Below are 288,358 nucleotides of genomic sequence, written 5' to 3'. Positions count from 1 at the left end.
TTCACAGAAGGTAGGATTTGTATTGAGAGAGACAGATAGATGGATATCTGGTGCCTGAACACAATATATTACAGCGATTGACCCAAAATTTTCAACAATAAAATCCCAAATGATAGACCGAGGGGATCTCTGTCTGGGAGATTTCAGATGGATTTTATCTCTTTTCTCTGATTAATACAAGAATTTAAAAGCATATCATCCCTGTCCCTTTGCCCAAATAATTGGAGAAGATCAGAGTAAAGAAGGATCAATAGCAAATAAGTAGTCTACATTTTCTCAGGTGTCAATGTGAAGGAGGTCAGACACAGCATGCTGGGAAGGGAAGGATGCACAGTTAAGGGGGGTCTGTTTTGTATTCAGATAAGGACCATTCGTCGTGACAAAGGAGAAGGTGAATCCTGTTGCCCATGTAGCTGGTAAACACAGGAAAGGTAGTGGTGATGCTCACGTCCCACCGACAAGGCAGGCTCAGAGCCACACTGAGGTCTGGGCTCTCTCTGTACGTGACGGGGAAATGGGAAGGAGCAGAAGCGCTGGCTGGTGGGAGCGGCAGGGAGACCACCCTGCCGAGCTGCTTGCAGAGCCTGGAGCTGCCTCCTCATGAACGCGAGCGGCTGGTCACAACTGGAGGCGAGCTGTTCCCCATTTGTTTGTGCTCCTCAGAGTGGCGGGGATCCACTCTCCATCAGAATAATCCAATTGAACAAAATGATTCATATTAGCAGGCACATCTGTCTGAGGCCAGAGCAGAACCCTGGTGTTAGTTTAATAAATGGCGTTCATTAAACTCAGCTGAAAATATAATCTGGAGAGACTGATGGGGTGAACAGAGCAAAGAATAAGCAAAAGGAGTTAGCAATTATCAGATGTCATTTGTCCTACTGGTACCATGGAATTGGGGCTTGTTTGCTGAAATCTTAATTTCATTTTGCTCAGGCAGAATCCATCAGAGAAGCTTATGCTGCAGTTATGGTTCCTGTTTGTCAGACCTTGGTAGGAAACGGGGCATTTTTCTTTCCCCTTTTACTACCAAAGAGAGCGCTGGAGGAGCACAGAGCCCAACAGAGAGCCCAAGGACAAGAAAGATGGAGGGAGCAGCCTTGCTTTTGTCATGAAAAGACTTCTGAGTCAAGTTCCCTGTGCTGCAGTGCAGAGAGCATGGGCAGCACCTTAGGACAGGGACCTTTGATATTTCCAATGCAGCAGCAGTCGTAGATATTCCCAGATCTTCTGCCATTTTTCCCTCCATACCAAGGGGGTTTATAAATACTCCTCAGCCGGCTTCAGGAGCATTTTACACTCTATAGGTGGTAGTGGAAAAGACTGTACAAAGGCTGGGACCTTCTTGGGGGACAGGTCAGGGAAAGTCCTAGCAGCTGTGCACTGATGGTCATCCAAGATGGCTCAGCGGCATTTCACGGGGCACAGGGGAGGAGACACAGACACTGAGATGCTCCAGGCAGCTCAGACTTTCAGAGCTCAACCCTGACGGTCCCAGGTTGCCGCTTCAGGCACAGCTCACACCCCGTTGCCAGCTCAGCCGGTTGCTTGGCATTAGCATTCCTGGCCCTAAGTCTTCACCCCAAATGCTGAATCCAGAGGGCTTGCTCTTAGGAGGGTGAGCTGGCTTTCCCATTTCCCGCTGAGCAGAGACAAGCTTCCTGGGCCTGACTTACAGAAATTTATGGTCAGCACTTGAAGATTGGCTAGACAAGCTGTTTTTTGAGAGTTGCTTTGGTTTTGTTTAGTTTTAACTTCTCCATACAGGTATTCATATGGTCTTTGGTGTGCTCCAGAGGAAGGCAAGAAAGGTTTTTGTATTTATAGACTTGCCAGGGCAGCACTCAAGTCCCAGCCAGTCAGAAAGAATGAAAAGAATAATGGAGGAGAAGGGAAACCTTGACCTCATAAGCTTTCAGCGTTGATTAGTTTGTTGGTGTCGGGAACCTTTTCTTGTTCGGGGCAGACTAGCTGTGAAATGATTTTTTTTCTCCCTTTCTCTTTAATCTGTCTTCTGCATTCCTGTGGGGAAGGAGGAGCCAGTACCTGCCTTCCTGGACTTCGGCTTCAGAGGAAGCAAGTGAATGGACTTGCACATCAGCAGTGAGGGGCTGGGTTGTTTTTTTTCCAGAGACTCATCTTCTCAATTTGCCCTTTAGCAAGTGGCTGAGCATCTTCAATTTCCCTTGAAATTGTGTAAAAATCAGTTGCAGACATGAGCTGCTCTGGAGATGGTCAGAATCAGTTGCAGAGCTGCTCTGGAGTTGGTCAGAGGATGTTCTTGCCCTGCAGAGTACAGGAGAGGGAGATAGAGTTGCAGAGATGAGCAGCATCTTTCTGATATTTTCCATAGACTCCACCATCACCAGCAGGCTTCGTTCACAGCCATGGAAGTGAGTGAGACATGCATTCAATCCCACCTTTACCCCACCACCATTCCTCACTCAGGTAAATCCCTAGTCCTTAGGCACAGGGAGGAGCATAAAGGCTTAGGCTAACATGAGCCTATCATTTGTACGAGAAACTTGCTGAATTCACTGCAGCACAGAAGCCTCATTTGACATCTCACTGATGGTACATGTGAAAAGAGCTCTTGGGTCTCACCTTCGTTCCTCCTAAACACATCTCTATAACATGCAAGCCCTAACTGCTACACAAGTTGGCAAGTGCACTTGAGAGCTGAGGACTAGAAGAGGGAAGAGAGGTGAGAACCAGTTGCACCCCTGGGGATAGCCTCTCTAGGCACATTGGCCCGTGAAAGCTCTCATTGCCGAAGTCTATTCATGGGCACCTTTCACTATGTCTTTGTCATGTTGGTAGTAAAAATATAAAACAAATCAAAATAAAACAAATCAAATTTAGACCTATAGTCTTAGGAATAATGAGTATAGGTATTAATCCTTTTTTCATTTCTTTTGAGGTCCTTTGACAAAATTTCGGGACATCAAATGACTGCAATATTTTTCTGAGTCTCAAACCAATGAGACCATTAATATTAGCATTAGGGAATGAAATTACAGGGCTAGGATACGAGGCTGGAATGTCAGACACTCATCTACAGCTTATGGTCAGACACACTTCAGCTTTTAGCTGCTGCAGGAGCAGCTGGCAGGGTTTCCATTTCCAGATGCTCATTGTCTCCACCACCTCACTACTGCCAGCTGAACAGCTTCTGTGATAGTTTCCTGACATGTTTGAAGTCAGCTAGACCAGCAGTGACCTGCTGTCTCAGTCATTTAAGGTGAGCAAGTTGATTTAGAATAAAATGGGTTACAAAGCAAAGCTCAGCGGCAGAGGTGAAGGGGTCCAGCCTTGGGGTTCAGCTCTGTGGCGTTGGTGATGATAGCAGTCCCAGCCAGCACAGCTGCAGGCACACGGGGAAAGGCTTCATAAGCACAGGCTGGCTGAGGTGACAATGAACCAGAAACCCAAGGGGCTGAGACTGATCAGACTCTTCACTGGATGCAAATGGAATTTGGGGTTTATTTTCGACAGTTTTTCAAAGTATGTTGAAGTAATCTTATGAACTAGCCATCATGTGAATGAAAAAATCAGGACACTCATTTTCAGTGCTTTCAAAAAAAATCATTTTGTTTTGGATTTCTTTTTAAATTCTCAGACAAAAAGTTTTGATTATTTTTTAAGCAATCATAATGTTTGACTGATCACCATTTTCCACCAAGAAAGACTTTGAACAAAAATGTGATCCAGTTCTAAATTAGAACCATATAAATACCTCAGCTATAGCAGTGAAATGAGTCACATACATAAGTCACATACATAAGTGTTTTCAGAATCAAATTCTGAGATACTAAAATTTGCCAAGAGCTGTGAATTCTTCAGATGGAAACTGCTCCAACTATATGGAGGAATTCTTGTCTCTCTCAAACTCAGAAAGTTATCGTGTCCTTAGTGAATGTATCTTGTTTCAGAAACATCATACAGAATGTGGCTTCAGGAAGGTGTTGGGTTTTTTTCTTTTTTTTTTTCAACAAAAAATTAATAACATTTAATAATTAATAGAACTATGTAAGCTTATTGAGTCAACCTGGGCTTTAATCAATCTGAAATATTTGGGGCACCATTTTCCACCTTACTGCTCCTTGCTGGAGGTACATTAGAGTTTTAGTGCAATTAAAACGAAGCAGGAAATATTTTTAGCTAATTGCCCTGTGCACCTTGAAGGTAATTTGAAGCTGCAGGCAAAAAAAAATAAAATATCAGAAGGAGTAATTGAGTGTTGCAAGCTGGGAGTATGTGTTCCTGGCTGCATTCTGATTTAGAGGGGTAGAAAGGCTAGGCAAGGTGCTGAACAGGCTTGGGAGAAGAAGGGTGAAGTCTCACCCCTGGGGAACGGTCCCATTATATATCACAAGGAAGCAGACCCACAAGTGCGAGGCTTAACGTGGGAGATGCTGCAAGGCACAAGTCCTGACGTGCAGGACAGTAATGTGCGTGGATGAGTATTTGCTGCACTTGGGAAGTTGTGCATGGTCATGGGGCACAGGGTGCCCCCACCACCCCAACTATGGGCAGGCCAGGTAGCTCCTGAGTCCAGCCCTGCCTCCTGCCACTGGCACAGGAGCAGGCTTGGGGGAGTCACTGGGGGGGAGTGGGAGGACAGCTGGGCTGTCCTCCTTTCCTGCATGCAACCCCACACAAGCACCACTCCTTCCTTCTCCCGGTGAGCAATTACAGATGAGATTCCTCATCCCCAGCCTGGCAGACAGCTGTTAGCTGTCACGTCTTGTGGCAGGCACCTGAGCCCCAGGTAAGGTGTTATCAGGCAACCTGCTTGGAGGTCACAGGCAGCATAACCCTACCTGCTGAGATCCATGACCTGGGCTTGATTAGGGGTCTTGAGATCATCCTAGGAGGTGCCATTCTCTGGTGGGGAAAAGGAAGGGGGGAATGGGCATAGCATCTCTATCTAACCCTCAGCAACAAGCACAGGAGTGTGAAGCACTGGGTTCATCAGAATTTTTATAAACTCTAGTCAATCTACAAAGAGAAAAAAGCAGAACCAGCGGAGACTGGGCACAGAGGCTTGCTTACAGATTCCCAATTAGACTTGGTTCTCAACCATGTACATTTTTTTAATTAAACTGTTGGTACAATGCTCAGGAGATAGCAAACTCCTTGAGGCCCCCTTGTAATAAAGAACCTTTCATTATGTGCAGAAAGGTAGCTACTACACAGCTTAATTTCCTCTCCCACCTAATGTTCACCAGCAGCAAAAGCAGGAGTGAGCACTCTGTATGGGGCAGGACAAATGTTCCTTGGGGCATAGGACCCACTGAGCTGGCCATTGGGAGTGGGAAACGCTACAGTCTTTGCTGGAAAAGTAGCCACATAACATACATTTGACTTTTACTATCACTACCACCCTGCTTCCCAAAATGACCTGAGTTCATTGCACTGACCTTTGCCTGCAAAGCTCTTGGTAAAACATAGCTGAGAGAGGAATAGGGAGTCATGGCTATGTTTGCATGAGCAAGTAAATTCTGGATGTTGCTGAGGAAGGCGACCAGGGCTGTGACCGCTCAGCCCTTACCCCTTGCTCCCTACCACAACCTGGGTACTGGGCAGATCAGAGCTGTCTCTTGCACCAGCACACCCTGCATCCCTGCTTTGTCCCAGCCCAGCCCAGCCCTTCCTCCTGCCACACACCTCCACGTCTCTTCTGGGTTGTCTCCACCACCCTGTGATCTCCATCATGCTGTGACCAACTCCTCTGCCACCACTCAGGGACAGGCTGAGAAAAGGCAACACCGCGCAGGGAACCAGTGACATTTTCTGACCATCTGGGCTGGCTTCTCCAGGAGCGGCCACTCCGTTGCGGTGCTGTTTTATCCACTGCTTGAGACTAATGGTTCTAGAAAAATAGATAAATCAGAGGTGACAAAGCTATTGCTGCTTGACATTTTTTCATCAAACCGGCTGGGGGAGGAGGGGGTGACCAAAAATTGACATTTTGACCAAACTGGATATTTCCACAGCAAATTTTCATTCTAGTAGATTAAAAAAGAAATGCCAACAGCACAAAAAACAAAACTGTCTTGATTAAAAATGTTGGCCTTCAAAACACTAAATTCCTGTTAAAAATGGACTGGTTTTCAGATTGATTAAAAAAAGACAAAAATTAATCTATTCCTCATGCCACCTCCCCCACCCCAGATTTGTTTTGTTTTTTTAACTAAAATATTCACAGGAAAGCAAGCCAAAATAATGACAATTTTCCCCTGGAAAATAATTGTCATTTTTCAACCAGCTCTTAATGTAACATAGTCAAATGAGAGCAATCCTACTAACAACACTGCACAGCAAGTAAGTCATACAATTACTTGAAAGAAGGGCATTACAATTTAAGAGCTAATTTTTATCGTCACCTTTAATTTATAAATGGGAAAAATGAGGCAGTGTCATGAAGTATCTTAAAAGTTAAAAAAACACAGAAAACATTAGCATTCAAAATGCTGGACTCCCATCTCCCTGTTAGATCACATTAGCTTCTCTGTCTGTATATGTGTAATTGTCTCTGTTGATATGTATGTATATATAGTACCTCTGTACGTATACATATGTATGATATGTATGTGTGCATATTCATGTATATAAAGATTCATATATACTATCTGCGTCCTTTTTAACTTTCAGATGTTAGAACTGAAGCATCTGACAAAAAACATTCTTTTTTTTTCTTTTCTTTGTTTTTTTTTCTTCTTCCTAAAAATAGCACCCCAAGAGTCCAGGTAAATGGATTGATTTCTAGTGTAAATGATCAGGATTCATTTAATCCCAGCATGGATGCAAAGTCCCCTTCACCACACTGCCCTTCCCAAACTAAGACATTTGGGCTCCCCATGACAGCGTTAGCAGCAGTTGTTGCAGGGATGGAGCTCATTTTGGAGAACTCTGCCTCCTTCCTCCACCTCTGCCGGGCAGTCCAGGCCAGAGTTAGGGGAGGGGAGATCTGTGCAGGTTGGTATCAGGGTAGAGTGAAGAGGAGGGCTGAGGCAGAGGGAAAGCAGAGCTATCCAGCATTGGAAGAAGGTTGGACCAGAGGCATAAAACAGAGAGAAATTGCTATAGAAACAAGAAGAAAGGCAAGGGATAAAAACATGGGTTGGAATTTTAATAATATTGATCAGCCTCAGAGGCAATAGCTGTAAAGATCTGTCACCCATAGGAAAAATATCTCCACTGCCTTGCTATAGGTGTGCTTGGACACAGGCTCCAGCAGATGGAAAGACAGGATCCTGACTGCGGTTTTGGATGGGCTTGCAAACACACACATGTGCTTGTGTGTAAACAGAGACTAATATGTATTGCATAAAGGTAACAAAGTCTACATATGTGGTGGGTACATGAACAATGGTCAGTCATGATCAGAGACTTAGGTGTGAGCACAGGAGGTAGACACTTTGGTGCTGGAAGAAGTGATGGTCTTTGGGTTTCTTTGGGGAGAGGTGCTTTGCCTCCTAGACACCACAGAAAAAGGGATAGAGAAGATGATCCATGGAGACTAGGCTAGGAAGGACTAGGGGGAAAGACACATTAGAAATAATGAGGAATAGGAGGCAGTAGATTTATGCAGTGGAAGAAGAACTTCAACCTCATAGCCCACTATGATGGAGGCAGTGTTGGACCAATTCTGTGGTCCTGCAAAGACACAGAGCAATCTTGCATGCGTAGCTGGTTGTATTTGCAAGCTTAGCAGATACATTCATACCCTGAAAGCAGGTAGACGGCCTGAGAGGCATGTGCAAGATGCTGCACAAGCCTAGCAGTCCCTAGACTATATGGTGAATGTCACAGAGCATAGGAGCTGTGTACTTTTAAAGAATATCATCTGCACTATCTTAGTTCATAAAGTCTTTGGGAAAGGCCTGTCCTTCTTCTCTTGCTTTCAAAAGTTTGTTGTACAGATAGACACAAATCTTGCTCCACATAACAGCTTGATTTTGTTACACTAGCAAGCGTAGCGATCCTTCTCCCATTGAAGCCAGGGCAGTTTGCCATTAGCATCAGGAAGAGGCAGGGCTGAATCCTTCCTGCTATGCACAGACCTGGATTCAGGCCATAACTGCCCAGCAGGCTGGTGGTGTAAATGGGACCAAAGCTGCCTCAGCATTGTCTTTTTGGTCCCTCTGCTAAATCCATCCTTGGAAAATGATCCAGTGGTCTTGGCGGTACAGCCTAGTCTATCTCCAGACACCCACGTTATGGCTGTCGGGTCTCAACAATGACTCAGCCCTATGTGGAGCAAAAGAAACATAGATGAAGAGGTGAAAAATTAGAGTTAGTTGCAAAGTACATCATTGCTCTTTAGCAGGGCCAAGTGCATAGAAAATAGGCATGGAAGGTATGAACAGATTGTCATTAAGTGTCTCTTCTGGGTTAACCACACATGCAATTACTTACGTGGAAAGAGTGGAAAAAGCAGCCACAGAGAAGCTTTCCATGGATTGCTTATTTGGCCTAACTTACTGAGTGGACTTTGATTTCCTTTCTAGTCTTTGGAGAGTAAAAGAGACACCTTCAAGTCCCATTCACACCCTGGCTAAGCAGAATCAGTGTTCCTCTTCACCTCCAGGGACATTGCAGTGTTTAGGGTAAATGGACTCCTAAGCTGAGTGCTTATATCTGGCTGGGATAAGTCCAAGCCAAAGACTCCTGGGGGAAGTAAATCTTGCTCTGGCTTAAACATGGGCAATGAATGTCTCTCACAATGCAGACCTGATCCTTCCAGTGTGGTCAGAACCTGCTGTTAAAAGCTTTCCTGTGATAGAGGTGTTTGTAGCATTAGGACTACTGTTCTGGCAGTACAGGTTACAAGGACATGACTAAAGTTATGTTTGCTCTAACCAAGGCTTTGACGGAGATTCATTTCCCCTGGTGTTATAGACTTACACACTAACTATCTCCTGCACAGCTAGTCATTCAAGGTCCTCATTATAACCACAAGAGAGATATGGGCTCCTTTTGGCCACGGTTCACAGTCTCATCTGGAACGGTCCCTTAGGACAAGTGAATTGGGACCTACAACCACTGTCTGTCCCCACTAAAACTTGCCTAGAGTGATTTGCTCAGATGGAGATGTCTGCATCCTGAATCCCATCATTAGGACTTTAAGCCATTATCTCTATCCAGTGTTCAAGGAGAACAGTCTCAGGCTCCACTTAGATGCTTCAAAGAAGAAGCTGGGTTGGAGGAATACTGGCATTTGCCAGATGTATTTGGCTATGGTTTGCTCAATGGAGCAAGTTCTTGGTCAGTGTTACTTGCAGCAAAGATACTTTGCATAATCTGTCCTTGTGCACAGATCCTAACTGCTTGGGAAGTATGCTCCTTCCTTATCTCCAAGGCATCACTTCTGAACTAGGTTGTATATACTTGTCTTCGTAACCTTAACACTTTTACTCACAAATTTACTTCAGCAATACCCGAAGTTTATACTTGTTCCCAGCAAAGTGAATTGCTTTTCTTAAACAGATGACTTTGGCTGGTGTCCAGCCTAACACAGATGCCTAACTTGCCTCTCAATTTCATGCCACTGATGAAGCAGTCTTCATAAGATAGGTATCTAACTCCTCTGCCTAGTCAACAGAGAAAGGCATTTGCCTTAGTAGCCCTCCAGAGGGAAAGTCTGTCTGCCCAAGTTGAAGATCTGAAAAAGGGATTGTGCATTTGAAAGCCTGTTTCACCTAACTCACTCAATTGGCCTATATATATTACTGTTTATTACAAACCTTGCCTAAACTCAGGTACATCAGCTGTGTAGGCAGGATACGTCCCTAAAGACCATCAAAAGGTCTTCTCCTCTCCACTGACTAGGTAGGTGTTGTAGAACCCTACTTTAGAAGGACAGCTTCATCTGGTGCTTGAAATACAGACCCAAGTTAGGCAGACAGGATGACCACATGTGACTTTCATGTGCAAATACATTTTCTGGGTTTGTTTGTTTTGTTTTATTTTGGTTTTTTAGCCTCAGCAAGTCCTAATCCTTCACCTGTACATATATATGTTTGTGTGTGTGTGTGTGTGTATGTTGCATCCACAGTGTCTGAGGGTGTGTGGAGGACAGGCAGAGGGATGGTAGTACCTGCTTCAAAGCCAGTGGTCACTGGCAGGTCAGCCTAGTCCTTCCTGCTCCATCCATAAGGGAAAATGTTCTCCCCAGACAAGATTATGTCAAAGAACCTCTCTTCAGCATGGGAGTTGCCCGGGTCTAGCATCTACATGTATACACATTGCCCACGGTGATGCCATCCCTGACCTTGCAGCCAGTGCCATCCCATACTCCAACCCCAGACAGGAGATGTGTGTTGCTTCTTGTTCCCAGGGATAGAGCAGGATATTATTTGTTGCACCAGATCTCTCCCATTCCTGCTGCCTCGTTGCTCCATTCAGGGGAGCAAAGCCTGTTAGCCCTTTTCCTTGTAAAGCCTAACCCATGCTGCTGGCACAGCTGAGGTATGGAAAGAGCCAGGTCTTGCTATGGTGGTGCTGCCAGCTGTCCTTCCTCCCCACCTGCTCTTTTTCTTGTGGTATGACATAGCCAGAAAGCCCTGAGGGGTAAGAGGGATGTTAGAGGCCTTTTCCTCTTCCTCATGCACAGCCTGGACCTGTACAACTGACACTACTTGTCCTTGGCTACCCAGGGACACAAGTGACAACAGCTCTACCCTGGGCCATCTTCAAAAAGACTTTTTTCTCCCTCTTGGCTTGTGAAATAACTGTAGATCCAGATCCTGCATCTGCCTTCGTGGTACCATTCTATTGCCTTCACTCAAGCTCCAGGAAGCTCAGGTTGATGCTTCCAGCTCATCAAAGGGCAGGGCATTGGGGCCAGGCCATCAAGAAGGAGTTGGATCCAACCAAGACAGCAGCCAACTGTGGGAAAAGTGTGGAGCTGAAGCCAGCGATCAGATGCGGGGGTTAGTTCAGCATTGTCTCTTGTCAGCTGAGCATAACTACTGTAGCCAGAAAGCATGTTTCAGCTCAGAAAAAATATAGAAACAGTAAAAAAAAAAAAAAAAAAGCCAGAGAAAGAATTTTCTCTAGCCAGCATGCATGACTTCAGGATGAGAACTGTCAACAATATTCTTGTGACACTCAAACACAAGGTGAAATTTGAGTCGTGTGCAGTGACTTTTCAGAAATAGACTGGGAGGAGAGATATGAGCCCTGCCAAGGGGATAGAAAGGCAATACCTGAAGAACAGGGTGCAGAGCTGCTGACTGAGACAAGTGTATTGCTCTGTGTAGTGATTTTTGGTGTTTACTGAGGCAAAACTCCCTGGGCAAATAGAGGGACATTTTCCTTTGTAGGAAAGGAGGAAGGTGTTTCTGGAGATTGTAGCAACCAGCCCCTGGCAGTTTCTTTTATCTTCTTCTTTTTCTTTTTCTTTTCCTTTCTCTTTTTCTTTTCCTTTTTCTTTTTCTTTCTCTTTCTCTTTTTCGTTCTCTTTTTCTTTTCCTTTCTTTTTTCTTTCTTTTTTCTTCTTCTTTCCCTTTCCCTTTCTCTCCTTCTCTCTTCTCTTCTCTCCCTCTTCCTCTTCCTCTCATTTTTTTTCCATTATTTTTGAAATTCAGGCCAGAGCCAAATGCCAAAGGAGTAAATGTCCTTCTTTTAATGATGCTGATTTAGGGACCATCGTATCATCTGAGTCCTCCTACAAGTCTGCTTCCCACACCATACCAGCATTGCTGTGTTTCGGAGCCCACCGTCCTGTGAACCGCTAAATGGACATGCAGCAACCAGCAATAGTTGCTTTTCTTTTTCTTTTTCTCTTTTTCTTTTTCTTTTTCTTTTCCTTTTTCTTTTCCTTTTCCTTTCCCTTTTTCAGTAGCCAAAGCAGCTCTTGGTTTATTACCCCCCCATGATTTTAAACTTGGGATGTAATTGAATTAGAGTGGTACTGGCTCCGAAGTCCATCCGAGGAAATGGAAAGGCTCCCGGAGGACTTTGGCTAGCCATCCAGCAAAGCCCAGGATGCAGAGGGTGGTGCAGGAAAGACCAGTGCTAACGAAAGCATTCTGGTTGGCAGTGAATGTATTTATTTTCCAGACTTTGCAAACCGATCTGTGTCTGCGCTCATTCATTCAGTGCATGCTCTCCTCAACAGCCGCTGCATAACGTTCTGTTACTGTTCACTGTTGACTGTGTGTCTACATTTAAGTGTGTGTTTTATGTGTGTGTCTCTGGCTAGGCCTTCTCCATCCTTTTTTTTCTTCCTTCCTTTCTTTTCTTCATCCTTTCTTTCTGTTCTTTCCATTCAGTTAGTTTGTTTTGATCTCCTTCTTGTTTCATTTTCTATAGTTTAATGGCAAGTATATCCATTAGATGTTTTTGACTGATGCTGTGTTTGTAACTTTTTTTAAATTATTATTTTTATATATATCTTCTTTCCCCACCTTTCCCTTTTTCCACACTATATATAAATATATATATATATAAAAAAAATCTTTTCTTCTTTTGTCATTCAATCAAATTCCAACAAAACCAACCAAGAGCCAGTCAAATCCACCACAGTCTCGCGCTGAGCTAGGAAAAAAGTTCACGTAATGACATGAAAGTGGAGAATACAGTCCCCCAGGCCGTAAGTTCAAATCAACTCGAAGTTGAAAGTGTGACATGATGGCGTCATGTAACAAGCTAAGAATTGGTTGCATGACATGCCGTCAAGTTTCGTGCAGGTGCCGTGATTGAAGCATTTTTCTTGGATGTTGTATCAGTTGATGATTGGCCAGTCATGATCACATGTGCCTTTTTTGACTTTGTGCTGCCACAATTTTTTGCTGTGCTCATTTTCGTTTTGTTTTTGGTGCTTGCAGTGGTTTCTTTATTTGTCGTTTGATTTCTTGTCAACGTTTTATGCTTCTTTAGATGTCACATAGAAGGAAAAAAAAAAAGATGGATTCCTAATTCTTTAGAAAAAATGGGATTGTTATAACTACAGATAATTTGGAAAAAAAAAGAGAGAGAGAAAAAATGTGTGGTTAATTTTTTTGCACTGAAAATCTTGTGATTTTTTTCTTTTTCTGGAGAATTGGGGGCCTTTTTCAATTGACACCTTTTTTTTCCCTTAGGATATTTCAAATCACTCTCTAAAAATTAAAAAACCAAAAACAAAAACAAAAACAAAAAAGAGTAATGATAGTAACAGTAGTTTGAAAACTATAGCAATCCAAAAAAAGCAACCCCAAGAAAAGCATCATTGTATATCTTTTCAAGAATTCCTAATTCTAAGGTTCCGTATTACAGCACCTCCAGCCAAAATTAATTGCTCAGGGGGAGGGAGGGATTGTTTTGAGTGGGAAAAAACCCCATCCAGATCAAAAAGCAAAATGCATCTTTTTGTTTACAACTGAAAAAGGGTCCTTGACAAGTGTTTTTTATTTTTTTTATTCTATTATTATTTTTGGTGTTGTAATTGTTTAGACTGCTGTGTACGGTTTGCTGTTTGTTGAACCAACAGTGTGAAAACCTGCCAGCATGGATTGATATTCCGCATGACACTTTTCCACCAGAGTGGACCTTTTGCAGTTTCTAAGTTTCTTGATGTAATAAATCACCGAGTGTATAAGAAGAACCTGCTTGCTAGAAAGAGATAAGAGCTAATCCTTAATGATTAAGCAACCTACTTAAATGTCAAGCCTAGTCGGATCATGATTATATTTTTTTTAAATAACTTTTTTATTTAAGAAATGTTAGCTTTACATTTTTTTTGCAAAAAAAGTTTATTCCAACAGTCTTTTTTTTTTATTTAACCTCCTATAAATTGCCTGTTCAAAGTCCTACTTTCTGACATTCACAAAGGAGTAGATGTTATTGGCAGCTATGTCTCCACAGAAAGCTCATACACTGTCATAGATGGCACCCCATTAAAATGTAGAACAATTCTTTCTCAATGCCTTTCACACTACAAAAGCCCGCCAAGCACGATTGTGATCTGGCATTGTAAAGTGGCACTTAAAAATAATTAAAATGCAGCTATCTGCACATACATAATGATATAGATTTATGTAGACATGCCCTACTATTATTTTGATTTATTATTATTATTATTATTACTATTAGGAACAATTGTCTTTTTCTCTATCATGATCGTGACTACCTTGCTCACTTTGGGTTTGATCCGGTTCTCACTGAAGTCAAGGGGAATCTTTCTGTTGACGTTGAGTGGGAGCAGAATCAGAGCCAATGCCTCCAAAAGCAAAACACCAGACCAGAAGCCCCATCCTGTCCTAATTGAAGGGAGAAGAAAACACCCGTTACTTTCAACAGGAGCAGGATTGGGCCCAAAAGAACAGGCTTGGTTTTAATTTCATTTTCATTTTTTAGGTCTTTTTTCCCCCTGTCCCAAATACCCCCCCACCTTCCCTACTTCCCCCTCCCCTTTTTGATTTAATTTGCAATGATCTTCTTCATTTTTTTAGGGCAGCAGCTGAATGGGCCACATTTAGAAAAAAAAAAAAAAGTATATATATATTAAAAAAAAACGGGAACTGTTGGATTACACCTTTGACATATCAGCAAATATCAATCAAGCTGAAGACTTCAGACTTATTCTCTCTTTGATTGTTTAGACTGTAACATTTCTTCAAGAAAAGTATCACATCTGCTGACTTCGAAGGACATGCGCTTGAAAACAAACAAACAAACACATAAGTAAAATCAGAACAGGAACAAGATCAACCAGGATTTCTGAAGAGACACTGATATCACCACAGCGGCTTTTCTTCAAACAGGAGATGCAAACCTGGATACTGACAAAGGAGTGCCTGTTTGCCACCAAGGATGCGGTTACCATGTGTGACCCATGGTAACAGTCACTGAGCATCTTTATCTGTCATTCCTTAGCTATATAGGGACCAAAGGACAAAACTTTTTACCGCAGACTTGTAGCTGTATGTAAAATATGGAAGTTCTTTCCTTTTCTCTGAGCTGTTCCTAAAACAGTTTTTGAGAGCGATTATATGAAATATGTAAAAATTAAAAAAAATGCTTAAATGCTTTTAAAACGGCAAGATAATAGTTCTTTGATAATTTGGGAGGTTCTTTGGTTATACATTAATTAGAGTCTATGAAGCTTTCATATGGTTTTCTGTATAATAGGTAAGGATTGTGCTGTTAAAGGCAGGTAAGATGAATATCTATGAAAAGCAAAAAAGTAAATAAATAAATACATAAACAAATACATAAAAAGGCATAGACAAGAGAAAGGAAAGATAGTTGATATTAAAAGGAAAACAAAAAAGGTTTGTAAATGCTTCTAACTCTCCCCATTTAAAATCCTAATAGTTGTACAGAATTTAAAAAAAGAAAGTTTAAAATACCTATATAATAGAAAAAATTAGACAACATAAAAAAAAAAAAACAAAAAAAGCAAAAAAAAATAATACTACATAGAAGTTAGCGTTAATGCTAAAAACAAAGATGTTGTAGAACTGTAATTTTTGTAGAGTTTAGACTGAGCATAAATTCCTACTCTCTGCCAATTGCTGTTGGATGCTGTTATTTATCGAGGAGAAAAAGGAGAGAAATGGCTATTTTGGCAGCTTTTTTAACTGCAAGCATTCCAGCTATTAAAAAAAATAAACAAAACAAAACTCGATTCTGTAGACAATGCAAATGGGAAACAAAACAGCTGTCTTTTTATCAGACGTTAGTTCTAACTTGAACAACAAAACACAGCTAAACGCTTCATGTCTTCATGATCTGCTGTCCGCAAAATTCCCATCATCCTATGCTTCAGTAGCTTCCATATTTGCTCTAGAAACCTTCAGGGCAAGGGGTTAGCCTAGAACCTTAATCTTAAAAAAGAAAAAAAAATAACATAAAAAAATAAAAACAAAAAATAAAATAAAAAAACAATCTCTTTGAAGAATTTCTGAAACTGTTTACAAGGAATTTTGAAAAACAGGGGGATGTTTAAAAAAAAAAAAAGATGCTGGCTCTGTTTTTCTGTAAATAAATTTGCATATTTTGTAGGACTTTTAATTGTAATGATAGAGAAAAACAAGGAAAACTATTTAATGAAAGCACGATATTTATCTTTGGTAAATGACTTTAGAGCAGTTAAAAAATAAGACATTGCTTTAAAAAATCTGACTCAGAAAAAACAATGAATTATTTAAGAACACATATATTTTAAAGTATATCATATTTATTATAATTTATTTTCACAGTCTTAAAACTTGATTTACATCATTCTCACACTTGTTTGCATCAACTGAGCAGTGTGATAATTGTTTCTGATTCTTGATTTGGTTTTACTCTGTTTTAATGTTCTCGTTTGTTTTTCTTAGTATTTTTTATCTGGATCTCGAACTTTCTTCCTTTCTTTTTTTTTCCTTTTTTAATTTTATTTTAATTTTAATTCCCTATTGGGCCTGATCTTACAGTCCTTACTCTGTCAGAACTCCCACTGGGATGTAGTGAGTGTTTTGCCCGAGTAAGGACAGCCAGACTGAGCCCACAGCTAGGAAGTACAGATGTGTAACGCAGCTGCAGTTCCATACAACTGCTCTTTCACTCTCAATTCCCTAAAACTCCTTGTAATCTTCTGTAATTATTGAATGACGCTTTCCAGCTTAGCCCTAAATAAAGCACAGTTTAAAAAAAAAAAATGGCATGTTCTTTACTTCTTGATGGCTTCCCTTAATGTGTTTGCTTTAAGAACAAAATGAATCTATTTCAACTCTTTCATTAATATACATTGTTTGAGTATCAGAACAAATCCCTTTGTTATATAAAATGTATCTCATTGGATTGAATTAATGACACTGTTTCATTTAATGTCTGCTTGATATTCCACTGTGGTTTACCTTAAACCTAGTAGGTTAGAAGATCAAATAATGGTACATACAAATTAGAGTCATTGTAGCTCCCACTTGAAGCCTGTTGTTTGATTTCACGCTCATGGTTTTTTCATGCTGGTAAGTATAGAGGCCAAAGCTCAGGACATTGCTTCTTTTGCTGCTTTGGGAAAACCCTGTGAAATTCAGCAGTCTCCAGAGAGGAGGTTCAATTTCTTCCTGAGCATCCTTCACATCTTGTCTTTTGAATGATTATATTTTTCCCCCCAAAATGGCTGTACCAGATCAGCTGAGCTGAGGCTGGGGCTGAAATCAGGAGCCTTTGCATTTTCTTCCTGATTCTTGCAGCCGCATCTGCATTTGGACAAGTTGCACCAGCTAAATCCATCTCTAAATGGAACTAATGGTGCTTGTCCATAATTTGAACTCCACAGATGGAAGGAGTTCTATTAGTAGAAACTCCTATTATTACTATTATGAGTTACTAATGTCTGTTCAGGGCTATAGAAATAAATGAAATGTAAATCAGGTGATGAATACAAGGAGGGAATAGAATATGGTCAGTATTTTATTTTCACCTGAAGGTAAAAGCAAATACAGAAGAGCACATACACCAACCCCATCTCTGCCTTTGGGCAGAAAAGGTGCTCTATAGAGGGCTGAGTAGGCTAAAGATGTGGGAATTGGCCTCAAATATCACTGAGCTAGAAAATTATGACTATGTCTCTAGTAAGAAGAGGTTTCTGCTCCAAAGGCCATTCCGCATCTTGCCCTGACCTGTGGCAATGAAGAGGACAAGCAGAGACACATCCTCTGACCTGAGCCAGTTTGAGAATTAAGGGGGAGCTGGTGAAGGCCTTTGAAGAAGGAAAACCCCACAACAAATAGGGAAGGCTCAATTTCCCACAGTGGCACAGCAAAGGTAGCACTAAATGGTGTCACCTGATTCTCTCCCCATTTCTCAGGCTGCCCTCCCCACTCTCCCCTGTGATCCTCAAGCTCCCCAGAGCCCTTCCTTCCCCCCCCCTTGATGTAGATGCTATGTCTCTGCAGTGGATTTGGGACTGTGAGGTACGTCCTGATGTATCTGCAAGTACACACCATATGGTCTGAGTAGGATGGGCTGCATCCCTGGGGCATCCACCTGGGGACACGTCTGGCCACTGAGACACAGCTGAAGGCTGATGCCTGAATATTGTGAGACAAGATTTCAGTCTTGTTTCAGATACCCTGCAATACATGGAAGATAAAATAACCAGTGCTGGGGAGCAACCAGCTCCCAAGGGGAGGCTTGAAAACACTATTAAGGCTGCCTCTACGGCCCAGGTCAACACCCCTAAAAATATTTGACTTTGCAGAGACTTGATGGGGGTTACTGAATCGGGGAATCTGGCTGTGAGAACCAGCAGGCACAACCAGCAGAACAGGAGGGACCATGCATGGTCCTCACCTTTTTCCCAGCACTTCCCCATGCATTATACTGCAAGCTCTAAGAGTGGGCAAATCTCCAAGTCCAGTCCCCAAAAAGGATGGAGGCACCACAGTGCTGTCAGACCACTGGAGGTTCATTTACATTGGTGTGCTGGGGAATAAAGCGCTGCTGTGACCACACTGCTGCTTGAAGTAAGCAATGTTTACTTGCCACATTCAACTCTCTGGTTATGGTAGAGATATGGACTAAAATAGGATGGGCCGAAGCACAAATGCAGGTATGATCTTATGGTTGATTTAAATACCCTTCTCTGGGCTATACAAACATACTGGTCCTGTTTTAAGATTTAACTGCTTGTCATACAGAGAATCCATGCTTTTTTCCGAAGGAAGTTCACCCCTTTACACTGTAGGTGTTGTGAAGCAAAACAAATAAAGCTTTGCAGTGTGGGCCTGTTTCAGCATGGGACTGTATTGCTGGGTCTGTCAAGCAGCCAAAGAAAAGCCCCAGTCTGAAGCAATGAAAATGAAGAGAGAGGCCAAGCCAACCCGAAAGCCTGTAGCTGCCTGCCCATGTGCACCAGGATACAGCAGATCAGGAACACTCTATTTCAGAGGTTCAAAAGCCACTGGCTATTTGATGCTGGCTCCTCTCTCTTATTTGTAGCTCCTACACAGCTAAATCACATTACATGAAACTAAAGGTTTATCAAAGGTCAAACATCCATCCTTCTCCAAGGTGCTCCTGGGCACTAGTGTGATTATAGTAAACTGCAATCCCATTCCCGTGAATAGCCCGGGGCAACCTTTGGTACAAGTACAACGTATGGTTTGCAGTCATTCTTTCTGGAGTCCCATGGAGACACCTCAACCACTAATCATATTTTTGCGTCTCTAAGAAAGCGATAAATCCCTTCCTGGAGTGACTTTTCCATATCAGCATTTCCTGACATAGCCACAGAGCCACTCTTCCTTTGCCCACACAAAAGGAAATGATTCCTCTCCCCACTTCAACCACATCGCCAATCCAGGCAGATGTCCATTAGACAACTTTCTTTTATTAAAAGATGATCTGGGCATTGAATGAGGTTACAGAGCTCTACCTGTTTTCCCGTCATGTAACTAACATTGTGACACCATTTGGAAATGTCCTTGCAAAGCAAGTTGAAGACTTTTCCACCTTGATTATTCCAGTTTCCAACAGCACATTTCCCTCAGTCCCAAATATACCGGGGCAGCAACCGCCCCATAGGTCTAGAAGCATGTGAGGTGTTCGCGTTTGTGGTCCCAGGAAGAACTCACACATCACAGGGGTTTGGCAGATGGGAAACATGTATCACTGGGTGCTTCGGTGCAATGTGCAAACACTGCCCAAGCATCTTGTGCAAGCTTGTGCACAGCATCACTTGGAGAAGGAAGTTGCTGATGCTGTTGCCTAGGAAGGTCCCTTTGCAAACTTCTTTTGAAACTACCTTGCTTGCCCTACCACTCCAGAGATAATGAAATAGGAATAGGCCACGGTCACAAGTCAGCCAGCTGTGGAGTCTGAAAATGCCTTTTGGAATAGCACTGCCGTCCTACTTGTTGAGGAAACCCTTGAAATAGGTTTCAGTCCCATAACTTTCCTCTCGCTACAGTAAGCACTCACAACAGAGCAAACACATCCCCGAAAAACATTTGGAAGGTACCAAATCAGAGCCCTTCTGCTCCATTTATTAAGGGAATGAAGTCACTGTGTGGTGTCTCATAGAATCATAGAATAGTTTGGGTTGGAAGGGACCTTTAAAGGTCATCTAGTCCAATCCCTCAGCAATGAGTAGGGACATCTTCAACTAGATCAGGTTGCTCAGAGTCCCATCTCTTTGCACACCTGCACTCACGACTGGTATTGAACAAGCTTTTGTTAGTGCCCACCCAACCTTAAACATTCCTATGTTGCTGTTGAGGAACCTGTATAGCACTATTATGGTAAACACACAATGGGCTCTGGTGGCAGGAAACACCTTCGTAGCAAACATCCTCTCACCACGGCATTCATAAACCATCCTGAATTCTGGGTCTCAACCTGGTAAGTTCTGAACTTGGCATGGACTACTTCCAGCAAGCACAGACTGAGGAAGGAGGTTTTTTGCACACATACAGGTAAGCATGTCCTTTTCCTGTAAGAAGCAGCCTCACAGTGTGCAGTGTATTCACATGAGATACGATAAGCACAGGTTTAGATTCTTATTCAGTCTAGCTGGAGGCTGGGATTGGTGCCCTGAGACTCCCATGACACAGAAGATGGCCCTGATTATACAATTGTAGAGCAGTCCAGGGAGGTGTTCACAACTCCTCTCACTGATCTGCCTCATTTTGTTTAAAAGGTGGAAACAGAAATGGAAACAGGGAGCAAATGACTCCATAACCTCTCCTAGGAGACCCTAACACTGCTCCCATGAATGTAATGTGCATTGTACAGCACACAGGACACATCACCAGGAGAAAGGGACACAGCATCCCCCTTGGTACACCTCTAGTCTGCTGCTCGGGGCACTCTCCTGGGGCGTATCCATTGCTGGGTCACAGCTATCGCTTTCAGCTCTTAAAAAGAAGAGATACAAACATGCAAGTTTGCAGGCAGCTGGTGAGTGGGTGGGTTAACCCCCCCCCCCAGTGGGGAGTCACAGCATGACATCCCAAAAATGGGCACCTTTCCTGCTCAGAGAGACAGAGGCCCTAAACTTCTCCTCACCCTTTCAGGCAGATAGGATCACATGTTTTACTTTTTCCATAGCAGCACAGAGGCAATTGCCTAATTCAGTGTTGTGAGCCCTACCAGATAGCAAGGCACCCACAAATTAAGCACCATGACTGTGATGCCTCCTTTGTGAGTCCCTCCTCCAGAGGGTAAGAGAGATGATTCCACTTCAGTGAGCTACAGAACAGGTTCCAAAACTGGAACAGTTGTCAGAAGGCACATTGTGCACAGATCCTCCTACCAACTCCTACAAAAAAAGATTACCTTCTTTCAGCTAGAACAAAGAGCTATTAAGTGAGACAATGTGCCTAGCAGTATTGGTGAACCATCTGTCATCAAGTGTTAGACATTAGCAATATCTTTTTTAAGCCAAGCCAATAGAAGCTCCCAGCCACTGTTACAATGGTATATAAGCACAGATGAAAAGTGTCAGCCCAATTTTTCCTTGTTTTAACTCCTTCCACTCAGTCTGTTCTATTATTGGTGCTTTCTGTAGCAATCCCAGAGCATGATGGACCGCATGAATTTCATACAATAATCATCAAACTAACACTTTGCATCACACTTCACACAAGTGCACTGGAGTTGGCTCTGGGGAGCAGCCTGGTTTGGTTTGAGGGCAGGCAACTAGGAGACTGATGACAAAGAGATACTTGCCCCTCTGGACCCAACTCTCCCAAACCAAAGGGACAGCTACCCAGAACATCTGCATTAAAGTTCCACAGCCCAAATGCCCAAGACAGAGGAGGTCTGTGTCCCTATGCGTACCTCTGCTAGCTGATAAGCAGCAAGCAGCCACGTTTAGGATACAAGAAGAAACGTGAGATTAGACTGAGACACATAGCAACCTGAGAAGAGCAGGCTGGACCTATGCGTGGGATCAGTTATTAGCCTCCTCTGCCCAGTATGAGCACCCCACTGAGAAGATGGTTTGGTGGGTGAATGTCAAAACTCCTGTTCTGATGACTGGGTTGCACAGAGCAGTCCAAGCCAACACAGGATAAAGAGCTAGAGAGCTACCTGGCTCTGCAGATTAAGCTCTGCAGTTTAAGCAGGAGTTGTCCTATATCTGGCTTATTTATACCTTTCAGTTTCCAGCCCAAAAGCCTGATGTTAAAGCTTTACTAAGTAAGTATTTTCTCTCCCTGACTACCAAGCCTTTTCAGTGCTAGGAGAGAGCTGATTTGGGGTGAAATACTGGACATTTAAGGTGTTTTATTTTCGTAGAGTTAGGGTATCCACGTAAAGCAACACACTTGCCTGAAAGACTTACAGCCCAGACCCAGTTTAATCAGAGACTGGGGAATTTTTCTTTCCATGAAGGGGCTGATACCACCAGTGCCAAATTTTAGGAAGGGTTTTCATCCATCAAATTTAAGCAGCACGCCCTCCCCGCTAACTGCAAATGGTGAAGAAAAGTGGGCAGAGGTCTGTGCAGCTGAGGTGAGAGGACAAACTTGGCCTGACTGGACCTCACTTTGCCTGTATACCAGGTTACTAGTGATAGCTACTTGCCATCCAGCTGGTCAGTAAGTCTTCCTATGTGAAAACTTTTGACGGTCCTAGTTCAGAGGTGTCTGTATCACTGCTCATGAGCCCAGCTGGTGCTTTTTTTGCACTTTTAGCAGAGAAGCCAAGAAACGAGTGAGATCTCCTTTCTCAGGGATTAGTCCTCCAGGGCTTGAGCATGCAGATTCCCCTCGTCTGTCCCACAGATGATGGATGGATGGTCATGGCCAAGCATTACACCTGGCTGAATTAGGTAACATTTTCAGTGCAGATGGAAACCACTACCATCTCAGCTGGGAGACAGTAACTGAGAGAAGCCAAGTGCAGCAGGAAATAAAACAGATTAGCCATGGTTTGTACTTACCATTTGAAATAGCCTCAGAGAGTGGACCCGTGGTCAGGTTCTGCGTACTGAAGAGAAGTGCAGGAGTTTCTGTGCACCTCTTCCCTGAGCTGAGCAGCAGTGACTTCCAGCCAACAGGCTTGAGGTGTGTTAAGGCAAAGAGACCATAGGTTTACAGAAAGCAGGTTTCAGGGCTATCAGTCCAGCTTCTCTCACTGTCTGGAAATGTAAATTCAAAGACAAAGACAAATATAGATTAGTTCAGTAAAACAAAACTGGAATACAAGCCAGAGGGGCAGTTAGAGGTTGTCGTCCCCTGGCAGGAACAGAAATTATATGGAACAGGGACTTTTTGAATTTTAGCCATTGGACTGCATGACTAAACTGTACAACGTGACTGATGTGGAGACTGAGTAGGTGTGACAGTGGCATGGATCATTGTGCGTGCAAAATAGATAATGAAGCCTTTATGTGACCTGCCCTGTTAACTGTGAAGTTGCACAATTTTCATGGTAAATAGAAATGCAAATGAAGAAGGCACTCTCCTTCTCAAATTTTTCCAGTGGCTGGTCCTTTGCAAAGCTCCTCCCAGATTTTTGCAAGTGAGGTTGTCAGAAGCATTCAGCAATAGCCTCTTTCCACAGCAAAAAAATTAATAGGAACATTTACAACTGCTTTCAGTGAACACCTTACGAAAGCCAACATGAAACTGCAATTTCTTTCTAATGTAAAGGTCATTTAGCATTGGATACAGGCATTTTAGTGTGCCAAAGAAGCCAGAATAACCTGTTGCAACATGCCCATCTTTTACCCAATAAAAACCATGATTGGTGTGACAAGTTGTAATAGACAAACAGCTATGCTCTGCCATTCTTCTCTGTGAAAGCCCCTTTAGCCCCTTACTTTATCAGGCCTAGAGTCATTCTTTTGGCAATAAGATCAACAGAAACCTCTGCATTTTTCTTCCAACAGTTAAATTATTTATGAGTTTTGAAAATAATCCCACTTTGTCTTCTAACCCTAGTTTTGCATATATACATGTCTTTTTCCATGTCAAACCCTGTGAATTCTTCAGCTAAAATATGCATTCATTAGAAAAACATTTCAGGGTATTTTTTTCTCTCTTCTTTATCTACTTGTTTGAATATGTTGTAAACTTGATTAATGTTGCCTTCTAATCTCTTTTTTTCTAGAGAGAACACCTGGAGCTCTTTTAACCTGTCTCAAATAAAAAATAAAACCCAAAAGCCAAACAACCCAAGTTGCAATGTCATACCTTCACAACCCTTTCCTTTCTCTGGCCATCCACTGCTCCTCTTCTAAGAGGATGGACACATGGATAAAACTTGTGTCAATGAACCGACAGAGACATGGGTTTCTTCTAAAGCCCCCTTGCTTATGCTCCCAGTAACATGCTGCTTAGTTTTTAGCCTTTTTCTGACTAGAATAGTTTGGGGAGATTTATGACAGCAATTCTTCTGGTTCCTTTCACAATGTGTTTTCCGCTATTCTCATCTATCGCTCTGCCAACATGCATCATTTATTTAATACCAGTCAGCCACATTAAACTTTTTTTTTTTTTTTTTTTTTTGAGGACATCTCCTCCTGTACCTGGAGAAATTGTGCAGGTAAATAAAGTCTGAGCCAACAGTTTTGGACCTGCCTTTTCTGCCTCCATCCAAAGCTTTCCATGGGCATCAATCATCCTTGAACAGGATTCTTCTCATTTTAATTATGCTAATATCACCATAATTTCATTCTCGTTAACAGCAATTGAGTTTCAGTCTCTGCAGATGGTGGAGCTGGACAGTTACCAAGCAACATGCCATCTTGAGAGGAGTGTACGGACCAGTGCTTAGCCTGTGGTAGTGTTACTCATCACTGTTTCTGGGTTGCATCGCTTCATTTTACCCATTTGTGAAATGACATATGCCTTTGTCTCATATTAGTTTTGAGGTTTACAAAGGAGATTTTTAAAAATACAAAAGAGAGTCCATTGCCCAACTAGCTCATTCTTGTTAAAATACAACCTTGCCTGCCTTGATAACCTCAGGTGAAGGCTATAGAGGAAATATGTTATCTATTTAAAGTCCAGCTACAAAGAGGACAGACGCTGTCTCTTCAGAAGGAGCCACATGGAGAAAACAAGGGACAACAAGTACAAGTTGCACCGAGAGAGGTTTCATCTCCATATAAGGAAGAAATTTTTTACAGTGAGAACAATCAGTCACTGGAACAACCTCCCCATGGACATGGTAGAGTCCCCATTGCTAGAGGTTTTCAAGATGCAGTTGGACAGGGTGCTAGATAATCTCGTCTAGGCTCCCTTTCTCATGAAAAGTTGGACCAGGTGATCTTTCGAGGTCCCTTCCAACGTGGGATGTTCCATGATTCTATGGTTCTATGATGGCTGTAGATGGACATAGATCTATGGGTATGTGACTACTATAGACACCACCCCTCCCCAACAGAGCAGGTATAAAACCCAAATCACAACAAAACTGATGGAAAGGGACTTTTGTGGTTTTCTACTCAAAGCAGGTCTGCCTTCTGGACATGTCCTTTGTTATTCTCATGAAATAAAACTATCAAAGCCTATACAGGTAGATTTGCACAACCGCAAATTATACCTATGTTGCAGGACAGGCACCCAGTGCAGCCTTCTCCTCACCATTGTCCAACATGGTATATCTACCAGGGTTTACCGTACCTCCTTTTCAGACTGGGTTTCTTTTCAAGGAAAACCAATGTGGGTAGGGAGGGTAGTGAGAACAAAAGCATTTACCCAAAGATATGTTGGGGTGTACAGAGGGACAAGGACTTCACTGAACATTGTGGGGAACTACTCTGCCTGACACAGTAGTTCCAGTTCCACCCAGTGAATAGGTGGTTTCCCACATGCACACTGGATAGCTTATCACTGGCTGACCTCATCAGGCCAGGTCCAGCCTTACTACCTGTGAATTGAAGCCAGGACATGTTACAGGTACAGCCCCAATACTAGAACTCATCTCTAAGATGAGAGAAGGGTGACTTGAGGAATTGTCGCTACGCCTTGGCTCATACACAGAGGAAGCTTCAACTTAGACCTGGCTACAGGTCAAAAATTAATACAGCATAAACCAAACTGCACCAGTCCTGCAGGAAGGGCCTGACATTGTGACTGCAAGTGTGAAGAATGATATTACATAGATTAGATTTTTTTTTTTACACTGAGTACAAAGTCTGATACAGCTGCTAGAAATTATGATGGACTATTGCAGCCTTCTGGGCTGGAGAACACATTAAAATCCCTTCAGGAGATGATATCTGACCAGCTTCTGATGCAAATGTTGCCTCCTCCTATTCCAGTTGACAGCTGACCTCCCTGATAATCCAGTAAGACACAGATGGTGGCTGCACAGCTGAGGTAAACATGAAATGGTCACTGTGACAGCCCAGAAGAGTCACTGTTTTCCCATCCCTCTATGCTTAGAACTCCCTAAATCAGATGGCAGTCTAGGATCCCAGCCAGACCTATCTTCCCCATGCATTTAAAACATGCAAGGAACAAAGGGGCACCATAGTTGGAAGGGTGAGAAACAGTTTCACTCAGATTTTGTGTTGCAGCAGATCTTCCGCAGACATATAGGATATATTTTTAATCCATAGCAAGGACTTTGATTTTCTTTAATAATTTCATATATTTTGTAAATGGAAAGAACTAATTCAGGTACAACCATAGGCAATAATAGAGAATAATTGATCTACTAGTGCTCAAAAGCTGGGAAAGGTGTGACATGAAGAGCAGCACAAAACCAACTGTTTTTATGTCAGGTATAAACCAGTGGAATGCCTGCACCTTGGGGTAGTGAATTTGGTGGAAAATGAATTAAAACATGAGAGAGAGTCACCTTTTAAGGGCAAGAGGTCTTGAATTCTGCTTGCTGATCAGGATGACACCAGTATTTATGCTGATAGCCAATAAGGGCATTTCTCACTCCAATTTCATTTCCAGAAAACATTAATGTTACCTCACGGTGCATTATTTGAATCAGCACATGTCGCCAGAGGTTGAATAAGATGGTTTCTCCACACTCCGCGACGGAGTACTGACACTTACTAAATTATGCTGTTAAATACTGTAGTATGGCTATAAAATACAATGAAGGCCCGTGGAAAGATGCCAGCCCTTTTCTGAGAAAGAGAGAGCACTTTTTGGAACCCTGCCTGTGGCCCGTAATTTTCACTTCCTCCCACTACAGTGTGAAGTGACATGAAAGGACTTGTAAAGTCAAGTCCAGGAGACTGGTGGGGATTTGAACGAGTATGCTAAAGTTAGATCATCGATGGTGGTGTTTGACCTACTTGAACTTTGTGGGGAAAGAAGGAGGGAGCCAAATCTCCCACACATCTCCCTAGCAGACCTCACTGGAAAAAAAATTGAATTCCAGCCTGAAAAATGTACTTTTTTCAGCCTAGATGGGGCCAAAACATTCAAAATATAGAAACTTTTAATGGAGAAAACTGTTGATTCACAAGCAGTAAAACTTAGCAGAGAACCTGCCAACTAGCAAGATATTTCAGTATTTCATGGGAAATAGTATTCAGTGAAGGAGAAGGACCAGTGGCAGGGCATGGAAGCACTTACACAAACTGAGCCTCCTGTCAGGTACTACAGTAATTCACATGGGCTCTGACACATGCAACCAATAACGAAGTCCTTTAAGTCCAGCAGACTCAAAATGAAATTTTTTTTCTTGTTAGTAATTACCAAGGAGGTGAAGGATGGAGGAGGAGTCAAGAGTGACCTTTCTTTGTGGAAAATATTTCAGCAAGAAATATTTTTCGCTCTCCAGTTGCCATAATCTGACTTGTCACATTATATGGGTGCCTAAAACCCTTCACTGCAGGAACACAGACCAAATGACGGTGCCTGACCCACAAAGCTTAAAATCTAACTGAGGAACAACAACAAAACCAATAGATGCCAACTATTCAGGTCAACAGAAAAAAAAACCTATGGCAGTGCCTGACAAACAAGAGATACAATACGCTGCCCGCCTGTTTGCTACCACATTTCTACAGAGGATGGTTAGTTTATTAGAGGAAGGATGAATCAGACTAACAGAATTACAAGGTGGAGATGGATGAGCAAAATTCCACGGGACTTGTCTTCCTAGGTCTACACGTTATCTTCATGTATTTCTTATATCCCTGTACCTACAAATTTATATACAAATCCAGCATCTGGTCAATCTCTGGAAATAGAACGACTCAGCCTAAAATGTGTGTCCTTAGTTTTCTTGGGTGTACCCTTCTTGCAGATGGTCAAAACTGGAGAGCAGCAGAATTTTCTTAGTGACAATGTTTAAACAGAGAACTTGGACTTACCCAAAGTGTCCTATATTCATTTGCTGGGCCTGGTCTTAGCTGGAGCTGATTCTTCATTACACACTGTCTCTAAAGCAGATCGTGCTTGAGGCATGATTTTCAAATCCATTGCAAATTCAGAACAGCTCTGGTGGCTGCAGAAACTCTTCACAGTGTTCCTAGGGATAACTCTGTCAGCAAAGTACAGAGCTACCTTATTCCAGTCAATCTGCTTCCTAAAACTGTCTAGTCCAGGCATATGTGGACAGTGATTGGCAGGAGTACTTCTTAGGAAAAGGATTTGAAAGGAGTTATTAAGGTTACTGATACAGGGCAGCCTGGAGAGCTCACGCCCAGCCCCTCTTGCCATTACGATGGAGGAAAATAACACTAGAAAGTGTTTTGCCTTAGTGCGAGGATCCCTGACACATTCACAAAACATGCACATACCACGCAGGGAAACACCACCAGCTTCCAGAGAGTGCAGGTTCTGATGGGTGGACCTGAAATGCAGGAAATGGCATTAAGGAAGATGTTAAGCCTTGTCATCTGAAATAAAGGTTATGTCAAACAAAATCCCCCATGCTAGCAGCGTAAGAGTCGCTGTCCCTCTCTCTCTTTAGCTTTTTCCTCATCTCCACTGCACTTGTGGAGCAAAATTCTCAGAGCAATTGGTCACAGCAGTTCAGCTGGGGACAGAGGCGAGTATCAGGAGAGGAACAAGGTAGGCGGGAGGGCCCCTTTTACATATTCAGAGACACAGACTGTATTTTCCCCTTTCCCTCAGGCTTTGTCACTTCACTTTCCACTCCTACAAGTAGCACTTGGAGAGCAAAGAAAGTGAGGGAGAGGTGTGAGAAAGCTGAGCCGTACGTGTGGAGGAGAACAGGGATTTGGGGCACTGGCAGATGAGCTCTGCAAACATTGCCATGGAACCCTCAGGTCCTGCCATGTGTTCCTGTATCCTCAGCCCCTGCCATGGGGTCCCTCACACATCAAGGGTGGTGGAGGAGAGTTCTGGAGTGCTGACCAAGGCAAATCAGTAAGATGCCAGACTGCCAGAAATAGGCAGAGCTTTCCCTCTCTGCTGCAGAAATGAAGGTTTGGTAATAAACTGCTGGGGATAAATAGCAGCACCTTCCATCACTGCTGCTGTCTACTCCATGAGCAGCTGTTGGACCGTGACAGCGAGGGCAGAGAGAGGGATTTAGTGAACAGCTATGGCCTCTCTGACAGCATGCATCAAAAACAGTCCCCGACGCCAGCTGTCTCCGGACAGGACTGGTCTTGGTCTGTGGTTTGCTTGTTGTAGGATGTCATTTATTTCTCTACCTCATACTTCCCAACTCGACAATTTCCTTTTAGCACGAATCTCTTTCCTCCACCTCCTTCTCCCCATTATAAATATATGAGTATGTGTGTTTCTTATTTTTTATGTGATCTCTCAAAACTGCCAAAAAAAAAAAATCTCTTGACATAAATCCTTTTGGCTCCGGCTTCCTGACAAATATGTGCTAGTTTTTCTTTATCCCTCACACCTCTCTCCTCTCTACAAACTCTCAGCAAGAGTTTCTGCAAACTCTCAGCTCTCAAGTCCTCTTCCTGAAGCACCTCTGGAGAAGTCACTGTGCTGAAGCTAGGGCAGGGGAACCCTTCCTTTGCCTGTGGTGAGTGCATAGGACAGGGAGTGGGCATCTGCCCAGGTCACTCCTGCATAGTCTGTCTCTGTATATACTCTGTTTTCCTCCACCGCATGCATCCCTCCAAGCATATTTATGGTGGAAATGGTCCCATATATCTTCCAATGCCTACATCTGAGCCTGAGGTCTACACCACTATTTGGGTCAGCAGAGCTTTAGTCAACAGACCTAGCTGTCTCATCCATGCACAAAACCTGTGGCAAAGAGCAGAGCCAAGCTCCAAACCCCAAACCTTCACATCCTCCTTGAGTGCTGCAGCCATGAGGCTGCTCCTTTCCATTCTTCTTGGCTGCAGGCTGAGATGCAATGTTGAACTGTCCATCTGAACTGACCCTTTCTCATAGGATTTAAGACCAAGCTGGCCCACGTAAGTCTGTGTAAGTCTGCATCCAAGCACTTCCCTCTACATGCTACAGTTGGCAGTAAAGCAGAGGAGAGGCAGAACAAGTACAACATACAGAGAGAGAAAAGGAGGTCTTTGCCCCTGGCATCAAGGGCTTAACAGAATTGCTTGCCGTCCAAGTAGATCCAGTCAACAGTTTTAAATCCACTACTGAGATTCAGACTGAACTTACAGACCTCACTGGTGCAGAGGAAGGAAGCAGAGGAAGGGCTTTGCCAGGACTCTCCTGAACCTAAGTTCTGTGCAGTGAATGAAGGAAATGTCTAAATTTCCTGTCTAGTCAATGGGGAGGGACAGGTGTTTTCCAAGGCCTCAGAGAGACTTCTGCTACTTAAGCTGGCAGACAGGATCTTGAAAAAACACCCTCTCAGATGGCTGGCTAGCAAACGTCAATGCCTCAATGACGGCAATGGCTTCACTAACTACCTAAAATACAGATGCAAGCCTGGTGCCTAAGCCAGGCAGACCTGTTAATACTAAGCTTTTGTATTTTAACCTCACTAGAAGCTCCTGTTATGGTGAAATATATGGGGCAGCAGAGCACAGCAGCAGAGCTAAAGCCCATAGATCATGGAGTTAAATAGCCTACTGTGGGCTAAAAGTGAGTGCGCACAGTTTCAGCCCATGTGTTGGCTGAAGTTATGAGCATGCGAGAAAAGGGGATTTATAATGAGAATGGCAATTCAACCTCAATTATAGCACGCAACTGTCTGCACACTATAAACTGGAGTTTTAATAATGAGGCATGTAGGCTGAGGGAAAGAATTTCATTGTGTCTGTTTCACAGCCTAGGATTCTTACTAAATTCATCAGATCACTTGAGTTCTCCTGACAACTGTAGCAGTATAACTAATTTTAAAGGGGTTTATTGTACATTAAGACTGCAACAAAAGATACAGGCAGAGAAAACCTCATAGCGAAAGAGAACTCCAGATTGAGGACTATAATGTATATGAGATTTGAAAGAACTAAGTGCTAAAAGATGTAGACAGCAGTTTTTCAGGGTCCTTAACCTTGATGAATAAATGAATAAAATCCCTTAAAAAATTGCAGTGTTTCTTTCAAGTGATTTCCAGCATGTTAATGATCAAGAGAAGCTGAGAAAATTGCTGGGAAAGGAGATGACTTTCCTCAATGTGCTCTTACACAGAGACTATGAGACAGACCTGAATTGTAAGCAAATAATATTCATTGCAAAATATGGCAGAGGAAGAGAAGAACAGAGGCTCTTTAGCTGTCCATAATGCATTTGCATACAGGTGTGTTGACTGCAGGACTTTGTGATGTTGCCAAATCAAGGCTTTAATGGAGACTTGGAGCCTTCCATATCCAGGTACTTCGACAGGGCTCTCCTGTATTGTATTTGCTTACCTTACTACGCCAAAAGACAGAGAAAAGGACCTAGATTGAAAAAGGTCACAGAGAATACACAGAAGCCTTTATCTGCCACCATGTACAACACCCCACCAGATAATACTGAATGCCAAAGGGGCCTGAGTTGCTCACCTCCCTCATTTCTATCAGCAGTCTCCTAGGTATTGCTGGAAAAGTTAAAGACACACCAGTAGAAAGCACAGTAGCTCACCCCTCAATGCAGTCTGCAAGGAGGCATCTCCCCATCTTCTGCAAGACAAGAAGGGAACATCTTTTTGGTGTCCTGGCATGGCCTTGCCCCAGGAGGCACCGAGGACTGGAGGAAGGTGCAGCTGAGACAGGGAGCATCAGGCACTGATGGGCAACTTGGCTTAAAATGTGGGTGCTCCCAGATTTAAGCTGTCAAAGGAAATGGCAAATGAGAAAGAGGTGCTGAAGATTGAAATTTTGAAGGTATGATCTCCAGCAATGTTTTCAGCTGTCAATTTTACTGCCTGACAGTGGTTGCAGACAATGCTCTTGTCTCTCCCTGTCTTTGAACCCTCCACAGCACCCACATCAGCCACCCAGCCCTCTTCTCTCCCAGCCCCACCAACCTCTAACTAATAATGCAGCTGATTAGATCTTTCATCATTTTTATTGTTATCCACCCGCAGATTAATAAAACAGCGCTCAGGCTGTTTCTGGCTGACCACATTCCCTAATTTATCATAAAGGCTTCGCCTGAAATACTTCTGTGTGACATGCAGGGAGAGTTGCAGTCCCTCCCAGCCAAGCATATCTGCAAGAGAGTGCAGCACAATGGTCCGCAGTGATATCACCTGTATTCTCACCACACAGAGCAGAAGTTAACACTCCGCAACCAAGCTGCTAAAGCAAAATTACCAGAGATTGGTACCAGAGGCACAGAGGTGGAAAAACGGGGAGTTAACTCCAGCTCACTGGAGCACACTGCTTCATACCTGTACCGTCTCTTAATACAAGGGAATCTGCTTTTAAAGCACTCCAAATTTTCTTTTTAAAGACAGTAATTACAAGGGTGACTTAACATGGCCTCAGGGACTATCCTGCAAGAATTGGAAGACTTGATCCCTTAAAAGTCAAAAAGCTGAAGGAATCATGAAACCAACAATGGATTTTTTTCCCCCCACTTTCTTCTTCTTCCCTTCCCTTCCCTTCTCTTCCCTTCCCTTCTCTTCCCTTCCTTTTCCTTCCCTTCCCTTCGCCCCTCCCCCTTCCCCCTTTTCAGGGTACTGATTTAAACTGGGAAGAAATGCAAAGCTCAAATGTCTTGCAGTCCAAAGGAGGATTTGAGCCCACAAATTCAAAACCAATCCCCTTAAAATCACACAGAGCTATTGAACTAGTGGTTTCATCCATTTACTTTGAGTGCATGACATTCACTTGATGAAGGTGAGTTCATCTTTGTGTGGCCAGTGTTATACTGGGAGCAACAGAGACCTATTCACTATTTACCAAGCCAAAGTAAGAAAAAAGTGAAAAACTTCTGTCAGCTAGACATTTTTGTAGCATTTTTCCTGTTTTAAACTGAACAACATAAACCATTTTCAAGAAAACAACAGAGGAAAGAAAACCAAAAATGTAAGCACCTTTTTATTAAATAAAAAATGGAAAATATCTACAGAATCGGTAATGTTTTATAGCAAGATTCCATTTAAAGAAAAAGTCCATTTTCTCCTGAGGAATATTTTCACGGGCTAATCACTTCGGTCAGGACTGTCACCTGTTACTTGCCTTTCAATCACCAACTGATGCCCTAGCTCACATGCCCCGTGCTAGATGCTGTGCAAAGACTCAATAAGCAATCTTTGGCTTACAGAGCTGGGGTCTCATTTTGGGAAGAGCTGAGTGTAACAAGTAATGGGGTGGAGGTGCAATAACAAGATCCCACAGATACAGCAGTCAAGCTGGGAGAACAACCCAAGGGTAGAGCACTGTTTGAAAACAAATAGCTGCCTCCCAGCCAGCTATGCCTTGACTGACGCCATGCAGGTAACTCAAAGATATCTGGCACAGTCTTCAGTGGGATCTTAAGAAAAGATTGAACCAACAAAGGGTCTGTGACCTTTCAAAGCAGTGCAGTGCCAGCGATGTAGATAAGGATGTAGCAGGATATAGGCAGATAGGGGAGATGTGAGCTGCCTCCTCCTCCTCGACACACATCCAGTTGACTTGCAGTGCTCCTTGGTAAAGCCAAGCATCTTTATCCCCTGTAACACAAGGCCATGGAGAACTGCCATGATTGCTGTTCTTATTAGGAAAAGGTGAATGTATCTCTGTGTAAGCTGAGAACAAGTAGGAAAAACCTAGAGCTGTCAGTCCCTTCCAAGGAAAAACATTTTTCCTACTCCAATATCCAAAATACTCTCCTCACTTGGATCAGTTTCTGGTGCAGTTACACATCCCTTCCTTCTCTCTTTCATTTTTCCCTATTCCTGTGTCTCCTCCTCATTTTCATCTGAACCACCAAAACCAAGATTTTCTGTGAACTGAGGAACAAAGACTGATTTCCCATGACTCAAGGTGAAGTCCCTTTTGTGTGTGTGTGTTTGTGTGTGTCTTTCATTGTCTTACAGGAATTCTGCGCTTACCATGGCCCACCCATCAGCAGGAGCAGACAGAGGGGATAATACTTGTGAACATCAGTAGCAGTTTAGAGGACACTTTTCCTCCATGCAGATGCCTATCTTCACAAAACACACAGGAGCTTAGTAATTTTGAGATTTCTTTCTCCTCTACCTAAAACTTCTTCAAGGGGGTTAAAAGTCAACATGAGAGGCGCACCAAGCAGCAGACCAGCATATGCAGTACAATTGCGTTAACCCTTCCATCCTTAAGAAGCCAAACCTTGGTGACACACATACCCTCCTCTGTCTGCCTGACAGTCAGTTCATGCATCCTGCCTGGCTGCCTCCAGACCTGGGTTATCTTACACCCTCTGTCAGCCTCACCTCTTCCTCCCTTCCCCTTTGCCCCTCCAAAAGCCACCTGAGACAGAAAACAGCAGTTAAAAAGATTATCAGGAGACAGTTTCTGGAACAGAGACCTAAGCAACAAGTCCCTCATGAACAAGCGATACTCTGCCCAACCAAGACCAACGGAAACCCTGACAAAGTCATCCTGCAATGAACAAAATGCAGCTTTGCTTAGCTTCCCCCGGCCAGGGAGGACATGGGTCTAATTTGCAGCTCACAGCGCAGCTCTGCAGTGACAGATGCTGCCTGGAACTGAAGAAGAAATGATGATGCAGGGCCGTTTCCTTCGAGACGCCGTTCTGTCACCATGGAGGCAAACAGTGCACTCTCAACAAGTTTATCTGCAAAGTAACATGAAAATTCCTCACAGCAGGAGAGATTTGATGGGACGTGCCTAGCACAGCTTTATAAAAAGGTTTCTTCAAATGCTTCCAAATCCCATGCATCTTTTTCTTGCTTTATCATCCTTTTCAACATCCTTCTTTCTCTCTCTTTTTCTTTTTTCTAACGCCTCCACAAGGCACATTTAACAACATCAAAGAACATTCTCATACAGCTCAGTTTTTTCCTCTGAATCCACTCTTGCAAAGTCCAAACCTACTAGTACTCTCCACACCCAGAGACTTCACCAGGAGCAAAACTTGCCTCTGTGGATGAAATCTCCTTCAAAGTCTGGGCAGTATCAATGTCCTAATGTAGGGACGAAGATCCTTTACACTTAGGTGAATTCCTCTGAGACAGAGCATTTGGTTTTGATACTCCTGCAGACTCCACTGTGCCTGGGCTAAATTTTGATGACTGTCCCCTCCATGCATTTTTCCTTCCTTCCCAACCAAACCGGAGGTGCACACCAGATTATATTTGTAGGCTGCATTCAGGATGCTCAGCCCAGACAAACAAGTGCTCTCGCTCTGTGGTGTTATCACCAGACAAATGCCTAAGGCTTGATCCTGTGGCCACCACACCGCCCTGTAGGCAGCCTGAGTTCAGGTAACCTGCAGGTCCCCTCTGCCGTAATGGCAAGCAATGGTCAAGTCCTTCCAGACCAGTTTGATGACCCAGCACAGCTCACCCAGCCTACCCACACGCCAGGGCATGGCTGAGTGAGTCCTGAAGGTGTTGCAACCATGTGTTTCCTTCCCATGTGGTCCTCAGGCTTCCTTGGGTGACAGTTACTCTGGCAATATGTGTCTACACAGCTGATGTGAAGGCAAACTTGGACCCAAGGACGGGTCTAAGCCTCTAGTCCCATGCCCTCAAAGCTGAGTATCTGCTGTTAAAACCACTCTTCCTCTCCCTGATTTCTTCCATTTTAAGGAAGAGCTCAGCCGTGCTCTGTCAAGCTCTAGAAACGTGACTGTGTTTGCATGGCATAGGTAGGAAGATTTTTGAAGCCCAGCGCTGATCTGCAACTGTATTCCAGACAAAACTGCTTCATACAGCTCTGCTTTCCTAGGGTGTTGTTATCATTAAAAACATCAAGGCAAGACCTACAGGATCTTTTCACTGTCTTTAAAATCCAAACTTGGATCCCAGCTGGATGGTAAAAGAGCCTTCATGCCCAAACCCTTCTCCTCTGTCCTGCTTAGAGCACATGACTTGGCTTTGTCACTCTGGTGTCTTCATCCCAGGAACACAGGTTTCTCCTCCTGCCATCCTCACTTAGCAGAGCCTTACATCTCCTCTCCTTGGCACTGGCACTGCCGTGGGGGCAGGCTGGGCACAGGAGCAGCCTTGACGGAGGTCTCTCCAACTTTTGGCAAATTCCAATTGGCAATTGGCAGGGGAAAGATAGAAAATGAGCTAAAGGATGTATATTCACTTTCCTCAGTGTGTAAAGGGCTGTGTGTGTTGGGGTGGTGATGGGAGGAGAGAAGGTGAAAGGGGAGTTGGAACTGTGAAGTTTGAAGGTGAAAAAAGTCTTTATATCTGGATTAGTGGAGTCCTGGGGCCTTCAAAAATAGTTAAAATTCCCTTTTTTGAGTAATGGAGAAGTAGTTTGCATTGATCTTAAGAATTTGCTTATAGTTTTCCCTGGAGTTCAATATACTGGGGAGTGCAAAGCTGACACAGCTCAAAAGTTTTATGAACCTCAGGTAACAGCGTGAAAGGAAATTTTAATAAATATTACATTTATTTAAATTTAATTTTTTTTCCTTGTTAATAATAAAAGCCAACCTTGGTCTTCTGGGCTTTTCTCATATGCCTGCTTAATACAGCAGCTGAATCGTGGAATTATTTATATTTTAACTTCGTTTTCAGTAAATCGTCAATCATTCACCTTTCAAAAGCATTAAATTCAGAGATGAACAGCAGGGGAGAGGGAGCCTGAAAAATAAATATTGACTTTCAGGGGTTTGTTTTGTGTTTTTTTTAAACACAGGGTTAGAAATAGAAGTTGTTGTGGGTGATGAGTAAAAGCACAGAAAAAGGAAAAGACATTTGTGCCTATAGATTTCTTCCCATCATAGACATTCAGCTCTATTTTTGCTTCATTTCCAGGAAGCCACAGCAGTACCAATGTGTAGTGGCCCTTGTTGGCTTAAAGAGGCACTTGGCTGAAAATGTGGGGTCTGGTCATCATTGAGTGAATGGTCTTCCTTACAGAGGACAGCTACTACCAGCCATGGATGCTGGTATTGTGAGCAATAGCTGAGATCCCAAGAAAACCCAAGCAAAAGAGGCATGATGGAGTTGAGAAATCCATCAGGATTGCCATATAGTGACCCTTATGCTATGCAAAGACTCAAGAGATTCTTCCTTCTAAGTTCAGCAGCAGAATCAATGCCTAAATATGAGGGACTCTTGCTACCGGTCTCTCCTGTACCCTGGGACAGGACTACAGCTAGCCAGCTGTCCCGCTGGGTGCTCTAGAAGCCTTCTGTAGGTTTCTTGCCTTCCTGTGAATGAAAGCACCTCTTCAATCACCAAGTAACATCTGCGATATTCACCTTCCGCACCAATGTCCCCCGTTACTCCACCTTCTGACCTACCTGAAATCCTAGCCCATGCAGGCTAAAATGCAGCAAGGGAGGCTACCCACAGCCTGTCAGCTACGCAGAGAGCAGGCATATATCATACATCATGTGTTGTGCTCATGGCCACTCTAGTTAGATCTAAAGACTACGGCAAGAAGAGCCCAGTCTGCAATCTTAGGTCACAACACCACAGCGAGTCACCCGACAAGGCTGGTTCAACTACAGTTGCACAGTCTTGATTCAAAGACATCAGATGAAATCTCTACCCAGACCTTTGGCAATTTGTTCCCAGAGCTAATGACCAACAAACCAGGCACCTAGATTCCAGCTCCCATCTATTTGTGTTCAGTTTGCAGGCACTGGTCTGTCTTGTGCCTTTCTTTCTCTTTTAGATTTAAGAGTCCTTTTATAGCAGGTGCATACACACAACGAGCTGCCACTTGAGCCTGTTGATGAGCTGAACAAATTGGTCTCTTGGAAGCATTTTCTCCAGCCCAGATTTGTGTGGGCTTCTGCATACTCTCTGATTTCTCATTGCTCCTGACAAAGCACAAGTCCCCAAACTGGAGATGGGTTTCTGTTATCTGTCCCCTTGTGACTTACATTGAGCTAAAATTAGTCCCGTCCTTTCACCAGTCTCCTTCAAGGTGGTATTAGTTGGTCCCACATCTGTGTTGAGAATACAGGTCTAGGTGGAGAACCTTCCTTTAGGACCTCTCAAGCTTCTTCAGAGTCATTGCCTTCCAGAGGGACTCCCACAACCCACTGCACAGTGGGCGCTGGACAGCTGGAAAGCAGTTTTGCTGAGAAGGACCTGAGGGTCCTAGTGGACACCAAGTTTACCATGAGCCAGCAATGTGCATTGTCACAAATAAGACCAACACCTTCCTGGGCTGCATTAGGCAGATCATTAACAGCAGGTGGAGAGACGTGATCCTTCTCCTCTACTCAGCACTGATGAGACACATCTGGAGTGCTGTGTCCAGTTCTGGGCTCCCCAGTACAAGACAGTACAAGACATATTGGAGCAAGTCCAACAAAGGGCCACAAAGACAATAAATGAACCAGAGCATCTGACATGTGAGGAAAGACTGAAAGCTGTGACTGGCCAGCGTGTTGAAGGGAAGGCTCAAGGGGATCTTATCAATATGTATAAATATCTGGTGTGGGGAGTAAGGAAGACAGAACCAGACTCTTCTCAGTGGTGCCAGTGGAAAGACAAGAGGAACAAACTGAAATACAGGAAACTCCATTTAAATGTAAGAAGCTTTTCTACTATGAGGGTGATAAAACACTGCAACAAGTTGCCCAGAGTGGTTGTGGAGTCTCCATTCTTGGAAATATTCAAAATACAACTGGATATATTCTTGAGCAAGCTGCTCTGGTTGACCCTATCCCGAGCAGAAGGGGTTGGAGTAGATGATTTCCAGAGATGCCTTCCCACTTTGGTTGTTCTGTGATTCTGTTGTTCACCACTCCATAGCTTCAACCTGTCCTCCTGGTTCCTATTCTGTCTCCCAGTTTGATGCTGTGAAAATGTATGCTCTACGTGCCTGGACTACTGATGGACCCAGAGTCCTATCCACAGATTCTCAAGCCATATTAAGCACTCGTCCAAACTTTAGGTTATCTGTACATTTTAGCCAGCTGCACTGTTTTTATTTATTTCCAGACCATTGATGGAAACATTAAATTGCATCTAAGCTATGACTGCCTTCTCAGGAATGCCACAGAAGAGTGCTCATTAAACAGATTTCCTGCTCATAATTTCTGTCCAAGGTCTGTCAACTACCGATTGCTTAATCTATTGAATATTAGCACAAAAACACCCATAGATTTCCAGTCCATATAGTCTCTATGTCCTTTTTCTATCCATTAACAGCAACAGATGCCTAGGAAATGCCTGCAAGAACTGCGACACATCCACCCCACCCCCCACCCCCACCAATATTTTCCCAGCTTCTGACACCTGGAGGTTTAGGAGTTCTTGTAGCAGTGGTAGCGTCAAAACCATGGTGTCCTATGGCCAGCAGTGGACTGAATTAGTCTACTTCTTTTTAACCTGTTTGCACTTTAGCTGTTCACTGTCATGATGAATTCTCTAACAGGATTGTATGCCCTGAGGAAAACTACTTCCCATCTTTTGTTTTAAACTTGTGTGATATTTTTACTGGATCTCCTCTCCTCCCTGTGGTATGGGAAGCAGTGAGTCATCTTGCCTTCTTCATGTAATCTCTAGCACTCAAGATTTCACAGCCTTCCATTCAGGCCACCTTGCTGAGACTTGTCAGTCACCTTGTGATAGACTTGTTCCAAGAGAAGACAGCCTGTCCTTCCCACTGCATCCTCAGAGCTGGTGTTAGACCTCTGCAGATAGGCAAGCAGGGCTTTGTCCTTTGCAGCCAGGGCTGCCACCCCACCCCACTGCCTTTCCAGCTCCAGCTGGTCTGAAACCACCTCTCTCTGGCTTGCATCCAGTTAGGGCAACACATTTCCTTTGGAAGCAGGACAAGGAACGTCTCTGGTTCACAAGGAAACAGGGGCTGGAGTGCTTACAAGCTTCTGCCCTTTGCCAAAAAGCATTCTCCTTCCCTGCTGCCCTTCCCAGGCAGGCAGGCAGCAGCTCACCATGTGACCAAGCAAGTGAAAGGAGAAACAAAAGTTAAACAGAGGTTAAAGGAATAGAAGAAAACCAGATGACCCCCCCCGGGGAGTATGGGGCCAAGCGGCACGAACACTAGGATCCCCTGGAAGCCAGCTCGTCCATGTGCACTGGCCCTGCTGCCTTCCAATTCCCAGGAGGGGGTCTAATAAATTTTACAAAAGAGCAAACAGCTGAAAAATGCTCGTATTTAAAAATATATTGAGAGAATTTGCATGTTGTTCCCTTTTGTGTGGGGATGGCATTTATACACCCGGCGTTTCAGCAGCACTGCATCTCAGAGCACTTTACATAGCAATTAATTACACACTGGTAGTGGAGTGACTGTCTACAGGCAACCTCATCAGCCATTATCCACTCAGCAACATCCAGCATACAGCTGTGAACATTTGCATTAGCAGAAAGTTGTCTTGGCTGCCATTAGCAGGGTGCAGGAATGTCAGGGAGGATGCTAGGGGTCGGCTCACCCCCCACTCCTTCCCAAAAAGCCTTTAACAGCTACCATCACAGCTTGCACAGTCAAGCTTGTGACCCTTCCCTCATTTCACCCCAGCTCTGGACCAGGGAGATGTCATCAGCTTACAGCACACTGCAGTCCAGATCCTGTACCATAATGCCATCTTTTCCTACAACATGGAAACACTCTTGGATGGGAGACTTCTGAGATAGCAAAAACCAAATTTGTACCAGGGATAGTTTTATGGTACAAACTTTGTCCATAGCCTGTGCAAGTTTCTGTTTTATATCCTTGGTGCAGCTAGCCACAGCACAGCCCCTGTGCCCCAGGATTACTTTCAGCACTTCCTAGGTCTCTCCATAAATCACCCTGGAAAGACACTGCAGACCTGAATGACCAACTTCTGACAACTCCCACGGCCTCAATGCTATTGTGAAGTACTTTGCGATGCCAGATTCTCTCCTGAGTCCCTTTTTGCCTCTGCTTTGCCCACTCCACAGCAAAACCATATGTGTCACTGCCATCAGGAGATTAGAGGAAGCCTGTTGGCAACGGGCAGTGGGAAGAATCCCAGCAGTGCACTGACCTTCAGAGGGGACCTGAGGACAAGAAACTGATCAGCAGTACCCACAAAGAACCTTGAGGTTTTCTTGCTAGAGCTATAACAAACTCCCAGACTGCGTCTTTACCACACAATGAACCATTGCAAAAATGTCCCTGGACATTAGAACTTGATTTTCTGTGTTGTAAGTTGTTAAAACACTACCTGGCATGTTTTTGGCACAGTTTAACTAGCATTTTCCCAAATGATGCCTAGACACAGCCTGGGAATAAGCACAGACTAGTGCCCATTCTCAGTAGGCAATTTGGATGCAACCCCCCTTTTTTGGAGGGTGAGAGAATTTAATAGTACAGATGCAGGATACCCTGTGCCAGCTGGCCTCTGCGCAAGAGAGCAAACCCAGCTACAGTTAATTTACAGGTATAGACGCAGCATCAGAGTCCTGGACAACATCCAGCCGATGACTGCATCCTCCTCCTTTCAATTCCACCAGCCTGAAATGCAAAACAAAGCCACAATGCTTCTAATCTTTAATTGGTGCTCTGTACTGCTGAAATGTTTCTTTCTTTTGATCCTGGGTAAGGTGATCTTTGAATTTCTGCAAGTTAAGGAGCGTATGAAGTCTTTGGGGTTCCTTTGAAGGGCCACAGGAGATACGATTGCAGCACAAACCACCCGGGTCTCTTTTCTTTCTATCTTGTTTTTGTTTCATGTATGCTAAAATATTCAAAACAATACTTCATTTTGCAAGACTGGCATGCTTTTCTTGCTGAGCCCACCAAACCAGCTCTAGTCACCAGAAGACTGCGAAGAACCAACAATCAGAATCATTATTGTCATTTGGCAAATAACAAATCTTATCCAAGCTGGAGATGTAAGAACAACCTACAGACCTGTGTCATGGCAGCACATATCTCTTTCCAGTTTATGATTTATAAGAACACAAGTTGGGTGGATGGGAAAATAACTAATGGGCTTCTAAGGATAAATATGGTCTTCTTACAGGTGCTGTCTTCAGTGTGCAAACCCAGCTGTCCAGCTGGGTGCTGGCAGCATGGGCCCATTGCCTGAATGCAGAATAGGTCTCCCTGCTCAACCCTCCTGTCTACCAACTCCACAGCCTGCATTTGCTGTCTGGGACTGCAGGACCTGTGGCACTAAAGCTGAGCAGACACAAACTCATCCCAGACCCTTTTGCAAAGAGGAGAAGGGAATCAATGTTTCAGTGACTGGAGAGGGGGGAAATTCTTCTAAGTAGCTGGTTTACAGCAAAAGCACAAAGTCTTTGGAAACAGAATAAGATAATTTCTCTGGGGTTTCCTTTATCTTGTCTTTGCTGCCAGAGCTAATTTCCTGATTTCTAACCCCTCCTTGAGATATGCACAGAGATGTTTTAATGAGCTTTGGGGAGATAGGGTGCTTATCCCACTCTTCAGGGCAGACTGGATCCCATTCTGCGCTTGCCTGCTATTAAGTTCATCTGCCTTTAATTACTCACTGGTTTCCTGTGTGACTTCCCAACTTCTTCCCCAAACACACTCCAAACCCAAAGCCCCTTCAAAAACCCTGGCAACCCACAGAAATTGCTAACTGCCATTTGAGGTTTCAGTGGTGTGTCACTGTTCACAGACTTCAATACAGGCAGTGAATCAAGTCAGGAAAATGAAAAGGATTTTCCTGAAGAGTTGGAGGAAATGGGAACAGTAAAGCCCACAGCTATCTGTCCTCAAATCAGATGTCCATGTAGACTTCCCCTGAGTAACCAGCCACCAAGCTTGGCTTGGCAGGACTCACCTTGGCTTGGGGGGTTCGCTTCCCATGGGCTCCTGGAACAGTTTCTGTAGCCGAAGCAATGTTTTTCACGTTAGCACTATAGAGGCTTATATTACACTCGTGTATTTTCCTGCTAAAGCATTTATATGAGAATGAGCCTGTATCCCACAGCTGTAGGGAAAGGTGGCTGATCTCCTGGCCCTTACCTGATGGTGGTAGCCCTCTCCACAGTTGTCTTCCAGACAGAGGATGAGAGCTGAAGCTGCATTTTCTGTGATGCACGGCCACGTACTGGGAAGCAGAGCTGCAAACCACCAGGCAATTTCACAGATTCCACTAGAGACCATTTCAGACAAGTCACTGGGCTTGATAATGCTGATTTACATAGCGGTAAAGCTTCACCCCCAGCGCGGGAATTGCCGGGTGGCATTCTCTGGCCTGCGCGATGCTGGAGGTCAGGCTGCTGATCAGAATGGTCCCATCTGGCCTGAAAATCTATAAATTCAGATCTGGATGAAATTGGGCAATTTTGGATTTGGATAAGCATTCATGAATTTAAATGAATAAATAATAATATAATAAATCATTCATCTCGCTGTCTAGCATGCGAGTCCCCTTGAAGACCTGCAGTTCAGATGCAGCCAAAGTTTGACTACCTCTGCAATTAGAGCCAATGAATTTCAAATGAGAGGGAGGGAGGGGGGGACAAAACAAGAGAAATTAAATTTTGGGGGGGAACATTTATCCAAAATTACTCCCCCCTCCCTGCAGGCTATAAAAAGACTTGATGCTAACAAACTCATCCCACTGTTGGCTCAGGGTAGTGGCACCAGTGAAAGCTTCCATCTCCCACTATGTATACTCAAGACAAGCAGAGCCCATAAACCCAGATCTGCCATGCCAATAGAAAGCTTGCTGTCTTCACAGCTAGCTTCACTGGGCTAGACTCAAGAGTCCCTGATTCAATCCCAGGCAATGATGTTGGGCAAATACATTTCCTTTTGGTTAGTTATTGTTGAAAAGAGCTTTCGGTGGTGATTTATGCTGCTGCAGAAGCTGTAACAAAAGGCTCTCCTCACCAGGCTAGAGCAATGCTATGCACTGCTCAGATTCAGGGTCTTTCCAGTGAGCCAGAGGTAAATTTTTGGGCAGTTCCCACAGTGGAGAGGAGAGGAAACAACAGGCTGGGCTACGCTTATCATGAGCAACCTGCACTCCTGATCTCTCTCTACAAAGAGCTGTCTCTTCATTCCTACTGACAGGCCTTCACCACCTACTCACTGTAGCCCCAATGCCTGGCAGTGTTTTATCCTCCTTCTCCTCACCCGCCCGACCATTATATCCCCTTGAACCATCCCCAAACGAATTCTGTCCTAATTCTCCCTAGTGTGTTTCTGCCCTCCTCAAACCTTCGTATTTTATTTTCCCTCTAAACCAGCTCTTGCAGCTTTCCCCAGTTTAGCTCCTCCACTCATTTCATTAACATGCTGTTTACTTCTGCTTGTAGATCATTAGCAACAATATTAAACAACTGGCAATTTGCCCAGGAGGCTGCTATCTCTGGGGTTGATGGCTTGTTTTATTTTCCCTCCCTGACAGAGCAGCAAAAGCAGCAGAGATAGGTGGACGTGGAAAGGCCTGAGCCATGAGCAGAGATGAGAGAGGCAGCTTGCTTGCCTTTACTAGTAAATTTCCTGCTCTGCTTTGTCTTTAAACTCCTCACTCAGGTCCTCCTCTCATGGAGATGCTTCTGATACCTTTATGTGGACCTTTCAATTGAAATAAGCCCCTGACATCCCCTCAGCCCCTTAACATCCTTTAGTTTGGAGTCAATGAGTCCATATCTAGGACTGAATTTTAGGGCAATCTCCTTCCAGGCTCCTTGTATCACAAATCCCTCCCGCTTTTCAGCTGAGAGCTCAGCCAACAAACTTATTAGTCAATTTCAGCCCATCATCTAACCTGCTCTGGCTCAAGGATTTAACTCCTTGAAGGAAAACCCACCTCCACAACTCAAGGCTCTTGAGGTTTTCATATCCTTCCCTCAGGTAAATTCTTCCAAGGAACTTTGCAGAGATGCAAGAAAAGTTTTGGTTCAACTCAGGAACTCAGAAAATATTTTAGCAACCCAGACTGAGTATGAAATGAACCCAAGGCAATCTGGGAAGCAAGGATGAAACTCAGAAAAGGGCAAGGGGCCTTGTTATCCTGCAATGGCTCTTCTGTTGTGAACAGAGCAGAGAACTGGCTGCAAATTTTCATTAAATATTCATCCCTTTTCTTTCTAATATGATTTTTCTTTTTTTTTTTTTTTTTTTGGCCAGGAAAAGCTGGAGGGAAGGAGGGGTGAAGGGAAATCAACACATTCAAAATCTTCCAAAATTTGGCAAAAATGTCAACAGAAAAGTCACTGGAAAATTCTAATTCGGATTATTTTGACCATCTCTGATCATTATATTTCCAGTGCTGCCACACTCGCCCCTTGGGTTGTTGGCCATCTTCTCTTTGCACACCTAGACTAAAAGTACTATCCACACAGGACTTGCAGAGACCTGCTGTTGAACCCATTCAGCCCCTATTATCACTGTAATAACTTCCAATGCTAATTCTGAGCCACCTTCAGAACATGCTCCTTCTTCACTCCTCCTTTTTTCAAGATGAGGCTGTTGCCAGTCATCACCACAAAAGGGCTGGAAAACTACATCTAGGTTCCTCACTCAACTCAAGACCAGTTGACACAAGCTTGTTTCTGCTCTAGCATTGCTATAAACAGTTTCTCCTCCCCTCTGCCCACAAGGGTACTTATGGGGAACTACTCGATCTCCTTTTGGCACCCCATTAGTTAGGTTAAACAAGCCAAACTCTTTAGACTCTCTCTACCTGAAGTATCGTGACACTCCTAAGAGCCCATGGTTCAGCAGATCCTGCCATTAGGAACTGACATGGTACATTCAAGTAAAATGCCTCCTTTCCCAATTTTGTGCAGCTGCTTCTAAATGTCCCTATTCTGTTCAAGTAGCTCTCCCCATGATGCGCTGCAATTTCAGACATGCTTGGCAATATTTTTCACTCAAAGGCTTTCCGTCAAAGGCCACTCATTTGGGGCACAGACCTTTTTTGCAGTGGTTTTGGCATTACATATGATTTTTCTTCTTCTCCACCTTGCTGCCAGCCTTCCCAACCCCTTCCTGGCCAAAGGCATCATGCACCATTCCAGATGTGTGCTCCTGTGCCCATCACTTTGTGGACACAGACTGCTGCGTCCCCACTTTCAGAAGTTTACAGCTGAGCTGTATGACAGATAGAAGTTGAATTTGCTCTTCATGTCCACCCCCAGGCACCTAATGTCCTAATGTGGCCTTTTATCTCTGCTCCCCTGACCACTTGTATTCCTTCAAATTATTCCCAAGCCAAACATCAAGCTGTAATTCCCTGCTTGTCTTTTCAACCCCCCCAAATCCTTTTGTTTTATTTCCTCTGTCCAAACCAGCCCCTCCCAGTTTAACTTCACCCACACATTTCATTAACATGCTGTTTACTTCCACTTCTAGATGATTAGCAAAGATATTAAATGACTGGCAACCTGCCCAGAGAGGCCATTACCTTTGGGATTGACGACTTGGTTTATGCTTGTCTCAGAGCGGTAAGAGCAGCAGAGATGGGCAGGTCTGGAAGGTCCCAAGTCGCAGGGGGAAGATCCAGAGGAAGCTCCACATCTCGACGTGTTCACATTTTCAGTGAACTGATGCATTGGGGCTTTCACCCCACCACCATGCAGAGCCACCATGGGCCCTGGGAAAGACCCAAGCAGTAGTCTTTTCAGTGGGGGCAAGTGGACATGAAGAAGAGAGCTGGGAGAGAGTGCTACTCTTTGTCAGTGATTTCTCTGCTCCCCAAAATGGGGGAAAAGGAGGGTGGCAACTAAACAAAAGCATACAGGACATCCTCTGGCAATGGCACAGAGTGCTCTTATCACCTGTAACAGGTGGGGAGTGATGCGATAGCATGATGTTTATAAAACCAGTAAAACTCCACATTTCCCCCTGGACCCACAAAAGGGTGGCAGGATCCCGCAGACTGTGAGCAAGGAGGGTGTTTCAACTCTGACTGAGCTGAAATTAGTTCTTTTGACAAAATACCAACAGGGCACCAATGTCTACCTTGAGAACTGGGGAGTTGGGTAACAGCCCTTCATAGAGTCTCTCAGCCTTCATGGGTCCAAGTTTCAGCAGGACCAAAAGCTATTACATACATATTGTGAAGGGCATGGTTTTACCAAGCATTCTGGTGGATCCTAGGACAAACATGGGAGCTGACACCTTGACCCCTTCCAAGATCCAACCTGGGATCTCCACTTGGAGGCCGCTTCTCCTCCAGAGGGAAAGACGCTTTCCCCTGTAAGAGCTCACCTTGCCAAAGCAACTCCCAGCACAGAAAATCCTCCAGAAGGCAACTTACAGCTGGGCAACCTGTTTCCTGATGGTCACCTCACATGACTCAGCGGTCTTTGGAGCCTTTCAGCCTGCAAGATTAGTCTGGATTGTCACTGGAGTGTCTCAGAGCAATGGTTTTGATCAGCAGCTCTGAGTACAACAGTGGTTCCAGGCCAGAGCCCTTCCACACATGAATCGTCACATTTCCACCAGCCAGGCTGCTTCAGTGCAAGGAAGATACTGGCCACCCTTCCAGAAAAGCACTCTCTTTGGGGGCTTTTAGAAAAACAGATCTTACCTGCCTTTTACACTCCTTTAAAGAATGAGATGTAAAGCGATCTCTTCCCCAATGAATAAAATCACTGAATTGAGAAAGAAAATGTACCAGGTGGCGCCCACTCTTTCCCACCTTTAAAAAAAAAAAAAAGGAAAAAAGAAAGAAAGAAAAAAGGCTTTGAGCTGTTCTTCAAAGGCTGTCTGATTTGCTTTGAATAATATAAAATGATGATGGAGGGAAAAAAGAGAATATTAAACTCAAGGCTGTAAAAGCTCTCTGCTCAGCCTCAGCCACTGAAAAAGATCTACGTACACTTCTCATGAAATAACCACAATGATCCCTTCTTTTCTCTGTAACAGCTGGGGGATCAGCAGCAATGCAGAGCTGGGTCCAAACACGGCATGAATAACAAAAGCCAGGGTGCCTCTTCCTAGGAGATGTTTCCTCTCCCAGTTACATCCAAGTGCCCCACACCTCCCTGTGGGTTTCTCCACCAGCGTCCCCAGTGTGGACCCTTCCTGGGGCAGAGCTCCCAGAGATGGGAGGGCAGATGCAGAGAAGAGAGAAAGGAGAGACACACAGAAAGAAGGGGAAAATGAGCAAAAAAGTATTTTCTTCTGAGCTCCCCCAAGAAAATTAGTGCAAAGCAGGAAAGAGCTGATTGCTGTCAAGGCCTGCCAGAGCCCAGATAGTCAGCTGCAGTCCCCAGGCACAAATGTGATAATGGCCAACAAGCTAAAATCATTAACAGTAATGATTGCCTCTGAAAAGACCCCAACACCTAGGACGAAAAACCAGTGACAGGAGAGGAAATAAAAAATAAAAATAAAAATAAAAAGGGAAGGGAACAATTGTAATTTTCTCTTAGTATTTCTGGTTTTCCATAACCCTCTGATCCCAATAGATACTGCCTCACTCAGTTATGGCTCAGTCCAGCTTTCCCCAGCTGGACTCCTGTGAGCATTTCTTCTCCCTTTATTTGCTGGTGGGAGAGCAGAACGAATGAGAGTGAGGAGGGAAGAGAGGGAAATATTTAGTGAAAATAGCCATCACCTTTAGCTGGCTCTTAAGGATACTAACTGATTAAAAAAAGGGATCTTCTAGCTCTTGGCTGGATGAGCCCAGCCCACATGATAAATATCTGGATTGTCCCGATAGCCCATGGCATATGACACAGAGGGAGGGTGAAAACTAGGTTCTCCAGCAGATCCCTAAGATTGCTTTGAAGGCTTTGTAGGTGGTCCTGCACAAGCCCAGATCTGCCTGCCTGGAGAGCAGATGAACTCAAGACTCATGTCCCCTTATCAACACCGAGCTCCACCACCCAGAGAGCAGTAGATGCCATTTACCTCAATATTCTTGGATGCAGGCTAGGACATAGAGTTTGGATGGGTGCACAACCAGACAGGTAAAAAGATGGTTGAACAGCTGGGCTTAGAGTGTCACAGTGAATGAGTCGTGCTCTGTGTGGAAGCCAGTGATATATGGCATACGGCAGTTGTCTATTCTGGGACCCGTTCTGTTTCATTTCTTCAGCAATGACTTGGAGGAGGCAACAGACTTTGCAGATGATGCCAGATTAGGGTGGCCAGTCTGAGTTAAGATGAGACAAGAGAGGTTCAGGCTGGATGTAACGAAAAACTTCTTGCCCGTGAAGACAGTCAAGAATTGGAGAAGGCTGCCCAGACAGTCTATCCATGCCAGAGCCTATGTCATCTCCATCCCTGGAGGTTTACAAGACCCAACTGGATAAAGACCTGAGCAACCTGGTCCAATCTCATAGCCGATCCTGCTTTTAGCAGGAGGTTGGGCTGGACACATCCTGAGGTCACTCCCAACCTGAATTAGCCTGTTATCTGGAGTAGATGCTGATGCCTCTCCTCTTGGGTAGCCTCCTGGGTCACACAGCCAGCTTCACCACTCTTGCTCAGCCAGGGCATCTCTATCCACTCCAACATCAAAATACTCCTGGGAATGGCTCTTTCCTACCGAGGAATTCTTCTGCGATAACCAAAATCAGGAAGGAGGCCATAATTAGTCTGTATGCTCCTCCTGCTCTGTGTCAAAATGAAATGTCCTCAAATTAGCCCATTGTTTGCGTAGTCCTCTTAAATCTTTAGGAATTCATGTACCAATCTGCACAAGCTCAAAAAATTTCTTCTTGCTTCTCAACTCCTTACCCTGTCCAGGCCTTCTCTTTTTTCATTTTTCTCTCAAAGCAAACTCCATGCGAGAAGACCTCGGTCAATCAACTGCTGCTACAAGGAAAAGAAAATAATATTAGCTTTTAAAAGCAAAAACAACAGACTTTGGCTCCAGTTTAATTTGTGAGAACATTTATCTTAGTACAGTCCCATGTACCAAGTGGCTGTATCCCATCCAGGGGTAGATGTGCCTGGTGATGGGAAGAGAGAAAGTTATGAGGCTGCTCCTAAAGCATATGGCCCAGAGCACACTCTGCACAAGGCAGAGATAATATTATGGGGAGGGGAGTACATTCACCCTAAAAATCCCCAGTATAATGCAAGGCTACATTTACTATGGTCTCTTTGGACCCATTTGCCTTTTTGCAAACAACAATTCTCTTCAAAGCCATGGCCGACATTCAGGAAAGAGCAATGAAGTGGAGCACCAGGAGCTTTTTGCACCAGCCAGTGAGCCCATTGCTAAGCTGCTTTGTGCAGATGTTGTAGAAATTGCATCCCATGCTGATGCTCACCTTCTTGGGGAGCTGGCAGGGAGGACTGGGTTCCCTTCCAAAGATTGTCAGGGCTCAGAAAAGCATTTAGCAAAGCCACACTGAACCAGTTTGGATGCAGTTGGAGTTTGTAAAATGGGGAACCCTTCTTCCAAAATTAATTCCTGGCTTTGGATTTGCCTCATGTAAAGAGTTTAATTTTCCAGCTCAGATAACTCTGTGCTGTTCCTTAAGTGAAGGGATAGGAAAGGTCCACAGTCTCCCTGCCCAGGACCAGCAAAAACACCAATTCCCATGCTGTTCCTGGGAGGTTTTCTCCTGCAGTTTGTCTGCCCCATAGAACATCTCCCAGTGTCCTTTGATTCCAGGCTCAGTCTTGTGCTGGGAAAATATTGTACCAGCAGCAACAGGAATGACCAAGTGAGAGGCCGTGTGATGTGGTAACAGAGAAAATGGGAATGACCTGCGGGATTTGTTCTAGCTCCTCCATGACCTGCTAAATGACCTTTAGCATGTCACACCGGATGACAGCCCCTCACAGAACTTGTCGGTGCAGCACACCCCATTCAGGGCTTTCAGAGACCCTGCCAGCCCCCATAATCCACATGGCTCCCCAGTGGCCTTGGTGTAGCCCACCTCAGGTGCCCAAGCTCTCCAAACAACCACAAAGGCTAGCCCAGACCCATTCTAGGCATTTTCTGGGGGCTCCACAAGGGGCTTAGGCAGCTTTTCTGCAAGGCAACCCACCTGGTGTCTTACACTGGCTTCTGGACTACTGATCAGGAGACATGCAAGTGGGTTTTAGGGTGGCATGGTGCTTTGTGGAATCTGTCCTTCCCCAGATGGACTTTACACTGAGATCCTGGAGGCCCACTGGCAGGTTCACGACACAGGTGGAGCTTGAGCTCTGAGCCACAGGGTGTTGCTCAGACACCGCACATGCACTCGAATTCAAGAACTTAACAGCTTTGTTTGGATATTAGGAAAATCCTACAGGAAAATGAGTTGGCACAATGCTTGAAGGAACAATCTCATGACCTTCCCCTACTCTCACTACACTGATATCTTCTGCCCCAGAAAAGTGAGTTGGCCAGTTCTCCTCTTAAAAAGAAGTGTCCATGGATACTTTACAGATTGCCTTCAAGACATTGAGAGTCAATCATGTGCCAGATCCCCAGTTTGAAGAAAACACAAAGGGGGAAAGAAAAAGATTAAAGTAAAGAGAAAACTTCTTGTATCTTGAAATGGGAACCAAAAGGTGAAGAAATCCCACACCAACAACTCTATTCAGAAATCTTGGCAAGGTTTCAGACATCAGACTTCACAGCCAAGTAACTGATGGAAGCGATAAGAATAAGAAACTGTCAGAAGTGTATATAGTGCACACATCACCTTGATATCTAATTAGCTAAATGACTCAGAGTCTTCACTCAAAAGTACACTTTTCCTAATATTCAAAAAAGATGATTAAACTTTAAAAAAAAAAATTAACAAACAGGAGACTCCAATCAAAGTGATATGGGACAAAACTTGGTCAGAACAGCAAACATTTTGGGGCTACTATCTCCAGTTTACTTTCTCTCTTGAGATTTTTCATCCTTGATGAAAAACCTGCAATTTTGATTTTTTTAAGAGTACGTCTGGGCATTTGCTCAACCTGTGAAAGCTCCATGCCATCACTGTGGCTCTGTCCAGACTAGGATTGATCGTGTCATTTTATAAAGCAACCTGCTGCTTACCTTCTTCTATTCCCTCACAAAACAGCTGGCAAGGCAGATATTCCCAGTACAATCACACCCAGTCTCAACATCTCAGGGCTTGTCTACACTAGGTCATTCAGTCTGAATTGAATAAGTTATAATGTAAAACGGATTAGTCAAACCACACCAGCAGCTCCTCAGACACCTTCATTTGATGTCAAAGAGGTGTCTCATCTCTTTCAGTTAATTAAAGGGGTCTTACTTCAATGTATCTTAATTCTGAGTGTTGAAACATGGTCCTGATGCAGTTCAATTAATCCCCTTTAAAAGTGAATTTGAGTTAATTCTCCCATGGGTCTCAAAGTAGACAAGTGCCCAGACATCACTACATGGCTTAATGTTTAGCATGAGATGAAATACTTTCAAGGTGAGCTACTAAACCCTACCTGAAGATTTCATTTTCCTTATTGCTGGATGTTGGGGGAAATGTTTTAATTCAGAAAGCAATTATGGGCAGTAGTGTCATGCTCATGGTTTGATTGTAGGCTTGATGATGAAGTGGAAAGGTCACAGCTCTTGGATTCAAGTGGTAGGATGATATTCCCACCTGCCCCATAAGTTTACAGCTCTAACAAACACTGAAAAAAGCTTTTAAGTGTGATCATAAAAGCAAAAACAAGACCTCAAATGTATTAGTATTTTTCTAAATCACACATTCTTTTCATACTTGTGGTTGGCAATGTAACATACAATAACATCTGCAAAACACTAAGTACTAGCTGAATAGACCAAATGCTTAGGAAGGCAGCCAGAAAAGTGTTCATAGCAAAATTTACCAGCCCTTAAATTTAATTACAAATCCAGAACTAAAACTCTGTTCAATGAAAATTTCACTGTAGTGGGTATAGTAAAGATGGGCCTGAGCCAAAAGGTAGCAAAGAAGCAAATCCAGCCCTCGGGATCCTGGACGTTGCTCTGAAGTTCACAACTGTGTAACAAGACTGAAAAAGCTGGACCTGAGCACCACCCAGTTTGGAGAACTCAAAAGGTCTGTCAGTCCTGAAGCTCCTTCGCTGAATAAACCTGCCTTGCTTTCACATGATGAGGGGCCACAGCATGAGAAATTCAGATGAGACTCATCAGCTTTGGCTGCATTTCACATCATCTCTCTGCTTTCCAGAAGAATCAGTCAAATAGCAAAAACTCTTCTCTCACCCAAATTCACGAACACCACATCCCTAAGTCATGCTGGTTGACATGGGTCTGTACCATAATATACCGACTCGCCTTTAACTTGGATGGGAAAAGTGTTAATTTTTTGTATGCCTGATGAAAGTGAATAGGCATCCCAGCTTTGCCTGTGTTTGGCCACCAAGGGTGGCCAAAGAGCATTTTCAGAGCTGAGGGACCCACTGCAAACCCAGGTGCACTATCGGCACCACCCTTCCCTCCCACCCATGCCACCCCCAGCTCTCATGGGGATTGCCAGGGCCACTGCAAATTTAAAATGCGGCAGCATCACACACACAGAGTAGGTTGAAAAGTGAGATCTGGCACATACCAACAAATCCACACTGACAAACATCTTTGAACCAGTCCTTGTCAACAATAATCTGACTTTTTTTGGCTCTTTCTTTTTCTGTCTTTCCAATTCATGCCCACCTCCCACCCATTAGCCAAATCCACAACACCTTCAGTGACTTTAAGGAGAAGACTCTTTTTCTTTTTTTTTTTTTTTTGTTATTTCTCACTCTACCAGATCTTATGGGGGTTTGAATGCCCAGTGTTTCTGTTCAGGGAAATTAAAACAAGAAAATGAAAAATCAGGGACAGGACTCTCTACCCATGGCAGCCAGTGAGCCTCAGCTGTAGATAACACCAGGTGCTGGGTCACGTTCAGTCCTGTTGTGGAGAAATCGTCTAGCAGAATAGATGGTCTTGTAGCTCTGCAAGACTGTCTACATTTATTAAGTGAAATCACTGCTTGTTTTCTGCAGCATTAAAAGTGAGCTGGAGTACAATATATTTATTGATCACTACTAAACACACCCTGGACCTTCCTCCAGCTCCCCCTCTCCTGTTTATTCAAGCAGAGCCCAGAGCACACACAGATACCTGCATCCCCAGGATGGGCTCTCCCCTGTCCATGGAGGAGGGGACCCAAAACTGTCACCCAAACCTCTGTGGTTCACCTCTCAGCAGTGGTGGACTTCCATAGACAGGGACCGGGGACATGGAGTCGCAATGCAGGAGAGGGAGAGATGAGCTGGCGATGGGACTGCTGGGCAGGCAGGACACATCTGCTGGAACTGGCAAGGAGGACGCAATAGGTATTAGACCCCTGGGATTAAAAGGAAAGCACAAATGAGGAGGAACCAGCAGAGAGGCTAATGGAGGTATCTCCACAGCTTTCCCTGGGCTGGGTATCAGGAGCAAGAGCAGGGCTGGACTGAGCCAGCAGCAGAAACAGATGCCAGGAAGGACACCCAGCATTGCACAGGGTGGAGGGGACAGAGCAGAGAAGCCCAGGTCCGGGCACAGCTCGTAAGGCAGTGATTCCTGCTTTGTTACTGTTCCCTGATGCCCTGGGGACCCATGGCAGAGAAATGAGCCCCTGGATTTATCCCTCTTTTCCAATTAGCCTCATTCCCCCTCCTCCTCTCCCTCCACCCTGCTGGAATCAATCCTCGTCCTGGCATTTTAAAGGGCAATGCGCACGTTTTATGGCCATCCCCTATAAAACCATTCTACATGATAACACATCCAGCCCTTTATTAGGGACGTTTGGCAAGTTTATTGGCCAGACATTTTTCTGCGCTGACAGATGAGGTCCTGCCATCACTTCTGTGAGCACGTGGGACCCTCTCCCATCCCCTCCTCCCCTCTCCCGTGTCCAGCCATGTGGTGCGGGCAGCCCACAGCCATCCTCTGTGGACTGCCAGCCCCATCCCTGGGCAGCTGAAGTCCTCAGGTGTCCTACATCTCACCTGCAGCCAGGTGAGGTGCAGCAGCAGGGCCACCTCCCCGCCCCTCAGCAGAGAACCAGCAGCATTTAATTACCCCCTGCTGCAGCCACATCCACCAAAGGCCCATTAACTCTTTAGAGCCAGGGAAGTGCTCTTGTCTCCATGCCCGGGCACCCTGGGGGGCAGATTTTCACTTCCCGGCAGGATGGCTCTGCACAACTCCTCATCTCTCTACAGCTTGGCTGTGCCTTGGGGAGCTGGAAGGCTTTTACATATCTTGGTGGGGTAATCACTCTCATTAGATAGAAGGGAACCCACTGGCGTTTGCCATTTTGCGCACTGTGGTGCTTTGCCCCACTCAGCCCTGGTCCCAAGATCACCACAAACATGAGACCCCATTCCTGCAGCACTCCGTGACGAGACAAAGCAGGCTGGGACACAAGCGCTTAGCAGATGTTTACACGGGGCAGAGGGGCTCCGCTTTCCAAGAAAGCCACAACCGCGCTGCCAAAGCGGATTTGTCTCAGACCTCAGACGCTGGCATCATCAAGGCTGCCTCTGTGCCCAGCTCCTCCTCCAGCTGCCCATAAGGACCCTTGCGAAGCCAGGAGGACATCAAGTCCTGGATTTACATCAAGTAAATCCAGCTGTGGCTTTTATTGTCTTGAGTTCACAGCCATCCATGTGCGTAATGGCGAGTGGCAGGGCCAGCAGAGGTTTAATGAGGGGTCAAGGATTAACAAGAGACCAAAATTCATCTAAGTGCTTACCTGGCACCTCCTCACTGCACTTCAGGGGCGCTGGTGGCTGCAGAGGGATCTGCTCCCCACGCACCATCATAGCAGGGGTGGATGAGGTCCCTGGGAAAAGGCTGCGGTGGGTGCCCGAGGTCAGGAACGGGAGGGTGACCCCGGGCTGGGAAGCAAACCTCTGGCTCTGGTCCCGCTCCAGCGAGGCAGCGGTTCAGCAGCCGCCCTCCCAGGTCACGGCAGATGGTCCGCGTCACCTTTCGGGTGTTTCGATTGCACGTTGCACAGTAAAACAGAGGTGACTATAAGGCTGCGTTGTAATTCCTACCCTGCAGGGAGCTTTCCACCCAGCTATCGGTTTTGCTTGCTGGTCTTGACCCGTTGTCGATCGTTTAACTCTCGGCCGTGCACTGGGAGCAGCGGTGGGCTCCCTGCGCTTTCCAGCCCCCTGCCCACTGTTGGTTCACATGTCACATTCCCAGGCTGTGTTATTCTTAAGTACTGTAAATCTCTCACTATTATTCTCCTGCTTGATATAGTGAGCTGTGTCATTTTGAAAGGAAATACATAACAGTGTATTAAAGAAATCATGGATCTCCTCATTCATGTTTAAAACAAATTTATTACAATGTAAGAAACCCTGAATAGCATGAATCTATTATAATGATTTAAGGCTCCTGGCACTTGAGTTAAAAATGTCTCTCAATAAATAACTTTCCCTTGAAAACACAGCAAATTAATATAGTTTACCATTTCCAAAGTTATGTAAATCCAAGACGCTTAAATCAACAGTATGCTGGATAAGATTACTGTTGCTCAGCCAGAGCCTGGTATCGCAGCTCAGAAGTATGGAAAAAGTAGTGAAAAATGGATGGCTTTTTTTTTTTTGTCACCTTTCTCTCCCTCCCACCACCCTAGGCTATGTCTGTTCTGTGAAAGTCAGACTAATGTGAAATGGATGAAAACGGCTGTGGCCTTTGCACACAGGTATCATTAAAACAGAGCGGCTACTCTGCCATCAGACTCAACAAACACCGCTCTGATATTTCCCCAAAGCGCCTCTAACACGCACCGCCCCGTTGCTTTTGGTAGCAGCGTTTTAATTTGACTGCAAACCCAGGAACCGAGATGTCTCTAGCTTGGCTGCCTCCAACTCTGCTGTGGTCTCTCAAGTTCAGAGCAAACCTGGGGCTCTCCTCTCTGCAGCACTGGGGAGCATGTGAGACAGCCGTGGTCTCAGTCAAGGTTTTAAATAACCCTCATCATAAGGCTGCCGTGTATTCAGACGGGCCACCTTCCCTCTTCTCAGGGGTCTCCAACTCAGGAAAACCAGAATGCAATGGCTGCTCATGTTTGGTAGCATATGTGTAAAAATATTTATTTACCGGGTTTGTGCAAAACTATAGGCGAACTACATGCAAGAAAAAACCATGCACAAACAGCCACCCACACGCAGGTGCAGGAATCCCTGTGGGTGAGGCAGCGAGGTGGGTCATGTCAAGGGGAGAGCCTGCCTGTCCCCCAGGGCTGGATCCCACTGTACTGTAGGGGCAGTAGGAAGGGAAGTGAAACCCCCACGCATGGCCGTAGCCATCAGTGGGACCGGCAGGGTTTTGGCTGACACAGAGCTTGCCCCAAGAGCCATCCATGGAGCTCAGCAGCTCTCGGGGACAACAGCCTATGCACACCAGCGCGTACTGGAAAGCAGCGATTTTGCCCAGCTGCATGCACAGCTGGGTGCCACCAGCACCCGCCTTGCAGAGAAGGCGGCTCACACTTGCTCCCTCTGCATGGACCTTCCCACTCGGCAGGCCACCGTGCGGGCAGCAAGAAGGGCTCAGCACCACCGTTTGAACAACCTGGGAGCCCTTCCCAATCAGCCCTGCTCTCAGCAAGGTCTTCAATGGCTTTTTATTTTATGAAGGTCTATTTTTTCTCCCTTTACTGTCAGTATGTCAGTTTTTTTCCACAACGTGGCTGATGACTATTTTTTTAAACAAAGTACAGTACCAGTGACATTCTGACAGTGTCAATACAGCCAGAGTACACCCACCTGAGCTTTTCAACATGGGAAGTTACGTCTGTTAAGAGTCAGACTGACAGCCTTGGTAAATTCAAGTCCTCTGTACAGCAGGTGACGAGAAGTTATTAGAAACAGACAAGGCTTTCAGGTCACCCAGTCCATCTCCCATCCCACCTTTTAATTGTCTCTCTCACCCAAGCTATAAATATCTGACTCTTCTCATCTTGTTTCCTCATTATGTCAATTCTAGCAGTCCCTGATCATTTTTATTACTCCTCACTGAAATCCCTCCAATCTGCCAGTAAACTCTCTGGTAATGAGATCCCTGTGCTGAAGGCACTAGTGCAAATAGAGGGGCACCAGACCTACTGACAAGGAGCCATTTCCACTGCAATTTGGAGATGTCATCGCCTCCTCACCTGCAGCTCAAAAGTCTTCTCGTCTGTTTCTGTTGCTATCAGATATCATCGCCTCGTGCTTTGTTCACTCTTCCCCTTTTGAGGATTTCTGCTGTCTGGGTCTCCCCCATCCCATCAAGCATGTGTCTTTCAGATTGTTTTCAAGGTGGCTGAGTTCACAGATACTGCACCCCGAGGTTCATGCTCTATCCCAAATTGAATTCTGCAATCTTTTTTTTCCCTGCTTGGTATTTCTAATTCACATTATTTCTTCCTCCTCAACTCTTCTAAATTCTAGCAGGGTCTCCCGGTTTCACTCACAGACTTTCTGCTTCCAAGAAACAGAGCCATGATGTGAAGTGCAACGAGACCAAGTACCCAGCCCAACAACTCCAAACAAGCCTCCTGAAAGTGTCAAAAGGGAAATATTGTGTAGAATGAGGCCACGCTGTCAACACTGACAGCACCAGCACTTGGAATTGGGCATTCTGCTCTAGTGTAAACCCTTCAAGATGCTTAAGTGCTGGAGAAAGTTCAGAAACAGGCCCCACAGATCATCCAGGGGCTGGAAAACAGACATCAGGACACAAGGCATAAAGGACCCCATCTTGCCAAAGAGAAGGCTGAACCAGGAGTTTATCACTGTGTATGGGGTACTTACTGTCTGACAACAGGGGAACCTTGCAATCCTGCTTCTGAAGGCACAGCTAAGTCCAGCAGCTGGAAATTAGACAAACTCAAACTCAAAATAAGGCAGTTTCATAGCAGCAAGGATAATTAAATACTGGAAGATTCTGACAAGGTGCTTTCAAAATCTCAATGCAATGTCCTCGCAGTCAGCTCTAGCCTGAGAAAGAAACAGCTATTGTGTCTGTGAATTCATCTTGTCCTTTCCATCCTTACAAGGTTTAGCAGAGGGGAGGAGTTCTCACATTGTCCTTAATGCTCACAACATCGACACTGTGTTTGGACAATGGCTTTAATCAAACCCACACTTCCAGATTTTAAGGCAGTTGCCAGTAAGCAACTAGGAAAAATAACTTTTTCCAATTTTTCACTTTCCTCCTGTCTGCAGACAGGAGACCAGAAGGAATGAACTTACACCCTAAGACTGGTTATTGAATGCTATGAGTGAATAAAGTGGTTTTTTCCACATACTCAGAATGACTCCTGAATTAAGGAAACTAGAAATTTATGGCTCTTGCTGTAGCTTGTGGATTGGTTTGTCTGCTGGGACTGTCTGGGCATCTCTCACCTCACGTATGTCAGGGCCTCACCTGTCGGTGACAACTGAGTTTCTCCAGTTTAGTTCCCCAGTGCCTGAAATGACCCCTTCAAGCCTCAAATTATATGAAGTCCGAGAGCTTCGGATCCTGTTAGATGGGAATGACTGGCCAATATGCTTCTGCTCTAACAGCTTACAGATCACAGACAAATTGTTGGTGGATATGTCCAGTGCCTTCTGCTGTGGGCACTAATGTAAGTCACAGCCCCTCAGAGATGTGGTAGTAAACACACTTCACCAGCAGAACCCAAAGCATGCTGCAGAGCAGGGAATCAAATCCAGTTCCACCACAGCCCCATCCTTTTGCAGGGATCTTGTTGGGATGCAGTAGCATCCCCTGTAAACAACTGTGGGAGTTGTCAAGCACCAACACTGACCAGGCCAAGTTGGGTTTCTTGATCGTTTTTAGCTGACTTCTGCTTCCAAACACTCTGCCCAAGCATCACGGTGAAAGCTTTGCTACAACCATGCCAAAGATGCTCAAGGTAGCCTGTTCTCTCACAGCTACATGGAGCCACAATACTATAAAAGGTTTATTGTTGTTGTGAGCAGATAAGCCTTCAAGAGATGCAGGGAGCAGCTATGGATCGGGAGGGGCATTTTTCAGAGGAGAGCCACCCAGTCAGAGCAGACTTCTCTGCTTCTGCTGGTTTAAATCACCTCATTCAATATTCTGTGTTGTCTTATGTAGCATGCAGTTATGTAAATTTATAAATCATACACTAATTAGCACACAATTTCATAAATTTAGTAACAGTGAAAAAGGAGGTTTCTAACTAATGAGGCTGTGCTCTCTCCCCCTCAGATGGTACAAATTCAAACACCGCCTGGAGGTCGTATTTCAGAAAATCTCTGCTGCAACTTTTAGAGTTTAACCCCAGGGCTCATGTGCGCTTTCAAGGGATATCTTTTAGATATCTCAGGCTCAATGTCTCTCAAGCACAGCTAAGCCCTTTCCACTCCTTTCTTAACACCAAACCTCCACAGCTCATTGGATCACTGCAAATTTTGTTTTGCTTGTTTCTCCCTTATTCATATTCTTTCTATATCCAGTCTCACATTCTTCTGTCATCTAAGTCCACACCACCATCCCTTGCTAGCAATTAAATTCAGTCCATGCCAGAGTTATACCTGGGTTCCACCCTATTACCCTCCTTGTGCTCTGGCCTCCCTGTCCAGCTACTGTAAAGGGAAGCAGCTGAAGTTAGGTCATTTCCTTCTTTCCCTCATTTGCCAGGTATCCTTTGGACAGTAGCTCCCCAAATGCAGGAACATGATCTGGAAAAGGAGTGGGGAGACACAAACCTCTTATGGGAACCGGTGCTTGAAGACATTTCTCACTCCAGGATATAAGCACAAAATTCTCCTTCATCAACTTACCATAAAAACTTGTCTCTACTGTCTGGCTCATCTCCACTCAACCTATACTTTCTGTCATCCTTTGGTACAGTTCTCTGCCTTGCATCCTTGTCCTTTCTTGCCTTTACCTCCACTCTTTCTTCCTCAGTCTTTAATTCCACCTTTTTGTCCCAAAGCATGGTGCTAGCTCTTGCTTTCTCTCCTCTTTTGTATTCTGAGACCTCTCCCCCACTTCAGGCTCCAGAAGAGGTCTTGTTCCTTCTCACAGCAAAATCCATGTCCTGGAGAGGAAGAGAAGGCTTAAAACACGTTCATCTGTCTTAGCAAACTGGAGATTCACAATATATATGAGATGATGATGTAGAAAGTGGAACATATTGTCAATGGCAGAATTGACATCTGAGCTGGACAAAACAAACCAGAAGACAAATCAAATAAAAGTCTAGAAGAAGAAATGAAACCCCCAGATAATTTATTAGATTAAGACTTCACATACATATATAAACATATGCTCAAGATGGGATTCAACAGCAAGACTGGAGAGGCTAGAAGTGGAAAGGGCGTGATTGGATTGCTATAGGTCCACAGCGTGCAAGGTGCACAAAAGCAATGGCTACACATGGCAAGTGTGTGTGTGTGAGCCATTCAGGAAGAACACAAAGTAAAGGCATGGGTGGGAGCCTTAGCAGAAGTCATGTTACTCCACAAAGCCTTATGTAAAACACAGCCTGATGTGTAGCTGAAGCATATTAACTGGGAACACTCTGGACAAACAAACTATGGCTGGATTAACTCTCCAGTGGCAGCTTCCTAATATAGGAGTTTAAACTTAAAAGGACACTGTCAAGTGATTGCTTTTGCTAGTTTAATTTTTGCATTTCCTCTACTGTTTTAGCAGATGGAAAACAATTCCCCTCCCAGTCCCAACTACTGATTTTGTCCTTTCCTATTTGACAATCATTGATTTTTTTTTTTCCAAGGCTATAAATGTTTTAATAACTTCAACTTTGTAGTGCCTCATGGCAAAATATCTTTGCTTGCGCTGACTGCTAAACACTATTCCTAATGTACTGCTAATAACTAGAGCAAGAGCCAGCATTATAAAAAATGATTTTTCACAGGGTCTACCAAATTAATAGCTTTTGTTTCTTTGTCCACATCTCACAGACAGTTAAAACATGCAGGTCTTCACCCATCAGACATTTCAACCATCTTAATTCTAGAAATCTTTGCTTCATAAAGGTATGCCTCCCATCTAGCTCTGACTGATGGACAGCACCTTGAGTGTAGAGCCCACAACCCTGACAACGTCCTTTTAAAAAGAGCTACTACCAAAATATAGATTCAAGTTAAAAGTCACCATCAGAATTAGAATTGTTAATGGGCAAAATGGATCATAAGGAATCCTAAAGCAGTTAAATATTGGCACCCACAAAGAACCAAAGAACAGAATGCTCCCACGCAGTGTTCTCAACTGGGTACACAAAGGCACCTTTCAAGAGATATACATGTATTTTTTGCTGTTTCAAAAGGTCAGTTAGCACTTATTAGAAAAGGCAATTAAAGTTTCACTCAAACTGGAAAAGAGAAGAGAAGTAATTGGACTGAAATCAGAGAACTGTTTCTTTATAAATGCCAAACCTTCAAAAAAGAAACCAACAAAAATAAAAAACACCATAAACCAACCCCAAAACCCAAGATCTATGTGATAGTAATTTCTTCAAGTTTTTCCACAGTTTTCCTGCTGCTCCTTGTACATTTTTCTCTTCTTTCCCCTCCTTTTCCTTGCCCTCTCAAAGAAGCAGACTACTCGGCCAGCAGAACAAGAAAACCAGTTTCCCCACCTGCTATACTTGGGTCAGGGCACTGAATATATTTTTGGGTCTTTAAGCACAAACCTGTGCCTTGGCAGGCTCAGGGAGTAGCACAAGAGGGACATTCAACAGCAGATGGACATATTCAAAAGAACTGTGATACTTCACTGACAGCAGGACAGACCAAGCAGGGCCTTTCCACAGCAGTCATTTTCTTGTCCAGTAACGCTGCTTCCCTCCTTCAGAATCCCCCAAGCAGCTTTTAAAATTCAGCTGGTATACACAAAAAGGATATCATCTAATTTGTGATTAAGACTGGGCCTGAATGAAGCAGCTCGGAGTAACCCGAGGTTCATCATCCCCTTCATTCTCCTTTCATTTCTTTGCTATAGGAGCACGGTGCTGTCACTGCCAGGGGCGAGTGCCAGACATCCTTCACCGATGCTCTCATCAGAGATGCACCACAGGCCTTATTGCCAAGCCTTGCTAGCTCCTTGCAGAGCACCAAACCTTGCACAGGAGCGAGCATGTGGGAGGCAGGCAGCAGTGATACCCCAAGGATCAGTACAGCAACTCGCTGCCATTAAGATAAGCAGAGCTGCCTAAAGAGACTGTCAGAAAAGCTGTAGTAGCCCACGAAGTGGTGTTTGGGAGCAAACGGCCTAGAACTTGCCTGTACTGGCTCAATTCTACCTTTCCCTCACTGCAATTCTACTGTAGAAAACGAGTATTTTAGCCTCATATTTCTAGGAACACATGCCGGTGGCTACTGTTACAACAAAATATGAACACTGCATTGTGGAGAAAATGACCATTAATCCTGTAATCTGCAGTCATTTTTACCAATTCGGCACATTTCTTTAAATAACCAAGTACATGCAGTAGATGGAAGTGCATTTAAATAAACTGAAATAGATACAGCATGAATAATTAAAGCCGGCAGGGAAATGTGCATTGTGAGCCTGTAGTGGAAATAATTACTGATTTGTCTTATTTACAATGGAGCCTGGATACAGGACCAAAATAGTGCAAGTTAGCAAAAATGTCTTAAGACTGTTCTTATACTACCACTACTATATATTTCATCTTGAAAAGTACATCAAATAGATTTTGGACCACTACAATGTCTGTGTTCTGCTATTTCAGGGTTAGGTTACCCAGCACATAACCTGTCAAATAGCACTGATTTAGAAAGGCATATATTTCAAACGGATGCCTAGTACATCAACCTGCAACATCGTCTGTTAATGTTATTAGACACTGTATAGTTGACCTTAGGATATAGCCCCTAAAAACCCAGCATGTTAAATATCAGAATGTTGAAGGAAAAAGTAGAACATAAAATCACTGATAAAAGTACTAAAGTGCTTGTACCTTTATAATACGCCAGGTTTTAAACAGACTTGTTTAATTAGAAAATAATCTACTTTGAACGTGGTGGTTCTTGAATGTTAGGTAGTTCTTGCAAACTGCTTTAGAGCTAAAAATCGATAATGAAATATACTTCCGATATGAGGCTGGCAAAACTGTGACTTCAATCTATTAGAAAATGTTGTAGATCAAAAAAAAATTTCTATTTTAGAATGATTACTTGGCACATGAAAAGTTTAGAAAATAAAGTTAATGCTTTCTGATTGGTCTACCCCAACAACGTTCTTGCACCATGATTACTAAATCCAGAATGAAACTGGATGCTAATTGGCTATGTTTTAGAAGAGGGAAGACAAGCAGTTGTCACTCAAATAATTTAAAAATGGTACTTTAACACAAACAAATCAGCAACAAAAAGGTCCTAAAAATTCTACAGAAGGGCTGTAGACCAGTGAGGCATGTCAAATGAAGAAAATCTCTTCGAGGAGCCGGCTCTCCTCCAGCTCATCTGCTCTGCTTCTGGAGCTGCAAGGGGTCTGGTACCAAGATGACGCCCTGTGGCTCACATGACGAGGCATGTGCATTTTGTTCCTGTCACAAGATTCTCTGCAGAGGTGTCCTGAGGCAGATATTGGACTCATAGCTTCAACCAGATCAAGAAGACAGGCTTCGTACCTACAGAAACACACAAAGAAAATGGAGCGCCATTAAGCATCACAGCATCAAGCAGGAATTGAATTCAGTCTTCCTGCCTTCATAAGTCACACTAGACCTAGACTTATCTGATGGGGGCCACCAGCACAGAATGCATTTTTGCTGCGTGGGTTCCTATGAGGAATACCGAGACAAAGGTAGTGAAAAAGATGTAAGCAAAACGTGGGTGCTCAGGTTATTTTAAGCTGTTTCATCAGCTTTTCCATTTGAGGTGTGTAATGTCTTAGTCACACTCTGGAGACTGAGGACAGACTTCAGAGATATGGCAGCCAAATATACCAAACAGGTACCAGGCAGACCCACACAGGTAATGGTAAAGTGACTTATACACATGCTGTGCTTTTTTGAATAGACCTCTACACTTGATTTAGTTTCCCAGGGATTTGAAAACAGCAGGAGACTTTATTATTATTGTTGCCACAAACTACACATGCTTCCTGTAAATTTCTATGCACTATATGGAGTCTGGCTGGTGGAAGCACTGAAGGAATATAATCTAAGCAAAGCAATACAAAATCAACACTTGAGGCACCAATAGAAGAAGCAAAGGTGCTAAACATTACTCAGGCTGTCCTTTAAGTGTGAGTACAGATTTGGGGGAAGGTTGCAAGCCAATGTTAGCTAGTAACACACAATGAATAATGGCAGTTACTTCAGACAGAGACTTCCTATTAATATTAACACAAGACAAGAGCTGATCTAAATATCAGCACAGGATTGATCACTACAGTATATATTCTCCTGTCCAATTTTAAATGTCTTAAACAATACCATTTCCACTGCTTCCCCTGGGAGGCTCTTCTCCAGTCTAAGAGATACCACTCAAGAGTTTTACCCAAACGTCCCCTTTGTTCCATCCTGTTGTTAGCACCAACCTGCCTGATGCTCCCAACACTGAAATAATTCACACATTCAATGACTTACATGCACAGAATATTATTCACAGCACCCAACCTAAGGTATCACTGTAGCTCTTTGGTTTCCATAGGGTCCCTGTCTCGTAAGCAGGAGGAGTTAATCCATAGCGTGAGGAAACATCTCAAGCTTTTTCCTGCTTTGAGTACTGGTGGAAAATCCTCTGTTTTTCCATTCCAGACAGTGGGAGCTTAGGAAGACTAAGCAACTAAGTCAGACAGCTGGGGCAGGTTTCTCAACTCAGATGGGATGAAAAATTCTTAAGTACAAATATTCACGACAGTTTACTGATGTGAAAGATTAGCAGCACGATACAGCATCCAATGTATCGTGCAGAGGCAGACTAACACTTGTGCCATCCAATAGCATCAAGCAGCTGCAGCATCAGGTAAAAAGACTTCCTTCCCTAAACCAGCAACACCATGCAAAATATCCTTCATTAGCTCCAGCAGTGAGTGTTATGTCCTAACCGGAAAACCATCATCAGAAAACTGACCATGACAAGGTAACTCATAGTTATGTCTGAGACACAGAAATACTTCCTCAGCTCAAAGAAGTTAACTGTGGTACTGATGTGTTAATACTGATGTTAATGGCAACCATTGGAGTTATGCTATGACTGCTTGGAAAAGTCAGCTCTTTCATTTCCTTCAGTTTTTATTGTTTCTTCCGATCTGATGGTTGCCATCATTTCTAACACAGTCTGACTTGACATTACTGCCTCAGAGGGCTCTCTCCTCTATTTGACTGTCTATAGATTGTTTTATTTTCCTTCGGATGTACTAGCTTGCATTTCACCCATTCAGAAACCCATTTTTCAAATTTCTTTTTCACATTTTAAGCTTGTCTACGTGTCTTACTATTATCTGTCTGTTTAAATCACCCCTAAGAGCCAAAAATGAGTGACTCAAAACAAAAAATACAGCTTTAGTTTTGTTTCAATTGGACCATGTAAGTGCCTAAGCCTACACAAATATGATGCCTTACGGTTACCCTAACCAAAAATTTCAGAAGGACACTGGGGTTTTGGGTAGCCAAGCAAGACCATTTTAGGGGGGTTTGTTGTTTGTATTAGCATTCAGAAAGTACCCTCTAAAAACTGAGACTCCTTAAAGAAATATCCAACGTAAGACGGAATAAGCCGCACTGATAGTGAGAACTAGCACATAGCTATATTAGACTTCTCACGCAGAGAAAGTTTTAGACTAGACTCGATATAGATATACACAGATACTTTGAACCCCAAAGAAACCCAGTTAACACATACAGTGGTTTCATTAGCCACACCTAAAACTTCTTTTTAGATTAATCTAGTCTAGCATACAAATGCTTATCTCCTCTGACTGTAGTGGTATCAAAAAATTTCAATTTCTCCAGCAGCCACATTCAATCACAGATTAGGTAGGGGGAAACCAAACCAGCCAGTGCATTTACAGCAAATGTGCAGGCCCTAGATTTCAGCTGTACCTTCGAGTTCATTTCTTCTGCAAGTTTATCTAAGTTTTACAGCATTTCTGCTATCAGGAAGGCTAAATGATTTGGCAGATTACAAGTGCAGCAAATAGCAAAGATTATGTAAAAGACCAGGTGTTGTAAATCAGTCTATTTGACACCACAGTTATATATGCAATAAAGTGAATGAACTCTGCTAACAGAGCACGATCTGATAAAGAGAATGCTCCTTGCGGGTATTTAGTGTTTAATCCCATGATAATGGTTTGCCCTGGTTTGTCTAGGCAACATCAGACAGCATCTGGCTGGAGGCAACAGAGTAGACCTAGAATGGTTTGAAACTCGTAAAGACAATTTTCTCACCATTTATTTGTATCCGAATATTTAAAGAGACACAGTCAGAATGCTCAAATCCTGAAATGCAACTTTCTCTAAAACTAGGGTATGTATTCCTTGCACAATCTGAATAAATGCATAAGTAAAAACAGGCTTCATTATTATTATTATTAATATGACACTTAATGGCTTCAGTGAAGTCAAAGCTGCAGGATCAGGCACCCAAGAGTCAGAACATTTCAAACAGGAAAACTGATCTGGCAAACTTGGCTTGTGAATACTGAACGTTCTTTTAATGCAAATTAACAGCCAAGGGTGCCTTCATATTGTTCATGCTTCCCAATGAGAAAAAAATCCCAAATGTTCTGCAGAAGTACCAGCACTGTACATTAAGCCATATACAGAAATTCTTCATGTATAGATGTTCAACCAAGCAATCAAACGTCTCATCAGTGCTAGATGCTTACACACATTTTCTTTGATGGGTTTTGCCCTCTCAACAGAAGGAAAATGAGGTGGACAACTGTCCCTTTATGGATAGTGATAATTCAGTCTGTCTTCACCTTTTTGGTATATTTGCCAATGTGCTGGAAAGTCAATGAGCACCTCTGCAACAGACTGTAAAACAATCTCTTTTCTAAGCCTGGTTTTGACACCTTCCCCACGTATATTTTTTAATCTAACTTTCATGAGCTTGAAAGTCTGCATGTTTCATCATGGAAGAAGAAAATTTGTAAAGTCTACAAGATTGGATTAGCAGTCTAACCATGTAGACAGCTAAAGTTTGGTGAAAGTAACCTCATCATAAAGTCTCCAAAAATTCCACCAGGAGAGGGAACACAAAGAATTAGTGTACAAAGCATGAGGAAGGCAGGGCCACACTCAAGAGGACAGAGATGGGAGTAGAGAGAACAGACCAAGTAAGCTTTGAAGCTCTTCTTTCAATGAAGAAATTTGAACTTTGCTTTTAATGTAGAAGGTAAACCTCCAAATAAGGCTCAGAGAGCAGCATGGAGATGTCCAAACTACATGAGAAGTAGGTACCACCAGGATCAAGCCAGTATAGCTGGGTCAGTGCAGAACTGTGACCTAGGCAGCTAAATCCATCCTGGTCAGGCATTGCACAGAGCTGTGACAGTACTCCCTTAATCTCCTCCGTACAATTAACACAGATTGCTGGAAAATTGGCTCCTAAGCCACTAAAGGGCTTTTGGAAATTTTATTACAAGCTTTCAGCATTGGTTCTGTTGTGGTTTAAGCCCAGCTGGCAACAGAGTACCATGAAGCCACTAGCTCACTCCTACCTGTCCCTGGTGGGACAGGGAAAAAATACAACAAAAAGCTTGTGGGTTGAGACAAGGACAGGGAGGGATCACTCACCAATTATGGTCATGGGCAAAAAACAGACTTAACTTGGGGAAAAAGCAAATCAATTTAATTTCCTACCCATCAAAACAAAACAAGGATAATGGGAAGTAAACCCAAACCTTAGAACACCTTTCCCCCACCCCTCCCTCCTTTCCCAGCTCAACTCCACTACCAATTTCTCTCCCTTCTCCCCACCAGCCTCGCAGGGGGACGGGGAATGGGGGTTGGGGTCAGTTCATCACACCTTGTCTCTGCCGCTCCTTCCTCCTCAGGGGGAGGACTCCTCACCCGTCCCCTGCTCCAGCGTGGGGTCCCTCCCATGGGAGACAGTCCTCCATGAACTTCTCCAGTGTGAGTTTTTCCCACGGGCTGCAGTTATTCATGAACTGCTCCAGCGTGGGTCCCTTCCACAAGCTGCAGTCCTTCAGGCACAGCCTGCTCCAGCGCGGGCTTTCCCATGGAGTTCCGGCCATCTTGGGGGGCATCCATCGCCCTGCTCCGGCGTGGGCTCCTCTCTCCCCGGGCTGCAGGTGGGCATCTGCTCCCCTGCTCCCCTCCGTGGACTGGGGGGGGACAGCCTGCCGCCTGGTCTCACCACGGGCTGCGGGGGCATCCCCTCCTCCCCGCTCCTCCTCCCCTCCTTCCTCACTGACCTCGGGGTCCGCACAGGGGTTCCTCTCACATTCCAATCCCCTCACTCACCACAGGTTCCCCTTCTTAAATCTGTTCTCCCAGAGTTGCTACCACCGTCACTGATGGGCTCATCCTGGGCCAGAGGCAGGTCCAACTTGGAGCCGGGGAAGCTTCTGGCACCTTCTCACAGGAGCCACCCCTGTGGCCCCTCCACTGCTACCAAAACCCCACCACACAAACCCAAAACACGCTCCTAATTAAATAAGTATCTAGTAGAGTTTACAAACTCTTAATGTAAAAGAGTTTTGTAGTCCATCACTAAGGTAACAGGAAACATCATAAAACATTATGATTCAGAACAGCTCATTAAACACTCATGTTTTACAGAGGAAACTAGTACAAAAATAAACACAAGCTGGCACAGAGCCAAATCCTTCCTTCCACACTATTTCTGTTTCACTGCCTGTGCAGCAGGAATACCACTCTCTGAACATCTACAGGTGCATCTAACTTTGCACTGTGTTTCCAAATTGAATGGGAAGGAAGGATCTCACATTTTTATGACAAACACGCAAATGTGGCTGTTGCTCTGGGAACCATAAGACCACTTATTCCCAGGACAGTTGCTGAGAAATCACCTGAAACCACTTGGTATTCTGTCTAATAAAACTTGCTGGGCACTCAGAGTTCAGACAGTCCCACAATGTTCAGTAGCTAAAAAATGGTCAGATGATGCAAAAGTGATGCACAGAACTCATTACTGCATAGGGTATTAGACAGAATGGTGCTCTTGAAGGTAACCACAGAGCATCCTTTCATCAATCGGATGAACAGTGATGTTTGTTTATTTACTTATTTAGACATCTGGGATATGTCATTGAATTTTTAATGTTTCCCTATGTTCCACTGCTGGTAAAATATATTTCTTACACCCTGTTCAATTTTTAAACCATGTTATTGTATTTTCATATTGTGCAGTCCCATTTAACTAATAATATCATTTGTTCCTTCCTGAAGAAACAGCACAACCCCAAACAAGTTTGATATTTGGAGAAGCAGGAATTTCCCCATGAGGCAAAATAACTAAACTTATTAGAGTAATAAATACTCTGGCAGTAAGATATATGTATATTTCTTTAAACAAGCAGTGCCAGATATTATTTGATCACTATGTTCAGAGATATCTTTTCATTTACAGTCTCTGAAAATTTATTCTTTGACCATAAATGTCTACAAAACACCCAGAATGTCTGTTCTGCAAGGTGATGGCATTTCAACACTGTACACTGGCAATAGGGTTTTGGAGATTAGTAGCTGTATAGGCTTACTTTATTTAACTGTATATACCAGAGGAAATAAAAAAGTTTCTTTTTATACTATTGCTTATAGTTTTAACAAAAAGTTCAAAGTGATTTACTAATGTTACATGACTAGCCTTTGAATTACGGTACGGTATTGTGCCTAAGTACAAAGCCTAACATTATTTTGTATTCACAGAACACCGCCTGCCTCCAAGCACTTTAGAAATGTTAAATACAGCTAAAAACACATTCAAGGGGTAGGGAGCAGACCCATTTTACAGAAAATGAAACTGAGCTTATTGTTATTATAAAGCAAATATCAAATCCCTATTTGACTGAAACAGACAGGGCAAACAAAACCAGAGAAAAAACAGATGCAGATAAGAAGTGGCCTCAGCAGTCGAACTACCCCAGACCTGAAGACACCACACCAGTGATATAACCTGAGGTTATCTGGAAAAACCAGCTGTGATGATTGATCACTCACCCCCAAGTTAATGCAGGCTCTGTGGGTGAAAGGCAGAACTCTACCCAAATTAAAGAGTCCTACCCACTCTCCACCATCTTTATTATTGCATCCACAATTGTTGCATCAGGGATGCTAGAGGTATCTCCATGGCTTGTCCTTTCAACATCCATGTACCAGCCTGTTGTCCATACATTTGTCTAATTCGTTTTTCAACCTGCTGCTTCCACAACGTCCTGTGACAGCAAGCTCAGGAACTTCACTGCTATTGAAAGACATACTTTGTTTCCTGTTTTAATCAGATATCCTGCTAGTGCCATCAAGTGCTTTTTAAGGATTGACTGTAGTTAGTCTCTCTCATGTGGTGGGATCTGGTGAAAAAAAGTTCCACATTCAACTTACCCACCACCTTCATGATTTTGCAAACCCTGGTCATTTTCTCATTCAGTCTTTTCCTATCCAAAGTCATAGCTTTTTGGTTTCTCCTTGTATGGCAGCTGCTTCATCTCCTTGATCAAAGTTATTGTCCTGTGCACCTTTTCTAGCTTCCATTACATCTTTCTTGAAAGGCAAAGACCAAAAGTACACATCCAAATCAAAACATGAGTACACCAAGGCTTGTGTATCCACAAGCTTTTGTGAATCTCTAGGAAGCTTTGAACTTCACAAATCCTAATCACCTGCTCTGAGTTCAATATCACATAGGCATGGTGTTGGTGACTCTTCCCTAGGTAAACTACATCTTTGTCCACTCAGTTTTGATGCCTTTTTTGGAGTTTCTTGCTATTGACATGGCATTCGACTATCTGAAAGAACTTGGTCTCATCCACAAACTTATTAGGTCACCCAAGAGATTTTGCTGTTCACTTCTTTCTCCAGGTCACTGATAAAGAACCAGTCCAGTGGGTTCCTGGGGGACTCCACTGCTGACTCTTCTGCATCGTGAAAAGTGAACATTAAGTCCCTTTGCCTGCTATCATTTAATCAGCAGTAAATCCATAGAAGGACTTTTCCTCCAGTCCTGCAGAAACTTAATTTCTTTAACAACCTTTGGTGTGGAACCTTGGCAAAGGCCTTTTGAAAATCCAAATACATTATGACCACTGGATCTTCTTTGTGTTGCCAGATTTCTGGGTTCAGGTTCCACAGGTCTGAGCTGATGTCTCAGATTCTCTTCTTTCCCTCCCTGCTGTATAAGCCAGGTTTTAACCAGCATGCTATTTGGCCCAGCAAGCCTGAGATGAACATGCCAATGAACATTAGAGACTGGTTTGATAGGAAATGAAAGCTGAGAAAGAGAAGCTGACTTTGCAGTCATTCCCTGAAAGGGTACAAGTCAGGATAGTGGGCCTTGCCTTTCCTGTGTGAACTGCATCTTCAGTGACCAAAACACACCCTCAGGGGATATTCCCATGTACTGACTTTCAAGATGCCAAAACAAAAAAAAAAAAGAACAAAGAGAAGCACAATTCTTGAGGCTGAAACATCAAGAAAATGAACAAGATTAAATTGAAAATCAAAGACAAAGGGAGGGTGCCAGTTAGCCTGAGATTCCCATCTTACATTCATGCAGGTGGGGACTCAGAGGAGACACTTCACTGTGGGTTACAGGAGGAGGAGGCAAATTCAACAGTGTTATATATGTATTTAAACCAACTCCAGGTTGGGGCGTATTTCTTGCCTATAACTGGTCTGTATTTTCCAAAGGCATCTCAAAGTTTCTTAATTCTTAAAGTAAAAGATCAGACTGCAGAATATTTCAAAGCAATTAAAAAAAGATCTGAGCTTTTTATTTAAAATACATCACACAACGTAAAACAGAATATATTTACACAGTGTCCTCAGCAAGAGCCTCCCGGAGTGCTGTAAAACCCACACCCACATAATAGAGGGCTTACAGTATCAGAGACTTTTAGAGAACTCTCTGAGGTGGTATTCACAGAATCATAACCTAGAGAAGGAAAAGACTTATTAGATCATCCAGCCATCTCCCTGCTGACGGAGAACTGTTCCCTACAGCATGCTTCCTCATATTTGCTGCTAAAAATCAGCCTCTCGCTATTCTCCTTAGGAAGCCATTCCACAGCCAAATACATCTCACACTATCATTACCATTATTATTTATTTATAGGCTACAGTATAACCTAAAGGGCCTTGATCAGGATCAGGGGGACCAACTCTACTACCCCTTGTTAGAGCTATCCTCTCTCCAAAATAGCACACAGTCTAAATAGATAAGTTGAAGTCAGTGGGAAAGATATAACATACAATTAAGGAGAACAGAATAGCACGGAAAGTGCCACGAATGTTCCATGGATTTCTGCTTTGGATTTTGGTAGGAGGAAAAGGTATGTGTCAAAAACATGAATGTGTTTCTGATCGTCAACTAGAGATAAACAAGGAGGATTTTCTTTCTCCCAGCTTCACCCTATTAGTTATAGCTGAGGATCTGGCACGGTACTGAGAAACCCACCTCCTTTTTTGGTGCAAATACTCCTTAGGTATTTGAAGAATATTACATTTCTCCCTTCTGCTCCAGTCTCAGTCAACATTTATCTGAGCCTCACATATTTTAATCTTCCTTCATAAATCAATACCTCTAGCATAGCAACAGATTTTGCCACTCTCCTCTGATCTTTGACAATATCTTTCCAGTAAGCCATCACCCAGAAATGAGCACCATATTCCCCTAGCGGGGTTTCACAGAAACAGAGAGGAGATCAGCTCCCTCCAGCACTCATGCAACACTTGTCTGTGCCGACTCAGATGACAACTGCCTTTTTGCTGGCGCTTCATCGCTCCTCAGGTCCCTCTCTCGTGTATGTATTGATACGCTGCACTGCAACACATCCCTGTATACTGCAAGACCTACAACACCAATGAACTCAATGCCTTGTTTTCTGGGGTTACTAACAATTATCACTAAATCTTGTGGAAAATGATATCAGAGATTACAGCCTTTGCACAGGAGAATTTGGAGAGAAGCAGCAGAACTGAGTAAGAACATCACACCTTTGCTAACTGAAATGAGCTGTGCTTGGCAGTGTTATGGGACAACCCTCCCTCCCCAGTATGATAAACAGTAGTAAAGAGCTAAACAGGACTTAGTCTTGAAAGGGGCTAAGCACTGCTGCTTTGCCCCTGATCTTTTGCATACCAAGCAGAGCCAGTGCACTAAGGACATCAGATCCAGCAACAGCATCTCAAAAAAGTTGTGCCCTAAGGCAGGGCTGATAAAGAGACTTTTCTGCCTCAGTTTTCACCCTGGCTTCACCTATGATAGCATCCAACCAGCTGTCATTACTGAAAAAACAGTTACAGCTGTTCTCATTCCTCCTTGCTACACAAACAGGCCATTTTCACTTACCCAGTAGTCAGAGACCAACACCTGCTTTCCTCACCTTTCCGCACTCCCGTCTCAATACTCCCAATCCTCAGTTAGCCTACCTCTTTGCTCCTGGTAACTCAGCCTTTTCTATTATTTCCTCATCAGACTTTCACTCAGACCCTGCTGCCATGTTACCAAGCTGTCAAATACAACTGAAAGGGCTTCTTCATTGTTTTTGTCTCTGTGTGCTTTCAGTAGCTAAAAAACAACACAAAAAGCCCCAGATTGTTTCCTTTAAGCTATGTCTGCAGGCAGCTGAATTGGCAGAACTGAGGTTGCAATAATTCTGGAAGGGGGAGGATGAAAAAAGACACGAGTGCTGGGAAGTAAAGAAACCTTTTAAATCAGATCTGCCAGCGACAGAAGAAAAACTTAGAGTGAAGTTTTAGTATACAAGAAAGAAATTACAGAACCACGGAACTACCATGGAGTTTAACAACCACCTCTGCAATCACTCTGTTTGTATTGTCCTCTCCCCTCCCACACCCATTTCTGTCTCATCAAGTCTGAAAGCTCTTCAGATCAGAAAATGAACGTCAGTATACGTACAGCACCTGGAGCCCTGATTCTGCTGTGATATTACATAATAACTTTGCACTTCAGAGCATGCTTAGCTTTTATTCCCTTTAAGCACTCTGTCATCACAGCGTATCTTCAGCAAGATCTTCACCCTTTATTGTTCTGGGCCAAAACTAAGCTGTCATCATCTTTTCTGCCACACCTCATCCCTCTACTTCTCCCGCCTTAACAGCCTTTCTTCTTGATTTTTTTGCCCTTACAAGTTTGTCCCCAAGCATCTTTCCCCTCAAAGCAAACTCTAATTCAATGAATCACCTTTAAAATTGTCTTTTGCTTTTACAATGTACTAAAGCCTCTGATAAAGCATTGCATATGTAAGTCACACTGCAATTCTGCACCTCCTCTCTGCTGGTTTCATTGTTGCCCCTTAGTTTTGATTTCTTTTCCACATTACCTCTTTTTCCTAGTGTGCTTTCAGCAAATCTGGGACTACCTTACACCCTGTACACTGCCTGAACTTTGTGGGTACTAAATATGTACAAAACAATTTTAAGGAGCATGGCAGCTTAAGGGAAAAAAAACCCACCACATACAGCTTGCAAAGCCATCACTATTTACATGGATTAGCAATCTGTCTCTTTTCACAAGCTCAGTCCAAATTCCCAGCCTGCCAGATAATAAATCAACTTTTTGCTTCAATTGTACAGTCACTGGGAGATCTGCATAGTTTTAGGTCAAGCACTTATAACCATTTTATGATTCCAAAGTTTCTTACCTTGTCATTTAGTTACTGAACTGTGAGCTTTCATTGACTTTCTAACCATTGTGGCAAGAACTGCTACTAGCTCTGCAAGATTTAAAACCTCATTGAGCAGAGGAGCAAAATCAGACTACAGTAGTTTTAAGTATATATAGGGGTGGAATTGTGATCCTACGGAAGCCAACGGAAGTTCTGCCACTGTTTCACCGGGGCTGGATTTCTTCCCTGCATGCTACCATTTGTTGTGTTGGGGTGAATAAGTATTGCAAGCTCACTATTGTACACCTGGAAATGAGATGCTTCAGTGAATGCTTGGAAATTATTTATTTTACCGTTTTCTTTTCTTTTTTTTTTTTCCTATCCTGGTGAAATATTTTACATACAGCCAATTGCTGTACCTAAATACCAGCTCTTCCTTTGGATCTGTACAATCCTTCTGCTCCTGCTTGTCAGCTTAATTTCTTCTGCTGTGGCATAGAGTGTTTAACAGCCAAATCTAGCACTCAAATTCTTCTGTTTCTTAATTATCTGTGCCCTGTCAGCTATATCAGTGAAAACAAGTTACCAGTAGACAATTCAGATACCAGTAAACACCAAGTTGTGATATTATAGAGTCCTGTATTACTGTCATTACAAAAAAAGCTGTTTCAGGGAGGTTTAAAAAAAATTAAATAAGCCCAGCACTTCTAAATGGCCAAAAACCTAAAGATATCTTAATTATTCTTCAATATCTTAATCATTCTGTAGAATCATGATCTTGTATAATGGCCATTTTAAATGAAAGGTTTGCTGCTCTGCGCAGTTGCCACTTCCTTCTAATTGTGAATTAAAGCATAATTTAGCATGGCTCTATGCCAGCATGATGAGAAAAATTTACAGACACTAACTCTGGTTGAAATACGGGGAAAAAGCAGCTAGATTTCTTTAAGTAATAGAAAATCACTCACCAAGTTGTACTTTAAAACAAAACACTAGAGCTTTAAGTTGACAAACTGACTTGAATTAAACCACATAAAAAAGTGCTTGCACTGCAAATCTTACAGGGCAAAAGTGATGATAGGTTATCATTCTGTTTATTAGCATGCACTTTGGAGAGTTCAGGGCAAGTATGGATACGCATTCATTCCATTTTATGCTGCACATTACTGAAAACACATTCCCCATAAATAATTCATAAATGCATTGTCTGAAATTTCAGATTCCAAAAATACAACACAGTTTCAACTTTATGGTTGCTTGGTCTTCGAAACAGAAATAGACAATTGGATGGATGGACTTGGCAAACCTGGTAAGAACCCATCAGTCAGAATTACACTCCAGAGGTAAATGCAAACATCTCCCAGCTCCTGATCCTTGGAACAGCAAGGCCATGATGATAGCCCCTGTGCTTGTGCTAGCCATCCCTTGGTAGGGAACAGGGAGAAAAAGAGAAAGGGAAGAAGTAACCAAGTCATGAGAAGAAAGTGTTCAGTCAGATGCTTGACTTTAAAAAGAACATTTATTAGGAAAAAAACAATGCTTTGCTGTTCTCTGTTCATGAGCTGGGAGCATACCAGGAGAGTTAGGACAGAAAAGGATGTTTTACAGGATGATGTGGTGGGGAGCTAATAGGTTGAAACTGCCTAGAAATCACAAGGCATTTAAATTTAAGATATAGTAACAGTCAAAATACAGAGAATGGACATACTTTGCCTGGCAAAAAGCCCATTTTTCTGGCCAGACTGTACCACAAACTTGAGCTCTGCTTGTTGCTCTCAGCTTTTAATTGGTATCACTTTGTTAATGCTAATTACATAGTAACTGGCATCATCTTTTATGCCAGCTATGCTAGCATAAGAGAGGTGAATAGGATCTTGCAGTTGCCTGAAGTCTGATTTCTGCAGGGAACAGAGTGACCACAACACCCACTGAAGAAACTGAAGTATGCTTCATAGGATAGAGCGCTTAAGCTTTATATGCCTTGGGATTCTGTATCTTGCTGACATTATATATGTAGTTTATGCTCAGTTGCTTCTTTTTCCTTCACAATGTACTCAGAAGCCTCACATCAGATAGCAACTGCTTTTCAGCCAGATTTGCATTCACTTGCTCTGTTCTACTCACTCCTCAGTGAGAGGCGCACACAACTTCAGGTACCTTACCTAGTGAAACCCTTGGTACCTACCCCTTAACAGAAGAGCCCATGACCTCCCTATTCACCATCTCTTTATTTAAACTTATTCACTCCAACTTGCCTGAGAACAAATGCTGCAACTGAGCTCAAATACTTGGCATCCCAATGTATTGATTGCTTGGGTGCAGACCATACGTGAAGAAACAATGTTCTCATAAAAATTGTATTCCAGTACCCAACTGCTGTAAAACTTCCTATTCGGTACTTGCTGTGGAAGGGCTGGGACTATCTGTTGCTCTATTCATTTCCAGGTGTGCTGAACTCTCTGGGGTAATCTTTAAATCAGCTGAGATTTCATACATCAAAGATGAGGATACATAATTCAAGACAAGCCACTGAGATAAAACAGTAGCTATAAAAAATACAGCACGTTGGTGGTGCCTGGTTTAGCACGTCAAAAAGGGGCGACTGCCGAGGAGTGGCACGCAGTTGGCACAAGAGCATGCCATGTGGCAAAGCAGTAGAGTTGTTGTAAGCTTCATAGGGACACAGGCACTGAATAGGCGTGACGCTGTGCAAGTACCAAGTTAGAAGGCGTCCTACAGAAAAAAACAGCAGTAAAGGACGGAGTACAAGGCACTCAGGCCTGGTGTCCCTTGGCTATAGTCATCGCACGCTAACAACCTCTTTCAAAAACTTTACACAGGTGGTAGGTGTCCCACTGAGATAAATTACCTACTTTTGGTTGCTGAACAGATGGGCAGGGAAGTGAAATTTGAGTTTGTTCATTCCCAGCAGTAACTAGCAAAGATGATCTCGGGCTCTGCAGGATTACTTTTCGATAACCATACCTGCAGACAGTCCACGTTTCTGTTAGAAACTACATAAGGTCATTGATACACTACAAAATAAGGCAGGGTATTTAATGGCTCAAGAGACAGATGATAAGCCTCTCATTGCCATATTCTTCTGAATATATTCTAGGCTGGGAGGGGCCAGAAAGTGTACAGAGAGGGACCTCAAGAGGCAGGAGAAATGGACCCACAAGAATCTTACAACATTCAACAATGGGAAATGTAGAGTCCTGCACTTGGGGAGGAATAACCCCAGATACCAGCACAAGCCAGGTTTGACTGGCTGGAAAGCAGCTTTGCAGAGAAGGACCTGGACACTTGCTGTCCTGGCAAACAAAAAAACTGAACAGAAGCCAGCAAAAGCCAGCAGTGCCAGCAGGTCGAGGGAGGTGATCCTTCCTCTCAACTCAGCCCTGGTGGGACATAGCTGAGTGCTGTGTCCAGTGCTGGATTCTCCAGTACAACAGAGACACGGACAGACTCAAGGGAGTCCAGTGAAGGGCAACAAAGATGATTAAGGAATTGAAGTATCTGACATGCAAGGAAAATCTGACAGCTGGGACTGTTCAGCCTGAAGCAAAGGCAGCTCAGGGTGATCTTATCCATGTGTGTACATACTTGATTAGGGGGGAAAGAAGACGGAGTCGGGCTCTTTTCAGTGGTGCCCAGTGAAATGACAAGAGGTAATGGGCACAAACTGAAATACAATAAATTCCATTCAAATGGAAGTAAAAAAAAAGCTTTCTTAATATGTAGGTGGTTGAACACTGGCACAGGTTGCCCAGGGAGATTGTGGAGTCTCCATCCTTGGAGATATTCAAAACCTAACCCGACACAGTTCTGAGCAGCCTGCTCTAGCTGACCCTGGGTTCAGGGGCTTGGAATAGATGATCTCCAGAGGTGCCTTTCAACTTCAGCTATTCTGTGACTTCATAGTGGGTTATTTCTCTTCATCAACACATTAAACCTCACAGACAGCATATGACAAAAGGGCAAGGACTGACCAGCAAGGACCGGACTCTGACTTACCCATACAGTACAGGCATGGTGCATCTGGGGAAGCTTAAAATGCCAATGCCTGCAAACCAGGAAGCTCCATAAACCAATCCGAACATTAGCCAAGGCCTTCTGCTCAGGAAGGTTTGCAACTCATTAAAACCACGATGTATGGGAAACCTGATGACACACTTAAACAAGGGTTTCCCTTTTCCCCACATACTTTATCAAATTACTTGCATTTATTCATGTACAAAAATATCATAGTGTAGCACACAGCCCCTACACATTTTTTTCTTTTTGAATAAGATGGTCATAGCCACACTGTAAGAAACTTAGTAAAAATATTTTAGTGTCTTCACTTTAAGCTTGCAAATATTTTTCTGGCAGAAATCCCTAGCTAACTCTACAGCAAGATCTCTCAAAGGAAACAGAACTCTTACTTAAAAAAAACCCAAAACCCACACTACAAAATGAATGTGACCCAGGGACTTACCCTTCTATGCAAGAACACCAGCAGAGTGCACAGAACAAGTGAAGTCCGCAGGGCGTGAAATTAAAATTTTCACACAGATACAATGAAGTAATGATACACTGTTACAACCTTGGCACAAAAATCTTCTGGTTTGAGTAAAGTCAATGTCATGTGATGTTACGGTTTGTGCACTGGTAGAAATAGTCTGCTACTAAGAAGTTCGTAACAAAACAGAAGGACCTAAAGCAAGAAAATTGTATGGATAATTACAATAGCCCTATACATTCTAGTGATCTAGACATTCCTTAAGATGCTCATCACAGTAATATCTAGCTGTCACTGCAGGCTGAGTTAAGAAAGCAGACTTTTCTTTCACATCTAGAAATCTAGATGCTGAGATACCATTAGGAGATAGGAAAAAGAAGACTGAAAGAGGTTTGAACTTGGCAAGGAAGCGGTAGGGAGAGGACATCTCTCTTATTAGATCAGTTTGTTGGCTACGAACGACGTAGATATGCAGGTTCCAAATTCCAAGCATATGGATAAGAACAGGGATGCACAGAGCAATTAACAGAGTCAAGCAGAAGCTGGGAGGAGCAGCAGCTGGAGCACTGCTGAAGTCCTTCTAGGAATTGCTTCACCTGTTACAGTAAAAAGAAAAGGCAGTGCTGGAAGAACACAGGCTCCTCAGCAAGGACAAGGTCATTGGAACAAGAGTGGAGCTTGAGAAATTCTGGGCAGATCCACGTACAGGGGCACAGACACTATCACAAGAACATGCCATATCAGACTTGAGTCTTGCAAAGCAAGTTACAAACAGCACCCTTTATACTACAAATATACCTGCACTGTGCAACACTGAATTATGAGATAATCTGCACAGAACAAGAACCATTTTATTTCTAAGAGTATGAAAAAGTCTGCAAACTCATAAGTCATAAAGCTGCTTGTACATTATGATGTTTCACAGATACCTGATGGACTGACAGACATGCACGCATTCTACAAAATATATTTATAGGTCTGAACTACAGGGCGGGGATGGAAAATCTGAATTCAGTACTACTGCTCATCTCAAACCACAGTTTTGTGATCAGAGGCACAGAAGTTAACACACACAAGAACTACTGGTAATATGTTTCAGGTAACCCTTCTGGAAATGTAACAGAAAAAGTCAGTCTAACAGTGCAAAGGTTGTTCCTTACAAGGCATGTTTCTCACTCTACTGATCCAAGACGGTACACACAGAGAAACATACAGCCAAATGTGACTTAATAAAATCTTCAAGTCTTCAGCTTATTAATTTTTTAAAATTTTTCTCATTTCATTTCAGTGATTTCATTAGGTTAGACTTCTTCATCTTTATTAAAAAATAATCAGAACTGAAATGTTTCAATAAGCTCAATTTCTGTTTTAAGTAGTAAAAGATGATTCAATGCAGATGAAGCAAAAATGAAAGTTAAAAGTACAAATGGTGTTAGAAGCTTTAAGAATCTCCTTTAAAAGATTTTAAATACATAAATTATATGTTAGTACTCTAGAATGTTTTTGGTTGTTTTTTACAGAAAAAAGAACTTTAAAAGCAATTTTTTCCATAGAATCATAGAATAGTTTGAGTTGGAAGAGACCTTTAAAGGTCATCTAGTCCAACCCCCTGCAATAAGACAGGACATCTTCAGCTAGATCATTTTCGCCATGTTCTCCAGCTGCATGTATCAAAACAAAATCCTTTAAAACTTACGGGTGGGAAGAACCAAAGGAGAAAAAGAACACTTAAGGCACCACTACTAAAACAGACAGAACTAACTTTGTACAGCGCAGAAAACAAAGATACAATATTATTTTCAGCAAAAGGTTTAATTTTTCATTATGTTTTCAAATTATTTCCCTCCCAACACATTCAGACTAAAGGAAGTAATTTAACTTTTTTTTCTTTTTTTTTTTTTTTTTCCCCCAGAAAGCCATAAATGAAGTACCACCTCATAAACAACACAGAACAGATCAAAATTATCATGCATGACCCCAAATTACCTGGGAGCTAGAAGCACATTTCACTGAGAAATTTAAATGCTAAAAATAATCAGTATCTACAATAAAATAAATGGTGAAAAAAACCCAAGATACTGTTTTCCTTTAAGATTATCTAAATGTTGAGGAGATAACTTTAGTGCTCTAGTCACAGCCCATCACAAAGCCAAACTTAACAATGTTCAACAGCATGGGTTTTTGAAAAGGAAATCTGGTCTAGGAAGAGAAAAAAGTCACATCTACAGTAAAAATTGGTGCACTCAGCTTGAACAAAGAACTGTAACCTGGGACTACACCATCACCTCTTTGTTTCCTTCAAACCTGTATCAGAAATCTAGAAGGTATGTTACATGATTCAGGGTTCCCATAAGTAATGCTGGAAAGCCTAACAAAACAAAAACGTATTTGACAGTACAATATTCTTTTCACTGATACACTGCCGTGACTTTCCCTACCCAAATGTGGAAAATACCTTGGTTGTTTCGTTACCCTACCCAGGAAAAATCAGGGCCCGAATGTTCTGTTACTATGTCCTATTGAACTAATTCCCATATGCAACATTATGAGACTGAGACTTAAACCCAGATTCTGTGGTTTTCCACATCAGAAATGTCTTAACAAGGACATGAAGAGATGAACCTGTAGTTGTTTAAAAATCATTATTATAATCCATATATTATGGATTACTTTATCTAAAACGCTGTATAAGTTAGAGAAAACTACAATGACAATCTTGGAGTATGTGGAGTTAAGAACATAATAACAATAAGAAGTCAGGATATCAGCTAACTGGACCTCTGGTCTTTATCTAAATGTTGCACGCTCTGAATGTGCCATCTCACAATTCTATCTGATGACCACCAGCTTCTCCAGTAGACAAGACAATAAAATTCCCTACTCATTTTCTGCATGTCACTTTTGATTTTATGAACTTTTAATAGTATCCTAAACTTACCCACCTCTTTTCCAAGCTGAAGAGTCCTAGTCTGTTGTGCTGTTCATTCCACAAAATCTCTATCACATCCGGGAACAGTCCATTGCACTGCTCAGATGTGACGACCAAAGAGGAACAACACACATTTCTTAGATTCAACATGTCTATGGAGCAAAAATTCGCTACAGCAGTCTTTCATTTCAGAAGTGAAAACAATATAAAAATGAGAAAGTTTGTTAAAAAAATTTTTAAAGGGGCAGTTAAAAGGGCAAAAATGTTTGCAAATGGCTCACATTTGTGTAATAGTCATACTAGACCTCCAAAAAAGGACACACAATCTATGGAAAAAGACTTCAGAAGGATGAAATGGAGTCATACCAGTTAAGTGGAACAGTAAAGGAGACAGTTATGTCCAGTCAGGTCCAAATGAAGAAAATAGCAAAGATAGTTCAAGAAAAAAAAACACAAAACAAAACAAAAAAACAACCACAACCAAAAAAATCCCCACAAAACCAAACCCCACAATAAATTCCAGCCAAAGACTACAGGTTATCCTGTTAAAAGCGTAAGGTCTAATAACAAATCCCACTTTAAATATATAAAAAGTAGGAAGTCTGAGTATCTGTGAAAGCCAAGAGGAGATAAAGTTATAAAAGAGCACGTAAGGATGATAAGGCCATAGCAGAAAAGCTCAATGAGCTGACAGATATTCACCATGCAGGAACTTAGGAAGTTTCTGAAGCCACAGAGGACATGGTAGAAGACCTGTCTCAAGTCGAAGTCTCATATAAATACATTACAGAACACATCAACATGCATGAATAATAATAAATTGCTGGGATCAGCTGGTACTCACTCAAACTTCTGAAGGAGCTCAGGTATGAAACAGGTGGAGTATTAACTGTAGCACATAACTAATTGCCTAAAACTGCCTCAGTTTTGGGGCAAATGGGTTTTTTTAAAGTGATCTGGAATGATGCAGAACCCTGCAAATGAAGAGGTCTGATGTTTAGAACAAGAAGATTGACAGAAACTATAATAAAGGATCGATAAACTTGACATATTGGCAGAGTCTTTATATTAAGTCTTAATTCACTAGGGACCTCTACGAGATTTGTAGAATTATTATGCATCTGAAAAAGGAAAATACAGTCTATATAGTCTATCTGGAGTTCCAAAAACTTTCCAGCAAATCTATCACCAAAGACTTAAAAGTTGCCATAAACTAAGAGGAAAATCCATTAATTGAAAGATAACTGGTTAAAAGGCAGGAAATAAAGAGAAGACATTAAAATTGGTCTGCTATAAAGTAGCCAGGGAGGTCACCAGTGGAGCCTCACAGAAATCTGTTAGGGCCTGAACTCTTTAATGCATTCATAAGTGGCCTACAGAAAGGACAAATAATGAGACGACATTGGCTGCTGATACTATGCTATTCATGGTAGTAAAAACAAAAGCTGGAGGTCTTTACTGAGGTGGAGAATTAGAATACCATGAAGGAAAAAAAAGTACATTAAAAACTGGAAATGGGGCAAATCAAATAGCATAAAGTGCTGGTTAATGTCCTTAAGTGACAGAGAGGCAAGAATTTCTTTTGTAAGTAGGCAACTCATCAGCTGGATATAATTGAGAAGACAGAGCTGTGTCTGTCTGCTGAGACCATCCCCTGATGTACAGTATGTTTGACTAGCAGAGATGGGACATGACTGGTGCAAGGCCCTGCTCAGACCTCAGAAACACTGTAGTATCCTGGTGACCTATGTTTGAGTTACAGGGTGTCACCACTTCATGTCACTTCTAAAAACGATTCTCCAAAGCAGTCAAACTTCCAGCCTTCCCAGCCTTCCATCACCACAATTTCATTAAACACATTACCACATCACAAGCTCATGTTCTACTGAGGAAATGCTGTATGTTCACAATCATACATATCTACTCCCTCTCCCAGAGCGTTCGGTACCTAAGCCCTTTGATTTACAATGTGAGCATTAAAACTGTGTTAATAATCAAGGCACTGACCATGCAGCACATAGGTTAACCCTGCATTTGCCCCCAATCCATAATCAAAATATGAATGACAAACAACTTATTTTTAGTTCCACATATTCATTACAAGAGGGATAAGGTGTCAGTGCACGTTACTCCAGGCTTATTTTACAGCCCACAGGACGACAGGTATCACCAAACGGTGATTTAGCTGATCCTAAAATAAGTCATCGACTATAAAAGGAGCTGAGGGTAACTAGTTCAGTTGTCTCAAGATAAGCAAGATGAATTCCACCCTAACTGTACTAGCATCACAGTTAATCATTATTATATGGACTAACCAAGCACGGAGCTGTACTGTGCCAGGATCCTGCCCTGAAGAGTTGACAGCCTGAAAAGTCCAGGCAGGCGAAGAAGAGAGAAAAACTGGAATATATTAACACATAAGCAACATGGTGGAAGTATGACAGAGCCATCTTTTGGGAGAATGGCTCCTTAAAGTAAGTTGTGATTATTCTGTATATATTATTAATCAACTCACCCCATCTCAAAAAAAAAAAAAAAAATCAAACCAAAACACCCTGAAACTCCTCTGAAAGAGAAGAAGCAGAGAAGTGACTACAGTGCTAGGACGAGAATCATGCAGAACAGTTCCTTAGAGAACCAAGAAGAGAGGAACCAAGACTGGTATTAATTTGCTAAGCTCTGTAGAAATTGTCATCACAGTAATTCCAAGATAATGTTTCAAAGCTACAATGCAGAGCACTCAAGAGTGTCAGTGGAGGAAGAAAAGACAGACAAATCAGATTTTTTGACAAAGGAGTAAAGCACAGAAGGAACCTGAAAATATTTTTTAAAAAACTATTTTCTCAAAAAAATTGTTTTGAAACTAAGTTTTCATTGCTGTGATTACAAGTGCAAACAGGAATCACATCCAATGAATCAACATTCATTTAAGATTTAACGTGATATTTGAGAAACTGCAAAAGCACAGGGAAGTGGGAATGTAAAAAAGTGATTAATATAACAATGGAAATGATGGTGAGAAGCAGACGTAAAGAGTTAAGTCAGCTTCATAATATGATTTGTACTCTATTTTCCTTTGCTTACTATTACTTTCAAACTACAATCAAGTTATTGTCATACCACTGAATGATAGAAACCTTGCCAACTACTTCAAAACTGACACGTTTTCTGTTGCACTGAATGTTCCCAGAAGACATTTTCCCTCATTTTAATACAAAATCCTGTCAGATCCACAGAGCTGAATAAAAAAATGTGTAAAGGATATGTAGCTGTAATAGACCTCCCCCAACTAGTCAACTTTGGAATAAAAGATGATCAAAAAAGACTCAAAGATCCAATGCTAGATTAATGCAAATATCTGCCTGTTTGCAAGTGTACTTTTTGATTAAACTGGCATACATCAAGTACAATTAGAAAGGTTATTTATAACTAAGAAATACATAATTCTGCATTTTAATGAGGGTGACAATTACAGCCAACAGTTGGTAATTAACATTAATCCTTTTGCACTGCAAGTCAGAATTTCCCAATATGATTTTCATTGTCAGCAATGGACACACCAAAACTGTTATCGCTAAGCAGATATTAGGTAGGCTGCTTTGACACAAATAGGTGTTCCTGTTACACACAGTAAAGAAAAAGAAGCTGATGTCTTAAATTTGATAACCTCAGATGTAAATACAGAATACAAATGTAAATACATTAATTTAAAATGTAATGTAAATACAGTAATTTCAAAATTTACTTCATGTCTACAACACGAAATAGAATCAAGGCTTATCATTTTCATGGCTGAACCCAATTCCAAGTTTCCCAAGAGCCAGGCTTCACAGGTGAAATCTGATTTCAACACAAGCTTGAAATCTCCCATTGTTAAATTTGGTTTTGATCCCAGTCCTGGGTTCACATCTGCATTTCACCCCTGAGACTTCAAAGCTTTTAGTGGTCATAACCAAACAGCATAGGTAAGGAGTAGTGTTTGCCCAGTCTGTATCAGTTTCTGAAGGAAAACTCTGGAGCAAGTACTGAAGATAGGAATTATTACTACTGACTGATTTGCTACTGTAGTATAGCCTTACTGCAAATTTTTTTCTTATGCAGATTATCAAGAAAATTTAGGTTCTCAAAATCACTGATTTTTAAACCCTAATCTTCCAAAATTGCTCTAATGTATTCTATTCATTGATTAAAATTTTCTCTGTAAATAAATGCCATCTCTGTAACAACTGTTGACCTAATTAAACACTTCTATTTCTGATACCCATGATCCTCTAAAAGAGAGATGATTTATATTTGCTATGCATGTCTTTCCAAAAGAGAAGTTATCACTGTTTTAGCCTCTCAGCCATCATCTTTTCAGACAGAAGCACTAGAAAACTATCTAACCGTTTCTTTTAATACTGGTCTTTAACAGGAAGAAAGACCTGGTCCAAACATCATCAGAGGCACGAGATCATAATGCAGTCAGCAAATAAAGCCTCTCACCATTCGGGTCAGGCAATTGGAGTGGGATCAATGTCAGATATAAGCAAATGAGAAGGCAGAAAAGGAGAATTGTGGGCACTAAGCAAAGAGACCTACAATGCACTTCTTACAAAGTGCTGTAAAATTCACATTTATTTTGTAAGTATGAGATAGATGGGTTATTTCTACATACAGAGGTGCCCAACCAAAATCAAGATAAGTGATATTAATGTCCTATGGTCAGTATTATTGAACCTCGAAAGCAATAAACTATGAGTCGATAAATATTACATTTGCAACATGGTTAACATTCTTCTACTGTCTCTGGCACTTATTACACATTGTAACCGCAAGTCTACAATACATTATTCATATTTGGGGTGTCACTGAGTGATGGATTGCTGTAAGAGAGGCTGTCCTTTAAATAAATCAACAAATAAAAATGCAAATGTTAACATTTTCAGCCACAACTTTTTCCATCTTGAATGGGGAATGAAAATTTCACATTATATCGACAGCCAGCAGAGAGAACAATTAACAACCTACACTGTGAATAAGAGAGATTAATTTGCCAACATCTGGTTTTACCACTTGCTTATGGAACTATATTGGACTTTTTGTGCTGCTGGCTTTCTCAGGGAGTAGGCAAAACTTGCATCTCCTACCACGTTCAACACCTAACTCACCACCCCACTCCAAACACACTTTTAATCCCTTCAAATGTTCCTAAGTTAGATCTGGAATGAAAGTTTTCTCCTCCTCGTCCTCCTTTTGAATCTTGAATGGTGTCTGATCCTAAGGGGAAAAAAAAAATAAATCTATTTCTTTGGCAGTGCCTGCTTAGGCTTTACAGAAGAAGGAACTTCATAGTATCGTCTTAAGAGCAGAACCATATTTAAGCACCCAACATGCACAGATCTGAAAGGCAACTATCGCATAAGTAACACAAAAGCTTACATCTCATCACTGTCGTATTTCCTAACACTCAGCATAACAGATCTACTCTAGACTATTCCAGTGTGCATTATTAAGTATACAACTCTGCACATTATATTTTACATCAGATATTAATTTGTTTAAATGTCCCTGAATACACATTCACCTGAGATGTGCTGGGCAATTGGGTAAATAGTTTTGTTTTTAAAATGTCCCTAAACACAAATTTACACAATACAATCTGTTTATAAAAGCTCCAACAGGCCACTGTAGTCTAACAGATAATAATATAGCATGAATATAGTATTCATATTGCAGGAACTTCTAAATCACTTATTTTAATGGCTACAAGAAACTTCACTCCAAGACAATGCATTCAGCTAGCATTAAAGCTCTGATTTAAAACAGCAACAAGAAAACATAGGCTTAATGCTGAAATCCCAGACTATCACTCAATCCCTTAATTTACCTAACTGTTCTTAAATTCACTTCTTAGATGCCCAAAGTGAAAAATGTTACAGAAGAATTATCTGTTTCCATGGTAAGCAGAACAACTTTTTAAGTGCTTGATCATCTGCAGTGTTATAGGACTTACTGTGCTAAACTCGACACTACAACTGTTTCTGTGTGGGGAGAGCCCAACAATTGCACCAGGGCTGTTATCAGATTAAATGGTCTTTCACAAGGCACAATTTACGGCATTTTTTTTTTTTTTTTAAAGAATAGCTTAATACTTTCATTTAGAGCAGTTTCACTTCTGTTTTGCGACACACTTGTTTTGCTAAAATCAGTACCTGATTACACCTACGGTAAGATCTAGTTTATGTAAAAATTCATTTAGTAAGGAAATGATAGCATACAAATGCCACTACCTCCCCTTTCCAGCTCCCTTCCAGCTCACAGCCAAAACCCAGAGTCTTTCTTCTAGGCAGACAACAGTTATGAAAAAGACGTCCATGGTCACCAAAAAGCTATATATTTAAGATAGTCAGAAGAGCAGTGCTTTAGGGGTAAGGAACAAACCTTCTTTTCCAAATTTGCCCAGCCCCAACCTTGCTTATGATTTTTTTTTTCCAAATATATCAGCTTTGGTCTAGACAAATAAGCGCATGGAGTAGAAAAGCTTTCCAGACCTGCTGTGAACATAATTACAAGGGGCTCATCCAGGTGTAGGCACTTGGCTTAAGAACACTGGATAACCAAACATGCAATGCTTGGCTATATTATGAAAAGCAGCGACAGGCATGCATTGAAGCATGATGGGCAAACAAATCCACTGTTAGCCCAACTCAGGATGCCACATAAGGAAATGCTGTTTTTCTTCCAGTGGTACCACTGAAACCACCTTGTGCACATTCATTCTGCAAGTCTGGTCCTTCTACAGGTCTAGCACTAAGACTCTCAGAGCACACACCTTTACCTTCCAGGGACACTTATTTCTTGTCCCAGACGTGATTCATTCCGAGAGAGAGAAGAAAGTAGGACTGCAGCGAATCTTCCTCAAGCAGGAGGTAGCTGTAACACACTGAAGCCTCCAGTCAAGCCCTGCCAAGACAGCCTATCAAGCCAACACATCTTCTACCTGCCATGCCTGCTTACCCAGCCAGCCCTCCCCAGAAGCTGCGCGAGCACCCTGGTGCCTCGCACTGGCAGGGAGCTTCTGTCGCCTTCCAACACCTTCTCCCTGGCAGGCTTTCCACTGCTGCTGCTGCTGGGTGCCAGGGTTTGTGTTAGTTAAAGCTGGCACAAACATGAGTTGAATCTAGTCCTATAAATTTAAATAGTCAAAAGTAATTAGGTTTACACGTACTGCCGAATAAATAAATTTGCTCTTAGGGCTTTGTGCTGCAAGTTTCAGGCCCGTGCCAACTGTTGTGGTTAAGCTGTTAACCCCCCCCAAATCACAGATTATAACAAACGTGCTGACAAACCCGAACTTTAGTGGCACAAAAGCAGCAATAATTCTCAATATTGATTAATTTAGTTAGTTAAACCTGCAGTCTAAGCTTATAACCATTCAGTGATAAATTGAGACTGACCTGCTGCCCAAGCAGCTTTTTCAATGAAGGATAGGAACAGCTTTAGTTCTCCACAGAAATACTTGTCCATTTACCATTTTCAATTAGAGAAGGCCATGAGTAAGGGAAAGCACAACATGGCTGCTTAAACTGGTCAATTATACTTACAGCACCAAGGAAGAGAAAGAAAGCGAGGAAGCACGGGAGAGAGCACCACAGAAATACAGGATTTTTCGAAATTTGTCATCAACTGGTAAAATAAACCTTTAAGGATGACAGCTCATCAGACTCCTTTTACTGATCACTTTATCTGATATGATTTCTAACAGCATATTTCAACAAAAATCTTACTCCCCTCTGTGGAGAAGAATGGACCATCAATCCTCTTGAATAAAATTTCTTTTTCTGAGCAGTTGTTTTGTGATGTGAATAATTATCTCTGCTCCTCAGTGCTTGAATGGTATCTCAGCTTATCACTATTAGACAGTATCAAGCAGTATCTTTACACATCTTTATCTGATATTACCGGCTTGCAAAGGTAACCCTTGCTTCCAAGAGAAATGCTTAGGCAATCTTGTGGTTTCTGTTTGTTTAAACATACAGTTACTTGTGGGAAGCAGAGCCCAATCTCTCTCAGTTCGTAAATCCTCCCAGAATTATCATCCCTTTCTTCAGAAGAAAAAAAACCAAGTGTTTCCATAGCAAGGAAGTACAAATTTGTCAATATTGATAGTGGTTTTGCACCTATTATACATCGCAAGTTCTCTCAGAAGATAGAAATAAACTGCCAGCTGCTGCCAAGAATACAGGGATGATGTCAAGCATACATTTTCCTAGTCCACTGGGCCAAGAGAAGATTAAATCTGACTCAAGCCCTCTCATCTCCAAGAAACATTTAACTCTTCTTATGAACGGTCGTACATTCTTGTCATCCCACTGCACAAAGTCATCTAACTAGTGGTATAAAATACAGCAAATTCACACTTTAATCTGCATTTACTTTGTTGCTTGACTAAAGATTTTATTATGAGAAAATGTGGGATATGATAAAGAAAAGCAAGGATTGTATGCTGTTTTTCTAGGCACTTACTGCTAGAATCGTAAAATTGTCTAAAGAAGGCAAGTTGTTTTTAGACTTGTAAGTGTAACAACAATGCTGCTTTCTGTTTCTTCATTGGAGCAGAAGTGATAATGCTGCTTTTCCAGTGCATTTAGTGCAGATATATAGTATAATCAGGAATTGCTGACTTAATGTGACTTTGTTGCTTGTCATTAAACATAAAATAACTCTGATACAAAACATTTTAAAAGAAATGCCATTTGATAAAATATGGGGGGGTGCCAAATACAGGGGGATTAAAATCTTTTGAGTGGCTTTAAACCTAACAGGGGCTAACACCATCCATTCAAATTATTTACAATTGCATTTAATGTGTCAGGACTTGAAACATAAAATACTTTCTGTTCAAAATCTAAGTAAAATTAAAATGTTAGAACTTGGCATATTCCTGCTTTTCTTACTCTAACAGGCAATTTAAGGCTTATTATAAATGTCAAAAGGATATGGCAGTTTTTAGTTTATATTATCCAGCTTGTGCTAACTGAAATATCATAGAAATTCAGCCATTTCCCTGCATCTAGGAGAATGTGATGGTTGCGTTTGCAGAATCTTAAACCGGAGATTACCTAGTGGCTTACCGTGTAGAGTCATGCTGGAGTGGTGATGTGGCTGTGGTTGCAAGCTCTTTGCTGCTGCCTACCAGCACAAGAGACGTGCCTGCATCTTTCCTAGGTCCTGAAGTCGCCCCTGTGGAATGAAGTGAAGACAAGCCAGACGTCAGAGGCTAGTAAGTTTTGGACAGACGTTTCATGATTCTGCATTATTAGAGAACACTAGCACTAAAAGTTGCAACATTTTTGGAGTGCCATATATACAGTGAAATGGCAATCAAAGAACTCATCAGCTGACAGTACTGTGCATAGCATGCATTTAAGGATCACGTAGAATCAAATCTGTAGAATAAGTCACACACTTTACAGCCTCTATCTTACCGCCCAAAGTTTGACAGACTTGCTCTGTTGTAATTGCTTATAGTGGTTCACAGGATCCAGCTTGTTTCACAGATGCGGTTTTCATGACATGATACAAGATGTTAGTTTTCCAAGTGTAAATATCACTATTACAGTATTTTGCTCTCAATAAAATAAAACTGTTAGTCCATTCCTTCTTCCCCCCTCCCAGTTAACTCTTGAATTCCAAAATAATCTAGGTTGAAAGGTGAAGTCTGAAGGTCCTCCATTGAAAGCAGGGCCAACAAGATCAGGTTTAAGGCACTTGTCCAGTCAGGTTTTGAATGTCTCCACTGACAGCTAACCAACCTCTCCGGGCAACTTCTCTGGTTCCAGTGTTTGACCACCCTCACAGTGAAAAATGCTTTCTGTACAGCTAATCAGAATTTCATGAGTTTTAACTTTTTCCTGTTGTCTCTTGCCCTGTTGCTGATGACTTCCAAGAAGAGTCTCATTCCCTCTTCTCTACACCCTCTCCTTGGAAAGAAGAAAGATCTGTGCTGAATCATCTCTTCTTAAGGCTGAACGCACCCAGCTTTCTCTGCCTCTCCCATTAGGTCGTATGCTCCATCCCCGACTGTCCTGGTTGCCTCTGCTAGACTCCCTACAGTTTATTGATGTTCTCCTTGCACTGTGGAGCCCCAAACTGGACATAGTGCTCTACAGATACAGTCTCACCAGAGCTGATCAGAGAAGTGTCACTTCATCAACCTGATGACCACAATTTTGCTATTATGGCCCAGTATGAGGTTTGGTTACTCCATCATCACACAGGTACACTGCTGACTTGTGTTCAACTTGCTGTTCAGCAGGACACCCAGTTCTTTTCTACAAAAACTGCTTTCTAGGCTGTCAGCACCCAGTTGGTCCTGTTACATAAGATCAGTCCAACCCAGCTGAAGGAACTGGCATTTGCCTTTATTGAACCTAAACAGGTTTCTGTCAAAACATTTTCCCAGGCTGTTAAGGTCCCTTGAATATGGGGCCCTACCCTCCAGCATATTGACCACTTCCCCAGCTGGTGTTGTCTGCAGACCTAATGAAGGTGCATCCTGTCCCAGTGTACAGGCTGTTAATGTTAAGCAGCAGTTACTCACTAGCAACTGGCTGTCAGCTGGACTGATAACAACCCTTTGAGGCTGGTGGTCCAGCCAATTTTCCACCCATCTTCCACCTTTCACCCACTCACCTGAGAACTGGGATTTATAGATAGGATTTAGTTAGACAGCTTGCATACACATAGTCAGAGGTAAGTGGAATAGTCAAATTCGGTGTAATCTGATCTATTACACAAAAGCCTGTGGGTTTGCGCTTTTTAAATCTAGCCTAATTAGCTCTGTCCAACCAACATCATTTAACTAAACAGTAAGTATAGGGAAAACTGTAAGTCTCAGCAAAAATTAAAGTCAAAACAGTGTTTAGCTCTTTAAGTAACTCTGTCATGTTTAAATATTTCTCAGCTCTATGAACAGCAACATTATCTACCATCCATGCTGAAACACGAAGCAACACAAGGTTGTAATTCCAGCTCAGCGCAAAATTTACAGATGTCCAAGGATTAAGATTATTTAAAATGTATACAAAAATATAGAGTATAGTAAAACCACATGTTTTAAGGTGTATTCTAGGGAGACTAACAAAAAGAAAAGGGTTCTTATTGCCCTGCTATAATGCATTGTGATTCAGTACCATGCAGTGAAAAAATCTCACCTAACAAAGAGTTAATTATCCGTGAAGGAACTCTTAGAAATACCATGGGGATATATGTTGATTTTGTGTCCCTGGTAACTTGATAGTGTGCCAATCCATGATGGGAAAAGTGGGTATGCATATAAAGACGGGAAGCCTCTTGCTTAGACTTTTGGGTTTATGATTGAATAAGAGATGTTTAGAAATCATTTCACGTGACAGTGGAATGAGGCAGCTGGATTTTAAGAAACTAACACCAAAGTAATAAAAACCTGGTGAGTATGCCAGAATATATTCAATTCCTAATACAAGAGAAGGCTGGCACACTGTCAACATACTACATTCATAGCAAAGTAGATGTATTTCTCCGAAAAAGAAAATATATGGCCTCAGAAGTGGCCAATACAGCCTCAAGGGGACTGTTCAAAGACCCAAGTGTGAAAATTTTACCAGGGCTAGAAATGGAAAACAAGAAAACGAACTAAGTAGGAATATACTGAGGCTGTTAGGCTGCACAGACATAAAACAGGGGTAGTAAGAAATCCTGAATAAGTGCATATCTAAACAAAAAAATGTTTAAAAATACATTTTGAAAAAGACATGCAAGTCAATTCAGGGAAAAGAAACACCAAAGAGCAAGCAGGTCTATGAATATATGAAGAAGATTAAATCAATAATGATCCTAAAATGGCCAAGCTACTAATAATTTTTAAATATACTATGGGAAAAAAATAAAGAAAAGGAATATTGGCAAGTAGGAGATAATGAAAACCACATTGATGTATAATACTCGCTTATATAAAGCTGATAAAATTATCGGGGGGGTGGGGGAGATACAAATTCTTTAGTCTGAAGGATATATATTTCAGGGCTAAAGGGAATTAGTTAATGAATTTATGAAATGACTGGTAATTGTTTATGAAAAGTCATAGAGAACTGGGGTGATACAAATGACAGCAAATTAATTAGATTTGCAGGTGTTAGAAGACAGTATGAGACTGGAGACCTTGCAGATGATCTAGAGAAGCAAGAAACGTGGAAAAAGAATAGACACATTCACCCCTGAAAAGAAAACCCAAAACTCATATATGCTGCGATAATCTAAATTCTGATAGGGAGAACCTGGAGTAGCAAAGAATAGCAAAAAACAAACTAGACGTAAGCTTGCAAGGCAAGCTACCCCCAAAGCAATTATAGGTGTCTTCTAAATAGTAACATTAGGAATACTATTTTCAATGTGGTTAACTTGGTATAAGGCTGATTTGAAGTAGATTAAAGACTCATTTGAGAATATTCAAATAGCAGTATTTTTCTGCTTGAGAAACAGACAAGTAAAACATGAAGAAAGTGGGGAAATACAATAGTCTACATTTTGAAAGTGTAAACACTAAGAATGAAGAACTACAGTTGAGGCTGGTTCAAGCAGTAATGCGATAAAACTAGGCAAAGGGAAATCTAGGTTGATAATCATGAAAGAAATCTTTATGAATTGAATAATACCAATATTCATATTACTTAACATTTATATAGTACTTCACATCTTCAAAGCGCTTCACTAATATTAACTAATTGCTCTATTTGATTGTAGAGAAGAGTCTTCCCTCAAGAGAAGAAATTCCAGATCCTGAATCCCTAAGAAGCTACATTAGAAAACCTACTGAAAAACAAACACTGTACAGAAAAATGAAAAGTATAGATTCTATGAGCTAAAATAATTTTCCTTCTCTGGCTTTTTCTTTTACATATGGAAAGGAAAGCTATGCATGCTATGCAATATCATGCAGATGCTATGTCCCCCAAAGAGATACAAAGGGGAAAATAGTTCGTTCTTTGTTTCAATGCAGATATATTTCAGGAAGGGTTTGAAAAGGAAGACTTTACACATAAGTGTAAAGAAGTGCCCAATATTGCAGAATGCAATGGATAGAACCTAGTTTAGTTTCCCAGCCCAAAACCAAAATTTTCCAGGGCAGAAAGGAAGAGAAACACACATTTCTGTACTCCAGTGCTTTTTAAATAGACAAGTTGTTAGATTTTAGTACAAACTGACATAGATGCTGGTGACACCAATAAAAACAATTTACTGCTGAAAAGATCTAAGACTTGAGGATTGCTTCGTCTGCTTAAAGTTTTGCTGGTAAAACTAAAAAAGTTTGGCTACAAGAGACAAACACCTGCTAAAGCACAGGAATAAAAATTAAGGAGCAAACAGAAATAGGAGACAAAAAGCAACAGCAAGAGAATAAAAGCTGATTGCCTAAGCTAATCTCATAAGCTTCTACCCTGAAAAGAGAGCGGAAGTGGCCCTTTCATTCCATGAGGTGAAGGGACCAGGTTAATATTGCTCTTGTCCCCATTTCTAAACATCTGCAGAGAGAAAGGAAAAGTGGTTTTACTAGGAAATCACCCTTTCCAAACTCACTGCACTCACAGTAGGTGAGCAGTCCTGTAGGCAGTAAAGCCTTCCACCATTCCAGCATGGGACTGGTTTCCTGATTAATCTTTTTATCTTCTAAAAAAAAAAAAAAAAAAAAAAAGTTGCTGTGGAGGGACACTATCATGAGTTGCACTGTCCCTCAGATACACCCACCACTCTCAGTGGCACAGGAAGATTATATTGTGAGCCCAAAGGCACACATCAGCACTGGCACTGCACTAAGGTGTGCTTGGAGAGAGTCCGCATCCTGAAGAATATACAAATTAAATAGATAAGACAGATTGAGACATGAGAAAAATAAACCTCTGTAGCAATAGGTTAACATCTGATTGTTAAGAAGTTTTCAGTGGACAGGTATGTTTCTGTACACAGTATCCAGTACTGCTGTTTTCTGACCAAAAGGCCACCTTAAGGTATGTGGCTAAATAACATGAGGTTTCATGCCTCAAGATGTCATCTTGCTGATTTTATTTCCCTTTCACACATCGCATGGCTTAGCTAGAGCTCGGGTGAACACACTGCAGTAGAGGGATCACTTCATATTGACACAACAGGTACTGAACACTGTCCAAGACAGACCTCCAGGCTTGCTGGCTCAGCACTCTGATGCAGTAAAGCAAATGCCATATTTTTGTAAATTTCACCACAGAAAACAATGTTAGCATCCCTCATGTTATTTTTGCAAGATGCCGCATAATTGCTTCCTAATAAAAAAAATAAATTCTGAGGCAGAAATCCCTGGTCAGCAACAGATGGGAAGATCCAGCAGAAGCAAGGACAGAGATAGCTAAGTCCAGAGCTAACGAGAATTAAGAAACTTGACATTGTGCCCTGGGTGATCCCCAAAGATGTAAAAAACACTTTACAAGTATGTGTGTATGCTTGTTAAAGGAGTCCAAACATATAACAGAGGGAAGCCAATTAAAAAGGTACTAAATACAGAAGACTCCAACTTCAGTGATTAGTGCTAGGTAATTTGCCTTGTGATAAACAAGTCATTCAAATCAGTAATAGACCTGAGGTTGTTCCACAGCTTGAAAGCATTTCTCTGAACTTTATTTGGTATCACAGCAAGTGCCAATGTTTATAAGTTAAATTTTGCCATGCAGTGCTACTTCTTCAAAGCTAGCAATCCCAGTAAGCGTTTGTGAAAGATACCCACCATCTTCAGACATTATGCTGACCACTACGATCACTAAATCAGCATAGGTGCAGCTCAGCTGCTATGTACAATAGCCAGGTGCAGCTTGTAACTTCTCCTAAGTACTACAAACTGACATGAATGAATGAAGAGGCCAGGTTGGATTTTTTCCCCCAAATCTATGGAAAATAAATTACTTTTGGGGGACTATCCCTATCCAAGGAACAAAACCCATCATCCAACTGTGAAAAATCTCAATTTCATCACTACCGTATTGAGAATGAGGGGGGAGAAGGAAGAGGAAAAAAGAAGAAAAAAATAATGATAGCTGAAAAAACATAAAAGAAAACCATCAGTGAAAATTGCCCCTGAAACTTTGCAGAACTGTAACGGCTTTCTCTTGCTTAAATTGATTGGTGTAGCAATGTTATAAAATGACTATTAGGATTCATTGTGCACAACAGAAAGTGTGAAATGTCAGCAGACTATACAGCAAAAGTAATGGGTCCTGAACCCCTGTTAGTCAAAAATGATTTTGTTTCAAATTAGAAATTGATTTTTTTGGACACAAGCCCTTTACAGGCTTCCAACTTTTGTAGCTGTGCCTTGGAAGAGATTAACCTCAGCCACTGTTTGGGTCCAGGCTGATGATACCCTTTTGAAAGTTTCTTCACAGGGACTGCTTTTTAATGTTGGTACGGTCTTAACCAATAACACAAGTTATTTGTTCCTTTGAGAACTGCACCACATTTCTTCTCATTTTGCCATTTTCTTTATTTTTATGCTGACATATACGGCAAACTGGCTGACAAGTTAAAATAAAAAAAAACCCTAGCTCATAATTGAACCAAGGACTATGTTCAAGGCTTGGCAGTGAAACATCCAAGCTGCTTTTGTTCCCAACCCTTTCTCTTCCCAAGAAAGGCTGCTTCTCTGCTCCTTAAGTGGAGGTACTAAGCTAAGAGCAGGATAGATTCTAACTGTACAGACATCCCTGTGTGGCAAAATATCAGGTTGTGATGGTGGAGCCATTAACTGGGGAGGAAAATGATGTGAAGGAGATTACAATTCAGGAGCAAGCCCCACTGCACATACTTTCTCTGCTTGCTGGGAAACAAAAAAAGAATTGTTGAAGTAGCTTTTGAGATTAAAGGGCTAATTTTTCCCTTCCATCAGGAACACCAGCCAAGAAGATCACTTTTATTTTTAATGCTTTCTATGCTTTTTATTATTTTAAATGTAGCTGCCTTCTCTTGGGTTGTTTTAAGCAACTTGCAATCCTCTCCCTCTAATTGCTTATTTTACTGATACACTCTTGAACACATATATACAATTTGTAAATGCTATCAGCACACTCATGGCCGTATAATGCAGTATGCTTCCCCTTACCTTTCCTTGACTTGGTACCTTCCCTCTTGGTTTGCATCAGAAGGGTTCGCCTATCTTCCACGTTTGCACCAAAACCAACCATTTTCTTCCCTGAACTGCTCCCATCACTTCTCCCTGGTGTTCTGGAGGTTTTGCTCACTGGAGGTGTCCTCGGAAAATAATCTTCATGTTTCAACACCGGTACACTGGGAGGAAAGAAAGATCATGCTATTAGATGGTGCATTCAGCCCTTTTAAGACTGCACCCAGCCCTCTCCCCAACTTTCACTCTCCAGAAGCGTAATCATCATGCTGCTGGTTGAGCTCTTGTTGAATCCATTTACAATGTCTGAAAGCAGGATGCCTAAGGATTGAAGAGTTACCAACCTACTTTATCAGGATTCTTTGGTTATCAGCAGCTGGCAGCACTCTGACAATTATATTTGGAGTTTTGTGGCATTTGGCACATTCCCTAAAGTATTAGGTCCTGGATTTCCTAAGTGGTTAGAACAGGACAAGTGGGATGTAGATACAGAAAGTACTTTGTCCAGCACAGTGAAGCAAGCTTGGAAGAAAGAGTAATTAAAAAAACGCTCACTTTGCTAGGATAAAGGAGAAAACAGAGAAGATTACATGAAGAGAAAACTGGAGCCATGGTTTGCAAAAAGGAAGCAGATCATAGAATCATTTAGCTTGGAAAGGACGTTTAAGATCATGGAGCCCAACCATTTATCTAACACTGCCAAGTCCACCACTAAACCGTGTCCCTAAGTACCACATCTACACGTCTTTTAAATACCTCCAGAGATGGTGATACATTGATTCAAGAAGAAAAAGGATAAGAGGAGATGAGACAAAAAGAGCTGAGTGAACAGAGGTACTTGTAAGCAGGATAGAGAATGTATGAGCAAACTGGTGGGACAGTATCTGTTGCAGCAAGTGCAGCAGTTTGAGTAGAGTAAGAAAAGAGAAAGCTAACCAAAACCATTATGGTTCAAGATGAACCTCAGTACAATATCGTAAACACTGCACAGATAGAGCCAGGAGGCAAATTTGGTGATGTGGAGCAAGCGTGACTTCAGTCTCTGCAGACACAGGCAATCACAAAACATTTTGGGAAGACAGGAGGCTACGGAGACCCATTTTTCTCTCAGTTAAGACAACGTACTGCTTTCAAATTTTGCTCTCTGGGAAACAAGTACTGCTTTAAATGAGGATTCCCGACATGTATACATCATTAGCCCTGTCACCATTAGAAAAAGCAATTAAAAACATAAAAAAAAATCTTTGGATTATCCACATGAAGGAATACAATTCATGCCAAGATTATACTGCTCTACTTGCGATCATGGGAGTGACATACAGCTTTCCTGAGTTAACAGAAGATTAAATGATTCTTTTTCCTATTTAATTAGCAATTATATATGGGCAACCCAAAGACTGTCACTGACTTTGTATTATTTGCAATACAGCTTTGTGGAGGTTGATTCACAAAATCTTTTACCTAAAAGCTTACACTACTGAATTTATATCTGAGGAAAAAGCAGATATCTGATATTCCTATCAGAAAATTATAGCTAAATTAAAAGTTTCAAATCAATGTGCTGTATAAGCCATTGTTTAATAGGGCCCACTGCGCCTGTTGAACAATTAGTATTACTCCTGTATTATTAATGCAGAACATTATATAATGGCTTATGACCTGTAATAACTGGCTGAAGTGTTGGATAAAACTTCTTTGAATAACCTCCATTTACGTTAGGGCTTCAAACCGTGTGGCCACTAATAATATTGCAAAGTGTTATTAAAATTTATGGTGGACTAAATTAATATCTTATTGGAATTATATGAAATTATTAACCTACTAATTCCTGCAACCCAGACTTCTTGCAACACCAAGAGGTGGGTTTGGACCCTAATAACTGTTTAAAGAGGCTTAAGGGTGTAACACTTGACCAGTTTTCTCTGATAATACAGGATTTGATATTCCATTTGCTTGCACTTGGATGATTAACAGCATTTAAAAACAGTGAGGTTGTCATTATTTGGATGCTTTCTGAGTTTTTAAAGTACATTTAATTACAACCCACAGATCTGCTGTGAAGACAGTGACCTTTGGCGTGTAGATGAGGAGGCAATTACTCGACTGGTTCACTGCAATACCTTTTATATGGTGCAGTTACTTCTACAATACCAAGTTCTGGTTTAAATAACACTCTGGCAGAGACAATTCAAACAGAAACAGACACCAAGAAAAGTTACAAAGCTAATTTACAAGGAAATAACAAAATCAAGTGTATTTGCATTTATAGCTCACTAAACAATTAATTAGAGCCTGGTTCTTTAGTATTTAATAAAAGAAAGCTCACGCTAAAGTTTTGCTCAAGTAAGGAGAGAGAGTCTGATCTTAAAATGACAAACACCTAATCTGAGAGGTGTGCAGACCAAGGAGGGAAAGGGATAATGCAAAGAGATACAAAAATTCAATAATTAACAAGGTACCAAAATTGAACAAAGAAAACATTAGGGGGGGAAAAAAAAAAAATCTATTTCAGAACATAGTTACTCATTTACCTGCAGAATAATTAGTAAAGTGAATGATGCGACTATCACAACCTGGAAAACTTAAAACTAATATGTGATCCAAAGGGATCAGTTATGTATAGCTAGAGAGACTAAGAGACAGAACAGGTCCTTCTCTATTTTCAAATCCAGCAATCCATCATATCACTCAAATGCAGCATGGTTAGTAGGACTTCCTGCAGGGTACCACGATAGCCAATGAATTTTCATGCTATTTGCTGAAAATACACAACAGAGAAGACTGTCTAAATAAAGACCTTATTAACCTATGTAACCTACATAGTAAGGCAGCAGTTGTAGAGTAGCATCGCCAGAAAAGAAGCCAGTCTCAGCACTGCTGCCGCCTTATGAATATCGAAGTGCACCACCAACAAAGGAAAACACACCTTGAATGTTTTTTCCATTTTGTCTGAGCCTCATATCGCGATATCCCTACTGAGCGTGAATGGCAAATTTTAAATGTCATTCAGGACCCACTGAATACTGCTAGTATTTGCATTCCTTAAAAAGTAGAAAAACATTAACCTTTTGTTTTATTGAATTAAAATGCCATGGAAATGCTGATGTAGTCTTCAGAGACTGAAATACTTTTACAAAGAAGAATAGCTGTCATTTATTAGACACAAAGAACAATTACTTGATAGGATGCTTTCTGACAATAAGCAGATTGGTATTCTCATCATAGAAAAGGCATTGTAAAAAAACCCAGCACAGACCTCTGAGACTTGAATAATTTAAAGCTGCATTTGGTGCAATTTGAATTTTTCTTTAGGGAGGCAAAGTTAAATACCTTTAATTTGTTCTAATTATTTCAAATTTGCAAGTTAATTATGGCTGATCATTAAATAACAAAAAGGACTATCGTCTCCATAGAGTTTTACCTCCTACCCTCTGCATTACTTAAGCTAGATTTTAGTATGCATGAATTAACTTTCTAAATAATCACACGGTTTGACTAAATGGCTCAGTAAAATGAGCTCTGATCCTCGGAATAAGCATTAATGGACATTAGAAAGGCTATTGGGACCCATGTTACTTACATTATAAGTATTTTTAATGGTGTCTTATTTACTAATCTTTATGTACTGTTCAAGTTAGGGCACCATATAGATACATTATTCTGCTTTAATAGAGGAAAGTCAGTTCTTCAAGATACTAAAACAAATGTCCATTTAGAGCCAACTAAATTCATTTTTAAATTAATGCAGGAAAAGTCTGATAGAATTTAACTTGTTTTAGCTGCTCATCCTGATGAATCAATCCAACATAATGGTAGCCTTGGTCCGCAAATGGAGTTTTACAGATCTATTGAATCACTAAGTGACTCAAGCAGCTGAGACTCTTGCCACAGAGTAGCATTTACTATCAGTGTGTATACACCCACAAGGTTTCATCTCTTCCCTCCTCCATATCTAGCACTCATCTGATGGGTTCCAGTCATCGATTGCAAATTTGGATACTCACCTTTCACTGAACTCTGATCTTTCCATGGATATTTCAGTGCAGATCAGTGGCACCCAGAGAACATGACTACCTTATAACTAGTCAGAAACCCAAAACACGAGGCAATTCATGCCTCCAGTATATATGTTCAACAGATGGCTGCCTTAATGGTACCCTGCTGCACCCCATTGAGGCAAGGGCTTGTGAGTTTAACCATTATCAAACTAACAGATTGCTGTGGTAGGTTAGCTCCAAAAGCAAACGTGTTGGAATGTGATTTTCCTGTTCCGCAATTTCTGTTTTAAAAATAAAATAATTAACAGTTCATGTGTGCAATCTGCTGCAATTACATCAGGCCAAGAATGCATAACACTTAATGATGCAAAACTGGTGATAAGTAGACAACCCAAGCAATACGTTTTTGTAGCTGGAACCTGTATTGCCATTTCAGATGCAGTTTGACAAACACGCTGAAAATTGCTTCCCCACCACCACTTTGGGCTGGGAAAGTTTTCAGCCAGATCAGCTTCCACAGTCAGCTCGGTATAAAACAGCAGTATCACAAGTGGTCGGACAAAGAAGGTGATGTCAATATATCACAAGATCTTCTTTTCGGCAGGGGGCCAAATGTAGATTGATTTAAATCAAGTTATCAAACGACACTTTTGAAAACCACCAGTTCCAAAGTGGGTCTGTTTGGGAAGTTGGTTGTCTGCATGGCAAATAAAAAACTATTTGTGAGGAGAAAAGAAGGACTGTGGACTTTGGATGAGTGGATCTAAGAAGCAACAACAGTGGTGTCCTGAACATCTACAACTTTGTCAGTCCTCTCAGGTGTACTGTGTTACTTTTTGTAAGCCCCTACTTCCAGAACTATCAAGTGCCTCAGATTCTTCAAGTGTTTTGTTCTAACAGTGTGTCAGGTAGCGCAGTGTGATTACCCTAATCTGCAAGGCAAAGAACATAAGACACTGATGCAATAAAGAAGCTGGGCCCCTGGACAGCAAATAGGTCAGCAGAGGTGGAAGAGAACTGGAACTGACTGCAAAAAACTCGACTCACGGAGAAAAGGAGACACCTGAAACTAGTGCATATACCTGTGATGGTCTGACAAATTATAGTCAATGTCTCAACCATTCATTAAAGAACTTTGGTGGAGAAGACAGCCTCTGTAGAAGCACTGGAGTTGTGTGAACAGGAAAATGTGGCTGGAGGAGAGGGCCCTAAGGAGGGTGGGACCATGCTTCTCCAAAGCCACAATTCCTTATCTTAAGTGACCATGAGAAGAAGCACAACGTATGTGGCTGGAGGAAAGGCCAGATAGCGGTCATGCCTGCAGAGAGAGAGAAACAACTCCCCAGTGACCCCCCAAAGCCCACCGACCCTTTTCCAGAGAATCCTGGGAACATGAACCACGCATGTCGAGACCAGCAACTCATTTCTGGAACACTCCTGAGCTCACACTGTGCTTGCTCAATGATGGCAAATCCCCACCTACAGTGGCAGACCCTTTAGGTGTAAAAGAAGGAAGGATGAGTTCTCAGCACGCGCCCTTTAGAACTAGATCTCTAGACCAACTGGACCAATGCTGGACCCAGGACTGGTGAAATCCTTTTCTTCTCTCTTTCTTCCCCGCTCTCTCTTTTTTTTTCCACAGTCCCTACACCTCATCCTTTTAAACACAAACTGTTGACCAAGTCTGGGACTAGGAGTGAGTCCAGCTGCCCCTGGGCTCCTCTTTGAGAAGGTGTCTAGAAAGCAAGGGGGTCCACTCTGTACCTCGTGACTCAACAGGAGGGCTCTCCATATTTTCTTCTTTGAATTGATCCCCAAATAAGTAAGGCTTACATATGGTTAGCATGTGTTGTACAGTTCACTGACACAGTTTCATGTTCCTTTTTCCGTTTCTTTTTCTACACCTTCCTTCTCTTTTCAAATGGTGGCTTAATGACATGATACAAGGTTCATATCAATAAGTTCACTTGTACTTGGGCAAGGTTAGCTTGGCTGAATAAAGGTTGATAGTTGTTTGAACTCCCCTGATGTTGTTTCACCTCAATTCTAACAAAGGAAATCCACAAACCTGAGTCGCTCCAACCTTGGGATGCGACAATACCATGTCTGTCTGCTTAGAGCTAATCATGAGGAAAACCCTGACAACAGAGGTAGAGCTTCTGGCCTTACTGAGCACATCTCCATCTGCAATCTGGAGTCCTCTTCTGAGGATACACAGCCTGCCCCTTCTTTGCAGCAGAGCTGGGGAGAAACACATGAAGATGCACAAACCAGCAGAGTAGCACATGGGAAAGAGGAGGGAGATTAGGCCACTCGCTACTGCTTTATGTAGGGTGTGCAAATCTACAGGACAGCTGAGTCAAGCTGGAAGGGAGGTAAGAAGGTTGCAGGTGAGAAGGAGAAGCACAGCGTGAACTTCAAGGCAATCTCTCATCCCTGAATGCCATCATCCTTCCATTCCTTGCCATAAAACCAATCTGCTCATGTCAGGAGATCAACAACCTTAAAAACACACTGTTAAAAGTCTAAAGCTTATCATATTGAAACATAGAGTGCTTGAAAAAAATCTAAGCTTAACATTTTTCCCCTCCTTTAAAAAGCAGGGAAAATATCCTATTCTAATATGGACCTTGAAGGACACATTCAAGCCTGGAGTGATATTTCATGACCCAATTATGAAACCTGGCATTTTGAGGCTTAGGTTAGATGTACCAGCATGTTAATGACACTGCTGGGATCCAGTGCATGTTAATAAGAAGCATCTGTTTTCCCTTCTAGAGAGCATGTTCATTTATAGTTTTGAGATCATAGAATCATAGAATAGTTTGGGTTGGAGGGGACCTTTAAAGGCCATCTGGTCCAACCCCCAGCAGTGAGCAGGGCCATCTTCAACTAGACCAGGCTGCTCAGAGCCCCGTCCAACCGGATCGTGACTGTTTGCAGGGATGGGGCATCTACCACCTGTCTGGGCAAGCTGTTCCAGTGTTGCAGTGCCCTGATGGTAGGAAATGTCTTCCTTGTACCTAGTCTGCATCTAGCCTCTTTTAGTGTAGAACCGTTGCGCCTTGTCCTACCGCTACAGGCCCCGTTAAAAAGTCTATCCCCATCTTTCTCCTAAGCCTCCTTTAAGAATTGAAACGCTGCAATAAGGTCTCCTGAAGCCTTCTCTTCTCCAGGCTCAAAAACACCAACTTCTCAGCCTTTCTTCATAGGAGATGTGTTCCATCCCTCTGATCATTTTTGTGGCTTTCCTCTGGACCCACTCCAACAGGCCTATGATCTTTGGACCACATCCATCTCCTTTGTCACTCCTATTTTTCTAGGCAAAAGGCAGGAGGGCAGGGACAGGTAGGGGAACACCTCAGCAGCCAGTGAGAGTTCTGGAACTGAAATATAAATATTATCAAATCTGCTTGTAATGAAAGGATTTTCATCACAGAAAATAGACAGTGATTGCCTACAATCTAGATGTCATTATGCACACAATACATTGCTGGGGAGTGATGCAGAGCTTTGATCTCTTACAGTCCTCTTCAGGCTCAGCGCCCTGAAATCCAGTAATACCTGTGGCTGTAACAGGTTTTTCTGGTTTGGTTTGGGGTTTTTTTTCCTTTTTTTTTTTTTTGTTATTGAACTGTCTCTCTTGGACCTACTGCATTTAGTTTACTTTTTTTCATATTGGAAGAGTTATACCAGCCACTCTCCTTTAAAACTTTTACATATAGCAAACTGTACCAGGGTACAGTATTCCATAGCATGGCTTCTCCAGACCACTCTTTCAGAGACCAGTTCTTTCCCCATTCCCTCAGTGACTGGTGCTCAGATATTTAATTCAATCAGCCACATATGCTGGCGCATATTGAGGCCACCTATGCTCTTAACTAGCAATGACCTATTAGATCATACCAGCCATAGGTGAAACCCTGGCCTCATTGAATCAATCAGAATACTGCCTTTATCTTCAATGAAGTCAGGACTTCACTTAATATACACAGTTAGAGGTCCATTTGTAGCAAGTACTAAGCTAAATTCCACCTAAAATTATATTCATGCCTTCCCTTTGAAGCCCTGTCCTCATTCTGCTTTAAGTTAGCTATATTTCAACTCCCTACCATCACCTTTCCCATATATCTTAGTTTTCCTAACAGAAAAATGAGCTCTGATTACTTTTCTCTCTTCTCTTTTGAATCCAAAGAAAATTCCAACATAAAGGTTTTCAGACAGTCATAGAGAAATGGCCTCAGAAAACAGACTGGCAAAGCTTTAGCAGGACAAAATGCTGTGATTGTGTGTTTGGCCTTTCTTATAGAGCAGAGCAGCTGTCGTTCCAGTGAGCAGTGCTGTCAGCCTTCACAAAAGAAAGTCATGTAAATGTCAAATCATAGGTATAAAAACAATCCTTCAAAACAGCGTCTGTATATCTGAAAAGCCTGCATAGCTGTCACCAGTGAAAGTACCATAAGGAATGATGCAAAAGCCTCTTTAGGACAAAGTTTTTTAACTAAATCCAAACTTCTCCAGTAGATCAAGCGATTCTCCTCCTTCAGGAGGAGAATCACATGCTCTTCAGCAAAGTGAATGCCTGTCTTAGCGCCTTATCCAGCATCACTATTGTTTGACTGAGAGCCAGCCCCATTCACAAGGTACCCATCAAAATGCCATACGCAAGGTATCTCCTGAACAAACCACCCCCAAATTAGATTGCAATTTGGTTGTGATAAAGCCATAGAAGAACAATGCATCATCCTTTCTCAACTTGGCTCACACAGGACAAAAGACTTTACAGTAGATGGGCTGCACTGCAAAACAGACTGTGTCTGAGCTGTTGCTGCAGAGATCGGTCTGAGTGTGCAGGTAACCACTTGCTTGGTGCAAGAGTCCTTAGGTTTTCCTTTGGTAAGACTATCAGTACATAAGCACTATCTCCTGCCTAGGTGTTTCCAGACAGGAAAATAGGTGTTGGTAACAGGAGTGTTCAGTAAATGAGCAGCAATTGTAAAGTCCTTTTTCTGATCATGGATCACACCATTGTGAATGATTGCTGGAGATGACTTATTGATATGTTCTCCTCTTAAGGGAAGGTAAACCTTCAGGGTGGAAAGCAGTGGATATACATGAAATCTGTTCCATAGTAATTCCCTAAGCAACATAACCTGCAACCTTAGCTGTTAGCAACACCAGGGGATCTTGATGTGCTAACTCTGAGAAACAACATGGAGGGTGCAGCGGAGAGGAGACACTGCAGCCAGGCTCTATGATATCACCACAGGGATGGGGAACTGGAACAATAGGAACAAGAATGGTGGAACGGTCCCTGCATTGAATCCCCTGAAGCAAGGAGGGAAAATAATGGGGGTTCTGTCAACCTACTGCCCTACTTCTGATTTATAATATAAGCGTCCCGTTCTGGAATACTGACATGGAACTTTGCTCATTATAACCTCATTTTAATACCAAAACACACCTCCATCCCAAAAACTACCCATCATCAAGGTGCAACCACCCCTCACTGAGCAGGCGCTCTGAATTTTCTCTAGCATATACCTTTAAAAGTAAAGCAAGGAGATTTTACACCAATCATAATAAAGGTATGTATGACTAGAGTAGCTAAGCTCCACCTAAAAATAAGAAAACATAAAAGGGCTTAAGAGAGGAGGAATGTTAGGGAAGACACCATCATAGACAAGTCGGGAGGACATCGCTGACTTCTGGGATCAGTCGACAGGCGGAGTCTCTCTTCCCCCATAGGGTCACCTATTGGGTAAGATTAGAACCCTCGGTTATACCGAGTGCTTCCCCAGGAAACTTAGAAATCTCTATAGAGTTTTTCCATAATTTACTGTGCTTGTAGTTGACTGTATTATTATTTGCACGTGCTTTGCAGACTGTGTATTTATCACCGGCAATGCAAAAGAACCTGTAGTCCTGTTGCTTTAATAAACTGTACTATTCATTAAAATCTAGCTGTGATAGTTTGTTGAACGTGACCAAACTCCTTAAGTTTGGCCTTTGTTGAACACGACTAAATTGAAAGTACAGTGCACTATTAGTGCACCTGTAATCGTGATATTTCAATATATTGAACGTGACTGGACTTACAGTGCTGAATTGGGCATCAATCAGAATCTAAGCCTAGCCACCCCCAGCCCCTCTGATATCTGAGGACAAGCTGGAATGAAAGGGGGTTTATTTTCTGCTAAACTTCTTTACACTTTAACACAACAACCACGGAGCAATCATTTGTTAAGGTTAAGTGACAATATTGCAGAGGAGGGACACAATAAGCATTGGAAAGTAGGTACTCACAGGTTTCCAGTATGCCCTACTAACAAGACATTTTGAAAAGATGCCTAATTAGAGCAACAGATATTTAAGACTGCATTCTTGTGTGCAGGTATTATGAAGAGTTACACATGCACAAAAACCAAGAGTTTCAGAGGATCCTGTAGGGCCTATATGCAGACAGAAGAGTTATAAAAGGCAGAACACCTACAGCTGCTTCTGTTCATTGACAAAGTTGCACTTGATAGATGTTAACTTTCAATGCTCAGGATACTGGCATGACAAATTATCATCCCTGGTTTCTAAGTGAGGAAATGAAGGAACAAAGTTACAAACTTCTCACACTGATAGCAACGAAAATTAATAACCACTAACCTGGGCAAATACACGTACCCTTAAGGATCTCAGGTGATTTTTCGGGTCACTGACTGCTCCCCTGATATCAGGGAACACGTTGCAGGGAAAGCCTTTCATAAATGCAACAAATTCCATAATAAACACAATTAGAGGTTTTACCTTTCTTATTCTTCTGAGGCTGCTGTCCTTGAATCTGATTTCTCTAATGATTAGGAAGCATTACCACTGAAACCAACATAGGAGCACCCTTACAGGACCCATCTTTTTCCATGAAAATTTGTCCTCTTATGCTAATCATCTTTATCACATGATGATTGAATAAAGCATTTTAAGCACAGATTACTATTGGGTTTTAGGGTTACATACGTTTGTTAGTGTCAAAGTCTTACAAATCTTGGGACCAGTGAATCTGGAGACTAATGCTTTTTCTTATCCCAAAAAGCCATCAAAGGCCCAGTGTGTTGGCACAGGCTCAGTCCAGGTACAAGGCACAGCTCTTAATGTGATGCCAACATGTCTCCTTGCACCACACTGGCCCCCAGCCAAATACGAACCTGACGTGGTTTTTGACTCTTTTTTTATAGTGATCAAAACCAATGACATATTAGAAAACAGCCAGGTCTGCAACTATAAGTGTACATGGCATCCTAAATGCTCTCATAGTAGGATCTTTTAAAATGGTGTCATACACTATCCCACTTCCGTTGGAAACACCCCTCCTGATGCATCTTTGCACTTCATCAGCCTTTTTTCCATGATTAAATCACATCTGTGGGACATGGTCACTCTATGATTAAGGAGTATATTAATGATTTACTACTACACTAGTACTCATCTATATTATATTGCTTAGTAAAATGAAAACATTGAGATTGTTTATTGATCTGCTTTTAAAAAAATCTTATAGCCCAAAAAGAAGTAAATAGAGAAGTTAAACTTTGGACTTTACTCAGATTAGTGGATTACCATGCCCAACAGACGTAGATTTGACAAGGTAGCTCTTGGTAAAGATTTAAAATATCACTTCTGGCCACTTCGATTGCCTTGAATCCACTGAAGTTACATATTTCATAGAGCGTGTTTGATGTCTAGTGACTGAAAAATCAGGTATTTATTGCAAGTGCAATACCAACTTAGACACCTAACTGACGGCATACAACTCTAAAAACCATGGCCTGGGCCCCACAAAAAGCAACACACTGAACATTTACTTTCAGCGCATGGATTTTATGTGAATGTGACAGCACCACTGAATATGGATTCAACCAGGATGTTTATGGAACAGACATAACATGTTTTTGTACTCTTATATTCAGGAAGTGAAGGGACATCATAGAATTGAAACCACACAGAAATCATTGTCTCACTAAGAGGCACATATCAGTGAGATATGTATTGGCATGCTCTGATGTCCAGTGTCAAGGGAAGGAATAAAGGAAGAGATCTTGGCATGAGGCTGTGTGCAGTGAAGCTGTGGGCTCTGCCCAGGCTCTGGGCTGCCTGCTTCCTGCCCCTAGAAACCGAATGTGACAAATACACCATGCACTTTTGTTAGTCCAGATACAAGTGATTCTTGCCACCTTAGAGCTACCACTATTGATCTTAGGTCTTGGAAGTCTACCTCTGCACAAGTTTGTTATAACCTGTTTGGAAATGTCTGTCCAGAGGTGTTGTCATCAGTGCCACTCTGAAACTGTGATGTGGGTTTAGAGGCTTGCATTATTTGTGTTGCCAAACCACCTCAACCCTACTGAGTCTACAGCCAGTATATAAATATAGCCCATCTCTCAGAGACATGATTTTCTCAAAAAGGATGCAAGATGTAGATGGAGATTAAGGGAGCACAAAGTTAAAAAGAAGAAAAGGATCAACTACACATCGATCAAACAGAAGGGCATGTAGTTACACAAAGAGGTGAAACCTGGTTCTGTTGACATAAGGCTGAAGATACTTGCATATCATTTTGTTTCAAACTCTTCTGTGTGCTAGAAGCCATATGTAAACTCTTCTACAAAGAAGGGCGGATGATTTGTCACTGCAGTTAAGTTACAATACTTCTCTCCTTAGGGCACCAGTGGTATCTTTTGAGTATTTTAGGTGGACTTACCAGGGAGAGACCATCCTTGTGGTCAGTGGAAAGAGATGCGTTAGTTTGAAACTCATCTAAGTAGGATTGAGGGTAGGGAGGAAAAAAGGCACTCTGAAAAAACTCTGAAAAAAAAAAGAGCTCAAAGAGGTAAGATGTGAAACAAGACAGACATAGTCAGAACAGACAGATGGAGGCAGAAACCACCACAACATGACTCAGTCGTTCCAAAAGCCAGAAACAACTAGGGAATGTGGTAGGAGGACATGGCCGAAAATTCATGCAACACCCAACAAAACAGCGAGTCCCACGTAACTGAAGGAGTAAAGAAGAGAAGGTGGCAGAGAAAATAAAATAAGAAACAGCTTTGTGACTTTCTGCAGAGCCCTATAGACTGATACTGTAGACAACTAGCCTTCAAAAGAGGGTTTCAGACAAGCAACAGTGACAAGATCTGAATAAGCAGCCAAGATACCCATTTGGAAAACTTATTTTGAAGGATGGGAATGAATATTGGGCAGTCAGAGAAGACTTTACAGTAGTCAAGGTGCAAGATGAAGGACTAAAGCAAGGAGTGGTGTTTTAACTGTTGACATACTGACGGCATGTTTTTGCTGCAAAGGAGAAAGAAGCTGCAATAGCTGTCAGCAGCCCAGATGCATTTGGAGAAGGAGAGTGACCCCGAGGTTACAAGTCTGAGTGACAGGGAGGATGTGGCGTTATCAAAATCAGAAGTGAAGAGAGATTCAGAAGAAAAAGTAAGGAGTTCTGTTTTGGCCAGATTAGGAATGATCTGAAGGCAAAACAACCAGGATTATGTGTCAGGGAGACAGTCAGATATGCAAGACTAGTCGGAACAGAGCAGAGGGTTTAAGAGTTATTGGCAGAGAGATGATAGCCAAATCCGTGTAACTGGATGTTGTCATCCAGGGACACGGGTATAGAAATCTTGAGGCAAATCAAGGAGTGACTAAATCCCTTCCCTGCCACCTCACAGAGGTTCCTATCTAGTTCTAAAAAAAATTATCTGAAGTAGTGCTGCAAAAACATGCATAAAAAACCCTGTGTCTCCATAAAATCTAAAGATCATACTGTTTCTAAAACTAGGGCAACCACTAAATGAAAGTTAACCCGAACAATAACTTTAGCTAAACTTCAGGTCACATGCATTTAATATAATGAGATGAAGAATATGAAAAGGCCATTCATAATGGAATTCATCAAGTTAGGAATGCCATGCTTAGCTGCCTTATAACATATAATTAATGATCCTATAAAAACCCAGCAGTACGAACTCTCCCGGCTGCCCGCAGAACTGTTCTTTATGCTGGGTAGGGCAAGCAAGCATCTGCTTCCACAAATACTGCCCTTTGAGAAGCCAAAAAGCTTTTTTTCCCCTGCTCCATCAGGGACCACACTGCCATTTCCATGACATGCTGAGCTTTGAACCGTTACGCAAATCAGACTGTAGCATTTGGCAACCCAGTACACATCTGTCATGATAGATTGGTTATTGGTGAAATGTTAAAGAAAAAGGCATTAAATCTTTTCCATTGCTTCTAATACCCCACCTTCCTCTAGATTATTTATAATCCCCACTAAACCCACCCTGTGTTTATAGTCTTTTAACACAACAGAGAAATATATACTGTCTGGAGAGCTGTCTTGCCTTATACTACTCCCAACCATTTGGTACAACAAAAGATGTTCTCTCTCCATCAAAAGGCCTGATCCCTCCTGAAGCCTTGATGCTCAGATTCAAGGTTAAAGGATTAAGGCCCGAAGCATTGAGTACCAGAGGAAAGGAAGCCAAATATCAAAAGAAACACAAAAATCAATCCTCTTCACCACAGGAACAGTGTGAAGAACAAATCAGCTGGGCTGAATCTAAAATTTTCTCTGCGTGGCTCTCAAAAATTAGCACTGTTATAAAAGTAATGGGTAGTTCTGCAAAGCCTTAGCACCCACGTAAAGACACTGAGTTCAGCTCAACACACCAGTACAGTTTGGAAAGTTGTATGTCAGAATAATCCAGTGGCAAATATACAAAGTCCACTTCAGAGAAAGTGAGAGCTGAAGAGCAAGCGAGAGCACATGTGCCGTTATCTTTATATGTAGTCTCTATATCTGCAAGTGGCAGAATCTAATATTTACTGGAGTTTGCCTTTTGCTTCAATTCCCTGTGTGCTGAAGTGCAGCCAAGGTCACAAGAGGGGTGGGGGAGTTGGTTTTAGCTTAGTGCAGCTGTGATCATGGCCAGAACAGCAGGGTACAGAGGATTTCTTGCTTAACTTTGTAATACCAATAGCTTTTGTTCTTAGCCCTGCCCCACCAGTTCTGATATAAGCTTTTAAATGGCGTGAAAGTTGTGCGGGTAGGTTTAAAATCTCCTAAATTAAAACTACCTTCCAGAACATTTTGGTTTATATGATTTTTCTTAACTTTTCCAACTCACAAATTTCTGGGACACATGAATATCAAGATTAAACAATATTTTCTCTTCATCCAAGTTTACATATAAAAATAAAAAGTAAAAAAATGATATGTCTGAAAAAGTAATCCACTCCAATTTATAAAAATAGAATTCAGGTTTTCAAAATTCAATTCAGGCAGTAAACTAACAGTGTCTACATTTTCCTGTAAAGCAGGCATCTGCAAATGACTTGCAAAAATGTCTCTCACTGTCTGCAAGTGTTGGCAAGGCACAAACTCCTTCAGGAGATGCATGAATTTTAAATATTTCAACCTAAAGAAAAAAAAAAAACTTCGAGCATTTTCAGTTCTGATACACGATGTTACAGAACTATAACCATGCAGAAGACTGGCAGGAAATGCAAGTTTTGTGAAAATACCAAAGGACTTAAGTTCTAGCAAGCCTGTTTTCACTGATTGCCATCCTACGCTTAGCAGTGTTTCTAACACCAGTGTTCCTGTGCTTTTTGAAGACCTCATCTACAGGTTGGCTCCATCTGCCTATGGAAACTACTTATGGTATCTCCTACTTACATCTTATACCTCAAGTCTATCAGTAGGCTTCCTGCTCAAAGTTACTTTGGACTGTAATGGAAATGATGTAATACTGCTGTGTGCGGCATATGTAATCATGAGAACAGAATCAGCATAATTCAGGTAAATGTAAAACAGGCAGCTTCAAAACCCTGTCACTGTTGAAAGTAAACCTGAAAACGTGATTAGTGAAGCAACCAGGTCAGTGGAAATGCACTTCTCATGTCCCAGTCTGATAAGGATCACTGCCTATCTTAAAAAATAAATAAATAAAAAATGCATACGTAGATATATGTAAAAAATTGCTACACACCCCCATTCAGCAATAAGCTTTTAGTTACCACATCAGAACAAAAGCCTTTACTCTGTGCAAGAAAACCTGCTACCTTCAGAGTCTGCATGTGGCACTAGTGAAGCAAAAATGTATATCTAACTCCAGCTATACTCTCCCATTACGTCACAACAGACTCCAGCAGCCATCTGTTGAAGGGATGCTGTGCCTATATATAGCCAGACAACGCCATGAGAGAAAGAAAAACTTGTATCTGCACCTAATTCAGCATTTGCACTATTGGCAGATCTGCAAGCACTTTTTTTACCCACCAAACAAGTGTTCACTCCACAAATATCCTATCTAAAAATGATACAAACTTCAACATAAAATTATCTGGAACAAGAAAGTAACTTGGGTGTTAAAAGGAGCACTAACAAGTGGGTAAGCGGCTTCCAGACACACAGATTTTATGGGCCATTTGCAAGCACAGTTGATTTCAGCCCGATTTAATGTGCCAGTCTGCCAAAACAGCAAATAGATAAAAAATAGCCCAACTAACTGTATTCAATACATTCCTAAAAATTGGCCAAGTACTACATGAACATACCTCAAGAGACCAAGGACAACTCATAGATGAACTGAAGCCTGGGAGGTAGTGGACAACAAGACAGTTGTGGCATTGGTGACAGTTTCTCCTTCAGAGGCTTGGGACAAGAGTAACAGGAGGTAACACATGCTGGCATGAAGAATAACTGATAAGAAAACTCCAAATAGGAAACAAAATGGGTGCTACCTTTGCCACTGCTTTTTAAATATCAGTTCCCTTCAAAAACGGGAGTAATGGGGCCACACAACTCAGGTCAGAGGTGGCAGAGCCATGTGATTGCATGTGATTTTAATTTTATTTTTAAATTAGTTCGAGGGGGGGATTGTGTGAACAAACCTGGATACGCCTGGGACAGCAGGGGGAGCTGCAAGTCTGCATTCCTCTGCACGTCTGTTTAATTGTGTTGAGTATTTGGACAAAAACACACGAGTAAGCTTGCACATCGCCATAGAAAGATGCCTGCACGTCTAACAAGCCGCAAAAAAAAATCGAGTTCATAACAAAGCATTAAACAAGGACCAAGAAATAATTGTCACCTTCTCTCACAAGGTAATAAAAATAGTTACATTATAAACATAAAAATTTTTTAAAAAGACCCCTGATAGCATTGCCTCCTGGAACTATCACCATAGCAATGAGCATTCAAATAGGGGGAAAGTACTGCTGAATTCTGTGTTTGATATTTTCAACTAACTGAAAATACAAACTGGAAAAAATACACACAAGTGATATAGAATGAAGCACAGAAACATAAAAAGCCTTCAACAAAATTAAAGGTGGCAAATTCCACCTGCAAATCTTTAATACTCCAGAAAAGAAATCCTTTAACCAGGTAGCATACATTGAAAGAGTACCTGCAGATAACTGTAAACCCATCCGATAGCTGCTGTATCCAACAACTCCTATTTATAACATTTTGCACAGGTCTGTGTAAAGGTGCAATGGCAGTATTGTGTGAAATCTGAGGAAAAGATGCATGTTACAGAGAAGGCAGTAGAAAGCTGTACCGGTGGAGCCATACAGGAAACCTAAGAACTGGAAAAGCAGGGTACCTGGTATGTTAAGATTTAGGCACACAGCACAACTCTGGGGAGGAGTGCTTGCAAAGTAGCAAATTATATCTTCTGGAGTTGGTACTATTAAATAAGTCTTATTTCCATGACATTCAGATCCAAAGTTAAGATTAAATAAAGGAGAGAAGAGTGGATTGTTTTAAAATTCCTCTCCCAGATGCAGACGTCAGGAGCACACACAAAAGCAGGTGCGGGGTGTATTGATCCTACTGAATACGCATGGAGTGGGTACTTGAGCATGTACCAAGCATCTGTGTCTGGGAGATGGAAAGCGCTTTGTAAAAGGCTGTTTTGTGCTAAACAAATGCATCAGGTTATGTTTTTATTTTGAATATTTTAAAGCATCTTGCACACTGGGGCAGACTTGAAAAGAAATTATACAGACAACTTGCCATTAATTGTACAAGTTACTATCTCCATAGCTGAAAATTGGCTGTGGGCTCACTTAGGAGCACTCCAAGCTATGGAAAACCATCCTCAATAAAACCTGCTCTGACTGCTGCACCTTAGAGAACTGGGTTCCTGCATCTGAAGACTCTTCAGGTCCCACGCGCCGGCCCAGCTGCAAGCACGCAAAGGGACAGACACATTTCTTCCCAACAGCTCCTCAACACACCCGGCAGGGAAGTGACAAATTCAGCACTGCAAATTCAAACCGGGACCATCCAAAGAGGCTGAGATGGACAATGCTTGCTGACTTTGATAATGAAAAAAACATAATGGCACATTCAGAAGAGAAAATGAAACAGGCATCCATTAGAAAATTTGGCTATAGTTTGTAGTAGTCCCCAAGATAAAAGTTTTCCTTTTCACAGACAGACAATGACCAAAATCTGTACCAGAAATCAAACTCTGTACTGTATTTGCTCATGGAATCTTTTTTTCCTTTTTCAAGGAGGAAAAAAATTAATCCCTACAGGAGATGACAAGATGCCTTTTAAAGTACATATCTCATTTCTGACTACAATTACCTTTCAATAGCCTGGCACAGCTGCACGCTCCTATTTGCTTTTTCTTTTTCATTAAGGGCTCCTCTATTATTTGTACCCATTCTATAGCATTTACGTCTGGCAGTGATGCACATTCCCTTGCCTACGATTCTTCCCACAGATAGTAGAGAATAAATTGCAATTAGATTTTTGTAATTGTAGATAATTAACTCAAAATGAGCTGTTAATTATAAAAAAAAAACCCTATGTTCTTCAGTTCTTGATTATATTATATATTTTACTTCTAAACTCCAATATCTCACTCCAGCAAGTTTAGCATTTTAAAGGGTTTTCACCATTACCGGGATATTTTTAAGCTAAGTTTTGCTTATTTGAAGACTGAAACCAAGTTTCATGCTGTGAGGTTTGCTAAAGGAGCTCTCATGTATGAACTGGAAGTCAGAGGGAGTTGGTTTTCCATTAGGGTTCTGACAGCATTTGCTGTAACAAGAACCATTTGGCAGGTCAATTGAAAAACAAATAACAACAACAACCCAAAACAAAACACAACAAAAACCAGAAAAGAGACTGTTAAAAAAAAGGATGTATTCCTACCAGCTCTTCCTCCTCTCTAAGCTCTAGCCACAGACTTGCACACTCTCTCTCGATACTGAAGAAAACATCACTTACATATTAAAATGCATAAAAGAGACAAATGGATGTGTCTTCCATAGCCTCATTCAGCCTTACATTAGAGTATATTATTTAGGGACCATTCATCTGGTAACCTTTGCAAAACTGAAGATAGCATATAGGAAGAAAAACTTCCAAGTGTTTCGCTGCCAAACTTTGGAACCAGCTGGCATGGCAACTTGAGACTGCACAAACACACATTAACTTTGAAAAATTACAGTAAATTAAACTAGGGGAATGAAGAGAGGGTGGGGAACCTTTTGAAATCTGGAACTCTCATTTGTTAATGGCACAGGTTTTCCTCATTTTCCCTGCTAGGCTACATAGATTTTTGCAACTTTTTCGTAAACTGTTGCCAAGAAGCCCTACAGATGTTCTTGGTTACATTTTTCCTCCAAGGGGCTTAATGCTACTGCATCTTTAACATATCATGACACTCTTATCTCTTTTGTTACAGTGATCATACTTTGATCACTTCAGTCTGTGTGAAAACGAAACAAAAAAGCATCAAAATACAACAATGATATGCCAGTAACTCAGAGCAGCCAAACACCTGGTTAAACAGTGAAGTATTCCAAGGAAACTAACTCCTGTTGTTCTGGAGAAAAAAGTCTTATCCCTTTTCAGTGAAGATGGATCTCAAAAAAAAAAAAAAAAAAATCAGTATCACTTAATGTTAAAAAATAAGAAAAAATGAAGTATTGGACCCTTAGTTTATAAATAAATTAACAGTTCTTTTCCAGTATTCTCATAGTGGAAAGAAAAACTTATTATTTTAGTTTTCTCTTGTCGCTAAAGAAAGGGCCATTCAAAGGACAGCTGCTCATCTTGTCCACCAAACAGGGGATACTTTGGTCAAAAGAACATCTATAGTTCAAGCACACAACAGGAAGCTGTTATGTTTTGAGAAAGGTAGAAAAACCCTGTCAAATCTACAGTTTTTATTTTCTGGTTTTCTAATAAGCCTGAATCTTCTTCCAGCGTTAATAGGAAATGCAACAAGGTAGGACAGAAAGAAAACACAATAATGTATTGATTAAAGTTTTACGTAGCATGCAAAATTGAGATAAAGAGCTAAATACTGGCTTAACTCTACTTCCAGTTATTTCAGTGGTAGTTTGCTCTGATTGCACTGAATCTGTTGCAGAGGTACAACACAGCATTGTTTAAAAAACAAGAAACTGTCACCAGTTCTATCACTGTAGAACTGTATCTGGGAGTTAAAGAATAATGTATTTTTTACATCAGGTCCAAATCAAGACTAAAGAGATGTTCTGATCTTAATTGGAAAAATAACAAGCAGTTATCTAGAACAGAGAACAAAGGCTAAGATTTTGTGGAAACTCCATTTTGCACTGGGCTAGGTTAGTCTCTTTAAGAGATGACACGCAAAACCTGAGACCTCTACACGAAATCAACCCTTAAACCTTGAGTAATAACAGGTCAGCATAACAATTGAGTTAACTCATAAAATGCAGCAGCGAATGAATTTTACCTTTCCCACAGAAAAAAAGCTCTTATCCTGAAACAAACACATGAACAAATACACTTGGCAGCCAACAGCACACTGTCAAGAAGATATATCAACACTGTGCAGTACTTTGAAGCGAAGACAGAAATTACCTTAGCCCCACATTGTTGCCGTTCATCATCAGAGCAAGTTCTCCAGGTGCTTCATCAATGGGCACATCTTCTGAATCAGGTACATGGCCCCTAAACCTGAAAAAGCAGAGTGGTTTTGCAGTTGGCTCTGCAGCTGGTCAAATCATCACACAAGGAACTTGCCACAAAAAGGTGAGTCGTGTGTCTACAAACAGGGCACTTTATCACGTTAAGTGAAGAATCTTTCATGACTGTTTTCACACTTTCAAATATACTTTTGTATTGGAAGGCTGACTTACGTCCAGTGCCTTTGCTTCTAAGGGTTACCATTGGGAAAAAGATTAGAAAAATTTCATTTACTGATTTCCAAGAACCAGCTCCCTTAAGAAAATGGTCACAGTATCCAATAACAAACATCCCTGTTGGGCTCAGATTACAGCTCTACCAGCACTGGAGCTCAAAGGCATTGTGTGTAAACTGCATAAAATGTAGAATTCATTGGAGATGGTTGTCTCTCCTGAAACTATGGGCCCACAGATGATGCTCCAGTTTTAATACATTACCCCACCTTTTTCCTTCTCTCCAGTGAAGACAGAAGAGTCAATACAGGTACTTCTCCATTTTTATTTGAATAAAATCCCTGTTTCCAGGATTTACCCATATTTGTCTACTCTGGCTGGTGTGGCTGGCATCAGGAGGAGTCACTGAACTGCCCCTTTCCCTACACACACACATTTTTTGACAGCTGAGCAACTATTTCACATAGAAAGAAACTGCAAACTGAAAGTACTACGCTCACTTGAGGCTAAATAGAGAAATGTGGGAAATTAAAATGCAGTTATGATGCATCGTGGCCAAAAAAAATGTTCATTCATACTTTCACTAAAAGAGCAGACGAGTTAATAGCCAATAATTACAAATGGTCAGACCTTTTACTTGTCATTCAATGACAATACTTTCAGCAGTTCAGAATGGACCTTAACCAACACTCCACCCGTGCAGAAGGACAGACAAAAATAAACACTATCCAGAAATGGATTTTTTTTGTATTATTTTTTTAAACTGTCATGATGTCAAGAGATGAACTAGGTTAGAGCCTCCTGACAATGAAGTAAAGGGTATTTGAGCTTAGCTAAACAAATTTTTATTTTTTGTAGTATATAAAATTACCCTGTTATCAAGTGCAAAAGTGAATTATATACCTAAAACTGAAACAGAACTGTGATGCCTAGGAGATTTACCTGTAAATATCAAACTTTTAATTCTAAAGAGACTGAATATGTTTTAAGAGCAAGCACATTATATTCTAGTTGCTTTTCTTAGAGAGAATATGGCAAAAGTGCTTTCACCTGCACCTCTGAAAAGACATCACAAAAACACTGAGTCCTCAGATTGATCATATCTGATTTTCTTTCATAGAATTATTTTAGGTAATTAGAGCTCTGTAAACCATAAAGGGTTTTTTTTTCCAAAAAAAATGGCTAAAATAGGCATAATGGAATTAACAAGCACATCATTATAGATATATTTAAGGTCCATTATTTTCTGGGTCTATGATGCCGCAAATGCTGAAAAATACCCACTAGAAAAAAAAACACCAACAAACTCAGTCTGTATGTCCTTCATATTCTACTTGTTTTTCATTAGAGGGATTCAGGTATTTGATGTTTAAGAATCCATCTGTTCCTACTTAATTCTCACCTGAAGTCATAATCCGTTATTTGTGACCTCAGTCATTTTCCACACACACAGTTGTGATTGCCTTTAAAACAGGTACTTTTAAAGCCATATAAACACATTATTTTCAACATAAGCCACAATCCAAGACAACAAAAAAAAGACCACCTAAATTACAGTATTCTCTGTAAGAGTTTGAAAAGTAACCAGGGGGCTGGGATTAAGAAAAGAAAGTGATATATTCCTCCATCGTGGCTACAGTACATGAATGTAGGAAGTGGGTCATGTAATGCAGACTCTTATGGGATGCTGTCAGCAGTTGCCATATTAAAGCAGTATTGAAATAAGCATCCTTTTGAAACCCTCCTATTGCTTCTTCTAAGACTGCTAGATTCTTCCCCATTGCTTTCCCTTCCTAAAGCTGAAATGCTCGTACTCAACTGAGTTACACTGGCTAATTCAACTTTCTTTAATCTGCTCCCTTTCACTGTTCCTCTCCACTCTAGTAACGTGACACCAACAAACCAGTTTCTCCCGCTTTCCCAGAGAGCCCATTTACATTGTCAGGAAGGTGTTATCTCACCTTCTGCAACAAGCTCGCAGGCCTTTCAAGCCACATCCCATGTTTCTACGGTTATCGTCTTTCCCTTCTTCTAGTTTGAAGCACGTATTGTGCCTCAGTCTTGGCATTCTCCCTTTCACAAACATCACTGGAAAGAAAATGTCCCTGCTACACAGAGCTCCCTTCCTTTTCCATATACATATATGGAAAAAAAAAAAATCTATGTATATATAAAATGATCTCCATCTTTTCTGTAAAACACACTTCTTCCTGTCCCTACCAACAAAGGTGCAATACTTCAGACTGACCTCTCCAAGGAAAGAAGGGGGAATGCCACATCTGTCTCATCCACACTCACACTGCTCTCTTGCCAAATGGCTGCCTATCTTCAAGTGCCTGCACTAAGACCAACCTCTCGTTTTCTTCTACCGCTCCTCTCTTCCCACCTAGTCTTCTAACACTGCTTTTCTTGTGCCTTTCTTTCTACCACATACTGTTTTCCTCTGCTGCTTTCCACAGCTGTCATGCTGTTTCCCAACAGTATACGCTAATATACTAAGAAGTCTCTTCTCCTCTAAAACAGTTAGAGAGAATTTGTGCCACAGGTATTGCCTATCTCATCAGTTCTATTCTCCCACTTAGTTAACTATTGCCCATGTGTTCATTAAAAATTTTAGAATTTTTTTTTTAGATTATAAATCTCAAAATCACCTGTTATAATCCATACAGGATTGCTGTAGTTGCTGTTGTTTTAGGAGCAGTTTTGCTTCTTGCTTAGCCAATAAATTCTGGAGTCGTTCCTTTTCAATTTCCAGCTCCATTCTCTGCAGAAGCAGCTTCTGCCTTCTTTCTTCATACAACCTTTTAGCCTGCTCTGTTTCTGTAGGCCCTGAGTCCACACTATCATTCAGCCCAGAAACTCGAGAGCACGTAGAATAATCACAGGGTTTGTGAACTGGCCCAGAGTGTCTTTTAAGTACCTGGTTGACATGGTGGCTCTCTTGCATGCTCCCTGAGCTCCCTACATGCCTGCAGGCACAACCATGACTCACTTGTTGAGGGCATGTGCTCTGAAATTCATTTGCTTTCTGGTCCATCTCCTGAGCTGGTTTTACATGATGAAGGGTCCTCTGCTTGGCTGGGGAAATCATATTGTTACACTTTCTGTGCAATCCATTTTCTACCAGGTATTCCTTCAGACACTCCTGATGGTTGTAATGGATTTCAGTCCCATGATCGTGATTATTCCTGCACGGCTGAGACAATGCAACACGGGCAGGGCTTCCAGCCTTTGATGCTCTACTGTTCTTATAAAAAGTTTGAGATCCCCCAATACCCAAGTAGGAACCATCTAGCTCCAAAGATGATGGCTGGCATGAGCTCTTCTTACTGGATACCTGCAACAAGAGAAACAATTTCCTGTGGAATACCAAAATTTATCTTTGTTCATTAATTTCACTTGGTCAATGTGTTCTCTCAGAAATAGACTTGCTGCATCATACTGATGGACACACAGCCAAATCCCCCGAAATGTTTATCAGAAGACAGACACAAATCTGCTATCAAATCTACATTTCATTCCATCTACACAAGTGTAATAAATATAAAACTACTGTCTGCAGGATCCTCAGCATAAAATGAGTCGCTTCAGAGTATCAAGTAGTTGTGAGCATCTAGGGTTACACAAAATCAACTTGAAGAGTGGCAAAAAACATTAAATGTTAAGGTTTGAAAATGTTTAATTTTGAACACCAAGCCAAAAAATCCATTCAGCCACTATAAATACTCTTTGATTGGCCATTACACAGCAGGAAATTTGATGTAAAACATTTCACCTTACACTGAATGGGATATTACTTATCGCTGGAAATTTGATGAGAGTTTTTGAAATATCTTTACAGAAACACAGATAAAAACCAACTACTTTCTGTAAAAAATGGTTGTACATCAAAAGCTGTCATTTAAATACAAAACATGTTTAAATTCAGCTATAAACATAAGTGATTTTTCAATTAAGCTGGGCAAGTGATTATCCTCTGATAAAACTCTGAAGAAAGCAAGTAACTGTAATTCACATTTGTCAACTCAGTGCAAGGAAATTCTAGTGGTTTTGTTATACTTGTGGATATTATGTAACAGACATCAAAATCCTACTTACATCCTGGAGTATCTTTGCACTATGGTTCATCTAGGCAGTTAAGCATTTGAGATTTTATGTACATCAGAACAGCAGTGAATCAGGCACTTGCATTTCTTTGGCTAGACCTGTGCATTAATTTCAATAACATACTGAATTTAAACTCCTCCAGCCTTCGGGACCTTTCACAAAGATCTGATTTTTTTTAATTACAGAAGCCAGGTTTGTTAAAGATAACAAAACCATCACAGTGAAAGTGGTTTAGCAGGGATACCTGGTATCCACTGATGGAAAGAAAAGTATTATTTGCACTCTGGCAACGCTTACAGTAGATAGGTATTGTCCACATAGAGTGGAAGGCAGTCAGCAACCCCCAAAATACTAGAACTTATGAATGCAAGCAAGCGTCCAGTGATGATTAAAAGAGAGATATAATCCAAATCTATGCAGGTTTTATATGTATAATTTAAATTCTTTTTTATAAATAAACAAAATACCAAACTCTGCTGCCCTTCAAGACAACCAATTACAAGTTTTTTGTAGACTTCACAGAATGTAAATTAACATGGATTAGCACCTGAATACTGATATTTTATTATTTCCAGTTCTGTGGATACAAATATATCCTCTGTGCCATGTGATTGAAAGCCAGGGATGTCATGTTTTGCCCCAAAGGGCCAAGTGAGTTGGAAGCATTTGCATTAACGTCAGTGCTACATGTCTGAGGAAAGTCTGGTGCTTGGACTAGGTGAAAAGTGCAGGACATTAAAATATTTTAAAGTCAGAGGAGCTGGCAGGGCAACTGAGCAGAAACGCAACATGCTACAAAAAAGTCGGAGTTTTGTTATTTATTATTTGTAGCATGCCATCCTTGTCTGCAATATTTTCTAGACAAATAAAGGCTACAAAGCCCTTTTAATCTAAATTAGATAACACATAAAGGGATGATCAGTAACAGGAAGAAATATTACAGAAAAGGGAACATAAGAGAATCCTGTGGTTACACACTCTCGTTTCCCACCTCACCTGCTTCTGCTAATAAAGCATTTAGGGCACCAACAGAAAAAGGCTTTCAAGGTGGCCAGTTTCCAAGCCCCCAAGGACAGTAGAAGGTGGCAGACCTGAAGGTATTCTTAGAGGATCCTACCAGAGCTGGCAGCTTAGGGTAGTCTACAGAAAGCATACAGCTACCCTTCTCCAGCTCATAAACAGAATTAAAAAGGAACAAAGAAAAAGAAGACTCAAAAGGTGAAATAACTGAGAATTTCTTTATTTTAGCAGTTTGTTTTATTGACTGAAGAGACAATAGAATGTTAAGAAATCTAAGCACATGAATGAAGATGGTACAAAATAATCATCAGGAGCAGGTTTAAGAATACAGGTCCACACCGCAAATTAACTTCATGGCTGAGACTCTATTAAGAGTCTCTGAAGGCCCTAAAAGAGAGGTACCAGTTAGCATTTGTTGACCTTGACTGCCATTAAATCTGCCCTGATGGTCTTAGAAATGGCATTGACATTTAAAGACTTCATAACAAGGCAGAGAAACTTTAATGTTATTTCACAGTTACAATATGTTTGCAGGGGGGAAAATTCTCATTAATGTCATTGAATGCGAGTGGGATTTTTTTATTCCTTTAGAAGAAGGAGGTCATGTTAGGCAGAAGACCGAGTTCCAACATACCTGTGACAGCTACTTAGTACTTTGCAGGTTCTACCCCCAAAGAAAAAATAACTATTGGGAGTCAGAAGCTAGTCAACAACTTTTTTAGCCATTTGTGTTTTTCTGCTAATGCTTTAATTGAAAACTACAGCTGGATAGTAGAGGCTGCAGGGAAAACAGACTGACATTTACACTTATGAGGGATCAGATGAGACCAGCGCATGCCATGAAAGATCTGTAAGATGTAGGCCAGGTGAAGGGGAAAAGCAAAAAAAAAAAAAAAAAAAAATTCCAAAGACCCACCTACTACCACGAGTCTAAAGATGCACAAGCATAAGGAATTGGGTAATTTTACAAGATGAGTTTAAGAAAGATATTGCCTACGGGACACATGGAAACCATGATGGACCATGATGGAACAGCTGTGCTTTCCCCTCTGTGGAGCTCTTCCAGGCTTGCTGTACGGTATTTAAAGATACAACTTCCTTTAACTGAGGCTTAAACAAACAAACAAACTCAGACTGTTCCTTGCAACATATGGAGTTAATAAGACTTGATCAGATGTGAAACTCTTGCATGGAAACAAGGAGATATTAAAAAATAGTTCAAATAATCTTTAGAACGGTTTAAAGAGGAAGACATGTGGGGACATGTACAAAATTACTGCATTCCCAGTGATTTTTGCTCAGGGATTCAGAGCAGAGTTTAAACAAACATCCAAGTCCTTAAAACTTCCTACAAACAGACAAACAGCGCACCAGTTTCATGCATGCAGCATTATGATCTCTGCAAATTCTTCTTAAATGCAACTTGTTTGCTCTGCAGTGTTAATTCACACTGCTGGCAGAGGAAACACATTTACAGACTGACTCCGGCACACAGGGCTTTGTACTGCAAGGGGTGAACTAGTAACTGATCAGATCTTACAATCTCAACACAGGCAAGGTCCTGACAGATTTTACTGGTAGCTCTGCATGTACAAAACATGTTTAAGAAACAGCCCAAAATCATTATCTCAAGAAGTCTTGCACTCTGAAGACAAAAACTAGGGTCCTAGCAAAATACAGTGCTGTTACAGTGAACAGCAAAATTCCTACAGATGTTAACAGCGTTAGAGTTTAACCCATAGCACCTGGGTTTGTGAGTTTGTAGCTGAAATTTATTTGAATACAGAAAAAAAGACAAGGAACCAAAATTGTTCTCAATTGTATCTTGAGAACATTTCTCTAACCTGCACTTTCAGCTCCAGGGTTTCTTTTGATGGGGTAGAAACAGAGGGAGGAACATGCAGGTTCAGAACTAGTCCATTGTGCTGATCTGAGCAGGGACCCTGGGGATGAAGCCAAGAAGAATGAACTGAAGCAGCAACCAGAGGAGAAATACAGAGATTTAAAGATGAAGCAAAAATTTCTAAATGGACAAATGAGAGGCTACCATACACAGGGACACCTTAAAGAGCACCAAGGGCATGTATTAGTGACCTAGCTGGCACTCTCACTAAGGTATACATCCTAAACCTGGAACTCTTACCACTATGCATTGTTGATGTAAGGGTCTCATCTGAATAAAGCTTGGCTTTGGGTTTGAAGGTCTATTGACAGTATAAGCACTTGCTCCTGTCAGTAGAATGAGGAGAATATATTATAAATAAGCTCAGGTAGGATAACAGGGCAACAGAAATGCCTTTTTAAGAACAATTATTTCAAATAATAGGACTATTTGAAGTGCATTACTAGTGAATAAGGAGCTATTGTTTCCAAGTGTCTGTAAGAGTTTATCAAGGAGAATGTATAAAAAGGTAAAGATTTTAGAGTAAATTAATAGGATCTACTGAAGTCTATCAATTTTTTTCTTTAAATCATATAATCCTTTATTAAAATCTCTACCATAAGTAACCTAATATCAGTCATTACAAAATGCCCACATAATTGTTCAGCAACTGTCTCTGTCAGTACCTAAGATAAATACAGTAGATAATTCAGAAGGTAAGCTGACCATTTTTCAAGCAAGAAATAAAGCACCATTTTCTGTAGAAATTATCTATAGCTATGATTGCCACATTCCACTGAATAAAACAAGTGGTCTCAAATCAAAGAAACTAGATGAATGACAGTCACAAGCCTGTATTTTTCCTGTAAAAGTCTACTGAACTCAATACACTGAACAGGTGTAGCAAAAAAAATAAAAATAATAAAATAGGATCACATCACAAAAAAGCGAATTTATAGCTGCTAGCTGACAGCAGAGGAACACCTCCTATGTTTGTGTTGCCTTAAGTTTTTTTCTCCTCTTTGTTAAGAGGGTTTGAGCTGGGATGCCAGGTGCACAAAAAACCTGCATTCAAAGTGGCATGTGAGCATTTGCTGGCACTCAGCTTTAAGTGTGTATTTTGCATTCATAAACATGCCACCCTTCTTCTCCAGCTACACAAATATTGTACATAATCTCTAACAAATGCTTCCATTTCAGATCAGCAAACTGGTTTTATGCTGGCTGATAAGGCAGTTATTAATAACACAGTGCTCCAAGAAAACTAAAGCAAGGCACCTGTACGTTGAGTCTTAGAAGTCACTGTGAGCAGAATGCCCATTAAGCCCAAACAGTACCTACATATGGCAACGCAATACCTGACCACTAAAATCAAGCAAACATGTTTGCTTTCTGAAACAAAACTATACGTTCCTGTTTGCACCAGGTCTAACTATTAACATTCAATGTGCTGCCAAAATTTTAAAAACTAAAAATCACATCTTCTGACTTCAATTTTTTACTTCTGCCCTTTATTTTACTGAAGAATCAGTAGTTCAAGACCTAGATAAATATTTCAAAAACTATACTATTTGTGAGCAGAGCAGGTCACTACCATTTCCCAGTGCATTTGGAGTTCATGTGAAATAAAGGCAGAAGAGTGATGAGCTGCATTTTTAACATGGGCATACACAGAATAGTTGTCTAGCTGATAGAGAATGCGTAATGCAACATCTGCACAGTACGCCTTGCCAAAGCCCATCCCAAATAAATGTAGTGCATTCTCCCTAGTGCAATTAACTCTCGTACTCTGGCAGGTTTTGCTAGAAGATTATCAAGGTAGATTACCTTCCAGCATATGAACTAAATACTTACAGGTGTTATATCATCAGTTATTACTTACAAACTTCTGCATTTAACAAGACATCCAGGCAAATGAATGATCTAATTTATGAATTATTTATAAGAATTTCACAGCATGCTCCTGGCGTCATCCATGGCCTTTTCCAGGTCATATGACACCAATTAGAGCTGAATTTTAAATTATTCAATAACCTGAACTCTCTTGTCATTTAACATATAGATATCAATGCAGTAAACAAGTTAAGTCTAATGGGCCCTGGAGGTTTGCATTCCTCCGCCCATCAGCAGCAGAGGCTGTATGCTACCACTGGAATAGAAAATAATAGAATGCAGCAGTCAAAAACATTTGCAAGGTTTTAATAAGTTATTTTGGCTCCCTTAGGGATTTTAGTATAACTTACAAGCACTGAATCTAAAACATATTGAAGTCCTTAGCTATGTGCTTTTAAAACAAAATTAGGACATAGCAAAAGAACAAGTCTGACACTAACCCTAATTTAGGCCCTTAATTTTAAATGTAGTGGAAATTATGGAGTAAGCAAGATTTACTATGCACAAATCATTACCTTCAGGCTCTTGTACAGTATAGCCAAAAATAACCCCTCTTCCAACACATATACACCTGTCTGTAAAGATAAGGCTACATACAGGGAAATGGAAATGTTAATTTAACAGCTATCAGTTGACAGGTGTACCTTGCACTCCTTAGCAATTGGGTGGAGAAGGGACCTCCAACATTCTTCTATCCTCACAGCACTGGGGAGACCAGTGCTCTAGAAACCCATACGGATTTGGGTATTGGCTTGAAGATATACCACTTCAGAGGAGAGGTTTAAGGACCTTTGTGGCACATTATAAAAATGGGAGGGAATGTAACAGCCTCTGAAGCACAGATACAATAAAAGACATCTTAAAACCATTGTTTTCCATGATGACTACAAGAAGAAAAAGAAGATACCAACAGCAAAGGTACCTGAGATGAACAGCACAATTAGATATCTGATTCTGCCTCAGTGTAAAGTCTGCAAGAAACACACAGCAAGCATGCCACATCCTGGCTCTGAACCAATTGCCCTCTAACATCTCATGAACCTGTCAGCGTGGCTTCATGACTGAAGGGAGGCATACAGACACCATACCTAGTACTGACCTAGATCTAGCCTAAGAAGTACAAGGCATGGTGGAAAACTTCTAAGATTGGGTGCAGCTCAGTACAAGTCTAAAGTGTGCCTAGCACCAACAGACTTATTTTTTATAGTATCTGTGCCTCAACTTTCTGAATGCTGCTGTAATAAATCCCACACCCACTCCCACAGATGAGTCACTTGCAGAACCCTATCTTGGTTGGAGTGCCCAGTGACCCCGCTCATACACACAGGTTTCCTTTGCACTCTCACTGCTTTGCAAGGATTAAAAAGTTTCCTGAGCTCTATCCAACAGCAAGAGGAAAAGATGGAAAGTGAGATGTTCAGTTTATCCTTTTAAACACTAGCAAGAAGTTCTCTAGCTACTGCTGTCAAGATGAATGCCAAAAAAACAACAATGTTGATAAAACATCATGCCAAGCAAGTAAAAACACACCTATCCAAAATGTCTAGCCAGATTAGGAAGAATAAGGATTTAGATTAAAGAACGTAACATTGGATTTTCTGCCCCCCAAATTTATCATAGGATGGGGCTTCAAGTGAGCTTTTTTTTTTAAACTTTTTAAGAAAAATAGCAGAGAGAGGAAAAAAAGACAACTGCCTAATCTCATAACACACATTTTAAGAACATACAAAAAGAGCTATAAGGGATTTTATTTTGGTTACCAGCCAGATTTAGTTTAATTCCTGTGCTGGGCAGCATTTGATTATTTCCCATTAAGGGTAGTAACCTGTTGGATGATAAGAGGGAAGTTCATACTGGTTTTCATTAAAGAGTAATATCCACCATGTATTTGGTCCTTCAAGGTAACTTTTTCAAAGTTATATTAAAAAGCAAACAGTTTTCTACTTGGAATCACAAGTTTAGCATATCAGGGGCTACACATGTTCCTGGCTACTGCCAGTCTCTTTAGAATTCAATCAACATCTGCTCCAAAGTCATGCTTTTGTAGCTCCAGACACAAGACAAAAGGGCAAATATACTGTGACCCTTCTAAATAGCCCTAATTACTATGATCAAACAGAAGCCAGATACTTATGTGGATAAGAACTTGTAGAGTTTGATGTGTGAAGATTACCACAGGAATAGACATTGAATCAGCATTTGCCAACATGTACCTCACCATGACAGCCAATATCACCTTTCCCCTGTATTTACAGTAGGGATAACTGTAGCACCCATTGGCCAGCGATGAATTTTAAGTAATAGCCACTATTCACTCAGATTACCAGAAAGTTTTACTTCCTTCAGAAGGTGTCTCCTGCAGAGTCCCCGGAGTATGGACATAGGCTTTACCACACAAATAAAGAAAAGAAATGGATGACATCTAAGAATTAAAAGCATCTTCATAAATAGGGACAGTGTTTTGGGGAAAAGCAACCAGAAAGTTATTTAAATAACACAGAAATCCCACAAAAGCAGAAACAGAAAATCTTTTGACTTTAAGAGCTGAAAGGTGTGTCCAAGTGAGTGTGTTCTACCAGGAGTGTCCTTGCACTAAGAGCCAGCTGGCATTTAGATTCTGCTAATGATGCCATCTCTGGGAAATAATTCATAAAAAGTAAACAGTAATTTTCATGTGCCTGCCCTTTTGATCTTACATTTGTAGGGAGTATCCTGAGGCTAGCTGTGGGTGCCCCCGTGGCTCTGGCTGATTGACCTCTAATCTGCCCCTCAAGTAACGATCATGCCAAGGAATGACAACAAGAGTTGCAGACATTTCAATGCAATCCCATTAAAGACAGGCTGATTCACTTCATCTTGTCAAAGAAGAAGTTTCATGTAAGAAATAAAAGCTTTTTAGGACTCTTTTATTTTGTAATGATGCTGTTCTTCAGAACAAAGACTGGAACAAGACTAACGCACCAGCATATGACTGGTACATAGCTTTACATTAACTGACCAAATGCTAGTGCAAGACAGAACAGGCAGCCCCATGATTATGTGTTAAATAGTCTTGGTAGCAGAAAATTAAGAAAATCCCCTAGAAGAATCAAGTCAAAACCATGGTACTTGACCTCTTGCACATTTCAAAAAAGTATATATGCCATTTATTAGAAAGCGGGTGTCTAAAGGCTTAGACACCAACTGCTCATGGTCTCACCAGCTTTGAGATCACAGCTTGCATGCTTTTACCTCACACTAACCCATGGTAAACACAAGCTGGGATATATGGGATAACTTAGGTCTCTATCACTAGGAATGAAGCTAAGAGATAAAACAGCCAGTCCAGAGCAGTTGACATGCAGAAACTTGCTGTCATGCCAAGGTGGCTAAATTACCAGGAACAACTTCTCTAAATAAAGGAGTGAGGAAACTACAAATTAACAAGCTAGAGTACTTAAAAATGGGAGCACAGACTATTTCTATTTTACATACTGAAAAAACATGTATACTCCCAGTGAACTGATGGGCACAATGCAACATATAGATGGACGAACTGGTAGATAGGCAGCATTGGAGTTGCTACCAAGGTGCTTGAAATGCTGAGTCTTCTCTGAATGGTGGCAGAATTCCATCATGGGCAGATATTACATACATATTAAGCTTCCAGGTCCTGCTTCAGTCTTTCCACAGTTAGTTCATATACCTGTTTAATGAGACTTTTGCCAGATTCCCTTGCATTAGCAAGCACTCCATTTCTTATCACAAGTCAACATCTTAGTTTACAGTTACATAGAAGGTCCATGGAAGCGTAAATGGCACTCCACAAATGGAAAGGACGTGAACATTTTTGACTAAGAACACATGTAGCTGGAAGTTTTGTGCAAAATACAATCACCCCTGGAGAAGTTCCACCTAAGCAGATTCACGGCATGATATCCCATAATCTGTTACTTAATCTAACAGTCTCTGCATTGGACAGGTATCCCCTGAGACTTCTGAGCAACACAAGCAAGCTATCTCACTTGAGCCTGGAAGGCTCAGCTCCCTGAACATAAAAATTCAAGGTCCTCTTGGCACACAGGCTGTGATTTCAGTGAGAAATAAAATGTTTTCTACTTGGCAGGTTTGCAGTATCTCAAAGAGGTACATAAATTAAGTAATGAAAGATTGCAGGAAAAACTGAATCAAGGAATAAGAGCAGGCATGGAGCAAATAGCAATCTCTCATTACCCTGGAGTAAGCCAGCTGTTACCTTTTGAAGCTCACCACGAAGATGCTGAATTCAGAATACTCTCGTCACACTTGAAATGCCACTGAGGATGTCCCAGCAGACCTTTCATCTATGGCTGAGATTCCTTAAGAGCTGAGGTCATTCTGCAGTGGGTTTAGTACTGTTGAAGGTAGCAACAGCTGACAGAGGGAAACGACCTCTGATATATCAAGCCACAAAGATCAACTTCCTCTTGACTCATGGAAATGATCTTTTACAGTCCTGCTTGACACCATAAACTATAGCAATGGTATCACAGCTATTATTTGCATAAAATGGTCCTAGATGTGGTAAAGAGCAGTTTGACAGTCCATCTTGATGGGTCTCAGCTGCAGAATATTTATATAAGGGCTCTTCTATAGTTACCATAGGCCATTAGGTTGTCTGAATGGACATCCATCACTACCAGCTTGTGTGAAGGAGAACATTAAGTTAAAAGGGCATGACCAAGCATAAATTGAAAGGCCCTCCACTACTCCAGGGCAGCAGTGACCTTGTGCGGCAATCACCTTCACTCTGAGACACTGCCATGTGGACAGACAGACTTAGAAAAGCTCACAAGTTTAAGCATGCGCAACACCCTGAAAGGAAATCCTTGCACAAAGCTGGGCCTTTGTCATAAGCATACAAAAATATGCAAAAGAAATAAATAAGTGTTTACAGTTCTACATCAATAGTTAGCAAAACACTATGCCCTGCTTACAAGCTGAAGGACACAGGACACAGAGGGACACTTTCCAACTATGAACCCCTACAGTACAGTCTCTCTAAGTTAGAATGGAGATGTAGACCTTTCTTTCAATAGAGAACCATTATTTTATTGTGCTGTGCCAATCTAAGAGCACTGGCTCTATAGCTATGAACAAGCATTACGTAGCTCTTTTGTGCTCTTTCCAACAGGTACCCTTACAGCTGTGCATTTAAAAAAAAATAAATCTGTTCCCCACTTGATAGCAATTAATGTAGAAGATATATGACGTCCAAAATTTGACATTAGTTATTCTCAAGAAACCAATTTTTGAAGGCAAATTTTTTCCCAGGGGAAACTGCAGTTTGTATTTTGTATTTCACCTTTGCTCTGGTTTATCATTCCCCAATTTGTGAACTTAATCTGTGTGATAAGTCTGCACAAACGCAGAAAGCAGAAACAGCCTATGATGCAGAAAGAGACAGGCCATGATGCCAAAAGGTATGAATTTTTAAAATTCTGACAAAATTCTAATGCAGTGTGGAAGGTTCCTCTATCTGGGTTCCCAGGTCACTTCTTTGGATAGAGTTAGTTAATAAATGTATTCTGAGTACCAGGCTTAAGCTTTCCTTATTCTGTCTGAAAGAGCTGCACTTCAGCTCTCCTTCTTAAACTCTGGATTCAACAAAGAATAGTAATGCTTTGAGGCTGAAAATCTCTAAAACCACTCGGTGCCAACTTGAACAGGAGCAGAATTAGGTCAACAGTAAAATTCACTTCCTCCAGGAACGGAGTGGAACCACCCAGTTGAGCACAAAAGAAATTCTCACCACATGTTTCCATATCTGTAAAGTCCCTCGGGATTTGTAAATAGTAAAATAAAATAAAATAAAATAAAATAAAATAAAATAAAATAATTCCAAATACTGTTGTATTTGGAGAGATTGAGCCTCCCTCACAGTTACATATTAAATAAGTGTACCTCCTCAAGTACCACAAACTTGATGGAAGAGAAGATATGAAGTTGCAAGTATTCAGAATTGAGTGGGGAAAAAAAAAAAAAAAGAAAAAAAAAAGGAAGAAGGGCAGATAGTGAAGAAAAGAAGAAAGCCAAATCACATTGGTTCAGTCAGGTATTTAAAATGGGGGTTTCTTTTAATTAGCTGAACTGTAATACAAATTAAAACTGCATTTCTTGTTCATAATATATTCATTGGAGGGCAGGGGATGCAGCTGGCTATTTCTGGAGCAGTTCAAGCTAAAACAGACTCAGTTCTGTGGGACTGAACAGGAGCCAGTTTCCATCCTTCTCAAAAGACCAAAAAGCAACTTGGCAGCAGAGAGTCTGACTGCAAGCTCCATCTCAGAAATACTTATGAAGAATGACAAACCTGTGGCAATTGTGACTGAAGTCATTAAAATCACTACAGATTATTTAAAGTCCTCATGCCTGACATTAAGGTCTTTTATTATGCTTTAAATGCCTAGGAAAAGAAGCTGTAGGCATAGCGCAGAAGTGAGGGCTTTAATACTGCAGCTGATCACTAAGTGACCAGTAAAAGGAGTTTGGTGCCACACAGTATTTTTGGCATGAAAAGTTAAATGGGATTGATTGTAGAATTTCACTTTGGTTTTGAAATCTTTTGTTTTCTGATGACAGAACTGTTGATGATACAAATGCCCAAGCCCAGCTTTCAGTCTGGATAATGACCAGAAGCAAAGTAATCAGATCTCTTGGATCAGTGTCTGTTTCATGATACGAGATAAGATTAATAGTTTCATGCTGATTTGCCATTTCCTAGAGTGGAGTTAAATTACAAATTTATGGGGGGTGGGAGGTATGTGTACTGTATGAAACTCATAGAAAAGGGCAAAACCAAAGCACAGTTATCATAAGATAAAACCATAAAACAATCACAGCCCTTGGGGAACCAGAAGCTCTGTGCAGCCTCTCATGTGTCAGATCATCACAGGGTGCCTGGTTATTTCATGATAAGATTATCTAATGTTAATCTCACCACTAGAACTGCCTGCAATAAAAATGTTACCAACTTTCTAATTTTAATTACTGGGTTCCTGAAGATAACTACTTCAATTCTGTTTAAAAAAAACACTCCCCATGGTTTCTCTGAAGCTGGGAGTACTTCAAATGTCAAACTCGTGGATTGGATGACTTTCAATGTCTTTAATTCTGTGATTATTAACTCCTCTCTTCCCTCCTATTTTCACCTAGTCATCCTGACACAGGACACTATTATATGCATATAGGATAACACAAATTCTTCCATTGCATTTCACGAACTACACCAAAAAAAAGCCAAATACCTCAAAGGAAATCCATAATGCACCTCTAAGTAGTCATTCTCAAAATAATGCAGAAGGGGAAAAAAAATATTTCCTAACCCAAAATTGTCAGCATAATGACCTTAGGATTAGCTGGCAGAAGTGGCAACCACCACTGTAACAACTTCAACAGCAGAAGCCTACAATGTGATTCCCTGGATGAGGTTTCTGTTGAGCAGTCTCTTCAGAATCCACCACTAACTTACCAAAGAGGTAATCTCAGGTATTAGTTACATCAACCGGTGTTATAACACACACACCACCTCCTTGCATTATAAGTCTCATACCTGTGAAGCTTTTTTAGCAAATATCTTTCTCCTGCTACTCAATGCACAGTAGCAAATGACTGTAGAGCCGTACAAGCTATTTATTGTCATAGGACTCCAACTGCACACAAGAAATTTCAAAAGGAGATATTGTGCAAAAACCCTTTAGGGAAACAGTTTTCAGGGGCAGTGGGGTTCCTCAGGAACAAAAAGGAAATGCAATATTAAATAGGAGAAAAAAAAACCAAGCAGGAGAACTCGGGCAATTTCAAGAACCTCCCATTGTATCACAGAACAGCTTGATCTGGTCCAAAACCACACTCTCACCAGGGACCCAAGTTAACTCATTGATAGTCCACAGTTTGGGTCTGACTCTATGTTTTTAATCAAACCTTATTACAATCAAATGAAGGACTTCATGTTACAACAGAGGGATACAGAACAAGTCTCTTAAAAGAATTGTAACATGGTAAAAACCACGTAACTATGTCCTAATCACACTGTCACTGGATATTATCCTACTACTGTAATTTTCTGTAGATTAAACTAGAGAATAAGAACAGTTGAAGGCAATTTAAAGAATAAATTTGTCATGTTACTCACTAGTATGATACAATTTGCTTATACATCAGTTATTTTATATGTGCATACATAATCTCGTCTGCATTTCTCTTGTGCTTTCAGCATAAAAACAGTTGGAGAAAAATCTAGATGTGTATTTCTCCTGAGTTCACCAGTTCCTGCTGTTTGTTTCTCACCTGAAGTCATAATCCTGTCTTTGACATCATAATCATTTGCACAGCCACCAATTGAGATGTCACAAACCGAGGATTATGGCCAGGTGGGGAATAAGCAGCAGGAGCAGATGAACTCTTAAGAAACAAAAATCTTGTTTTCATGCAAATGTCCTTCATAATAGAGAACAAAAGAACAAAGGATGAAAAATACAATGGAGAGAAAATACCAGAAGCTGGACTGTGTCTAAATACATGATCTCCCTGAAGTTTCCTCTGAGGAGTTAGGTGCTGATTAACAACTGCATAAATCATTACAAAAGTAAAACTAAACTTGACATCTGATGATTGACCCCCCCCCCCCCCACTCATATGCACAGTTTCCTACTTAACATGAAATCAGCAGAAATATGAGGCACTTTGAAAGAACTTGTAACCTTTAGAGGTATTTATACACATTATGCCTGAATATTCCTGGTAGTAACTATACGCTGTTATCCTTGTTCTGTAGACAAAGACACTGAGGTCAAGGAATACACAGAACCACCCCGAATCTTAGTCACAATCAGATTGCTCAGGACTTTGATATTAAAAAACTCAAAGCTGAAGTGGCCCAAATTTTGGAGGAAAAGAAAACCCATAGCTCCAGTTACAGTCCTATGGGAGGCTGTTACAGAAGGGCTACTCTGGGTTAGCAGCTCCAAAGACTTAAGAGAATTATGAACAATTTTTATATTTAAAAAAATCATTCATAAATTGATCTGCCTGAAATTGATTCTAGCTATCAATCTGAATGCCAATATGCAGTCACTGAAAAAAAAAAGTTAAAAAAAAATCAAAAACTGCAATCCAAATCCAAAACAACAGAATCTTTATACATAAAGAGAAACCCAATCAGCTACGCTGATATCACTCACACTATCATGTTGCTGCAAAAAACGTCCACCAGAAGTTCTTCTGGTTCCATTTCTAGTCTCTTCTTTTATTCAGGTTTGGGTATACAGTGCTCAATTGTAAATTGGTTAAATTACCATGTTCTTGGCACTGCTGCTATTCCCTTATCAGCAAAATCAGTGTTTCTGCACCAGTCTAATTAATAAATACAAGAAATTCATTTTTGGAAAGAGTAAAAAACCGTGGTGCTTCACATACTTGTGTTCTGCCTCGCTATTGCCTGTGATGATGCTGAATGCATGCCATTAAATGTGACAGCATAGATAGCCTACAGCTCAAACAATGCCATCATCTGCCTGTATTCTAGTTCCCATACAGTCTTCTGGACATATCCTGTCCAGATCTTGTCACAGCACAGCAGATGTGGCAGCTCATTTCCTCAGCAGTAAAGTAGAGGAGGAACCTTAGCATGAAAATTGTGACTTCTGTCCACTTATTTTCCCTTCTCTGATTTACAGTGCTGAACTATCAGGACTATTTCAAGTTCATTTGAATTGTCCAAATAGCCTCCCTGTAAATAAATGTGCCATTTGACAAAGGAGTTAATTCAGCAGAAAAAACTTCTTGGCTTTGCCAATAATCACCTTGTATTGTGGAAGCAACCCCCCACACACTTTCCTCCAAATCTGAAACAAATAGAAGCAGGATTATAAACAGCATTCTAGCTTTTCAGCACTAACAGGCATGAGAGCAGACTCATAATAGTCTGAATATCTGTACAACACAATTACACTTGAAAAAAAACCCTAAGTACTATGTATGACATTTATTCATGACTTCAAGTAAATTTGCTGAATAACTCAAGGCTAACCTAGGATTTTACACTTGATGGACAAACACCTAAATATCCTAAGTAGATATTAACCAAACTGTAATGGCTCTCAAGTTGTATTTAGCTTTGAAATCTGCTGTTTACACTTCAGACCTCGAAAAAAGTTTGGCTTCCCAGAACCTTATTAATTTTCCCAGGCATACCAGCCCAGCTTAATAAAAGATATTTTGTCTACCTAGAAATCTTGTCCCACATTTGCTTTTATACCCGTGCTGTATTTTTTTGTAATAGAGACGTATCCACAATGTGTTTCTGAGCATCTTCTTTAAACCTGTCACTTTCAGAGTCCAGCTGGTAAAAGAATGTTTTGCTCTTGTACAAATTTATGCATTATGCATTAATAAGGCTGAAATTCTATATTCAGAAAGCAGGTATGGATATTTATGAATAACCTAAAGAAAATTGCTTCAGAGAAAATACATTTAAATTGCTACCCCCATTTTTTACAAAAGAGGACAGGCGGTTTGTTACTCTAGTAACCACTCTGAACGTGCAAAGTGATGTTTAACTGTGTTCATGTGTCTTATTGGTGGTAGTTACCACACTTGCAAAACTTTTTCTATTCATACCAAAAAACATCAGACATACAAAAACCTTGTCAAGTTAAGAGCAGGTAGCAAGCAGTGTGGAAGTCATAGTTTTATCTCACCTGTGCTGAAGTTTCTCATCTATTGGGAAAACACTGATACTTCTAACTTTTCTCAGAATTTACAAACCTGTACTGAAAGCAAAAGTTCTATCATTTTGGAAAGAGCAACACTGTGTTCATATTGAATCTTTACTTTTAGGTGGAAGGAACACAGGGTGGAATCAATTCTACACTAAATATACATCCAAAACCTGTATTTCCTTAACACCTTTGTAAGGTGAGCAGCACCCATGCTGAGAATTACCCACTGAGAATCCCAAGACACAGCCTCTAGATAACATACTGCAGCAATGGATAATGGATACTCTAGGAAGAGCCTGATAGAAAAACACCAGTTAAAATATTTCAACACCAAGGAGACACTAAACCTTTAAGAATGAAAAAGTGTCCTGTTAGAAACATAAGTGACCAACTACATTGCACTTTCTGCAAGGTAAAAAGAACAGAGGGTGCAAAACCATACTTGTGAAACCAAGGACAGAAGGCCAGTCCAACCACACCTGTACGTAGTCTGAAGTATCAGCATTTCATTCCTAGAGGCCATCGGTGTCTGGTGTTAAAGGGAAAACGTCTTGCTAGGTAACAGTATAACCGATGTGCCCCCCAGCCCAAAATCCTTACTATTATAAAAGTGATTGCTAAGCAGAGCTTTAAATAAAGTTTGGAAGTGAAATGCTCTCAAATGTTAGTCTGTGCTTTCTGAAATTAGAGGTCAACTCTATTACCCCTTGATGCTTGACTTCTGAAATTCCTTAAAATATGGCACTTCCTTCCCATTTTCAGGAATGTACCTCATGCAGTCAAACATATGGAGTCTATAAAGGTGTCTCTTCATCTGCCATCTGAAGCTTTATTTTTCTTACTTATAAATTACAACTGGTTTTAGTAATAGCAATCCCTGCACACATTTGAAATGCACTTCCATTTTCCACATTGCAGAGCTATATGGCTTAGTAAATACATGCAATTTAGGTTCAAAACCATAGCTCCAGGCACTACATATCGAGAATTTTATATTACTGAAAATTAATGTCTTTTTTGCATATGCTTGAGCAATAAATTAAAAAGCTATGTCTTATATGTATCAATTGGGATTTTCTTAGCTTTCATTTTAAAAAAGAATCATGCATACACAGTTGCAGTTCAGTTTCTTCTCTGGGTTTTTAGTAAGAGAATTTGAATTTATTTCAATTCATCGAAAGCAACTAACTAGAACTCTAGGAGTCTCATATTTTGTACTGAAATTTGTATGTGTTCAACGGCATCAATATCAACCTCTGAATTAAATTCTCCAACTAAAAAAATTGGCACCTGTGTGTATTGTACTCATGGCTGTACCCAAGTAGAATTATCAAAGTAATAGTCATAATTTCTTTTAGCACAGAAAACTACAGCCCCCATATCAGAGTTGGGTGGAAAATAAATGAGGTTATGATAATTGCTGGAAGGGGGGAACAAGGGCTAAATAATGCTTCAAAGCTGTTCTCTCTTGAAGAGCTCTACTACATCCCAAAATCTCCATTCTCCTGTACACATGGACCACACAGACCTGGCACTGCCTGCTCAAGGCAGCAGGTGACTAAGGATGTATGCAGGATTTTCGTAGGCCACGTGAAGAGGGAACTTAGAACAGGTAACTGGAATTGAGCTTCTCCTTCAAAATTTACCTTTCAGGCCCCTTGACTGCTCTTGTCTTATCTCAGCTTGCTCTCAGAATCATCCCTCTGGTTACTTTTACCCTATCTGTGATAAGCAGCAAAATAGCATAAAATGGGCAAGTTTTGTCTAAGCTTCAACCACAGTGCCTGTTTAGCAGCTAGATTTTAGCACTTACTCCCCTTGGCTTTTATCCAGTGTATGTTCTGAAAGACTGTGCTACATATTTACTATCTGGCTACCAACAGCAATGCACATGCACATCTATCGATTCCCTAATCTTTATACATGGATTCCTGCCGTAGTCTGGAGCTATTCCATCTCGCAAGTGACATTTGTTCTAGGCATTTGGTTTATATTTCACAATTAATCCTGCCTGACTTTGCTGAATGAAAGGCCTTTGTTCATTAGTCTTTCACCATCACCCAGTATTACTGAACATTATTCTTCCTGTTTAAAACCCTCTGAAATACATTAGTTTCTCTGCAGTTGCTACATGTAACATCACTTAGGTCCACACCTACCACTAATCCTTCAAAACAGGTGCAGATCCCGAGCTGTTTGTGACCTGAACCTTTGGACGAGCCAAGGATAATCTGGCTCGACAGTTTTTTCAGGAATATAAGACTGCCATACCAGGTCAGAGCAAGCATTGGTCCAGCTGAGTAGCTCGTCTCTAGCCTGGTGCCTCTCAGCAGCCCCAATGATGACAACAAGGAGGAACCACTCTTGGGGTAGAGATGCCACCACGGAGGGGCCACAGCTCCCACGTGGCCTGCCAGCCACCCAGAAGAGTGCTGCTGGGATGAACAATGGGGCCTCACAGATATCACCTGGTTTATATAATTGAAGAGGAAAAAAAGATATAAAACCCCAAACTCAGTGGGACTTGGGACTCTGGAGGACTTGCTACATATCCTGCCCAGATGACAGACTGCACACAGAATCTTATGCAAGTCATTTAATTTCAGCTCGTCAATTTTTTTTTATTTTTTTTTAGACAAAACTATGGCTATTACTGAATGCTTATTGAAGGTGCATAAGAAATAGGGCAAGAGTTTTGCTCTCTGCTTGCTAACATAACCTCACAGCTTCTGTAGCTTTCTCTTTCCCACACCAGGCTGATCAGTTACCAAGGTTTGAATGCTCCAGCAAGCCTTACCTAAGGGACCCCTTAAAATTAAGGCTACAGTGGAAGTGGGCCAACAGATGGCCAAGGAAAGAGCTTTGAAAAAACCATTGGTTCTTACTCCTCTCCCATCCCCTTAGGTATCACATACAGCCCCCCACAATACAAAAGGGAAAGCCTACAGCCAATTTAACCTAGCTAGCTGGGATGCCAGGCCAGGCCACAGAATACTCAGGGATAGAAAGGCTTCATCTTGAAATCAGCAAGCTGTCTCAGAAACCACTTGAAACAAACATGTCAAACAGACCTAATCTGGGAAATGCCTTTCATTTTTGCCATACATTAACCATAAAGAAGACAGAATTGGAAATTAAGCTTTTCCTTCTTCTGTATCTCACTCGCTGCACTCAGAATATGCCTGTGCTCCAAATTCAGATTTCAACTTGGGGACGTTATGCTTCAGAAGGTAAAACTAATGTGGAAAATATCACAAAGAACTTTCAACATGCAATCTAATACAACAGTTTTTGCCTCTCAAGTAGAGACAGAAGAAGTGATTCAATAAGCCAGTCGTGAGAAGAATCTATTAGCTTATTTTCCTGCTAATTTTAGGAGTTCACATGCGTTATTAGGAATTATACCATGTGATTTCAGGGAATTTCACTAATTTTAAAATGTCTCATTTCATAAAGGCTACAAAAATAATTACATAAATGGCAAGAATTTGAAAATAAGTATCACCTCCTTCCACTTCATAAGGGTAATGAGTAAGCCAGGCTGCCTGCTTGTAAAAGAGAGACATAAAAAATTACAAACATTTTTAGAAAGAAAACATTAATCCACTAGTGTTTGAAAGGAGCACATACAACTTGTATACACGCTAAGTTCAAATTAAAGTTTTGGGGTTGGGTTGGTTTTTTTTGAAACCTTCAGACTACAAAACTCATAGAGATGTATTTTGCTTGTGTTTTTCCAGCAGTGGAATCTCCCTGGAAATGGAGCAGTGCCAAAACCCTCCATTTCCACAAAGCTTGATCTCAGCAATGGAAGCTTACCCACAGTCACTTTTTGAAGGTAACTTTCAAAGTCTTTCCTATATTATAAATATAATAAATGCACCAAAATATAATTTTCTCTAAATAAAATGGTATTCATCAAATCTTCAACCTCTTATCCCACATTCTCTTTTGGAACAGACATGTCAATAGAACAGCATCGTCAATCAATCCAATAGATTTTGAGTGTATCCACAATGAATCTACCCTGAAATAAATTGGCTTGAGTAACTTAAAAACTCCCATCTTAATGTTAGGAGAAGAAAAATTATGATTTTGATCTATTCCTCCTCCCCTTAAAGTACCCTAGGCAAGGGCTAAGCATTAGAAAGAAAAATAACCAACAGCTGTATTACAGCAATCAAGCCTAAGTAAAAATGACTGATCAATTCAGAAGAGAAAATATAAAAGACATCACTCCATATAAAATACACACAAAGATTTTAACTCAAAAGTTTTCAACTGTGTCAAATGTGTTACTGTAATTAAACAAGCAGACAGGGTGCCAAAACTGTAGGTAGTTATAACACCCACATTTCCCTCCTTTTCAATCTTTCTCTCTAGATTACCAAACCATTTAAAATTTTATCCTTTTACAAACACGGTTCTATTAAGGTACTTAGCAAGAGCACCATAGAAACGATAACCCAGAAACTGGAATGTGGATTTCTCTGCTAGTATGTACAGCACCACAAGAAGAGAGCCCAGGATTTTCTCCTCTCTCCTTTCATTAGGCAGGAATTTTCAACTCCTTTTCAGAAACTACACCCAGTACACTGCCTTCTCAATGTATGTTGCATTACTTCTCTTGGATGAATCCCAGCTATGTTGTACTGCATCTCAGACTCCTATCAGCTCATTTTAAAAGCTTGTTTTCCTTCATGAAATGGTTGTGCCTGAAAATACAGTTGCCACTTAAAAATATCATAATTCACTACAATTTGATCAAATCACTAATTGCTTAGCTCAAATTATAAAGAAAGAAGAAGGTTTGCCAGGAGACAGTTTCTGCCAGACATATAAAATACATGACTGACATTAAAGTAACTTAGTACTTTTGAAAGGTGCTAAGGAGCTGACCGCTCTCAGCTTCCACTGATTTCAAAGAGTCAAGAACACTCAGCATCGGCAATATTATTCAAGCCCATGTCAAATCACTTTATCTGAGTATATATTTAAACATGTAAAGTAAGCTACAAATATAACTGAAAACAGCAATGTGCATAGAACAGAATTAAGAGGGCCAGTTTCCCAAGGCAGAGGACCACCTGCAAGGCAGTAGCAAATCACCCTTCCAAGGGCTAACCAAGAAGTCGTCTAGAAGAATGCCAAGCCAGTATTCCCTTACACATGAAGGCACACAAACCTGTCTCTAACCCTTCTGATACTGTAAGATCACCCTAAGAAGTTTCCCCAAAGTAAGTTTTAGACTACATCTATCATTCTGTTCAAATCAATTCTCTTCAATGCATTGCACTAAGGAAGACTGGCTGAGATACGGCTGGCATCAATGACAGCACCATGAAAACTGAAAAATTACCTCTAAAAGGGTTGGAGAAGAAAATGCTCAACACTGTATTTCATATCACTGAGCCCGAAACAGAGCATGCTGTTCTACAATACTCTTTCAAAGTACTACCATTAAAAAAAAATTAAGATGTATTCATGATAGATGGTAATTTACAACACCAGTGAGCTGGTTAAAAGACAAACAGTTAAGCAGCAAAACATCATAGTATGCACTAACAGGTTAACACCAAATAATAGGCAACAGTTATACAGGATACTAAAAATGGATGTAATATGATAAAACAGGAAATAAGGGCTATAAAAATGCTTTCTGATAGCAAACCACAGAAGAAGTCTTCCATGGGAAGCAACGGAAGACAATTTTCATGCTATTTAGGCTGGCCAAAAATGTTTAAAAAAAGATCTGGAAGCAGCTAAATCCTGCAGTGGGAGCAATGAAGGGAAGATGAAAAGTTTGGTTACACACATAGATTGAAAATGCAAGGATTGCATGAATTACCAAAAGTAAAACTGGAAATCTGGGAGAAGCCCAGAAAATTGGGGGGGGGTAACAGAAGAAAAAGGGTAGAGAAGTTCTTTGTCTCCAACGTTTCTGATTTTTCCATCATTTCTCCAATTTAACAAAAGACAGCAACAATCTCCAAGTAGAATTAACAACCACACACAGAGGCAATAAATATGGATTGAAAGTGGAACACCTAATAAGAAAAGAAAGTCTTTCTCTTTCCTACAAATGGACGATGATGACTATTCAAATTAAAAAAACCATAGCAAAGAATATTCATGATATACGGTTTCTGCAGGCTACAGAAATCATTGCGAGGTGCTGGATACTGCAGAGTTTTATGACATTTTTTGGCTGAGTTCATGATTAGGAGATTACATAAGCTGTTTATTACTCGCTGCAGCCTATGGAGCGCAAAAAATGAACTGGTCATTTAATTTACACTAAATTTGTACCAGATAGTAGAAAAAAGCAAAGCAACTCACTGAAGACAGAACAAGCATTAGAATGCTGTGACTGAGGAAACAGCACAATTTTCCAATATTCTGTTGTACAGGAAAAAGAAATAGTTTGGTAAAAGACAATTACTATAAAAAAAGCTCTTGAACTCTGCCTGGACCCATGGATTAACAACAAGCAACAGAAATGTCTGCATGTGTATTCACATGCACGCATGCATGAGCATAGTACTTGTGGATGGACAAGGGAAGAGCTTGAGAACAACATGGGGAAGGGAGGAAAAGAATGGCAATTCAGTTTTCATGTTTCCCCAAAGTCTCAACTAGAACTAATCAAAATGAATTCATCTGAATGTCTATGATGGCCAAAAATTTAGTCACACACAGTCTGGCTGTCCAAATGAATGGTGAGGAAAGGGCTCACATCAATCAGCTTCATCTAAGAAGATTGGCACAACTTCAATAGGGATTGACAGAGTTCAGTGCCTGCCAGACTGATGAGCCAAGCACCAAGCTGAAAATGTTCTGACTATTCATAATGACATTGCAGTCTAGGGCCTTTGATTAATTAATTCAGGAACTAAAGCTTTCAGTTACTGTAAGAAGAATATTTAAGGTGGCTGTTTCTCACCCTTTACAGTATATGAAATCCACATCCCACCACTCTGCACTCAAGCCTGCACTGGTACCATTACTGGAACACCTTTGACTGCTGCTGTGCAGGGTCTAATGTACACTCCAGTTCCTCCCCTCTCTCAAACAATTTACTTTCCTACAAAATAAATGAAACAATGTAAACGTTCAGTGCCTTGCCTTTGAGAGGTTTTGCTAAATGAGCCTTCTTCAAGCCAGAAAAGAAACATTTGTCTTAATTGTTACTAATAACGTTATCTTTCAGCACTCTCCAAAAATCTCTGACCAACAGCAGGGCGTTCACACAGCACTGCTAGAAATGTTGCTAGGTAGCATTACACATGCAGACAATTAACAGCTTAAAAAAAGAAGGTTGATCATTTTATTGCATTATTGTTCAGACAGAAGAAAATTCATTTTCATTAAGATAAGACCTTTCTACTCATTCTCAGCCCTAAATCTGGTTAGAGGAAGGCAAGGTGTCTGCTATATTAATGTATTCCAATTAAACAAAATTGGGTAACACAAACAGGAAACTTGAACATGTTGCACTGAACTTAGGGGGCTGCTGCTACACTTCCTTGGGCATGCAGTCGGTCACATCGACTATGTTTAACAGAAAACTTGAAGGATAGAAGACATTATACAGAAGTCAGACTGAAAAAAAATCCCTGTTCTAAGGTCTCCCCAACCTAAGTCATTTCACCAATACTGTCCATGTATTTGAACAGAGCACCTGATACAGACTCTGTCCCAAAGTAGTTGCCGTTTCTTTCTTCCAGTGTACGTCATTTTTTTGTTTAGTAATGCTGCTTTCTGTAGCATGATACTTTAATAAAGCTGCAAATAAAACATTTTAAAGGGAAGCAACAAGCTTGACATGAACAGTAGAAGTGACATCCCAGATAAACTGCAGCAAGGAAAAAAACAACAATTAAAGTTGGGAGAGGTTATTAAATTACCTTACTTCTCCCATATTCACTTTGTACCCAGCATGCATTTTAAATTCCACTTGTTCAAAAATGAAGACTTGCATGCTTCTTGCTGGAAAAAAGTCAATCATCAACAAGATTGTGGCCCATGTAAAAGGAGAAATTTAGCTAGAGTCAGACCTGTGATGCTTTGATATGATATTTCATGGCCTCTTAAGCGGTCTTTTTGGTTTAGAGTAAGTCTTACCTGGCAGAAGACCATTAAGCCCCAAAGCACAGATGATTCACAATACAGTGGCATGAAGGGCCTCTACAGGCCACATACAATGAATGCCTAATGGAAATACACCCAGCAACAGAGAATGCAAAAAACTCACTGGATTCACAAGTGACATGATTCTCCAAATTACAATCCATTTGTAAGGGACACACGAAGACTATGAGGCCTATTATAATCCAAAAGGCATATTTATAGGCTTGTGGCTGTTCACAGCTTTCAATTTAGATTTAGAAAGTTTCAGTTTCGCTCCTGTTGTGAATAATATATTCCATACAGAGACTATTTTCTTCTCCTTAGCACTGGGAAGTATGACCTTTAGGACATTCTGGCTTAGTTCAAGTAATCTGGCTGCATTTCTCCTTTCCCTCGTTCCTTCTCAACTGAACGTTATGTAATTCATCTTCATCTGCAAAGCCTAGGGAAGCCTACAGATAGAAAACAGCGTACTAATCTATTACAAAGCAACAATGGGTAAAGAACTATTTATTTCCTCTTAAACACATACTTTCTAAACAAGTGGTCTGCAGTAGTTTCTTGTAGGAAATGAGGGTCTGTAATGCCAGTACCTAATTCTGAAATCAACTTTAAAAAAAAATGAATCAGAGCAACAGTTATTCCAAAGCACAAGACACTCAAGGAAACAAAAAGACTGCTAACTTAAACTGAGTTACGGAGATCGAGCAAGTCTCTATGCAAATGAGACCAACAATGATTAAAGCAAAGTCATACCATCAAAAATATCTATACACAAACCGGTACTCGTTTCATTTCGACCATACATAGGGTGACACCTTCCATTAAACTGGTAACAGCTGACATGGAGAGGAGACTCTAAAGTCTTTTCTCCCTTCTTCTACGCTGCTGTCACTGCTGTGCATTTCAGCCTCCCCACCTCTTGGCACAGCCACCTCTATGAAAGCTATAGAAGTATTGCAAATTGACTAACAAGATTAGCAAATCTGCGCTTGACTTGTTCAATAAGGTGTTGATGCATGCAGACATATTTGCTGAAATGACTTCATCCAAGAGGCATCGAATCTCACCGGAGCCCCTTCTATTTTCAGTCCCTAATCCCTAAACCTTTCTAACCTGCATATAACAAAAAAAAGGAGCTGAAAAGGAAGGAGAGGAGATAATGATGCCCGCCGCAAAGGCAGCAGATCAGGCAGTGCCTCCCCCAGCCCCTGCACACACAATCAGCACCAGCTGTAGGCCAATTAAACCCAGCCGCTCACAGGTGTTCGCAGAAATGACTAACACAAAAGAAATTCACACTTCAGAACTGCAATATTTAAAAGCTTTGAGGTGGAACCAAGAAAGATAAAAGCCCGAATTAAGTTTATTGCCACCTTGTGCTACACTCTAATGCAGGTTTTGAACAGGGCCTCCCATTGGTATTAAAAGTTGGATGAACATCTGCATTTAAAATACAGGAAACCTAGCATGTGAAGTGCTTTTAAAATGCCAGTTGCCATAGTAGATAGGGGGCTTTACTATATGTTCATTTATTATTATAGTTGTACGGCAATATGGTAAAATATATTTGCCAAGTGGGCAATACAAGCTTGACTCTAAGTCAACATAATATGCTAGATTGCTTAGATTTTCATAAATATTTTTGGTGCTTATTTTCCCTAAACATAACTCTCATTTCCCAAAATAACAATTTCTTTAATTTTTAATGAGAACAAAACCATGGTAAGATCTTATCATGCTCTCTTACGTTCAGATTAAAAACCACAAGAGGGGAGAAAAAGGAAAAGAGAGGCAGCCCCCTGATAACTCTCCATGTTCTTTTAAGCAGTCGAATGACAGGAACTATCCAGTAAGTGAATTCCTTCCCTCTCTCTACAGAGCAGCAAACTAGGTGTCTGTAAAATGAATTTCTCTTTATGGTCCTATACCAAAAATATGTATACAAATTAACATCCAAATGTCTTTAATTCCCATGATACGTCTATTAAGCAGCAATTCGCCATAAGGCTGTTTAGCTATCCAAACAGCAGCCTAAAATTATTATCTCTATAAGCTTTCCATAACTTATCACTCAGTTCCTATGAAAAGCCATTAATTTTGGCCTCTCTCTATCTTGGTCTCACAGGAAATATTCTGCAAAGGGATGTAATAAAAGTGTGATTTCTGCCATCATTTCATTAAAATTCCCTGTTAAATTTCTATCTGAACAGTGTACATAATATAAAAAAACTCAGGGCTCTTATTAATGGTGCTGTTCCTTATGATACAGACTTTAAAAAATAATGAAGACCATTTCTTACTTGTAAGGATATTGTTCATTTTTCATTCCTATTAAAATTTAATCTGGAAGTTGTTTAAAAATGTTTAAGTTTCATTACATTTCAACATCTTAAGAAGGGGAAAGAGCTAGCCAGTTCATGAGCAGAAATGCTGTCACTCATGTGTCTCTTCCACTGATATCTCTAAAGTAAATCACTCAACGTACCTGTGACTCAAGATACCCATTTGCAACAGCTTACTACTTACCAATCTCATGAAAGCACTGTCAGACAATGTTTTTTGAAGACCTTCAGCTCCATGGGTGGAGGATGATAGACAACAGAGGATCAAATTACTTCCTCTACTTCACAGTACCTTTGAAGTTTTGGGAGAGGAGTTCTGGAGGTTTTGTTTGGGGTTGGGTGTTTTGGTGTGGGTTTTTTTGTTTTGATTTGGGTTTTGGGGGAGCAGTGGGTATTTTTGCAGGATTTAAGCAAGCTGAAATCAATGCAGAAAATTGTGGTCAATGCACCATAAAGAACACATTAAAAAGCCACTGAGTCTTCAAGATGAGAGCATTCTTGACAACCACTCTACTGAGATGCAAAGTGGAATTGCCTTTTTGAAACCGGAGAGCCAAGTTGTGTAGAAGCATAGCCTAGTTCTCAAAAGTGGAAACCAGGCAGCTCTCCCCACAGCCTTTCATAGCAACACCAGGCTATTTCACATTTTAAGAGCTTTTTAGATTGTACCAGTGGTCTACTTTTAAACGGTCTTCTCTCTACTTCCTTACCCCTAAATACTCAGTGGTGAGACAAAGGTCCACACGTGTACCATGGAGTTCCACCTACATCACTGGCTCTGCTGCAAGGGCATGTTCCTGTACTCAACTACAGTAGTGCTCAACGCCCTTAAGCCAAGAGAATTAGATGGTTTGTGCCAACACTGAGTTAAACGAACTGACAGTAACACACCAAGAAAACTAAAATTAAGCTATCAGAACTAGGACATGCATCTCTCTACAAACATTGTGCTTAAGCACTTTCTACAATCAGGTCTTTTATTCAGGGGTTTAATTTTAGACATCTAAGTATAAAAATTCTGGCCCATACATTTAATGGAAGCATGCATTTGCCAAGCTGAGAATGTTAAATCTAATTTTAGTTTTTCTTTGCGTACTTGTTTTTTCACACAATTTCTGCAACTGAATAGAAAAATATCTGTGATATTTTCTGGACCATATTCACAATACTCATTTTAGTTGTTGCATTCTGTGTAGTTATAAAGCCTACTCCAATAAATTGGAGCTTTTTCATTATTGCCAGTGAGACCAAAATTTCATTCTCAGCAAAGTACTTTCTGGTAAATTTTTTTAGTCCTGAAAATATTTCTATTAAAATTAATGTTAATACATTGTGATCTGCACACATCCCAAATTAGAAACTAAAACTTCCCTGAAAGTCTTCCTTTTAGATCTTTTTATGCAATTATATCCAACTATTGTGCTACAGGCAAATTTTTGAATTTTCCTCTTCACATAGATGGTTTCATAACAGGGATATATTGATTTAAACTACTTTCATTACTACTAATGCTCTGCTAAATTTTAAAGACAACGCAATATTGAACAGAATAATGTGTTCTATTAATAAGCATGCTATTGAAATACTGAGTAGATTTATTGCATTTGGATGTTCAAATAAACACTAAGATCATTTCCTATAAATCATCTCCCACCTAAAAAGATGACTGAAATGGGATTTGATTTTTTTAAAAAGTAATAAAAACAATGAAAACCCAATTGAAAAATTAACCAACGGATTTTAATCAAAAAGTATTCTTTAATCAGACATGTTTGGGCCTTGTTTAAAGCAGTACTTTTTCCCACTGGTACAAAGGGCCTCTAAAAGCACTGGTTGTAGCAACAGTTTGAGGAAAGAAGTTTAAGAAGAGATTCAAGCTCTGTTTCGCAAATGAAATAAAGCAGAGATGGCAAAACTTTAAGTCCACACTGCACAGCACTTGGCTCTTGCATGCATACTTAAGCTGGCTCAGGAACCAGGAGCTAAGTATCCATGTCAGTGCAGTATCTGCTTGAGCCTGCTAATTAAGCTTGCTGAGAAGAACTAATTACTGATGCAGCTCTACTGCTTCTGGGAGCTGAGCTAATACCACTATGCGGTACAACATATCAGCCCATTTGGAGCAGGCTCAGGTACCTGACCAAAGCAAGGCACAAGCACGCCCTTAAGTAATTCATTTCTAATATCAAACAACAAATAAAGACTCTGTTTCTTCAGCAATGACCCAGCATGTGATCTCCCACAGGCCCCCTCCTCTGTGCCTCATCTGCCACATACAGAAAACGCTCTCACAAGCGTGCATGAGCAGGGAAGGACTTATTGAAAAACAGGAAAATGAGCACCTTCTGATCGCTAGCATAACTGCAACCGAGGGTTTGCACACACTGAAATCTTCTTCATTAACTCTGCAACAAGGCATCCTCATCTCCTGCATTTTTGATTGCCACAAATATCATACTAAGTGCTCAGGTTAAAAGAGAATGCTTTAAGCCATTTCCCAGCACAGATTTCAGCTGCCATAAAACACTCACTTCCTATCTTGCTCTAACAGTTCTCCATAAGAATACTGCTAAAATTACATGGGAATCCACGCTGAGGGAAAAAAGCAAGATTGTAATCAGAATAGCAAGCCCTGCTAAGGATAACAACAACTGCTGGTTACTACTGCTAGAAGATAACAGCAAGGCAGGCACAGAGCACTGCTGTGCACTCAGCAAGCTCATATGGCAATATGCTTCTGTGGTCACCCTGACTTTCCATTTCTGCTATCATCACTACATATTTTCTTTCCTTTCTCTGTTGTCTGTACCTCAAACTGCAAGCTTTACAGCACAGGAACTGTGTTCCATTTACATGTGCAGCATCTGCCTAAATGGCTCCAAGACTATGATCGTGGTCCCTCTATTTCCCAGCATCTCTGCAGTGACACAAATAAACTAGAAAATCTCTGAATTTTGTTTCTAGTTTATTACATCAGTTCACAAACTCTGGCAGCTCTTGCAGTAGTTTGTACGTATTTCCAGGCTCAGGACCCTGTTGCCCAGAGTGGCACCGTGCTCAGCAGCAGAACACCACTAGTTCCTGTGCCAAAGTGCTAGATGTCACTGCTGGACTGCCTAGTACAGAGCCTATATGCTGGTGCAAGCATCATCAGGCTGTGCTTCTGCAAAATTGCAGCATGGGTCGGAAGTCTCTATCTTCCTTTAATATTCATGCTATACCTGAAAGAATGGAGCTTGAGCTTCTAAGCACTATCACAATACAAACAACTACAATAATTTTTTACAACCTGCCATTTCTGCTTGCACATGCTGTATGGCCTACAAAAGGTTATGCATATAAAATTGTTAGGTTACAGTTATTATCTTGTTAGAAAGAGCATTTTAAGAGTGCTTGAGGAATGAAAGGACTTCTTTTTATTAATATTTCAGTTAAACTACAAGTGTGTAGTACTCACTTCTGATGTAGGAAAAACTAATTTCAACTCAGTAATCCAGCATAACTACACCCTCAAATCCCAACATGCCTCCAAAATCTTAAAGACATAAAATTGGGCCATGGTCAAATTCTAACCCAACATTCACTACTTCAGCAGAGATCTTCCACTGCCTAAACAAGCTTTCTAATTACAGTGATGTGGAAATCTCTGCCTGTCAGATATTAAAACTTTATAATACCAATACTGATTAAGTGATTTTAGAACATTCCTAACAATTATTGTCATTACAGAGAACAACTCATTGACCTGTGCTGCAAACTTTCTACTGTTCTTCCAATCATTTTACTCCCTTTCCACATCCCCTCTACCACCTACCAAAAAAGCATAAAAGTCTTTTTTTTATTAAATGCTCTCATCTTCGATGGGCAGCTGAACTTGGCATACTCATGACTGACACCCGCTGTGTAGGAAAGGCATATACTTACCATTACTTACAAAGTAAACGTCAGAGTTTCTTCCAAGTTTGAAAGAAATATCAACTCTGGATCTCCATGAAGCCCTCTTACTGACACTACATGCACTTACAGATAATCTTCACAATGCTTATCAGAGAAGATTACCCTCTCAAGAAACAATAACCTGGATGAATTCTTCTTCTCCTAGGAGTATCTATGGAGATAGCATTATCATAGTCCATAAATACCATCAACAAAGCATGGCTATGTCATCTCCCTGTTCCTCTGCTTGAACACATCTCCCTGTTTCTACCCTTTGTCTTTTTCTCATTCTAGTCTTATATTCCCATTTCCCCTATTTACTGTTAATCTCCAGATAATGACTTCTGTAACAAACAAGTTACAATGAGTGCTCTAGGTAAACATTATGTAAATGTCAGAGGTGGTCTGCTTATCTTCAGTCATTCCCTATGTATACTGGCTTATCAAGTAAATTATGTCAACTACTATCGGCCCTCTTCTCACTTATGCCCTAAACCAAGCTTTAAAAATTAAGTTAATAAAAGAAATGAGGATCAAGCACCTCAAGTCTCACTAACATACTGAGTCTTTTAGGAAGTCACTCAAGATTATTCCATGCACTCTTCTTTAAGGCAGACACCCCTGTCAGCCAGCATGCTTCAGGATTACTTCCCCTGCTCCTAGCCTCTCTGAACAACTGACTGGAACTGATGGAGTGGACCTTACCAAGTACTCACCAGTCATTAGCTCACTACCTAGCCAGCACCACTACCTGGTGCTGATACTTTGATTGCCTTGAACAGGCACAATTCAGGCATATTACTGCACAATCAGTATACTGAGATGTGAGAACTTGGGTTCTCACCTGAGGTTCTTGGGCTTATTTCTGACCAAAAGGAAAAGCAACATTCAAAAGCAGCAAACTGAGGAGAATAATGACCCTGCTGGCATTTAAATGGTTTGCCATTTTGCAGGAGCACTTCTTATGGCTATTTTATATCTCAAAAGTAGAAAAAAATTAACAGACTTGATTCACAACTCTTACTCCAGCACAACTGTGCTTATTTCAATAGAAGGCTTTCGTGCAAAGAAGTAATGCCATTATGAATCATGACAATGCTTTATACTTGTGCTCTTCATGCACGGAACTTGAAAAGCTTTACAAGCATTGGCGGGAAGCACTGTTAACCTCACTGTACAAATAGTGAACTTAGGCACAGAAAGCTGAAGTAATTATCCAAAGGTCACAGAGTAAGTCAGTAGTAGATGCAGAACAAGAACCCACTTAACATTCACTCCCAAATTCTCTAATGGAGCATCCCCCCCTTACTGCAATGAAGTTTTACGTGTAAATCAATTATTGAAGCCACTGAAAACTTTCTGCATGCAGATTGTAGTGAAGTCACCCTCTAGGAAAGCATTGACAAAAATGAAGGTGCTTCATGAATTTTTCAGTGGTCCTTACGTAAGGATACAGCATTCCAGGAGGAAGTGAGAGGAGAGGACGCTTGCTCAGGAAGCCCTGTAACAGGGCTTCAGTGACAAATCATTATTCCCAGAACACTGCTCAAAGAAATGTAATGCTGCCGTTTTCCAAATGCTAGGTTATAAAACCTTTCACACACGCGATATTTAAAACCGTGAATTACCTTTGAGAATGTATCCAAACATCTAACAGTATCAAGTCATGCTAACAGTTATCTGTTTATAGGTCAGAAGGACAGTAAATTATTGCAATGGAAAGCAGTAAAACCTGCATTGTATCTAGTTGTGCTGTTTAACAGGTGATAGCGAAAAGTAGGTGATGCATGGAAACTTCAAGTTTTTATAGCTCCTGCCTCAATCTGTATTCACTTATATAAAGATGTCACATTTTTAAACATTTAAAAGTCAAATTGTCTGGAGAATAGATTCATATAAAATTTATTTTCAGAAACCGATATTTAGCCTACTGCTATCAGAGTTGATTGCTCTTATGTATAAGCTTTATTCAAGTTTCTACAGGTTTGAAAATACAAAGACTGACATTTCAGATCCCATACTCAAGTGTGTCATTAACCAGAAATTGAAATGGGAACATTTCCACTTTTTCAGAAATACTCAGTTTGTTAGGGTGATAACTGTACTAACTGCTTGTGAGTTTCTGTGAAGCTACTAAATATGACTCTACTTCAGCACAGACAGGAAGGAGGAGTCACAATAGCAAAAGAAAAATCCTGAATTGGTGCCTTATCCAGCACAATATGCCCTGAGAATTGAATAGTTTCAAAGCTCTGCCAAAATAGCTATTTGTAAGTGGCTAATGGCAAAAATGTTTTATTCTGTTTATGTCAAAGACATGTTTGTCAGGCACTGGACAGCCAGACAAATCAGGGTCTAATTAGTTCAGTCAATTGCCTCAGTTTTATCCTTTCAGTCTACACTGAGTTATTAAAGCATCAGAAATAAAATGCTACTGAGACAGCCATGAAGGAAATAAGATGTCAGAACTGTATTAACAATGGCATTTACAGAAAGCAATGTAAATAGAAAATCAAATCTATGCAAGAAATATATATCAGTAAGTAATACTGAATATGATCATCCTACATTTATCTTTAAAGCTGCTTCATCTCCAACTGATTTAAAAAAAAAATAATGCTTCAACACATCGACATCGTGACTTCTTTGGAACAGTGACCATCCTTCAGATTCAGATGCCCACCTAGTACAAGAGGATATTGGTCCCCAACCCAAATACTACAGTTGTACAAATAACAGTATGTGAGTAATAATTTATTCCACCCTTGACATTTAGCCAGCTCAGAGAGAACGTGTGACAGTTAAGAAGTTGCAAGATAAAAAGAACCAGAAAATGCCACATTCACTGAAATGACAGGAAATATTTAGGTAGACAGAATGTAATAAATTTGGCAGACTGATGGGAATTTAATTGCCCCTTTGTGAAAAGGGATAAATACATGTGAAAACCATAAGTGTGAGGACCAGTTTATGGGAGGAACAGCCTTCTGTTAAGGGTGTCTAAACCTTCATTACTTGAATATGACCATCACAGAAAGGAAATCTTCTCGTCCCACAGCAGTGATGGTTGTGTTGGTGGCAGCACCTCCCAGCTCCGCGCCAGGCTTCGTGCAGGCACCAAGAGGACAGTGGCCTCTGGCCCCAGAGGGGCTGTCACATGTACCAGCAACGTCGTGGTCTTACAGTGGCTCACATTTGGTAGCAGAGAGAGATGTTTCCGACTTCAGGCAGCATCAGCCACCCGGATAACTGAGCCTTATTTACTCTCAGAAGACAGTAGGATGCACTTTTTTTCTCCTCCTACCACTGTGAAACAGCTCATCTACTATGATGACTGGGAAGTTCCACTTTAGCTCTCACTTAAGTGTCTCAAGTCATCCTGTCCATCGAACCATGATACAGAAAGATTCCTTCACTACAACGGAGGAAAAAAACTTGGTGATTTCACTGGCACCTTCACTGAATAAGGAAAGATTTTTCCTGGGCTTTTGTTTGTTTAAAAAATGACCAGCCTCCCCATTTTACAGTGTTTCTGACATTTCAAACATTTCCATAATATTCTTAAACTCTGTCTTGCTAGTTTATTACAACAGAAGTATTCACCTCTTATTTCAATCTATTAACTTTATCCTATTAGGAAAAAAAGTTAAAAGGGCATAATGAATGTCTCCATTTTTGCCAGGTCTGTTTGGCAGCCTGCCACCTGGAATATGCTCCCACACAGAAGTTTAGACTCATGGGTTGAAAAGGTTGAAGACAAATTAAAAGTAATACTTACAATATTTACTAATTTTAACACAAGGGATTAGTTCAGCATGTAAGCAGTATTAATGATATGTCTGAAAATCAACAAGCCACACCAAGAAAAACATGGTCTTACTAGGACTGCACACTTTGTGTTCAGTGTTGGTCATTTTAGTGATGATGCCACCTAATCAGTCATGAAAAAGTACAAGGAGTATCTCGATATTTGATAAAATAATGAGGATTTCAGAAAGAAGCAGCCCAGATTCTTCAAAACTGAATTATCAGCTGGTTTTGAGTAACGTTCTGGAGGTGCTTCGCACTTTCACTCTTGCTTTCTACAGAAGGACCCAAGAGTGACTGAGGCTCCTATCACACACATCATTAGAAGGAGGAATCAGGGAGTAACTTTCTAACATGCTAGTGTTCACTGAGTTACATGGCCTGACTGACAAAGCACTAAAAAAATAAATCTACAAGTTTTGAAATACTTTTTTTAAAGCAAATCTGTAGCCCTCTACATTTACTTCATTTTAAATAAGCATGTTGTTAGAGTAACAGTACTTTGGATAAACCGTTATAATAGAATTAATGCTTAAAGAAACAGATAATAAGAATGCATAGGTACGTATCTAGCTAATAGAGAACTCTAGTGTTTTCTTCTCATGTTTTACTTACAGAAGTGCAGTCTCTTCATTTCAGGTGACGTGATCCTTTTTACCTCTGATAAATAAACACGCCCATGAAATTAGTCATATAATATGTGTATCTGCCCTGTGTCATACAGCATCAAAGGGTTTTTCACCCATGTTGAGTACTTTTTTTCCTAACCCCACACAGGCAAAAAGACTACCTCTTTACAAGAATTAACTTCTGTATGAAGAAGTCCCAGATCAACTGAGCTCTCCTTACAGTATATAACTAGACCAACAATTCATCTTTGCATTTACATAGCATTTTAAATTCACGGAGTTTACATTCTCTAACAAACAGTGGGCATTACTTTCTATTTAAAGAGCAGCAAACTAAGCCAGAAAGCAATTAAATAACTTGATGACAAGACAGTAAAAGAACAGAATTGGATCCCAATTCATCTGCTTGCCAGCCCTCACCTACCTGGCAGATCACACCAGCAGTCCCAGTAGCACACTTGTATGCAGAATTCTCATGGTCAGCACAAGTAATGAAAAATATTAATCAAAACTTCTCATGTCCCATTAATGACATTCCCATGGATGAAATGAAAAACAAAGGCCTAAATATTTAAAAACCTTTCTGCATGTGTGTCTGAATTCTCATTTCCCCAAGTAAAAAGGACTTCCTCCAGACATACCACTGGCTCTGATTTTACCTGAAGCTTCAGAATCTACACAAAGGACCTGAGATAATGTTTCAAAAGGCAGACATATGTTGATTAACTAGAATGTTCAAGTTAAAAAGAAATAAATTTTAAAAATTTATGAAACTGGCATTTATTTCTGCTTTAAGATTTAGAAAAAGCAGAAAATAATACAGTTTTACAATGAGAGACAGTATTATATTCAAAGCTTGCTTACATGTATATCAATTCAAGTGTGAATCATGAACTTGTGCTGGTGTTTCAGCCACGGGTTTGTGTGTTCACCAGGTGCTACATATTGGTTTTAAATACAAGAGGTTACTTACAAGTCAGTCTGCCTATACATTCACATGATGGTTGCACATGTGCCCGGGCACACACAACAGAAGGATTTTTGCATTAGCAGTGCTGCTTAGAAGCAAGTCTTTCCCACATATATGGACATGCACGCTGCTACCTGAACAATACTGTGCATCCCAGGTCCTCTAATCCTCTCAGCCTCAAAATCTCTAGGCACTCCAAGGCAGTGTACCCACACTTAATGCAGAAATTACAGAACAAAATAACTGTTCTATCTCCTTCAACCCCATGCCTAAATGTACACGCTCATTACAAGGGACACCATCAAATACTCCAAAACCACAAATCACCAGGAGTCCCAGAGTGCCTAACTGAATGAGCACTGAAGGATAAGTATCCAAAAGGAAGAGTTGTGCCAAGAAGCTCCATTAACAGCAGAGCATTGTGCTTTATGTGATGAATGTATGGGTCTCAGGAAAAGAACTGGTCTCCGCAGCTGTCACTTGAAATCCAGAAAAGTGAACTCACTTGTTCACAGGCTGTTATACCTTTGCAGTCTCACAAGCTCATTTAATGAGACAAGTTCTCTCTTAAAATTTTTAGTCTTATTTTCTGTAACCATGTACATAAATGGTTCCTGACCCAAATGACGTTCTCAGTATGACTGTGCGTAAAAGCTTTTCTGCTGAGGTTTAAAATTGATATTAGGCTGCAAGAGTGGGTTCTTGACCTAGCCATAGAAGGCACTACCTCTTTGTGAAAAGTCCTCTGTCTGAAGTTTTAGAGCAGAGACATTTATCAGATGCACTGTAAAATGACAGTCTTCAACCAAGGTACTGATGTTCACAACCCAACTCCAGAGAGTAAGAGGAGTTTTTGAAGTTACACACCAGAAAACAGAAGACATCCTGAAAATTTGTTTGGCCTGCTCCAGTCAACAGGATTGCTGCTGCTTATGGAGAAGAGAACAGATGGGGAAAGATGTAACGTGGAATCAAATGCATCTATTACAGATTCACTAGAAATGACTTTATTTCAAGGCAGAGACCAACCTCAAGGTAATATAGACTTCCGAGACAGGTCAGAGGACATCATTTGCTTCCCCTGCTCTAAATCTTAGGAAGTAGCTCAGCCAGCCTGAGAAACCATGTATCTGTGTGGTTAGCTTTGACTACTTTGGTTTCAGACAGACAGTTTTCTTGCATAGACAAGAGCAACTCATGTATCCCTGTTTCTGTTGATGGTACTGAGTCACCATTAGCACGTGATGGTCCTGAATGTCTGCATGGTCTGTTTCTACCCACATCCCAAGCTCTGAAATCATGAGTGAATTTCCAAAATGAAGAGAAACATCTATTACTATACATCTGAAAGTGGGACATTTCAGACATGTTCTGGCATCTGCCATGAATAGATGGCAACCGAAAATTGTTATGCAATGATATTTAACACATACACTGGATCAGAGACAGGTAACCAGGCTGTTCTAAACCATAATCACATGCAATGCGCATGCAGTCTTGCAACAAATGCCATAGATGCACAGTCTGTGCTGATGCCACCTCACCAGATATATTCTGCTTATATAGGGAAATGAGTCCAGCTGACTCAAGAACTTTACAAATTTATCCTACGGTGGATAAAATCCCATAAGGAGAGTCCTTAAAACTTCAAATGGCAAACTGTGCATCAGAAAAACTTTAACTTTTTGCAGTTCAAAATGAAAAACCTTGAGCTAAATCTTAGGGAATTCGGAGCTAAATCGGAGAGATATTTCTGCAGGCAGTCGTCCTGGTACAGACAGAAGAAGAATTCCCACCTTCTTGGCTGAAAGAAAATCACAGCCCTGACTTTCATGAAAAACCTTTCTGCCATACAAAGACCAACCTATAGTGCCCCAAAATGATAATCACCTGGCTTTCATTAAAGACACTTCTAATTAAACAACTTGATCAACACACAAAAATGTGTGCTTTGCAGGCAAGAGACGGTAAGCAATTTATCTTTCAGTATAATAATCGCTAATATCACACTATCTGAAATTTAAACTGATTAATAAAGGTATTTAGGTTATGAAGTCCTAGATTAGTCTACAGCCTCTATTTGTTTCAACAGCAAGAAATAGCAACTCTAATCATTTCCACTTTAAGAAATAAGGGTCCAGTTGTTGGACCATTGCTACTGGCCCAGAAGCATTTTCACTTTTTACCAAAATAGGTTCTCACAGGATGATCCCTCTCTTGAAGGGTTGGTGAAAAGAGAATACAGAATAGAATCACAGAAAAATTCAGGTTGGAAGGGAACTCTGCTAGTTATCTGGTACAAACCTCACCAAAACAAGGCCACCTCCAAAGTTACATTAAGTTGCTTGTTCAGTTAGGCTTTGAAAGTCTCCAGCACTGGTTTTCAACAAGTCAGGAACTTCAGGAATGTAATCTTGATCACAACATACAGGACCTGCCACACTTAGAGGAATTTGAGAAGCCTGTTACTGGGAGCTGGTGAATCAAGGAGGTTGGAAGTACATGAGAAACTGATTTTCATGAGTCTCAACTTTTTAAAAAGGCCAAAGACAACAGAACCAAAGGGCATGTGCATAGGTCAAACGGACTATACAACTGAAAGGGTCAGCATATGAGTAGGCAGCTGGGATGTTTGCATTCCTAATGTCTGTCAGGTGAACAGGTAACTCCACAAAGCGAAGGGTAGAACAGAAGTTTTCTTCCTCAAGGCCCATAGCATAATACAAAGTCTTTGACTGCAAGTGCAGTCTTATGAAGCCTTGCATTCACTGAAGAAGCCTTTACTCTCACTTCTAAGGGAGATTGAGAAGATGCTGGTGAGTATTGGTCACAATGCTTTCCCAAGAGCCAGTACAAGGATTATACTGAAGAAATTGCAATATCCAAGCTAAGATTTTGTAAAGTGCTTCTCAAGGACAGGCAGTCCTGCTACAAATTTCTCAAAGTCTCACAAAAATCCAGATATATCATTTCACAATAGTAACAATATCATCAGAAGTCTACAAGGCCAAGGGAATGTTTTCCTGGAAAGGAAGGCACTGTCGTCTTTCCAGATTTATCCCCCAACAGAAAAATACACACCAGAGATCAGTGTCCACCTAAGGAAAAGATTTCCACAGGAGGGACAGTTTTTAAAGCCAAGTGGTTGAAACCAAAAGAGGCATCTTCAAAGAAAAGAAAGAGAAAATCAAAAGACCCTAAAGAGACTAGAGACAACGCTGATTCAAGACAATAGAACAAAGAAACGGTGAACTGGCATAGAACTCGGTTAAGTAGTGAACAGCTCAGACCTCGCTTAAGCACTGAGCTGAGAGTGAAGTGCTTATCACCACGAATACAGCATCATTCACAGCATGCAAGTAGGCGGTGCTTTTATGCGAGCCAAACGGTTCTACTACTGCACACATTTCCAGGGGACTGAGTGTAGGTGAGTTCTGTTGTGAATGCTAGCAATACGCAGATATTTCAATACTGATGTTTCCTCTTCGTTAAATATTTATGTTCATCTGCATTGCTGTTTGGTGTTAGCATTTTTTTGAAACGATAGGTAAATTAAGTATGACTTAGTAACCTAGAGGTGAAAGGAAAAAACATGATTTTTCTTCATCCTATTACAAGGTAGTCTACTCCAGACCACCCTAAGTTTGAAATATCATCACTAATCTCTTTGAACACACATGAAGAAGCACCCAAAACCTGACATTCTCAGTAGAAAACAGAAAGAATGAGGACAAAAACATTATCTCCTTTTTACAGATAAGAGACTCACAGAGAGAGATCAGAGGATTTGCCAAAAGTAACACAGGTAAGGCCAGGCTATTCCCTATATTTACTCATGCTAAAACTCTGTCTCTGTCTAGCCTCTTAAAATTATTCCAATACCCTTGAGGTCCCCAGTCAAATTAGTTCTTTATTTATTATCCCAGTTCTCAAGTATCTTTCAGATGGGCTCATCCATTGTTCCAGTACAGCTGGGTAAACAGACAAAGTCAATTCTATCATGCAGGTTTACCTCATAGCATTCAAAACCCTTTGCATATGTGGGATTTTTTTTCTTTAAGCAAGCTAAGAATGTGTTTAAAGGTGACCTGTGCTGAAAAAAAGAGGAATGGGAAAGTTTGGGGACAATCAGAAAGGAAAGGCTTCTGAAAATTGACTTGTTTCAATATCCCTTTCAAAGGAAAAGAGTAATAAATCTAATAACCAATGTTTGAAGCTTCAGTATGTAATCACCCTTATTAAGGCAAAAAATGACAATGATATGGACAAGAATTTTAGTCATTGACATGAAAAGAAAGCAAGGCTTTCTAGTCTTTCCAGGAAAAGTCCTCCTTTGGACTTTACTGTGAAATGACACCTCAACTGTGTCAACAATTTTTAAAATGAACAAGCGATTCAAGAGAAATAGTAACATTAAAAGAAAAAAAAAAAATAATCAGTCTCCCCCAAAAGTTAATCTTCTTAAGATTTTACAATCTTCCCAAAGCAGACCATGTCTTTCAGTATGCCTGCACAGTGCTTAGTATACAACAGTACCTCATTTCTGATGACAGCCTCTGGCATTACTGAAATATAAACACCAAACAGGAGACAGACGACATAATACACCAGAAAAGGGGAGAGCAGAGATCCCATTGAAAATAAATTCTTGATATTCCTTTCTGTCTACAATCCCACCCCATATCTGTGCCATTTATACACAGTGGGGAAGAACGAAACCTTAAAACACATACACAACAAGAATTTATGTAAAGCAAGAGAATTAGCAGATGTGTTGGTAATCTTCCACAAATAAGAAACAAAAGCTGCTAGCTGTACTTATAAATTCAAAGATTAACATTAATAGGCAATGCTGAGACTACAGGTATTATCCTTCTTTTAGGGGAAGTAGCTCAATAATCCCAGTCCTGCAGAAACTCAGCTGCCTGTCCAACTTTTGTGACTCAAGTCCTACCCTGGGCTGCAGAACATCTACAGATTCATCAGCCAGAGACTTGCCAAAGTAAACTGGATTCTTGCCACTGACATGGCAGTGAATTAGCGACTATTTAACTAGGTCAGACCTGATTACCTAGAACAAGGGCAATTTTCTTTACATCTCTGTGTAAAGCTTCTGAAAATGGCAAAGACTGAACATTTTTGTGGCTGCAGAAAGAACATCCCAAAATCATTTTTGATAAACGAGGTTTAACTACATTTTAATATGGACGGTATTTTCTATTAACATCAGGGCAGAAGCCTATTGTTCAGTAGAGCTCTTCACTTCCTTTACACAAGAGCTATCTCTTTGAATCTGTCTGAGTCAACTTTAGTGACCGCTTTAATATTCACTTTACAATTAATGCTTCTTTTTATGGCTTGGTAGAAGGTAAACCAATTTCAGTTTGGCTTCTAGGTATTGAATTTATTATTAAAAGTTATGTACTTAAAACTCCTGTAATGAAACCAGAGGCATCATGAGATATTAACCTAGAGTTAATGCTGAGAAGGCCAGTTTGAATAATTCAATTCATGTCACCTTAAGTATCTTTTCAAATGGAATTAACTTTATCTCACAAAAAAAGGAAGCTCCATGTTCCAGTTACTGATTATTGACTCCACGAGAGTTCTGTCTTAAATCATCTCACCACCATCTTCCCAGAAATTTTATTTTGCTGCTACCAGAATGCTTCTTTAAATTTTGAGGGCTGACTTTCGTTATAAAGAAGCAATATTAGGTTAAGAGGAAAACGTGGTTTCAGAATTATTGCTACCGTTAGGTGATGCTAAAACAGACAAAAATAAAAGTTAACACCAAACTACCTGCATTAGTTCAATGTAGCTACAAACCAGGGCTGCATTTCAGCCACCGGCACACAGCTACTGCAGTCGTTGGCCTCCCACACAACTCCACCTCTTTTTGCAACAATGCCACGGAAGTCTGGTAACTCTGCAGTTCTCTTGAGCTGTTAACTGCCTCATTCGAACACAAAGCCCAGCATTTAAACGCTGAAAGAAGATGCTTTCAAATAGTTATCTAAGCCCAGGGGAAAGTGACAGCTCATGGCCAGCATTGTTGTACAGTAAGAATGAGAGAGCCAGACAGACGAAAAGCAGGTGATGTTAAGATATAGGTGTAGCATTAGAAATGAATCAAAACAAACAAGTAGGAAAAAAAGGCGAAAATTAAGAGAAACAAGAAAGAGCATTTCTTAACAAGCAGAACAAAGAAGTGCTTCAGTACAGAGTATAACTGTGCAGTCCCATGTTTCTGCGAGACACAGGAAAATCAGAATGACATCTTACATTGAAGCACAGATGCCCCGGTAACATCAGCAGTCACCTGAAATAGGAAACGCTGATTACCTCTCCTAGACAGTTCAAAGAAGTGAAAACTACGTAGCAAGCTAGTATCTCTTGATTTAAAGCCAGACATATCCAGGATTTCCTTAGCCCAGCCAAAAACAAACAACAGGGAAAAGATTCCCAATGGATCAGGATTCAAACAAAACTCAGAAAGGCTTCCTTTAGCCTAATATTTAAACAAGGTGGCTTTTTTTAAAGTCCATCTTAAAACCAAAAGAGCAAGAGCATAAAAGTTTCAGCAGGGCAGACAGTGCTGGTATGGGCAGCAGCACTCAGAGCAGGAGGAAAGTCTTCTGGATCTGTTGCCCTCCCAATTCTTACCTCCAAAAAATCCCTCCCTGCTGCATTCCCCTGTAGCATTCCCCATTGAGGCAGACACCAGAATGCAAGCCCTACGCCTGGCTGAACTACTGTGTTAAGACAACACTCAAAGAGAACAAGAGACCTATCACGACCCTAAGAGCTCACAGTTCAGGTATTAAAACAAGAGACAATACGACAGCAACAAAAGAGATGTGTGAAATAATAGTCCAACAGGAAGCAGACCACTGACTCTTCTTCGGTTTTGATAGATATCACATCAAGTCATGTGTTAGGGAAAGAACCGACACAATGAGGCAGTCCTGCAAATCTCTCCAGTTTCTGAGCTGTGAGGAGAAACACAGCATGAAGCACTTGTTTGGAAAAAAGGTAACAATTTATAAAGCCAAATGCATTCAAGATATAAACAGCTCTATGCCTACCAGGACTGCGCAGAAAGAGAAAATTGAAGAGGAAGGCCAGAAACATTAGAAATATTTGGCAAGCCATAAGAAAAAACAGTTGAAACATGCGTTGACAGGTTTTTATCTATGCCTACAAAGCTTTGCACAGGGCAAGAGGGCTAGGGTAATTTCAGACCTACTAGGCTGGAGCTGTAGACTAGGTAACCATAAATGAAATGACAAGGCAAACCTCAATATAATACCTGAATTTGCATTTGTGGACAGAAGTACCTTTAAATATAGAGAAAAGAAATAATGGGATCAAAGACAAGCTTGATAGAACTTTGCACATGAAATCAGAAAACAGTTTCAGAGAATTCTCTGTGTATACCTTGATAGAGCGATTAGGAAGACAGAAGAACAAGAGGAGATGAATGTGGATTGCTGTACCATAAGATGCTGATTTGACAGTTAATGGGCTGAAGGTTTCCTATTATCTACTTCTACATTTTTGCACTGTAGATGTGATTATACGAGATACCTTTATACTAGGTGCTAACCTGGTACAAGATATGTGTATTTAAAGTTGAAAGGCTAAAGGTGAAATGTTAAGCATGGCAAAACTTGAGAGAGGTATTGGCATCATCCCAAACACAGCTGCCACAGTGCTGTTGGACTGCATGGGCTCCTCTGGACTGTTTTCCAGAGACATCCCCAGCAAGTTGCATATCACAGGCAAGAATACAGGCATCATCCATTCTCAGAGAAAAAGGTTCTTGTTTTGAACTCAACGCCATCACAAAATGGATGGCAGATGAAAATACAAAAGAATGGAAATGAAATGTTTGTAAAGGCTAAAAGCCTGACAAACAGCTCAATGTCCAACAACATATTTTACAAAAAAAAAAAAACAAAACATCAGCAGGATAAAAAATGATTCCTAATGCCAATAAAGTCAGAGAAGTATTGCTACCTGTTTCCTGAACAGAATTAAAAATGACTCCTTGCTTCACAGGCTCCTGTCTGTGTAATTTTGTTAGTAGGGAATGACTGAAAGGCCGGAATCAGGCCACCTTCTGGATACTCTGTTTGAGCCCTATTATAAGCCTTTAAGACTCTTCCAGCAAAAGAAAGGATCAAGGCCCCAACCTATAAAAAAAAGGAAGCTACTGAAAGAGAATAGCAGGTAAGAACATCCGGTAGAGCACTTGCATAAGTAGCCTTCATTTCCAGGGTATAATCTGCTATAAGCAGGGATGCAAATCAAGTATGGAACTATAAGAAAAAAATCTCAAGCAACCATGTCTTCAAGGCTTTGGGCGTATGTATCTGAGACACATTACCACTTAATTTAACACATTGTACCTCTAGTCAACATTTTCTGGTTTTAAACTGCATATGTAATTACAGGTCTTCTATAAACAGCTGAAATCAGATGGGCTGCCTTACACACTTGAGAAAGCTCTTACTGACCAAATACATCATCTGTAATGTCCTTTTCAATCATCAAAAGCCACAGTGAAAATTTGAAAGGCTGTATCTACAGTCACTCCAATTACTTTACTGTTTAAGGAACAGGACAGAAAACAGAAGAGCATCTTAACTGTTTCCTTAGCAAAACCATTGTTTCCTATGATTCCTACTCCATTACAACATGGTCAATTAACTTCAGCTATTTTATTGACCCAAAATTTGGGTTTTTTTTTTGTTTTCCTGCAATCCATGTATTAAGGGAAGAACTCACGGGAAGCCAATCATGAAACAGTATTCAATACTATATTGCAAGAAAACACACTTAAAGTTTAGTTCTAGTAAAAGAGAAAAGACGTTTCGAAGATGTCATTAAAAAAAGGAAATGGGAAAGAAGAGCTTACCTTCTGCTCCTTTTCTTTGGTAGCACTGAGTTCAGAAAGGGAGAGCGATAGTTTTTCCTGCTGCTCAGCTAGGTACTTCTGATAAAGGCTCAAAAGTTCCTGGCATTCTCTGTACTGCTGCTGCAGAGGTGAGACATCAAAAGTTAAGGGAAAAACACTCTTTAGTGAATAGTTAAGAGTCAAATGTATACGAACTTACTCTGTGTAAATCTGATTTACAGATCCGTATACAGTTCAATTTAAAAACAGATACTGTGTGTTTAAGTACTGCCTAATGATGACAAATCTGCCTAGAAATGAATGTTCAAGTACAACTTTCTTTCTACTCAGAGAGTGGAAAAAAATTGCATCAAATTCTTTTATCATTGGAAAAGGGACAGCAGCAGGAGGCAGGTGATGACATTGTTTCAGCTGGAACAATTACAACCCTCTGATTTGTATTCAGCAAAGCCAGACACTACCAATGTTTATTTATAAATAAATAAATAGCCAGCCAAGTAAGTAAATAGTCTATTTTTAAGCACAGACATGGATTCACAAGCCCACATACCCAAATCCAATCTCTTTGCTTGAGCAAGAACACCTCCAAAACCCACAGCCACAGATGCAGCACTACAAGCTTTTTAGAGACCAGCAATGATTTTTGGACAGTAATCTGGAGAGGCAGCAACTGTGGTGTTTGCAAGGATATTAGCAAGCAACAGTGTCCTGCCTTGCTTGCAGTATTGAAATTCCAACAGGAGATAAATCTGCTCTTCACCTGTCATTGTGTAATTCCCTCCCTTGCTCATGTAGCATGGTAAACCATTTATGCTCCCCTCTCTCCCCCCTCACATTTAATTATGCATGCAGATGGGATAAGGGCTCGCTGTCCAAAGAGATTACTCTGAATAAATACTTTAATAACAAGTCACCGCAATTAAGGTAGGGAACAAAAACTTCTTCAATCTATAAAATGGTGTTGAGTTACAGATTTCCTTAACATTTTTATGATCTAATCATTGCTTCTGGGCAAATTCATGTTGCAATCATTTTTGCCAATCATGGCTGCATAAATAACTCACTGCTTTGTTATTCCCTATTATGACCCTAAGGTTTTTTTTCCTTTTCTTCTTCTTCTTCTTCTTCTTCTTTGGGGGGGGGGGGGGGGGGGGGGGAAGGGCGTCTTGCCAGGTTTTGTTTGTTTGTTTGTTTGTTTTTCTTTCCCTTAAATAAAAGGCTACACAGAGAATAAACGAAACATTTTAGGAAGTAATAGGAGGTTATTAAACCTCAATGTTTAAATCAATCAGGAGAGCCCCTAGAACACCTTTGCTCAGCACCTGGAAATAGGGTAGGGTACAAACAATGGTCTAAACAAGCTAATTGCTTTCCAGAGCCAGCCTGCCTGAAGCCTGAGCTGTTTTACATTTCAGTTCATTTTGTCAGAGAGCACCAAAAGGCTGAAGTGATTTGTGGTGGTCTCAGGAGTCTCTGCCAGCTATGATGTATATAAAAGAAATTTTTTATTCCGGTTGTAACCATAGGCAGTAATGTTTATAGTAGGTGAACGTATTAGCCTGGACGCAGGGCATGAATTTTACTCTAGAAAAACCAGTTCATTTATACAGCCTAAGAGTTAAATGTCCGTATTTTAAGACAAATTATAGGGAAATTCATTTAAACCCATGTTATGTGGCAGAATATAAAAACAGACAGTCCTAACTTTATCAATTTTTTACAGCCCTTTTAATTCACTTTGCTTCCAGCAATCCCTTCCTCACAAAACAGATTTTACCCTCTTCTCCCTCCAGCAAGCACACTGCTGGCACAAGGAACGAGTACCCCAAACAGCCTCAGGGCACACGACTGATGACTACGCACCTACCTTCACTCTTGCCACAGTGTCAATATCAGTCCTGCTGGAAAGCTAGGCAAGATTGCCCTCACTCCCAAGCTTAGCACATATATGGTGCAAATGTACCATAAAAGAGATGCCCAAATGGTGTTTTACATACTGAAGAGCCCTTGCTGTGCACATGATGCTACCACCTCTTACTTGCAGCTGCCAAATTTATTTAAAATACAGCTTAAACCATGACAAGCAAAATTAACATTAGGAAAGCATGCAAGCAAATCCTAATTGTCCAAGGGTCACTTATGTGATCATGAGTGGGAAGGGCAATAGTTAACATGAGCTTGAACAGCAACTGAAATATTCCTGAAATTCCTGTATGATTCAGTCAGCATTGTAACTGCTAAAACTTCCTGTGTTAGAAGATTAAAACCTTGTTCATTCACACAATCATTCTACATTAAGCAACGTATTGTTATAGCCACCATAGTCTAAGAGTCCAAAGCCCTGCTTTGCTTACTAAGTGAGTAAACATGAAGTTTCAAATGGGGAGGCAGGGGGGAAGTTCATTTGTTTAAGATGCAAGCAGAATAGCTGTAAGTATGGTAATTCTCCATAATGTGCTGGTACATTTACTGCAGAATATGTTCTTAACAAAAAAAAGCCTTAATATTCTTAATATTAGACCTTACTCTTCCATTCTATTGAATTTTTGCTAAAAGCAGCAAGATGATCTCTTTTTTCCCCCCTACAAATTAGCCAGGGAAACACAACACTGCCACAAAAATATTTAAGTCATTCACATACAACAAGGGCACACACATACTATAGCAATACAGTCTCTAGACAAATACATAGGTAATGACAAATATTTTCATAATCCACTTTAAAAAGAAAGGGGTGAAAAAAACCTATAGGACAACAAGTCCTACAGATTTGCATTCCACAGAAAAACTAATGCACCTAAATGCTTACATCAGATATTTCTTCATGTGTTCAGGAGCACAAATATTGGATTTACAAGATGTTAGTTACCTGAGAGAAGTGGTACTTGGCATTTCACTGAACGGTAGTTTTATGAGCAAGAAAAACGCATTTGAATGTATCTGAGTAATACAATTTATGCAGTTTGTTAGTATTAAGTTGTATGTAGTATTAAGGTTGTATATGGCGGGAGGGAGGGAGAAAAAAAATCAAAATCAGAAATGCAAAGGTTAAGATTTCAACAGCCACATTTACATGTCATACTGCAAGTACTATATATTTTATAGAATAAATTAGTTAATTTCATCACTGAATGTAAGTCACAGAATTAAGAGTTCATTTATGGCTCTTAAGAGATAATACCTCAGTGGAGACAGAGTTGGCTTTGAGAAGAGGGACTGCTAGCATGCAGCAGTGGCATGCTTACAGAGGCCAGGAACAGATTTCCAGGGAGAGGGACATTAGGCAGGGAACAAAGAGCTTTTTCTTAGAGGTCAAGCTTCACAAGAAGGCACAGCCAACTTAATGCTCAACTGCTGCCAAAGATGCACTCCCACTCGCTCCCCCAGTCTCACTCTCTCTGCACCAGCTCTGCAGCTCTCCCAAAACCCTCACTCACTCCAAGGGCTCAGCAAACTGACTCGGCAAGGCAAAGGCTCAGTCAAGCACAAGAGCTGGCACAAAGGAGCAGAGGGAACAGGCAGCTGGGAGAGGGGGACACCTCTTCCAGCAGCAGTGACCTGTCTGGTAGTGTCCATCCACCTTGCAAAACCTCAACCCTACTCTTTCTCCAGGTCCACTCTTAAGCCTCAGGCTTTTAAGTCTGCTCCATGACTACACCTGCTACTCCCAGCTTACTCCTTGCTGAAATACTTTTAGCCCTCTCACAAGCTGAAGTAGGACAGCTATGGTTCCTTGCTTCCCCAGAAACTTGGTTGAGAGGGGAAGAGGTGGGCAAAAAAGTGCCGATCTCTAGCATACCCACTGACATCCTGTACTGTTCCCAGCACACTGTTTCTACTGTCTCTTTGACTGCAAGTGAAGCCCAGCTTAAAATCTGAAGTGTTCTGGTTTAGACCATTGAGCAACTTCCTAGAAAGATTTTGAATTTTACACATCAGCCTCCCCAACCTTCTGTGAGCCATGCTGACACTATAGCAAGCATTTCAAACACCCACTGGTCTCTTCATCTACAGTCGAAGTTTTCAAATGAAGCCAACACCAGGCCACTCCACAAGGGCTATTTGCTGAAGTTCTCCCTTTCTTAAATCACTTTTTGTAAAAGGAAAAAAAAAAAAAAAGAAATAAGGTAGAGGACCTTCTCTTTAGCAAGACGGTTTCTTTAGCCTGTATCATTCAAGAAGAAATGTTTAGTTTTACCTCACTTTTTTTTGATGAAAAAAGAAAACTAAAGCAACCTCCAGTCACAGGAACCTATGAAAAAAGTGTTCTAGAAGCTATTAGTAGGGGAAGAGAACAGTACTAATGAGATTTTTTGGCAATCAAACTAATGACAAAGGCCTTGTTGTATTTTCAGAGTGTTTGTGAGAACTCCTCACCTAGTGACTCCTTCCTCAACGGCTTGTCACGAGCACTTTTGGGACAGGCACAAGCTCTAGTGTTCCCTTTTTACACATGGGAAAACTGGCACAGGGAGTCTTCAGGCATGTCCGTGCACACAGCTGCAGCCCAGCAGTCCCACACTCCACAAGCCAGCTCCAAGACACAAGTCTTGCAGCTGTAGGGTAAGTTAGCACAGCTCAGGCATAGCACTAACAGACCAGATTCATCTTGCAGCTGATTAGCTTAGAGTGCAAGTTTGCCTGCACTCACCCATGCAGACAAACCCTAATAGACTTCCCAAGCATCAAACAAGATGCCCAGGGATGACTAATTCCTATAGTCCCTGACTATATCTCTGACTTGGACCATCCTTTCATCCAAGGCTGCATACTCTGACCATGTCCAGAAGAGAACACAAGAGCTAAAACTCCATCTTCAGCAACAAGATACTCTAGTCCCATCAGCCCCTATGTCTAATGGAAGATTCTCTACATGCTCAGAGCTATTGCAAACAAAGGAAGGAAAAAGTCAAACAGGCACATGTTAGATTTAAATTTAAATAAGGTAGCAATAACTTACACTTTGTGGTAGAGAAACAAGAAACTTTTAGTGATACGATTTTGGCACATGATAAAAAAAGCTTTTTGACATCTGCAATAATGATCTAGTAGCCACAAAACACTTTTTTTTTACCCCTGCTTAAGGACATGCATCTAGAAAGCTGACTAGTTATCATCATACTGGCAGTTTCAGCAAGACCAAACTCTTCACTGCCTCAGGTAGACCCTTCCAGACAAAGGCTGTGAAAAAACTAGACTGAGAAGGAGACGCTGAGGAAGTACCACTGACACTAGGTTGCTGAAGCTAGAGGTCTTTGGTCTCCAAAGAATAATCTATTCAGATAAGTTGCAGGCAGACCTGATCTTGTCTGCCTGCCCTCCAACTAGGTGTGTATAAGCCAGACCGATTCAAGGAGCCATGCACAGCCACAGTAGCACAGCATCAAGCACTTCATGCCTGATCTATTGCACCTTGCTTTGATGTTTTTGTGTTTTGGTTTTGGTTTCTTAGTTTGGCTGCAACAACAACACTACACCATTTCCAGAATGCAGCTGGACTGTGTCTGGCAACTTGAACAATGTCAAAGCAAGCTCACATCTGTTTAATAGACACACCTCTGCATCTATAACTTTGGCACCTTGTACTACTATGGCATCCCACTGCACTGTTACTCAGTAGCCCAAAAATGCCTTAAAATGCTGCTGCAAGAGTAAGAAAGCATTTCACCAAGCTCAAGCAAAGGCTAAGACCCCACATAGCTGGATCTCCAAATAATACTATCCCTATGTCTACAACTAAGGCTCAAGCTACACTTAAATGCTCATAATACAAGGAAACAGAATTTGCAGAGCCCCAAAGGCCCATGACAGCCTCATGGCAAATGCTACTACAAGTGTGCTCAGTTTGAAGTGGGCCCACATTTCTCCATGCATCACGCAAGCATGTATTTTTCAGTATTTTGACACATGAGGCAATGAGGTTTATCTTCTACCTTAATATTTTGCATATCAGTAGGAGAAAGATACCATGCATTTTGGAAAAGAAGCAATATGTATGTCACTCTGATTTCCACCTGCAGGCTCTCTTCTTCCTAACCAAAGAAAGGATTAAAATAATGCAGCTTCAACTACTTACATATGAAAAGTCATATGAATAAAAATAAACTGCTGGTATTAATGAACTAACAACTAAAAGGAACACTTTAAAATATAAACTAAGATATTCTAATCTCTTTCCTTTAGCATTAAACAATTACATACTTCATTGGAAGCTGACCCACATTAAATTTTAAAATACAACTTGTGTTTAATACCTATACAGTCCTGTGCTTTGACAATCTCATCTCAGAAGAACAACAACAGGGCTGCATTTCAGAAATCAAACTATCCAGGCACAGATCAAAGTCAACCCTAACATGTTCCTTCTGCCTTAAAATTAAGAGAAATAAAATAAGTGGCTTGAACCTATGTGAATCACTGTTCCATGAAAGGGTAAAGACTAGTAACTTCTATGAAGGTTTATTATCTAAACTCTGAAGATGCCGCAAAGACTGAAGGTAATAAAATGTTTTATGAACAACTTCACTTCGCTTGTTCTTATATAACTGAGTTTATGTGGACTCCTTGGCACAGTGATGCTAAGAACCTGTAGGGAACTTTCTGCACATTCAATTTTCAATGTATTAAAGAATCATTTGGCACTGGTCTGAACCTTATGAGCCTTCAATTCAAAACACAAACTCTTTCTGGTCCAAAATCCTCAGGAAGCACATGTCTGAAAGCACTATAAAGAAGGAAGGCACATACAATAAGATCGAGTGATCTCCAATCTGAAGCCCAACAGTTACATTTTAATTTACACTTGAATATTTTAATGTTGTTATCCAGTCAGTAAATTAACTCAAGATGAAAGAATAAAAAGGGAAGATGCATAGGGAAAAAGGTCACAAGGTCCACAAAAGTTAAGAACTTCACTCCTGTTTGAAGCATCAGCATTATGTTGTTGAATGCCACAGCTCTCATATAAAAGGAATCGCTTAATAAATGCCCATTCTGTTTGAAGGGAAATTAAATTTACATTCTTTGGGAATATGGTATTGTAATTAGTTCATGACTTGATTACACTTCGAAGCGAGCCAAGACTGCATACAGTGCATACAAATTAGTTAAGTTATGGTTACGTACCTAAAGAAAAGCTACAGAGTTAAGAAGAAAGTTAGGGACAAAGCCAGGGAAGTCCTTTGGAGCTTTCAGGAAGCTTATGTAAAACATCGAACTGAAATCTAGTCTCTGGACTTACTGATGTCAGGTGGGAACAGAAATAAAAAATGCAGTTTCCTAAACAGCTGAATGAGTTGTTTTCAAAAAATAATCTTTCCATCTCCACCCATACCACCTGTAAGGCAACTATTAAAACTGATCCTAAAAAAAAAAAAGCAATGAAAGATACAAGATTTCCTACCCTGGTTAAATTCACCAGTATGATTTATCCCTGGTGCTTGTAATTTTTTAAATTTCTTTTATAGACAGCCTAAGTTTTGCATCATCTACCAATATGCTGTATTCCACCCAGAAGATGAAATTCCCAAGATTGCTTTAAACGTACTGAAAAATACTGAAATACACAATATAAATACAGTGCATATAAAATTGGCCAAACAAAAAGATAGCCAGTATGATTTGAAGAGAGCAAGGAAAGCATTTAAACCTAAAACTAATTCCCAACATAGCACATGAACTCAGAGAAGTTTCTATCATACTTTCAAAATGGAAAAGCACTTTAGAGTACAGGATTTGATCCTATGTATCGAAAATCCTTTCCACAGGATATGCCAATCAAACTGGACAGCTTATCTGCCATGTTCTCTGGTTCAAAGGTGGGTAAGGACAAAAATATCACACACCATCATATGCCAGCAGATGTGCCTGGATCAATAAATCCAAATACCATCTCAGAGCTTGCACTTCCCATTCCAAGTGGAAAACACATCTCCAGCCTTATCTTCATTAATACAAACAAAAGGATACTTACAGGCAAAGAAAAAAGAAACTAAAGGTTTATTCTGCAGCCTGGCTGTGCTAACAACTTTCTTCTAGTGAAAAGGAAGGAAAAATGCAACACACAACAGGCAAGTTATGCCACTACACACACTGGCAAAAACATACATTTTCATAATAATGGACATAAAGCTGATGACAGAAAAACTAAGAATCTCAGTACACAAAATACAGATCCCACAGATAATCGTAACAAACTGCTGGTCCTGGCACGGGCCATAAAAATTTTTACTTTTGGCTTAAGAAGTGCAACGGCAGGAGATTTTCCTCATTGGCAAGAAAGAGTTTGTTCAGAACATACTCGCTCCTTTCAGGGGAGCTCTGCCAACTTCTATAGCGACTTTCAGGATTTAAAAATTTCCTTTGGCATTTGCTTAGACAGAACAGCTACCCAGCCACTGGAAACTGTTAAGGAACTTGTTACTTACGTATTTGTCTATCAGCTGGTAAATGTACAATCCTTTTTTATGGAAAAAAAGGAGCTAGGAGATTCAGACATACGCAATTTCTGTGCAAAACAGCCCCAGCATCCGAGCACACCACCACATATTTCATCATGTATGACAGAAAATAATCTCAACCTGTGCTGTGTGAGAATTTGAAGCCAAAAGAAGGTATTGCACCTATAACCATCCACACAAAAAGAGTGCTGTTTTTTCCTTTTACATATTTAAAGTGCAAAATTAAACAAATAAAAGGAACCCTGTATAATTTAGCTTTCATTTTCTATCAAATTGCTCATAATTGTAACCATAAAATGATAATATTCTACCATATGTGCATCTGCAAAGCCGACAAAAGCACTGGTCAGCCCCTGAGACAAGAAAAATGGACCTGTCGCTCCACCTAGTGACCTTTCTGGATACTACTGCCTCTCCTGACTGAACTTGCACAGAGCGCTTGTCAAATTTAGAGGTTAACTTTGTTAGAGAGGGATCTAACACATCACTTTGAAACATGAAAATCCGCTGTGCAATCCTCCTGCTACCTTTCTTCCTCAAATTACACTCCCCTCCATCCACATAGGCAGTCACGGCTTTACATAAAATACGCATCACTGGAAATACTTGCTGTTTTAGTTGCAGGCCTTTGTGAGAATTAAAAAAAACCTTTCACAGTTGCCACCGTTACTGTTTACACAAAGCCATTTGTCATATCAGTACTACTCGATATTAAAACAGACGTGTTCTTTACTCTAATTTGACAACAGAGCTCCTGGCAGAAGCCTGAGGAGAGATAAGGTGCTTTTAGCCTATATGGGAATTGAGGTATCTGAGAAAGGATGCACACACAGCCTGTTATGTTTAGACACAGTAAGAGGAGTTATTTAACAGGATAAATGTGAGCTCGGAGTCAGCTGCGTTGAGGAAAGGGGATGAAGAGGCAAAAGAGAAATGGAATGTAAAACCTGAACTTACTAAGAGCAGAGCTACAGCACCTCCATCTCAATTAAAGAACATGCATAGTAAATCAAAAAGGTGTCTGCTTTGCAGGGAATGAGAATTTAAGATCACAAAACATCAACTCATTTTGTAATGAAGCTTATCAGGTTTGGTTTTGGTTACTATCAGAATGGAGATCACCTGAGAATACACAGTGGTGTCTGTCTTGTTGCTTCCTCACAGGAAACAATCAATCATCACTCTTAATTTTATATACTTGATGTCTCTCACTGAACCTTTTCCTTACAGCCCTCAAATGGGAATAATGCTGACGGAGAAAAGCAGACTCTCCTTTGGCCAAGCTCCCACCACTCTCAGAATGAGAGATTCCTTGTCCGGGCCCATACTAGAAAGGAAACGTGGCTACCACAGGGAATTCTTTTGTTTGCTGCTTTCTCACGTGGCTGCCTCTCCATATCTTGCACAGTCAGCATCAGGGTTGGGTATTTCAACTTTCTTTTCCCCCCCTTTTAAACTAGAACATACTCAGACAGCAGCACATAGATTTTAATTTGACTATCAGCAAATGGTGCAAGAGGCAAGATGAAAAATCTGTAAATGCTGCTAGACCAAAACAGGAAAAGAATAAATACCAGTGAGCCAAGAAATCTTGCCCTTCTTATGGAACTGCCTTCAGTGTTATATCTAGGACAGCACAGAATGTAAAAATCACAGATCATTCTAGATAATTTATTTTTTTCTTTTAAAGCTATTGCTATTTTGACAGTCTTTCTAACCCTGTTAGAACACAATCTGTTTGCATGCTGTTGATGAGACAAATGCAATGCTCCTTTTCCTAAAAGGCAGATGAGGTCAAATCAAACTCCATACAAGTGCACTAATACTGATTTTAAAGGAGGTGTCCCCAAACCCAAAAAAGGAAAGTAGTCAGAGCGCTGCAAAGATCTTTTCCACCACATGCTGTACACATCTCTAATTAGATAAGTATTTCAGAGTTACTTTAAAGGCCTCAGAAAGTTGGTCTTTTCTTGTAAAAACTGGCCTTAAACATGACAAACTGAAAAGCACTGGTTTCACTGAACTGAAGCCAGTGAAGAGAAGATTTAATAACAGCCTCATTATAAGGTTCATTGTTGTAGGACTATTTAATATACAAGATTAACACATCTTATCTCCCACTTTCACTGAAACCTATTATACCCCTCATTAATACATGCACATTTCTACATCATTTACAGCACTAAAGTCTCAAATAGTATTGTCTGAAACAGGGTGTGTTCTGCTGCTCTTCCTCGTGGTAGGCTCTTTTTGCAGTAACAGTACTCAAAAATAAGCCTCACAGCTCAAAATGGAAGACATGGCTAGGTAAAGTAAACAGGGCTGCTTAAAACAGAGAAATTAAAAATAAAAATCAATTGTTTTGCCAACACTCTGGATTTCATTTCTTGACTTCGGTTCCCTCACATTCAGACCAAAAGGTGACTTGTAAGACAGAAAACTTCTAGCTTCCCAACCTAATGAATAATGGTATTTTTCCCTCGTGACAATTTCAAATTTAAAAGTAAAGTGAACCGCAGTTCCTCAAATTAACAGGCATTTTAAAATTCTTCAGATCTGGATCATCAGAGAAGAAAAGGAAGCTGTATGGTACGAACAGTACAACACTTTCCCAGATTACATACTTCTGTGTCCATAGATATACCAGGACAGACCAGAACAATGTACCTTAATATTACAGGAAGGAGAAGGAATCAGATAAGGAAAAATACACATTTTTACATTCTCAGTAGACCAAAGAGACCAGGTTGGTCCTTTTTCTTGCACAAACAAGAGAACTGTTAGAAGCTGGATGAATACAGGACCCAGCAAGACAAAAAATTTCTATTGGAAGCATTCCAGGACAGAGAATATGCATTTGTCCAGCAACTGAACAAAGAGATTCAGGTGTTTACAAGCTTTTCTGTACTTCTACCCACTAGGTTCCAGACAAAGAAACAGAGAAGATTTTTGACATAGTTCCCCTAAGCTGTGGAACTGCTCTCCACAGGAGGCTGTAAATGTTTAAAGTTTACATGGACTCAGCTAAACAAATTCACAACAAAAAAATCCACCCAGTGCTATCAAACATGGAGAAACATTCTGACAGCATTTTTTAATTACAGGTTTCCAGACATTGGGAGACTTTGGGGGCAAGTATTACTATTTGCTTATCCTGTCCTTATACTTTGTCACATGCTTGTGGCCACTATCAGCGTTAAAACACCAAACTTTGTCATTTGACATGGTACAGACATTTTATGTTCTCATCATACTACAATTAACAAGTTAAATATATTAAAACTTGCTAAGCATAGTGAAGATATCTTTTCTCCAAACATCTGAAGAGAATTGCTACCACTCGTAAATTGTTAGAAAGCATGTTAACAAAATTCCCTTTCCCTCACAGTTGACTTTCTGAAGCTACCCTACACCAACAAAAAGGTTTCCAAATCAAATGGTTAGTATTTATTGAAGAGGAAGAAAATGAGTGACCTGAAATGATTCTACTGGGAAGCATTGATAACAAAGACTTAATTTCCTGGAGCCAGATGTACAGCTCCCACAATTTTTCTACTGTTCTTGGAGTTACAGATGCTTACTCTGGCTGAGTAGTTTTGTATTAGAAAAAGGGTCTTGACACAACAGGCCTATTCCCAGAGTGACGCTGACCCATTCACATTTACTTTTGTCTTTTAGTAAGTTTACATGCTTTTAGGTAAAAACAAGTTTCATGAGGCTCTGGAAGTGCTATCACCTGCAAGAAAAACTCATCTCACCCCTATACCCTCACATTTATTAACACAGAAGAATAGCTGGCATTCTGGAGGTCATCTTGGCTTCTTACATGGAGCATACCGAGATCCGGCTAGATGTGTGTAAACCAAGGAAGTCTAATGTATTGGTGGGTAAAAGTGAGGACCTCTTCTCCATAGCTGTGGCTTTTTTCTCCCCATTATAGTTTTCCATTCCCTTAGAGAAACATTGCTAAGTGTTAGCCTTGAGGATATCAATGCTGGAGGGCCATTACTCCAGAAGACAGGAATTCTGAAATCTAAATGCAGAAGCTCTCATCAGAAGAAAAAATAGCTGAAGAGAGTTTGCATAAAGACGGTTATTGGCAGCAAGAAAATGATACTTTTAGATATCCTCCTCTCACAGGATTAATATTTGAGTAAGCAAATAGTTCTTTGGCAAATTCTTTACTTACTGCAATAGTCAGAATCACAGTCAGATGCCTCCATACATACAGCCACTCTCCATAAAAACAAAACCAGAAAAATCTGTGATCCAGTGGGTCTGCAGATAATGCAGGGCTCACCATGGATACTTAGAAGAGCTTAGTCAAGTCAGGTACTGAAAAGGCCTTATTGTAAAATACATTCCTGTGATTATAATAAATTTCTGAGCCATCAAACCAAAGACACTATAAGGAAATGCAGAAAAATATTCAACTCAGATTTTCTACAATAGGGGACTATAAAAATCAGAAATTAGGGTTATTTTCCAGACCAACACATCATCAAGGTAGCCTGCACACCAAGCTATATGAGAATGCCTGTTTCTTGCCAAACAAGTAGGAAAGGAAAATTACTGTATGTGAACACCCCGCAAGGGCCCTAAGACTAGAAGAGACTAGCTTAAAAAAAGGAGGACCATAAATAAAAATAAATAAATAAATAAATAAATCTAGAGAGCTATTTTCTTCATAGAAATTCAAAACACAAGACACAAAACTCTTCAATGAAGAGTTCAGTGAACTCAAATACAAGATCCTACAGGTCTCAAGTGATACTACTGCCAAGCCCAGGGCACAAAAGCATGAACATTCATTGAGGTGTTCTCATTGATAAACATTGTGGAGACCATGGAGGAGTGATAGCCCCCACAGAATTAACTTTTGAAGTGATTAATTTAGAAGCCAAGACTGCAGCAGAGCTGCTCAGTATTCCTCCTTAATTTCAACAGACCAAGGAAACACCCATACTTTTTCTATCTCAACTGGAAGCTTCGTCCTGTGCTAATAGCTAGGAAGTTTCATCATTGCAGTATCTGAATAGCTTACAGGTATCAATGGACCTACTGTCATTATCCCTGTATATTCATTCTACAAGGAAGGACACATTTCATAAAGGGGAAGGAGAGCTACAGACAAGGTATGGGATTTACATAACTTCACAGAAGTCTGTGCAGCACAAGTAAGAGATTTCACATGTATTAGATCTCAGAGTACTTCCACAACAGCTTGCAATGCTAGTATTTCAGGACCATTTTCTGAACTGTTGTGCCCTGTACTGACAATGTAGCTTTGTGGTCAGTCTCCCTAGCAGTCTGATCTCTAGCTAAACCAGAAAAAAAAAGGAACCTGCGTTTTCCTCTTTTTTTTGACAGTTTTTACCAGTAAGACATTTCATATATGCCTGCCTTTCCCTTCCAAGGATTAAGGTGAGATAGAATTGAAGCAAGATAGGGGCAAAAATTAAAGCAGTAACCGTACTGTAACACATCTGCCTCTGAAGTGAGAAGGAACAGACAGCACCAAAACATCTTCAGATCTGACAGGTTGCTCTGCTACCAATCTGCACTAGCAGGTGAGACATGTCACTCCATGACAAGTATCAGAAATAAAGGAGCTTAATGCAACTGTAAGTGTTTTAAATGATCTCTCTCTATCATGCAACAGGAGACGACAAGCAGTTCTAACAAAACGTGGAGATTTTTCTCCCCTGAGCTGCAAAGCTTTAAAATTAGCACTTCATGTGTGCTTGTTCTTTTAATGTCTGCATTTATTAAGGAGCAAAACAACCATGCATCTGAAATGCCAGAGAAATATGGATCCATAAATAATGCCACATTCCTATTCACACCTAATCTAAATATTTATGTAGTAATTTACCAGCAAAAGATGCAAACTATTCTTTAAATGTTACATTGTGTTAAAGGTTAACCACATGACATGTTTTATTACGAAGCTCTGAATTCTGTTTAAGACAAGTTTTTCTTTTCAGTGGAAGTTCTGGTATTGAAATGGATGGACAGTGGCAAGGAAGTCTAGTCACCTCTCAGATATAAATGCTGAAGTTCAGACTTCTTCAATATTTTTTCAGTCTACATAGCCACAGGCCATGCAATTCAGCAGCATACTGATTGAGAGAGGAAGGGCCACCTTCTTCACAACTAGAAGAGCTACAAATAGATCTATTAGTGAGGCTTAGTTCTTATAGCAAGACTGATGATGCTGAGTTTCACTTAGAAAAGCAGCCTCTACTGAAATCAGCACCCAATCAAAAATGGTATGTACATACCCCCAAGAGAAATGTTAAATGTAACAGCAAAACTTCCCCCAGTATAAATACATGCCTTTGGATTTCATAATGTAAGTGCTAGATGTAGCCTCATCTTGTCAGTGGTGTAATGCTTCTCTGCCCAGTATCTTACACAGAAATTCATGATCCACTCCTCACTCAGTCCTACAAAATCCAGCTTCTCTCTTACTTCATACCCTGCTACAGTTATCACATATTTATGGTCTCAACTGTTCCTTTTGGTTTCTTCTTGAGCTCTCGCCTTCATGCTTTCTGTTCCTAAAACCTTTAATATTAGATGTAGTTTCTAATTTATCTTCTATTTTCTCTCTTATACAAGGCTTTCTTTAGAAATATTAATTTGCTGACTTCATTTCCAGTTCTCTTGATCTCTACATCTTTGGTCATAGGCTTGCTAAGATGATGAAGAGGACTTTAAACTAAAGTTGCCGGGGAGGGGAACCTCAATCCATCCCACTCCAACCAGTTTGATGCCAGGGCTAGCAATAGATGCCCAGAGCCTGGAGAGGGATCACAGGTCAGCAGGTGAGCACCTGAAGAGCAGCACAAAGGAATTCCAGCCACTCCAGCCAGTAAGTCAGCTTCATCAGGGGCCGAACTTAAATGCCTCTACGCAAACGCACGTAGCATGGGGAATAAACAAGAGGAGTTAGAGACGTGTGCATGCCTGCAGGGCTATGATCTTATTGGCATCATGGAGACATGGTGGGATGGCTCCTATGACTGGAGTGCTGGAATGGAAGGATACAGGCTCTTTAGGAAGGAGAGGCCGGGGAGATGAGGAGAGGGTGTCACCCTCTATGGCAATGACCAGCTGGAGTGCACGGAGCTCCACCTGGGGATGGATGAGGAGCTGCCCGAGACCTCATGGATCAGGATTAAAGGGAGGGCAGGGACAGGTGACATTACAGAGGGGGTCTGCTACAGGCCACCTGACCAGGAAGACTAAGCAGATGAGGCTCTCTACAGACAGATAGGAGCAGCCTCATGCTCACAATCCCTGGTCCCTCATGGGGGACTTCAACCACCCCAATATCTGTTGGAGGGACAACACAGCAAGGCATAAGCAATCCAGGAGGTTCCTGGAGTATGTTGATGATAACCTCCTTCTCCAAGTGACAGAGAAGCCAACGAGAAGAGGTGCTATACTGGACCTTGTTCTCACCAACAAGGAGGGGCTGGTGGGGAATGTGAAGCTCAAGGGCAGCCTTAGCTGTAGTGACCATGAAATGGTGGAGTTCAAGATCCTCAGGGCAGAGAGGAGGGCACACAGCAAGCTCGTTACCCTGGACTTTAGGAGAGCAGACTTTGGCCTCTTCAGGGATCTGCCTGGTAGAGTACCATGGGATACAGCCCTGGAGGGAAGAGGGGCCACCTCCTCCAAGGTCAAGAGTGATGCATCCCTACAAAGAAGAAGACAGGCAAAAACATCAGGAGGCCTGCGTGGATGAACAAGGAGATCCTGGACAAACACAAACACAAAAAGGAAGCCTACAGACGGTGGAAGCAAGGACAGGTAGCCTGGCAGGAATACACAGAAATTGTCCAAGCAGCCACGGATCACGTTAGGAAAGCTAAAGCCCTGATAGAATTAAATCTGGCCGTGAATGTCAAGAGCAACAAGAAAAGCTTCTCTAGGTACATCTGTGATAAAAGGAAGACTAGAAAAAATATGGGCCCTCTCCAGAAGGAAACAGGACACCAGGTTACCTGGGACATGGAGAAGGCTGCGGTACTCAATGACTTTTTTGCCTCAGTCTTCACCAGCAAGTGCTCCAGCCACTCCACCCAAGTCACAGAAGGCAAAGGCAGGGATTGGGAGAATGAAGAACCACCCACCATAGAAGATCAGGTTCGCAACCATCTAAGGAACCTGAAGCTGTACAAGTCCATGGGACCTGATGAGATGCATCTGCAGGGTCCTGAGGGAACTGGCAGATGAAGTGGCTAAGCCACTATCTATCATATTGGAGAAGTCATGGCAGTCCAGGGAAGTTGCCACTGACTGGAAAAGGGAAAACATAACCCCCATTTTTAAAAAGGGAAAAAAGGAAGACCTGGGGAACTACAAGCCAGTCAGTCTCACCTCTGTGCCTGCCAAGATCATGGAGTGGATCCTCCTGGAAGCTATGCTAAGGCACATGGAAAATAAGGAGGTGATTGGTGACAGCCAACATGACTTCATGAAGTACAAATCATGCCTGACAAATTTGCTGGCCTTCTACAATGGGGTTACAGCACTGGCGGATAAGGGAAGGGCAACCGACATCATCTACCGGGACTTGTGCAAAACATGGGACACTGTCCCACACAACATCCTTGTCTCTAAATTGGAGAGACATGGACCTGAAGGATGGACCACTCGGTGGATAAGGAATTGGCTGGATGGTCACACTCAAAGAGTTGCGGTCAACGGCCCAATGCCCAAGTGGAGAGCAGTGACAAGTGGCATTCCTCAGGGGTTAGTATTGGGACCAGCACTGTTTTAACATCTTTGTCGGCAACATGGACAGTGAGATTGAGCGCACCCTCAGCAAGTCTGCTGACCACACCAAGCTGTGTGGTGTGGTCGACATGCTGGAGGGAAGGGATGCCATCCAGAGGGACCTTGACAGGCTTGAGAGGTGGGCCCACACAAACCTCATGAAGTTCAGCAAGGCCAAGTGCAAGGTCCTGCACATGGGTCAGGGCAATCCCAAGCACAAATACAGCCTGCGCAGAGAATGGATTGAAAGCAGCCCTGAGGAGGAGGACTGGAGGGTGTTCATTGACAAGAAGCTCAACACGACCTGGCAATGTGCGTTTGCAGCCCAGAAATCGAACCATATCCTGGGCTGCACCAAAAGCAGCGTGACCAGCAGGTCAAGGGAGGTGACTGTCTCCCTCTACTCTGCTCTCATGAGACCCCACCTGGAGTACTGAGTTCAGCTCTGGGGCCCCCAACATAAGAAGGACATGGACCTGGTGGATCAAGCCCAGAGGAGGGCCACAAAGATGATCAGAGGGCTGGAGCACCTGTCCTATGAAGACAGGCTGAGAGAGTTGGGGCTGTTCAGCCTGGAGAAGAGAAGGCTCCAGGCAGACCTTATAGCAGCCTTCCAGTATCTCCAGGGGGCCTACAGGAAAGCTGGAGAGGGACTTTTTACAAGGGCATGCAGTGATAGGACAAGGGGTAATGGCTTTAAACTGAAAGAGGGTAGATGTAGATTAGATGTAGGGAAGAAGTTCTTCACTGTGACAGTGGTGAGCCACTGGAACAGGCTGCCCAGAGAGGTTGTGGATGCCCCAGCCCTGGAAGTGTTCAAGGCCAGGTTGGATGGGGCTTTGAGCAACATGGTCTAGTGGAAGGTGTCCCTGCCCATGGCAGGGGGGTTGGAACTAGATGATCTTTAAGGTCCCTTCCAACCAAAACTATTCTATGATTCTATGCCATCACTTTCCTCAAATGCAAGACCTTTGAAGATCACTACAGACTCAGCCATGTAGGAACTGATACAAAGATTTTCTTGTGTTTTGCTTTTTCACTAGCAGAGTCGCTTCCATTTACACTACACTTAGTAAGATCCACTCTTCTGTGACTGTTTGGAGCCTATCAATTTGCCAGAGTTTCCAAGGTTGTAAAATGCAGGGGAGAAAAAAAAAAAACACACTTAAATTTAAGTGGTGTTCTAAGAGGTAAATATTTTCCAGTTTGGAGGATAAGAACAAATTGAGCACTATTGCCAATATTACCACTTCCTACCCTTAAACCCTTGTGAGAAGAGAAATTCCCCAGCTCTAAGCAAAGGTAGTCACAAATAAACATTACGACCCTCTTAAAATGTACTCAAATAAGAACATAAACAATAGGAATGGTTAGAAAACACTGCCCAACTTCTTCACATTTCCTTTGTGACTGTTAAAGCACATACCTCTAACTCATCAGCAGGAAGGACTCATTTTTTCCACATATAGCTAATCCAAGTACGATGGGGAGATCTATTAATGTTCCCTGCTTCAGCGAGACATGAAGTGCAGATTTATTGATGGAACCTGCATTTTTGGTTCTCATTTGTTCTCCTTGAATAAGCTTACCAATCTGTGGTAACATTTTCAGACACTGGTATTTTGAACACCACTGGTCTCTGGGTCTATTCTTTTTCTCCAACTCACCATATCTAGACCAAAGAAACCTTGGGAAAAAAACGAATGTAAGAAGCTGGAAGCATAAACATCCATTCTTAAGATGTATTAAAATCTTTCATTTCTATGATATACAGAAGTACTCAATGCATTACAGCTGATCAATGCAGAAAAGAGGTATAGAATACTACTGAAAATAGACATTATTTGTATGCACGCCATTCAAATATGTTAAAATATGTAGTTAAATATGCTGTTGGAGTTAAGTAGCTTTCAGAGAAGAGAATCATTGCAATTATCAGTGGTAACATCAAAGATACTCTGATACAGATGTTTACTTCCTGTTCCAAGAACTACAGCAGGAAACAGCTCTGTTAAAAATACTTGTCTAGCACCAGCCATAGCGTTCTTATTTGTTACCCCTAAGTGTATAACTTGTAACAAAAATAGGTAGTTTTTTTTCTTCCCCTAGCATAACTTAATGTATTTAAAATATTTAGTCAACAACCAAATGCCTGCTACCATATTTTGTTACAAGCCTCCTCTGACTACCGTCCTATCTCCTCTGTTTACAACTGGAACACAGAATTAGTCATCTCTAGGAAACAGCATTAGCTTTTCTTCACAAAAACCTCAATTAAAACCCATTTGAGAGAAGCTGAGCCACTACTTGACTGTATTTTTTCCTTTCCCTGTCTCCTGATGGCTAGGCTGAACCTAAACATTATTAACTGCTGTCAACACTAATACACAAAGCTTATGTACGGACCTATCTATAGCAAGTGCATCTATCAGTTTTGTTGCATGGGGGAAAAAAAAAGAAAAAAAAAGGCATCAACATACAGACAGAGGTTCTTCCCAATGTCCACATGTTTACTTTTTGTGGATTTCTTTTGGAAAATGGTAGAGGTGGAACTGTCTATTCAATTTCTTAGATTTCACTGTGCACCCTTTATTTCTTAGAACATGGCAAACACTGTCTCTACACAATATCCCTAGTACTTACAATGCAAAACACTTCATGACACTTCTAGCTCTGGGAGAAAAGAAAATGAAGCATGAAATAAGAAATATACTAGCAGAACAATATTCATTGACACTGGTAAGTCTGTATACTGCTGCACTGGGAAAGTATTAGTATTTGGGGTTTTAGGCTTTTTTTAATATGTTTGCCCAGCTTTTCTGATGTCAATGGTATGTCAGTCCTTGCAGCTTTTCTCATGTAACATGCAACCCAGGGGCCAAATTCATCAAATCATGCTCAAATCCAACAGATTTATATGTTCTCATTTAAATGACAAATTTTTTTTGGCTATCTCATGTATGTAATTCTCCTCACTGTTCTTCATAAATCCTCCACCCTTGCAAAAAGATGATCACATTTTTTTGAAGAGTCTGAGCCCAAACACAGAACTAGCAATAATCTTTTCTTTCCTAGCAAGAGCCAAGAACTAGTAATAATATTTTCTTTCCTAGCAAGAGTCAAGATAACAGATTCACAAACAATAAAGCCATAAACACAGAACAAAACCCATAAAAGAACATCTTGACTGACCAAAGATTGACCTTAGTTGAAAGAGTTTTTAAAAATAATTCTTTTTTACTTGTACCCTTTATTGAAATTGAAAGAAAATGACACAAAAAAAATCATATTCTTGAAGTCCACTATATACAGGCAATATACAATTTAACCTGTGCTGATCTGCCCAACCTTCCACTGATACTGGATAATATAGTCTTGCAATGTTTTTAATGTACAGATGCTAAAAATCCTGCAGAAACACATACAGCCAAAGACAGAACTCTAAAAATGGTCACATCTAACAAGTAAGAGTTGGGCAAACTACAATTAAAATGCCTTGCAGACACAGAATAAATGCTTTTCAGGGCAGACTTCTGAACCTCAGCCCCGAACAGGGAGTGATCCAAATCAGCTGTTTACTGCACATCCTGATCTGGCATTTGGCAGAATAGTTATGGGGCGCTCCACACTACCACCCCAGAGAAAACATATGGAGGCTGCCACTTCAGCAGCAGGTATCCAAAGCAGAAGCAGATTTAGTTACACCAGCTAATCAAGACTAGACTGGATTGTATATGACCACTTCGTGCCTCATGCCACAAATTCAAAGAAGTCTGAAAACCATAGCTCGATTTTCTTTTGGACTATAACAACCAGTACAAACTCCTTCAGATTCCACTTGTACCGCTGCCACCTTCCTAACAGCTCAGGGAAGATACTCCTTTTTTTTTTTTTTTTTTTTTTTTTTTTTTTTTATGGGAAAGCCCTTCCATATATTAGAGGGAGGGACAAGACAGATCAGCACATCACTGGGTGAACTACAGCTAGAAATTTGGGTAGAAGTCGTTACAGCTAACCGACAAAAGCTTAAATCTTTTATTACTGATTTTCTTGAATAATACATCAGACTCGCAGTAATATAATAGGCAACTTGGAATATGTAGCCCTGATTTACCAAGGATTCTCTCATCAGGAATTATTTAAAGTAAAAAAGGTATAAAATAAGTGATAAAAATGCAAAGATAAATGTTACAACATTCATTACCACCAGGCCCAGTACAATACTGACAGTGTCATAGCTACAGTGTTGGGAATTTACACTGTGAACAAGAAATAAACATTTAAAAATCATTCTGTTTGTCTCCACTTTTTTGTTTTCTTTCACTGGCTTGTGGAAGGATCATGCATACCTGCAGTTTTACCCCCCTTCAAATCTACCTGGACTTTTTTTGAAGGAAGAAGTTGATATTTCACAGCTTCTAAACCTTTTTCAAAGTCTCCCACTTTGGTCCTGATATACTTCCAAAGTACAAAAGGAACTACCCCAACTACCCTTTACATGCTAAAAAAAATATAACAACTACACAATTTAGGACGTCAAAAGAATTTTCTCATATTTTGCAGCAACCTTATTTATAGACTGCCACAAATGGACAATAGTATCTTATTCAGTTTCCTTAAGGCAGGAGGGATTGGATACTGCCACGGGAGACAGCAAGACCAAAAGATGACTTTCAGCATCCAATGTAGGTAATGCTACACAGGTGCATTTTTCATTTTGTTCCCAAAAAAATGATGGGGGGTCTTACTCATAAGAAGCAGTATTGAAAAAAGAAGGTGCTTGATCCATTCTTTGCATTAAGGATACTATACATTTGGTACAAGTGTCTTGCATTTCTTGCTACATTAATGAAGACATTGACTAACCACCCTAAAATAATCTCATGCCACAAACACCACATACCGCTCATCACAGCTGAGATGCTGATATTTGCTGCAGCGCTAGTACTGCTGCACTGAACTTAGGCACATAATCCACCTCTTCTCTAATTTAACTAGAATCTATTCTAGTCTGTAGAAGAACTGCAATCTTAACTGCACAATATGTATATTTTTCCCTTGATTGCGCCTACTTGTTCTTTCAAGGGCATTCCCATTAGGAACAAACACTTCTCTATCCTCTCTCTCCCTTAAAGCAGAGTGAAAATAATCCTATCAAGGGAAACTTATTACTGTTTCCAAATTGCGTCTGGCTCTCAGCAGGCACACTCTCCAGGCAACAGTTTTGCCGCTACATTATGACTAATTTTTTTTTTTTTTTCCAGATGACATTTTGTACTGTAAGTAGGTATAGGAAGGACAGATATATGTGATTTGGGATCACACAGAACCTCCTGAGTCCAGTGAAAAAGCAGTATCTCCCCTCACTCTGCACCCTTCTGCAAAGAAATTTCATTTTCACTCCAGAGAATGATTTCTTTGCACATTGCACCATGCACAAACACAGATCCTTTCACAAATGAATTTTTTAAGAGAAGGATGAAACCTGTAGTTTGTCCAAATTTGGAGCTCCCGGTTACTATGTATAACGAGGAAATAAAAGAAGAAACAGAAAGGGGGAGAACAAAAGAAACCCAAAAAGCTATCATCTGATTTCTGACTACCTGGACAAAGCACACGTTGTCTAATGCTGCCATCTGCTGTCTACATAGACTGGCAATGCAGCCCCGGCTGTAAAAAAACAATTTTCAGGAGTATTATCCAGACTGTTCTCTTCCACAACTGGTATCTCCTGGATCACCATTCTGAAAAAAACAAAACCTCACCAGTTCCTTGCCAATTTATATTTATGGCTTTCCACAACCCTTACAAATAGATATACCAGAATTTTTTAAATAAGTTGTTTCTACTAAGCCAAAAAAAAAACCCCAAAGAATGCCACAATCAACAGAACAAAATGCTGCGCACATGATTTTTAAGGAGTAGATAAAGAGCAATTTTAAAATTAATTCAAACTAAAGCCATTGAGCCTGCTTCAAGATCAGTTAACAAAAATGCCTCAAAGACACAGGTAATACTGCTGAACAAACTGAAGCTTATTCAAATACATACCAAGGAATTTAGGTATAATTTCTAGCTATTTGAAGAGAACATAAACGAACATGCAAGCCTTACCTACAGAGCCACATGAAGTTTAGCAAAATGAAACAACCATTTGAATCAACAGAAAGAGCTTCATATCTTAACAAATTCTTCTGAGTAAAATAAGCAGGGGAAATATATACTTCTTTGGGAACAGGACAGAGGGAACCCAAGAAGAATTGTACATTAAGAGCAGAGAGCTATGTACATCAGAACACCACTTAAAACCAGATAAAAGAGAAGTCAGGAGCCAGGTTCCAGCCTTTAATCTGTAAATATAAGAACAGCAACTCTCAACCTACCTATATGAAAGGTTATATATTGCTACTCTTATCTACTGGTAACCCCTTTAGTCCAGCTCCTACTTGGAAAAGTCTTAGCTTAAGGGCAGGTTCAGAGGTATTATTTAGTCATGCTTAACTGAACATTACACTATTCTGCATTTCATCAGTGTCCCAACAGAATTTAACTAGCCGCATCAATGTCCTTTCCCACCACACCCTCTTGTGTTCCTAACCTGAATAATGTACTTGCTCCTCAGCACATCTCCCCAGGCACCAGTATGATCCTCTTCCACATGCAGAGGAGTTACTGAAAACCTGGAGCACACCTCTTGATTCCACAGCTCAGGCATGCAACCCTCCCAGATGCACAGCATCCACACTCTTCCTGCTCATGGAAGTGAAAAACAAAAGCCTACAAAACCCACAGCTTGTTAAAGTTTTAGGAAAACGTACTACAGGCTTGATATGAAATAGGGACTTAGTTAAAAGACAGCTAAGCAGCTTCCCAGGCCTATTCTCTAGATGATGCTTAGATCCTACTTCCCACTTTCTGCACAGCACCTTTTCATGTCAAATACTACATAGTTATAAGATAGTTGCTTAAAATCCTTTTGGCCAACAGAGAGCAACACTTTAGAACAAAAGTCAGAAGAATAAAGTAGTAAGAACTATACCACAGCTGAAGTATCAAATTAAAAAAATTACTGATGCAGTCAGTTTTACAGTGGTGGTGCCACAAAGATTGTCAGGAATGACAAAGCTTTGAAGCCACAAAATCCTCTTCGAAGCCTGACTCCAAGCAACTATCGCTTTTAAGTTTCAGCTATTCTGTACTGCAATTGTAAGTGAAAGGGCCTGGCAAGCCTGAAGCACTTCGAATAAAAAAATAAATAAAAAATAATAAAAATGGAGACCCTGTGATTTAGCTCCAGCTTCAAAAAATACAAATAAGATGACTTACGCCAGGCTTATTTCTTTAACTGTATAGAGGGAAGGACTTTGTAAAGCACATGCAGATTTTTCTAAGTAATTTAAATACTGCAGATATGAAAGGCCATACTGGTGCAGTACTTTCTAATTCTGATTTCTCTTTCTTACGACTAGCAAGTATTATTGTGCAGATTTAGTTATTTCTTCTTCTAATTCTCCAAAAATAGGCTGACCTTGGTCACTGAAATCCTTCTTTTGGTTAAGTGAAACAGAACAATTTTTCCTTATGAACTCGCTGCATCCTTCAATACAGCACGCAGTCCCTGCGTCCTCATTCTGGTGCCCCTTCATTTCCAAAAATGTCACAAGTCAGAAGGACAATCAAAATTAAATCACTTTTCCCTCAGCAGGTCTCTGTAGCACATTCAGCTTGCTGTGTTTTCCATTGTTTTAAATCTGTAACGTCCTCTTCGATTTGTAAGTTTTTAATTGGAACCACAAGACAAGCAATTGTAACTCTTGGGAACCCTGTACCACTATGGTCTTGTTACTGAGCATTTTACTCCATAGGGTCTGCCAGTTTGATGCAACTGCTTCCACCACCAGTTTTTTTGACACAATCACTGAACTCAGATTTCTACCATCCTATCCACTCTTTTACTAGAGAGTCAGACTCGGGTAAACTTTTATCACTGCTTACTGCTGGTATCACTCTGCCTAAGTACCTACTGCCTTACAAATTCAGATGCAAAATGGAAAGATCGTACTTGTTCCAAATAATTTATGCTTAAATGTAAGCTTTTCAGTAAATTCTCCACTTTGTTTCTCTCATCATGATCATAAAGACAACTGTTGAAGTTTGTATCTTCTCTGAAAAAGATTCCCCAACCCTATCCTGAATTAAGTCATCTAAAGGAATCCATTATCTTAGTTCAATCTAATGCTCAGTCTTGATTGTGTCTGTGTCTCAGCTGTCACTTCTTGGCTTCCCCACCTCTTCCTATCACTTCAGTGCTTTGCTTCTCTACCTTGCTACCCACATTGTTTTCATTTCAGCCTTTACTCCCATTGCTCTTTGGACTTGAAAGAGAACCTACATCTGCTTTCAAAGACATTCTGCATAGGAATTAGCATCAGCTTGCCCTCTTCATTAATGGTTACTCTACAATCTCATCTATTAAGTTGCCATTTTTAATTATCTTGATTTGCAAGATCTTTGGATGGCAAACGTACTTGTAAAACACTGTAAATACACATGATTAACACAAAAGCAGAAATACAGTTCCAAGCAAGTCACATTTGAACTAGAAAATATAAGGCTGCAGAAGTAAAACACCAGTACTTTGAATTAAATTTCAGATTAAACAAGGCAGTAGATCAGAGATCTCCAGTGTGCCATGCTCAATATAGCTCACATTGCTACAATAAGGAGCAAGCAGTGCTCTAGCAGAATATTCCAATTGGCTTTCAAAATAAATCTCAAGTAGGGAGTGTAATAATCAAGTTGGTAAACTCAATTTGAACATGAAACGTATTGATTTCTTCTGTGGCTAATCACCATCATGATTCTAAATTATAAAGATCAGAAATTCTCTTCTCCCTCAATGCATACAGTAAATTGCAAACCAACAACAGCCCATAGAGCTGTAATTGCTATCCTGACAGGATAAAAACGCCTACTTTCCTATTGTTTTTTGTCAGTCTATCTCCTCTCTACCCTTTTTCCTCTGCTTGTTTATTTTATCTGTTTGTTCACCACAAATGTGAACTTCAGGGCTATAAAAATGAAGAGCCCTTTCCAGATGTTGCCACAGAGCAACAGAGAGGACCACCTTCTCACCCCGCAAACAGGGTACTTGCTTAGATGCCCCAAAAATCTGCTTTTCCCTGCAGTAACACATTGCACATTCTCAGCTTAGTCAATAACCAAGATTAACGACTAATGTATCCCACGTATCCCAATATTACTTCTTCATAAGTTGCACTCCATTTCAACTTAGTATCTTCATGCATTGTTAAGCATGTCCCTCTTTTTTTTTTTTCTAAAGCACAGTCATCCTGTTTGAAGTTACTCCTAAAATACAGATTTTCCCCGAGAGTCCTGCAACACTTAACTTAGCCAGGAAGATATGTATCACCAGAGGAATTCATTCAAACTCACAGCTAACAATATTTACCATAAACATCGTTACCCATTTTGGAGTATTTTGTCACATTTCAGCCCCCAAATTTCACCTCCAATATCTATTTAAATTCTAAGCCCTTCAGGGTTATTACCAGTCTGAAATGTCTAACACTTTTGATACCATTAAAACATACCTACTATACAACTGGAATTATTCTTCCCAACTGCATTAGTCTGTTTTTTCCAAATTTAATACTACCATATTATTATCTACTTCTACTCTCTTGGTTCTTAAAAGAGGAACTTAGTTTCATAAAGGTAATGTTTCATGGAGGTAATGTTTGTATTATTTGATGTAGAAAGACATGGATAATCTTAATTAAGTGTGGCTGACAGGACACCCACAAAAGAAAGCCTTACACATCCTTGTTGGGATTACTGCAATAGAAAGATAAACTCTGTCTGAAGACAGTAGCTTTGAGTGAAATACACACAGGACCTAACTTACAGAATCAGATTCATTTAGGTTGGAAAAGACCTTCAAGATCGTCGAGTCCAACCATCAACCATGCCCACTAAATCACGTACTGAAGTGCCTTCTCTATGCGCTTTTTGAACACCTCCAGAGATGGTGAGTTCACCACTTCCCTGGGCAGCCTGTTCCAACGCCTGACAACCCTCTCCGTAAAGAAATTTTTCCTAATATCCAACCTAAACCTCCCTTGCTGCAACTTGAGGCCATTTCCTCTCGTCCTATCTCCAGCCACCTGACAGGAGAGACCAGCACCCACCTCACTACAACCTCCTTTCAGGCAGTTGTAGAGAGCGATAAGGTCTCCCCTCAGCCTCTTCTTCTCCAGGCTAAACAAACCCAGTTCCCTCAGCCGCTCCTCATATAACACTTGCTCACTAGACCCTTCACGAACTTGGTTGCCCTTCTCTGGACACGCTCCAGCACCTCCATGTCTTTCCTGTAGTGAGGGGCCCAAAACTGAACACAGTACTCGAGGTGCGGCCTCACCAGTGCTGAGTACAGGGGGAAGATCACTTCCCTGCTCCTGCTGGCCACACTATTTCTGATACGGGCCAGGATGCCATTGGCCTTCTTGGCCACCTGTGCACGCTGCTGGCTCATATTCAGCCGGCTGTCGACCAGCACCCCCAGGTCTTTCTTCTGCCCGGCAGCTTTCCAGCCACTCTTCCCCAAGCCCGTAGCGCTGCGTGGGGTTGTTGTGACCCAAGGGCAGGACCCGGCACTTGGCCTCGTTGAACCGCATACAATTGGCCTCGGCCCATCGATCCAGCCTGTCCAGATCCCTCTGTAGAGCCTCCCTACCCTCGAGCAGATCAACCCTCCCTCCCAACTTGGTGACATCTGTGAACTTGCTGAGGGTGCACTTGATCCCCTCATCCAGATCATTGATAAAGATATTAAACAGAACCAGCCCCAATACTGAGCCCTGAGGAACACCACTTGTGACCCGCCACCAACTGGATTTCACCCCATTCACCACAACCCTCTGGGCTCGTCCACCCAGCCAGTTTTTCACCCAGCGAAGAGTACGCTTGTCCAAGCCATGAGACACCAGCTTCTCAAGGAGTATGCCACGAGAGACAGTGTCAAAGGCCTCGCTGAAGTCAAGGAAGATAACACCCACAGCCTTTCCCTCATCCACTAGGCGGGTCACCCGGTCATAGAAGGAGATCAGGTTGGTCAAGCAGGACCTGCCTTTTGGAAACCCATGCTGACTGGGCCTGATCCCCTTCTTATCCCGGACTTGCCATGTGAGTGCTCTCAAGACAAACCGTTCCATAATCCTCCCCGGTACCGAGGTCAGGCTGACAGGCCTGTAGTTCCCCGGATCCTCCCTCTGACCCTTCTGATAAATGGGAGTCACATTGGCAAGCCTCCAGTGCTCTGGGACCTCCCCTGTTGACCAGGATTGCTGACAGATGATGGAGAGTGGCTTGGCAAGCACCTCCACCAGTTCCCTCAGTACTCTTGGATGGATCCCGTCTGGTCCCATAGATTTGTGAGTGTCCAGACGGCGTAGTAGGTCACTAGCTATTTCCTCCTGGATTAAGGGGAGTATATTCTGCTCTTCGTCCTTGCCTGCCAGCTCAGGGGGCAGAGTACCCTGAGGATAACTGGTCTCACTATTAAAGACTGAGGCAAAGAAGGCATTAAGTACCTCAGCCTTTTCCTCATCTCTGGTGGCAATGTTCCCTTCTGTATTCATTAAAGGATAGCTATTCTCCTTGGCTTTCTTTTTATTAACATATTTGTAAAAACATTTTTTGTTGTCCCTTATGACAGTGGCCAGATTGAGTTCTAGCTGAGCTTTTGCCTTTCTAATTTCCTCTCTGCTTGACCTAACAAGATCCCTCTACTCCTCCTGAGTTGCCTGCCCTTACTTCCAGAGATGATAAACTATTCTTTTTTCTTGACTCCTAGCAAAAGCTCCCTGTTCAGCCAGGCCGGTCGTCTTCCTCTGCGGTTCGTCTTGCAGCGCATGGGAATAGCCTGGTCCTGAGCCATTAAGATTTCCTTCTTAAAGAATGTCCATCCCTCCTGGACCCCTTTGCCCTTCAGGACTGTCTCCCAAGGGACTCTCTCAACCAGTGTCCTGAAGAGGCCAAAGTTTGCCCTCTGGAAGTCCATAGCGGTGGTTTTGCTGACCACCTTCCTTGCCTCACCAAAAATTGAGAATTCTATCATTTCATGGTCACTAAGCCCGAGACGGCCTCCGACCACCACACCTCCCACCAGTCCTTCTTCCCTCTTCGTAAACAGTAGATCTAGCAAGGCTCCTCCCTTTGATGGCTCACCTACCAGCTGTGTCAGGAAGTTATCTTCCACACACTCCAGGAACCCCCTAGACTGCTTACTCTCCGGTGTGTTGTACTTCCAGCAGACTTCTGGAGTGGGAACTTTGGGGTGGGAAAAACAGCAGAGCTTTCTTTTTGCTTTTCTAAAAGATACCATCATCCAAAGCAATAATGTTGAAGCTGTTCATTGTGAAAAGAATCTGCCACATTCAGAGATCGGGACATACAATATGAGAAATAAGTCTTCAGTAAATAACTAAGATTTGGCTCAAAGTAAGGATGGATGCAAATGAAAATATGATAGGCTGGAGTTTACTAGAAGGTCCTGAATTATGACTGTCATCTTTAATGATTAGACAAAGAATGATAAAGATCATATTCTGGTAAAGAACTGTCTTGAAAATTGTAGGAGGAACAAGTATTAAATATCCTACCTTTACTTATTTTCTTAACAGCCATCTGCAAATGGAAGGCAAGGTTGGAAAGTATGGAATGTCTTTTATTAAGAGGGGTAAGATACCCCGCAGAATCTACCACAAGATAGATTGCATCTTCCCGTATTAACCTCAAAACTAATATTTCAGCGTAACTGACTACTTTAAACACAACAAAAAAAGCAGCTCTTTGAACAGAACATCCTGCCTCTAGCATAAAACACAGCATTCCTGTTCAACCAGTGTAGATGATACTTCTGGGGAAAGAACTATATTTTAACCAGGGCAACAGGAGCATTTTCCCCCCTCCAAGTAAACTCTTACTTCTGATGCTTTATGGTTTCTATAAGAATAACCTACACAGAAAGGCTGAGGGCACAGGGACTGTCTACTCTCCTGCACCTCTCACTGTTCAGAGAACACCCTTTCACCCTCACCACTTTCACTCTATGCATACTCAGGTGTCAGTCCCCATCCAAAAAAAAAAACTGGTTGCAACTTTAGCAACTCCAAAGTCTTCAGCAGCTAGATACAGCTTTGGCATTAAAAAACAGAGGGATGCCATTACTTGAAAGAAGTCTGTTGGATGTCATTGTCCCTAGCATTGCACAGATGAACTGCTAACGAAAGAATTCAGGCATATTTTCATTTGAACTCTAAAACATCCCCAAAAAACTCCAGTTCTGTACCAGAAATTTCATCCTCATAGGTTTAAGCAAACACAAAGAGGAATTCATTTGCATTCTCCGTATAAACAAGCTTTAACAACCAGAAGAAAAGAAGGCCCTTCCCTGATGTCAAGGAATGAGGACTATTGTTCAGATTACTTTTTAATCCACAAGTGGCTACCTGCTCACATGAGGGCCAGGCCAACTTAATTATTCTTTAGTTTTGATTTTGTGAAGAAATCCTGCTGTGAATTTGTTTCCAATTCTAAAAGATAATTCACATTTTCCATACCTTTCACTGTATACATACCCCAAACCCACTACCTATCTCCATCTGCCAGACTGGGACTTTTGCATTTTAGAAGTGCTCCATGAGATCCTTACAATTTAGGTCTTCTGTTAGGCCTGGATCTCACCCAAATCTGCCTACCAATGGTAGCTCCCTTCTGAGACGTAAGTAAGGAAAAGTGCCCTAGCATTATCCACTTGGTCAGTTCTCCCACTACATAATTACAGCTCCAACAGAAATCTGTGTACCTCCCACCTACCAAGCAGGCCGGGTCATAAACCCCTCTGCTGGTACACAAGTCTTTTCTTTCCTTCCCTTGGCAGAAGGGAAAGAAGCAATGGTTCTTAATCATTGTAAGAATACAAAATTGTATATACAAAGAAAAATTACAAAAGCATACCCCAAGTATTTCGAAGATGGAAGGTGGTAGCGCAACTCAATAGAGCAGCCATAGTCATTAGCAACAAGCCAATCATTCTACGTAGATAATTTTCCTCCAGAGTTAGGAATACCATCCTTCTAAAAGGAAAAAAACAAACAAACAAACAAAAAAAAACAAACAAAAAAAACCCCAACACCACCAGCAAGAGAAAACTAGATTTTTTTCTTAATTGATCAAAATTTTAAGGACAGCTATACCTTTCCACAAAAGTCTTTGGACACAGCTTGTACGCAGCTTCATAATACAGACTGCAACCAATGAACAAAAAAACACCTCTTAACAGAGGGAACAAAAATGTAATGATTAAAGCAAAAAGAAGGCTGACTCCTGCAGGCATGTTCTTGGACACTCTGAAGTAATTTCATTTAAGGAAAGTTACCAAGGATTGCTAGGCAGAAACAAGAAAAGATGTCCCTCAGCCTCCTCTGTGCTTTAGAATGACTCCTCCAGTGAAAGGAAAGTTTCAACATACAGGTATTAAGACATTTTCTCTGATGTAAATTCCTACACCTATTCAGAAAGGCCATGTTGCCAAAGGTGACAGATACCATATTGCACTTACTGTATCTCAGCTTGATAACAAATCAGGTTTGCAATATAAAGTTGTTCAAGAACAAGATAAAATACCAGTATCCACACATCCAAACAGATACTTAACATGGAAATGGCAAAAGACACTGCATCAATTTTCACCATTTGATTTTTTAGAAACTCTAATACTGCCTGAGGAATTAATGTCCACATGCAGACAAACAGAAAATGCCTAAGTGTTCCACAGGGAGATTAAGGCCGAGTCTGAAATGAAAATATAGGAAGACAAAAGCAGCAGTAACTTGCAAGAACCATTGTCAGATAGGTTCTTGCAACTTGCAGAAAGATACAGTTTGACACAAACAGGTTGAATACAACCAAAGCATCTTTAGAACTTAGGGACTTGAACAAATACACAACAGGGAATCTAAAGTTCACTCTTTCTGTGACCAAAAGGGTCTTTTTACAGACTACTGCAAGTTGCCCTAATTGGCAATAAAACTCATCTTCCAATGTTTTTAAATGAAGGCCTAGCCCTTTTGCCTTCAGTAAAGGCAGTTTTCACCCCAGAGTCCTTATTGTGCAAGCTCAGAAAGTAGACAAAAAACAAAGGAAAATACAAGTGCCAGAATAAAGATATCTGAGTTTTAAACATAGTTCTGCTACAGCCATCCTTTAATATGTTGAACAAATTCTTACATTTCTACTTCATTTTCTTCATTTTTACGAGGATGACATGGCAGCTATACATTTTAACTCACAGGATGAGGACAGAATTAGGAGCATTTGCAAACCACTCTGATCTCCTTGAACGAAAGGACCTAGATTAGCACAACACATTATAACAGTCCTTAGAATGAGCTGATTTTAAGTGAGCAGCAGCATTATGTAAATTAGTTACAAGAAAGTAGAAATTAGAAGGAGATGATTCAAATACAGTCAAAAGGTTGAGTAAAGACAGTATACAGCGTTTAGTACAGATACATACCCATTGGCTTCATATACACATTTCCTGTTTGCACACACTAAATGGAAGTTACCGCATCTCCTAATTTTATTTCAAAAGAAGCTGACCATTCAATGAAGTTTCAACTACATTATTTTAATTCAGTAACCTTGTATGTTCTCATAGGGCACGAAACATTTATATAGACAGACATACACATCACCATTCTAATTTTATAATTACTGAAGGGAAAAAACATGATTCATACAAATCAAAGTTTCGTACTTTTTTCATCGACTGCAAACTACAAAAAACCACTGAGATTCCCCATCTCCTCGACAACATTACTCCTCTTCCTCAAAATATTAGCTGTAATTTTGCATTTAACAACGCACACAATCTCCTCTTTCATGTAGAGTTCTATACAACATTATTACAAGCTGAACAATTCTTAGAATAACCAAAGTTTCTATGTTCACAAGCTAAATTGCATAGTGCCGATTATGTCCAGAAAGTAGAGTTATGCATCCGGTTGTTTTTATGGTTCATCCTCTGAAAAAGTAACAAGTTGCATGGGAAAGAACATAAAATGCTAAGTACAGTTTAATATCCACAATTTCATGTTTATGTATGCTTATCCAGACCACAAAAAAAGTGATATCAAAAAATAAATCAATTTGACCTGCATAACCAGGATATAACTAAGAAAAGGTCTATTTTCAGGATGGTCCCAGGGAAATTATAAAAACTAGTTACAGAAATTAAAGATGTGTGAAGGTGCCTTTCTATGATGACAAGCCTCGAATTATCGCCTAGACAAGCAATAATGACAAGCCTAGAATTATAGTTTTAGAATATAAATTCTTGTATATTCTCAAGTACTTCAGTGAGATACACTAAAGTGGTCTCTTTCGAGACATTGAATACTTTTTCCGTGGCTCTTAGGGCAATAATGTAAGGGTTGTCAACTTCACTGAAATACATCAAAACCTAAGGCAAAATAAATGCAAAAAAATTTAATCCACGGTTAAGGTTCACAATAAGAAAGTAACAAGCAGTGAGGCATGCAAAAATTCAGATTTCAGTACAAACATTACTCCAATCATGCTGCATATTCTGTATGTTTTACAACATACAGTTCGCTAAAACCAATAAAATAAATTCATGTATAACTGAAAAAGAAAACACATCAAAAAACATACAATAAACGTATTGACACTGCAAACAAAATCCCTCCACTGTAAACAGGTCTAAAATACCCAGATTGGTTTCACTAACAACCCCCCCCCCCCCCCCAACTGGGGCATTTTGGTTTATATTACTGCATATTAAGGTAAATAACCAACTACCCATGCTCAATCTTAGATCTGTCATTAGCTGTAGTTAACATCTCCATAATTCAGGTATCCTGTCCCAAACTTTCAAATGTTCTCTCAAATGAAATTGAGCATCTCAACTCCTATGGCCTCTAACAAAAGTCATGGCAACCTGGGAAATACTAACCACAATTTTTCTGCCACCCTATACGCCTTTATAATCAGGAGATTGGCTGAATTCTTAAATAGGGAACCTCAACTTAAGCAAGGAGATGCATGCAGTGAAGCAGCATAAACCAAGGCCATCTCCATTCCTGTACATATGCCATACCCATAAACGAATGCAACACACTTTTGGAGAGCACAGAAATCTTTCGAAAGTACAAGTCAAACCTTTGCACTATTCAACAGAAACAGTTGCAAATATGCTTCAGACTGGCATTTAAGGGCAAAGTTAAAATGACAAGCTGAAATGTGGCTTTTCTTTTTCCCCAACCAAAGGTTTTTGGGAAAACTCCAGTAAGTTTAGCTTTTAAGACAGAATAAGCGTGCCCATCCTCACATATTCACTCCCACTTCCCAATCTCTACAGTTCCTCTCCTTCCCACCGTGAAATGCAAACTTCTATTTGTGATCCATAGCAATTCAAGCTTGGGAATTCATGAGGCTGACTACCAGCCCAGAGAACGGGTGTCTTTTAAAGAAAGATAAAGTTATGCTTGGCATAACAGATCCTCAGCCCATGACTGTTGGTTTCACCTTACTATCATGAATTGCTAATACAATGCAAATAAAAATACACACACCACTGCAACCTGACAATATTTGGTTCACACATGCACGCAATTAAACAAACAGCACATATACTAGAACATGAGCTTCTGTCACAAGATTGATGTTATTATTTTAGAAAACAATCCCCAATTTTTATTACAGCAGTAGTCCTGTAATATGACTTGAAACAGATCCTTATATGCCTATTAACAAGTGAATAGAAGTTTCTTCTATGTCCATAATGTTTATTACAGGATCTCAGTTCTGTTCAAACAAAAGCTTTAAACTGAATTTTTTGCCTAATTAGGAAGATAAAGCTACTTTACTTATGAAGGATAGATTTGCCATTTGGATGCATTTCTGTAAGACAGGCGTGGAAGTTAGAGAAATATAAGAGAGTATGAGAACTGCATTACATTCACATAAAGGGTAGTTAATAATTCAAGGTTTATTTGGAGGCTCGTTTGCAACTGTAGAAAAGGTCAGACCTTATATGAATGAGGTATTAAAGTTTGCACGTAAATTCTAAGGTAAAGATAAATAACAAGGCTTGTTTACCATCCAGTTGCTCAGTGTGCAGAGAGTTAAGATTTTTAAATCAACGCAGTGATAACAATATGGATTACTGAAAAGATTCTGCATAGAGGTCAGCACACATACATCAAGAGTTCAACTGGAAATCACAAAATCCGATAACACATAGATTGTGTGATGGAAGTTTTATTGTTTTAAGAGATGTGTGGCTCTGAATTACACTTAGCATCCTTATCTTAAATTTCTCATTGCTCTTCCTTACACTTCTTGGATTTAATATTTTACCAGGGAGGCTCACATGCTTTTGCATTAAACATTTCCCACACTGTTTAGTGGCAGTCAGATACAACAAATTGTAAGTCTGGACCCCACCTGTGCTGTTCAGAAAAATCCTCATTACACCAACATGCATCTACTTTGGGCATCCCTAACTGGATGCAGACACAGATATATCCAAGAGGATGCAGAGATACATATATCCTGCTGCCCTGGGACTGCTAGCTAAGTATTTGAACACATACCTGTGCATATTCAAATATGTGCATATTGTCAAGTCCAGCTAGGCTCAAACCAACTCTTACCAAAACACTGTCTCAATCAAGACAGTGGGACACCAAAAATAAAGACTCAGAGTCTAGTATGAGCAGGAACTCAGATATCACTTATTAGTAGCCAACAGAAAACAAAAATACTCCACAGCTGCAGAACACACAAAAAGCATGTTTCAGGAAAAGCAAACTTTGGGGTCATTCAGAAATGCTTCCACAGCATCTACTCTACCTTGGAAGAAAAGCAAACATGGAAATTTCTAAGCCTTGAAGAAGACTTCTTTCTGTTGTTCTAACCTAAGCTCCACTGATGAAATTCACAGGAGTCTTAGTAGCATAAATTTAATTTCATTAAACCCTTTTTGCCTCTCGAGCTAACAAACAGAAGTGACTGCTTCTCCTACAACCCCTGCAACCATACCATCCTCTCAAGTGTCTTCTGGTAGGAAAGACAGCACCAGAGGAGATCATACACTAGCAGAAGGGGCCACAGCACCAGACTGCATCTAGAGAGTTTACCTGCTAGTAGGATCTCTACCTCTTTCAGGTCTGAAGCAAGAGCAGAGGACCCTGCATGCTCATTCAGCTAACTGCCAAGGTGCTGACCAGATGCATTCAGAACATGGGAGTCACCAAGCCCAAGCTTCACCACGTCAATGCAGCGCAAATACAAAAGAGGTACCTTTAACTGTGGGGAAACATATGGTAGGCATCATCTGTGCAAGCCTCACATTCATCATGGAAGATTTAACTAGTCTGCAACTACTTTAACCAAGAATCTGCAATTATTCTATCCTATGGTTTCTTTTACTTGCACTTTCATATCAACATGATTTTGTTCTGTGTTTTCAACATGATTTATACACTCAACTTAACTTTGACGTATAGTTTCTAATAACATCAGTCCATTGTCCAAACACTGCAAGGGGATATTAAACAAGTTTAGGTGGTCTGGGGAATTTGCCCACCAATGTTAAACACAGAATAACTGTTTGCCATAATCTTGTTTTAGATAACAGTTTCAGATAAGCAAAGTATAACTATAATGTGCCTGCTCTGAACCAAAAAAAAAATATTCAAAAATTGTAAAACAATATTGCAAAAACTTCTATTATTAAAACACGTACGAGATTATAGATTATCCCAAAGAAGTGTTACCCAATTTTAAATTATATAAGAGCAGAAAAACAATCACAAATAAAAATTCTAAGTTTTATGAGTGGCTACTGTCCACAGCTCAATGTGAAGCTCTATTGTCTTTGTCCAGACTCTAGCTTGCTTACTAGCTGCAAAATGTCACCCTCGGGAACTTATGTTAAATTGTTAGTGTTTTGAAAATTCAGGCAGCTGGTAATATATGTATACACACACACACACATATATATATAAAAAAATAAAATTAACACCATGCCTAAAAGATACACAAGTCGGTTTTGAACCCTCCTTATTAATGGGTACACTTCTCTGTAGAATAAAGAACGCCCTAAAAACGAAATATTGAACAGATGGCTTTTTTAAAGTGTGATTTAAATATGTGGCACATGCATGACATGTGCCGTTCCTTGTTTTTACAGATGCTAATTGTTAAATAAGACTTCTGATGCACTCATAAATGCATAGAATTCAATAATCAGTCAAGTATTTAGACACAAAAGAGAAGTCAGCAGAATTTTATGGACAGACAAAAATCGACTTACCAAAACTAGAGTATCTTCTGTACTAAAAACATAGTCAGCACTATGAAAAAAGGTTAGAATAATATAAGTGCTTGTGCACATACACAGACACACAAAGGAAATCGTTTCCGTTTCACACCTAAAGCATAAATATCTTTTAGAATTGCACTATTTCCCTTATAAAATCTAAATATTAGTAAGCAAATTGTTTATGAGAAATATGTTTTTTTCCCCTTTAATAGGGGATATACTTCTTTGTCCCAGCAGTCTGATACTTTTTAACCTTCCATATTGAATATTTACTCGCCTTTCATCCACCTCTGTATCTTGGGTTTGCCAGTCAGTTCTTTTCTTTGCCAGTGCTCCTTATTCCAAGCACTCTCCCCAGCATGGTGCCATCAGTATTTTGTGAATATACATTCCTGCACACACTGATTCCAAATACAGCAAGCATGCATGCCCCATACTTGCACATATACCGTTAGGAGAGTTTTAGGACCTTATCATGTCAAACCATACTAAAGTGACACTTTAAAGGCTGACATTCCATTTTCTCTAAGCTTGTTTTGAGTAGACATTTAGTAGAAACCTCACCCCATTCAGGATGTTAATCAAGAGAGAAAATTAAGAAAAACTTAAGTCTGCTATCTAGGAAAAAGATCTATTAGGTCTTGTCTGGACTACAGAAACGTATTCTTCTAAGAATCAATTCAGTCTTTGCAATGCACTTGTAAAACGTCACACGTGCACACACAGAAAGCATTGCAGATACTGTTAAAACTAGTTTCATTAACTCTAAATGCTATTTCAGTCGGGCTGCATTAATGTCAGCTAAGTTAAAGGTTTACTGGCATTGTACTTCATGATGATCAAACAGCCTACCCACCATTTTCCACACAATATACTCATGGCCCTTTGAAATCTGTCGAACTTCACTATTTCTGAGAACTCTGCCAGAAATCTGTGGGATATGTACCCAAACTGCAATGCGTTTCACAAATTACAAGTGAGGATAGAGCAAACCTGTGACACCTTGAAAGGCTCATCAGCAGTGGACACTACAAATGTTAATTTGTTGTGAGAAACAACTCAAATTCCTAGCCTAGAGAAAGGCTTACAGCTATGGCAAAGCCTCCAAATTGGAATGAAAAATCTAAACTTCAAATTCAGGTTATCTGGGCAAAGAACTAGAAGCCAGAGAGAAAGGCAGGCTGTGATCCATCCTCTGTTGGGAAAGAACAGGATGCCTAAAGATCTCTTTCAGCTCTTTTTTTTGAAAGTATACTTCTAGTGTAACACCTACATCTTGTCAAAACCACTTTTCCACCAGAAAAAGGAAAAAAAAAACCACCAACCTGTTGAAACTTAAGAAAATTTTCTCTATTTAAAGGGGAAGGATATCTTTATTTTTCATCATGTGTTCAGTTGCTTGAACTGAACTTGAGATTATGTATCACCACATATAGAAACTGTATGTTTTGCTCATTACAAAAAAAGTCATAATGATATGGCAGTAGCTGAAAGTTTAAAAGGATGACAGGTGTTCAGTACTGACATACCATGTATTTTGCAATGGAAGACTGACACACTTTTTTAAAAAATAAATAGATCACTTCCATTATGTCAGACAGAGGACGATCATCACGATAGCAGGATCACAACATGCATTTCTCACAACGTCATGAAAGAACATAAAACCAAAACACGGCATCACAAAGTCTTCAAATTTGTTTGAAATACATTTTAGTCGAACAAAATTGAATTTCAAAGTATTAACAATCGTTGCAAAATAGAAATTTAAAATTTTTATCATCTTTAAGTGAAAAAGTAGTTGCTTGCCTTTATTGTATTTTCATTGGCTTAGTAATATTACACAAGCAAAAAGGCTAACAGAACAGTTTCCTATTCCTGACCTATGAAATAATTGAAAGTCAAAGAATACAACCTATAAGATATAAGAAATTGTCTCCTTTTCTACTCAAGATGCATCATAATATAATGTTAGGATCAATTAAGAACAATTTCCTAGCACTGCACCAAGGCTGTCTAACCACCAAATTGTGTTGTAGTTTTTGCACGTAACAGTATATTTCACCAAAACATTGCTGGTTCAAGACCATAAAAACTGTGAGAAACTCCTTCTGTAAATGACTCTCAGTCAAAATTTGTCTTCCAGCATTACTGAGTTTTCCAAGACTCCTAATGCATCCTTTTCATAGAGCAAGGCATACAGCATTCAACACACCACATGATAAAACTATAGCAAAATTGACATAGTGGCAATGCAGACTACATCTGTATTAAACTTAAAGAACAAGGAGCCAAATGAATTTTAAATAAAAGATAAAGCACCACGTGGTTACACTAGGAGTCTCATGTCCATCAGCAAGTCTGTTCCCAGCTGACTAGGATTCTGACAGATGATTTGGTATGCAAGTTCATTACAGAGTCTGTCCATGCTCTGTACTTTTCATACTGGAGTTCCATCAAGCCAATGAAAACAACCAGACAAATATGTTGCAGTGTGACACCATCCCCTCTATGTATCTGTTTTATTAATGCGCATCCAGTTCAGCTTAACGTATGAAATTGTTAGACTGAATTACTCTACTGTTACCATAGACTTGCATTGGCACTAGGCTTGATATTACAATTGATTCTCCAACTGGCTTTGTAAACATGAAACACTTATGTTCATAGCCCTTTATAAAAAAATAAAGTCCTTTGACAATGATAGCTCTGATACGAAAGTTTGCAAGCATGGAAGAACTACTGCCCATTACCCACAAATCTAGAAAAACTCTAGAAGCCTTACTCTCCTTGAGATAAAACTGAAATTCAAGAAAGGGGAATAACAAACTTTAACAAATTCTAGGGGAAATATATCTAATACTGATAGGCTAGTCCTAACTCATAGTTTCTGTGACAGATACACTCGACCCCCTTAACCAAATTAGCAGTAGTTTTGTATAGGATCCAAAGGAGGTGAAGGCCTGAGCCACAGCCAGGCCAAGAACGCCTCTAGGAAACCCACAAAGGAGCAGAGTGCCTAGAGTGGGCACCGATGCCTATGAGCTTGGAACACCAATCCTGTGATTAACACATGAATAGCAGGTGTTTTTTCCAAGACTCATTTATCAAGGAAGAAAGTAAGTTGCGGGTACAAGGAGTCTCGTGCACACCTTTCCCATTTTATGCAATTTGACTATGAGCCAACCACTTTACCCCAGAAATATGACAGCTTAAGTGACCTGCCTTTGAGCTCTCCCTGCGAGGCAGTGTGGCTGCATGGTGGTGATCTCCCCTTGAGCTGGGACACCTCTCAAGGTTTCTCCTCGAGGCAGAGAGACCTTTTACCAACAACAGGTTGTTGGATGAGCCAATCTGAGTGGTCCCTGAATTGCAACTGGACTGCATGCCAGGTGGCCCTCCCCTTGAGCAGGGACACCTCTCAAGGTTTGAGATTCCTTACCTGAGACTAAGAGATCCTTCCTTACCCAAGGTGGAGAGACCCCTTATTTGCAACAGATCCTCAGTAAGTGACTGACAGCATGCTGAATTAATACTAATGAAATCCACATGTCTAATTCCATTAGACATAACTGTTGACCAAGTCTGGGACTAAGTCTGGATCCAGCCGCACCTCGACTCCTCTCTGAGGAGTTTAGAAAGCAAGGGGGTCCACTCTGAACCTCATGACTCAATGGGAGGTTTCCCTTACCCTTTGTATTAATTCCATTAGACATAAACTGTTGACCAAGTATGAGACTAAGATTGGACCTAGCCACACCTAAGCTCTATGAGGAGTTTAGAAAGCAAGGAGATCCACTCTGAACCTAGTGACTCAATGGCAGGGTCTCCCTTACCTTTTTGCACCTCTGGTCTCTATATAACTCATTCTAGCCCGACTGTAACTCAATTTTCCTTTGTATGTTTCTTCCATGTAGTAAATAATAGAGTGAACCTTGCCATCGAACTTTGTTAAGTCGCACTTTTACAACATCATATTAAAATCACTTTTGCTAATAACTTTGATGGAGATTCTTCAAGTGATCTAAATCATTCATCCATAACAGTTTCTCAATTCTTTGCATATTCAACACTACATGATTGACAAAAAGCGGGAGATGAGCAAGAAAAAAGAAATATTGTGTGTATTCACATCGGTTTATAGGCAAGTCTCCTCAGTAGAGAAGAATGATTCCATGTGCTGCACTCATGATTTGCATTGTGACTGATTAATGCATTACTTTCTGGACATCTCTACATTACAGGCACAGAAGGCATTCTCTGAACACATCAACTGCAGGCCCACCCATATGGCTGGAACATAGACATGGCTGAGATCAAGGTAGGCAAGAGAAACAGTACCAAGGGTGAAGGGAAGGAATGAGCAAATCAGGCTCCAACACATTTCTCCAATGAGTTCAGCTCAGCTTAGACTGCAGAGATAGTAAATGGGTCATGGCTTATCTTTATTTAGCAGGGATATGAGAAAGTCCCAAAGATATATGTCCAGATGCATGATGTTGACAGAATGTCTGGAGTAGAAACTGCAAGAGGTCACCCCTAGTTCTCTTCATGTGACATAACAGCATAACTGCAGTCCACAGGGGAGAGGACTGCTTATCCTCATCATGCAGTTACCCAAAGAAACTCTAGGAAGTCTTGTGCAGAACTCCTCCTGTAGGCTTCACTAAAAGAGGTGACAAGGAAAGCCATTACGTGGCTTCAAAAAGTCTCTTGAAACTTCCTGCTCCCATCCTATACCCTTCTCCTGACTAAAAACGTTCTTCACTCCAATGACAAGTAGCCAACTTTAATAAACTAGATGTTAAATTCCAAAATATACAAAATATAGATAAGTGACACAGTGATTTACGCATTGGCCTCACTGGGTCAACCTACAGCAAATACACAACACAACCCTTTCAAACAAACATCTAGCATTGAAATATAGATCCGCATTAGAGAACACACTTCAAAAACAGTTAGACTAATTATATTCCAGGAAAATTCAGAGAATATGGCTACCATACTGTCTTCCTGAACTGAAAACTCCTTTCCCAGTGAATGAAGTTTCACAACATGTAGCAAGCAGATCCAAAGAGTAAAGAAGAGTTTAACTTTATGTATAATCTCATATATTCCCCATGAGTCTTATAAATATAAACTTCTGGCAGATTTACTAATCTTCCATAAGTCTCCAGATTTCACAAGTCCTATTAAAATAAAATTCTTGACACTGAAAGAAAAAGAAAGTAGAACACCTTAAGCAATGCAGTATTATAAAAAGAGAATAGAATGAACCACCCTTTATTACAGCTCACAAACACATTTTCAGTTGCTCTTGAGGCCAAAAGATTTACTGGAGACAAAATACCACTGATTCAGCATGCCCACAATAATTTTATGTGAATACTGTGAACTACAAAGCAAAGCTCCTGTAATGCATGTTACCCATACTTTATCTATTTTCAAGCAGCAGCAGAAAATAATGACTCTTTCAGTAAGATACACTGCAGAACTTTGATATGTTTTTTTATTAAATATTAGCTAAGAATCTATTTTAGCGTCTACAAAGAGAAACAGACATGCCAATGGAAAAGGGCTGCAAATCATCCCCAAGAGGGATAGATGCAGACAAAGACTGAGCTCAACTAAACACCCAATTACTGCATTTAGCAACTTTGAACTAATAGCCAATTCTTCTGTATTTTATTTCAGAATGGTTTCAGCCACATGTTTATTTCCTCATGTATGGGGAAGAAAACTCACAACGTGAAAAGCAAATACATGACTCACTAGATGCATTACATGAAATATAAATCTACTGCAGATCAAGATCCCAAACTTCTGACTACTTTATTATTGGAATTTAAAAGCAAAAAATCATGATGCTGGGGAGTAAATCCTGACTTTGTTGTAGGCAGCACCATTATCAAATTTGAGACACCAGTAGCTACACAGCTAATACAGATCTAGCTACATGATGTTTTTCTCTCCAAATTTAAACCATTCACAACAGCTTTATACCCTTGAACAACTACCAAAAGAACACCTGCAGTGGTGTTCCACAGCCTCCCTGGCTGATGATAAAGCAAGACCGAACAGGATTCCTAACAAGAAGAATTGACAAGACACCTTTTCCATGGTGGAAGTCAAGAGGCCCATTTAAAGTCGTACCATAACTTGTCTGCTCAGTCATCTCAGTTACTTAAAAGCACCAACCTTTTATCATAGCATTTACATTGTCCTGGTTTCAGCTGGAATAGAGTTAATTTCTTTCCTAGTGAGCAGCTGTGTGGTGTTTAGCTGCCTGCTGGGTTAAACCAGGACATATGTACCTTTAAGTTTGACTTTTGGGAACCTTCCATAACACCAACCAGAAGTTTCACTATGTAGCTTTGCAAAGATGAACTTTATCGAGGCAAACTTCTATATGCAAGAAAAAACAAACAAATCCCACTTAGTACATATTACTGTTCTGACTTTCCTAAGCTCCCTGATCTTTCAGTCATACAATTCTTCTCAAGTTTATACCATTTCACCAAGATTTCTAGCCTGTTCTAATCCAGAAGTCAAGCTGTTCCCATCATTCATGCAACATGCATCCAACTGAAAGTGAAACTACTCTGACCTTGTACTCTCTTCTCCCTTTGAGAGCAGGAATGTCTATTGCTCTAATCCCTTCTCTGTAAACATTAAATAGAAGGAAGATCTATTTAAGCAAAACACTGGCACAAGAACAAGCATGTTTAAGCTAGCTGTGACTGTGTCTAGCTTGGAAATTAAAAGGTGTCAAAAAAAACATTAGAGGATCTTTTAAAACACTGATCATTCAAAAAATGGCACAGCAGAGAGAAGTCACAAGTGAACCAAGGCAGATCTTTGCAGCTTTATAAACAGAAATAATGCTATGAGGATTCTCCAAGAGAGACAGAAGGTTCCTGATTGTCATCTGTCCCCTGCAGATGAGCCAGAAGAATCTCTGATGCATTCACTGTTCAGGCAGAACAATACAATCATACTGTTGTTAAATTCTTTGCACTGTCCTGCAGCTGTCTCCAGAAAACGGAGTGTAATATACAACAGAACCTTGTCAACATAAGACAAGTTCAATATAACCAGTTCATTAAAATCAACTAGGATTCAGGGGCTATGCACAGATCCCCAGACATCACAACAGATGTACCTAAGGCAGTGTACCAAAATGGCTTTCTGGGGAAACCAAGAAGCTTTTCAGGACAACCAAATCTAGTCTGACACTACTAGAGATAATACCATGCAATCCTTTCCACAGTCAAACTTCGTCCTGAAGGTAAGTTTATATTACTTGCTCCCATAACTTCTCTCTGCAGATAATTAGCAACATATTTCTAATTTTTAATTTCCCTCTATTCATCGGACAAATTTATTCAGTAGATTTTTTGGCAGCTTAAAGCAAAGAGCATTGGCAAGCTAAATACGGTTATTTGCATTGAAACAGAGCAGTAAGGCCTCACAGGACTTGTCCAGTTACCTGAAATGACAGCTGGACATTAAGAGCTGTGCTCACTTGAGTCTTATTCTGCACTGTTAAGAGATGGGGAGTAACATCTTTATAAGGATCTAAGCATCTTTCATCAATGTGGCTACCAATATTTATAGCAACGAAAAAGTTCTCCCTGAAGATAATGAAATATGAAGAAATCCATACAAGCGTCTGAGCAGTGTAACTAGAAGAGTTCACATACTACAAAGGCTGTTAAGTGTTTTGCTCGCATTTTTACATAATTACTAAGGTTCTGCTCTCTGAAGAAACTACATGAAAGCAACACCCTCTTACTTCAGTATCCTGTTCCCTGAATGTAAGCGAAATTAGACCTGCCAGTTATTGTGACCACAGTACATTTATTTACCACTTCTTTTATTTTTGCATTTTGGAACATGAGCCATGTTCCACTCCTCCTCTTGATGCTTCATAAACAATTTCAAGGTGTCATAGCTTTATGTGCACAAACCTGATGAAAACAACATCTACAAGAAGATTACTAAATGCCCAAATAGCACTCAAAAACTTCATTTACAGGACTTCAGAAGACAGCAAGGTGCCACTTCACTGTCAAATTCCAAGCTGAGTTTACCAAACTACTAGGTGGGGGAAAAAAATTCATTTTACTAACAAGGACTTAAAATATGCAGAAGTCAAATGACAAACCTTCACAATGGCATTTTCAGATTTCCAAACAGTAACACTAAGTAGTTCAGATGGTAAATATGTGGTTTCATTTATCAAAACATGTGCCAATCTACCAGAAATGAAATTGTACAGAGATAATAAGAAGCCTGGCTGACTGCAAACTGCTAAAAAAGAGACACATTGGTAGATCAATCATATTTGAACCTTGCTGAATGTAGATGAGTCCAGAAGCAATAGTCTTGGCCTGGCAATTAAGTTTAAATATAATCATCATCTGGCAGGCTTAAAAATCATAGTTTAGGATGCTGTCACAGCATGCCAACTATTCCCTCACTGTACCTGCACTGGCACCAGGCAGGATGCAGTCACTGTAAACAACACTACTTTTTGATTTCCTGGTTCCTTAAGCCAGGAGGGTTTGAGAAAGTTTTGATAGCCACCACGATTGTTTTATTCTATTTTATTCTAGATACTTGGGATATACATCCTTCAGCTGGATCATTTTTAAATCACTTCAGTACTTAAACTGTCACACTTGATGCATAATCTGACACCACAGAGTCATAGTTTGAGTATTTCAGTTCTATTACTTTTAATTCTGTACCAGTTAATCATATTTTATTTAAAGGTAAAATGTTAGTCTTCTGATGTCAAAAATCATCATACTTTACCTTTTTATAGCTGCATATTAAAATAAGGATACTTGCCAATTACCTAGCGCCTTCTTTTCAGGATTCAAATGAGAAGTTGACAAGAGGTCTGATCAGAATATCTCTAGTACAACAGTCTGCTCTGCATGCCAGAGGTACTCTCTTTAAATTTCCCAGTACTTCACAGCTGAAATTAGCACATCTTACCAATTGCTACCCCACTTTGGTGTCTCCGATTTTACTCCTGCATAAAAGTTTTACCAAAATGCACCTTGCTCCAAACTGTTTCCTATAACGTGGTTGCATGCACTATTGCAAGCTCAAAACTGTAACAGAAATACTTCAAAAAGCCAATGGTTCTGAGATAATAAAAGCAAATTTTTTGTTGTTGTTTTAATATTGCTTCTTTTCGTGACTTAAAATATAGCTGTACACACACGACCAGAATGAGGTCTTAGACTGTAAGCATTTCCCAGCAGGGATTTTTGTCTCTATACTTGTCTGCAAAGCAACCAGCAAATTGTTAATCATCTATAATTAAAGACACCATAAGCCCAGAACCCATCAGAGTATATCTCCAGTTTGCTCACATGGGCCTTTATGCATAAAATATGCCTTTTCATTTCAGTCCAAGTACCCTTTTCCATTTAACTGCCCCCTTCAAACCTTCTTCTATGACATGCCCAAGAAGAAAGGCATTTTTTAAACATTTATGTATAAAACACAAAGAAAATGACAAATGTGTGTTACGCACCTCTCTCGGTCTTTTGCTTGACCCTAACATTTTTGGTTTTATTTAACATTTTCAGAGATACACAATGTTTGTATTCCTCAAGGCTGAGATGTCCGTGAAATGCCATAACTAAGCAACATGCTAACTTTTCATGTCACACAAAGATCAGCAAGCAGTACCCCAAATTTTTAAATAGGTAAGTAGGAGAGAAGACAGCAGAGTTGCCCAATGCCACACATGGTAAGCCAGTAAAAGCACAGAACTGAGCTGGAGATTCACTGGGTTTCCATGTTCATTCATATCGGTCATGTCTGGCTTGTAAGCAACATACTATATATCTTGATATTTATGTTTTCCTGCGACCACAACCATATGCTGCAGGTTGCACACTTCTGCTCTACCTTTGTCACTCTACTTACAACAGTAGGCAAGTCATCCTAAGATAAAGTTCATACAGAACAAGATGCAACATATTAATTGCATTTTTAAATGGAAGAAAAGCAGTGTGGTTTTGGTGGTGCTGCTGATTTTATTTATTTATTTATATTACGTCATTTCCACATTCAGAACTGCAATTACTGGCACTACCTCTTACATTTTTGATGCTCTGCTTCCACTGTTAACTTCAGTACAAGTATCAAAGCTCTTCCATACATATAAAAAAATCAAAGCAACACTGATCATATAACCACCACCATCCCCACTTAGTTAGCAAGGGCTCATGTACCTCTGCCTGTCTGCAAAATTGCAAAACAAAAAAACCCTATTTTAAATGTAAAACTAAAAACCTGACAATGTACAATTCCAAATTCAGTTCTGCTGACAAGCACCGAGTCTAGCAGCTGAAACTGCTCCCTTCCTGAACCTTCTCTATAGCGATGGTCTGCTGCCAGGAAAGCCAGTCCATGGACCACTGCCTAGATAGGCAACTTGCTGTATAAGGCTCCATGCTTCACACATGAGACAACGTCAAGGTTACAATCCTTATTTTAACACATCATTACCTTGAACTTTAGAAGACTCTTACTCCTTCATGCAGAGGACAGTCTCCCACCCTTCCTAAAGAAGGTATCTGTTACAACATTTGGAAGTGACTAGTAGGGGTGAAAGCTAAGTTTCATTTCTTACAGGTTCTTTAGAATGAAACAAACTATATCTAAAAAGTGCAGATATGCTTTTTTATTTCTTTTGCAGTTCAAGGGAGGGGGGAGGGAAAAGCATCTCTGATTTGTATATTAAAGCACAAGCATCTGTCCTACTGATGATATTCTAGGGAAGCACATTAGCATAAAATTTAACGATGTCAAATAAGTGGATGTGAAATAGGGACTGCGTAAAGACACTATTTCCAAGCCTGACAGAAACATCACTGTTTAGAAATGCAAATGAAACCATTATGTTCAATAATTATATGAAAATATGAACAGTTCAGCATGTTTTCCAGCCCTGATGGCGGTTAATGGGATGTACGCTTATGTAAATAACTACTATTAAAGCTAATGCTGAAAAAAACTAATAAATTCATACTAAAGCAACTGATTTAGTATGCTTTTAAACCCCAGCAGTGCTCACTTATTAGAAAGGAGTGCATTCTTATGTTTAGAACTCATTACTGTTACAAGTCACTGCAACTCCATCAATTACCATGCATTAATGAAAATGGGACACATACAAAAAAAAATTATTGCCTCTCAGCAGTTTTCTTTAAAGACAAAATATAGGGGTATTACCATCATGGGGCCTTGAGGGGAACTTATCAGCAACATAATCTTTATTACTACAACTGTACTCCCTGTGCTATAACCCTAGGGTATTTTTTGTCCCAAGAAGGGGCTAACCTTTTCGTAACACTCTTGACATATATGTAATGAAAGTGACCATACTGCCATCAGTAAATACTTACCATTTTCACAATTAAAAATATAGTTAAATAAACATATACACACTAGTATGTGAACGGAAGAACGTCGATGTGAAATGAAAAACTACAATTCCTGAAACTAGAGCAAGAAGGTGTAATGCAAATAGAATTAAGGATAAAAGGTACAGATGGAAGTCTTCTATGAAGTTCTTGTACCTGGATAAATTCCATCCAGATTTACACTTACACTTTAAATGACCTCCTAGAGAGCCATGGAATTAAGACTTCAAGGATGCTTTTCATTTCTCTTTGCATGTTTTCTCCAATTCCTCAGCATTACTCCAAAAATTCTTAGCCCTGGTTAAACATCACAACTGATAGAGGAAACAAAACCAACACAGTGCTCTTATAACAATGAATCCCTACAGAAATTAAAAGCTGAGATTTATTGAATGTCTAACTTCACAACTAGCCCACTTTCATTTTCTAAGCAATCTCTGAAAATGAGGTATTAATGTAACATCCACTAGATGTAGATCCTAAGAAGTTTAGCAGGGCTGAAAATGCTTTTATATTAGTTTGCATTGACTGGCAGTTTAAAATTAAGGATGAGTTTGCACAACCTTACAAGAAACTACGGACAAAGAACTGATGCCAAATGGACAAGATTTACATAGGGCAGTTATCTGTCCACTCTCAGGTGCTATAAAACTTCAGTCCAAGATGGCATTCTGCTACTAAGTCACAGCATAGACTCATAACTCATCTGACTACAATATCATCATCAGTACGAACTATGAAACCCTCCTCCTAGAAAGGAGGAAAGAAATAGTTTAAGTTTTCGTCATGCATGAAGAGTGACAAAGTTCACATAGGCCAATGTCCAGTATAAGAGCCAATGTTATATTAATGCTATGGTTAAGTGCAATGTACTCTCCACAGCATAAGGCAAAAATAAAGGCTACCCCAGCCTGAAAAATTTACAATCTAAAAGCAGTTAGCAAAACTAGCTTTTCAGAGGGCCAGCAGCTGACAGCATACAACAGCCAACACACCCATGATGACAGTCACTGTGACAAACATTTGATGGGTGGGCAGTGGAAGAAAAAACACAAAACTATCTCATTCCTTTCACTAAATTGCTGTTGAAAGAGAGGTATGAAGTGTTTTGCTATCCAGACCCATTAAAACTATTTCATAAGCAAAGACCACTCTAAGGTTAAAAACAGTAAGACAAATTTGCTACTGATTAATAATAAAGCCATTCATTTTATTCTTCAAATCTAAAGTAATTACAAGCCAGAGCATGGCAAATGGATTTAGCAGAAGCCATTACGTCAGAAGAATCCTTTAAAGAAGAACAGTAATTTAAAAGACTAAACTGAATAATGAACTCTCCTGAACAACAATTATTATGAGATTGATTTATTGAAAGTGTATTTAATCATGCAAGAAATGTTTAAACTTTCCAAAATAGTTCAGGAAGACAGAGAAACCAATAGCAGAGTCAGCCCAACGTCCTCATTATAGTTGAGAAGCTGAAGCAGATGGAGAATTCATTTAGTTTGGAAGGATAAAGTACATCAATTTCTCTGAATCCACATTTCTAGTCAATTTGTTACAGTACCAGCTTCAACAATTAATGATCTCATTTTCCCATTTGTGCTTCCTTTTAAGAGATCTCAGTCTTTGTTTCCGAATGAGCCAAATGTCATAAAGGAAAATTTAACTCAAAAAAAAAAAATCACTTTGAAAGCTCACATGCCTAAAGCCAAATGTTTCAGCAATAGCCACAAAAGCACGGGCCAAATTCAGTCAGGTAAGTAGCCTGGTCAGTTTAAGTGCCTGAAAAAAGAAAGATCTGCCTTTCACTTGAGACACAGCCCTTCTCACCAACCTGATTTCTACAGAGAAATACCTTTTACCTGATCTACTTCAGGTTTTTTCATTATGGTGACTGACGTTGATATATGAGATTGCCATGGCTGAAGCTGCATTTCTAATGACACATCTCTCGTGTTAAGTTCACACAGGGGCAGCTAATCGTCACATCCAGTTTTTAGATCCACACCAGATAGTTAGTATAGATAATATCATGTCTGTGCTTAAGATACCATTCATCCTCCAGAGCTAGAAGACAGGTTGTCTGCAAAGCCTATACCTACCAGTGGCTATCAACAACCTGACAGAACAGAAGTCTAGCTCTTTAGCCAGCAAGACTGCAGCTTAGAAACACCAAGTCTCTAGTACCAACAGGAACAGATCACCACAGTATAAAAATGTCACGAAACAGAGGAGATGCGAGAACGCTACTAGCCCTCAACACTCACCTCAGTGTGTCTCCAAAATTCTACACCAGAGCTGCTGGGTGGGAAAGTCTTCTTCTCTCCAGTCAGACACACACAGAACAACATCACTCCACGCTTCACAGTATAAATTACAAAGCAACTCTGCTTCTCTCATCGCACAGTTATACTTCTGTATTGACAGTGCTACCTCACAGATAATCCTGCACCACTGAGTGTGAAGTTTTAGGGCAAAAAGCCTATCTAGCTCATATTCTAGAGAGGATGATGTTGACTGTTTAGATGCTGCCTGTTGATTCTGGATAATTTCATAACATGGACAATATGGCTAGCTTGTGCTCTAAGGCACTAGTTAGGATTAAACATAGAAAGCTGAGCTTTAAACAAATCTCCAGTCATTGATCCATTTGAACACTCAACATTACAATACGTTTCACCTTGTTTTAGTTTAACAGTTCATGAAAAATTCAAAATATCTTATTTACCCCATAGTCCTTGACTGATTCTTCTACATTTTAGAAGTTCTTAAATACATACATTATTTAGCCAATACTGCTGTTACAGAATAGTGTATAAATATTTAGGGACTTTTTAATAAGTTCAGCTTTTATTCAATAGACCATAATGGTTGCTTAGAAACATTTACTAGTTGGATACCTATAACAGTAAGGGAAACACCTTCAAAGAGTGAAGCAGCTGGATAAAATGGAAGAAAGGAGCAAAATACTAATTTTTCATTCTCCTCACATTCCTTCAGACAAATTATGATGCACAAAAAGATATACAGTATGCATTCACATATGAAAAATAGGAAGGGGAAAAAGTTTAAAATTTAAGCTGAGGGAGCCAAGTTGAGAAATAAAAGAAAAATGATTATGGTCATTCCAATCCCTCAATTCTTGTCAGAAACTATACTATCAGGAACCGTACTACAGAAACTATAACAAACGCAAAAATCACCCTTAGACTTAGCCAAAGTTAAACTCTAAAATTGTTACTGAGTTTTAAATAAATACCCTGACTTTCAAAAGCACAAGGCATGAGTTTACCGCAAACAGCAAATTTTTCTCTCTATAGAAATTTTCTTCTTGCCTTTTATTATTTTGGGCGGAGGGGGGGGCGGGGAAGGGGGAAGCAACAAGGCAGGATCCAACTTTCATATATACATGCTTAACTATATTGTTAATTTTCATACCCCATTTCTCTGTGACACTCTGTGTTGGCATTGAGAGTTCAGACTAACTGTCCTTTTGCAAATGGCAGCCCTGGGGAGGCACACACATATGTATTAAGCAGGACACAAGCACCATGCATTCAACAAAGTACATTGCCAAAGGCTTTCTATCCAAGACCTTTTGTTTTGTTTCTTCACCTGTGATGACAACTTGGTGGGTCAGATTAAAAAAGGAAAGGAAACAGAAAAAGTGCCTATTTCCCTGCCCATTTTCAGAAAAGCAAATTCAACATTTATAGAGAAAAGCAAGTATGACAGAACAAACAAGTAAATTCTGTACTCTGATACCTGTTTTTCTATCATTTTGTTCTTTGGCATTAAGCAAATGAGCAACTATTTTTCTTCTGAAAAATAATACTAATTCTACATTAATACAGAAAGATGGGAAAAGGAGAAAATATGTAAATAGCACTAATTTATGAGTATATGCAAGAGTAACGTAATGAACAGTACTATGGCAAAACTAAAAGCATTTTATTAAAGACTATAGATAATGCTTACAAGAATCCCATTATTCTTCCAGCAAATTAATATTCTATGTCTCACTAACAATATCAGCAAATGAACTGTTTTAGTTAAATTAATACTCATGTTAAATGCATGCAAAATCAACTAATTAAGTAGTCTTAAGATTCAATATTAAGGACATATGTAAACATGGTGTGTGATCATTTTTAAGACTAGTCAAGTAAATCATATGGGATTTGTTGTACGAACTTGGCTGGATCTTCAAATCAACAGATCATATTCAGTCAGAAGATAATTCCAACAAAAACCTTAAGTAACCCAGGTACATTCTAAATATAAACCAAAACAGCGGTTTAGTAGGGGTGAGGAGTTTAAATTTACAAAAAGAAAAAAAAAGTTTTAAATAAACAGAATGTCTTCTTCCCTTTTACCTCCCTATTCTTTGCCTCCAAAATGATAGTTTCAGCATAGTTTAGAATTCAATAACAATTTTTTTTTTTAAGAAGTTTCATCTTCCCCAATTAATAAATCTTCACAGAAATGTTAAGGCTGATTTTGCTTCTTCATTTATGCAATACCATCAAATTTAGATGAAAAAATCCTTAATGATGATAACAAGAAAAGCTAAAGACCATAACATAATTTCTTTGGGCTTTGAAATAACGGTAGTATTTGTTTCTTAATAATCTCATTATTAACATCTTTTTCCTAAGACACCTATCATGACAGTACTGGGGCATCTTACAAAAGATATTTTCCCCTTTCTTAAATTAAATCATATTTGGGACCTAAATTAATAATAGGTGCTTGAAAATATGCCAGAAAAAAAAGGAGACCTGGAAACTTGTCTCATAACAGCTCCTAGCAGAAGTGGAAGAAGGGGCAGCGCAAGTAGCCTAAGAGCATAACATGGTGCCCACTGCTTATCCCTTATTCTGAAAATGCAAATGAAACAGCAAAAAGTAAGAACATTGAAGTTGCAAGTCAAACAGTCCAAAAGCAATGCCAGAGTTTAGATTATCACTAGAAGCACAGTTCAGTCACCCGGTATGTATCCATCATGATCTGGGAACACAGAAGCAAAGACAAATACTAAGAGCAGATGCTGAGGAAGACACCGAGGTAAGTTACACACGGTGAGCCTTCTCACATAAGCTTAGTCCCAAATTCCGTTTCAAGTTTTGGAGGGTGCTATAATACACTGAGCAGACACATCCCTGCTTTCATTAGCTGCCTGACCCTAGGCCACCTGCCTCCATCCCGGCTCTTCCTGAACCCTGCTTATCCCAAACACTTTTGAACTCATCAGTCACAGGCTTTACTTCTTTCACATCAGCCACGTCCAGCCCAACCTCCTTTTCCAAGTCTCTCCTTCCAGCCAGGTTCTAGTTCTCACTTCCCCGGTACACCCTCCATTCTACATTTTCCCCTCTACCTCCTGCTTAATCTTCCCTGTCAGAAGATTAATTTTTTCCACCACTTTCTCATCCTCATAGCTATAAGATGCTTTCATTCTGGAGGGCATCAAAAGAATGGGAGCACTTGTTACTGGATTTTCCAGTTTGGCCCAATTAGGCAGATTTTAGCAAGAACAGCAAAAGACGTCATCACAGCATGCATACCTCACACCACTAAGCATCACATCTCCAAAGAACAGCAGCACTAGAACTGTTTAGAAAAAAGGCTACAAAATTTTATTATAGACAAAATAAAGGTTTGATCCTCTTTTGGTTTTGGAACTGGTTGAAACACTTCAGATCAAGTTTCTTTCGAAAGCAGTCAGTTTCAAGCAGGAACGCCCTGTGAAAAACTAAGCCAAAATACCTACTTTTGACCAAATTATGAGATAATACGACAGGTCTAATGATACTGCTTTAGGGAAAAAGTAGACCAGACAACTACTTGGAATCCCTAATTTTTCCTTAATTCTGTGATAATAAGTATTTGGCAACCCTGACAACAGGCTGGCCTATTTATGATTCACAGCGTCTTCATCAGGATTGTCCTGCATTAACTGTATGCCCTAGTAAGGGCTACTCAAATTTCAAAATTTCAACTGCAATGGAAGGATAGATTTGGCATTTAAGTCTGCATGAAATTTTAGTTGTTCCCTGCCCAGACAGCACTGACCAATTCCAAAGCAACCGTAAGTTTAGGCTGCAGACAGATATTGTTTTTCCAATACTGGTAAATTACTCAAAGTTTTGCAGCGAGATCACTGCACAACACCTACTCCCCTACTCCCCAAAGCTTCTGTCATAGTTCATCAGCAATGAATACACATGGATAGCTTCTCAAAAAAAAAAATAACCAACCACTACAAAATGAGGAAAGTCTGCCTTTAAAGTAGAGATTTCAAGCACACAAAGTATATCTTTGCTGCAAGAGTCTTAATAAGAAAAAAACAACAAAACACGTTGCTAAAAAAAAAAAAAAAAAAAAAAACCACACTCCCCATGCTATTCCAATTAAACCTTCACCAAGTTGAAATTACACTTCACTGGATAGCTGCAGTTACATCAGAAGCACCGATTTCTTATCGTAGGGTAATTTTAAATACTGGGCTAGATAAAGTAATTCTATAGAGAATAAATTAGCTTGGGGGGGGGGGGCAGGGGAAGTAAGTAAAATTGATTTTACCAGACTTGAAGGGTTTTTCTTATGGTATTATATTCCTGATATCTTATTTACAAGTGAACCCTCGGCATTTCAGAACTTGAAGAATTTCACGTTGCTGTACTTGAAAATAGCCAGAATCTGTATTCAACTTTGGCAAGTCCTTTCTACCACTTCTTGTCTCTGCAACAAGCTTTAAGATAAAAAATTAACTGATCAGAGGTACATTGAAGATCTTGAATCATTCATGTATGATAGACAAGTATTGCAGTAGTTAAAATTATATAGTTTTAAATTATAACCTTGTTTTCTATTTCTCGGTTTTAAAGAGTTTTATGAAGTGTAAAATTGCATGCATTAACCTTCTGCCATGTCTACCAGACTTCTGAAAAAGTATGCACGCTTGTGCAATCTATTTCTAGTAAAGGAAAAAACAAAAAACACCAAAAAAAAACCCAACCCCAAAACACACCACAGAAAAAACACCACAAAAAAACCCAAGCAAGCATGCCTACTTCCCAGTAGCCAAACAAACCTCAGGTGAATTAGTGAAAGCTTTATGTGCATAAATTAAAAAAATATTAATCAGGAACATACATCCTACCCACATTCATAAGCTGACCGAATACACAGATGTAATATACAACAAAATACCGACTTCAGTGAAATTAATGTAAAAGAGTTGTAGTCCCATCTAATGGCTCTTAAATACATCAGCTTTAATATTTTCCAGGAACTGTTCCGTGCCTGGCTAAGCTTGTTGATATGTATATTATTTAGTACAAACAGACCAAATTCTTTCTATCAATATAAGTGCTGCTGTGCTACAAGGGATCTTCTGGGTCATCAAGGGCAATCCCCTGCTGACAGAAACAACATATCACCGAATTCTTTTCATAAGCCAACCAAGCTCTGTCATAAAAAAAGCTTTTTTTTTTTGTTAAGCCTTCCAGTGCTAAACTGGATTGCTCGAATTTTCAAGAACCCTCCTCTAACTTCATGTTTAAGTTTGTGGACCATTTATCTCTGTTTATTTCTGTTTCAACACTGGCCTATAGATTGATGAGCCCCTTTATGTCTCAGTACTGCCTCTCCCCCTATTCAAATTACCACTATCTCGACCTGCTTCTATACGGCCAGTCACTATTCATAAGCATATGCACACAAACTTTAGTCTCTTATCAGATAATAGGTTCTCCAAGCCCCCCACCATCTTAAGTAGCCCTTCTCCACAACTTTTGTCACTAACTCCATTTTTTACTTGAACAAGGTGTGACTGGGGACTGAAAACTGTATCGCACGCTAGGTTTCATCAATGCTTTTTAACATGGCATTAGTATCCTCCCTACTTGAAATACAGCTCCTGATCAATCACGTGCTATTTGCTTCTACTGTAGTTGCAGCACTGACTCTTCCATATCCCACTGCAGTCAACCGCTACCCTTCTGAAGAATTAAACAAGAAAGCATCAATATCAAAGGTTTGGAAGAGAAATGAACAAAAGAATTTTGTAAAGGTCTATCACACCACACTGAAGGAAAATTGTAATTCCTCCAACTTCAACTTTGCATGTGATATTCCCGGTCTGGGACTAAGCATATGCAGCTTAACAAATACGGAAGTCACAGCCTGCAAGAGAATCAGCTGACTTTATATAAAAACAAACAAACAAAAGCTACACCAAAAAAAGTCTGAACTGGCTAAATCTCCTAGTACATATATATAGTTTAAATGCCTTCAGTATAAGTTGTCTTTCTCTGGACACGGAGAGGACTGGAATACCATGCAAGTTTCAGACCTCAATTACAACAACCTAACAGGATTAAGTAAAAAAAATAAATCTATAACCGTATTTTAATGCATAAAATCCTTATTGTCATTTTTAGTTGACAAATACCTATTTCATAGCAAAACAACATCATAGGAACAGCTGGATGGCAGTTTTAAGCTCAAATGAGCCAGCGTCACATGCTGACAAGTCATCTCTCTGATTGCTTTTGAATGGCAGCACATGCAGATTTATCCTCTGCCATAAATTAGAACAATTATTTCTCTGTAGTTCACTTTTTATTTCAGACAGTGAGCCCCTGCACATATTTTTAAAGGATATCTTCCCTTTCCTTGATGATAAGTTCATTCTGTTCCTCTAGCTGTCTGATCTTCTTCTCAAATGACTCCTGTTCAGCTTTCAGCCGTTCTTCTGTCACCTCCTTTTCTTCACTTACTCTGAAAAGAATGAGAAATAAAATATATGTCCAAAACCACAGTGCATAACTTCCAACTCCCTGCTTTCCAGGTAAATGGATATCACCCTCTCCACCCTTAAACAGGTTAGTTCTTCATGTTTATTTTATTATATTACACTGGAAGATGCATATGACTGTATGCAATATATTATTTTTTCAAAGACACTGGTCTCACTGGAGTACATGCACATTAATGGGCAGCATGGAACAACAAAGTAAGGACCTGAACCCACAATTAGATTTGTGCAGTCTGACTCCCTGCAGCTATGATGAAGACACACTGGGATCCTTACAAGCCTAGGGCATGTAGACAGACAACTCAAATGGGAAAGCTTAGCTGCTAAGACAGGAAGGAAATTGAAAAACTTTTCTGTTTCTTAATCTATAAACTAATACTTCTTTCACATTTACTGGTCAAATATAAGTCCAGGAAAGGAATCATTTTTCTTGTTAGTTTTCTCCAAACAAAACAGTTTGTCCTCTTCTAGGGATTTTAAAATATCAAGCCACAGGAATAAATTTTCCTTTCTGTCTGGGCCGTGGCACCCTGTATCTTGTTGCTCAGTGTAAATAATTGGATCAAGATTAAAAGATGACAATGTGAGAAAGGTTTACAATGATCATTTATTCTGCACCTCAAGAGCAGGCTGTAAAAACAATTATTCTGGTATCACGTAGGCAAAAAGACCATTATGCACAGATGATCCTGTAACTATGCTAAAAATATGGCTTAGAAATCATGATTCTATAAAAGCTCTACAAAAATATTAAGTAATGAGCTTAGACTAATAAATATTATTGCTCTGCACTTAGGCAATTTCTGTTGCTGAAGGCTCTTAAAGTTCAGCCTTTTATGATGATGAAACAGCTGCCACAACACAGGTGACAGGAGACCAAAGCAGTACAACTTTCAGAAAACTTCAATTTTCACTGCCTTTAAATGGAATAATCCTGTAGGAAGAGGAAAAGGGGGAAAAAAAAATAATATATATATATAGGCATTGGACTAAGCTTTCCACTCGTCCCATCAGAGTCATTCACATTCTTAAGAGAGAACTCCATTCAGGGACTGAGCCATCCATTTGACATCATGACATTTCTGTTAAGACGGCACAGATTTGTTTTGATATTCCAGTTGAAAAAACATAAATACCACAGTTGGGTCACCTCCCTGGGGTGAACTACAGACAAGCAGTACTCCCCAGCTCTAAGATAAACCCACAGCCCTTCCTACAAGAGCTCAAGCAGACTGCATAAAGTTGGAAATAATTAATAATACTGAAATTCACACCTTTTCTCTACAAACCTGGAGGGAGAAAAATAACATATAGCATATAATCAAATTCTATAAATTAGAGTGGTTTGAAATCTTGGAACAAACTATTAATTGGAAAGTTTCTAAATTACACAAAAAAGACATGGATTTAGCATAAAAACATTCTGCTATTCATATTCATGGTCTCACTTACAATCCTGTCCGCAGCCGTGTCCACCAATTCATTCCTAGGCCCTTTTGCCTCCACTCAAAGGCTGTCAAAAGGGGTGTGCACACATCAGAAAATAAACAATTAAAAGAGAACCAGCTATATTGACTCTGGATCCATCCCAACACCTATGTACTCCTTAGTTAAGCAGGCAACTTTTGAAAACTATCTACCATACATCCTTGCTCCCCAGTGTAGTTACAACTATGGTACATATGCCACAGGCTGCAGACCCACGCTTTTGCATCTAACCACAACCAGTTTGTCTTCTCCAAATCTAGAGCAATCGGATAAGTGACTACACCATAAAAGACCTTCCTTCATGTAATCCATATATGACCTTCCCTCACATAATCAGCGAAAGATGCAAGAATGGTTCCTGTTTCCTTCCTGTTTCTTAGGGTAAAAAAAAAAAAAAAAAAAAATTTAGAGAAGAGAGAATAAAAACCATCAACTGGAAAAAGACAATGAAGACAGTAATGACCATGTAGATGAAAGGCAGGAAGGAAACAAGAAGGGGGGGGGGGGGGGGGGGGGTGGAGATCAGAAGGGAAAGAGAAGACAAGTGTCATCTCCAGGGCACTACATAAGGAAGGAAGCTTGCTTACTAACTGCAGGAGTGATGCTGCATTAGAAAAAGGTTTGGGACAACTGAAACGCTGGGCCATGCTGGCACCTAAGAATATTAAAATCAAACAACAGTATAAGAAAATAAGATACGATAAAGAACAGAGCACTAGAGAAATTAGACTAAACCTAGCAGGTTTTACCCACCTCTAGATTCTGTGATTTGCTGCTTGTATCAGTCTGCATCCCATTCACGTGCTGCATTTGTATTTAACACAGATCACAGCAAACTGTCATACTCCCAGACATATGAATATATTGTGCCACGTAACTTATGCAGTAAATGACTGAGAACAGTAAGTGATCTTAGAAGAAACGTGGCAGTATGTGTTTTTGTATCGCAAAGCAGGAGACAGCCCATAAAGGGCAGGCAAGATATAGAAGACAGTTACTCACAGAAGGTGGCAAAAGGAAGTTAGAGAAAAGGAATACAAGAATGTCATCAGATTATGCTGGATTTATGTTACATCCTATATATAGCTCAGTAAGATTTTTTTTATATACTTATTTCTTTGCCTTCTGGCAGTAAAGTACAGATGATTTTTAGCAGAACTAGGAAGAACTTCATTGATGCCATACAGAAACATTACAAGGCTCATAATGCTCTTCAAAAGGATTTTCACCTGCTTTTCATCTGCTTGCGGTCAGAAAAGAGCAGTGAAAGAATGAAGGCACTGCAACTACAAAGGGCACAACTGCTCTGTTGGGCAACATGCTGGTGTCCAGCTCTGTTATTGTTGTTTCCAGGAACAAATAGAGGACTGACAGCTGAAAGCGAAGATGACAAATCAGTAGAACTATTCCTGCTGTTCAGCACCTGTAACATTTTCTTGTGTGCAATTTACATTCACATATCTTGTGTCATAAGATACACAACACTTTTGTTCAAGATCTGTTTTAAATTCAACACTTCAAAGCTTATGCAATTCTAGATGCATCTAAATAAAGATTTTAACTTTATTTTACCTGAGCCTCTGTAGCAAAAGAAAAATTCATAATGCAGATATATTGACAAAAAACCCTCCTAGGACATCAGCCTTAGGGTCAAAATTAATTCCTCACTCACCAGTTCCAATTATTATGTTGTGCTCCCAAGTCCACTGCTGATACTAGTAGTTCTGACTGTTTGATCTTAAGAAGGAATTATCAACAAGTTTGCTGATGACACTGACTCGTTCCACTGAGTAAACCAGATTGATGCTCTCCAGGTAGAATTTTTAAAGCATTGCACAGGTCAACAGCACTTCAAGTTTTATTTGTCTAATGAAAAACTGATGTACACAAGAAAGAGCCATAATAATACTCGCATCAACACTACACTAGGGACAAAACTCAAAATAACTCTTCCTGACTGAAGGCAGTTACAATCCGCACAAAAGAAGAGCTGAAAAAGCAAATTAAAAATAGTGTTTTCTATTTTTTAAAAATGTTAGAAAAAATTGGGCTTTTACCAAGAGAAATCTGAATGCATCAAGTACTGCGGCTGAGCAAGTTAAGACAGAAGACAAAATAAACAGAAAGCAGAGACACAGACACTGGAAACGTCACCGATCAGTCCTATACTTGTTGGGAACATTTCTCTTTTAGGGAACACTCGCCTGATGTTAGTCTGCCAACTAGCTAGCAAAAATGAAGACATTTTGGTGACCATTCTCAAAACCCACAAGTTTTACATTCCAAGCAAAGAATGGCATCTGGAACAGGCAAGACCACACAGGGAGTTAAAATAGAGCAAGGACCAAGATAAGGGCATCATGCAGACCTCAGGAATGAAATCAGGTATTGCAAGTGAAAGATGCACTCCAAAAAGGTGAAACAAGAAATTTTCATGCCAGAGTTGATCACAACATGCCTCTGGCAGAACTAAGCAACAAAGTGACTTCTAATACCAGCACTGCAGGGAGAGAGAATGGCAGCTTTTTTTGTCTAAGGACACTGTTCACAAATCTGATCTATTTCACTCAAGTATCATGGGCTGTTTGTATAAATTAAAGAAAAATAACAGAAAACCTCAATGATCCCAAAACATAATTGAAATTGCTGCACAATGGATAAATTTTATGACATGCAACTTGCAAAATACAAAACTAGATCTCACAACATGAATTTATAGCTACAAATGACTTTTTAAGCACAAAAGGTAAGTGTGATTGGTGATACAATAATCCTAGGCATGCTTTACCTAACAACAAGAAGTAATTTCCAGACAAGCTTACGGATATCTCATTTGCAGTCTCACTGACTGACCAATTAAGAGAACTGCAGCACAATATTGCTCCTAAAGTAGCACACACAAAAAAGAAGATCTTGACATTGAAGTTAAAGCCAGGTAACAATTTGGTTAAATATGAGGTAGTGTAACCCAGGAGAGAAGGCAACCCAAGAGGCCAAACACTGCAGATTTGTAATATGGGCTTCCATAGGCAAGTTGTCCTTCAAAGATACTAAGCACTGGAACGAAAACATTTAAACAGCAAATATATGCTACAATAGTTTCACTGTCCTCCTTTGTAATGGTTTCCAGTTCTGTAACCAAGTTAAGCTTCTGGTTTGATTCCCATTTTCACCTTTCATTGGAAAATTTCAAATTTTAGTTGGTCAATTTCATCTTCACATCAGGATAAAAAGTCCACATAAAGCAATGCCAGTAGAAAAGACTAGCATCCCAGACTGCTACAAAGGGTTTAGGAATCCAAAGTTTTGGGAAGGAGGAAGCATTTTCTCACTAAGGGACAAAGGGCTGTCTGACAGCTGTTTCACTAGCTGCCGGGTACAAGTCATTCTGGGCATGCCAGTGATCTTTGCCAGAAAGACACTAATCTGATAGCAAAAACCATCTTGTATCTCATTTGAAAAGGGCAATCACTCCCTCCCTTGGGTGGATAAGGGCATTATGATACCTTTCTACCTAAATTGCTTTCAAAGATTTGTTTGCAAAGACAACAGAGAGACAGCCTTCTCCATCTTTATCTTATCTGAAGAAAAAAAGAATACAAAGTAGTTGGATACCAATTCTCACCCCTAAAAACAAAAATTAAACTTTCATGAACCATTCTATGTCACTTAGCCAATGCCTCTGTTCATTCAAAAGCAAATTGCATATGTGAGCTATATAGGCATATGTGAACTGTGCAGACAGGGAAGAAGTATTTATGATGTACATGTCATAGTAGGAGCCAGAAAGTCACAGTAATATGGCTATGTATCATTTAAGAGTCAGGTGGGTCCTTGGAAGCACACACGCACTCGCTCTCTCTGCAAAGGACGTTATGACCCTCTCCATTCAGCCAAATGCCAAGACGGAGAGAGCTCTCAAAATCTGCGTATCACAAAATATTTCACTCCAGAATACTTTGTAACCATTCTCTGTATGGTGCCTAGCAAGTCCTTAATGCTCAACAGTCAACTGTGACTAGCTCCCAGAGGACATTGTGCTGCTCCTTCATGGAAGAAACTAATGTGTCCTGACATTGGCGCAGAGTACGAGGCAGGAATCTTCCGGTGTCTTCACCATGTCACTGCTCATTTCATTACATAAGCTGATGACTGCTTCAGGAGTAGCCTGCAGATATAAAAGCTCACAGAAAGTCTTTTTTGTGTCTTAAAAGGACTCTGCTTGTAAGGAGAGCTAAAATTTGCTCTTACTGTGCCTGCCACTTTCACCACCACACCTGCAGCACCTTGCTGAAAACACAAAGGTACCGTGATGGTTGTTCTTGAAAATAATGGCTGATTACACTTGAGAATTTCCCATTTACTCACAAAGCACTTTGGCATTCATGGGCATGACCTACCCAGAAATTCCCTGACAAAAACAATTTGAAAAGAATCTGCTGACAAAATTAAAAAAAAGTTCAAATTTACAACACTTGAGTCTTAAAATCTAGATCCAGTTTGCCTCTCTCTTCTCACCTTAAGAGGGAAGATAGACTGGATGTGTTCAAATAAAGGTAAAACAATGGTTAGATTTATAGGCAGCAGCACAGAGCAAAAACTAAGATTATTTAGCTTAGAAAGGAAGATTAGAAAAGGTACAGCTGAGTCCTTTCTTTTGACCCTGTCTCAAAATTCAATTTCATAAAGTCCCTAACAGCTAATGTGATGTCAGCCACTGGAATCCCCAGCATCAGAGCATTACAGCCCAGTAACTGATTTTTTTTCAAAGGAAAGGATAATAATATAGCCAGCATTAAAATTTACTCACACCAAGACAAAGTCTGACACTGCAGCATATTAGCTAATGCATAGGCACACACCTTCCCAGTGTTCAAAAGTGCATTAGGAATAAGAGTTGGAGGAAGAGAAGAAAAAACAGGAAAAGAAAGAAAATTATGTTAGCTCTCCTTCAGCAGTCGCAAAAGTCAGGGGAAAGACCAATATCCTGAACTGGTCAAGCAAGACTTGGTTGAAATTCAAGCCCTAGGAGTTAATCATATTTTGCTACTGGTTTCCATGCAGACAGAATTTTACCACTTCACAACCGCCTTCATGCAGATGATTATTGACCAATCTATTTCTGTCCACCATCCTGCAATAAAAATGCAGGAATTAATCCCAACTGCCATCATTTTCTTCCATAAATAGTAGCAACATAAGGAACAGTGAAGTATAGCTCTGGTCAAGTGAGATCTCTATTATTCCAAGTATTTACTGCAGGACAGTCTTCCTGGAAAACTTTCAGCATTCTGCTGGTTCTTTGCCTTCTCTGAAATAACAAAGAATTTTCTACTGCATGTAAAAACCCTCCAGCATTGCACAACTAGGGATGAAAATTATGGAGAGTTTTAAAAAAGTGACGAGGTGAGCGGAATTAAAGTTCAACTTCCCTATTACTCTACAAAGGACTTTTAATTACATCCAATAAAAATATGATTAGGTTTAAAAATAAAAGAGAACTAAATATAAAATAATAGTGTTCCACTAATTTTACTTTTCAAAATTAATGTTGCTGCACCTTCTATTTTTCTTCGAAGAAATGTCAGGCAGAAATATCAAACTGTCCTCAGGGAAAAATCACAGCATCTGAGATTTAAGAAGAATCCCATGCTCAAATGAGTTAGTGTACTACTATTCACTAGGGAGCAGTGTATTATGAGGAACAATGTAATAAAAGGCTTTTTTTAATATTAGAATATACCTCTATATATCAACAGTGGCAACAGTGTCCGAATAGCTCCAACATCTGACAATTTGTAACCAGGCTTCCCAGCAATCTAGTCTTTATGACAGCCTTAACTAGACATTTTCTAACACATGAGGTAGGATAAAATAGAGTTGCAAGCATGAAGAACTTCAGAAATTACTAAAATACTGTATAGCAAGAAATCCTATATTGGTACAAATTATTAGCAGGCAAAATGGTCCACTGGCTGAGGATAATCAGAGAGAAAATATTCCTAGCTGCACCAGAGATATTGCATGACCTTGAGCAAGTAACCTAATTTCTCTGCCCAAATTTTTGTATATAAAAAGGACAGTAATGCTTGCCAATTATTGCACAGACATATGAAATCTACAGCAAAAATAATTTCATTAATACCTGAGAACCTGCATGTTGTTCTAGAAAAACTCTGCCTTTATAAATTCTTAGTATGGACACTAACTTTTAGCCCATCTCACAAGACCTTCCCCTCTGGTGCTGTGCGAAAGCCTGCCAAAGTCCCATGTGCTCCTTCTCAATTTTACAGCCACTATGTAAGAAGCAGATTTCCAGAGATTCTGAAGTATTAGGGACACAGAGAGGGGAGAAAAATCTCCTCACTCAAATTCAATCTATTTTTCACATCCTTTATCAATGCAGGTAGCATTAGAATGAAACAGAAAAAACTTTTTGCTAAAGCCAAGAAACTTGCACTATTTCTACCTCTCCTTTCAAAGAACAGGGAGAACTTGAAGAAATTAATCAAAGCAAGAGATTTGGCTAGATAAGTTAAAATTACACTGGACTCTTTTTTTGCTCTACATGTGCAAACACAGGCAAATACTGATTAACATGTTTCAGCCACAAGATCACCAATCCACCTTTAACACAGCATTCCATATTAACGCTTACCCCTGACAAAGGTTCATATCAACAAAGTTTGTAATTTCCAAAAGCCAACATGTGTTTATTTAAAGCACATGATACAAGCAGCAAACAAAACCATAGCCCTGTGACTAGGTTTATATGGATGAACTACTGCAGGTCACAAAACTTTGGCACTTGTTTTCAATACGTTTAGGGGATTTGGGGTCAGGAAGCAATGAAAAACCGATCAGGCTGCTTCATTGTTCATACTTCTTCCAGTAAGAAAAATTACCTTATGCAAATATTCAGTTCCATAATGGAGTTCTACACCGCTTGATGCTAATTAGAAGAATGACTTTCCTTAAACATAATGCATTTTCAGGTGATGCTTATTCTTACCTGGCAAGTTCTTTAATTAAGTTTGCAATGCGTCTCTTGTCCTCAGGACACAAATCCTTTAAAGAAGCACTCTTCATTCCTCCTTCATTAGTGACCTGAAAATTTAAAGTAACATTTTAGAAAGTAGTCTTTAAAGGAGAACAAATATTTCATAAGATATTAAAAGTATTTCAAGACCTAATAATTAGAAGTTGAAAGTAGGCAAATTCTAACTGGAAAATGGAAAAAAAAAAATAATGTATTTTTTACAATGTAAATACAGTTCAGTGAAACAAATTACCAAATTGTGGAGAACTCTTAAAAGAGACTTGTAATTCAAATGCAAGCTGCTAGCTTCAATACTAAACATGTTGGGTAAAGTTTTAAGACATACACTATTCATTGATTCATACTAGATAAAGGGCAGTAGGTTCTCATGACTTAGAAATCTAGTGCAGCAATATCCAAATCCAAGTACAAACTTTATTATATTAGGATCCGAAAACACTTACCACAGAGAGTAAGAAAAAAAACACTCCGCCTTTGCATTTATGACCAAAGCATAAAAAACAGCAAAAAAGTTATGCAATATATTGTTAGTAGGTGGTAAATACTTATTTCAAAGGATTTTTTAATACATAGAAAAGTACACACCCTTGCACACGTCACTATCATTTGTTTTTAATCTGTTATTTGCTACCTTCATACTTACTACTCCTTCTCAAAACAGACCTTTAACATACTCCACTACTTCAGTTCCTTTAATGCATTCCTTTATCACACTGAGCGAACTGCAGCATAAAAGTCCACCAGAGGGCATATTGCTGTTCAGGTTTGCAACAGTCCTTTGTATTACTGAGGTTACTGGCATTACCTATTTTGGGTGTTTCCAAGCACAAAACAGCTCTAAGTTCTAAATTGGGCTTTTTTATCAAAAATTCCTGTCATCAGTGACTCAGTTCTCCAGTGGTTGCACTAAGCACAAAATAAGAATCCCAAGATAAAAGCAGCAATAAAAGCTATGCTACTCTGTCCAAGATTTGGCAAGTCTAAATATTTCCACTTAATCTGACTTACTTATTTTCAGTTTAGACTTTTACAAACCTACAATTATTACAAACCTCCCAGAGCACATACAGTGCTTAACATGAAATACAAGAATGCTACAAATGCCTTGCAGTTTGGCCAAATTAACAGAATACAGCACAGAACAACTTCTGCACATATAAAGCAAATACTGGGCTTCTCTCCCCTCATTAGCAATAACAGCAGCGGATCTACACACATCAGAGAGGAAGTGCCCCCTTCCATTCTTAGCTAATTGCTTCTTGAACAGTGATTTGAAACAATTAAAGGACTATGTCGCTTTTGATAGAGGTGATGATTTTATACAGACTCATGTTATACCCACCTGACCCTTCAGTACGCTTTAACTTCAATGTGTTTTCCTCAGAAAAAAAATATAAATGGAGTTTCACAAGGCAAATTAGACTTCATGGCTTTTCAAGGGGACATTTGATTTCACAGTTTCCTTCCCAAACATATGCTATTTACAGTCATAAAAATGAAGAGAGAATGTCTTTAACTTAATTTACCTTCAACTAAACATATGGTTCAAGGATTTCCATTTCCCTTGCTAAAAACGTCTGAAAATGATTTTTTTTTTAGCAGCTAGATGATGGAACTTCTTTAAAAAAAATAAAAAGTTACAGGGCATTTTTCACTTAAAAAAGAGGCAGAAGCTTGATCGCATTAGTGAACAAGATTTTAACAGAAGGTACCTCAAGCTACTACCCAAACCCATGTACGTACCTTCAGACAAACACTTGTGGGATGAAGAGGAAAATCTGAAAAGTTAGTCTGCACTTTTTTGTATCACCCACAGCTATGGACAGATGGCACACAAAAAATTCTGAAAGGCAGGCTTGTACCATAACACATGTCAAAATGAAGCTGTGGAATTCTGCACAGCAACAGCTCCACCATCAAAACAAGATGACAAATGAGATAGAGGCCAAGACTGTATTGTCTCCTTTTTCCAGACTTCTGTCCTTTCTACACAGCTTAGGGTAGAAAACAGTTTTGTAACTCAGTATTTTCTGGATGAAATGGACTACATAAATAGAATACTCTCTCACTTTATAAACCACACCTCGGAGGATGACAATCTGCATGAAAGCAGCAGACAACTTCTGTCAAACAGAAAGTAGGAAGATGGGAAATTTTGGTCAAGATCAGTATAGCAAACCACAGATTTATTAAAAGTACCAGAAAAGCTCCATAGCTAACAAGATCTTTTTGAAGTCTTCTCCAAAACTCTCATCCTCCTTTGTGATACTCAAGTCTATGTGAATGAAGAAAAAGTAAATGAGTCCCACCAAGATTCACATTAGAGCAAAACTCAATCCATTCTCTTCAAAAGAGGATTCTAGTAAATCGTAAAGGTGAGCAACCTCCCAGCACAACAGTGCAAAATATTGTGGTGGATTGACCCTGGCTGGATGCCAGGTGCCCACCAAAGCCATTCTATCACTCTCCCCCTCAGCTGGACAGGGGAGAGAAAATATAATGAAAGGCTCATGAGTCGAGATAAAGACAGGGAGAGATCACTCACTAATTACCATCACAGGCAAAACAGACTCAACTTGGGGAAAACTAACTTATTACCAATCAACCAGAGTAGGGTAATGAGAAATAAAACCAAATCTTAAAAAACCTTCTCCACACTCCTCCCTTCTTCCCAGGCTCAACTTTACTCCTGATTTTCTCTACCGTCCTGTTTCTGTCCTCCCCTCCAGCAGTGCAGGGCAACAGGGAATGGGGGTTGCAGTCAGTTCATCACACATTTTCTCTGCCGCTCTTTCCTCCTCAGGGGCAGGACTCCTCACTCTTTCCCTGCTCCAGCATGGGCTCCCTCTCACAGGAGACAGTCCTCCATGAAATGCTCCAACGTGGGTCCTTGTCACGGGCTGCTGTTCTTCACAAACTGCTCCAGTGTGGGTCCCTTCCACGGGCTGCAGTCCTTCAGGCACAGACTGCTCCAGCGTGGGTCCCCCACAGGGTCACAAGTCCTGCCAGGAAACCTGCTCCAGCGTGGGCTCCTCTCTCCACGGGGCCACAGGTCCTGCCAGGAGCCTGCTCCAGCGTGGGCTTCCCACAGGGTCACGGCCTCCTTCGGGCATCCTCCTGTTCTGGTGTGGGGTCCTCCACGGGCTGCAGGTGGATATCTGCTCCACCATCGACCTGTATGGGCTACAGGGGGACAGCCTGCCTCACCATGGTCTTCCCCACGGGCTGGAGCACCTCCTCCCCCTCCTTCTTCACTGACCTTGGTGTCTGCAGGGTTGTTTCTGTCACATGTTCTCACTCCTCTCTCCACTGCAGTTTCTGTTCAACAGCAACTTTTTTCCCCTTCTTAAATACATTATCACAGAGGCGCTACCACCGTTGCTGGTGAGCAGCCTTGGCCAGCAGCAGATCCATCTTGGAGCCGGCTGGCACTGGCTCTATTGGACACAGGGGAAGCTCCCAGAAGCTTCTCACAGAAGCCACCCCTGTAGCTCCCCTGCTACCAAAACCTTGCCACGCAATCCCAATACAAGTATGTTAACGCAAAGCGATTAGCTCTCCCTAGACACACACACAACACCTTGAAGAAAATTAGTTGTGTTGGTGATGAAAATTCCTGGCAAAAAAACCTCTGTGACTGCACCTTCTTCCACAACAAGTAAAATGTACTTGTTCTGTTTGTTTCAAGTAATTCAGAGCCCATCTTCAAAGTTAAGAGTACAAACTTAGTTTGTTAAGAGTACAATCCATGAGGATTTGGCAAGGTAAGAGAAAAATGGGGAGGTTAAAAAAAGACAGAAAAGAGAAAAAGCTTTGAACACATTTTATTGTCAATATTAAAAAAGCACATCTGAGTATCCAATCAAGATTTCACGTATTAGGCATTATATGAAAAAAACAAAGACCGTTTCTACACCAACAGCTCTCACAGGGAAATGGAGTAAAATTTCTCTAAACAACAAGTAATGCTAAAAACACACCATACAACAAAACAGATTTTAATGTGACATATGAAGGCATCTATGAGGCAGTAGGCTTGTCAATACTTACAAAGAGATGCTTCTACAAAAAGATTCTGCATAATGAGGGCTATTCGTGAAATTTCTCAGCACATCACTTAACAGCATCATTTGCAAAGTGGAGGTACATACCAGCCTCCTAAAACCAAGTACTGATAAACAAAAGGGACAAGTCCAGGAGTGGCCTAAAAATGAATACTAGTTATTAGGGTGTCATGCTGAAGGATTCAAAGGGCAGTGACACTGTCAAAGCAATGAGAATTGAGTGATCTGTCTTCACATCAGAGTTTTGAACATACATGTGAGGCACACAGCATTTACTCAGCACACAGAAGACACAGAGAAGGACATCTCAGCCCAGAAGAAGAACAAGATTTAACTGCATGATAATACAATAGTGATTCAGAAGAAGTCAAAAGTTTTAGATAGTGCCTGTAAGCGGGAGGATACCAAACCCTAGTGACTTACAGACTTGCCCAAGATGACTATTAGGCAAGAGACTTAACAGTACTCAAACAACTTGCATAGTCACTGTACTATACAAATTGTGTTAGAAAAATGGCATCTCTCAACAGACTTCTGAATATCACAATACCTATCACAATTCAGAATAACTTTCCAAAGGAACCCCACTGCTTTGAAATTTCTACTGCAATAAACTGTAGGAAAAGTGTCACCTATCGTCACACGAGTAGACCAGACAACTCAAAGCAGAGCCAAAGATAATGTCAACTGACAAAGCTACTCCTACTACTCGGTTGCATTTTTAACTTTTACTATCAAAAACAGAAAGTGATTTTATTCTACTAATGTGAGCAGCCACAGCAAAAAGGTCCCTAAAAAGAATTTTACAAGTCTTGTTTCTAAGTGATATGACTAGAGCAATGAAGCTGAATTGACTGAAACACAATTTCTTGCATGTTTGGCTAGTAACATATAGATTAGGGGCTAGTCAAAGAGACACTCTCTCTCTCTCTGAACACATATACACACAGAAACATATATAATCTGTTTTACATAGCCTCAGTTACACACCACTTACATAAATTAGCACATTGAGCCTTTGTTCTCTTTAGGTGGGCAAGCAATCTCAGTGAAGAAGTAACTTTTGCCAGCAAGCCACCACGTAAGTGGGCAAAAAGTGTAAGAGATTGCAAAAATAACAGTACTCTAAAAATGTTTCAAATTTTCAGTCTAAAGATTTTCTGTCATTTTTCTACTATATGCGCTCTTTAAAAGCAAGAAAAATTTGCCTTTACTGACCTGCTGCCCTGTCAGATCTTCTGTGCTTCTAACAGGATCCATGGAAACAGAAGCAATAGCTACAGGCACCTTTAGCTCAGTTTTACTTTTTTGATATTTCGGCAAACACCTTGTTCTTAAATTTCCTTTTGTAGACATTCCTGTAGATGAAAGACAATCAGAACACACAGGTTATAAAGTCAAAAGGGATTCCACAAAGGCATCCTTGCCTTAGCAGCTCTTTTTGAAAAGAATGAGCATTTCAGGTATATGTTTGCAGATCCCCCCAGCCTCTTAAGCCACACAAAATTTTATTAAGATGAACGTACCAGCAGAAAAAGAGGTGCATGGCACTGAAGTACACCCAGCCACAATGAACATCAAAGTAAATTCTGAAATGCACATGTTGTTTTCTGACTGATACAAAAACCTGTGTTTGTTTAAGATGCAAAAGCATAAAATTGAGCTTCTGCTTTGACACTCACAGACAACGAGGAACCAAGCAGCAGCAATGCTGTTAAAAGTACCACTCATAAGATAAAATACAACTTTGCTCTATGATACAGCCAACCTACTGACTGCTCAGGCTACTTGTTGCTCCTTTCAGGACCAGGCAAGCGAGTAAGGTAGCACTGCAGTGCACGCTCCACAGCTGTAAAAAGCTTCCTGCCATAATTAGAATTAGTTCACCACTACCAACAGTAACAACATGAAAGCACTGAAAATCCTGATGCTGCAATTATAAAGTGCCAACACTGACACTAACACTAAAACCTCCCAGGGCCAGAGGAAAGCCAACAATTTCTTGGTACTGCCTCAAGGTTTGAGTTTTGACTGTTCAGAAGTGCAAAAGGTTTTGAACAAAAAATACTGATTTTATACTAGCAGATAGACTACATTTATTTGGGTAATGAATTTCAGAAGTGTACCAGCAGTTCAAGTCAAAGAACTAAATTATAAGCTTTAACATCTCCATGCTCATTGTTGTAGTTTAACCCCAGCCAGCAGCTAAGCACCACACAGCTGCTCACTCATTCCCCCCCACCCAGGGGAAGAAAATCGGAAGGAAAAAGGTAAAACTCGTGTTGAGATAAGAACAGTTTAACTGAACAGAAAGGAAGAAACTAATAATGATGACAATAAAATGACAATACTAATAAAAGGATTGGAATATACAAAACAAGTGATGCACAATGCAATTGCTCACTACTCCCTGACCGATGCCCAGTTAGTTCCCGAGCAGCAATACCCCCCCAGGCCAACTGCCCCCAGTTTATACACTGGGCATGACACCATATGGTATGGAATATTCCTTTGGCCAGTTTGGGCCAGCTGCTTTGGCTGTGTCCCCTCCCAACTTCTTGTGCCTCTCCAGCCTTCTTGCTGGCTGGGCATGAGAACCTGAAAAATCCTTGACTTAGTAGAAACACTACTTAGCAACAATTGAAAACATCAGTGTTATCAACATTCTTCTCATACTGAATCCAAGTTGTAACACTACACCAGCTACTAGAAAGAAAATTAACTCTATCCCAGCCAAAACCAGGACACTCATACACAAGGGAAAACAATGTTTCTGAAATTCTCTTCCACAGAAGTGGAAGAATATTTTTCAGAGTGAATCCATTTCTACCATTTAGGATCACTGCTTTCTTTCCAGGGCACAGAGTATAACAACCTGACATCACCTGGCTTGAACTACACTAGCTAGAAAACACATATAGAGATTTTTAATAGAGCTGTTTGGCCAGTAGTTTTGAAGGGTAACCAAGCTACTCCAAACGTAGAGAGTAGGATTCCTCAAAATTTATAACTGCTGGACATACCCTGGACATATACACAATTTTACTGGAGTTAATTATCCCCAGATATGTCTTCAGGACCTGATGTCACTGTAAAAGCTGTGTTTGAAAACAATTAGAAAATTCTGAAGGGGGACGAAGAACACCCATCTTTTCCCCAGGGATGTACACAAGCATGCACTCAGTAAGTCAAGGTCAAGAGAAATAAAAAAAATAAAAAATTTGATTTCTCTTTACACAATGAATCTTCATTTTAATTGTTCTCTTCAAAATTTACAGAAGACCTGAACATCTCTAATGCTTCAACGTTCTTCAGAGACCACATTAAAATTCAGCTTACCTTATAGGTTGGATAAAACTATGCTGTACCTGCAATAGAAACAACTCCCCTGAAACTGTTCATCTTATACCGCATGCTTATCTAAGCAGCAGAGCATAAATCCTCTGCTATAATCCTGTATGTCCCATTACAACCTGTGATGACTCTGTACCTTACACACTCAAGTACACAAACCACGTACCTGAAAAGACATTACACAGTTTAGCATTCACAGGAAAAACCTTTGTTTACAGCTATTAGAAGGTCATACCTGAAACAGATACCATTGGCTGTTCTCCATCAGAAACTGCATGTGGCTTTGTTAAAGGTAATAAACAGGAAGAGAGCAAGCTTGTCCCTTTAAACAAAAACTATAAAAATAAGTATTTTGGTTCTTAATTTTGAAAAACTGTTGATAAGAAAACAACACTCCAAAAACACAACAAAAGTGGCAACACTCTGGGAGCACCAAAAGCAAGTAAAACTTGACTAGAAAAAACAAACAACACACAGATTGCTAAAACAAAAAGCATTACTACTTCTTCACTGTGCATTAACTTTCAGTCTGAAAAGATTATCTTAGAGGTCACCCTCACAAAAGATCCCAGGGACCAGCCCCAGTTACAAGTGCAATTACTAAGATAATGAAGTAATAATATTTATTTAAATTAGAGCAGGTTATCATTATATAAGGAACCTCTTGATAGGTAGAGAAGACAAATTCCAAAATAGTGTATATTCATACTGCAATGAAATACATTTTGTACAATATATTCTAAGAAACATAAATAAGGATAAATGCAAAAGGTTTCAAAGGAAGTTGGTCATTCTCATCTGATCATCACATGATGAGTAACAGAGGAAAGCCTGAGGACTGATTTTCTTTAAGAAGTTTCAAGAACTTTCAAATAATACAGAACTTTAATTATTAAATTACTTGACTGCAGAAAACACTTAAGTATCACAAAGGACTGGGCACCATATTATTTGTGCTATGTTAGCAGTCGCTGAACTTGAATCCTCACCTCCTAGAAGACACTAAAAATAGGACTCAACACAATTCAGGGAAGGGTGTAAACTATAGTGTCTTCCTTAAAGCAACAGTTTCATTTAGCTGAACATAAATATTTTTACTCCCACATAAGTAACTAACCTTACACTAAAGTGAAAAACAAAAACACAGGGCACAAAATTCTGCTCCACTATCTTCTACTTATACTTCTTTACTTTCCTCAGCCTTCTAAGGTTGGCCAATTAACTAAATTACCTAATTTCTGTACTGTTTACAGATAAAGGCATTTAAGGTTTTGCAGTTGTCTTCATACAATAAAGTCAAATTGTGAAAATATTTCAATTAACCTATACAAACTCTTGCCTTAACTAAAATTTTATTTTGATAGTACCATCTCAAAAACTTAATTTAATGAATTACCACACAGTGGAGAAAATTAGCAACAGCCTAGAAGCTTCCCCCTGAAGACAGCAACTTCAATCAATACCTGCTATCCATCACACAACTGGTACTTGGCACACTGGAAGGGCTTGATCACAGGCTCACCTGCAATCTTGTTGATCCACTTTATCACTTGTAAACAATTATCACTCATCAGTCTGACACCGGCTGGAGAATATGTTCACTTAGCACTACTGTCAAAGCCATCTCTCTCTACACTGAAAGCACTTTTCTTCTCACCTGTAAGCTGCAGCTTGCTATCTCTAGCTGTCACAACACATTGTGGGGTGTTACCATGAACCAGGTGAGGAAGCTGAATAAACTCTGAAAGTAAAGCACTGCGTCCCCTCTTTCCAAAAAGCACCAAGGTAGATCAAAAGTCCAAGTCTGGGTCAGAGCCCACCCCAAACAGCTGTGTCAGCACAACTGCGACAGCAATCAGCAGGACACTGAGGAGACTATCTTCAACTCATACTACTACAGGAAACAACAAACTTCAGCACAGATGACTGCTTTCTCAGCTGACATATGGTTAATCTGTGTGTCAACACATGGCTACAGGAAATAAAACAGATTTGCCTAAACAACATTCCGCTTTTGAAGTTTGCCTCCAGTATTGGCACTGTTGTGTATAGATACCTAGTAGCAGGATGAAAAAATTAGTCAAAGCTGTTGCTGTTACTACCCCCAGCTACCAGGACCACTCTCCGGTGAAGGTTTACAGCCTAATGTATTAGAATAAACCAAAGTCAGATCAGGTTACCTTAATCAGCCAGACTGAAAATTGCAGTGACTCAGGAGGTGATTCATAAACAGGTCCAATGTCCTTGTCTTGAGTGAAAGACTGGGGACAGTACCAGCATCAACCATTTTACATTAATCCACTGTCACATACCTCTGTAGACTCCCAGTAAGGTGACTATACATATTATAAACCTTGTACCACCACAGCTAATGTTCAAGGCAACAACAGAGACAGCCACCACAGGCTTCAGTGAAGCTGAACATCTTGTGATGCTGTATGGCTCCCCTATGGCAAGCAACAGTGCATCTGCCTTGCCATGCTGTATCTATTCAGCAATTACAGAGAGAAGTTCAGTTTTCCAAAGCTATTAAACCAACATTACCAAATCGCCCAAATTTTCCACCCCCACCCTCCTTTTTTGAAGGCATCCGCCATTATTCGCTCTTGCGCCATATGCATTTCTAGATATTTAAACTTTTCCAAGATCAGAGGCAACACTATGTACTTGCAAAAACACGTCAAATGGAAATGGTTGTCAGGAAGAGCCTCATTCCTTGGAATACCACAATGCATGAGGCCACTGCTGGTCTCAAGAAAACATATTTAGTAATGGGAAACAACTTGTCACCCCAGTAGTTAATTGAGAAAAATACACTGTCATTGTAACTGCATCAACACTTCCACAACTGAACAGAGTAGTGACAGTGTAGCAACAAAACTGATATGTGACTACCAACCTTCACCCTAACATATCACAGAGAAAGCTGTAGGCAATTTTTTTTTTCTTTTACACAAATGGGAAATCATAACAACATGCTCCGTAAATAGACCACTGGATGGTTGGCCCATTTCGTTTGTGCATTGTTTTCCAGTGTGTGTGCAATCAAATATACATACAAGAGCATACACACATACTCTTCTTTTCAATCACTTCTAGCTGATGCTGGAATACCACTCTCAGCGTGAGCAACAGCAATGCCTCAAGTCCCTCACACCTACAGCTAAATTGTCAGCTCCTAGATTTCCGCCAGGCCAGACCGTCTTTTCCACCCTAATGTCTTCAAGTACCTAAGCCTCTAACTCAGCCACGTGAGCCCAAACATCAATGCCAACTCCTTCTGGTTCTCTGAACCAGGCAAGCACATCTCCCTCTAGCCAGGCTTTTACAGGCTAAATCCCCAACACCACAACCACCACCTCCTCCATCTATGTGTCCAGCCCCATGTAAGCTCCCACAACTGGAGCCTGCAAGTCTTCTGCAGATGAAGCCACCACAGCCTCCCACTTGTCCCTCACAGACAAAGCCCTCCAGCCTCCAGGTGCCCCACAGGCTCATCCTAAATGTTATTCTTGTAATCAAGCTTAGACACCAGTCACAAAAGACTTATCTTTTTCTTGCTGCCTGTTCAGCCTCTAGCCTCAGTTTCTCTCTGTTGATTCCCTGGCAGGTTTCCATAAGATGAACCCAGTTCCCCATTTCCTACAGATTTATCTCCCCCAGGAATTCACAGCCAGGTCACACAGAAGGTGGACGCCCACCCTCCCTCCTCTCAGAGGCCACCTTTGCTTTTAAATCCCACCTAATTCTCCACCCCCTGCACACAGGCACACGCACGACCTCTCTCCCCAGGCCGAGCTCCCCCACACTCCCGAGCGGAGCCCCCAGACCTCCGGTGCCACGGCCGCAAAACCCCGCCCCGCCCCACAGCCCCGCATCGGCTCCAGCCTTCTCCACACCAAAACCCCAACGCAGACGCCCCCGTCGCCTGCCCTGACAGGCCATCCCCCCCCCCCGCGGCCCTTCGCAGCTCACAGCCTTCCCGCCCCCCCCGGCCACGGCACAGCCCCGGGGCGGAGGACCCGCCGCGGCCCCCCCCCCCGAGCTACCCCCGCTCCGGGAAAGGATACTATCCCGACTCCAGTAAACGCCTCCGCCCGGCCCGCCGGCCACCTCCGCCATCTTGAAACAACCGCCACTCCCAGAGTGCCCCCCGCCGCCCCCCCAGCGCTCGCCGCCCATTGGCTGCCGGCGCCGGCTTCGCCTCGCCGCTGCCGGGGGCCGCGGGGCGCTGCCGGCAGGCGGAGGAGAGGGGCACGCTGGGAGTCGTAGTCCTCGGAGCGCGGGCTGACGAGGGGACCGCCCTCCCGCGGAACTACCACTCCCGTCAGGCCGCCTGGCGCTCCCCGCCCGCCATAGGCCGGCCGAGGCATCCGACGGGAGAACTACTATTCCCAGCGCACCTCGCGGCGCAGCGGCGGCTACGGGGTGGGAGGAAGGACAAAAGGAGTCATTCCCTTCCCTCCCTCATCTACCCCCCCCCCGCGCTTCCACCCCGCACCCATGCACACGCCCCCATCGGTCTCTCCTGCTACCGGGGCGTTGACGGTGAGGGCAGCCGGGCAGGGGCCTGCGGAGGATGGAGGAGAAGCCCTCCGCCAGCATCAAGCCCTACCTGGACAAGCTCACCCTGGGGGTCACACGGATACTGGGTGAGTGGCGGCGTGCGAGAGCCGCCTGGGCTCGGGGTAGGGCGGGGGTGTCACTCGCTTGCCACGGAAACCGCCGGGGGCGGGAAGGGGCCGCCTCCCTCAGCGCCCAGGGCGGGGGTCCCGCGGCGGACCCGCAGGCCCCGGCCCCGGTCGCCGTCTCCGGGGCCGGGCCGGGGCAGGCCGGGCCCGGCGGTGGCTTCCCCTTGGCAGCCCCGCAGCCGAGAAGCGGTGGGCAACCCCAGGGCGTGCGGGGTGGGCGGCCGCAGGGCTGTCGCAGGTTCCTCCTCTGGAAGGACGTAGCTGTGCTGCTTCTGCGCGCACACGGACAGATACAAAGCCCTTGTTCTTAGCGTTTGGGTCAACGGCAGAAATCCTGCATCTCTCGACTTGAGAGGGCCCTACAGTTTCAGGGGAAAAAAAATCAAAGAAAGAGGAGGTGGTGTTTTATTCAAAATCACGCATAATTCTTAGCCTCTGTTGTCATCTAGGGTCAGCAGGTAGCGTGCCCAATGGAAGGAGTTCGGTGTGGTGCAGTGTTCTGGCAGAACACTAATCTGTGAATCTGCTCAGGATCAAATCCCCACAAATAGTCACCCTGCGGCTTATTCCCATAGCATGGGACTCTTTCCTGCTTGCCATCTCAGGTTTTTGCTCATGTCTTGAGCCTTCTTGCGTCCCTTTGAAGTTCAGCAGGAGTGCGAGGCGTTCAACATCTCAAAGTAAGGCTTCTCAGACAAAACTTCATTCCTGGCAGTAGAATGACAAGAATTGGTGAAAGTATTTGCATGTGTAAAGGATTTTAGCATCAGACCTTTCATCTGCCGGCAGCCTGGGCCACAGAACTGTCATGTTTGTATGGCTGGAAAGCAGTACATCTGTCCCGAGCCTTGCATACGACAACATTACAAATTGCGGTTCCAGAACTTCCTATGAATTTTAAAGCCAAAGGTGACTGCTGTAATTACCTCACCCAGCCAGTGTATTGCAGGACAGTGAGTTTCATCTGGTAACTTAAGTGTATTGCTAATTGCACATGTTTTTAGATAGCTGCTCAGACAGACGAGATTAAAAGACCGGGGCAAAATTCTTGCTGTGGGCTTCAGTGAGGACAGGATTTCAACCTGAATCTCTGTTCAGCATTCTCTTACTGACTTATTACTGGACTTCTTGGGGTTTTTTTTCCAGCTGTGAGGTCCGGATAACATTATCATTCTACTCTGTGAGAGCATTAAAAAGGTGAAACTACTGATGATCAACCATCATGGGCAAATGCTTCTTTGAAGTAGCTCTTTTTAAAAAATTCCTAGCCCTGCCCACATTTTCACCACCCAGGCTCAGATGTATGAGATCTGCATGGTGGTAACTGTGTCCAAAAGTGATGTTGCCATATAAACTGTTTTGGGTAGGTGTGTTACTTACACCGTCAAGACATAGCAATGCAGGCTTGGCTCTGAAAGTCCTGTAGCATCCCTTTCACATGGAAGGTGTTTACTGGTTTGTGTTTGGGATTTTTTTGGTGTTCTGTCTGTATCTCTGATGACTTGCGTTTTGCAATATAACAATGCGCACTCCAGTCCATTGCAGTGATGTTTTACTCTGGTTCTGTTCTCTGTCTCTCCACTCCTTCTGGGAAATTTGCGCACTTTTTTCCTAGTGAAGTAGTCCAAAGCATGTAAATTGTGCCACCATTAATTAGAATTGCTGAACTAATTGGGAAACATTACCAATCTGTTCAGTGTTTGTTTCTTTCAAATACCAAAGCGTATATCATTCAGAAAGGTGCCTTCCTTGGTAGTTTGCAGCACTAGAAACTATCTTATTTTAAATCTTCTTTTGGGAAGTCTGATGAAGCCAGTAGATACTTTTCTGCCTACCATAACATAAAAGCAGTAATAGGCTTTTAACTGTTGAGTTTGTGAAACATTTTTTTCAGGAGATAGAAATGATCATGTAATGAAACTCAACATACTCCTTTTAAGCAAGAAAATTTTTCACGTAGAGTATATGGGAGCTTGAGGCCCAATTTTCCAATACCTTTATGAGCAAATGTTCATGGCACCATTTCAAAAACACTCCTTTAAACAAATCCTGTATATGAGGTTGCAGGGGGAGGGGGTTGTTTTGTTTTTTTTAACTTGTTGTCTCTGTGGAAGTCCCTACGAGGTGCGAGATTTCTCACAAGCATTATGGAGATTATACTTTGAGGAAAAAAGAGAGGCATCTTTCCCATTGCCCATGTGATTCATTTTGCTGAAGTTCTATGACTAATAGCAAATTCCAGAAAGGTCAATTGCTGACAACTAAATCTGAATGGGAGGTGTTAGCTTTTCTGGACAGCCCAGAGCAGGACCATACTTGACTATTTACAGTCTTTATTAGATAAGAATGTAACTATTCAGACATTTTAAAAAGTTGCTGAAAGTTAATCCAACTTATAGGCAGTATTAGCAGTACCATAAGGACTGATAATGGTGCAATTTCCTGCATCAGCTTCGTGTCACTACGTTACATTGGCTCTTTCTGATTAATACTGCAAAGCATTTTTGGAAGCTTCCAGATGAAATGTCCTAAAAATAGGACAGAGTCTACTGTGATTTTAATTCATAATAGTTAATAGGGAGGAGTCACCTGAACTAGTTCAGCTTTATCCTGTATCTTTTGTCTAACCTCAGTGGCTTCTTTATTTCTTCCATCTGGAAGAAAAAGTAACCCATGGCAGACTTCTTTTCCTCGTTAATGTTTAATGGAGCTCCCATCCATACCTACAGACATCTGTTAAAAGTGGTCTTCAGTTTACCCACAGGATATTTTTGATATAACATTCAGGCTTTTAAGATGGAATTTCTCTTTCTTTTGATCTTGGATTTGGTTCAGACCTCTTTAGTTGCAGTTCTCTCATTCTAGACATCTTCTTTGACTGATAGGATATTTAATCTTCCGTCATCCCAGTCGAGTCATTGTGCGTGATGAATTAAACATCCCTGCTGTTTTCTTTGATCACAGAAATAACAACTACTCTGTTATTATAATCTCTTAACTTCTCATAAGGCTTGCATAGCTTAGATGGAAAAGACCGGTGAGATCATTGATTCCACACACTTCTTTAGAAGCAGAATACATAAGGATGGCTTATATTTAAGCAAGAGACAGATCCCCCCACCTTGCATCTGTGTATCGGAAGTGAAACTTGGTGAAACATCAGAGTCTTCTGTATGTTGGGGCCTGCCCTTGACCATACAGATTACCTAGGTGACCTACTATGATTTTATGTTTTTTCTTTTTTCTGTCTTTAACTTGGTGGTTGGTTTTCTGGTGCTATGTTTTGTTTTTTAAATTATCTGACCATGTACCAATCAATACTTCCAATTAAAGCTAAGTTTAGACTTCCTGAAACTGAGTGCTGCTCTTCCACCAACAGAACAGACAAGGACAATGCCACTGCTACAATTAAAAGCCCAGTGCTGGAGATAAAAACCAAACCAAAGCTCTCTAGTGACTGCCTTTCCTGTCCAGTGCACTGTGTATGTTTTACCAGAAAGCAATTACAATCTGTGTGAATGCGTTGGAAGCCAGTACTTTCACAGCAGAGCTGGTCTTGAAAGCCCTGCATAGTGATCACTTGTGTTCCACGGCCCTCTGTGCTGGGCTTGCAGTTCCCACAACAAGTTAGTAGTCTTTCTGGACCTGATCCAAAGTGAATGAAGTCAGTGGGAACTATTTCAGTTGGCTGTAGATGAAGTAAAACATCAAGGGAGACTGTTCTGCCATCACACACCTGCAAGGATAGAACCATGTAGATTAGTATCTTGCATTTATATAGCATTCTTTCCCATAAAATATTCAGATGATTTTTATAAATTATGAGCTCAGTGCTTGTAACAAATTTGCACATGTCCAGCTGGGATTCCAGAGAACTGATGTTTGCTCATGCAGATCCCTTCAGCAGGATCAGATTCTGTGTCTGTTCAAACCCACTGAATCCGGTGTTGAACTGTGCCTGTCTGTGGAATACAGTTGTTAGCAATTCACAGCAACACTGCACAAATCTTGTGTCAAGCTGAGAATATACTACCCAACTGAAACCACAGGGCATGCTTACAAAGAAAGATTCATCTCTCTTAGAGTTTGCCCGGGAACCCATGCTTGATTTTTCCATGAATCCCCTGCAAAACATCACACCTTGAATACAAAATGTGTGTGTGTGTATATGTGTGTATATATATATATCTATAAAAACCATCAAAGGATGGCATCTTATGCAGCACTAGGCATCCTCATACCAAGAAATGCTGCGTACAGTTACAGACAAAGGAAAGTGACTGCTCAGTCACCAGCACAATGCTTGCAGTCATTAATGCCTTTTCCCCAGCTGTCAGTCAGGTTAACTTGCAAAAGTGTCTGGCTCACTGTGTTGGTGTTACCTGTTCCAGCTGCAAACATGCTCCTCTTTTCCTTTTAGAGACTTCTCCAGGGGTTACTGAGGTGGCATTTGTGGAAAAGGAGCCAGCTGAACGCCACACAATCATTTCATGGGAGCAAGTGAGTATTTTCATGATAATACTGCAGTGAGGTTAGTCTGCAAGTACAGCAGCCCATGGAGAATGTCAAATGCAATGGCTACCTTGTGCTTGTTTGTGAGACAGCCTGTTAGCCAGTTTGAAGCACAGGAGAGCCTAAACAGATGTTGCTTTTCTTTTTTTTTTTTTTTTTATTTAAGTCAGGTATTACTCTGTCTTTTAGGCTATCACATGCACCTGATCTGTTAGAGAAACTTCATCAGTGTGGGTATATTCAGAATGACAACTCTAAGAAGAAATCACACAACTGTAGTAGGCAGCAACAGTGGTGACTCAGTGGAGAACAAACATTGTTCTGACTCACGTCTGAAACCATTTTCCATTTCCCTTTCAAACAAAATGAAGAAGCTCTTTATTATTCATGGCCATTAAAGGTAAAGGCCTCAAGGTGGAAAATACCACTGAGCCACCCAGTTCATTCCAGTTAGCTATTTCTCTTTTCAGCCGCAGCTATTCACCTCCATTTCTCATAGTCCCTCCTTCCACCTCCTCTTTGGCTAACTGACCCAATGTTTTGGCCAAGGCATGTCCTATTGCCTGTTCTGGAAGACTATGAAGGACACATGCTACCTTCACTCCACAGTAGTTGACCTCACTGCATCAGACTGCATGACCAGAGGGCTGCTGAATACTGTTGTGTGACTCTGGTGAGCAGAGATGGCATTTTTGGTTCCCTTTTTGAATATACATGTGTTTATCAATCCCATGACCATGGGGGAATAACTGCTTTCTAGGTATCGCTCGTATGTAGGGAAAGGACAGTAGAAGCTGACTTGCCTTTGGAAAGGGGCATGGCAGAGGATGGAGTTGAATGAATCGTCCACCCTCTGCTCCAACCCTGGCTATGCCCTAATGCACACACTCCTAGAGACTGCATTTGTTACCACTACTTAAAATAACTCCCCCTTTGATGACGCCTTGCCATTTACACTTTTTCCTAAATAGTAGGGAAAAATCTTGCACTAGTTTTGGTAACACCCTATCCCAATTAGTGATATTTATCAAGAATTTATAAATCCACATCAGAATGTAAGTGATGTAAACTTGTATTATTTACTGAAACTTGTACAGTAGCCAGCAGCTGTGGTCAGGCAGAAACGTCTGGTTTTTCAGGTTTGTGTGAACTGATTCCTGATTTCCTGTAGCTGTTGTTCAGGTGTCATTAACTGGGCTGGAAAGTCTGAGGCACCCTGACCGTGAGCCAGCTCAGGTCTGGTAGCAGCAGCAGAGTGACATTCGCTCATTTTTCTGTTGAGTGGAGAGGACTGCTTCTTCTGAACACGGTATTGCCCTCATTTTCAGGTACTCCTACTTCTCCGAACTAAATTGGGTTTGTTTCAAAATTGAGCTATTCTTGTAAATCCAAACTTTGAAATGCTATAGCCAAAGCACTTTGCTCCAAAGATGTCAAAACAAAATTTCAGGTCCCTCCCCTGCATTGATGGACTAAGTTAATTGTGGAAGTAAACAGTGAAAATTAAGTAGATTCAGTTGAGCTGGACTGCTAATGGTGAAGGACTTTGCTATCTATTTCTTTGCTTTTGTTTCCAGTTGCATTGACAAAACCTGAAATCTCCCTTCCTAGATTAAAATTCTTTTTCCTTTTTTTCTTGAGCTTTACGGATGAAGTCTGGTATCTAACACAGCTCACACAATTACAGCATGTCCTGCAGTGATGATAAAGTGCAAAGCACTCAGCTCCTCACAAAGCCCTTCCAGGATGAACTTGTACCTCATTTTTCCACAAACTCACCCTGCTTCAATCTGAATACAAGTTTATGTGTACCAGATGTTCACTTTTATCACTGGGCTTGGGTTTTTTTTTTTTGTAGCCACTAGGTGGCAATACTTATGCACATAATCATTTCTCCACAGTTGAGATTTTAACAAGATTTTGTCACAGTCTATATTTTTAACTCCCCTCTACGTATTTGGTTATGAAAGTATTTGCGGGGGGGGGGGGGGGTGTGATGTGGGGAAAACTGGTCAAACTATTCCCAAAATTACATTCTTTTTCCCAGAAAAACTGTCTTTTCATTGAGACTCACCAGATGAAAGCTCTATTCTTAAGGTCGGGGCGGGGGGGAGGTTACATTTTTTTCTAGAAGCAATTTTTCCAGTCCTATTTCAGTTTTGCAATGGAAAGGTATTTCTGCTGAAAGAAAATCTATGGTATTCAGAAACTCTTAAAAGAAAAACAACCATTTTTTAATTATATTCTAATAATGCTGGCAATATGTATTTTTGTCTCCATCAGCTGTGTTTGTTAAATTGGGCTGTGCCTGGTTTGTGCTAGTATTTAACTGTATACTACAATGGAAGTTTTAAAATCTTAGATCAGCTTGTTGAATGTCCATTAGCTGCCATGAGGCTTTGCAGGGGAAGGTGATCTTCATGACAGGAGGCAGTGCAGTAAAGACAGTAGGAAAGCAGAAGAGAATTTTTCCAATGCTTTCTATAGAGGCAGAAAGAGCTGTTAAGTCTTACACTTCTGGAAGTCAAACCTGAAATCAATTCTGAATATTTTATTGGAAATCAGCACACCTGCAAAAATATTTAAGGTATATGATTGTCAAGTGTTTACATGGATAGCATTGCTTCCCCAAAACTTTCAAGCAGTTCAAAAGATTTTAATAAAAACAGATAATTTTTCACCTTTCCTGATATTTAGATCTACCAAGATGTTACATTTTCCCCAAGAAAGTGAGACAAGCAATAGAAGGGGGAGTAGAAACAGTTACCAGGTCACTGGAACACCAGTGTTCATAACTGTGTATCACCCTAGAAACCCATTCCCACTCCTAAAATTAGGCTGGCAACTGCCCTGTTCCCCTCCACGTGCAGTTTTTAAAAGTAGGTGTTATACTAAAATATTGCTAGGAGGCACTCTGGTATCTGCAGTGACAATGTCCGAACCACATTTTTTTTTGCCTCAACCAGAAGAGGAATAAGTCACTTGCATCATTGTTTTGGTTTTCAAAAAATAGAAAATTGCAGTCTGTTAGGGGGAGCTGGACATCCCTGAGCTCAGCATCACAGCAGACCAAGCAAAATGTAGGGAGTCATTTTGCCTGTTCTCTAATTGGCTTGTTAGCAGTGTCTGAACTGCCCCTGGCTGGCTGTAAGTGATCCCTGCCCATGACATTGCTGGAGCTTTGATATTCTACAACTCTACATGGGAAATTTGTTGTTTCTCGTTATGCGCTTTGTCTACGAAGATTTATTTTTCTGTAATAAAACCATAAAAAAGCCCTCAAGCAACCTGGTGCTTTCCTGTTGTGGGCTGTGTGAGGTTGCCAGACAATTTAGAAACTCTCTCAGCAGGTAGATCTCAGCGGGAACTGTGGTGGTGGTTCCTGGCTATTCTGGAAGTCTTCCTCATTGCATCTACCATATCTTTTTTTGACTCAAAAGCATGCGTGCAGGTGTGCACATCCACAAGAGTCCTTCTTGCCATCCTCCTTATAATGTCCTCCCTCAGCTTTAGGCGAGCCTGCCATCTCTGATCCCCAGGAGCACAGGATCTGCCCATCTTGAACCTGCCTTGTGGCCCTGACCATGGGATAGGCAACGAAGTGGATCCAGAAGAACCAGTGCATGAGGAAAGGTGTATTTCTTCAAGCTGCATAACAGGAGAGAGGCTGGAGGACTCTGGGGAGGTAGATAGTGTTTCTGACACAGTGTTCCCCTCCTGTGGGGCCTTATAATACCCTGATTAAAAACTGGCTACACAGCACCATCCTCAAGAGAATTGCCAAATCCTGTTCTCTGCAGCAGGAGATCAGGTCTGCCCCAGCCCTGTGCCTTGCAGGGCAGGAAACCCAAGCAAGGTGATCTCCTGGGAGACCCCTGAGATCACATTTATAAAACGTGCAACAAGATCGTCTCAGTATGTTACATAAATTAATATCTGCATACACCGGCAGCTAGGGCAGACTAGTCATGAAACAGCATGACGTTAGGGAGAAAGAAAGGTGGCTGCTGATGTGCTCTGCTACTTGGAAGCCCTGAGAAGTGACATAAATCCCTTCCTTCTCTCCCCAGAAGTTGGATAAAACTCATTCAGTTTTTTAGGGAAGTCTCTCTAGAGCTGTATGTTTTGATTGCTGTCCATTTCTTTAGGATATTTGCTTGGGAGGCATTGTTTCAACAGTGCTTTAAGTGCATTGCCATATGTCAGTGTTTTAGCTCTGGATCCAGTGCTGATCAGGTATTGGCAGCAAAACTACCCCGGTTCTACTATTCTCTATCCTCAATGGACTGTGCTTTCTTGGGAGACTGTTTGGGGATATTACGGACAATAAACAAAAGAAATAGACCTCACACACCATATTGGGCACTTGGGATATTTTGTTTTATGAGCTGATGAGTTATGAGTCTGGTTATCTGAGCATAACCAGATGACTGGAGTGAAAACAGCTGCTTGCCAGGGCTGTGGTTAAGCCACTTCTGGCACATTATTAGGAATATTGTATTTTATGGGGCTGGAGATCACAAACCTGGAAACTATCAGTTGAGCAGGAGGAGTACAGAGCTTGAGAAGCCATCTTTAATATATAGTAGTGGCTTGTTTCTCTGACTTTGCTGTCAGAAGACCACTGTTTTGACATCATAGGGTCATGTGGCTGAGCACAATATGACAGATCAATTAGTCCTGTCCATCAGATGAGAGAGATGGGTATTAGTGAAGCTTTCTATATAGAGGTCTTTTCCTATAGACCCCAGATCTGCTCTGGTGCAGCATTTTCCACTCACGTATTTTGCACCATCACTTGGAAAGTCATGCAAAGGGACATGGTTAGGAGAATCCTAAAATAAAGTGGGGAGAGCAGCCATTTGGAGAAACGTGCACATGTTAATCTTTCCATCCAGAAAAGGAGGATTCAGAGCAGAAGGCCTATCCAGATGTGATTTTTTCCTTGTCTTAATCAGCTATGTTTGTTAAATTGGTCTGTGGCCGGTTTGTAGTAGTATTTAACTGGATACTACGCTGGATGTTTTAAAATCTCAGATTTTGTCATCCCAATGGATTTGGTTCTTCTGCTTAGAGGAGAACACCCACTGAAGTCAAGAGAGTTGTTCACATATGGTTTTTTACTGCTGGGGTAGATTAGTTAAAATTGAGGGCTTTGAAATGGACTGAAAGTGCTGTGTAAACATTTGTACTCTTCTGAGGCTTCGTAGCAGGTCTGTCATATTTTCTTTCTTCATAGTTTTAAACCTAGTCACTGTGCTTACAGCTACAGCTTGAAATTGGAAGTGGTGAAAGCGCAGCATGAAATTATAAATATTTAGGGCTGAGAAGAACCCACAGAAGAAGGTGTGTTTGTTAAAGGCATTTGAAGAACTTCAGATATGTCCATGTGGTTTAGTAAACTCCTGAAACTTACCACCAGGGCCTCAGCCGTCAGCAGGCTTTTATCAAAGGACGATAAATTCTTCTCAAAACAAAGTTTCTACGGTATCAGATTCTCTGCTTTAATACCTGTTGCCTCTGAAGATTTTCCCTACCTGGGTTAGAAAAGCACTGTGCTAGTGACCAGGCTGCTTGCTGAGGGGGTAAGTAAAGTGACCTGCCCTATTGCAAGTGGTAAAGCCATTAATATCTGGTACTTGTCAGTAGCAGTCTGTCAGCATAAATGGATATGCTTAGAAAGTAAGTTAACATGCAGGAGTGAAGGTTGTGGGTGGGTAAGAGGGTCCTGCATGGCATATACACCTCAGTTTAGGGAATAGGGACTGTTACAACTCAATGAAAGTGACTATGAATAAGGCTTTAACAGGCAGAAGGGCTGCCTTTGTCCTAGGGGAGGGAGAGGATGTGGACAGGAGGAGGCCAGCGCCTTCCCTTGCTCATGCCAGTCACTGATGACCAGAGGCCAGCATTGCAGCTGGATGCAAAGCTGGCAGGTAGCTCCTGCTGGATAAATGCATTGAGGCAACATCAGGACAGACAACAGGATAAGCACAAGTTGCAGACATGGGGAAGAATCTGATCAGCATCTCTTAAGATGTTACAAATTCATGCCCCAAGTGAAGCAGAGCTACATGAACTGCATGTGCATGTTTCTTTTCCTTAGCAACTGGTTACTAGAATATTCTTCCTTTATTTTATGAGGCTTTGAATGTTACATTTTCTAGTAGCTGTAGGGAAGTAGTCCCAGCAGAGGCACAGTATTGGAAAGCTATTAACATCTGACCCCTCTGCTTTCTCCAAAGCAATTCTCTAACTGCTCGAAAACCCACCCAGGCCTCTGAGGCCAGGCTGTGAATACCTACTTGAATAACAACTTGATCTGTGGCAAGATAAGCCTATATGAGGCTGACCTACAAATGTTCTTAAAGTTTGTAATTCTATCTTTTCTTGCTTGGAGTGTCAAACTCACCTCACAAAGAGCAGACCGTGTCCAACAGCATGTCTTTAAAGCTGACTGAACAAAAATACACCTTTTTTAGAAAAGGCTGAAAATCCTGTCACAAAAGTACTTTAATTATCAGACATGCTGTATTGCAAATCTCACATTATTTGTCCATTTGCCCTGTAAAATGTAGCTCCCAGAGTCCTGTGATTATAAACAGGTCTCAGATCAGCATTTTAAAGGAGAAGTTGTCTATCCTCCTCATTTAATGACAAAGCTTGACCCTCAGGGGACTTATTTGTGTCTTTGTTCCTGAGCAAATGTAAAAGCACATCGGTCTGCACATCGGTCTGAAAAGGGAGAATGACCACAAGTTGCAGCTTGGAGGTTCAGACTGCAATTAGGAACACTTTTTCACAAGGAGGATGGTCCAGCCCTTGGACAAGTCAATGCAGAGATTGTGGAACCTGCATCATCAGAGACTATCCTGCGTTTTGGGATCTGATTCTTTTGGAGTCTTGAGGTTAATGATACTTTAAATGGAAACTCACTTAAATCTTTTTCAATCTGTTTTTTCTCTGAAACAGTTACAAACAAAACAATGAATAAGTCCTTTAGTCGTGCGTTTTGCCTGTCTTCTTAAAACTGTCAGGCTTCTGTACTGTTTCATTTTGTGTTCTTGACATATCAACAGGAGTGAAGGATCACTGGTCTGCAGCCACTCCTGTCACCAGGAGCAGTGCTTGCAATTGCCTGTAGCTCTTTGGGCTTCTTGTTGTTCTGAGGATTAAGTCTTCATCCTTCCTTCCTCATATTTGTTGCTTAGCTGAAGAGTCTAAGTTAAGAAAGGCTACTTCCACAACCAAGATAGGTATAGGAGAAGGATCCTGGTTCTTAGAAGCACTCTCAGCAGCTCACTGGAGTTGCTTTTTCACTGTTGGCTCAGGCTTAGGAGCCCCAGCCAAGCACTGAAGCTTGGTGAGATGAAGCCAGACCAGCAGGTTTGTGAGACTGACTCTATGTGTATTTGCACACATAGTGCTTGTTAAGTGAAAAGTCAAACCCGCTTGATTATGTGCAGCTATGGAGTCTATGCTTCTCTCGCATGCTTGGAACTGAAATCCCTCAGAAGAAGAGAGTCCTTGTGCTACTATTATACATGCTTGAGAGGAACAGGTAGGTTTAGTCTGATTTCACTTAAAGCAAAACTCTACTCTTGTAAGCCATATATATGAAAAAGTCAGTTGTTCTTATATATGTGATCTTGGAGTGGCTGTTAGTGTCAAAGGATGATATGTCATCTCAGTCAGGGAACAATCTGTGAGAGACTGAAAGAGTTAATGTCTCAAACATTGAGGTGGGGCATGTTCTGCTTAAAGACAAACCGTGCACAGCAAGGAACCAAGGTGAAAAACCCATCAGCTCAGACATCAGCAACAGGAGGGGGAGGGTGTGCTGGAGGGTGCACAGCTCCCTGTTCTGATAAGCTGTTCTGATACAAAGATCAAACAATGGACATGTCTGCAGGGAAGGAGAAGTTACTCCACAAAGGCTCACAAACTGCTCATTAACCTGACGAGTTTGGGTGCCTGCCCGAAGGAGGGGCAAGGGTGATAAAAGGACACAAACTGAAGCCCTTCGCGTGCAAGCCCACTGGAACTGGACCCCTCGTCTGACTAAACCAACGCTGGACCGAGGACCAGTGAAATCTTTCTCTCTTCCTTTTTCTCTCTCTATCTTCTTCTCTCTTTCCTTTTCCTTTTCCACAATCCCTACACCTCATCCATTTCAAGACATAAACCATTGACCAAGTCTGAGACTAAGAGTGGATCCAGCCGCCCCTAGGGTCTTCTCTGAGGAGGAATCTAGAAAGCAAGGGGGTCTGCTCTGAACCTCGCGACTCAACAGGAGGGATCTCCTTATTCCCTGAATTGATGTAGATGGTTACCCTGGGTTACACGGTTTACAGAAGTAGTTATGCCAACTCCTGTTGTGAGAAACCCTGCCACCTACTACCACGCCTCCCCAGTTCAGTTTGTTTCTGTCATGAATAAAATGTTTAACTGATCTTTTGGTGTTGTTTCACCTTAATTTAGCCCAAGGGAATTTCGAATTAAACACGACTCCCTAGTCTGTCCAGTCTGGGTCGTGACACAATCCTGTAATGATCTTGTGATGACTGACTGCTCATTGTGAAATTCACCCAAGTCATCTTAATACAGTAGCACAGACCCAAGAAATCTGCAGTTTTCTCTCAAGGTTTTAGGATAAGATATTTGAGCTGATTTGCATCATCTTAGAGTTGAGGAAACCATTTGATGGCAAATATTTCTGTATCAATGTTCAGTTGTTCTTTGGGTTTGAGGCACATTCTGAATTGTCCCATAACACTTTGATTGTGATTTGCAGAAAAACTCCTGCATGTTGCCAGAGGATTTAAAGAACTTCTATCTTATGACTGATGGCTTCCAGATGACCTGGAGTGTGAAGACCGATGGTGAGTCCATGTATTCCTCTCTACCAATACCCTCATTTCATTGCAGCTGGTCTTTCATTTGCAGAATCTCTTTCATTTCAAACTTAATTTCTGCACAGTCAATACACATCTGTCAGTATCCTGCATTAGTCTGAGCAAAAGCACATGTGCCAAGTCATTTTGAATGAAAAATTATCACCTTTCCTTAACTCACAAGAAAATGAAGTCGTTTGTTTCTGCTAGGCAGCTTGATCAGTGACTACGGAAAACTGACCTCTGAATTAATAAGTGAGTGCAGTTCTGCATGGGATTGTAGACTATTTTAGAGATGTCCTGGGGAGGAAAAAAACACGACTGCACATCAGAGGTCCCCTCCTGATGCAACAGGGCAAAGCCTATTGCTTGCATGTGCTGGACTTCCACAGAAGAGACAAGTACACTGAACACTGGCTAGAAACCAAACAATTCTTCATGACATAAATACCATTCTGTAATACACTGGCCATCTGTTGACACTCAGATTTAGGTATGTAGTGGAGAGAGAAGCAGCTCTAGCACATTATGCTATCATAATGCAGTAAGAAGAGTCACCCTCTGATAATGCCTCTTTCTCATTAAAAAGTATATGTACGTGCCAGAGCCTGATTCTGCTTTCCACCAGCTGAAGTCCATTCACTAGAGTTATTTCTGGAGTCAGTGGTGGAAGTGAGAACAGGACCGAGCTTTATTGTCCATCCTTGTTTGGCAAGAATCAGGCAGTTCATTCACTCTGCACTGGAGCCCTGCAACTATTATCGTGGCTCTCGTTGCCTTCAAGTGAGATCGTCAAATTGGGCTGTGGACACTGCTCGCTTCTGGAGATGAGTGTCAAATACTGGGTTTTCCTCAGGAAGTGGAATTTCATTTCAGAGACAGTTGACATCACGGTTCTAGGACGTTGTCGTGGTTTAACCCCAGCCAGCAACTAAGCACCACGCAGCCACTCACTCAAGTCCCCCCCACTGAGTGGGCTGGGGAAGAAAATCAGGAAAAGATGTAAAACTCATGGGTAGAGATAAGAATGGTTTAATAGAACAGAAAAGAAGAAACTAAAAATGATAATGATAACACTCATAAAATGACAATAGTAATAATAAAAGGATTGGAATATACAAGTGATGCACAATGCAATTGCTCACCACCCGCTGATCGATGCCCAGTTAATCCCAGAGCGGCGATCCCCCCAGTCCCCCCAGTTTATATACTAGATGTGACATCACATGGTATGGAATGCCACTTTGGGTCAGCTGCCCTGGCTGTGTCGCCTCCCAACTTCTTGTGCCTCTCCAGCCTTCTTGTTGGCTGGGCATTAGAAGCTGAAAAATCCTTGACTTTAGACTAAACATTACTTAGCAACAACTGCAAACATCAGTGTTATCAACATTCTTGTCATACCGAACTCAAAAACATACCTCTACACCAGCTACTAGGAAGACAATTAACTCTATCCCAGCTGAAAGCAGGACAGACCTGCACTGAGTCCCATTGTGTTTCAAGTTGGATTTAGTGTGTTGTGACCACTGAAGAGTCTTGTTTTCGTGGCACACAAGTGCACAGAGACCAAGGCAGCTCACATAACTGTCTTGTTTGAGCAAGCATCCAGCAGTGCTTTCTGAGGCCCTTTACACTGGCACATGGCTGAACAGGGTGCTTGTTGACCTGATGTCTGGTAGCAGTAGTAGTCCTCAGAAGGAGAGACAAGTGACCATTCCTTCAGAAACACCCACATGTTGACACACTGATAAAATCCTGTGTTTGAGTGGGAACCAAGAGGGTGCACCCTGAGCAGGTACATAGTGTAGAAGAGGACAAGTTGCCCAATAAGCTATGAATGAGTGGGGTGGTTTCTGGTAGGAAGGACAGCAGCAGGGAAAAGAGTTTTGAGGAGGCGGGTGTAGCTAGCCAGGATTTTTAATAGCCAGTTTCACAGGACTGGGCTAACAGCTGCAGCACAGGCTTAACCAGCAGTGTACTTCTCATACCTGCAGAGCTCTGAGATGGTGTTGCATCACCTGTAAGTGTGATTCTGTGTTTGAAAAAGCCTAATTTTGCTCCTGTGGAGCCTAACTTGGTTAAGTGCCCAGGCCTGTTCAGTATACCCAATTCTTCTCCCTCTCTGTGTTTTAGAAGAGGTTGAGTTGATGTGAAGGAAAAGAAATACCTCCTATGCTTTCCTGACACTGGATGTGATTAATGATCAGTCTTATTGCAGATACCCCAATGCCCCTGGGCTCCATGGTGATTAATAGTGTCTCGAAGCTATGTCGACTTGGGGGTTCCTCTATGTACACTCTGCCTAATGCACCAACACTCGCTGACCTGGAAGATGACACAGATGAGGAAGGTAAGGTCCTGTTAACAGGATAGAAAATGTGCTCTGTCTCATCCCTTTTTCTCTCTTAGGGTAATATTAGGATATAGCACATGGATATAGCAACAGAAAAGGTCACTCCAAGTAGATGGGATTTTCTTTGTCTCCTGGGCTGAATCTACTCTATGTCCTAGTAATCCCCTACAGCCTTGACAGGTAGATCTGTATGCTGTGAATCTCATGGGGATTGTTAATGCTGCCAGTCACTAGGATTATTTGCATCCTCTTTTAACAGCCTGGCAGCCCTCCTGCTCTGCCTTTTCCCTGTTTAAATTTTTAACTGAGGTTTCCTCCAGTGATTCAGCTTCTGAAGTCTTTCTGTGCTTATGGTGTTACATGAACGAAAGGAAACAGTTTTTGTCTTGGTAGTGAAAAGACAGCTGGATATGCTCTTTGGAATTGGAAAAGTAACTCTGGTAAATAGATGGAAGTGTGAGGTGGCACTGGAAAATATGTGTTTCCAGACTGCCTAAAAATGCTGGGCGTCCTGCAGTTTGGAGGAAAAAAAAGAAAAAAAGCCCACTCCTTTTCTCAGAGCTCTCACAGTCTAACAAGACTGGAAGAATTAAGAAGATAAGAACAGAGCCAGGTGTCATGCTGACTCCTTAAAAAATTGCTATTTGATTTCAGTCTTATCTCTGAATCTCTATAGCTGTTTAGCTTCTAAATGTGGCTGAAAGTTTATTTTTTCACATTCCAGCTTGGCTGCAGTCCTGATCTTCTAGCCATTGTAATGAAATGGGCCAAATTCTGCTTCCATTTAGCCACTCAAACCTCCACTGATGTACTCTAAGGTACACTGAGAAAAAGTTACATCCCCACAAGAGTTCTTATCCTGACTTTCATGGAAAACTCTTCTGAAGAGTAAAGCTCTTAAATCCCCTTTCTTCCCCAGCAGCTTTAGAATTCAAAGTAATATTCTGCAAGAACTTGCAGCTGCGTGATCCCAAAATGTTCCTGTAGAAATACTCTGTGGTGGTTGTGGGTCACAAGTTGAATATGAGCCAGACTGTGTGGCTGTTGAGAAGGATGCTGATGTCACACTGGAATGTATGAAGAAATGTGTATGTTTCCAAGTTCATCAAAGTCTTCTGTCAAGAAAAAAAGAATAAACTGTTCTCCCTGTCCTCCTTAGAAAAAAAGAAGGTAGAGCAAAAAAGGGATGGTGGATAGAACAGAAGTAATGGGAGTCAGTTGAGGAAGATTCAGGATCCACATGAGGAAAACTAAGTGATAACAATGGATTTGGGTTGACTGCCTGGAGATTGTGGCATCTCCAACACTGGAGAACTTTAAGAAAAGATGAGACAGACACCTCTCGAGTGATATCTGTAAGGCTGATCTTGCTTTATGCTAAGGAAGGACTAGAGGGCAACTTCATGTCTTTTTTCAGCCATCTGATTTTGACTCTGTGGTTTGTTTTACTACTGGAGATTTAACATTTTTCTCTCTTTTTTTTTGAAGACAGCGTACTTAACCTTTTCCAAGAAGTATAAATATAATAGTTTGATTTAGTTCTTCCTCAGCTGATTTATTAATAAGTATCAAATAGATTGACTCTTTGCAGCAGAGTCACAGTCAGTTTTCCAAATGTGTTTCATGAAGATTTTTTTCTGTTTTCAGGTAATGGAGACAAACCAGAGAAGCCACACTTTGATTCTCGTAGTCTTATATTTGAATTAGACCCATGCAACGGGAATGGGAAAGTTTGTCTTGTTTATAAGCACACTAAACCAGGTAAGACTGAAAAGAGCAAAGTTAGGCATCTCTTGTTATGGACTGTATCTGGAGGCCACATGTATAGAATGATCTTACATTTCTGATCTTCCTTGCAATTTGTAGATGAATATTTACTGGGATGTCCTGTCTCCACTGAAGTCAGGGGCTAAACCTTACAGAGGCTTAACTACAGCTAACATCTTCCCTCCTTCTAGTGTTGGAGTCTGAGTTATAACTTACGATTTCTGCATGCACAGAAACAGGAAAGCATTCATATATGACCTACAGACAATCATGTTGAAATAATACAGAGAGCTAGAGCTCAGCCACTAACATATCTCTGGTTACTTGCATGTCTCAGAACAATTCCCTTACATTTTGATGAGAAAGGCTGTAACTCTTCTTAGAAGCAAAGGGTAGATGGTAAAAAGGGTCCTTAGCTGATTGAGACAGACTTAGACTAGTTCTTCCACCTGGTGCATGGATGCAGAGCCTCCAGATGCTAACTAGGTCAAAACTTGGCAGGAAGGGTTGAACAGAAGAGTGGAAGATGTGAGCTGAGCTGTTTCTTCTGACAGATACACAGAAAACTGTTGTCAGTGATTAGTGAAATACCCAAGTAGTTGTCATCTGACACAGTGCACAGGTCACTAGATATATGTGTATACATGTCTGTTCACTGTTTGGGGTTTGTACTCTTGCCTTCCATTGTTAGTGATTTTAGCACATGCAGTGGATAACCTGGGCAAGGGGAGGGAGCATTGTTTACAGGTGTTGATGTCAACACAAGAGGCAGTGTGTTTAATTGACAATGCTCAGCATCTCAATTTCCCAAGTAAAATCACTTCTTTTTATGTTACAAAGGATGTTGCCACCAGAGAAATATTTGATTGCTGTGGAAAGTTTTTGCAAAATGTGTTTTTGTTGGCAGCACACAGTCCCATGGCTTCCAGACTCTGGACCCTATTCAGTAATCCAGATGACTGACAGTTGAGTTAGTTGCTTTTTACTTTGTGGGGCAGATAAATGTTTGCCATAATTGTACTTTGAACTTACACTACAAAGCTGCTCATGTCCAAGCATGTTCCATGTAGCACGTCAGTCCCAGGTTGGGACAGAATAGCATTGCATCCATTTTATGGTGAGGAAAGTGAGTATAATGGCTATTGCAGGAGTATTTTTAGTAAGGCTGGGAGCAGATCAAATTCCTTTTCAGTCTTCATGCTCTAACCATTAAATGACATTGCCTGTGGATAATCATCTATGTTAGTCAGGGATGCTGCGTTTTAGAAGCTGCAGCCTTTCTGGTAAGTATGTTGTGTCTTCCACCTGACAATGGCCAGGGGTTGATCTTATCACTGCAAAGCAACAGTGTAATTTGTGTTTGTTTTGTTCTAGTTGTCTCCCCAGACACAGAGATATGGTTCCTGGACAGAGCTCTGTATTGGCATTTCCTCACCAAAACCTTCACAGCCTACTACCGCCTGCTCATTACCCACCTGGGTCTCCCGCAGTGGCAGTACGCCTTCACCAGCTATGGGGTCAGCCCCCAGGCCAAGGTAGGACAGCAGGATCCAGCTCATCAGTATTTTGCATAAGTATAGACTGGAAAAACATCTTCCCAACTTTTGACAAGCAGTCTGTAGGCTCAGGTGGGCCTCCCTGGTGAGCCACAGAAGAGGCCATGAGTCTTTCCCCTATAGCATGTTAACAGTCATTTGTTTATGTTAGTGAATTCACTAACATTGTGTTAACCCTGCTTTTCTCACCGGAGTTGCACTCTACCTTTGACCTCTAATAGCAGGTGGTGGAACCCCAATTATTTCTTTGCTTTCTTGACTCTGAAGCAAACCTCCACTTCCATGACTGCTGGCAAGTAAAGAAATGTAAAGCAATTCATCCCCACAGCTATGTAAGGTTTGTCTAGATCAGTTTTCTGGGCATAGCACCCAACAAAAGCCTACTGTTCTCTGGGTGGTGAGGAAAGTCCAGTTTACACATTAGACAGAAGCCCAGAGGAAGACTATGAGCTCAAGGCTTGCCAAGAACATTAATTCCTTTGCACCCTCCTCGTTCATGAAGGGATGCCTTGTTAGAAATGATGCCCAGAAAGGGACAATTTAAATGCCAGCAGTCCTAGAAATAGTTACAGGAGAGCTCCAGGTACAGCCTCATGACCATTCCAGCCCCTTATTATTGTTATAAAAATTGCTATTCTGTTCTGCCAGAACCCTGCTATTAGAGGCTCCTGCCATTCCTCTGTGCTTGACTGGGCCTTCAGCTCTAACACTGCTTCCACTTTGTGAGAGGTTGGGGAATGGATCTGACAATACTACCAAACACAGCACGTAAACCTGTACAGTGTCTGTGCATGTTGGCAAGGTCTGGCAGGTCTCAGTGAGTGTCCTGCACTTCACCCAGACATGGCAGCTGTCTTACCAGCATGACATTCCTTGGTCCTTCCTCAGCCCTGTGCATACATCAGAACTACTCATAAAAATCACTGCTGACTTCCCATCTATAAATGGCTGTAGAATTTGGTTCTTTGTATTTCTGGTGTCTTCCCTGGTATACTGTGTGCTGCTTTATCAGTCAAGGCTGTGTACATGGTACTCTAGCGTATAGCTGTGCTCTGCCTTTCTGTAACTTTCCTGCTAGAATATTTTATGTTCAGTATACTCACAAACCTTAGTGAAATCATTCATGTATTCCCTAATCATTTGCAGCCTCTGTTAGTTAAAAGCCTCCTTAGTATGTTAACCATTATCATTTTTAAAGGTCTTCAAGGGTGGTATATTAAAGCTGTTTTCCGTTAAGCAGTACATGAATAGATTGTCATCTACATTTTAGTATTGATCTTTTGTTTATCTTGTTCAACACTTTGCGGATGCTTTCAGTTGGATTTGTAATACCATAACCCCTACAGTTTTATTTCCTGACTTTGTCCATGGAAAACTGATAGGAAGAACACTAAGATATGAGAACTGCAGGGCATAATATTGTGGTAGCATCTGGGAACCAAAAAAAAATATTATTGTGTTCACTTCTAGATGTAAAATCAGGCCAAAGAGAAACAAACACCAAATCCGTTGTGTAAAGAGTTAAAAAAACTGCATTGTTGTATGTGAGGAGAGAGGGAGTGAGGCTATATTTTGAGAAGTTCAACTAGTTCGGTTCCAATTTATAAGGCCTTTTAAATTCTAAGGTTTTTTAATCAGGAGTTGCTCCTGATAGGAGTTACACTGCAAGAAAGGTAGTGTTAGGTTTGTGTCTGGTTCTCCTCTTCCCTGTCTGGAATGTGGGGCAGTTCCAGGACTGTAGCTGTAGCTGTGCCTTGTGTATCCTTATCACAAGGCACTCTGTGCAGTCCTGTAAACTGCAAATTGATAAGTGGTGTTTGATTAAAATCAGGTCTCGGGGGTGAGGGGGAAGACTGTGGAAGTGTGTAATTGCAGTTTGATTCTAACCTCTTCTTTCCCCATCATCCTGCCTTTCAGCAATGGTTTAACATGTATAAACCCATAACCATCAACACAGCTCTCCTCTCTGAAGAAGCTGATTCCTTTGTGAACAAGCTGGACCCCAATAAGGTATTTAAAAGCAAGAACAAAACTCCAGTGATCAAAAAGAAACCACCCTCCCAGCCAGCAGGCTCCCAAAAGAGTCACATGAGCATGACCTCCTCCAAGACATCCTCACTAGCTGGGAATTCTTCAAGGAAGAGAGACCCCCAGATCTGACCCTGGACAGCATTTGCAATAAAGTTTTGATGATCTTGAAGGTCTTTTCCAACCTAAATGATTCTATGATTCTATGTTCTCTGATGCAGAGTCTCAGTGGTTCAGACCAAGTTCCTTGTGCATGAATAGTTGTGCCCATGGAAAACACATTGCAGCATTTGCATGAAATATAGCCATGATGTACTCTGACATGGGAGGGATGTAGTTCCTGGAGTTTTCTGGAAAAACCTTGAGACATTGATTTTATTCCCTTCTGCTACTTGCAGCATGTACTTTTCAGAGGGCATAAAGAAGCCTTTGATGTCACTGCTCTATAGGGAAGCTTTTGTTCCTATGCAACTACAGCAGTGAAATGAAAGCAAATGTAAGTCACCATTACTTTAATAGTCCCATGCTAAAATACAGCATATGAAGATATTTCTGCCATCTCCTTTGAAAGAAACCTGTCCTGACCTTGCATGCTATGGGAGCAGGCTGGAACCCACTGAACAAAGAAATATCTTCTGCTTCAGACAGAATCAAACTCCACACTTCCCTGTGCTCCATCCAGCTTCTGCTCTGGGATTCATGGTACAAAGGGACCAACCTGGGGCTTCCATGTCTGTGCATTGGCCTAGTCACTTCCTCTACAGCCCAGACTACTTTTTGGCCTTTGTGCCATATCTTTTCAGATATTTATGTCTGTGTGATGTCCTTCCTAGTTAGCCTGAAGACAGCCAGAAGCTGCAAGGTTCCTCACTGCCTCTGCTTTCTCCTCTTGTGGGAACTGCTGAGCCAGGGGGTCAGTGGTGTTAAAAGTCCCATAATCCAGGAGGACCCCTTGGTTTGTCACGCATTCATTTGCAAAGTTGACCATTCAAACAGCCTTTGTCACTTTTCAATTGGGCAGGATCTGACCAGGGGCCACTGAGATCCTCCAGCCTTAGAAGCCCCTGATGCTGTTCTCTATACTGTAAGTTTTCAGGTTAGAACTGCACTTTAACCCATTCACTGCTGGTTTTCAGTTACATCTGATTGATTCCATTACTTTTCTATGCCATTCTGTCTCAGATGTGCTGGAAACACATGGTAGCAAACAACTCATTTTGTGCCTAAGCAGGGAAATCAAAGTCACCATCTTCAAATAAGCATTGATTATTTAAACAGCATCACCCTTTATTTATGAAACAGTCACATAATTACATAAGACAAACCTACCTCACAGGGATGTTGTGAGGATTTCATGAGTATTTGTATGGCCTTCAGAAAGATGAAACCACCCCGTAAGTGCTTAATAGTATTTTAATAAAGAGTTTAATATTTTCCTCCAGAATGAGTGAGTATTTGAAGATGCTTTTAGGAGCAAAGCACAAGGATGTATGGTAAGAGCAGGACACAGGCTGGATGGTTTGGGGTTATTTTTAATGCAGTGGAGAATCTCTCACTGAGAAGGGGTGGGTTACAGTGTCTCTTAGCTAATCCCATCTTGAGCTACTCTGAAGTTCCCAGTTAAGTTCACACAGACCAAAAGACTCAGCTGTGTGGCAGCTGTTCCACTTCTGTCCTGTGCTCTCTGTTCAAAATCTCTGCAGCCATCAGCCCCAGCTCTGGCATACTTCGCTGGCTTCCAGCACTGCCCAGGGCCCACCCACAAGTGCAGTTGCTGCATTGCCTGGCAGCTGCCCTCTGCCACCCCCAAACGAGAGAAAATCCTCTAATGTTCTTCAGCCCTCTTAAGCCGATGTGCATCTTGCCCTGGCTGAAAATCTGTTGTAGCTGCTCTACTAATGTAAGGTCAGCAATAAAGAGGAAGCAGAGATGGCAGAACCTACCACCCCACACCATAGTAATATATCAGTAATCCTTTTAATAATGAGATGTGAATGATCGTTAAAGCCAGTAAATGCCATTTACTGGAATTCTGTGCAGTAGTGATATTCTGTCACTTCCTACTCTTTGAGATCCCTGTGTTGTGTGTTCATGGTACCCAGCTCTGTGGCTGCAGTCACGTGCTTGACATATATACAGTATTTGCTTAAGTGCTTTCTAGAAAAGTTAAGACTGTTGTCACCCCCCTGGGAACAGGCAGCTTCTGATACAGTTTTGCTTTTAATCCGATGATACCTCAAATTTGTAAAGCTGTTGTAGGCCCACTTCCTCATTCAGATGGAGGTGGCAGAATTCCTGCAGGAGCAGGGCAGCCTCTTCCCACATTTCTAATGCATTCAGAGTGGAGAAAAGGGTTTGGGTTTTGCGGTTTTTTTTGTTTGAGTGTTTGGGAATGCTGCCACAGAAGTTGTCTGAATCCTTTCATGTAGTGGTAACTAAAGTCTAGCTTGTCAGTAACACACATGGTTCCATGATGCCAACGTGTTCCAGCAGAGCTGTGCTAGGATTCAGGAGACCCTGTAGTTTAGTTTACTAATTTTGGGGGGCTTCCTGAATGTTCAGCTCAAAAAGCAAAAAACAAAACCAAGCATGGGGAAAAAAAAAAAAAATCAGGTTCAGGTTTCTATTTCAGACTGTCCTTGCTCTTCTCTTCTCTATGCTATGCCACACTAGGCGTTTGTCAGGGTGGCAGTTTAGCAAATGGAAGCAAGCCTCAGTCCTTGATCCATCAGTGTAGTATCTACCTCTTCGCAAAGAATATTCCAGATCAAAATTTCTTTAATTAAGTTAATTAAGTTGTTTCTGCCACTGTTGGATCCTGTATCCTGATTTCTGTGAACATACAGGTATCTGGAGTCTTGCAGCTCTGCTTTGCTTTTCTCCAGAATGTGATGATTTTTTGGGGGGAGGTAGATTTTTACACAGGGAGATTGAATAATTTCTTTTGGTCACAGACAGGTCTAGCCCTACTGGGATCTGCCCAGTGTCCCGGAGACCCAGGTTGTCTGGATAAGCAGAGTAGGTTTATTGAAGACTAGTGCCTCATTTCTCCACCTGCAGGGTGGAGAAACGGTGTGCTCCGGCAGCACCATTGCACGTGCCCTTTTCTACTTGGTTACCCTTTGGTTGTCAGTCCATACATTCACATAGGCTTTGCTGTCAGGCCCTTTCCCTGGAGCATGCGGCCATCACAGCGTAGAAGTCTCCACCACTGGCTGTCCTTTCTCATTTCCACTTTCCGGGACAGGCTGGTTGTGAAAATCAATGAAGAGTTTGTGGATTAAAACACCAGCAAGACTTCCCAGCATCGGAGCTGTGAGTGGGACCCACCACCAGTGATGTCCAGCCCTAAAATGAAACACAGAAGAGGTAGCTGGTGAGCCAGACAAACCGCTGCCCTGCCACCAGCGTGACACAGGGTGAGATGAGCTGAGTCTGCTGGGGCAGGAGTGAGCTGTGCGAGCAGAGGTGTCTAGTCCCACTTCACATACTGGGCCCTACAACCACCTTAGACAAATTCTCAATCCACCAGCATAATTGCTGGAGGGAGGGTCATTTTCCCCATCAGCCTGGGAAAGTGGCTCTGCACTGTCTGCAGGTTTCTTGTTCTCCTACAGAAATAGTCTGTGTTATCCTGATGAGTATGACTGTCAGACACGGACACACCTTTTCCCTCCCCATTTCCAATAACATCTGCACCTTTTATACCAAGCTCTCAGAGACATTTTCTGGCAATTTAATGAAAATGGGCAGCTGGGACAGGAGACTCTGCTAATGTCCTCACCATGGGAAAAGCCCATGCACAGCACTATCTCACTAGATAGGGGAAGGCAGGGTTTCATCTCCAGATTCAGACATCTAAATTTAGGAGAGCCATTCAGCAATCCACCTGTAAGTACCTGCTTTCAGGTAAGCTGAATGTCTGGCTCTCCAGTCCCTGCAATAATGAGCTAGATCTCCAGCTAACAGCCTATTTGGTGCCCAGATTGAGGTATCTGAAGGTCAAGATTAATCCCATCCTGGAGAATTAGTGTACCCCAAATTTTGTGTGCATAATGCATGGGTCTTCTCTCTGTACAACCCTTGCTCTCTGAGAATGGAGAACGCACTCTGCTTCAATACCATCACTTAGTCCAAAGAAAAAGGCTTCATGACCATTTTATCTTGGGCTTATCTCCTCTCCTTGCAAGCTGAGCAGTGTAAAAGCAAAAGGGGTGACTCACGTGAAGACATCCATTCCCCAGCCAGCAATTGCCGTGAAGAGCCTGGGGGGCAAGTCCCGAGAGGGGTTTATGGCGTAGCCTGTGTTCATCCCCATTCCCAAGCCAATGCCCAGGACGAGGATACCCGTGAGTAGGGCCTGCGTGCCTTTCAGGGCTCCGTTGTTTTTCTCGTCGTGGATGATCAGAATGCCCAAGAGCAGCATCACCGTCGCCATAAACTGCAGGAGCAGGAAAGGGACAACAGGTCAGGACAGAGAATGGGGAAGGTAGAAGGATCCTGCTCAGCAGAGAGGAAAAGACTTCCCAGAATGGAAGAGCAGGTGGGATTCATGGTCTGATTGTCAGGGAGGACCCCAATGTTATTCCCTCCTCACAGGTGGACTGCAGAAAATTCTTGACTCATTTCCCAGCAAAAACATCTCCACCTCATCACCAAAAATGCTCTAGGATGGACATGAATTTCTCAGCACTGTCCTTTCCCTCCACCTTTTACATTAGGGCCATGGGTTATTTTAAGTACATTTCATCTAACAGAGGCAGACCCGTAACAACCTGCTCATGAGACAAATCTGATACTCCCTAGAGGGAGTGATGTTTTACATAGCCTGTTGCATTAGCCCTTTCAGGAATAAAAGCAGATACCAGATTCTCATCTGGGAAACTGAATCTCCTGTCTGTGACAGTATTATAGCTGGCATTTGTAGATCTGCAGTGCCCAAGACATCAGAACTGTGGTTTGAATAGGAGTGATGACTCCTGTCTCTTTCTGCCTCAGAGAGGCAGCTCGCAGAGATGTCAGCAAAAGCAGAAACTCTGCAGTGCTTGGCAACACACTGTCACTGTCATTAGCTTTCTTGTGCAGCAAGGACACTGGAGGCTGAGTGATCATGTCCACACCTGTAGGATCCCCAGCTCTCACTGTCCTCCTCATCATGCCTAGGCAAGAGTTTTGCCAGCTCAGAGACAAAAGCACAGGCTTCCTCAGATTTGAATTGGAAGCGAATCCTCCTTCTCCAGTGTCCCAGTGTTCCACATCCCCTGAAGCATCCCCTTCCTATTTCTGGGCACCTGGACATCGTTTTGTATGCTGGGAATGAACTGTACACAGTCTAAATTGGACTGTTCAAACCCTAGAGTTCATTCCAGACAGGCTGTGTTCATGTGAAGACAGTCCCAGGCCCTCTGCACCCGTGAGGGGCAGCCAGCAGAGCTGCCTGGGAATGTGGAGCAGGTGTAGGATCCAAAAAGGGGAAGAACAGTTCAGGGAACTGCCCAGAGCCCAAAGGACATAGTTCCTGATATAGCTCAGCTTCTCACCTCCCATTGCCTGGGCTGCCTGCAGAGAAGGTGTTTGGAGGGCGCTCAGACCAAGCTGCAAAGCAGCCTGCAGGCTTTATCTTTTAGGCTCGCTCCACCACCAAGGTGGATCCTGCTTGTCAGGCACCTGCCTGGACGCTGGGCTCCTTGGAGTAGAGGTTGTGATTGTTCCTGCACACGTACCACTCTGAGTCCCCTGTAGCAGACCTGCAGTAGCACCTGTTACCACCTGCCTTCTCCTAGCACACCACAGCCGTCCCCACTGACCTCTGTGAAGAAGCCCCCCAGCAAGGATACATAGGGAGCGGGATAAGTAGAGAAGATCGACGCCGTGGCGGTTGGTCCCGTCACTGTAAAGTTCCCCTTGGTGTAGTCATACAGAGCATCTAGGAGAAATGGGAATTACGGGAGTTAGCACAGAGTTCATCCTACATGGCATGTACGCAAGTCCACCCAGGGTAGCCAGCACGGACACCAAGGGGAAGAGAGGCAATGGGAGATATGATGGAGGTGACACACCCCTCGCAGGGCATGATCTCACCCATATCTGTTACCCGCAGACTTTGGTCTGCAGTTGCTTCCTTATCCCTACCAGCTCCCTGTCCCTGCTGCAGGAGCCTGGGACAGGCTGGATGCACTGGAGCCCTCCATCCCTCTGCCCCTCAGAGACCGAGACATGCTGGAGCCAAGGGGTGGCGGGTCCTTTGCTCAGAACTCAAAACCACAGGTGACTGCTGTCCTGTCTTCCACACAGCAGAGTCCCCCAGAGCTCCGGCTGTTCCTAATACATGGTCGTCCATCTAACTCAAGCCCTTGCAGACGCTGGAAACCAAATGCTGACAAGATGTAGCTACTGGCCTTGAGTTGAGGACAGGTTTTGGCAGTGGGAATGCCCTGAGCAAAAGGAGCTGTGTTCTCCAGGAACTGCAGATCCTTCCCAGAAACATCTGGGCCCTGCTCTGGCCTTAAGCTATGAAGGTCTGTCCCACAAGCCAGGAGCTCGTCCTCCTCACCCAGACATCATGCCGGGTACTGTAAAAGGAAATATTTTTGACGATCTGTGAGTTAAGGCTGAAATTGGTGCCCACAGCAACCCACATGATAAAAGACACAACCATACCATAGTAGAGGCCAAAGACGGTGGCTGCTGCCGTGAAGGAGCCCAGGAACTGGCCGATCAGATAAGCTGGGAGCTTTCTCCAGGGCAGGTTTCCTAAAATGCAGTGTGTGAGGGTGATGGCAGCATTCAGGTGAGCTCCTGCAAAATCACAGCAGAAGAGAGTGGCCTCAGCCCTGGTGCAGCTGGTTTGAGGCCCCACGGTAACCACGCAGACCTTGCTCCACAACACCAAGACTCTCCGAGACCAGGGTCTCCCTCCTGCACAGACTCAAAACTGACCCGTTTACCCTGGGCAGGCGAATAATGCAGGGCGGAGAGCTCCTAGCTTTAGTCTTCTAAAAACTCTGTAGACCACAGGCTGCCTCCAGAGAGTGGGTCATCCCACCTGCGTGAGAAACCTCTCTGGGCACGGCACGGGTTTCCATCTGTATGGGTTTCTCTCTATTCAGCTTTAAAGGGAGCCCAGAACTTAGACTCATCAGCCACCTTTTATATGGCTACAAGCAGATGAGGCAAATCTTATCCCAAGCAATTGAAAGGCCTTCTGAAAACATCTGATAAACAAGGAGGGCCTCATCCTGGCAGAGATAAGCACCCCAGCTGATGGGAGCTGCGGGCCCTTTTCCTATCTGGCAGTCAAGGCACAAGACGCTGGGGAAGCAAACTGCAAAATCAAACCCTAATGTCACATATCTTCATGTGTGCAAAGCAAATCCTACACAGGGCTGTCAGCAGAGACTCAGATTATTAGCTCTTAGATGTCACTGCATTGAGAAGGTCAATCATGCCCAGGCCACGGCTGCTCCCACCAGTGTGGAGCAGACTCTGTCCTTCCCTTGCACAGTTTGTAATCTTGGAATGCATTTCCTTACATTGCTTAGTATGTGGATTTCAGGCAGTGCAAGACCAGTTTTCCCTGTTTTGAGGGGACACTTTTTATGGAGGAGGTTGGTATCACAGTGGTGTTTTTGGAGAAAGACTAAGTGGATCCAGGTTTGGTGCCCTTGGTGCAAACCACATTTGTTCATCAGGACTCATCTCCCCACGAGTCCAAAGGAAATATTTGCTCTTCCTGCCTAGTAGGTGTAAACTTTGGGGTTCAATAAATGTTCCAACCCTAGTGGCTATCTCGTACTCCAGACTCAGAAAGGGGTAAGATGCAGACACACATCATCTCATCAAAGTGCAGGACAGAGTGAAGTGAAAGTGCATGTACTGCCTGCTACAGTCCCACAACCATGACTGAAATGGGGGGAGATCCCTTTTTCTTTGATCCTCTGATCCTTTGCAGGTACAACCAGCCATTTCAGAGATCACAAGAAGCATCTTGTGACACAAATGAAGCCAAATTACAATGCCAGGAAGCTGTGAAGCTGGCTCTGGAACCAGACTGTTGCTGGCTGAGCTGAGAGCCCTTCTCCCACCTCCCAGCCCTCAGCAGATCAGCTCAATCTCAAACAGTCACCTGGGACTGCAGGGACCTGGTTTCCGCATCCCACTTTCCCCAGGATGTCTCCACCAGCTCCAAAAGGATAGGGAGACCAACAGCTGACTGCATACATGGAAAAATTTTCCTTTTGAAGCCTGCCCCAGCCTTGGACGTCTCTCTGCTCCAACAGTTCAAGAGCAAGGACTTGCTTTAATTTTCTGCTCACTAGAGCCCTTAATCTCTTCTCATGGTGCAAATGAATGCAGAAATTGCACAAGGCAAAGGTAATGCTCTGTCATGTGAGAGATACCACCCCATGGACCTGAAACACCACCTCCTGAGTTCACGTGGGGCGTGTGCGCATGGGTGTGGATGATAAGGAGAAAATTTGCATACCATTCCTTGTTGCAACATCAGCAGTAAGCTTTCCTTTGCAATAAATTATTTACCTCCCCATGGGTCATATCAGCAGCATGTTTTCAGAGCTCTTTTTCTCCTTGGGCCATGATGGCATTTCATGGGGGCACTGCTGAAACTTGGCTCCACTGACCACAACAGGAGGGGATGGCCGAACCTCCACTGCTCTGGTCCTGTTTGCCCCTGTCTCAGCTCAGGACACACTTTTGGGGTCAGCATGCTGTAGGTATGTTGTGCCTGCCTTGTCCCCTGCTTCTCCTGACCATGTCATGCCATCACGACTCCTTGGCTTGGCCTCAGACCTGCCTCCTCCCTGCAGACTTGGCTGTGATCACTGGGTCACAAGGCTGACCCTGGTTACGGTCACCAGACCTGCTCTGCTCCTCTTGCCTGGGGACCCTAGGACTGCCTTTTTTTCTGGTGAGGTCACTGCTCCGCCTTGCCATGCCATCACCCGCCCCTCTGCAGCCCACTGCTGTTGCCCCCGATGCATGTGGCCTTTATGGGACATAGAGATGTCCCATGCTCCAGTGTCCTGCTCACCAGAGATTCCTCCAGCTGCATGGATGCCCAAGGTAACACCAATGCCAAATCCCAAATTGATGCTTAGATGCTGCCCAAAGTCTCCTCTTCCTAATACCACTTGTGCCACAGAAGACAAGCCGAAGACCTAGTGCATAGAAAAAGAAGGAGAGAAAGGAGTATTAAAAGTAGTGTTATTGCTGTGGTGGACTGAGCTTCTCTGCTACTTTTTCTGCAATACTAATAAACTCCCAAAGACAGGAAGACTTTAAGGTGCCCATGATCAGGAGATGAATAAAGAATTACCCTCCCCTGCAAAAACTAAAGTGGTATCTGGGTTGTTCCTCACTGGTGCCCATTACACCAAACCAGGTACTCTAGACGTGGTTGGGTATGGGGACACAAAACCCAAACACCCACACCAAGATCCGGGGCTCAAGAGGGATTTCTCAGACAGCCATGATAAGGGTGTCTGTGCCTGAAACCAGGGACATGAGCCAGGGGAGCATCACTGCAGACTGCCCAGAGACGGCACCCAAGGTGGATGGAAGGAAGGTGAGCAAATTCCTGCTGTCTTTCTTTTCCTGGTGTGCAATTTATTGACTAAAAGCATAGTTTGGGCAGCACACAACTATTTGCCAAACTCAACTCTAATTTTGGTAACTTATTCCAGTGAAAAACAAGGAAGGAAATTCTGGTTTGACTTTTCCATTCAACACATATATTTTCAGTTTGAAAACAGCCAAAGTTTCAATATTTTTTTAGTGACTAAAGGAGAACTGGGAAAAAAATTAAAAAGAAAAGTAAACACTCTCCAGCAGGAAAAGACTTATTCAAGAAATTGCTCTGGCCTGAAAGTAAATTCTGTTTCATTTTTTTAATGTGGTCAGAGGATGGAAGAATCAGTTCTTTGCACAGCGCTTACACTGAAATCTGGAGAAGGACAAAGGTTTTCTTGCTCACAAACCACTTAGGGCTTGCAGAGTGTATCCTGTTCCTTGGACTGCACTGATGTTTATCCAGGGTGGCATGTCCCTCCAAGACAAAAAAGTCAGTATGTTCTCCAGCATCAGAACTTCTGTTCTGGCATGTTCTGTTTTGACTGTGATCTTTTCTGGCTGCTCTGCCTAGATCCAAATTTTATCTCATGCGTCTGCTCTCCCTCTTGCCTTTCAGACATCACCAAAATCTCCTGTTCCCCAGAGACACTGTTCTTATCTCTCTCAAATATACAGACCACACTCTGTGCTCTGCACGGAGCTACAGCCTCCACGGTGTGAGCCCTTCTCGGTCTGCCTCAGCAAAAGCCCCAAAAAAGCAGTGTTTGGGATGTCCCCCAGCATCTGCAAAGCCTTTACAAAAACTCTGCCTATTCATCGCTGGCTTTTCCAAAGCCACAGCCAAGAGAAGCCTAATGCATCAGGCACAGGTTTTGCAGGACCGTGCACAGGTGCAGAGAGAGGGGTGCGGGGCAGGAGACATGGCAGTTGCAGCTGAACACCAGTATCCCGAAAAAAACACAAGACAGGCTACAGAATCTATTTTTCAGCACAGAACCAAGCCTCTGGTCTCTTCCTCTATTATTACAGTCCCAAAATACCCTTTTTTTTTTTCCCTACCTCCCTACTCCTTGTGCTGTTCAGTCCCACTGCCTGGTTCCCTCCTTTATGAACATTGCCTGTTCATTACAGCAAGAGGCTGAGTGCTATCATCCAAATAACAGACATCCAGGCATCCTGGAAGTGCATCCAGCACATTCCTGGCTGCACTGAGGGCCAGGGGGCTGCTGAAGAGTGGGACGCTGGATGCTACATTCAGATGCTGGATGCTGTTTGTTGCCAGCCCTTGATGGGGGGTCCATGCGCGGTGTCCCTGCTCCTACTCTATTCCCTTGCGAAGATCAGTGAGGGAAGAGCCAACATGAACTGCAGGCGACAAAATATGCCTTGGACTGTCAGAGTGCAGGGGCAAGTCTTCTCCTCAGTCTGCTTCTCAGAGACAGCCCTGACAGGACACCCCTGAACTTTATCACCTGGGAACTTCCACCACTAAAAACCAAAGGGGTTGGAAAAGGAAAATAGTTTGCTCAGCTCCTGCTGAGTCACAGATGTCTGTACTCTGACTTCCAATGCATGCAAAACTACCTGTGTAGTAGGAGTGAACTTCAAGGAGCTGGATGTGCAGTAAGATGTGATAAAAAGCAAGCATCCTTTGCACATGCAGTTGTTGCCCCTTGAAAGTAAGCACCTTTATCTGTACAGAGACCTGTGTCAAAAAGTCCCCATGCTTACACAAATATTATATTCCTCCTGTGCAAATCTCCAAGTACAAGTTATTTGGGTTATCCCCAGACCTTCCATGCCAGCCTCTGTCCAGTCCAAAGTGTCTCGGACCAAGCTAAGCCCAGGTGTAGTAAGCTGGCACAGACAGCTACTGGACCTTTTCAGAAGGAGGATCTCATTTTGCTATGTTGGTCCAACACACGAAGCCTCTGGTCCTGGTGGGCATCTCACCCCCACCAGGGATCAATTCTGACTGCAAGGCTTTCCTCACCTTCTCTCCAAACATCTCCAAAGCAGCCCCAGAGCTCAAAACCACTTCGTTTTTTCTGCCTGAAACAGGTCCCTCAGGCAAGGCGGGAGTTTCTGTACGATTTGGATAAGCACTCTTCATTTGCCAGCATAAGACAACCAAAAGTGTAATTCTGGCATGCTTTACACCCGGTAATTATGTTTCCTAATGATGGGTTGTGGCTCCAGAGAGTTTCACAGGTGTCCATTACCCTGGCAACCCCAAGAGGAAGATAGGTGAATACTGTTCTCATTTCACAGAGGAGTCAGGGTCTGCTCCCCAAACCTGTGCAGAACCCCCTAAGCACACCATCGCCTCTGGCACAGCAGGAAGAAAAGCCTTGGTTCACTGCATGGGATCTTTCGGGGGGGGTGGCACAAGCGTTGCATTGCCCCATCTGACCAGACACTGCTCTTTCGTTTCATTCCCAGACTCTTCCTCGTTTTTCTCCTAGAAGAGAACTGAAACAGTGGCTCATCCCCACATGCTTCACCCTCTCCCAGCACCCACCTCCACCTCCCCCAGATTGCTTTTTTTCCTCCAGAAGGAGGAAGAAGACCAGATGGTCTACCTGATGGGAAGCTGCCGCCCCACCAAAAGCAGAGGGGTGAGAAGTAACAACCAGCTGCTGAGCGACGCTGAGGATGTGGTAGGAAACCACTGACCTTACAAATTGCTGCTGCAAATGCTTACCCTCTCACCCGCCCTGCACACACACATGCACGCACATGCACGGACACGCACATCTGGGCCCATCTCCTTCTTACCATGAGGATGAACATCCCCAGTGCTTCTGCCAGCAGCTCCCTGACGGTGCCGCTACGAATCGTGAGCGCCTTCTGAATCTTCTCCAGCATTTTGCTCTCTGGCTCCAGCCTGCAGCCACGGGAGCTCCTGTTGTGACAGCACACTTCATTGCGCTGAGCTAAGTTACCCTTTGAAACCTGGCACCCTCCCTTCACCCCCAGACACCTTCATTCATTTGGTTAACGATGAACAAGCCAATAAACTACCAGCTAGCTTCAAAGTCTTCACACACACACGCCATCCTTTTAAAACTGTATGGTAAGGATGCAATATTTCTGCTACTGGGGCATTGCAAATGCTGTGCCTCTTCCCAGGAGCTTACCTCCAGAGCTGTGGAGCTGTAAATAGCCTTGATGTGTTCCTAAAGCCTGTCTTTCACTGTAACATTTTCCACAGGAACTGAACAGGAATTTTGGCTCTGCTCTGCATTGTAACCCACTGGCTGGTGATTTGGTGCCTTTTTTTTTTTTTAACAGGTGGGATTAGGACCATTTGCCTGTGCTTTGCAGAACTATTTGGATGCCCAACCTGTGGTGAGGATACTCTGCCTGGAGCTGGTGTGCACCGCCGTCCGCAGCTGGGAAGAGCACAATGCCTTGAGCATTGCTTCAGGTTGGATATTTGCTCTTGCTGAATGCACCTGTGTCCACAGGTCCCATCATACTAGTGGAGACCCTCTCTGCCACCCCCTGGTCTGTCATCTCCTGTGGTGCAAGCAGAGACCACTCTCAGCAATGGTCCCCAGAGACCTTCAATCTCATCTGGCTACCAGAGTAGAGCCCTCACTGTCCTGATTCCTCCTCCACCTCCTGATTCCATCTGCTTATCTCCCTGCTCACAAGGTGCTCTTACCTCTCCACTGTGAAAAGGTTTTAATACCTTTGCTTATTCACTGAAAAACTTAAATCCATTGAATGTTCAAGACTGTTTTCTGTGAGCCTTCCCCGGTTCTTTGCTGGTTTTCTTTGCCTTCCTCTCAACCTGCTGCAGCTTCTCAGTGTAGCTCTGGAGGGGACACGGTGCACAGCTCTGGATAGGTTACCAGCAGCTGCCCTGACGGGGACATAGCACTCCATTCACACTGCCCTCGGTGTTACCTCCCTCTGCACTACCGCGTTGCAAAAGTTCATGAGCTTTTCTTTCACCCACAGGATGTTGAGCAGCTGTATGGAAGAACCTGGGAAGCCACTTCTCCTCTCTGCTCTGTAGATGATTGTCTATCTTGTGGCAGGGAAGGGTTTTATGGACTGGGGTAAGCCCTCCTCCAGTGACAGTTTAGCTACTGACCTCAGTGAATGCCGGGCTAAATATGCAGTAATTTACTAGTCTATCTCTGATACTAAGGACCATCTAATTATGACTGATGATAATCACACTGCTGGCAAGGGTGTTCCTACAGCATATTTCTAGGTGAGTGAGTCTGTGAGCCATGCTGTGGCACAGAAAAAGTGGCCTTTAATCTTTCCAGGTCACTTCAGTCTCTGCTATACAGATGTTTATTGGTGGAGCACACAAACACGGGCCCTGGAGCACCAGGTCAGGGTGGTGACAATAGCCTCAAGTTTCTTCTGCACATGGTAATTTCCAACTGACATGTAAAGCTGAGGTCCTGGCATCAGCGTGTATTGGCAATCTCACAGCCTTTCCCAGACGGATAAGGTGTGAGAGGGTCAGTATTCTCCACAGCTAGACCTACAGCTTTGTTTTTCACTCATAGATCTCAGGGAGCCTTCCAAGTGGATTCCTCCCCTGTGGGCAAACAGGAAAACTGCTGTGTCTCAGAAAGCCTTTGTCTCCTGCATGCAAGCACTAACTATAGGCATCTCCATATTCTAATTTGGGCTGAAAAATGGACAGGTACTTTCTGGGAACACCAGGCTCCCATGGACTTGCAGACTTCTCAGGGAAAAGGGCAATCCCAGTTTGCAATATAAAACTTTGGTTTGGTGATAATATTGGCAACATAATCCCTGATATCACCACTAAATTCCCTAAAACTCCAGCATGCTTCTGGGATGCATCATGGATCACTGGATGTGCCTCTTGCCACTGCTTGTCCTTTTACACAGGTCGTTCCACAAGATGGCACTAAGACATTAATTTCTCCCTTTAAAATTGTTCCTCTGTTGGCTGCTGAAAATGTGAGAACCCTTTAGTTTTAGGGTTCCTCTGGGCATTTTTAGACATTAAAGAAAAATGATCTGGCAGTGTTCAAGGAGTGTAAAAAAACAACAAAAACACACCTGTCTATGGGTCCTGTATGGCAGAGCACCTCTGTTACGACAGCACACAAAACCGAGCCTGTGCCTGTCACCCTCCACTTTATAATCAGCAGAGAAAAACAGGCAGCTCCGAAGGGCAGTTCATCCACACCTGAAATAAGCATCTGAGGCCAGACCTGTGAGTCACGCTGGATGCTGGCAGTTTCCCTCCAGTGTCTGCACCAGAGATGTGGAGTGATCGGCTCCAGCGTGCACACCCACGTGGAGGTATCTACTGCCAGGTGAGCTGGACTGCCCTTCCTCCCTGCATCCAGATGTGGTGATCTTGAGTGAGCATAAACAACCATGTGAGTCAGCCAAGGGCTGGAGCGCAAAGATCTGCCAGTTGCCCAACATGAACTGTTCGTACTTGCATAGTTTCACTTACCTGCAGGGCTGACGAGGGTCTCTGAGGTCACCAAATACAGTCCCCTACTAACACAGGCAGCCACACCACATCTTCCTTTTCATGACCTGGCCAGTCTCCATTTTAGGGGTAAGTGCTTTTTGCCTCAACTCCTCCTGCTGGAAGCCTGTTAACAGAACTTGCTGCTCTGGAAATTAGAGATTTTCTTCTAATTTTCAGCCAAATTCTCAAAGTCATTTGTTCATGTGCCAGCATTAGCCCATCACAGTCATGAGTTAACTTATTTCCTACAGGTGCTATCCCATAAAGTTTTCCTATAAGGTTGGTTAGAGGAGGGTTAGCTGCTCACACTTAGCACTGCATGGCCTCCTGATGTTTACCTTGACTTGCTCACAGGTTGAAACTTCAGTCAACATTGACCCTCCAATGATTTTATCATGTTTTCCACTGCACATTAAGCAACTACCTGCTAAACCAAACCCATTTTCTTCCCTAAGGATGGTGTGCTTTCAGCACTAGTAATAAAGGCCTCAGTTTGGAGAGGAAAATTTTGGCACTGTCAAGGCCCACTAACTGTGCTGGTGTTGATACCCACGGTACTGAAGAGACAGGGGAACAACCCCCCGGGTCCTGCTAGACCAGCCTTTGGAAGGACGAGCATCCAGGGACTCCAGAGCAGTCATGCTTCTGCAAGGAATAACTTCTCTAACTCAGTTTGACAGTGCACATGTTTCCTCTGCACCCAGGAGCTCATTTATCACTTAATTGTGCTAATCAACAGCTGGAACATTGCCACTCCATTAGCTTCAGCCCTGCTGGTGGAGCATTAACTTCTCCCCAGAGGCTGAGATGAGCATGAGCAGACAGCACAGCAGAGGAGCTCCTCACTGTGGATGAGGACAGCTTGCTCCTCCATCAGACCAAATGAACATGTCACCGAGACATCTCCAGGCCCCTTTAGAAAGCAAGGCCAGATCAGAGAGACCAGTACAGCACTGGTATGACCTTAGCTTTCCAGGACAGACCCCATTTGATGTACCCTAGAGCACCCGCACCCCATGGTCTCGTACTTAACACTCATGGTCAATCTCCTCCTCTCCTTTGTGGATGACAGTCACTGAGCAAGTCGCAAACACCCCAGATATTTGTCTCTCAGCAGACGGCTTTGCTCTCCGTACCATCACCCAACTCCCCATTCCCAGGATTCCAGCCTTCACAACGTTTCAGTCACTCTGCACAGCATCGCCCCTTGCCCTGAAGCTGGACAAATGCGCATCACCTGCACGTGCTCCTTTCCAGTGAAATTGGGCTAGGTCTTACCTTGCTGGACAGAAGTGGGAGCTGGAAGGACCAACAGAGGGATGTTGTGGCACGACAGTGGGATCCTGCTCCGGTCTGCAGCCCTCTGCTTTGCTGCCCAGGGGCACAGTGCCTCCCCGCTCCAGACTGCTAAAGCTCGCTCAGCCAGAGGTAATCCATGAAGCGGTGGTGTCAGCAGGAGGGGAATTAAATGGCTTTTGTTGGTCATTAAGGGGAGAGCAGGGCTGTCCAGGAAGGGGTCGCCTGGGGCGGTGCTGGCCCCATTATTGGGCAACAGAGTGGAGGGCACACAGTACTCCTGTGTGGGGGAGCATCCCCCTGCCTGCCCTGGGACCCTGCTGTGGGGCTCCCCCAGACCCATGTAGAGAGCAGCAGGCTCTGTGGGTGCAAATGCTCCCGCCAAGCTTTGAGCCACATGCTGAGGTCTGTTTTCAATCCACAGATAAGGCGAAAGCTGGGCAAACCACAGGGCTCACGGGACATCGTCGCCCTGGAGATAAGAGGAGCCAGGCTTTCTCCTGGAGGAGTGTGAACAACCGTGCTCTGAAAGGAAAGATTAAGGGGGAAAAGCTGCAGCCTCTGGGCCGGGGGCAGACACTGGGTGAGCTGGATGAGGCCCTGAAGCTGCAGAGCCTGGTGGAGCCAGCGCACTGATCTGAATGTTTCCCTGCCTCTGCTGTACCCCAGAGACAGCACAGCATGGCTGCGTCCTCCCCTCAGGATCCAATGAGTTCGCTCTTACAAATGGTGCCACTAACAAAACCTCTCATACTTCATCTCATGCTGTCTCCTCTGCCTCATCCCTCCCCCAGGCACTCCAGTTCAGGACAGTCTGCAGGACCCACTCGTCTAGCTTTCCCCTAAGCAGCACCAGAAAGGCACAAGCCTGTGTTAACAGTCCCAAAGAGAAAAACCAGCGCAGGGGCTAACAGGAACACAGCCATGCCTGCTCCCTCTGTGCTGATGGAGTAAGGCTGAACCAATAGCCAACACACTCCTCCTTTGCAGCCACCAGATGTTTAAGGGTGCGCTGCATCCATACGTGCCACTCACATAAACCTGTAAATCCTTCAAGAGATGATGCTAAACCCATAGGCAGACCATCTTCACTGTTAGCTGTGATACAGATTATTTTGTGGGGTGAGGAACCAGCTGGTGACACTAATCATTGTCCATACGCATAATCAGTGAATTACCAAACCCCAGCTGTCAGCCACATGACCATGTTCTCCCATATCACACCTGCCATGGACTGTCCAAATGCCATCCCGTGGCTCACACTGGTGGTGAGCAATGCCTGCCGTGTGGGATTTATCCCTGCTCTCTCCACAGAGGAGGGAAAGGCCAGGGTGTAGGCGGCTGGGTTGGCTTTCTCAGAGCCAACACACCCCAGCCCAGAGGGCTGCCGCTGGTGCGGACGTGAAGGCATCCAAAAGAAACCCCTGATAAGCTCCCGCTATCACGGCAGGGAGAAGATGCCACAGATTCCTTGCAGACACGTGCACAAATCCCTTCAGATGCTGCCCAGCCTCTTCTGGGGCCCCAAGAAGCCCCACAGGCATTTCAGTGTGGGTGGAGGTTTTTTCCAGCATTGGCTAGACCTCATCACCTTCATGCTCCCCCAGACTCTTTGGCCTCTTGTGCTCTTTTGGGAGAAAGGAAAGAGGGACCAGGTGTGGTGGATCTGGACTCTCTGGTCATTCCCATCCTATCAGTTACTATGTGAAAAGCCCCTGACCCAGAGAAACCCATAGAAGCTGAAAATCCATCTGTTGGTGTCACCTGAACAAGAGTCAGTTTTCCTTGCTCAGGTAGTTTCCCAGCACAAGTCCTGCATGACAGAAGAAGCAGCTTCACAAATTGGCCCATATTAAGCAGAGCACCGACATGCAGTCTACTTCCTTAAGCACAGAGCACCACATATGAACCATTACTGGCAGTGCAGATGTTCCTAACCCATGGCAAATACTAAATGTTGTCACTGGTCTTTATTGTCTCTATGTTTGTTTTTACACAAACACACACATCCATACCAGCTATTTCCCAGTGAAGAAGTAACTGTTATATACCACCTTCCCAATTTTGACTTCTTAGGAACCTCCTTGGGGTCAAAATATCAATTTATAATCTCATGAGAATGGCAGAGGGTCTGTCCCTCACTCCCGCTGTGAACCAGCTAGAGCTCTCTGGAACCACCTCAGGGTGTATTTGCACAGGACCTGATGTGATGGGCCTCTGATCACAGCACAGCCTCCAGGCTGTGCCACAAGACCAACACATACACAACTCACAACAGGTCTGTGAAACTATAGATATCAATTTTTGCACCTGAAATGTTCATGCATGTGTCAAACTGCAGCATTAGGCACAGCAAGTGCCTGGCTGGAGCTCTCACATACAGGAGCAGTCAGTCTAATCCATAGAGTCTACTGGGAAATATGTTGCTTTGCTTATATGGCTTTGACTGCTCATCCTAACAATAAGCTCAAACTGCTTTTCATGCACTGGTGTATATTTTGCATCTCCAGAAGTCTGGTGCTAAAAAGGGATCTAAAGATGATTGTACAAATTCATGAACGTAAAAATCTACCAATGGCTATTAAACATGGACACCCCTCTATCACAACTGGTTCTAGAGCTGCGAATTGTTGGAGATTGTAAAATAGTTCTCCGGAAATACAGTAATTCTGTTTACACGCTCTCCTCCCATCACACCTACGATCTCCTCCATGGGTCCAACCTGTCTCAGTGACCACTGCCTGAGGGACTGTGGTGCCCAATGGAATAGGATGCCCACCACTCCAGTCACAGGAACAAAAGACTAGCAGCCTTTACTAGCATGTTCTTGAATTGCTCAGCTGTCCTGAGACAACATGAGAATACTCAAAATATATTCCCAGCTCTACTGCTCACCAGTCCTAAGCATCCACTCCTCCTCCCTGCCCAGTTCCCCATCCCCAGGGGATGACCAAGACACCTGGTTCAGAAGCAGCTTGGGGTGCTCACAGTATGCTGTGTGATCGTTGCTAAAACACCTGCCCCAGCCTAGTGCTGGAAGTGCTATAAGCTCCTG

At 41.4% G+C, this 288,358-nt stretch overlaps 4 protein-coding genes across 14 annotated transcripts in view; 2 read left to right on the top strand and 2 right to left on the bottom strand.

The window, feature by feature from the left end:
* Nucleotides 1-14,470, top strand: part of CELF4 (CUGBP Elav-like family member 4) — a 716,072-nt gene extending 701,602 nt beyond the window's left edge. The window contains 1 exon segment of the mRNA XM_030004110.2: nt 14,445-14,470. The gene's annotated coding sequence lies outside the window, so the exon portion shown is untranslated.
* A 42,061-nt stretch (nt 14,471-56,531) lies between these two features.
* KIAA1328 (KIAA1328 ortholog) lies at nt 56,532-247,312 on the bottom strand. 6 transcript variants are annotated; one of them, XM_030004498.2, is made up of 11 exons: nt 247,201-247,312; nt 243,366-243,401; nt 240,995-241,134; nt 235,665-235,759; nt 227,012-227,127; nt 169,196-169,323; nt 123,466-124,151; nt 120,537-120,632; nt 99,588-99,772; nt 92,560-92,668; nt 56,532-64,854 (listed from the first exon to the last, which is right to left on the bottom strand). In XM_030004498.2, the coding sequence occupies exons 1-11, from the start codon at nt 247,310-247,312 to the stop codon at nt 64,641-64,643; spliced, it is 1,917 nt and encodes a 638-aa protein (XP_029860358.2). In that variant the 3' UTR covers nt 56,532-64,640. The 6 variants fall into 6 exon arrangements, with proteins under 6 accessions (XP_029860358.2, XP_029860360.1, XP_029860365.1 ...); XM_030004500.2 differs by lacking the exon at nt 243,366-243,401 and adding an exon at nt 245,798-245,880 and having other exon boundaries at nt 247,201-247,267; XM_030004505.2 differs by having other exon boundaries at nt 243,366-243,405; nt 247,201-247,265.
* Nucleotides 247,313-247,580: 268 nt separating this feature from the next.
* TPGS2 (tubulin polyglutamylase complex subunit 2) lies at nt 247,581-270,375 on the top strand. 5 transcript variants are annotated; one of them, XR_005931598.1, is made up of 8 exons: nt 247,581-247,782; nt 252,242-252,321; nt 261,128-261,215; nt 263,446-263,577; nt 264,305-264,398; nt 264,503-264,750; nt 265,228-265,341; nt 266,722-266,840. XR_005931598.1 is itself a non-coding variant. In XM_030004820.2 (8 exons), exons 1-7 carry the CDS (start codon nt 247,710-247,712, stop codon nt 269,061-269,063), a joined length of 891 nt encoding a protein of 296 aa, XP_029860680.1. In that variant the 5' UTR covers nt 247,592-247,709; the 3' UTR covers nt 269,064-269,092; nt 269,137-270,375. The 5 variants fall into 5 exon arrangements, 3 of the variants coding, with proteins under 3 accessions (XP_029860680.1, XP_029860681.1, XP_029860682.1); XM_030004820.2 differs by lacking the exons at nt 264,305-264,398; nt 264,503-264,750 and adding exons at nt 268,821-269,092; nt 269,137-270,375 and having other exon boundaries at nt 247,592-247,782; nt 266,722-266,882; XR_005931597.1 differs by lacking the exons at nt 264,503-264,750; nt 266,722-266,840.
* Nucleotides 270,376-271,839: 1,464 nt separating this feature from the next.
* LOC115336969 (aquaporin-7-like) lies at nt 271,840-285,474 on the bottom strand. Of its 2 annotated transcripts, XM_030004823.2 has the most exons (8): nt 285,286-285,474; nt 283,987-284,152; nt 281,298-281,424; nt 277,981-278,107; nt 275,592-275,729; nt 274,739-274,857; nt 273,155-273,372; nt 271,840-272,279 (listed from the first exon to the last, which is right to left on the bottom strand). In XM_030004823.2, the coding sequence occupies exons 3-8, from the start codon at nt 281,385-281,387 to the stop codon at nt 272,120-272,122; spliced, it is 852 nt and encodes a 283-aa protein (XP_029860683.1). In that variant the 5' UTR covers nt 281,388-281,424; nt 283,987-284,152; nt 285,286-285,474; the 3' UTR covers nt 271,840-272,119. The 2 variants fall into 2 exon arrangements, with proteins under 2 accessions (XP_029860683.1, XP_040976866.1); XM_041120932.1 differs by lacking the exon at nt 283,987-284,152.
* Nucleotides 285,475-288,358: the final 2,884 nt, after the last annotated feature.

This window comes from Aquila chrysaetos, chromosome Z (assembly GCF_900496995.4).
Source record: "Aquila chrysaetos chrysaetos chromosome Z, bAquChr1.4, whole genome shotgun sequence".
Classification (NCBI taxonomy): Eukaryota; Metazoa; Chordata; class Aves; order Accipitriformes; family Accipitridae; genus Aquila; species Aquila chrysaetos.
This window is presented reverse-complemented; position numbering and strand designations above follow the sequence as displayed.

What these genes read in the sequence shown, in the direction of transcription:
- KIAA1328 (XM_030004498.2), bottom strand. Translation starts at nt 247,312, where the DNA reads ATGGGCGGCGAGCGCTGGGGGGGCGGCGGGGGGCACTCTGGGAGTGGC. An exon ending in TCCTGTATGGATTATAACAG is followed by an intron (nt 120,633 to 123,465) that starts GTGATTTTGAGA and finishes CTGCTTTTTCAG; the next exon opens with GTTTAGGGGCCATGTACCTG. An exon ending in CTCCAGCATGACTCTACACG is followed by an intron (nt 64,855 to 92,559) that starts GTAAGCCACTAG and finishes GTGTTTCTGTAG; the next exon opens with GTACGAAGCCTGTCTTCTTG.
- TPGS2 (XM_030004820.2), top strand. Translation starts at nt 247,710, where the DNA reads ATGGAGGAGAAGCCCTCCGCCAGCATCAAGCCCTACCTGGACAAGCTC. An exon ending in GGGGGTCACACGGATACTGG is followed by an intron (nt 247,783 to 252,241) that starts GTGAGTGGCGGC and finishes TTTTCCTTTTAG; the next exon opens with AGACTTCTCCAGGGGTTACT. An exon ending in TTATAAGCACACTAAACCAG is followed by an intron (nt 265,342 to 266,721) that starts GTAAGACTGAAA and finishes GTTTTGTTCTAG; the next exon opens with TTGTCTCCCCAGACACAGAG.
- LOC115336969 (XM_030004823.2), bottom strand. Translation starts at nt 281,387, where the DNA reads ATGCTGGAGAAGATTCAGAAGGCGCTCACGATTCGTAGCGGCACCGTC. An exon ending in TGCAGCTGGAGGAATCTCTG is followed by an intron (nt 275,730 to 277,980) that starts GTGAGCAGGACA and finishes GTGATTTTGCAG; the next exon opens with GAGCTCACCTGAATGCTGCC. An exon ending in CGTCTTTGGCCTCTACTATG is followed by an intron (nt 274,858 to 275,591) that starts GTATGGTTGTGT and finishes CATTTCTCCTAG; the next exon opens with ATGCTCTGTATGACTACACC.